Source organism: Nymphalis io, chromosome 30, assembly GCF_905147045.1.
Source record: "Nymphalis io chromosome 30, ilAglIoxx1.1, whole genome shotgun sequence".
NCBI classification, from domain to species: Eukaryota; Metazoa; Arthropoda; class Insecta; order Lepidoptera; family Nymphalidae; genus Nymphalis; species Nymphalis io.
The window spans coordinates 3,995,447-4,283,804 of NC_065917.1; the positions used below are offsets into that span (position 1 = coordinate 3,995,447).

The following is a 288,358-nucleotide window of genomic DNA, read 5'->3' on the forward strand; positions in this document are numbered from 1 at the left end:
GTGGTTTACGTACCAAGACAAAACAATTTTATCTTAATGTATTAAATCATAACTATGACATTATCTGCCTAACAAAAACGTGGCTTTTGGAAGGTATTTTTGACGAGGAATTATTTGATACCCGATATACTGTATATCGTAATGACCGTAAATATGACTGTCTTGATATGGAGAGAGGGGGTGGAACATTAATAGCTATTCGTAAGGAATTTTCTGTAGACATGTGTATTAAAGAATTTTCACCAACTCATCCTCATGTCGATATTACATACTTAAAAATTATATTGCGGCACAATTTACCACATAAGTCAATATTTCTTTTCTGTTGCTATTTTCCACAAAATTGTTACCAGGCTGAGTCACAATTGGAATTTTTCGAGTTTGTTTCTGACTTAATTATTCATCATCCATGTCAAGACATTGTGATGGTGGGTGATTTTAACATACGTAAATCGGTTTGGTTATATAGTGGTGATAACAGCTCTCTTAATATTTCAAATCCTTCTGTGGATGTTATAACATATCAGTTATCTGCATTTATAAATTTTACAAGCTTGCGTCAGTTTAATCACGTTCTTAATGTAAACGGTAGGTTATTGGATTTAATTCTTTCAAATTTACACTGTGATGTATCTCGTACCGCCCCTTTATCTGAACCAGAGGATGCCCACCACCCTGCTCTCTGTCTTATGATAGATATTTGTTCAATTGAAAGGAATTTAAGACCTAATAGGCGTATTGTTCGTTTATATCATAAGGCTGACTATGAGGTTGTTGGTGCTGAATTAAACAAAGTTAATTGGGAGCTTCAGTTAAATAATAAAAATATAACCGAAGCAGTTGATATTTTTTATCAAATCGTGGACCAGATCATACAACATTTTATTCCATCAAAAGTAATTACTGAAAACAACAAATATCCTTGTTGGTACTCTCGGACTCTAATTACCTTAATAAATAAAAAATTAAAATGGCATAGGAAGTGGAAAATTTATGGACGATTATATGATTACAATAAATTTTCGGACCTTCGGGCTCAAACAAAAAATATTGAAACTGATTGTTACAATTTATTCGTAGAGAGAGCAGAACTGAATATATATTTTAATTCTAAGCATTTCTGGACTTTCATAAAATCTAAGAAAGGTCATAACAGTCTGCCGGATACTTTATATTATAATAATGAATTCAGTTCTGATGGTCAACAAATCTCGAATATGTTTAATCACTTTTTTAATTGTTTTTGAATTGGATTCAGGGTCCATGTCGATCATATCGTCTAACAACTCTTGCAATCAGACAATAATAAATTCAATTGAGATTACTAATAACAAAGTAGAGTAGCTTCTGGCGTCTGACCAAGTCTGTGCAAAACAATTTCTGCCAACCTTCGCTGCCACCGCTCAGAAATCCGGACGGATCGCTAGCTCACAGTCCGCAAGAGCAAGCTGATCTCCTGGCTAAGCTCTTTGCCGACAATTCCGTCATCGATGATTGTAGTGCACTGCCACCTACAATACCTGCATGTGGCCATACGATGCCTGACATTAAAATCAGGCAACGTGATGTGCGTGCGGAGCTGCAATCACTTGATGTACGGAAAGCTAGCGGTCCCGATGGAATACCAGCCATATTGCTGAAGAAGTGCGCAGCGGAGCTGTCTCCTGTGTTAACGCGCTTGTTCCAACTTTCTCTCTCTTCGGGAAGTGTGCCGGAGGCTTGGAGAAGAGCTAATGTGCAAGCGGTTCCCAAAAAAGGGGATCGGTCTGACCCGGCAAATTATCGGCCAATAGCTATCACCTCAGTACTTTGTAAGGTGATGGAACGGATTTTAAACAACCAACTGATCCATTACCTAGAAGATCACTGTCTAATTAATGATCGTCAGTACGGGTTTCGACCAAAACGGTCCACAGGTGATCTTCTAGCGTATGTAACACACCTCTGGGGTGAAGCTATCGACAAGCATGGAGAATCGTTGGCTGTCAGCCTCGATATCTCCAAGGCTTTCGACAGGGTCTGGCACAGAAGTCTTCTCTCCAAGCTACCGGCATATGGTCTGTCTGCTCAGCTATGCACCTGGATTGCCAGCTTCCTACACAAGCGTAGCCTTCGTGTTTTAATAGATGGTTGCGCTTCACAATTCTATGTAGTGAATGCTGGGGTCCCCCAGGGATCTGTGCTATCTCCCACACTCTTTCTTTTGCATATCAATGATATGCTCTCCCTTGGGAACATACATTGCTATGCAGATGATAGTACAGTGCATGGTGGATACCACGGACGCGCAGTGGCTGGGCGGGCGGAAACTGAGGAGAGGCGGGAGAATCTTGTCATTGAACTCGATAGGACGTTAGAGCTCATCGCCAAATGGGGCTCTGATAATCTTGTTGAGTTTAATGCCAAGAAAACACAGGTATGCGCTCTCACGGCGAAAAAGTCAACATTTTCCCGTCTTCCCTCCCTCTGTGGTACTCCGCTGGTGATGCAAAGCAAAATCGCCATGCTGGGGATTGACGTTCGTTGCGACCTTAGTCCAAGGGATTACATCGAGGCTGTTATAAAAACAGCTTCACGGAAACTCGGAGTTCTGAACAAGGTGCGGCGCTTTTTCACGCCACAACAACTGTGCCTGCTGTACAAAACACAGGTACGGTCTTGCGTGGAATATTGCTCGCACCTTTGGGATGGCTCCGCTAAGTACCTACTTGAGGCCTTGGACCGGTTGCAGCGACGTGCCGTACGCATTATTGGCGACGTAAAGGTCATAAACACCCTTGAACCTTTACAATTGCGTCGTGAGATAGCAGCACTGAGCGCTTTCTATCGACTGTATCACGGCGAGTGCTCTGAGGAATTATTCTCTCTAATTCCTGCTTCCCCCTTCCTTCTTAAGTCCACGCGAGCTGGTTCTCGATGTCACCGCCTAACTGTGACATCAATTCCATCGCGAACAAAGAAATTTGGCAACTCCTTTCTTTGTCGCACTTCCAAAAAATGGAATTCCTTACCAGCTCACGTGTTCCCCTCTTCTTACAACCCGGGTTCCTTCAAACGAGGCGTGAAGAGGCATCTTGCGGGCCGGCAAGGCGAAGGCGGCTAGTGCAGAACGTTTTTCCCGTTTGTACTGGCCGTCGTCGCGTTTGGACTCTACTACCACTTACCATCAGGTGGAGTAGAGTCATTTGCCCTCCCGGCGAATATAAAAAAAAAAAAAAAAATTATATTTCTAAGCTGAAGATATCTAAGGGTAGCGGCCCAGATGGCCTACATCCTATTTTTCTAAAAAATTGCAGCAAGGCACTTTGCACTCCTTTAACTATTCTCTTTACAAAGTCCTTGAACACGGGTTCGGGGTCGGGAATCACACCTATTTTTAAACAAGGCGATAAAAATAATGTTAAAAACTACCGTGGCATTTCAAAATTGTCTGTGATTCCTAAGATGTTTGAAAAAATTATTTTTGATACATTGTTTCCGTTATTAAGGCCTTTACTTATACCAAATCAACATGGATTCATCAATAAACGCTCAACTGAGTCAAATCTTTGCGAATTTCTTGATATAGTATTGAAAGCTATGGAAGATGGTCACCAGGTGGATGCCGTGTACACCGATTATTCGAAAGCTTTTGATAAAATTTCTCATAATCTGTTGCAAAAAAAACTAGAAAACATCGGTGTACACGGCGATCTTTTGCGTTGGTTGACATCCTACCTTCGTGATCGTACTCAAGCTGTCGCAGTTAAAGGGTTTACTTCTACTTTTGTACCTATAACATCCGGTGTGCCTCAGGGTTCCCACCTTGGTCCCTTATTATTTAACGTCTTTATCAATGACTTAATGCTGCTTCTTAAACTCACAGTTTTTACTCTATGCCGATGATACAAAAATTTTCAAAGTTATAAGAGATAAGCAGGATTGTATCGAACTCCAAAATGATCTAAATAGGTTAGGACAGTACTGCAAATCTAATGGTTTACAACTAAATTTGGCTAATTGTTGTATTATAACATTTTCAAGAAAAAAATGCAACATTCTTTCAGTTATTCAATGTTTGGTGTTAAATTGCGAAGGGTAACTGAGGTACGGGATCTTGGTGTACACCTTGATAGCCAACTCGTGTTCGATAAGCATATTGATAAAATACTTTAAAATCTTACCAAATGTTGGGCTTCATCTCAAGGCAAGGTACTGACTTTAGGAACCCTAATACACACATTATACTTTATAATGCTTACGTTCGGTCACACTTGGAATATGCATCGACTGTATGGAATCCATGTTATGCTAAGTATATTCAAGCAATCGAAACAATTCAAAATAAATTTATTAAAAAATTAAAATATAAATTTGGTCACGATTTGCCTACTCTACTGTCCTTGAAAACTAGACGAGAACATAGAGACCAATTGTTTCTATTTAAAATTATTAACAGCCTTATAGATTCGCCTTATCTCCTAAATAAAATATTATTTAACTGTCCTCGCTTAAGTGCTCGGTACAAAGCCACTTTCGCAACTCCAAATCATCAAACAAATTATTACAAAAATAGTTTTATAGTAAGATCGTGTAGCAACTATAACGATAAATATAACCACATAGACTTGTTCAGCGGCGGTCTCGGTAAGTTTAACTCGATACTTAAAAATAATTAGATTAAGATTTGTTATTAACTTTTTTTTTTTTTCCTTTTTCATATTTCACATGATATAAGTTTGGTTTATATACATTTTTACACTTGTTAGTGTTTTTTTTTTTAATTACCATACATTTAATTTTACTGTTTTATCTCTTTTATATATTTGTTCACTTCCAGATTAATTATTTGTGGAAACTGTATTGGCATGTGTGTTATTTAAGGTTTATAAGTTTTATGTAATATAAAATATGCTGTTTGTTTCACTTACTTACAAATAAATAAATAAATAAATCGGCTAACCGACACCTGTTGTGTCATCGCTGCGCTTCATCGCTTCCAGAAACGAAACTAGCCTTTTTTTTTTTTTTTTTTTTTTTTTTTTTTTTTTTTTTTTTTTTTTTTTTTTCGGGGAGGAAAGGCATTTACGCCTGCCGCCCGGTCCGGGGGGACCGGGACGGGTATGTGGGACTCACGGGGCAGAGGGCCACCGTCCTACCCACTAAAACCTCCCCGGATTTCCGCCTCTCCGCAAGGCGGCGGGGTCACGGGAACGTTGTGACTTACAACCGCAACCCCGCCAGCGGTCGTCGCCATAAGGCGACCCATCTCGAGAGCGCGCCAGGATGTTGGGGCGCGCCTCCCTCCTCTCTGTGCCTCCGTCCTGTTACGTGACGGACTCCCCCGAGTCCGCCACTGGAGGCTGGGCGTCAGGGCTTGAAGCCCCGCGGCGGATCAACAGACTGGCTCCGCCGCCAACCACACCTCAACTCTGCGGCAGCGTCCGGCCTGCGAAGGCACGTCGCCGTCGAAGAGGTCTCCTTCTTCGTTGCGGGAGCGAGTCCACGTCGTCCTCCCGCTCCCGCTCTGCCTCCTCCTTTTGCGACATGACACATGCGCTGAACCGTGACACTGCCGCCCAGATCTCTTCGCTTCCGGCCATCTTCTCGACGACGGCCGGAAGCGACAGGTCCCCACCTACAGCCGTGGATAGGACCGCGCGAGGCTCCGCCCAAGCCGGGCACTCTACGCGCGTGTGTTCCGCCGTATCCACGGCTCCTCCGCCACAATGGTGGCACTCCACCGTCAGCTCCCTACCGACCACCTCACACAGGTACCGGCCGAAACAACCGTGGCCGGTCAAAAGCTGTGTGAGGTGATACGTGGGTGGGCCGTGCTTGCGCTCGACCCACTTCCTCAGCACCGGCCGAATGGCCGCAACGAGGTCCCGGCTAGCACCCGGGACACCCAGTCTCTCCGACCACTCGGCGAATACCCTCTCGCGGGCCTCCTCTCGCCACGTCCGAACCTCACGTGGGTGGGGCCGGTTCTCCTCCGCTCTCACTGCCGCCTTGATCCGCCAATAGACCCTCGAGTTAGCCTCGGCCTCGAGGTCCCATGGCGGGCTTCCGGCGAGCAGGCACGCCGCGGTGTACGACACCGTGCGGTACGCCCGAGCCGCTCTGAGCGCCATCGCTCGCTGCGGACGTCGCAGCGAGGCGACGTTACGGGCGCTCAGAGCGTCCGCCCATATCGGCGCCCCGTAGAGCGCCATCGAGCGCACGACGCCGGTGTACAAGCGCCTGCAGGCACCTCCTGGCCCACCCACGTTCGGGAGGATCCTCCCTAGCGCCCCGGCTGCAGCCACCAACTTTGGGGCCAAGCGCCGGAAGTGCTCTTCGAACTTCCACCTGCCGTCGAGCACGAGTCCCAGGTACTTCATCGTCGACCCGACGGCGATGGAAGTTCCGCCCACCGTTATCGCCGCCCCCAGAGGTGGCGCGTTCCGAGGCCCGTGAAAGACGAGGGCCTCGGATTTGTGTAGGGCCACCTCGAGGCCCAACGCGCGGATTCGGTGGACTACGTGCGCCACCCCAGCCGTGGCGCGATAGGCCGCCTCCCGGTATGAACTGCCGCGGGCCGACACGAGGGTGTCGTCAGCGTAGCACGTGACGCTGACCCCCCGCAACGTGGCCCCGCGCAGCACCCAGTCGTAGCCGATGCACCACAGGAGCGGTCCTAGTACCGACCCCTGCGGAACACCGCACGACAACGACCTGACGGCCCATCCGTCCGCAGTCGGGAAGGCCACCGCCCTGCCCGAGAAGTAATCGGCCACGGTACGCCGCAGGTAGCCCGGCACACCGTGGAACCGCAGGGCCTCCATCACCGTTTCCCAGGGCAGGGTGTTGAAGGCATTGGAAATATCCAGCGACACTGCCAACACCACCCCGCCCCGAGACACCTCCTCCTCGGCCAGGCCCCTCACTCTGGCGATCGCGTCGAGCGTCGAGCGGCCGGGACGGAACCCGTATTGCCGCTCGTCGAGTTCCGGCTCCATACTGCCGACGAGACGGGCAGCGAGCACCCGCTCGAAGAGCTTGCTCACCTCGTCGAGCAACACGATCGGGCGGTAGGCTGACGGCTAATCGGACGGACGCCCGTCCTTGCGGATCAGAACGAGCGTGCCCGTTTTCCACCGTCGCGGGAACCTACCCTGAGACAGGCATTCGGTGAAGAGGCGCCGCATGCTCTCGCCGAGTTCCTCCGACGCGATCTTCAGGGCTCGACCGGGGATTCCGTCGGGCCCAGGGGCTGTCTTTTTCGACCCTAGTCTGATGACAGCCGCCTGCAATTCCGCCTCGGTGATCGGAGTCACCGGTGACCCGTCGTCCTCCTCTTGGGGCCTGCTCGCGGGCGGCACCATGGCCGGTGGCACGAACTCTCCCCGCTCGGGGAAGAGCGTGTCCACAACCCTCGCCAAGAGCTGCGGCTGGAGACTGCTGGTCAGCGGAGGAGCCCAGGGTCGGAGCTTTTGTCTCACGACCCGATACGGACGCCCCCACGGATCGCCGTTGAGCGTCTCCAGCCATTCCTCCCACGCCGCCTCTTTGGCCTGTGCTATGGCCTTCTGTAGGGCCTGGCAGGCGGTCCTATATCCGGTGTAGAAAACCCCCTCCGCGTCGTCATCACGAACCCTTCGTCTCCTACACCGAACGTAACGGCGCCGTGCCGCCACGCACGCCTTGCGCAGCCGACGGAGCTCCGGACGCCACCAGTACACCCGCTGACGTTGCGGGTGCGGCTTAGCCCTCGGCATCGCCGCGTCACTCACTCGGGACAGGGCGCCGTCGATCCGGTCGGCCTCCTGGTCGATCCGGAGGACCGGGTCGGAACCAGCCCCCCAAGCTTCGACGATGGCCGCCTCCTTCGCCAACTGTCCGTCGAGGCGGCCCAGGCACCAACGCGGACGACCTTCCGTTCCTCCGACAACAGTGGGCCGAACATCCCAACGAGCCGACGCAGAGACATCGAACCGAATATATCGGTGATCCGACAGTGTCTCCACGCCAGTCTCGACCCTCCAGTTTTGAGCACGGCGGGCCAGGGCGTTGGACGCGAACGTAATGTCCACGATCGATTCGCCCTGCCGCCGCACGCACGTGCTCTCCGACCCACTGTTGAGGACCGCCAGCCCCAACGAGACCGCCCACTCCTCGAGCACCTCTCCCCGGGCATCGGCCACAGGAGAACCCCAAGCCGTTGATTTGGCGTTGAAGTCCCCCGCGACCAACACCGGTGCGGGCGCCGCTTGCCCGATCAGAGTCCCGACCTCTGCCAGCATCTGCTCAAACTCGGCGAGACTCCGACTGGGCGAGGCGTAGACGGCGACGACCGTCACACCGCCGACGACGGCCAGCACGCACCCCCTGCCCCTGGCCACACCCTCGATGGCCGGAGCGCCAGCGACCGCAGGGGCGACGATGGCCACGACCCGTTCGTGGTCGGAGACCCAGTCGTCCCGCGAGGGAACGAAATAGGGCTCCGATACCACCGCCACGTTGATCTGCCACTCTGCCATGCTTTGGACTAGGAGGTCCTGAGCCCTGGCAGAGTGGTTGATATTGGCCTGGAGGCAGCGCAGGGCCATCACTGCGTGGTCTCCATCGGCTCCGCCTCTGTGCGTGGAGACGTGGCTACCGGGCCTTTCGTCGCCACCTTCCTTGTCTTTTCCTTCTGCGCGGCGCCCTTTCCGCCCTGGCACGACTTGCTGCAGGCGGCATGGGCAGCTGGCTTACCGGCCGCAGTGCAGACCACGCAGCTGGCTACGGCGGCGGAGCACTCCCGAGCCTTGTGACCGGGCTGACCGCAGCGGAAGCACATACGGCTTCGGTCGACGTCCCGGTCACACTTTGCCCCCATGTGCCCCCGCTCGAGGCACCGGAAACAGTGCAGCGGTCTGGGGTCGAGCAGCATGACTCGCGCCGACACCCACCCGACCCTTATGCGACCTACCTCCACGACCTTCTTCGCGGCCGAAACGGGGCAGCTCAGCCACAGAGAGCCCGAGCCGCTCGAGCCGCGAGCGATGATGCCCGCTTTAATGGCCCCGGTAGGGCAGCCGCCTTGTTCAGCGACCGCCGCCACGGCTTCCGCCACCGTCACGGAGTCGTCCAGGTCTAGTACCCTTAGTTCGACACACTTTGTGGGTCGATGGATCTGGACGATCTCCGGGCTGAGGGCCTCGCGGAGCTTTTCCGCCAGGGCATCCGCCGCCTTCTCGGCCTCGTTGGTGCCCGGCGGCACCTCGAGCATCCGCGCTCCCGTCGCCGCGGTCCGGAACCGTACCGCCGTCAAGCCAACCTCCCGGAGGCTGATCCGGCTTTTGGCCAGGGCCAGAGCCTTCTCGTAGCTCCACCCCTTTTCCTCAGCACCGGGCTTCAGCGTCAGCGTTATCGCTGCGGTGCGAGGGGGGTGGAGTTTCCTCCTAACCGGGACCTTCTTGGTGGCCCCGGAAGAAGTCGGCTTCGCCGCCGCTGGCTTGGCGCCCGTCTTCTCTGCCTTCTTTGGCCTGTTCCTAGCGACCACGGCGCTCCACGTGGCCGGAGTGGCGGCCGGCTCCGCTGACGACTGAGGAGCCACCCTCCTGGCTGCCGCCTCTTGGGCAGCCATACTTCTCTTAGGCCGCTTCGGCCTGACAGCAGCAGGCTTGGCGGCGCTGGCCTCGACGCCCTCAGTTGCGTGGGAGGCGGCTGGAGCCTCCTTTCCCGCCGCGGCTACGGCCGCTGCCTGCGCTACCCTACGGCGGTCAGCGGCGAGTGGAGGCCGCAGCCGAGGCTCCGGAAGGAGGCGGCCCTCGAGGCCCTCGAGGCGAGCGTTCAGCATCGTGCTGAACTGCTCGCGGTTCGCGCGCAGCGCCTCCTCCATGACGTTTTGGAGGTTCGCCTCCGTCGCCGCCACCGGCCGCTGGCGCATTTCGGCGACTTCCCGGCGCAGCTCAGCCAGTTGGCCGGAGAGTCGCGTGTTAGCCGCCTCCAGCCGCGCCACCTCCTCCGTCACAGTGAGGGCCCTTAGATCCGCCACCGCACCTTTAATGGTGACGGCGGCGGACTTCAGGGCCCGAACGAACGTGCCCTTCAGGTTGCCCGACCTGTCGGCAACCTGCAGAACGACGTCGAGCGCCTCCTTCACCGCCGCGTCCAGCGCGGCAGACGTCTGCGGCACGTCCACGGTCGCGCCGGGTTGGCGTTTCTCTGCTCGGGCCGCCCTTTCTTCAGTGGCCACCTTGGCCGCCGCACTGTACGCGGCCAGTGCGTCCTCCGCCTCGTACCGCCGCTCCTTTGCCTTAGCGGCTTTTAGCTCCTCGCGGGAGCGCCCGAGGCCGACGTATTCGCCCGTCGTGGGCGGTCGACCACGCCCCCTTTTGGGGGAGGGCTTCAGCCATTTGCTGATGCCTGACCCCGAGAAGCCGCCTTCGCTCATACCCGCGTCGCTCTCGGAGCCGGAGTAGCTCTCCGGCCCAGGACGGGGCCGCTTCTTGCCCTTCCGCCGACGACAGGCGGGGTCTCTCGAAGAGACCATCACCATGCTGGTGGCCGACGAGTCGGACTCTGAGAGTCGTTCCAGTCGGACCACCAGTTTTTTGGACACGAGAGTGTCTTTGGTTTCGGCGCGCGCTATTGGGGCGCCCGCCTCCACCGCCATGTTATCTTTGTCCGTATGATCGCCGAGTCCGTTGTTGTTTTTTGTATTCTTTATAAATTCCATACTTAATCCCACGAGTATGGGGGAAATAAAAAGTCCACCAAGGCAGAGCCCCCTGTACCTTGGTAACCCTATATACACCGTGAGGTCGGGTGGTATCACGGGATCTACAAACTAATGTTTTTTATTGAGGTTGTCTCCTCTTGGCCCAGCCGGTTAAGGCAAGGCCCTCGGTCCCACCACGGGCTGCGAGACATGTCCACAACACCCGGACGGGGAAACGAGTTTGAGAGGCGGTGACCTTTTAGTCTGTCCACCCAGCATCGATACCGACACTGGGCGAACCCGCCTCTCCCACCTCCTTTCTCCGGCAGCCCAAAAAGACCCCGGAGACCAACTCTAACTCGACTGACTCCACCATTGGGAGTAACCTCCAATAAATAAATAAATGAAAGAAGTAAAGTAAATAAAACAAGAAAATAAAACAAACAAAATTAATAAAAATGAGACAGAAGAAAAGAAAAGAAAACGAAACGAAACAAAACGGAAGAAGAACAAAACAAAACAAAGAAAGAAAGCAGAGATCTTCTTCCTTCCACCTTCAATTTGCCACAAAGCCGCTCGCACAGTCCAGTCTGCTGAACAGAAAAGTACCAGGAACGGCCCGTGGCATTACCGTCGCGTCAGTCTCAGCCGCGGTCGACAGGCACTCCGAGAAAACATCGGATTACTTGTCGACCCCGTTGCCCAGGGTGCACCACGTGGAGGTGACTGACATGCACCCCAAACGAAACTAGCCTAGCACAACAAGCAAATTGACAGCGCTAACGCGCTTTGAAGTGAGCTCTTAAAACGTTATTTCATTTCTTTACGTTTGAATTTTTAATTTATTCACTTAAACTTAAATATTTACTATATTTGTATTAATGAAAATAGCTCAATATATATCGATGATGCTGATTGTTATTTTAGCCACTAATAACAAACCCTAACTCATTGCAATAAGATCGCATTACTTCGTATTACTTCATACGTAAAACAGAATAAATACATCAAATATGACGAAAAATTGAATTTCATGATATTATGTGTGCTAACTTAACACTTAATAAATTTAGTTTAATGAGTAAAGAGCATAAAAACACCTGGATATGTCCGTCCTGCTTAAGCAAAGTACCAAAGCGTGATAATACAAACACACCTGTTCACCTCCCGGTACTTAGTCTTCTAATGTTACCATCCGAAATAAAAAACGTCAAGGAGCTTCAGACAACCAAATAAACGCGGAACCGAGCCTTGACGCATTAAACGGCACTCAAAAGCAAACGGTAAACCTAATTCTCCTATGATGAACTTATCTAAGGATGAAATTCGAAGCATAGTGAGGGATGAGTTAACCAGTGTTTTTTCTAGTTTCCAAGAGACTTTATTAAAAAATATAGATACAAAAAACAATGAATTAAAAGAGCGAGTAGAGCAATTAATGATTTATTTTAATTTTTTTGAAGAAAAATATGAAGAACTACGTATTGATGTAATCAATAAAAATGAATCGTTAAAGAGATTAGAATCCGAAAACAAAGAATTAAAAAATACTCTCTTGGACCTCAGCGCTAGGCTTACACAAATGGAACAACATTCGAGAGCTAGCATATTGAAATTCATTGTATACCTGAACACAAATCAGAAAACCATGTTACGGTCATAAAGCAAATTGCAAATGTATCAGAATATAAATTAAATAAAACACATATTCACTTAAGTACAAGAATATCAAAAATATTCGTGATGGTTTCCTAGCATCGACAATGCTCTTCAACAGGAAACAGAAAGATAATAACGAAAAACTTAATACAAGCCATCTAGGAATATCAGGTGAACGAAAACCTATATATGTCATGGAGCACTTGTCCCCAGCTTTGAAATCTCTTCATGCAGCTACCCGCGCTATAGCAAAAGAAATAGGCTACAGATATGTGTGGATAAAATCGGGACGCATATATACACGTAAAAATGAATCATCGGAATATATATGCATCAAAAATGTTCTAATGTACTAATTAAAATTGATTTATTGTTATACATATATATAAATGTGTTGGAATACTTTACTATAACATTCAATGCTATATCATGTTATTATCAGAATGTCAGAGGACTAAGATCTAACGTTAGAGATGTTTCATTAAAAATTCAAAGCAATACATTCGATATTATAATCCTTACAGAAACATGGCTAAATTGTACAATCAATGATTCTGAAGTTTTCGACAGTAGATGTACCGTATATAGAAGAAATCGTGCAAATAATTAGCTTGGTGGCGGTGTTATTATAGCAATTTCTAACAAATTAATATCATGTAAAATTTCTAATAACAATAGCGAATGCGAAGATCTTTGGATTAAGGTTAAAGTCTCAACGGGTAAGAAATCTGATTTTCTTATTCTAATATAATTTGTGTTGCTTATCTACCACCTCCTCTGAATCAAAACTTGCTAAAAACATTTATTAATAGTACCAATCAAATTATGGATGAGTATAATACAAAATACACATTAATATGTGACTTTAACATTTCAAATCTAAGCTGGGATCTACATAGCTTTAGTACTTATGTTTTACCAAAAATAAATAGTAATAATAGTATACATAACATATTCCTAGATTTCTTGGAATTAAATGATTTTAAACAATTTTTTTTTTCTTTTTTTTTTTTTATAGGTTAGGAAGGCGGACGAGCATATGGGCCACCTGATGGTAAGTGGTCACCAACGCTCTTAGACATTGGCATTGTAAGAAATGTCAACCATCGCTTACATATCCAATGCGCCACCAACCTTGGGAACTAAGATTTTATGTCCCTTGTGCCTGTAATTACACTGGCTCACTCACCCTTCAAACCGGAACACAACAATATCAAGTATTGCTGTTTTGCGGTAGAATATCTGATGAGTGGGTGGTACCTACCCAGACGAGCTTGCACAAAGCCCTACCACCAGTAACCCAATTCCATTAATTACCAACAGTAATTCAATTCTATCATTAATAATAATAATAAAATATTGGATTTAGTCTTATGTAACTCGGAAATAATAAAGATTTATGAATGCTAATCCTATACGTAATGTAGATACCCACCACCCTCCAGGAGAAATTTCTATTGCAATTTCAACCAGTCGTTATGTGCACGATATAAAATTACAAAAAATAATTACTTTAAAGGTGATTATGATCAGATATTTAAAGCTCTGGATGAAATTTCATGGTTAGATGAACTTTTGATTTATGATAATATTAACGACATGGTTGACAGATTTTACCAAACACTTTATAATGTAATAAATCTTTATGTACCTAAAAGTAAAAAGTGTGGAAACAGGCACCCGATATGGTACAACTCATATTTGATATATATTTTAAGGCAAAAACAAAAATATCATACACGGTTTAAGCTCTATAAAAATCCGCTTGACCTTCTGGAATTTCAATATCCTCGTCACGACTGTGAAATAATTACAGAAACTTGTTACGATAAATACATATCTACAATAGAAAATGAAATAAGTATAAATTCTAAATATTTTTGGACGCACGTTTCTAATAAACGTAAAAATTCGTCTGGATGCCTCCCATCATTGTGCTTAGGAGATAAACAATCAACAAATAAAAAAGAAGCTTGTAACTTATTTGCATCTCATTTTGAAAAAAAGAATATGTATCTAACTATCGGCCTATATCAATCCTCTCAACGATGTCAAAGATTTTTGAGTCACTTGTTCACCCATTCATATTTAATCATGTTAAAAATCATCTTTCTCCCTATCAATATGGATTTATGCCTAAGAGATCGACCAATCCTAATTTATTTAACTATGTTTCCCATCTAATTAATGCTGTTGATCAAAACCTGCAAGTAGATGTAGTCTACACAGTTTTCTCCAAAGCACTTGATAAGGTTGACAGTGAGATAGGAAACTTTCTTATTTTGGCAATTCTTATACATCTCTGAGATGGTGTAAATCATATCTTTCTAATCGATATTCCAAAGTCGTTATTGACGGGGAGTGCTCAGACCCTTTCCATGCTACTTCTGGTGTTCCCCAAGGTTCAAATTTAGGGCACTTGTTTTTCATTATATTCATAAATGATATTACAAATATCATGAAAAATTGTCTGGTTTATCTGTTTGCAGACGATTTAAAAATAGCAATAGTTATAAAAAAAGAATCTGATATAGCTGTTCTTCAAGATAATCTAGATAGACTAGACCAATTGTGTAGAATTAATCACATGGTGCTCAATCCAAGCAAATGTAATTTTATAAAATTTACCAGAAAAAAGAATCCATTGTTAAGTTCGTATAATATTTCGGGCAAACATTTAAAAGAAACCAATTGTATTCGAGACCTGAGTGTAATATTTGACGATCAGCTAAGATTTGATAAGCACATCAATTCAATAGTAACAGGTTCTTTTAAACTACTTGGCTTTATCTTAAGACAGTCTAAGGATTTCAAAAAGGCATCAACAATCCTACAATTGTACAATAGCTTGATACGAAGTAAACTTGAATATTGTTGTCAAGTATGGTCCCCCGCTTACAAGATCCATATTGAGAGAATAGAACGTGTTCAAAAGAGACTCGTTAAACATTTGATATTTCGTTTTAAAGCTTTAAATCAGCGAGATTCCTACAAAAACAAACTAGATTTTTTTTTGATGAAGCAACTGGAGATTCGAAAATCTCTACTAGACATGAAATTGCTTTATAAAGTATTTAATGAAAAAATCCATGACGATAGACTGTCGAGTAGATTTAATATTAATGTTCCTAGAAGACCACCTCGCAACCCATGTCCGTTCTTTAAAATTGACCGCACTCGAACGAAACTTGGACAGAATGCTCTAATATCGCAAGAATATAATTATTGTGTAAAAAACACAGTAACACTGGACATTTGTTGTGACGGGCTTTCATCGTTCATGAAAAAATGTGATGTTTCTTTTAGTATAAACTGTTAATTTGTTTAAAAATTTAATTAGTTACTACCTTTTGTTTCTGGTTTTGTTTTTTTGTTCTTTATTTAAATATTTTTATTATCTGTTTTTATTCTATTTTTGATTTGTATATTTTGTAATTGAGTTTGTGAACGGTGTGTTCTCCTGTAATTGGTTATGCATAGTTAGTTTTAAGTTAATGTAAAAAGTGATTTGAATGTGTGTTATGTACAACTCTAAATGCCTTCATGGGCTGTGTGATATTTACGATCTTTTACATTTTCAATGCGCTACCAACCTTGAGAAGTGAGATGTTGTCTCTTGTGCCTGTAGTTACCCTTACCATAACCTAAATTGCCAGTTTTTTTTGTCTATTAAAAAAAATACAAATATATATATTAAGCATTTATTTGATTATTCTCGCTGTCCGTGTGTAAAACAATCCGTTGTTTTGGTACAATGTTGTGAACACGCTTCTTATGCGTGTATAGCGACGCGCTTTGTCTGAAGGTCCGTCCACAGATGTTACAAGACAAAGGCCTCTCGCCTGTATGAATTAGTTCATGCTCTCTAAGACATTTTTTATCCTGAAAAAAAAAAACTTATCTGTAGTCTTATTAAGAGCCTATACTATTCGAAGAGCCGAGATGGCCTAGTGGTTCGAACGCGTGAATCTTAACCGATGATCGTGGGTTCAAACCCGGGCAAGCACCACTGAATTTTCATGTGCTTAATTTGTGTTTAAAATTCATCTCGTGCTTGACGCTGAAGGGAAACATCGTGAGGAAACCTGCTTGTGTCTAATTTCATTGAAATCCTGCCACATGTGTATTCTACAAAACCTCATTGGAGCAGCATGGTGGAATAAGCTCCAAACCTCAAAAAAGGGAGAGGAGGCCTTAGCCCAACAGTGGGACATTAACAGGCTGTTACTGTTACTACCAATCGAAGAAGGAGTAAATATATACAAACCATAGATTTACAAATGCCATGCGATTCTCTAACAGCTCTGCTGTATTACGCACTACAAACAGTTCTCGATTAATATATCTCTATATATAACACAACACTATTACACTTAACTACTTATGTATACTTTAATTTTACATACAAAGTTACTATTATAACGTAGCGGTCATTAAAAAGTTTTTCACTTACCATAATGAATATCATAGACTATAAAAGATCTCGACCAATGATATCGCGTCATTTCAAAGTCAAATTTGTTTATTTGTCTTTACTCTTGTGGTTGGAATAAATATTATATATAAATAGTATTTTATATATATTGTTAGTATATTGAATTTTCATGTACTTAATTAGTGGCGAAGGAAATAGATCGTGAGAAAACCCGTCACATGTATATCAAGACATGATGGAGCATGACCAAATCTCTTCAATAAGAGGAGTAGAGTTAAACCCAGCAGTGAGCCATTAAGCGACTTTATATAACATACAGTAACGGCCCGTGAATGTCTCACTGCTGGGCTAAGGCCTCCTCTCCTTTTTTGTGAGCAGAGGGTGGTGAAATCCATATGTTTAGGCAGAATTTCAGTGAAATTAGACACGAGATGGTTTCCTCACGATGTTTTCCTTCACCGAACACGAGATAAATTAGAAACACAAATAGGGCACATGAAAATTCATTTGTGCGTCTGGGTTTGAACCCACGATCGGTTAAGATTTACGCGTTGAACCACTCGGGCTAATGGTTGAAGATGTAATCGGATATCGAACCTACTCTAATTAATAAACCCTTTCCGAGACTCACCCGAAACGCTTTTCCACACGTTTGGCATATCTTATCCTTCGCGTTCTCTTTAACGCCGTGATGGGCTCGTCTGATGTGGCGGGTTATACATCGGCGGGTAGCTAACGCCTGAAACAACATTTTTTTTTAATACACTTACTACCTACCCGTAGAGTTTGATGATTTTTTAATGCGATAGGTACCTATAATACAATTAATATATAAACTAAATAACCCAAGGAATAGAATGCTAAGACAATCCTGAAGCTTCTCCGATTTATGTTGAGAACGACCATTGCAGTTTTAATGGGTAAGAACCCCACACAAATAGTTCCCACCCACCATGAACCGGGCATATTTTAAACATTTCCCCAGCGGGCACATAACGAGCTAGAATTCGAGAAAACGTGCTTCCCGAGGCGCGGAAGTGTAAATGCTGTCAACTTCCAAAATTGCCAGAAAACCCCAAATCCCGGGGCCTGGAGATCCTTATAAGTAACTTCAACTTTATTATAACCGACCATTGGCTTAGATCTCGACCAACGATGTCGCGTCATTTAAAGGTTACTAATGTAGATGTCAATGCTTATTAATTATACTATTCTACCGCAAAGCAGCAATACTTGGTATTGTTGTGTTCCGGTTTGAAGGGCGAGTGAGCCAGTGTAACTACAGGCACGAGGGTCATAACATCTTAGTTTCCAAGGTTGGTGGCGCATTGGCCATATAAGCGATGGTTAATATTTCTTACAATGCGTCTATTGGCGTTGGTGACTTACCAGCAGGTAGCCCATAAGCTCGTCCGCCTACCTATTCTATACAAAAAAGTACCAAAAAAGCAATTTTCTTATCCTTACCTTATCACATATCGGACATTTGTGTTGTGTCTTCCCCATGTGTTGATAATTGACGTGATCGCGCAGTTCGCCGCGCGACCTGTATCCTTTCTCGCACATAGCACACTTATATCTGAAAGAGAAGCGACATTGGATATAGGGTTGCAAGTATTTGAAGAAATCTATCCGACATGGGTTGCCAGGTCTTAAAATTCCGTCGTGGAAACTAGTTATCCTATAAAATTGACGATATGCTCCGCGCGGATTCACCCGTGTTAACTGTGACTGCTCCGCTCTCTAGGGTGTACCGTGATGAACTTCGGTTCTCGGTTCGTAAGATCGTTTATCCTGACTATTTATGAAAGCACGGCCAAACTCTACGTTTTATTGTTTTTATTGGTTTTTAGTCTTTGTATATACACCTGCATACTACAAACCAGCGGTACTCAGGCTGCGTTCGGTTACTTTATTTTCAATTATTTGAAATTTCAAAGTTTTCTTATTAACACCTAAATAATTTGAATAAAACAACTGCTTCTGACCACGGACAGTGAAATGTGTTTCTAAAAGTCAGTAACTTAAAAAAAAAAAAAAAAACAAAATATTCGCGATAAGCCTAAGAAATCATTACCTAAACATTTTTTGTTCGTGGCCCGCGACTGGAATTGGGAACTAAGATGTTATGTCCCTTGTGCCTGTTATTACACTGGCTCACTCACCCTTCAAACCGGAACACAACAATGCCAAGTACTGCTGTTTTGCGGTAGAATATCTATACTATAAAAATAGCACAAATAACACGTACAACCAGACATACTTTTCACCATAGTATTATTAATCGACTTACTTGAGGACATCGGTGACGGCGTGCCGACGGGAGTACTTCAGGTGGTTCTCGTACGAAGCGCGCGACACGAAGCGCTTGTCACACGCGCGACAGTCGTGCGCCTGCCGCAGCGCGTGCGTCCGCGCGTGTGACTGTCGCAAGTCTGCGCGCACCATCTTGCCGCACGTGGGGCATTGTTCGCGGGGCAGCGGGCCGCGGTGGAGTCTATGGCAAATATACTTCTTAATATTAATATATTGTTAGGAATATCTTCCGAAGGGGCGTGGCCTAGCGGCTACACTTGATCACGTGATGGTCATCGTGGTGGGGACTGGCCCTGCCGAGCTCATCGGCCGGCCAAGCTGACTTTAGACACTTCTGCTTGGACTCTCGGTTGTGATGTCATAAATAATATTTCAGTTGCTCAGTTTCGATTCCTTTGTTCTATTTTTGTGTCTAAATTGTACGTGTCGATATTTACTTTATTGTTTTGATTTATCTCTTTTTGAAAAACCCATTTCTATCCTGATTTCTAAGAATATTAATGCGACAGTTTGTATGGACGTTTGTTACTCGACAACGCCAGAACGCCTGATTGGTTCTCGATGTATTTTTGCACGGGGATATATTATAGACCGGAATAGCACAGAGGCAATTTTTAGGAAAAATATATAGAAACGGGTTTATAGTCAAAACCCACGGTGACCACGTTTTGATCAGGCCATCAGTTCTCACACACACATCGAAATTGAAACGATAACAAAGTCGCGTGTAAAGCGAGTGTATTATAAGGAGCCAATCATTATCTAACTACTGACTTTCTTGTCGATTCCTCACGGTTTATCTACATTATCCGGAAATTAACAGTTTACCCTCCCGTCCCGTTTACGATCCTGCGGCCGAAATCTTGCTGGATCCTAGGGGAATTCCCGGGGTACAGAGGGTATGAGGGCTTCAGTTAAGTTAGTCCTATAACCTGTGTCTTGTATAATGTATGTCTGACAACGTGTTCGACTGATCATATCAATGCGTAAAAGCGTAATAAACAAACAAACCCACTAGCATTTTTTTTATAGTATAAGAAGGCGGACGAGCTTATGTGCCACCTGATGGTAAGTGGTCATCAATGTCCATAGACATTGGCATTGTAAGAAATGTTTACCATCGCTTATATCACCAATGCGCCACCAACCATGGGAACTAAGATGTTATGTCCCTTGTGCCTGTAATTACACTGGCTCACTCACCCTTCAAACCGGAACACAACAATACAAAGTACTGCTGTTCTGCGGTAGAATATCTGATGAGTGGGTGGTAGCTCCCCAGACGAGCTTGCACAAAGCCCTACCGCCATTATAATATAAGTATACTATATCCTGTACAGCCAGCTGGTCTAGATAATGGCCACCGCGGTCGAAATCGGAACAAATACAAAACCATCAACAAAAACTCACTGCTCGTGTCGGTTCAGCGTGTTTTTGAACGCGAACTTCTTCCCGCACGTAGTGCATTCGAAACCGTCTCTGTGAAATTTCTGTATGTGCTTGTATCTTTTATTCTTGTTCCTGTAAAAAAGGTAGATAGTTGTCACGTTTAAAATGAGAACATTTTAAAAATATATGCAATATTCTATAACAGATATTCTGTTTTTTAAGCAGTGAAAACCTTTAAAAGTTTGGGCCGTTGGGGGGTAACCGGAGTTTATGGGATTTTTTTAATGTGATACAGATTAAAAACGAAAATAAGCAATACAAATAACCAAACTATAAACCATCAGGAAGATCAAAGGCACGGACAAGATAAAATTAAAAATCATACTATTTACGTATTATAAACAAATATTTCTCGATTATATCTTTATTTATAACGCAAGACTATTACACTTAACTACTTACATACACTTTAATATAACTTCCAAAGTTCCGATAACTTGGCTGACATTCAAAACGTCATTCACGAATCCACAATGAACACCACAGATTATTAATATCTCGACCAGTGACGTCATATCAATTCAAGATCAATAAATTGTAATAGGCGACATATACGTTAATAGAATGATTCAATTGGAGGGTAATGACTTCTATGGTTGGCTTGGTAGGTGGATGCTTGCCTTTCACGCTGAAGTGGGTTCGATTCCCACCCAGGACACATATTTGTGAGCATGAACATGTCTGTTTGTCCTGAGTCTGGGTGTAATTATCTATATAAGTATTTATTTACAAAAGAAAAGTAGTATATGTAGTATATCAGTTGTCTGGTTTCCATAGTACGAGCTCTGTACAAGCTTAATTTGGGACCAGATGGCCGTGTGAGAAAAATGTCCAAGGATATTATTATTATTATGATATTATATCAGTTTTTCGTAATTATTAATTGAATTTCATAAATAAATATTTGCAATATTATATATTATAGTAACAGGATGTGACTGTCTCGTCTCACTGATGAGCTAAGGCCTACTTTTTTGAGGAGAAGGTTTCGAGCTTATTCCACCACGCTGCTCCAATGCGGGTTGAATACCCGTTGAAGAATTTCAGTGAAATTAGACACCAGCATTCCTCACGATGTTTTCCTTCACCGAACACGAGATGAATTATAAACACAAATTAAGCACATGAAAATTCAGTGGTGCGTCTGGGTTGAGAATTTCTCACTAAAAACTTACTCAAAGTATTTATCACACTCCACGCAGAGATAACCAAATTGCGTTTTTACATCTTTCGTCTTATTAAGCTTCGTTTTCGATTCGGACTTTCTTGTTATATTTTTTCTGATCTGGAATAAATATCTATCTATATACAAATAGGCAAAGACAGAACCCTGACAGCCTTTGAATGTCCCACTGCTGGGCTAAAGGTCTCCTCTTCCTTTTTTTGAGGAGAAGATTTGGAGCTTATTCCACCGTGCTGCTCCAGTGCGGGTTGGTGGAATACACATGTGGCAGAATTTCAGTGAAATTAGACACATGCAGGTATCCTCACGATGTTTTCCTTCACCGTTAAAGCACGAGATGAATTATAAGCACAAATTAAGCACATGAAAATTCAGTGTTTGCTCTCCCGGGTTTGAACATAGGATCATAGATTAAGATTCTCGCGTTCTTACAACTGGGCCATCTCGGCTTGAGACAGAACAGTAAATGTTTAAGCAATTAACTATTATTTTCTTAAATTTCAATAATGATAATGGTCGAATTTCGACCACTGAGCGATACACTAAGTACTATTTTAGACTTAAGAAATTCGAACACACTTCACACTTCCGATTTCCAGACCCTGGGCTTTTACTGAGATTCTTTGGCAGAACCCAATAATTTCGAACACACTTCACACTTCCGATTACCAGACCCTGGGCTTTTACTGAGATTCTTTGGCAGAACCCAATAATTTCGAACACACTTCACACTTCCGATTACCAGACCCTGGGCTTTTACTGAGATTCTTTGGCAGAACCCAATAATTTCGAACACACTTCACACTTCCGATTACCAGACCCTGGGCTTTTACTGAGATTCTTTGGCAGAACCCAATAATTTCGAACACACTTCACACTTCCGATTACCAGACCCTGGGCTTTTACTGAGATTCTTTGGCAGAACCCAATAATTTCGAACACACTTCACACTTCCGATTTCCAGACCCTGGGCTTTTACTGAGATTCTTTGGCAGAACCCAATAATATTTTATTGGCCCAAGAATGTTTTATAGGTCCCGGGTTCAAACCCCAGGGTAGCTCGGAATGACAACGAAGTAGTAGCAAATAACAAATATATAAAAAAATATAATATACTTAAATATGTAGATCTATGGGATGCAAATATACACAAATAAATATATACTATCATTATTTTAATTTTTTTTATAGAATAGGAAGGCGGACGAGCATTTGGGCCGCCTGATGGTAAGTGGTCACCAACGCCCGTAGACATTGGCTTTGTAAGAAATGTTTACCATTGCTTTCATCGCCAATGCGCCACCAACCTTGGGAACTAAGATGTTATATCCCTTGTACCTGTAATTACACTAGAACACGCAATGCCAAGTACTGCTGTTTTGCGGTAGAATATCTGATGAGCGGGTGGTACCTACCCAGACGAGCTTGCACAAAGCTCCACCAAAAATTATTATTTACATATATATAGCACTGTAATACTAACCTTACTCCATTTAACATCAAAGACATGGTCGACCTTCAAATGTTCCGCCAAATTTTCAAGTTTATAAGACACGTGCTCGCAAGTATTGCAAATATATTTCCGGAAGTGTTCATCCCTGTGTTCCGGAAGCGATTTCTGTTTTACATATATATAACATATGTCGCATTGTACGTGTTTCTGTTTCTGGAAAATGTAGAAAATTACCAAAATATTGTTATTGTTTACTCACATTGTTATTGTTTAGTAAGAACGAAACATTCCGCTGATTTCTCACCGCTGGACTAAGATCTTTCATTTTGAAGTCCAGACATGTGCAGTATTCGAGATGTTTCCCTTCACCCCCGAACACGAGATGAATTATAAACACAAATTAAGCACATGGAAATTGAATGATCCTCGCCTGGGATTGAACCCGCTATCAGCATTTGTAGTTAAGATTCAAGTGTGGGAACTATCGAAGTCTTGCATTAATTTCGGCTCCCATTCGCCATGAGTCGGACTGTGTCGCGCGATAAGGAATTCGCCCAAAAAGCCAGTTTGTATCTATAACTACATTTATACTAATATGATATACATATAGTAACTGTCTGTATGTCACGCTTTCACAGCTAGAACATTGAACCGATTTTGATGAAATTTGATATGTTACAAGCTTAAACCTCAAGTAAGGACATAGGCTACATTTGCATAACAACCCCTCCCAACCCCAACATCTCCCTAACATGCGGTTGAACAGTTTATAATAAATTACCTCAACATGCAATTCCAGATTGTGTTTCTCCAGCTCATTATAGTCTTTAAAGCCTTCGACACATGACTCACATTTGCTTGATGCATTCACGTAACTATCCATAGATTTCATTTTCTCTATACAATCTATCATTTCATCTTCTGACATTTGAATTATAGAATAGAATTCACTTTTATTATCTGTTGAAATCTCTGCCGCTTTAAAACTTTTCCTTTTTTTTTTAACAAACATTTTATCGCCAGTATTTTCAGATACATCTTTAGTATCGTTCAAAAGAGATTCTTTATCATCAATTAAGTTATTAATTTGTAAATTTGATAATGGTACATCATCATTGTCGCTTTCCGTTTTAATAAAGTCTATATCCGGTCCACAATCTATGAAATTATCAATAGTTTCATCGTCTGCGATATATTCATTGTTGAAAAATGTTTGGTGATAGTGGGTTAGTTGTGAGAGTGTTATGTTCTTTGATTTTAACTAAAATGAAAATTACTTTTGTTAAAGAGCTGAATTCAAATACAGGGATGACATTAATGCGGTCGGCTAAAGAGAAAATTTCAAGCATTTTAACTTAACTTAATGTTATTTCGGCTATGGCAACCTTTCTCATTAGACATTTTACAATTTGATTAAAAAAAATAATTTAATAGTTATACACCAGATATAAAATGAAAATTTGGTTTAACAATTTGTTTTCAATTTTTTAAATAATAATATATATAAGTGATCAATGTCATTATAAAGTTATTTCTATATAACTTACATCAATTTTACCATCAGTTATGTCAGTTAACCGCTTCTGTGCACAGCAAGCCTGGTTTCTGAACTTACACAGCTTGGCCATGAGAGCTTTACACTCCCAACAGATGAACAGGTTCACAGCATCTTTGTGAAACATTGCCTACAAGGGTTTGTTTTGATAATTCTAATTTTAAATGAAATATTGTGTTTTCATTTCTTTGAATTTGAATTATAGAACTGAAGCTGAAGGTGAGTATTAAATATTCAAGCCATATGGTATTTTAATATTTTGGAGCTGCTTATTAATTTACCAAAAAACACCAAAATTACTCTATATATGAATTTAATTTAATAAAAATACATGTAAAAAAGGCTTATGTGTTTTATTTACACAATATTTACATTGAGGTCTTAAATAATTACAAATCAAAGTTCAATAAAGTATGTTTTATTATTATTTAAAGTAAATTTATATATATATAACTTCATATGTTAGTGTGTGACTCAAATCTTACAAGCTTAAACCAATTCTTCACAATCAATTGAGCTGAATAACTACAATTAGCACAGACTTTTATCTTTGAAGACTACAAATTATTATGCATAATTTTTATATTTAAATTTAAATATTTTTTGTATGTACATATAGTAAGTATAACTTTGTTTTTTTTTTTTTTAATTTATTATATTGCAATGACAATTGAGAGTAAGTCTTTCTGTATCAACAAAATTTGATTAACTTACCTCATAAGCATCAGAATCATATGATAGTAAGAAAAATAATTTATTTACACCATCGTCCACACGACTAAGCTGCACTAAATTTCTATCTATACTTAAACATGTACAGCAAACTTTTTTTAACGTGAACTCAAAAGTGTCATCCATGATACTGAATTTAACTTTTTCTTATTTTTGTCTATAATTATTTATCTAGTACTCTTGTGTGTCCTTAAATGTTTACATTACTGTAGTTTTTGTTTATTTGTTTTGGTTCTGTCTTTGTTTATTGTAATTACCGTCAGTGTTACTATTTTTATAAACATAAATTGATACATAGTTTAAAACAAATGCTTATTTTATTAATGTGAATTAAAAATGCACTCAGTATCAGATAAATGCAATTGGTAAACTGAACTAGCAAGAGTATCAAGTACCAACTTCAACTAATACCACTAGTTCTTTACTAGTTAGTTTGGTTCTCGTTTTTCTGACAGAAGGTGAAAGACATAAAATTTTACAGCGTGTCAAATAATTTGGTATATATGTTGCCAGGTTACAAATTCTACACTAATTTACACATTGATTATTTCCTTAAAGCTAATTATTATAATTATATTATCATTTTTATAAAATCATATAAATAAAAACCATTATATATAGTTATAAAATAACTTTAATTGGAATTTTTATGAATAATAAATAGCTAGAAATGCCAAACTACTGAAAAAAGGTATTTCAGAGTAAACAAATTTACATTAAGTCTAGGTTTTCGATATATTATTTACTATTGTTATTACCATAACTTTTAATATAATATATCCATTCCTTTCTTTTTAATTTTTAAATGCAAAAATATATGGATAGAAAGATTAATTGCAAAATTAGATCCGAGAATGTTATGAGAAATAATAAATCAATATTTAGCAAAAAATATACAATAAAATTTAAATGGAATGCCTTCTAGTGCAGTTAGATAATAAACCTTAATAATTAAAAATAAAATATAACAGGATGTATGAAATTATCAAGTTAACATTTACTCCGTTTAACACTTAACAAACGAACTTAACTCAGTTGAGAGGGCTACGTTCCACAATTTTAGTATTATCGTGTTTAAAAAATAAAGCGATCTCTTTGTGTGTTCTATTTTTAGTTTCGGGCATATAGATGTATAAATAAACTGTACAGACACCAAATGTTATAAAGTAAAATAAGAAAGTGCCGTGTATACCGAACGCTGTAAATATCGATGGTGTAAATTTTACTAACGATGAGAAAAAAATTGTAAACGTCAACCCAGTTATCATATAAGAAGACAATTGATATTTAAGAGGAATAATTTCACCATATATCGATAAACATAATATCATTGGACCACAACTTATTGATATTGTATATATAGCTAACAAGCCTATTGTTATATAATTGTTTTGAGTGACAACTGAAAACCTAACTAGATATAAATATAACGATATTATAAATAAGAAAAATAAACCAGTGAATGATGAAGACATGTACAGCGTTCGGCGTTTTAAGATCTTTGATAAATATGAACCGAAATACATGCCGAAAACCGATAAACCATCTAAAATCAACATAGACATATATGCAGTGGCTGTATCATTTGTGAAACTTTTTAAAATATCCAATATATATAATGAACATATGACTTTTCCTGAAAAATGATATTGGATGACCGTTGAAACGCACAATAATATAGGTTTATAAAACTCTTTGTCTTTAACCATTCGAAACAAATTTACGTCGTCGTTTTTATCAATGTACCACGATATCATATCCTGTAATTTCTTTTCTGAACGTGCACTGTAACCGTGTATCCATCTATACGATGCTTTACATTCATCAAACCTGTCTTTACTTGCCAACCAAAATGGTGACTCGGGCCAAAAAATAACATTAAAAGTATATATCGAACAAATGAAACCGACTATAGCAATGTTTTTCCAATAAAAGTATGTACCAATTGCATTGGCAACCCATATTCCCCAAAAGAAACTCGCCGATTTTATTGACAAAAATAACCCGCGAAATTTTATCGATGTATACTCTGTGGTTATGAGAATTCGTATTGTTATATTTCCTGCGTAAACAAACCCTTGGAGGACCTCAGATATCAGGATGTGGTACGGATTTTGGCTGAAGTATAGGATAATAAACGTAGCCGTAGTGCATACCGATGTCGCCAGCTGTGGTAGCTTCCTGCCGAAGCGACTTGTCATAAACGGTAAGATAAAAATCCAAGGGTACATGGCGAAGCCGCTTGTTGAATCTGTAAATGAAAATAATGCACCAACTGGTTATTAAAATTCAAACCTTTGTTCAAGTATCAATTTCGTATTCAGAGCATAAGATTTGAAACAAAAACATTCACTGGTGGTAGAGCTTTGTGCAATCTCGTCTGTGTCGGTACAACCCACCCATCAGATATTCTAACGCAAAACAGCAGTACTTGGTATTGTTGTGTTCCGGTTTGAAGGGTGAGTGAACCAGTGTAATTACAGGCACAAGGGACATAACACCTTAGTTCCCAAGGTTGGTGGCGCATTGGTGATATAAGCGATGGTTAACATTTCTTACAATGCCTATGTATCTATGGGCGTTGGTAACCACTTACCATCAGGTGGCCCATATGCTCGTCCGCCTTCCTATTCTATAAAAAAAAACATTTATTTACACTAAGAACTTGAATAAGTTAACAAAAAAACCGCTGCCATAAAAATCATGACTGCGTGGACTGGTGGCAAAAATACTAGAAGCAATTCTACGTTGAATCGCAACGCTGATTCTCTAAGTGAAATATGAACCAGCCAGGAGTGTTCTCATTTTTCTGCGCTCAGTGGAATAAATAAAACGACTAATTAGGTAGGAATCCAATTCATCAATAAACATAGTAATTGTTTATGCCTTATCTCAGATTTCAAATATGCAAATGACAGGTATTATTTTTTAATTATACATACAAAGCCAAGATCCCATTTCGTCATCGATGATAGTTGTTGAATTAGTTTCTTTTCTTATCTGCGGTATGAACACTGTAGGCGCACCTACACACATGCCTGCCATAAAATACTGCATCCATACCGAACTCGCTATAAATACCTATAAACATAAAATGAAAAAAATAATTAGCGAAAGCTGTATGTATTAATTATGTATATATAAGGACGCGTGAATCTTAACCGATGATCGTGGGTTCAAGCCCGGGCAAGCAATAATTTGTAATTATAAGTCATCTCGTGCTTTACGGTGAAGGAAGACATCGTGGGGAAATCTGCATGTGTCTTATTTCACTGAAATTCTGCAACATGTGTATTCCACAAACCCGCGGAGCAGCGTGGTGGAATAAGCCCCAAACCATCTGCTCAAAAAGGAAGAGCAGGCCTTAAGCCCAGCAATGGGACATTCAAAGGCTGTTACTAGTCTAGTCTTGTGTACTAGAAAATTGTAGGGCTTAAAAAGGCTTACAAAAAAGGCCTAAATATCTGTATCTTGATAGGATAACTCGCAGTATCTATTTTTATCTTTTAATTCTGGTCAATAAAAATGAATTGTTTGTGTAGCTTTTTAACCGGTGTGGTGTTAATATATGTGAATAAATACGTTTATTATTTTAAGTAGTTATTTTAGAACATATTTGTACTATAAACTATATAATTAAAATAGATGTCTTAAGTGTTATCGTAAAATAAAAACTTTCGCGCACGAAATATAAATATCGTGGCCTTCGGCAAGTGAGAGCGGTGGCTCAGTTTTGTTTTAATTTCATCAAATATGACAAATATTAGATTAGGTGTATATAAAAATATTTGTTCTGAGACAGCAAAATTATAATATTTAGTGACGAGTAATATAGTGTTAGAATAATGGGAGCTTATTTATCGTCCTTTTGAGATTTTTGCCGTATATTGTCTGCTTCCAGCGCATGTTATAATGCACAAAATACAAGGGCACTTAATTATTTTACACAATACCGAACCGAATTTGAATCCAGGTACAATGTCCGAGGCAGTTACCACAAAGCCTAATAAGTTGAGTTGAAGATAAATTAGTTTAGGTATACAATTATATCCTCGTTATGCCTCGTTGGTCTGTGTAAGAGTAGTGGCTTGATGTAAGACCGCAGATCTGGAGGTTCAGAGTTCAATTCCCAAGTGGGGCAAATAAAAAGTTATTGGGTGTTTCTGTCAGAAAATTCTCAGTAGCAGCTCTGTAAGTTGAAAGTGCGTACACTCCCGTGCCTCGGAAAACACTTAAAGCCGTTGATCCTGCGCCTGAACTCTTTCCGTCCGTGTTGGATTGCCGTCCCATCGGATTATGAGAGTTAGGGAAGAGAGCGTGCTTGCACACACACTCGTGCACAATAATGTCTCCTGCGCAATTGGCTAATCTCTCCTGAGATTGGCCGCCGTGTCCAAAATCTAAAAAATCTTGTACGAATTATTCGAGGAAAACACCTTCCGAACTGTCAATTAACTATTTTTTAACTAATTTGGATGCCCATAATTTGATTTCAAATATTATAAAAATACTTTATGGAATACTTGTGTTAAATTTATCAAATTAGGTATATACTTAATAGCACAATTGTTTGCCTAAATTTTAATTCTTATTATTTGTTAAATCGTTTAAAGTATTTAAATTAAGTAATTTGTTCATTTTATTAACTCTATCGTGTGTTTTTCTATCATTTCTTTAAATTTATGCGATTTGTAATAATAGAGAAATGTCGCTTTGTCGGCGAGCAGGTAACTGCGTCACAGTTTTATGCTATTGCAGTTATTATCGTTCACATTAATTTTTTATGATCTTATGATAGTTACAAATAAACTATTAATATTATTCAACATGAAACTTACCTGTTTTAAAACGGATTGAATTGATACTTTTGGATGCTCTTCACAGTTAATATCATTTCTAACTTCTTCATAATTACAGGAACTCATTTTAAATTTAACGTACTTTTTTAAAAATGCACTATGTTATTTTATCTGTGGACACGTTTCGATCCGGCGATACTTAAATTAGATCTGTCTATTTAAATTTAAAGTTGAATTTGGAACGTCGAGAACATGTATTGTTATATTAAATTGTTATATTCTATTTGATATCTACTGAATAAACTAAAACAATTAGTCATTTCTTCACGCTTTATAATAGCTAAAATAAACCTACCTTGGCCTTTTTATCCCGTTTAACTGGATTTTCAATTATGGCGCGGGTGACACGCGAGCCAAGTGCTAGTGAACAATAAAATTATTATATTTCTTATCTCCGTAACACTATTACATAATTTAAATAATTCTCATTGTCTTAGTTACATATATATCCGACTTTTAATTTATAAGCGATACACACTAGCCCAAACGCTGAGTCTAGCGGTGCAGCGAGGCAATAGTGCCAGCGTCTTGGGTACAATGCCACAGGACAATCTTTTAGACGGCGTGTTTTTGCTTTAAATTTTTAGCGATACATAATTCAACTAACGTTAAGAGGTTCTAATGTTCTAGATGGTTTAATTGTTTAACCATTTCAATCTACAATCACCGACTTACTAATTGCATGTTCATTTTGAAAATTGAATTTTATTTATAGCAACGAAGTATATGGTATACATAGCCCACTCAGAATGGCGTAGAGAGCGTTGGCCAAGAAGAGAGCGTCATACCATTTGCCAACATGGCATACGAGCCGGTCTCACCCCTGAGGCACGCAATTAAACTTTTCATTTTTAAATTCAACGTTTTTTTTTATTTTTGTTTATGTTTATTTATGATTTTATTTGTAATTTCAACGGTGAGGAAAATGAAACTCATTTCATATCCAATTAAATTAATTTTGGCCAAAATGATTCATCTATGTATGTAAATATAGCGAAATGAGGTTTAGACACGTGAATTTTAACCGAAGTTTGCGCGTTCAAGCTACGGCAATCAATAATGAAATTTCATAAATAGACAATTCGTGAGATACGTGAACGTCGTGTCTAAAGGTAAAATATCGTCTTCTAGTTATTATCTATAACAATTATTAAACCAAAATTGGACAGACCAATTAAAACACTTCCAAGTCACTTTCATTAAAATAGAATAACTAAAAAAATAAACGTAAGCACGTGCGTACACGCTGATGCAAATCAAATAATTGGCAATGCGAATAAAACAGACATAGAAATCCGTCCAACAGGTGTTGTGGATTAGCATACGTACATAAATTTATATAAGACTAAATAAATAAAACGATACGCTTTGTTGAAATTTCACGGTGATTGTAATGTAAATTATTTAAGAAATGTGTTTTAAACTGTCGCAGTGACATAACTATTTCTTAATAGCAGCGTTTTACCTGAAATAAAACGCTTATTAATTTACTTACCTTATTCGAAGCTTTATTAAATGAGATAGGCACTTGGTTTCCCGCTTGTAATTTTGACTTATTTTCTTCCTTTTACCTCTCCTTCCTTTAACGTCACTTGCACTTGGCAGTATCGGCGGTCTTTGGGATATCGCCGATTATGATACTCATTGCGTTTTATTAAGCACCAGGCAGCGATTAATCGCAAGCTTCGAATAAGGTAAGTAAATTAATAAGCGTTTTATTTCAGGTAAAACGCTGCTATTAATTTGACTGTCCCTTATTCGAAGCTTTATTAAATGAGACATGCTTATTATCGCCTGGTGGAAGTGATATACGCCAACGTGATGGTTTAAAGAATCTTATTGTAGTAAACAAACAAAAAATATATATTTGTTCTAATATTAAAATGAAAGTGTATTAATTAGATAATGCTGATATATTAAAGAAAAATACAAAATCAAATAACAGGCTCAAAAAATTGTGTAACAGATGCTGTATTATGAATCGGCTTAATTAATCTCATATAATACTTTGTAAAAGTATTTTGTGAACGCCAGTTTCTTCTAGCCAGAATTTCGTCAAGCGATCGATTGATAGCCAATTTTTAGAGGCAACAGCAGATCTAATACTACCGGGAGCAGCTAATATACCAGCATCCACCAACAAAGACTTGATCCAACCAGCCATTAATGTTCGCGATGCAGCTCTAGGCTCTCCTCTTATGTTAATGAAAAGGTTTAATAATTTAGCAAAACTTCTTCGACCTTCAAGAAGAGACTTCGTCAATTTAATCCAATGAACGGGGTCTACTTTCTCCTTTTCATTATTAGCTAAAAACTTCCAACCTGACTGCCTGTAGTCAATGGAGTCAGTTTTTGAACCAAATTCTGGCCAAAATATTACAGTCATCTTCGAAAATGCAGCTATCGGAATAAACCTTAAGCAGGGTCAAGTCATGGATTCTTCTTCCCGAACAAAGCAGCAGAAGTGCAGCTGTATGCCTTTGCACTTGGAATACATTATTTCTATCTATACTATAGCTCTCCAAATGAGTGACTAAGTAGTCAATATCCCAAACTGAGTCCTTTACATGCCTAATAGGATTACGTAAAGCTATTGATTTCAAAATGTGTTTTATTAGTACATGGGAGCCAAGCTGACCAGACAAATCTGGATCGCACAAGGTAGAAATCACTGATTTGTGCAACATTACAGAACTATACGATAATATGTAAACTAAATGGAGGTCTGATAAAAACCTAACAAAATCGCTAGCTCTTGGTCTAGATTGATTTATTTTGTGTGATACATACCACGAAATCCATCTTTTCCATGCAATACTGTAAACTTTACGGGTTGACGGGCGCCAGGATTCTTGTAGCAGTTCTAATTGGTTAGTATTCCATCCTTTCAATGTCCTAGACCACCCCCACATTTCCAGACCTCTAGAGTCATTTCGAATACCTTTGGGGGAGGCAATCCCGTGGTCATGTCTACTAGAACTTCGTTCAGGCGATGAATTGTGAATGAGCTCGCTAGTGCACGCGCCTTGATATTCGGACGCCAAAATACTCGGTTCCATCGTGGAACTACAATAAGATAAGACTCCATGCGCCCGGTTGAGATGACAAAGTACCTTGGGAATCAGAAATGGTGGTGGAAAAACCCAAGCTAGGCTGAACGTCCAAGATCGGGAGAACGCGTCGTGAAACAATGCTTGTTCGTCGTTTTGATCAAACGATACATAATTCGTCACCACATGAGCTCGACTTGAGGCGAACAGGTCTATAAATGGAATTCCCCATTTGGCAAAAATCTTGTTCGTGCAATTCCGAGACAGGTGCCACTCGGGACTCGCTCGAAGCCTCGACATTTGGTCGGCATGACTGTTGTTGTAGATTCCGGGAATGTGAAACACTTTCACTTGTATTTGATGAAAATCTAGAATTTGAAAAATCCGATATGTCAAATTCATTAGAGACACTGATTTTGTCCCTCCCTCGTGTCGAAGATGCGCTATCACTGACTTGTTGTCGGACTGAATTAGAACGGTTCTGCGTTTCAATAATTGACATTGTTCTTGCAATAATTTGAGTATTACCAACATTTCTTTTAGGTTGCAGTGATGTCGCTCCACTTCTAGCCATGGACCGGTGAGTGACAGGTTGTTCAGGCGGGCTCCCCAAGCAATATCTAAAGCATCGGTAGTGAGAAAATGAGAGGGAGGTTCGAGGTGTAGAGGTGTCGTCCGCCTGCAATTTTGAAGCCACCACAGCAGATTGTCAGACACAGCTGGTGGGATAACGTGAACCATCTTGGGATGCATTTTTAGAATACGGTTCAAGAATCTTAGAAGCTCGCGATAATTTAGCTTGCCCCTCGGTACAACAAAACTTGCGAAATTGAGAATTCCGATAAGACTCTGAAGGTCTTTGAGATTTGTTCGTTGTTCTGAAAACATTTGGCTTAATGCTGATAAAAGGGCAAGGAATTTGTTTGCTGGTAAGCTTTTCCTGTTTGTCCAAGGATTCCAGAGTACCCCCAGAAATACTAAGCTTTTTTCTGGATTCCTGGACGATTTTTCGTAATTTATTATCCATCCTAGTTTTTCCACAAAAACTCACTATTTTTACATGAAAAAATCGTCTAAGAAGACGATAATTCTTATGCCTTTCCCTGATAAACTGCATTATCCAATTCGATATTGCCGCAAACGTTTGTGGAGCCGTACTCAGGCCGAAAGGTAAACAGGTCATCTCCAAGAGTTCGTTGCGATAATAGAGACGCAGAAATCGTCTGTGGGTGCGAGATATGAGTATATGAAAGTAGGCTTGTGACAGGTCTATTTTGTACAGGTAATCTTTTGGCTGCAGAAAATCTGGTATACGCTGAACATTTATCAGCTTGAAATGGTGAGCTAAGACATAACGGTTTAATGCTTTCAAATTGAATATTGGACGGTACGAGCCATCGTTTTTGGGGAGCAGTAACATTGAAGAAAGGAAACTTGGAGAAGTTACTGCCCGTTTTAATACAGCCTGTTCTTTCATTTTGTTGATAATTATTGTCATATTGGTAGACTCTGCCAAATGTAATTTTGTTTCGAAGACACTGGGATATACAAGAGGTGGTTTTCGGCTGAAGGGTATGTGATACCCTGTTATTATTTTTAGAATGAAAGCTGGAGCTCCTAGACTTTTCCACTGATCCTGATACTGCGCCATACGGCCCGCTTTGAATCGACCGTCTTTTATTCTCTCTATTTTTAGGGGACGGTGGCAAGATTCATTTTCGTCCAGCGTTATTTTGAACGAGCTGTTTCGATTTCTGGTGAAAGGAATTTCCCTTAAAGTTACTTTGAAAATAACCATTATTTGGTGCGACCGAATTTAATTGAGGCACATGGCCTGGATAATAACCACCTCGCGGCGGTGGGTTATTATGAGAGTAAAAAGTATGTGGGTAATTGCGGTTATACACACTTGAAAAGCCCTGTGAGGGTTTATTTCGTGGAATGAGCCCCTGCGAGGGGCCGTGTGACTTTTTTATTTCTGCCTGCGAGGCAGAAGTCATATTTGCTTTCTGGGCGGGCCAAAAGCATTTCTTTACACCACCAACTCGTTCTAAAATTGCAGTAAGCTTTTCTTGATTAAAAAGGTTGGTAGATGACGGTGGCACTTTGTGGAGATTAGATTTGATGGTAGCATCCTTCACGTGTTTTAGGATCGCATCGCGTCTCATTTGTATTACTTCAGCACGATGACCACAAATAATTTGTAGCAGATCTGACGAACTTTTGTGAAAGTCGCCGGAAGAGCACATTGTGCTCAATTTTGATGTAACTCGTCATAGCTCAAAGGATCGCAGTTTCTCGCCCAGGCAAGTAGGTCCCGTAAACCATTTTGTAAAGCTTCCATTTGCTTAAAGACGCACATAGTTAAGGCTGCAAAAGTCTTATCAGCATAAGTAAGATGCCGTGGAGTTTCGTCATTAACTTCAAGATCAGTAAAACCCGGCGAGAAATTGTACATTTTCTGAGCTTCCGCATATATGACATCAGACCAGTTATTTTTATCTAAATGTTGATGGTCACTAAGCATTTGTAAAAAGGCAACCGACGCTTTAGGAATCGACGGTTCTTTTAATTTTGTTTCAAACGAAAGGGTAAAATCGTAATCACACGATTTTTCAGATTTGTCATCAAGAACCTCTTCATATAAACGGTTACTTTCACTTGCCATAAGTGACATGACATCATCGTTATTAAAATTTGTACTTATATGACATTGTTCTTCCTGGCTTGCAACCTTTCCGCGAAGCCAACGGACTTCTTCAGCCAGTTTTTTGTTCATACGCGCCAACCGTTTGCCGCTCTTTTATTTTTTACGATGTTTACGCCTTGGAGCACTCGATAATGAGCTACTGCTACTCGATGAACTACTACTCGAACCTTAACTCGGCGACTCTTCTCGCCGTTTATTTGGCGTGGATGAGGGACCAGGCGCTTCAGAGAGCACGATATTATCCATACTAAACATAAAAAACTTTATCTTAAAATAATAAAACCAAATCTTTTGAAAATATAGACAATCTGTGTAATTTTAATATATAAATCGATATTTAAAATATGTGGGTAGTATGATAATATTCAAAATAAAAGTATAAAAAACATTTTATCGAACGTAAAACGTTAATACAAATTATGTTGGTAGTTTGCAAATTATAACGTTTCTAAATGTTTCGATTTAAAAACTTAGCAAAGCTACCAAATCAAATAATTATAGTCGAAAATATAAATATTTTAAGAAATAATGAGTACTCACATCTTCAATCTTCTAGCTTAGCGTTAAGCTCGAACTTACAAATGATATAGGAGCCGGAATAGCAACTTGAACGCGTCCGACTCGGCGGGAATCTTAAACGCCAATGAGTATCATAATCGGCGATATCCCAAAGACCGCCGATACTGCCAAGTGGAAGTGACGTAACTTCCTTTTTACGTCACTTCCACTTGGCAGTATAGTAGAGGTAAAAGGAAGAAAATAAGTCAAAATGACAAGCGGGAAACCAAGTGCCTATCTCATTTAATAAAGCTTCGAATAAGGGACAGACAAATTAATAAAATTAAATCTTTTTTTTTTTTGTTTAACTGTCTTCTATGCGTTCTGAAATCATTCATATACATGTAATGTAAGTTTAAGGAGTTTGTTCAACGTACATTCGCGAATATTTCTGGACGGAAAAAACATACCAGAGACTAATTCTTCGAGTAAATTGTTACTTTATCGCACGAATATCAGCGTAATTCATTTTCCTAATATTTAATTTAACTTTCCACTACTGACGCAAAAGTTAACAATTAAGTTTAGTTTTTATATTATAATATATGGTAACATCATATCGAACGGAATTGGAAACGTATCTTAACCGTAAGAAATTAGTGAAATTGGTCCTCTGTAATAATATTCTGTTAAATATCAGTTCTTAACTTCATTGCTAGTGTGTAGAACACGAGGACTCTAGAATCCTCTAATCCGCACTAGAGCATATTAAAATAATATAAGCTCCTTATCCTCAAGACGAGAGAAGACTGTTCCTCAACGCATTTACGACCTCTTACTAATATAAATTTATTAACAACTAGCCGCGCCCCCGGTTTCACCCGCGTATAACCTAAAAAAAATCACTAAGAGCAGACGTATAATATTTCAGTATATACAAGATTTTTAGTTTTATTTTCTTGGGATATTAGTATTTATTTGGTGCTTGTTGCACCCGGATCTAGATAGGGCAACATATAATTGGAATCATACATGAGAAATACATCATTCCCTTAAATCTATTCCGACATACTTGAATGTCTTTCCCTGTACTTTATTTATTGTGACTGCAATCGACACCTTTAAAGGAAATTTTGTCCTTTTAAAACTAAAACATAAATCTGTTTTTTTTTTAATAAATCAAATCAACAGCCAATCATTGTCCATTGCTGAACATAGGCCTCTCCCAAGGTCCGCCAAAGCTCCGCCTTCCGCATCCAGTTGGTGCCCGCCACCTTCTTAAGGTCATCGTTTTTTTTTAATAAGTACTTATTAAATAACTAACCGACTAAGTGGTTCATTTTTCGCCCAGAGAATCGATGGCATTGTTGCCACCATTCCACACGTAATCGATTTGTACCTTTTTTAAATATTTTTATTTGTAACTAAGAATGAATTTAAAAAAACCATGAAAAAAAAATGCTAACCTATTAACTTTAACGTACAAATTTACTTACAAATCGAAAATAAATACGTATGTAATTGTATAAAAATGTAAATGTAACAATATGTCAAAACAATAAAAAGTACTTAAAACTGTTGTATAATGGCATGTGTTACTACTCGCTAGAGATAGATGGCAGTAATAAAATCTGTCAGATTCCTGATTCGCGCTGTCTAGATTCGCTACTCAATATACATAATGTAAAAGTTATTTCGTTTAATTGTTCAGACAAAATAAAATATAATGTGAACAGCGGAAAAATCTTCCTTAGTTTCATTTACCGTTTGATCCCCCGATATTGGTTCGGCGAAAACAACTGTTTATGTCTATTTTCGGTCTTATCTCGATATGGGTCCGTTCACACAGACCGGCTCGGAGAGCATCGGCCTGCTTTTTTCTTTTCACACAGACCGGGTCGTATACGCTTGGAATTGGCCGGAGCGGAGCCGCCAACTATTTCACATCGACCGGCTGGAAGAGATCTGAAAGCGGGTGCGAGCGAGAAAGAGCACGCAAGCGGAGCCAGTCGGCTCCTTTTATTACTTCACACGAAGCGCGTTCAGGCATTTTTAATGACAAAAAAGGTGCAAATGCAAAAATAAACTTTACTACAATCACTCAAAACACTGTTTCCAACGTGATAAAAATCTGCTCTCCTCTCCGAGCCGGTCTGTGTGAACGGACCCTAAATCTCTGAGACTGTCCATTTTTAACTTTGTTTTGTTCCTATAAACGTTTAATCATCATCATTTATAGGTTCCAAAAGATTCAGTCAATTCAACTGATCAGTTGTTTTATAGCAATTTTATCGAATAAATATTCGATGTGATTCTTTAAATTGACATAGCTTTGTTATTTATGAACCGATTGAAATAATACAAAGACTAAATTTTAAGTGAAGTTAGCACAATACATTAGTGTTCAAATCCGTTAAGCCGTTTCTGAGATTAGCATGCACAAACGCGCAGACAAATAGCCAGAAATTCTAACAATCATTGTTTTGTTCTATTGCGTTGATAAAGGCCCTTGGTAATAGTTTTACTCATCTTTCATGTACAGACAGCGATCAGTTACATATTTATTATATGTATACATTGTCAATATGAAATATAACGTGTTTCGTGACCATTTGTCACGAAGGAAATTATGTAAGTGATTAAATAATTTTATATTCAATATTCCTTATAAAATATGAGCAATTGATAACTTTTAATTATTGTTTATATAACAAAATTTATAAGTGATTGTATGAATAGGTTTGAACGAAAAAAGAGTGGTTCGGAATTTTTGCAGAGAGCTAGAATATATCGGATAATTTTGCATTGCTAGTCGTATATAATAATGAAGTCCACAATATAAAGTCCAATTTAATACAGATCACTTAAGTTTTTTAGCCATTTCGGCTCTGATACAACTTACTAGATTAATGATGTATAGATAATCGTTATATAACGGACTAGCTGACCCGTGCGCACTTCGTTGGGCGGGAAACATTTCTACGTGTGATTAAATTATGATTGTAGTTCGGTTAGTGTGCTATGATTTATGATATATATTCCTGAATGCAAAAAGTCGCGTTGGCCGCACATTCAGAAAATTGTCTCGAGTATTTGATATTTTAAATTATCTCTTAAACTATAAAATCAAAAATATACTGAAAAAAAAAGAATTTTACCTAAATAAAATTTCCTTGGCAATAAAGCAATTCATTTGTAAATGGATTGACGTATTGTACATGAAAAAACCGTCCAATAGAAATATCATTCAATAGATCACATGGTCCATACCCATGTCGAATTATCTCTTTAACTATTTGTTTAAATTATATGCAGTAAAAGAGAAAAGTCTTTTGCTTTATACACTTGAGACGATAACTTTACTTATTTTTATAAGAATTCATAATTGTTGATAATATGGCCAATAAAAATGACCTAATTGAATAAAAAGTACTTTTTGTGACTTAAATATAATAGTTAGACATATGTTGTCGCTAACTTTTTTATAGGCATTATTAAGTTCTACAACTTTTCTCTATAATTCAATCATATATCTCTCATCGTTAAGGCAGCGTTCGTAAGAAACGTTTTCGTTCGACCGTTTTCTCTCCGACTTACTTTGCAAATCCGACTACCACGAAAGAGGTTTTTTTTTTAATTTTCGGGTTAATATATAGTCTATGACACTCACAAATTGTGTGGCTTTCTATTGGTTAAAGATTTGACATGAAATTGATAAAATATGCATATTGAATTGTATGAAAAAAAACGTTAGTTTTTTTTATAATAATAATAATCAGCGTACACTCACACAGCAATTCAGCAAACACATACACTCCAGTAATATTTTAATGACTAATGGTAATAATAATTATATTATTTGCATGAAATGTAGTTTTACATATGTTATGATTTATTTACAAGTACCTAATACATTTCGCCCACAATATGCAAGCAAATATAATAGTCAATAATTCGATTGATGATACTTGATGTGCATTATTCAACTAATTTGAAAAGCAAAAGTATTGGATATTTAATTCAGATAATCATTTACAAAAATATAATAATATTAAATGATACAATAGATGTCGGGAGATTTGGAATTTATTTATAGTAACTTTTTTTTATTGGTCCTTTTCATGTTAGGCTGTGATTTGTGACTATACATCCTGGTTACTTTTATTAAACATATTATGTTATATCACACTATCATATAAATGTTGTATCACACAATTCAAACACAACATTTATTCCTAGTTTTACTTTAAATATTGTCCAGCATAATATCGATTTTTATTATATTTTTACACTGACACTTCAGTGTATACACTTCTCTTTATACATCACATCCCTATTGTGATGACAACAACAGGAATCGTAAATAAAACTGGAAACATATTCTCAAATGATTTTTAAGTTCCATTTAGAGCAATAAACTTGTGATTTAAATAATAATATGGATGATCCTGAAGCCGCATTACAAAGCATTTGTTGTACTTGTTTAAGTGTTAATAGAAAATTAACACAACTTTGCAGGGTTGAAAATGGTGTCAACAGTTTGTTTTTTCTACTTTCTCACGACTCAGAGGCTTATAAGGTATGTCTAATATAATTACAAACATGAGTATCGTACGTACATTATTTATATTAGACATTCAAGATTGTTAAATTTGTAAAATTACTATCGCGATTTTTTTCATATTCATTACTTTTTATTAAATAATAAAAATGTTACTCTATTTCCAATTTTTTTATTGACAGCACTAAATAAAACTGGCTAATAGCTACAGAATAATAAAAAAGTTTGTTAACAAACAGAGGAGATAAACTGTTTTTTAATAAATTGTTTTGTTTTTGGGCAGTGAAGTGTTTTGTTTTTGCCTACTTATATAGACAGATGAGACATAGTATTTGCATCTTTATATTACACAATTCATTTTAATGCAGTTTATACCGTCATTTAGATAAGTTCCACTGCAAGGCTTATGTGTATTAAAAGATAAGAGAAAAAACTCTCAGTTGCTTAATTACGTTGTACAATTAAATTAAACAAATTAGCATTAAGAAAATGGTTTTTTTTTTTAAATTTTATCTATGTAAAATGTGCAAGACATAACTGTATATTGTTTTAAAGGGTATTTCTTATTAAACTTAAATGATGCCCCATTATTAATGCATAAATTAAGGGGTGTCACCCTTACTTACTTGAATATTAGGAGTAATAAATAACAATTACAAAAACAAAACATAATTTGGTTACCAACTACATAATTAAACCAACAATGGCAATTTAACATGTTAATATATTGTGTGCCTCAAACGATGCGAAATCTACAAAAATATTGTAGAATAAAAGAATCATTGTAGTGTAATCTAAATTATCCTGTCTCATCTAGATTTTAAAGTGCTACAGTGCAAGTCAAGCATTGTGATCTCACAATAAATAAAAAAAAAACAACTTTGAGAACAATTTTTATATTTCAAACTTTCAGGCAATGTTCCAAAAGGCAGCTATTCATCTGTATATCTGTTGGGAGTGCAGCGCCTTGATGCGTAGGTTCTGCAAGTTCAGGGATCAAGCCTGCATCGCACAGAAACAGCTATCCAACATCACCGATGGGAGACTTGATGTAATTAAAACTAATTTTATATAACTGTAATTGTATATTTATTGAGTAATATTATATTATATATAATATTATATTATATATAATATTATATATTATTATATTAGACTATTTCTACACGAGAGCAATTAAAAAGAGCTACTTGGCAGTAGGGCTTTGTGAAACCCATCATTTGTATCCATCAGATTTTCTATTGCCATACAGCAATACTCAGTATAGATGAGTTCTGGTTTGAATGGTGAGTGCTACAGTTAGGCACAAGGGACATAACATCTTAGTTCCCAACATTGGTGGTGCATTTAAAAACAGAATATAGGCATACTGGGTTCTAAGTGGAATTCACATATAAAACTCTTCGTAACGCTTGACTAAAAAGTACTTGTTAAAGTCTATTTATTATGATGTGATTTGACTATGACTTCTTACATTCATACATGCGATGTAATTCCTATAAGTCATCACCCTCAGGTTCCTTCAGCCTCTTTTTACCATCTTGCCTTCTTATTCCTTCAATCAATACTGTTATGTTTCAATTTCCAGGTAAAAATGCACGATACACTATCAAAACTATCTCATTATCACCAAAATTCATATAACGATACAATTGTATCGAATGATGATATTCCATACAATTTCATTGACTGCGGACCAGATATCGATTACATAAAGACTGAATTAGATAACGATATTCCTCTTCTAGAAATACCTATTTTAGAAACTAACATTATAGAAAGAACAGTCAATAATATAACCGAAGATAAGCAAAATGAAACAAGAGTTGAAGATGATCAGCAGTTAAAGATTGAAATAAAACCTCTTATGAAGAACATGAAATCGAATTTAAAAAAAGAAAATACAGATAAGAAAGATAGGCTGATGAGAAAAAGAAAAAAAATGTTATCGAAAGAGGTTGTTAGTTCGGATGAAGAAGTTAATTATTCTGCCATCGAAATGTCTGAGAAGGAAATGTTGGAATGTCGAGATGCTAAGAAGTTTCTGGGGAGTTATGTGAATGCGACAAACAAGTGTGAATCTTGTGTTGAAGGTTTTAAAGACTATAATGAATTGGAGAAGCATAATTTGGAGTTACATGTGCAGGTCGGTTCAGATATAATTTTTACTAGGTGTTAGGGCTTTGGGTCCGTGGTGGGTTTCTTCAGATATTCGATAACTAATCAGCAATACTTAGTATTGTTGTGTTGCAGTTTGAAGGGTGAATGAGCCAGTGTAAGTACGGGCACAAGGGACATAACATCTTAGTTCTAAAGGTTGGTGGCGCATTGATGATGCAAGGAATGGTTAATACCTTTGGCAGCATCAATGTCTATAGGCAATGGTGACCATTTACCACCGGACGGCCTATCTGCCCGTCACATGACACTATACACATTATATAATAAATGAGAAATGTTAACGATAGTTTCTTTAAAATTAGACACAGTGCCATATAGTGAAGAATTTATAAAATATACAAGATATAAGCAAATTAAACGGGCCTTGTTCACTAGACAGTGGCTTAGAGCAGTGGCCTGGCCTTTGTATAGGGTAGCGCGAGATTGTCTATCAGCGCTCTTTGGTCGACGCTTTCAATTCACATAAATTGCATTTCAGATAATGTTACATAAATAATAAATACCACATTTATTAAAATCAAAACGCTTATATATCCCGGGAAATTGTTTTTGACATTTTCGTGATCCTCGCTATTGGCTAACGCTCCTCGGGGCAACCTCCCCCCGGGGGCGGGGTTGGCTTAGAGCGAGAGGGTGATAGTCGATTTAAATCTTAAACAGGGGTTTGTTAACAGAAACCGAGGTATATACAATGTGATATATGCCTCGTTTATATAAAGTACTGGTGGCTCGCTGAACATAGGAAGGAACACTACACGATATACAAATGTAACTTCTGCGACCACACGACGGCGAGTACGTTGGATGTGCTGAAACACCTGAAGACTGTCCACGGTACCGGCAACGTTGTCTCAAGGATATGGCAGAGGGTAATTATGGCATAGTTTATATATTTATATATGGCTTTTTGTGCAACGCTAAATGTCCAATGTTTTCTTGTTTGAAAGTCAAGTAATGTCCCACTGCTGGATTACGGCATTCTCTCTTGCTTTAGAAGAAGGTTTGGAGCTCATTCCACCATCTACGCTGCCCTCACGGGTGTGCTTATATATAAATCATTTTCCCACTTGGAATCTTTTGTGCGAAGATAAATGTCCAATGTGTTCTGGTTTGAGCTTAGTAATGTTCCATTGTTGGATTACGGCGTTCTCTTCTACTTTAGAAGATGGTTAGGAGCTTATTCCACCATTTACGTTGCCCTCGCGAATAGTGGTGACCACTTACCATCAGGTGGCCCATTTGCCTGTCTGCCTATCTATTTTATACAAAAAAAAACGCTCATAAACATTAAATCTGAGTAGAATATCCTTTAATCACTCTCCTCAACTACGTGAGGCCTTTGCACATTCATTTTTTTGTTGAGGAATGCTTTCAAAGAAAAAAAAATACAATAAAATTATTTCCAGGTGAAACGGAGAGCCGTCCAAACCAATCCGGCTCTGAAAACACGAAGGACCGAAAAGCCGGAAGTTAAGACGCCTTTCGGATATTTGTGTTACGAGTGCAATAAATATTTCGAGTAAGTCTTCATATAGTTCTGTTTTTTTTTTAAATTTGGTATTAAGGCAGAAGCTAAAAGTCCAGGTTGGAATAAGCTCCAAACCTTCTCCTCAAAAAGAGGAGAGGAGGCCTTTAGCCCAGCAGTGGGACATTCACAGGCTGTTACGGTTACGGTACGGTAAAAGTCCAGGTGATTGTATGCGGTCTCCTTGGTTTAGAGACAGTAATATATGTCCAGTTAGAGCCTGTAAATGTCACACTTTATACTGGTGGTAGAGCTTTGTGCAAGCTCGTCTGGGTAGGTACCACCCACTCATCAGATATTCTACCGCAAAACAACAGTACTTGGTATTGCTGTGTTCCGGTTTGAAGGGTGAGTGAGCCAGTGTAATTACAGGCACAAGGGACATAACATCTTAGTTCCCAAGGTTGGTGGCGCATTGGTGATGTAAGCGATGGTTAACATTTCTTGCAATGCCAATGTCCATGGGCGTTGGTGACCACTTACCATCAGGTGGCCTCCTCAAATCTCGTCCTTCTCCTCCAAGCTCTTTTGAATCATAATTATACAAAATTAGTGAATAACTACCACCAAATTCCAGACTCCAGGCTGTTACAGAGAATTTTCTTATAAATAATAACTCATTCATGATATGTTTCGAGCTAGCTTTATAACTAACCACTAGACCATAGACATTTATATTTCTAAATTTTTTTTTTTGTTTAAGGAACAAGTACTTAAGATACAAACACATCTTGAAATTCCATAGAGAAGGGTTTAAGTGCAAAACGTGCGGCAAGACATTCGCGTTCAAGAACACACTGAACAAACACGAACAGTGAGTATGTCATCACATAATATCAGCTGGAAGACATTCATCAATTCCCCCCCTCCCGAAGGATATTCATGATGGCCGGACTTGTGGTATCCGAAGACAACGGCATACCGCGACCGTGACTTTAATTTCCCTCCTTTTGTCCAATGTTTAAACATTGATAAAACAACAGAAAAACCCAATAATTTTTTGTCGGGTCGACCTGGAGTTTGAACCTAGGACTGTGGATCTGGAGCCTTGGTGATTTTGAATCACTAGCAAGTCACGAAGTAACTACGACGTATCGTGTAAAACGTATAAATATTTTTTTTATGATTTCAGAGTTCACGCCCCCCCACTCCCGAGGGAGAAATGTTCGATATGCGACAAAATGGTGCGAATAGATCGAGTAAAGACCCACGCTAGAATACACAGCGAAAGGAAGCCGTTCGACTGCGTTGCGTGCGATAAACGCTTCGTATCGCTCGACTCGTATGAAAAGCATTTGAAGAATTCGAGCGTTCACGCAGTTCATGACGTTCACAAGTACGTAAATTTATAATAGTTTGCAAATGGTAGCTGATGGTAAGTGGTCACCACCGTTCAGACATTGGTGATGTAAGAAATATTAACCATCAGTAACATTTTAGGAACTAAGATGTTATGTCCCTTGTGCCTATAGTTACACTGGCTCACTCACCCTTCAAAGGAACACAACAATGCTAGGTGTTGCTGTTTGGTGGTAGAATATATCATCAGTGGGTGGTACCTATCCAGACGGAGTTTGCACGAAGGCTTTAATATTAGTCTTTTATTATTTCAGATACAAATGCACGATGTGCGAAAAGGGCTTTAGAACGATAACGGAATTGAACGATCATACGAATTACATACACATGAAGAGAACGCACCACAAATGTCCAATTTGCAATAAGGTAGCACTCCTAATATTCCAGTAGATATATGACATATATAGCTATTCCTTTCTAACCCATATATAAGATAGAGATAGCGACTTCAGTGCGTTCCAGCTATATTGAAATGTGGGAAGTAGACCTTGAAGGTCGATCAATCAGCCTTTTATAAATAGAATACTTTTAACTTTCGAACGAACTGACATACGTCAGCAACGTCTAAGCGGTTGCACTATTGTTGTAATATAACATTGTACAGGCGTTAGCGACGCGTCGCGGCGTCACCAGACACGTGAGACGAGCTCACCAGGGGCTCAAGGAGAAGATAGGAGATAAGATACTTTGTCAGACGTGTGGCAAAGCGTTCCGGGTGAGTTTTTAATATAAATAATCGCTATAATCTGTGAGCTTAAACTATCAAGGTTAATGGTCCTTCGAGCCGGATTTCCCATCTCAACTACTAGATAACTACGAACGGAGGTATTATAGTTGTCTAGATACGTATATACGCAAAAATACTATATGATTATATAATATAATTATATATAATTTATTTATTGATATATAATATAAGTATTATATATTTACAATTATTTATTAGTTTGTTTTAATTTTATTATTATAGCGCCACCTACCTGATATCCTATGAGTTATTACTTACACCGTTGGTTGCTGGAAGAGATCGCTATGTAGCGATAAGGTCGCCAAAATTGTATACTACTTTTATTTAGGCTGTATCCATGTTTTGTATTTTCTTTCTCTCTGTGGTGTACAATAAAATGGAGAAGACCTCATTGTGTGATGGGACTCATTCTAAATAACGTAATATTAAATGAATTTTAGTATTAATAGCTTGACAGACTTGTTGATCTAGTGGTAGCAATGATTGCCTGTAACGTATACGGTTGCTTTATATTTTTTTGTTATTTTCATAGTTTTCATTGTTGTATAGCGGATCTGCAAAAAAAAAAGACAATTAAGCGCTTTTTTAATATTATATTTAGTTCTTACTTCTAAATGTCATATATAAACTAAGCCTGTTTGGTATGTAAATATATAATAGACATGACTGCCTCGTTGGTCGAGTGGCTTGATGTAAGACCGCAGACCCGGAGATCGTGGGTTCAATTCCCTGGTCGAGCCAATAAAAAAGTTATTGAGATTTGATGTCGTAGTGTCTCATTGTCAGTAGTAGCCTGAAAGTTAGAAGTGTACTTCGGTACCTCGGAAAGTTCAAAGCTGATAGTTCTGTGCTTAAACTCTTTCCGGTCGTGTCGGATTGCCGTTCCATCGGATTATGAGAGTGAGAGAACAGAGAGTGAATCTGTATTTGCGCATATACTAGTGCACTATAATATGTCCAGTGTCTCTTAAGTCTCTTAAGATTGGAAAAATCAGTTTCAATACGAAAATCATAAAAAAATAAGTTCACGATGATTTTTATTCATATAATATGTATGATTATATTCAAATAAGAAACATCATATAAATTTAAGTCTTATGTCTTCGTAATAAAGTTTAATTTTGTTTGTTAAGATTTTTTCCTTACGTTAATTTTAGCAATGACAAAAAGCTGCACAATTTTTTTTAATATTATAGGTAGGCGGACGAGCATATGGGCCACCCGATGGTAAATGGTCACCAACGCCCATAGAAATAGGCGTTGTAAGAAATGTTAACCATCGCTTACATCACCAATGCACCACCTAAGTTAACCGAACTAAGTAAGTGTAATTACATGCACAAGGGACATATCCCTTGTGCATGTAATTAAACTGGCTCACACACCCTTCAAACCGGAACACAACAATACCAAGTACTGCTGTTTTGCGGTAGAATATCTGATGAATGGGTGGTACCTACTTAGACAAGCTTGCCCAAAGCCCTACCACCAGTAAAACATTTAACTTATTTTGCTAAATATGTCATCATATCAATTTAACGTCTAAGTTCTTTATTCGTCTTCAAACTTTACGCCATTGGAATAAGATATAGTTTTAATAAAATATTTCTAACGCAAGGAGGTTTCACTCTCTTCACTTGTATGAAGTTGTGTTTTTTTTTTCAGGATAAAAAGTGCCTCCAAGAACACGAGTTAATACATACCGGCGAGAAACCTCTGTCTTGTGATATCTGTGGCCGCACATTCAGACAGAGCGCTTGTTTGTACACACACAAGCGCAGAGTGCACAAGATAGCACCGAAACGACAGATTATACACACTGAAGAAGCGAATGTTTTGAATATTAAAGTTTTATAAATTTATGAAATGATGCAAACTGTTTTATTTAATAACGAGCTTATTGGGGTTATTAAGATTAATATATATTAACTGTATAACACAATAACAAAGTAATAATTGGTTGGTTTTAATTTTTAATGTAACAAACAAGTGTCAGTCATGGTGTCACTGGCCGCAAAAAAAGATATTTTAGGCAATGATTTCTTAGGTTTCGGGATAATATCCAGGATATTCAATCCCAATCTTATCAATGTAAGTATGTATTTACAAAAGAAAAGTAGTATATGTAGTACATCACTTGTCTGGTTTCCATAGTACAAGCGCTGCTTAGTTTGGAATCAGATGGCCGTGTGTGAATAATGTCCCAGGATATTATATTTTATAAATGTGGTATACCAAGATCTTACTATACCATTTAATTAAACAATCTTGGTAATCAAATTCTATTAATTATCGAGTATCTCGCTCTAAGCTAGAGTAATAGCTCTTAAGAAATATACTAACATTGAACTGATGTTGAAGATTTATTTAATTGTCTGCAAAATTTAGACCCTGTGGACTATTTTATAAATATTTGACTCTGTTCTGTGGATACTTTTTAACATGACAAATGTTAAAGAGCAATGTTCTTAATTTTTTATTTTGTATATAAAATGTATTATGTACATAAACTAAAGTTTTCATTTAACTGTTTTCTTTTAACGGTCAAATGAAAAGTAAAGATAAAATTAGATATATTTTTCCACTGCACGTAAATTTGTATATAAAAAAATATATATCTGACGAGCGGAATATGTTAATGTAAACTTTTAAAAAATATAATAAAGAAGAGGATGTACGGTAAAATATCTTTGCCTTTTACAGGAAGATAGTATAAAAAAAAACTTATGTCAAATGTCACTTAATCGATTATCAATTCCTTATTATTTGTGATTAAATAGATCATTACAAAATATGAATAAACAAAACTAAAGTAAATTATGAAACATGGATGAATCAATAATAATAACTGTTAAGGATATCTGTTGTACTTGTTTAAGTATAGATAGAAAGTTAACACGGCTCTGTAGTATCGAAGATGGTATAAATAATTTGTTTTTCTTACTTTCGTGTGATTCGGAAGCTTATGAGGTGAGTTTATTTGTTTACCATTATAATTAAACTTGAATTAAAATAACCGTAAAAGAAACAAATTTAACGTTATTTGTTTTGAGGGGTTTTGTCTGTCTGGATAACTATCCGCTCGTCATAAATTATACTGCCAAACAGAATTACTCAGTATTGTTTTATTCCAGCCTTTAGCGTGAGTGAGCCAGTGTAACTATAGGCACTAGAGATCTAACATATTAGTCCGTAAAGCTGGTTTTTCATCGGCAATGTAGGTAATACTTAGTACCATTGTCTATGTAGGTGGTGACCACTAACTATCAAGTACCCTATTTAGCAGTCTATCTATTACAAACAAATTAAAAAAAAGTATTAATTCACAATAAAAAATTTAGGCAGTGATAAGTACTATTAAAATTAGAATTACTACACATATATAGTATTTTACTGATCAAATTTATTTTTATAACTACATAATTATATCTTTATTCTGAAAGCTATTTAAACTGAAATATGTGTTGTCTTTGCTTCTTTGAAACGACATTAGAATGTAATTTAAAAAAAAAATAACCATTTTATCTTTTTCTAGATATTATGTTACAAAGAAGTGTCAGATCTTTTTATGTGCTGGGAGTGTAAAGCATTGTTGAACAGACTGTGTAACTTCAGAGAGCAGGCATGTATTTCACAAAAACAATTAGATGATATCATCAATAGCGCTAAAGTAAGTTGTATTTTATGCTTATAATATTTACATTACACAGAAAACTATATTTCTATAAACATATTAATATTATTTTATATCAATGTCTGGCATGCTTTTTCTCTGTGTGTCGTACTGTGATGTTATATAATCTATAATCTTTCAGAATAAATTAGCCGTTGAATAAAAAAATATTTTTTAAATCGGAAAATTACACCTGTAGGTAGACCCATTTAAAGAAATAACCGACTCAGCTTTTTATAATAAACAAGTAAAGGTATATTACGTTCCAAATAACAGCCCAGATTTATGCTTAGACAAAAATAATATAATTTTACTCTAACCCCTTTGGAATAGGTGGGGGGGAGCAACAAATGCTTATCGAAAGAGACATAAACAAACCCACACATTCCGTGCTATTTGCTAATGTATAATAATATAATATCCTAGTACATTATTCACACACGGTCTCTGATCCCGAACTAAGCAGAGCTCGCACTATGGAAACCAGACAACTGATATACTACGTATACTACTTTTCATTTGTAAATAGATACTTATATAGATACTTGCAACCAGACTCAGGACAAATAGACATGTTCATGCACATAAATGTCTGTCCTGGGTGGGAATCTCACCCACAACCTTCAGCGTGCAAGGCTATCCACCAACCACGTTAACCGGATCCCTCTACTCAGAGCTCGGCTCTGCTGTATTATACAGTTATAGATCTTTTATTTATAATAAAATGATATAGACTACTTATATCCCTTTAATTGTATATTCAAAGTTTGGCACCATTCAAAACCAATAAAAGCTTGCTTAAGATCCCGACCAATTACATCATGTCAACACAAGGACAAAGTTATTTATTTATCTTTACTCCTATTGTAATCTCATATAAATACTCTTTACAGTTACAGAAGGATCAGCACTATTGCCTGTCAAAATTAAATAAAAGTCATCGTAATTTGTATGACTATGAATATATTACAATGAATGCTGACGACACAACAAAAGATGAAGAGCGTGACTCGATTAAAAGTGAGAGTGATGCAGAGTTCCTGGTCTTCTCAGACTTATGTAACGATACAGATGAAATAAATATAGATGATGAAAAATATGTATTAATTGAACCTGACGTCAATATTGCCAGTATATACAAAAGTGCACTAGAAACCACGAACAGAGACATTGAACACATTTTAAATATAGATAAAAAAGGAGATCAAATCAAAAAGGTTATAGTGGAAGAGAATATAAATTATACTATAATCAAAATGACAGAACAGGAGTTGAAAAAGTGTTTGCAAGAAAGGAAGTCGGAGCCGAGTTTTGTTGAAGCGAACTTTAAGTGTGACTCATGTATAGAAGTGTATAAAGATGAGATTGAATGGCAGACGCATATGGACAAGGCGCATGAAAAGGTGAGTTAATCTTTAGCTCGAAGCCGAGATGGCCGAGTGGTTAGAACGCTTGAATCTTAACCAATGATCGTGGGTTCAAACCTGGGCAAGTACCATTGAATTTTCACGGGTTTATTTGTGTTTATAATTCATCTCGTGCTTGAAGGTGAAGGAAAACATCGTGAGGAAACCTGCATGTGTCTAATTTCTCTGAAATATTGCCACATGTGTATTCCACCAACCCGCATTGAAGCAGCTTGGTGGAATAAGCTCCAAACCTTCTCCTCAAAATGGAGAGGAGGCCTTAACCCAGCAGTGGGTAACAGCAACATTCACAGGCTGTTACTTTTCTCTTGATATCTAAAACATATTCATATTAAAAATAATGTGATTGTTACATAACGGTTTATGTGAATCATCAAAATAGATAGTTTTATGAAAGGAGTTCTTCTGCTTTTCCGCCTAAGGTTGTGGGTTCGATTCCAACCCAGGACAGACATTTGTGTGCATGAACATGTCTGTATGTCCTGAGTCTGGGTGTAATTATCTATATAAGTATGTATTTACAAAAGAAAAGTAGTATATGTAGTATATCATTTGTCTGGTTTCCATAGTACGAGCTCTGCTTAGTTTGGGATCAGGTGGCCGTGTGTGAATAATATCCCAGGATATTATTATTGTTATTAGTATAATTAACGAAAATTAATAATATTATAATTTAAATGCTTATGTAACTCGGTCCGTTAAGCTTTCATGACTAAAATGCTGAATCGGTTTTGATGAAATTAGTATCAAGCAAGCTTGAATCTCAAGGAAGGATATACTTTTTTGCACACACTTGCCCACCATCCAACACGGGCTACTACTATTAATATAGTTATATAGAATTCCCTCATAAAAGAGGTTAGAGGCGGAGACCCGTGTGTAAAAAAATCTATACTGGTGGTAGGGCTTTGTACAAGCTCCCCTGGATAGGTACCACCAACTTATCAGATATTGTACCGCAAAACAGCAGTACTTGGTATTGCTGTGTTCCGGTTTGAATGATGAGTGAACCAGTGTAATTACAGGCACAAGGGACATAGCATCTTAGTTCCCAAGGTTGGTGGGCCATTGGCGATATAAGCGATGGTTAACATTTCTTACAATGCCAATGTCTATGGGCGTTGGTGACCACTTTCCATTAGGTGGCCCATATGCTCGTTCGCCTACCTATTCCATAAAAAAAATTACTATTATTTTTTTCATTCCAGCTACCGAAACATAGGAAATGCGACATTTGCAAGGTGTACGTGAAATGGAAATGGTTCGACGAGCACAGGAGCGATCACTACCTGAAGTATCAATGTCACTTCTGCGACCATACATCGTACAATGTCCTTGTTATATTGAAGCATTTGAAAATTGGTCACGCTGTTAAAAGCATACCTAAAGAGATACGGAAGGTAAGACTTGGTATATATATATATATATATATATATATATATATATATATATATCTTATGGCTGCCTCGTTGGTCTAGTGGTTTGATATAAGGCTACAGACCCGGAGGTCCTGGGTTAAATCCCAGGTCGGGCCAATAAAAAGTTTTTGGATTTTTCTGTCAGAAAATTCTCAGTAGCAGCCCGGAGTCTGGAAGTTGGAAGTGTGTGCACTCCCGTGCCTCGGAAAGCACGTTAAGCCGTTGGTCCTGCGCCTGAATTCTTTCCGATCGTGTCGGATTGCCGTCCCATCGGATTATGAGAGTTAGGGAATAGAGAGTGCACCTGTGTTTGCGCACACACTTGTGCACTATAATATCCCCTGCGCGGTTGGCTAATCTCTCTTGAGATTGGCCGCCCTGGCCGAAATCGGTCTGGAGGACATTATATATATCTTCTAAATATACGAGGTGGTGGGGCTTTGCAAGCCCATCTGAGTAGGTACCACCCACTCCGCTACTACCGCTAAACAGCAATTGTATTGCTGCGTTCTAGTTTCTAGGGTGAGTGAGACAAAGTATCTACAGGCACGAGGGTATGAGATCTTAGTTCTCAAGGTTGGTGGCGCGTTGGCGGTGGTGACCACTTACCATCAGGTGGCCAATTTGCCCAACGATAAACAGCGTTCAACAGGCATTCGGTAAAAACGCACAAATTGTTTTTATTATATTCTATCGACCCATAAAGAAAGTTCTAGAAGTTAGAATATATCTGAATAATTTTGAAAAGTTCTATAAACGTTAGACGTGCATAACGAAAATAGACTGTATTTAATATATCGTAAAGTCGAGTTTCGTTTGTAATATTCGGTTGTTGATAAAAGTGCATTTACACTTCGAGGATTGTTATTTATTGTTATTAATTTTATCTACACATAAAATGAAATAACTAACTAAAAGACTGACAAATCAAACTACTGGAGCTAGTATGTAGGATTTTTGAAAACTTAACCCCTAAAATAATAAAGGGGACGGAAATTTGTACGAACGTTTTTTTTAATTCTGTTTCAATGAACTCGTTGTGATACAGCCCTGGATGCTTACAAAATTTTTGTGTCCGTGTTTCCAGTTACGAAAGAGATCGTATATAAAGAACCCAGGGTTGAAGCCCTGGTTAGCGGACGTGTTGCCGGACTCGCTCTCGTCCGTCGGCTACGTGTGCTCGAAGTGCAACGAATTATTTGAGTAAGTATATAATAAATACATCGGTAGAAGTTATAAATTAATTCGATGACAATCGTTCAGTTCTCGATCTAATCGAAAGTTGAATCTGGATAATATCGCCAAATTATGCTCTTTTTACCAATTCTGCTTTTTGATTAGGGTCGTTAGTCATATCTTCAATTTCACTTTTGGTTGTAAGTGCTTTATTTTTTTTTTTGTCATTATCTTACGGTTTAGTCGTCTGTTTCTTTGTTGTTCGCTGGCAAGCTTTATCTTCAAATTAACAATGAGTAAGTCCTTCCTTTTTAGTATACTATTTCTTTTCTCCGTTGAACATTACTCCTTCTAGCTTCTCTTCTTACATTATTTAAAATGGGAACCTCAGGAATATTGTCCTCGTCCGACGACGGCGGTCTATATTGGTCCATTTTTTTTTTTTTTTTTTTTTTTTTTTTTTTTTTTTTTTTTTTTTTTTTTATAGAATAGGAAGGAGGACGAGCATATGGGCCACCTGATGGTAAGTGGTCACCAAACGCCCTTAGACATTGGCATTGTAAGAAATGTCAACCATCGCTTATAGCCAATGCGCCACCAACCTTGGGAACTAAGATTTTATGTCCCTTGTGCCTGTAATTACACTGGCTCACTCACCCTTCAAACCGGAACACAACAATATCAAGTATTGCTGTTTTGCGGTAGAATATCTGATGAGTGGGTGGTACCTACCCAGACGAGCTTGCACAAAGCCCTACCAACCACTAGCCCTTTTTTGCACTTCCTACTTTTTTTATAATCTGATGAGTAGGCTACCCATTCTTTTTCGAGCTCTTCTGAACTCACGCGGAGTCATGTCCTTGACACATTTTCTTTGCAGTAGTTGCAAATATTGGATAAAATTGATATAAATATGTGAAAATTGCTGCTAACACCATGTTAACCAAATTTTGAAGTACCACCCATACATATTGTCGGGCAATAAATGTCACCACAAGTTGATTTTGGTCTTAATATATAATATATGAATCTGGAAAGCTTAAATTATGTACCTATTAAGTTTCTCGTGTAATAAATTAATATTCGATTATATACACCGTAAAAAAACCTTCATATATCGAATAAAATACTACAACAAAAGCTTATCCGGCTCACAGAGGACCAAGTGATAAAAACTAAACTCTTCACCAAAATGTCGGTCTTAAGTGATTTCTGATTGAACGGGCTAGTTAGCACACGTTCACTTAATTCGTCAGATGTCAAATGTCAGGTAGATCGGAGAGCAATCGGGGTTGTCGTCAAGCAAAGAAAACAATATGTTTGTCAAGCCAACCGATACTACGGAGCGTCTTTATTACACTAAAAGTACATATAAAAGTGTAATAACATAATGATCTAGCTTGTACATATCTCCAACTACAAAAAGAGAAAAAATAAGTAAACAAAAATAAGCAATTTTCTAAAATTAAAGATACACGTTAGTTATTTAAGTCCCCAGTGCTCGCATTAAGATTAAAGTGGATTTTCCTCGGGATGGTGGGTGATGTCGCAGTGTCGACACTCGTTGTAGAGCCTCGTGTCGCTGTACTTGCGGCTGTCATTCTCGGGATCGGCGAAGAAGACGGCGGGGGCGACGACACTGTCTCGTCTAATGTAATGTCATTGTTTGTAGCGGCAGGGTTTGGGTTGACCTCACTAGGTTTCCATTAACATCTTGGCCTCAGATTAAAATATGCGAGTGTGAGCAGCAACGTCGTCATCAAGAATAAAATTGTATAAATTACAATATAATGTGTAGAGCCATGGGTTTCAAATTTCTTCAAGTCTGACCGCTTCAAATCGTCTATGTTTTTCTTTATTGATGTAAACAATTCTTCATGGTTCTCAGCGGTGAAATTGTGAGGCAATGATATGTTCATGAACTCGTTCAGCGTAGATATAACTGGTACATTGATGTGAGTCGTAGGTTGAATGCACATCTGATTGACATAGTCATGTTGAGCGTGAATTGTAAAGGATTCACCTCTAATAGTACAACCAGGGTCAAGGTCGATTACTCAATTATCACGTAAATGTTTCATTGTTACATTATTCGGACATATGATTCGTATGGCGCATTCGGTGCAGCAAGAAAACATCCATGTGTCACGAGCGTGTAATTTAATCCATCTGTCGGTGCATACTTTCGCTTCTGACCGACAGTATGGCTTGTTTTCATTGCTAATCTGTAGTTTCATATTACAGCGATTGTTCAACTTGCATTGTGTATACAGGATGGTTCAATGGACATAACATTTGTTTATGTGTCTGTCGTATGCACATATTTGTATCCTTTTCTGTCATGGGTATTATTGTGTCCTTTCTCACGTTGACAGCGAGATATTTTGTTTCCGCGGAAGTATAGATGACTTTGTCTCCTCTTCGTTGAGGGATATCGATGACGTCATTCTATTCAAATTGGTCTCTGTTTAGCAGGGGAATGTTGATTTCCATTATCAGGAATCTCCTAGTCACTTTAGCTCGTACTTGTAAGAGACCGTAGAGATCTCGAAAATTGTCAGTTGGAACAACATCATCCTGTAGATGGCCGGATATTACATTTAATTGTTGCGTAAGTTCTGCCGGATTTAATAAGTGTATGTTCAGGCGGCCGTTATAAATATCGGTCACGATGTCAAGCAGAGTGTCCTGCGTACGCCGAAGGTTGGAGATAATCACATCAACAGATATTAAAGATGACAGTAGATGGAATGCCTGTAGAGTGCTTTGTCGTTCTTTTTCGACTTGGTGCATCTCAGTAGATATTACTCGCAGATTTTTGTAGATATGCTCAAATTGAGTGTTCATAATTTGTTCGTTTCTTTTCAGGATATTATTCTTCGCTTCGATCAATGATGTTTGGTTTTTAAATAGCTTAAGTAAATGATCTTCTCGCTCTTTTACGGTTTCAATATCGTTCTCGTATCTTCGAGCAAATGTGTCATCCAAGACCCCAAACAGGGTGTTAGCTAGGTAACCGACCCCGTTGATTAAGCCTCTCTTGTTTCGTTGCAGGATGTGATGTTGGTTCGTCAGCAATTCGTTATAGTGTCGAAGTTCATCGAGCTCGTGAGCGAATTGCGTCACAACAGGTGCACATGAGTGATCGTTGTTGCAGGTTTTGTTTACCGAGTAGATATATTTTTCAACGGCGGTAATACTATGCCAATATGTTGTCATGTTGTAGTAGGCAATAAGTTTCCATTTGTCCTGTACGATTCGTACGTCAGAGATTTTGTCAAAGAACAATGTGTTATTGTTCAAGCTTTTGATGTAGACATTTGTTTCAATCGTAGATGTTAAAAGCATCAGCAGGAAAAGTACCATGTTCATCAGTGTAGTTGGCAGACCTCGATTTTTTCGCAATGTACGTGGTGTCGAGGTGTCATTTTTCTTGGGTTCGTCATTTTCCAAAGTGATTTTTGAGAAGTCATGTTCATTGTTTACCGAAAGTGGAACCAACTTGATTATGGGTCGTTTTATTTCTCCACTCTTCGTACGTAGCGTCACGACTCTGATGTGCCCATCCGTTCCTGGATGAACGTCAATCACTCGACCCATAGCCCATTTCGTCGGTGGCAGGTTCTCTTCTTTGATGAGAACAATGTCATTAACCTTCATATTTTCTTGAGGATGCTTCCATTTCGAACGAATTTGTAGATGTTGTAAATAGTCGGACGCCAAAAGTCACGATGCATTTTCTCAGTAAGCTGCCATCTCGTCTTGATACAACGTTCGTCAAAGTCAGTCAGCGGCGGGGATAAAAGTGGTCCTCGTACTAAGAAATGTCCTGGAGTTAAAAAGCTGTCGTCTTCGTTCTCCGTCAGTGCACACAACGGCCGAGAGTTCAGACATGCTTCTATTTGATTGAGTAACGTTTTAAACTCCTCAAACGTCAGTTTTTGCTCTCCCAAAACTCGTTTAAGATGGTGTTTAGTACTTTTTAACGCCGCTTCCCACAATCCGCCAGCGCTTGGCCATGCGGGTGTATTTAAGTGCCAAGTGACACACATCTCGGCAACTTCAGATAGAAAGTCATTGTTGATAGCTTGCAACACTTCTTTGTATTCCTTTTTCAAAAGGCGTGATGCACCGACAAAGTTCGTGCCGTTGTCACTGTACATGTGCTTTGGGGTTCCCCTTCTTGCACACATACTTTTGAAGGCTGCTAGGAACGACGGTTTGCTCAGGTCAGAGACAAGCTCGAGATGTATTGCCTTGGTAGAGAAGCAAACAAACACAGCGACATAACCACGAGTGGTTTTTATTCCTCGTCCCTTATTCGCTTTCAATTCCACTTGGCCGGTGAAATCAACCCCTGTGTGCGTGAAAGCTCGGGACGGCGTCACTCTGGGCTCGGGTAGGTTAGCCATTATTTGGTGTTGGATGTGGCTCCTGAAGCGAGTTCACTTCACACAGTTTCTCAGGTATTTTTTAACTGTGCGGTTGCCCCCTAAAACCCAGTATCTTTGTCTCAGATATGTCAAGGTAAGACTTGGTCCACCATGCAGTGTTTGTAAATGACCTTCTTTGATCAAAAGTTCTGTCAGTCTCGAGTCCTTAGGTATGATCATCGGGTGTTTTGCAGTTTCCGATAATTGCGAATGTCGAAGTCTCCCTCCAACTCGTAAAATATTTTTGTCATCCAAATAAGGCGTCAATGTTAATAAATTACTTTTTGAGTGCACCTTTCCATTTTGTTTTAGTTGCGTTATTTCCGAATGAAATTCTTGCATTTGTACGGCTCTAACTACAAGACCGGAGGAATATTCAATTTCCTTTGCAGTTAAGTTCGTTGCCCTGTCACTATGGTTTTGATGCGTCACCACGTTACGTAAGTTTGTTGTGAAACGTAAAACGCGAGCTATCACTCGCACAATATGCTTTATTGAACTATGTTTATTAATTAATTCTTCAAACATAGTATTTGAAGTTTGAGTGGCGCATATTTGTATATCTTTTTTCAGTTCAAATTGGGGTGTTTCCACCTTTGAGATGTCATTTGCTATGTCATTTTTCAACCACGCAGGTCCTTTCCACCACAGCGAGTGTTCGGTGAGCTGTAAAGTAGTGAGTCCTCTCGTAGCGCAGTCAGCGGCATTCTCATTGGAACTCACGTGACGCCAGCACGATGACGGCATGACATCTAAGATTTCTTTAGTGCGATTAGCGACGAAAGTCTTCCAGCGAGAGGGGTGGCCTTGGAGCCATCCCAAAACCACGAAAGAGTCAGTCCATCCGAAAATGGGAACGTCAGATGTTTGAAGAGCCTTCAAAACTTTTGTCATTAATTTGGATAATAATAGAGCGCCACATAGCTCGAGTCGCGGCAAAGTCATAGTACTCTTGCGCCAATTTTGTCTTTGATGCGATTATTCTAACGATAGTTTGTCCATTGTCATTTTGTGATTTGAGGTATATGACGCCAGCATAAGCTCGTTCAGATGCATCACAGAATCCGTGTACCTCGACAGACGTATAGAGATTCCCAATCCACCGGGGTATGTAGAACTCGTCAATGTGTTTCAGATCTTCTCTGATTTTGTTCCAGTCTTGCTGTATCTCAAGTGGAACTTCGTCATCCCATTCCATAGATATCAACCAAAGTTTTTGAAACAATAGTTTGGCTCTAATGGTGAGCGGAGATAGCCATCCCAGTGGATCACAAATTTTTGAAATATTCGATAGTAATATACGTTTGGTACAAAGGACCGATTCGTCATATTCTTCAATCGAGTGAAATGTAAACATGTCAGTAGCGGGGTTCCACCGTAATCCGAACGCCTTTGTAGAGTTAGCATTTTTGAAGTCTATTGTTGTCGGATTTATTTGTTCGGTATTCAGGTGTGCAAGTAATTGCGGACAATTACTCGACCATTTTCTAAGTTTAACTTTAGCGCCCTGTAACATCTCGATAAGTTGTCTTTGGACTTCTCTTGCGTGGTCAATCGAATGGCTGCCGCTTAACAAATCGTCGACGTAAAAATGATGAGTCAGGGCTTCAGCAGCAAGCGGAAATTTAGTTTTATCGTCAAATGCTAGCTGTTGCATCGTACGCATAGCTAGATATGGAGCGGCTTTCATACCGTACGTCACGGTGCACAGTTGATATTCTTTGATACGATCTTAAATATTATCTCGCCACAGAATTTTTTGCAGGTGTTGTTGTTCGGGATCCAGCAGAATACAGCGGTACATCTTCCTCGCAGTCTGCTGTGTATACATAGCGGTACGTTCGCCATCTGAGCAATAAACTTTGAATGTCTTGTTGAAGCTTGGGACCGCTTTCCATTAGGTCATTCAAACTGTTCCCCGTAGATGATTTTGAGGAAGCGTTAAAGACGACACGAAGTTTGGTGGTAAGTGAGTCTAGCTTTTGTACCCTGTGATGTGGTAGGTAGCACATAGGCTCTTTGTGTTCAGTGCATTCGCGCATGTGACTTAGATCTATGTACTCATGTATGAACTGCCCGTAGCTCTGACGTAGTGTGCTATCCTTCATCAGGCGACTCTCGAGCTGTTTGAATTGAGCCACGGCGCGTGCTTTGGAGTGTCCAAGATGCTCTTCAAACTCAGTTTTCATCGGTAGTCGCACTTCATACCGACCGTCAGGCAAGCGCTTAGTTGTTTTGGTATAAAGTTCTTCGCAAAATAATTCCTGTTGCGTCATCGGTGTGGTTTCGGATGCGATTTCCTCAACCTCACAGTAGTTGGCGATGTCTTCAACTCCATTTATAAGAACGTGGCAGTTAAAAGTAGTAACAGGCCCAGACAGAATCCACCCTAATCTCGTCTGTTAGGCAATGGGCTGTTGTTTAGTTCTCTTGATCAAACCGCTCATTATGATTTCTGCATAAATTTTTGCGTCAAGTAAAATGTCAATTTTGTTTGAAATATTGTAGTCAGGATCAGCGAGTTGAATGTGTTGTAAGTGTGGATATTTCTTGGCTGCAAAAGTAGCATGCGGCAAGCTGTTCACTAGTTTTGGCATTACTAGGGCGTCCGTGATGAAATTGTAGTCATTATAGATCGACATGCAGTGTAGGTGTATTCTTCCCTTGCTTCTTTTTGCTGAAATACCCACTCCTGTAACAGAGGCATTAAAATTTTGGCGAGGCAGTCCTAGGAGTTGCGCAGCATTTTCAGTTATAAGAGTTGTTTGCGACCCTTGGTCTAAAAGTGCTCGCAAAGTCAGGTAGGTATCGTCAATAGCACGTACACGTAATTGTACGGTCGTTAATAATATTTCGTCATCCTCGCTAGTCACATTGTTTGTCGCATGCTGCCGGCGCTGAGGTGCAGGGTTCGATGCCGGTGCAGTTGACGCAATCGGTTCGTTACCCGAGTCATGCAAAGAAGTATGATTACCTCTATTGCAAACTTTACATCGCTTTGTAGAATTATATATGTTTCGTTCGTGCACATACAGGCAGTTTTTGCAAAGTCGATGTTTCGCAATTAATTTCCACTTCGCATCTGTTATCAAGGAGTCATATTTCCGACATTGGTAGAGCGCATGATTTGAATTGCATAAAATACATTGAGTATTGGCAGACGTCACGTGTGCAGCTTTATAAAATTGTGCTCTATTACCAGTTCCGAAGTGAGAATTTTCTTTAGCCTTGAATGACGTAGATGATTTCGTCGATGACCAATTTTCTTTCTCTTTCTTATTCGTGGGTTCAAGCGCAATGAATTTCGCATCTAAAAACGTCATGAATTCGTCAAATTCGGGGAGCTCGCGAGGCATCTTTCGCGATTCCTTGTAGTCACTACGCGTTTCAGGATCAAGTTTCTGGACTAACAGGTAGACCAACAGTGGATCCCAGCTCGATGTGTCCACGCCTAAGTTGTGAATAGCGTGAATACATTCCATCGCGGTGTCGTGTACGCGTTTAATTTCAGCCGATGATTGCCTTTCTATTGGGCGCTGGTTGAGAAACACTTCAATATATTTGTTAAACAATATTTGAATGTTGTGGTATCGGTGATACAAAATCTCCCAGGCAGTTTTGTAGTTCTCTTCCGATACAGTAAGGTGTTGGACGAGGCGATGAGCTTCACCTTTTAAATGTTGCATCTTTTGAGAGTTGCTCAGAGTCGAGTTGTCATGTATGCCAGTTTTGTAGAGATCTAAAAACGTAGGCCATTGTGTGTAGTCACCGGAAAATTTTGGAACCTCAACCTTAGGGGTGGACTCGTACTGATGCGCTGTAGCAGATATTCTTTTGTTTAGAGATCTTTTCATAGCCTTGAATTTCTCCTCGTACTCGGAAAATTCTTGTTCGTACGCCGCATCTTCACCATTTAATATGTTGTCAATTTTGAGGTGCAAAGTGTCAATATTCTTACATCGGAATTGCAGATTCTTTAATTCGTCCTCCATCTCCCATTTTTCCGTCAATTTGTCAAGATTGATGTTCTTTATTTGTCGGCTTAACGCACGGAAGTTGGTACGTTGCTCACTAAGCAGATCTTGTGTAGAAGAATTTTTCACGTCATCGTCATCGTCCGACGGAGGACAATAATGCTTAATGACAGCTTTAATTCGTTCATACAGAATTTTGGTGTCAGTGTAAATATCTTTCAATATGTACTCTTCAGATGGATCAGGCTTTGTTGCCAAAATGTTGGTATGGTTAATATCAAATTCCGTCCAAAGGCTGTCAAGAGTGCTTACTCGTTTGCGGATGTAGGCTTCAGTCTTCCTAGTAGCAGGATCCTTGTTAAAGTTCTTGTGGATCTTCTTGATGATTTCGATAATTTCCGATTGACGAGTAATAACTTCCATGATTAACAAGAATAAAGTTCACTTCACTAACAGTCACTGTCACGTTCAGATAGCCTGGGCTGATATTCCAGAGGCTGGGGGGTTTTAATGACCTTGTGTTTACGCGTTTCGCCGTCTCAACTTAGGTTGCAAGGATCAACTAAGCCGATGCGCTATTCACACTAAAAAATACAAGATCATCCGGCTCGAAGGACCAAAATGAACGGGCTAGTTAGCACACGTTCACTTAATTCGTCAGATGTCAGATGTCAGGTAGATCGGAGAGCAATCGGGGTTGTCGTCAAGCAAAGAAAACAATATGTTTGTCAAGCCAACCGATACTACGGAGCGTCTTTATTACATTAAAAGTACATATAAAAATGTAATAACATAATGATCGTAACTGGGTCATACGAATTGTGTGACGTCAAGTGTCAAAGAACACGTGTTTACAGGCACGTGTACAGCGCTAGCTTGTCCACTGATTTCATTTGGTCTTCGATTTTCAGTACCAAGAAGCAGCGGACGATACACATACAGAGAGTCCACAAACAGCCAGACTACAAGTGTTCAACGTGCCGAAAAACATTCACCGGCTCATATAACTTAATGAATCATGAACGGTGAGTTATATACTATTGAAAAAGTAAAGTGACAGCCTATAGTTGTCCCACTGCTGGGCTAAACACTCTTTCCTTTTCAATATGCCTTCAGCTTATTCAACCACTCTGCTCCAATGACGGTTGAATAGGTGGCAGGTTTCCTCACGATGTGTTCTTTCACCACCAAGCGCGAGATGAATTATAAATACAAATATACATATGTATATATTATATGCAATTTCGACCAAATTCCGGTCACTTGTGTACATAAAAGATTTTGTATATAGAGTATAAATTTTATATATTATCCTATATCCTGGGACTTTATTCACACACGGCCATCTGATCCCAAATTAAGCAGAGCTTGTGCCATGGAAACCAGACAACTGATATACTACATATACATACTTTTCTTTTATAAATACATACTTATATAGATAATTACACCCAGACTCAGGACAAACAGACATGTTCATGCACACAAATGTCTGCCCTGGGTGGGAATCGAACCCACAACCTTCGGCGTGAAAGGCAGGTACCTACCAACCACGCCAAACGGCTCGTCGAATATAATGATTTTAATATATAAGTACCGTTGGGTAGAGCCTAACCACAGGAGGTGTGGAGACAAATAAACAACATTGACCTCACCTTGAATTGTAGCGATATCATTGGTCGGGATCGTAATAATGTATAATTTTCATTATGTAATAATAACGTCTTAAATAATAACCCTGGGAATGAAACAATCGCCTCCAGGTTATCTCAAATTAAAAAAAAGGTATATATTGTAAACTTTCTTAATTTCGAAGGTATTAAAATTCAAACATTCTTCTCCGTCTTAACGGTTTTATTATTTTAATATAACTCAATATTATCCACAGTGGTAATACAATTTGTTTCATAACTCAAAAATTACCGTTCCTCTTTTTAAAGAAACCAAACAATGCGAGCTTCTTGCTAGTACTCAACTGACCAATCATAATATAATATTTTTCGGAACCGGTAGTCAAAATAGAGCTACTAAATAATAAAAGTACGAAATATTTAAATATACAATATAAAAAATAAACAAGCAAAAATCATGTTTTGTAGTAAATATGACAATAATATAAATTATAACATATTAAATTATTTTCATAATGCAGACTTATTTTTATGGGCACGGCTATTCTTTACAAAATGCTCTAAAATTTTATCAAGCTAACATTGTAAAGCCGCAGAGAGCGTCCATTATACGTGGCCAGAAACAGTCGCCGTTTGTGGTACCCTGCCGTAGCCCGGGGATTCTTAGCACCCCCCATCGCACCGGTACCATGGCCGGTACCGTGGCCAGGAATAGTGTGATTACCGGGAATTGGGGGCCGTGAATTTTTGTCGTCGCTCATAGGGGGGTTTTTGCCTTAGTCACCACGCTTGGCAGGCGGGTTGGTGACCGCAGTGGCTGGAAATCTTTCACTAATAGCGCTGCTGCCCGCTATCAGGATTTGCATTTTCGGATTCCAGCATTTACACACCCAAAAGATACATGTACATAATTTGTTTGCAGTATTATCTAACTCTCGGGTTTTTATTTACATTAGCAGCACTATTGGTGGATCTTTGACTCCGAAACTAATATAAATTGTACTATCAAATAATGTACTATATGTATATGTAACGTCTAGTGAGCATCGACGCGAGTTTGCCGCCGTGTGACGTCACCGCTGGCGGCGGACCGCGCGTGTTTCATTTCCAAAAGGTCCTATGCGGTTATGCAGTTTAGAATAAACTTTACTTTATTTCCAGCCTACATAAGGGCACTCTGCCGCGACAGCCTTGCCCGGTATGCGGTAAGCTGATCAGATACGACACGATGAAGGTCCATCTTAAGGTTCACGACGAAAGGGAAAGCGTGAAATGCTTCGAGTGCGACAAATCATTTGTGTCACATTCCTCTTATCTCCATCACTTGAAGTTTACGAAAACACACGCTGGGAACGAAGCTTTTAGGTATGTTTTGATTGGTTATGAGCGGCAGATGAAGTCAGCGTAAGATTTCGAACGTCAGATGACGTCATCGTTTGTTTCAAGATTTGTTATTTGACTCTAATTCCAGAATTCAATGTCCGATTTGCAAGAGAGGTTTCCGTACGAAGGCCGATCGCCATGATCACATCAACTACCGACACATGGGAAAGAGCAACCACAAATGTCCGATTTGTGATAAGGTCAGTGAGAATCCTTACGTAGTGTACCTCAAATGATAGTCCTTAAACTGCCACGAGACCGAGATTTTAAGACCCAAGTCTGAGAAGCATTTAACACCCAGAGGTCTTGCACTCAAACCCTAGACCGAGCCAATGAAAAGTGTTTGGGTATTTCTATTGAAAAGTCTGTATATTTTTATATTCTCGGATAAAGTTGGTCCTGCGTTTGAACTCTTTCGGACGAGAGCGTTCAGCAAACCTCAAGTCCGATGTCAAATCGTTAACAACTCATAACTGTCATGTGGGCACTCTGAATTCCTGTATCGACTTCTCTCAATCAATGGTCCTCCTGGCTGGCCTAGGCCAGTCTGGGTACGGGCCTCGGGGTTGCCCCCCCTACCCGGGATGGTCCTCCCCGACGGTTCATCCGTCGTGTCGATTCATTTAGGCCCATAGGGCCAGGGTCGTTGTGACCCAGTGGCTATCTTTCTTCAATGGTAATCTTGTTCACTAGTTATGTCGTCCTACCGCGTCTCCAGATCGTCGTCGTCCTCTTCACCGATGCCTGCATCGGCGCTGATGGTCGGCGACAATAGGAGCTCACGAGGTAACGGACGCCCCTCAGGTGGTCTGGCATGAAGTGGTGCTATACCGTGGAGGTGTACGCTCGCACTGCTATCTGCCTTAGCAAATAGCGAGCGAGCGAGCTTGCGGACGAACTCCTCCACGGTGGGCGTCCTGGTGTCTCTATGGATGACATCATTTCTGACGTACCTCGGAGCTCCTACAATCAAGCGTAGGCATCGGTTCTGTTGGATCTGAATCCTCCGCTTCTGGTACGCTGAGCAGAGTGCGTACCAGGCGGGGGCCGCATACGTCAGGCGCGAGCGGACGTAGGCACCGTAGACCCTCAGTCTGGTCTTTAATGGAAGCCGCGACGTGAAGAGGGTGTGCAGCTTAGACCGGGCAGCCGCGGCATGACTCACCACCTTGTTAACGGTGGGTATCATGCGCAGCCTGCGGTCCAAGTGACACCCCAGGTAGCAGACTGAGGTCTGCCATCCCACGTCCTGGCCTCGAAAGGTGAGCCGACGCATCGGCTTGTCAGCACCGACAAGCAGAGCGGCCGTCTTATCGACGTTGACAGCCATCCTCCACTTGTCTAGCCAATCCGGTATCAGATCCAACACTCGTTGCATCTTGTTTATTGCGACGATCTGGTGGTAGGACGACGAAAAGAATTCGCTGTCGTCCGCGTACAGGGCCAGCATCACATCCTCTTCACCCTCACGCAGATGGTCGCGGAGGGTAGGGATGTCGTCCGTGTACACCGCGTATAGACGCGGTGACAGGCAGCTACCCTGGGGTACTCCGGCTCGAATGGGGCGCGGCTGAGAGTCCGCGCCTTCCACCGAGACATAGAAGCTTCGGCCTTCCAAAAACGACGCCACTACTCGCACATACGCGAGAGGCGCCGAGGTGTTCAAGAGCTTAGCCAGGAGTCCGGCATGCCACACCCGGTCGAAGGCCTTCTCCATGTCGAGAAAGACCCCGACGGTGGGATGCCCTTTGTTTCGCTCACTGGCTAAGTGGCTAAGAACTCTCGCCAGCTGGAGCGTCGTTGAATGGTCGCTACGGAATCCGAACTGCTCCTCGCGCAGGGGCAGGTGAGGCGCGAGTCTCCGCAGCAACAGACGCTCGAACAGCTTGGCGATGTGCGAGAGTAGCGTGATAGGCCGATAGCTTCGATTCGATCTTTGATAAGTCCGGTGGGTTGGGGGTGAATTGACCCTCCAAATGTTCCGCCAGGATCTCTGCTCTGTCGCTGGCGGAATATCTTCTGTTACCCGCTCGATCTAGGAGCGGGTAGACAGGCGACTTCTCTCAAGCGTACTACTTGACATTTCCTAGAACCGCTTATAGATGGCGTTGTACTCAAATTATGGCGTCTTATCTTTATTCTGCGACATATATATATTTCACCTGTACTTTATATATATTCTAGATAATGTCTTCAGGCAGGCTGCTTACGCGTCACATGAAAAATACACATTACGGCGAGAAAAAGGATACTGTGAGGAAGATTTACTTATGTCAAACTTGTGGTAAAGTCTGTCGGGTAAGAATTGAGCATTATAACTTTAAATTTACCATTAAATATACTTTGATTAATAAGGCGTATTGTTAAAAAAAGGATTGTATGTATGACTAGCGGCCCGCCCCGTCTTTATTAGGGTTGAAAAAATACTTTTAATGCCAATAATGACTTTTATAAAAAAAATTATACCTCGGGGTTCATTATTTCAATTTTCGTAAGAATATATATATATATATGTAGTCTATATTACTCGCTAATAATGCAGCCTTCTGTAGGAAAAAGAATTTTTAAAATCGGTTCAGCAGTTTTTGAGTTTATCCAGTACAAACAAACATACATAACTTTATAATGTTTGTATAAACACAAAAAGAATGGAGTTAGTATTCGTTAATTTTCATGTGTATATAATAATAAATTTCTATACATCTAACTTAATCGTCGAAAAACACTTAGCTATGTAATTTTTCTTGCCGGTTTTTCTCGATAGAATCTACATATCGAACCGGTTGAGTTTTTTTGTTATTATAGTATAGGTAGGCGGGACGAGCATATGGGCTACCTGATGACAAGTGGTCACCAACGCCCATATATATAACGCACTATAGAATTAGAACTTTACTGGTAACCATCTAAAAAACCTTTGTCGAAATTAGTTCAAAAGTTAACCAAATTTTGGAGAAGCACTCATATTTTTTTTTTTATAGAATAGGAAGGCGGACGAGCATGTGGGCCACCTGATGGTAAGTGGTCACCAAACGCCCATAGATATTGGCATTGTAAGAAATGTCAACCATCGCTTACATAGCCAATGCGCCACCAACCTTGGGAACTAAGATGTTATGTCCCTTGTGCCTGTAATTACACTGGCTCACTCAACCATCAAACCGAAACACAACAATACCAAGTACTGTTGTTTAGCGGTAGAATATCTGATGAGTGGGTGGTACCTCCCCAGACGAGCTTGCACAAAGCCCATATATATATATATATATATATATATATATATATATATATATATATATATATATATATACATACATGTTCCTATATTTTATCTAAAATGTATCCTATGACTTTCTTTATACCGAATTTCATTAAAATCGGTTCAGTAGTTTAAACACAGAATTACTTTCGCATTTATAATATTTATATATTTTGTTTTTTTTTTCAGGATACAACAGCTTTAAGGGAACACGAGTCCATACATACAGGGGAGAAGCCGCTTTCGTGCGACCTCTGCGGGAAGCGATACAGGAGGAGCGGTGCGCTTTGCACGCATAAGAGAATCGCCCACAAGGTTATATCGAAAAGATTATTGTTGAAGCACTCGGAGTCAAGTGTTGAGGACGTAGAGGAATAATAATAGTAATGATGCAAATACGTGTGTTCACACACACAAGTGCACACACATTATCGGATGGGGCGGCAATCTGAAAGAACTCAGATGCAGGACCAGACTTTACGTGCTTTCCGAGACACAGGAGTGTAAACACGCCAAGTTCCCAAGTTCCAGCCTCCGGACTGAGAATTTTTGAACGAAAAACTCAATAACTTTTTATTGACCCGAACTAGGATTTGAACTCAGGACTTCCGCGTCTGCAGCCTTACATGTAACCACTTGACCAACGAGGCAGTAAAAGTATAAATAGATTTGTATTGAATTATCTGAAATTGTTATAACGTGCAAGAAGAAGGGGCAGCAGTGGGAAGGGGGTTGCAAATTGTGACGTCATCATTGAAAATATATAATTCTGTCTGTAATTAAAAATATGGTTCTGAGTCCTAAGAATGTGTGCTTTGGCAAAAAGAAGATGGTGGTATCTAAGACAAGGGGTTTGAATAACGTAATTTATCGGAGGGGAGTCCTACTTTTACAGATAAATTATTTTCTTTAAGAAATGGAAGACGCGGAAACGTAATAAAGTCTTAGTTCAAAAAAATAATATGTTTTTTTATTGTGAGAAAATTACAAGAAAATGTTTACAAAAAAAAATTAAATTCGTTTAATTTTGAAATATATTATTATTAAACCGGAAGAAAGATTATTTTTATTTTACGCTACCATAAAATGTAATAAAAAATATTTTTAACGATCATGATAATGTCGTTTTTTGCCGCGCTTTTTTATATATTTTTTTATCTACGGTAATTTTTTTATATGAATTAAAATTTTGATTTTGAATTTCGAGATTCGAATCTTGTCAAGCGCTGTGTTTTCATGTTCTAAATTTATGTTTATTATTCGTGTCGACGGTAAAGAAAAATGTCGAAAGGAAACCCGTATATATGTCATTGTCAATCTGGGATGATCTATTTTTAAAAATGGAACACACAGTTTAAACGTATTACAAATCTAGATAATATAACCATTTATTTCATTATGTCTGTTACTATGTGTGTATCAGACTTTACAACGGTATTTTAAACCGATTCCACACAACCGAATTTGTCAATCCTGATGTTACGCCTGTTTTTCCCTTATATTACAAGAACATGATATTAAAACGGACGAAATTGCGAAGCGTGACTACTTATATATTAGGTCCTTATGAAATTGGCGTTTTGTACGGGAGGAATATAAAGTCAATTTTCTTTATAAAATATATATAATTAATCAAAGTATGCACCGTTGTTATCTATGCACTTTTGCCCTTTATTAAAAAAACCATGGGGTCGAGAATCAATAAACTCTTTGAAGGCGGTTTGGACTGCCGCATCGGAGTTGAATTTTTTTCCTTGTAAGAAATTGTCCAAATTCCGGAAAAAATTGTAATCTGTTGGAGCAAGGTCCGGTGAGTACGGTGGATGTCGCAGATATTCCAATTGTAGCTCATCTAACTTAGTGGTTGTTTGTTGTGCAGTGTGTGGTCTTGCGTTGTCGTGAAGCAGTAGTGGCCTAGAGCGATTGACCAATGTCGGTTGTTTAGCAACTAATTCTTCCTTCATGGTTTGCAGTTGCTGACAATAGATATCTGACGTAATCGTTTGACCAGATTTTAGAAAGCTGTAGTGAACGACACCGGCGCTAGTCTACCTAACACTTACAAGTAACTTTTTCTGAGTCCATTTTCGTTTAGGGCAGGATTTGGCTGGGTCTCCAGGGTTAATTCATTGCGACGAGCGCTTCCGATTATCGTACAGTATCCACTTTTCATCACAAGTAATGATTCGATTTAAAATCCCTTCATTATTGTGTCGGTTGAGCAAAGTAACACAGCAGTCGACGCGTGTTTGCAAGTTCGATTCACTCAATTCATGGGTACCTCATGAATCGTTCAAGTTTTTTTACTTTCCCGATTTGCTTGAAGTGGATTAATACAGTTTTATCATTTACCCCGAAGCCTGCAGCTATCTCTGTAGTGCTTTGTGATGGATCCGCTTCCACAATAGCCTTTAATTCTTCATTTTCCACTTTGGTCTCCGGCCATCCACGGGGTTGGTTCTGAAGGTCGAAATTTCCAGAAACCAAAAACGTACCGTGCTTTCTTTTGTGACACCAGCGCCGTACACATCATTGATCCTTCGAGCTGTTTCTGCAGCACTGGTGCCACGGTAGAACTCGTACTCGTAAATATACCGATATTTCATGTTTTTCCATAGTGCAGTAATAAGCGCAAGAAAGAAAGCAAAGAAAAAAATAATGAGAAAAAAACAAATGAATGACTGTTTTCAAAACTCAAATGTACCAGCTAAATGAATTTATAAATTTGTATTTGGAATTCTTTACCAAAGAGGAGATATTTCAGATCAAAGTGGTCAGTACGACAAAACGCTAATTTCATATGTAAGGATCTAATATTAATATTATTCTTTGCCCAATTTATTTTGAGTTCAAGCTTGCTTCATATCAAATTTTATCAAAATCAGTTCAGTTGTTACAGCTTTAAATACATAGATTATATAATAACGCCTTCTCAGAAACGCGGTGCATCGTCTGATATAAGTTTTTATACATACTTGTGGTAGGGCTTTGTGCAAGCGCTGTTGGAGATACCACCCACTCATCAGTTTGTTATTCTTGTGTTTCGGTTTGAAGGATGAGTGTGCCAGTGTAATTACAGGCACGAGAGACATAACATCTGACTTCCCATGGTTGGTGGCGCATTGGTGATGAAAGCGATGGTTAACATTTCTTACAATGCCAATGTCTATGGGCGTTGGTGCCCACTTACCATCAGGTGGCCCATATGCTCGTCCGCCAACCTATACTATAAAAAAAAACATATATTGTACATAGAACTTAGATAAGATATATAGTTTTTTAGCTAGGCATAACTCTCACATACGTAAACCTCATTTTAAATAAATGAGGTTAATGATAAATGGCGTTTTTAATGCGCGAAGTTGTAATCGGAATATTGGAAGTTAAATTAAAGCGGTAATAACTAGTTAAGCGGAATAGTGTTGTATTATACATAGATATAATACGTATACGGTCAATAATACAGCAGAATTATAAGCAAATCGCATGAAATATGTGAACATAAGGTTTGTTTATCTTCACTCCTTCGATTGGAATTGGGTATACGCCGGTATATATTGCCGTGGAGTACCGGCTTAGAATAGTACTCCCCCAATCTCATCCCGTGGGTGTCGTAAGAGGCGACTGAGGGACGGGGAAAAGGGGGGATGGGCAGCAGCGTCCCCCCTCCCATAAACATCTTACCCCCTACTGCGCTCGCCAACACGCCTGCCCAGCGCGGCGAGTATGGGCAAACCCCTCCCTAAATGGCAGATGCGCCCAAAAAAAGGCCCCCAGTTACCGGCAAGCCCGCTAGGCCCGACCAAGGTAGCGGTCGCGGTATCGGCAGGGCAGGGGGTGCTAAGAATCACCGGTTCACGGCAGGCTACCGTATAAAGCGACTGAAAATGGCAACGTATAATGGACGCTCGATGAGGCTGGACCATCACCTCGCCGAATTAGAAGTAGAGTTAAGTCATATAAACTGGCATATACTGGGGTTATCTGAAGTCCGAAGACAGGGGGAGGACACGATAACTCTAGAGTCCGGTAACTTACTCTACTTCCGCGAAGGTGATAACCTCTCCCAGGGTGGTGTCGGTTTTCTAGTCAAAAAGGATCTCATTAGCAGCATTGTGGAAATCAGTAGTGTGTCGAACCGGGTAGCGTACCTTGTCCTAAAACTTTCCGACAGGTACTCCCTGAAGGTTGTACAGGTATATGCGCCAACTTCGACATACTCTGATGATGTGGTCGAAGCGATGTACGAGGACATCGCAAAGGCCCTCAACGACACCTCGAGGGCCCACTACAATGTTGTTATGGGAGACTTTAATGCTAAAGTGGGAGTACAAGATAGCGGTGAATCGAAAGTCGGACCTTACGGCTTGGGCTGCAGAAATCACAGGGGGCAAATGCTGGTAAACTTTCTCGAAGCGCAGGGGCTTTTTTTGATGAATTCTTTCTTTCAAAAGAAGCCTCAGAGGAGGTGGACCTGGCGAAGCCCTGATAACGTGACAAGGAACGAGATAGACTTTATTATTTCGAATAAAAGGCACATATTTAGAGATGTTTCAGTGATCAACAGGTTTAATACCGGAAGTGATCACCGCTTGGTTCGAGGCACTCTAAATATCAACTTAAAAGCCGAAAGATCGAGAATGATGAGGTCTACTCTCCGACCTACCATGCTCCAAGCTGCTCAAGGCTCCGAAAAGTTCCAAATGGAACTTCAAAATCAATTCACCGTGTTGGAAACCATAAGCAGCATTGATGAGAGATCCGACACGCTGGTCAAAATACTGCAAAACACATCCCGCAAGTGTTTTCCGCCACAGAGAAGAGACAACGCACGAAAACTCTCTGCTGAGACACTCGAGCTCATGAGAAAACGACGAGAACTACCATCGTTTTTGTCAGATAAGGCCTTAAACCGAACAATAAAAACGCTGACGCGACGCGATCTCCGACGCTCCAATACCCGTGCCATCATGGCTGCGATTGAGCAAAATCGGGGATCGAAAGTGTTCGCTCGCAAGTTTGGGAGGCCGCGTCTGACAAAACTTAAAACTGAAAATGGTGGGGTCGTTACCTCTAGGCCTGAGATTATCGGAGAAGTAGAGAGGTTTTATGGGCAGTTGTTCTCTTCAAGATCGGATAAACCCGTGGGAATCAGTATTGATGACCAGCGCGCCCCTCTTATGCGCCATTACTCCGAGGAGCTCCCGGTCGTTGACCAAGGAGAGATTAGGGCGGCTCTAGAACAGCTTAAAAACAACAAAGCTCCGGGAGATGACGGAATCACAACAGAGTTGCTTAAGGCAGGCGGGACCCCGGTCCTGAAAGAGCTAGCAAGCCTCTTTAATTCCGTCATCCAACATGGCAAGACCCCGGAAACGTGGAGCGGGAGTGAGGTGGTACTGTTTTTCAAGAAAGGTGATAAAACCCTCTTGAAAAACTACAGACCAATCTCCCTCCTGAGTCACGTGTATAAGCTGTTTTCAAGAGTCGTCACGAACCGTCTCGCCAGACGACTTGACGAGTTCCAGCCCCCAGAGCAAGCCGGCTTTCGATCAGGCTACAGCACCGTGGACCACATCCATACTGTTCGGCAGATTGTGCAGAAGACCGAAGAGTACAATCAGCCGCTGTGTATGGCATTTGTGGACTACGAGAAAGCCTTCGACTCCATCGAAACCTGGGCAGTGCTCGACTCATTGCAGAGATGTCATATCGATTGGAGATATATCGAGGTACTGAGATGTCTGTACAACGCCGCTACAATGACTGTCCACATCCAGGACTGTAAGACGAAGGCGATCCAACTGCGCAGAGGGGTGAGACAGGGGGATGTGATATCCCCGAAACTGTTCACCAACGCGTTGGAAGACGTTTTCAAAACGCTGGATTGGACTAGGTATGGAGTCAATGTAAACGGCGAGTACATCTCACACCTTCGATTTGCCGACGATATCGTCATCATAGCAGAGTCGCTGGAACAACTCACCGAAATGCTGCGTAGCCTAGGCGAGTCTTCCCGGTGTGTCGGTCTCGGTATGAACTTGGACAAGACCAAGGTCATGTTCAATAGGCATGTCGTGCCGGGACCGATATACGTCGAGGGGAAACCTCTCGAAGTTGTTAGTGAATATACCTACCTAGGACAGATAATACAAGTCGGTAGGAACAACTTCGAGAAGGAAGCCGATCGAAGAATTCGCTTAGGATGGGCAGCATTTGGCAACCTTCGTCAAGTCCTCAAGTCGTCTATACCGCAATGTTTGAAGACGAAAGTCTTCAACCAATGCGTCTTACCTGCCATGACATACGGTGCCGAAACGTGGACACTAACTGCGGGACTAGTCCACAAATTCAAAGTCGCTCAGCGTGCTATGGAGCGAGCTATGCTCGGAGTATCTTTGAAGGATAAGATCAGAAATGAGATTATCCGGAAAAGAACCGGAGTCACCGACATAGCTTGCAAAATTAGCAGGCTGAAGTGGCAGTGGGCTGGTCACGTATGTCGTAGGACCGATGGCCGTTGGAGCAGACGAGTCCTAGAGTGGAGACCGCGAATCGGCAAGCGCAGCGTAGGGCGCCCTCCAGCCAGGTGGACCGACGACCTTAAGAAGGTGGCGGGCACCAACTGGATGCGGAAGGCGGAGGACAGGGAGCTTTGGCGCACCTTGGGAGAGGCCTATGTTCAGCAGTGGACAACGATTGGCTGTTGATTGATACGCCGGTAACACCGTCACTATATAGCTAAATAAACAAAAACCAAAAAACAAATATTAGCTATAATACGATTGGTATTGATTTTAAGCAATTTTCAGTTAATAAAAATATTGAAGATTATTCGAAAAATGACAGCGAGAGAAAAACCGATTCTGAACAAACATAACATACATTTTTTTGTAAAATCAAAGTAAAATAACAACAATAGAAACTAAATATAATAATTGTTTTATTTAACTTAACATATCAGCGATGCTTCTGTAGGAACTAATTCTATTGCTCACCCGTGCAATGTTGACAACCGACTTGTGTTATACTATTTTGATGCATGTGTTACAGCACCTCGGGGAGGATCGCTGACGCGGCACATAGCCGCGAAGTCGCCGCCGCGAGTAAGCTCTGCACGTACCACCTAAATTAATCAGATATCACCTAAATAGATCAGCATTTTTAGCACTATATATTAGGATGGAATAATTATATGTATCAATCAACATGTGATCCAATAACGATCAATATTGTTTCATGGGATTAAGTTATATATATAAGGTAGCATTCAATATCTGCATCCAGCATCGAGCAGTATTGTACCTTAGGATTAAGTTAAATATAATATTTAGTAATTAATTAGTGTTAATCGAAACTTTGGTTTTTCTCAAATCCTCCGGCTATCGTAAACGTAATTCGTGTATTCTTGAAATTTTATGATTATTATGGTCAATGTCGCATATCACTGACATTATACGACCGTTTTCCGCGGTGAGTTTCGAGTTTGTTCTTACAGAATAGCCTCAAATAAAATACTTGCAAAAAGTACCCGGCTTCATAATGTGTATGTGTGATTATTACTTACACTACATGCGATCGCCGTATCCGCACGCATCGAAATGACTATGGATTCATATTGACGTATCGCTTCATTGTATATAGAAGGGGTACTCTTATTGAATAACACTAACCTGATAAGTGAAAATGACTTATGAACAAAATATATGTAAAAAATAAACAAATAAAAACTTATTGATAATATTGCATATTATTGTTAAACATATTTTTACTGCCCGCGAATTGCTATGGTAAGCATCAATGATTTGATGCGGGGTGAACCGAGAACTCAAGCTCCGATAAATGTGGGGTAGGAAGAGTTCTGCATTCAACAGGCGAGATGTGCCATATTAAAAGGTTTCCCCAAACCCTTCAAGCAGCACAGACAATCCACTCAGACAACGCAAGGGATAGTATAAATTACATATAGGTCTGCAGAGTGCTTTTGAAAGGTTCCCATTACGTTATTTTACCCACTTATAATCAGACAGACAGTAACAGCCTGTGAATGTCCCACTGCTGGGCTAACGCCTCCTCTCCCTTTTGAAAAGAAGGTTCGGAGCTTATTCCACCACGCTGCTCCAATGCGGGTTGGTAGAATACACATGTGGCGGAATTTCAATGAAATTAGACACATGCAGGTTTCCTCACGATTTCCTTCACCGTCAAGCACGAGAATTATAAACACATTAAGCACATGAAAATTCAGTGGTGCTTGCCCAGGTTTGAACCCACGATCACCGGTTAAGATTCACGCGTTCTAACCACTATAAATATCTTACGCGTATAGAACTGCGCTATTAATACTATCAAATTTTCTTTTTTATCTTCTGCTAATCAGATTTGTTATAAAAAAAGGAACTTTGAATATTTTTAGGATTCGACAAGCTTCGTGGTAATAATCGATATATTAAAAAAGTTGATGAGCCTCCAAAAAGCTTGCAAGAATTAAAAGCTTCTTACGTTAAACTTTATGCGGTAGCTACACTGGTTGACACGTGCTTTAAATCGGAACAGCAATACAAATTGTTGATTAATTTGAATCATTACATCATTATAAATACATAGTACCATAAAAATAAATCCTCATTAAAAAATGTAATATTTTAATTTTTTTTTATAATCTTTGATATCCCTACGCTAATTGAAGCGCAAAATATTCTGCCAATGTCACGTTTAAAGATGACACAAGTCTAACACAATATTTCTTCTAAAGTATATATGTATAATTTTTTCAATTATGTAAGTTTATTAACTACCTAAGAGCTGTTTAAATAGTTTACTATGTTTAAAAAAAAACAATTAGTTCTTTTAAAATTTGAAATATTTTTTCAATATAATTTGTTTTAACTTCTCTATTTTTTTTCTTTTCCGTCGTTGTTTTTAGCTTCAAATGTAGGTTTTGGCATCCAAGTAATACCTCGGGGATTTCTCGCTGTTGCTTCAAGCCCTTTAGGGCTCCCACACAAAACCGCGAATTCGCATCGCATCGCAAATATCTGCGAATTCGCACGAACGCACCGCAAGAATTTCCGATCTGCTTCGCATCGCACATTCCTGCGATATGTCCATTTTAGTCCGCGGTTCGCAGTTCTCAACGCATAGTACTTTTGAGTAAAATAGTTCCCATCAGAGTTCATAATCGTAATAAATGGATGAACCCAGAATCTTCTTTTTCTTTTATATCTATTTAACAATAACAGCAGTGCAATAATCTTTTTGCGATCCATCTTAAGCTTCCTAAAAACACGTCCAGTACGGCTGACTACACTTGACGGAATGGTCGCCCTACCAAACGGTTTGCCGCACTAAATCGTATTGCAGAAATTCGCATCGCAAGTTCCTGCGATGCGAATTCGCATCGCATCGCATCGCATCGCAGTTTTGTGTGGGAGCCCTTAAGAGAATTAAATTAAATTCCTAAAAAAATTTTATCGCATTTTTTTAGACATAGTTGACATATCATCATGATATTTCCGCATTACATACCATCGAGCTACCTTTGGGACTTCTATTCGTAAGTTATCGTATTTAATCCCGTATACTTTAGTAACCTGCAGAACATAGTTGTTTATTACATCAGGATCTTACATATTGTTCTCCAGTTTTTCTTTATTGTACAAATAGTATGATCTTGCCCCTGTAAACAACGAACCCAATCTAACAAGTCAAGAACGAGTACCCGCTTAATATCAACTGGTGACCTACTAAAAGCATGAACATGTTTATGGCATACTCCTGGCTTATGGGCTATATCCATATCATATTCTTGAATGACAAGCCACCATCTAGCAACTCTGGGTAAAAGATCTTTTTTTCTAAAAAAAGTTCAAAGGAGTGATTGAGTGCGTCTTCATTACTAGTTTTGCGACTAAAGAATGATACCGGTCTCAAAAGCTTATCATGTCTCTGTATCAATATTTCTGCTATACCTTTGCTTGAAGCGTCCGTATGCACTTCCGTTTCATACTTAGAATAGTATACTGCTAAAATTCATCTCTCCGTCATAACTTGTTTCAATTTATCAAAAGCTTCCTGTTCAGTTTTGTCCCAGATCCAAGGACAATCCTTCTTCAATAACTTATACAGATCGTGTGACATTATTGCTTAATTGCACACAAATTTCCTAAAATAACTTGTTAGTCCCAGGAACATACGTAATTCGTGAAAATTGCTCGCTTGCTCTTTATGTCGTCTTCCGTCAAAGGATTTACAATAACATTACTTAATTGAACAATTACATTTGATAAATTTCCATTTCTATGCTCAGGAATACCATTTATCTCAACATTGCACTCCCTCCTATGCACTTCTACAGTATTTAATGTAGAAGTAAGGTATTTGACAGAGGATTTAAGATTATTATTTTTACGTTTTGTTTGATTTTTCCACAAGTTTTGCTTTAATTTGCTCATACTGCGCATTAATAAATTTTAGTGATTCACAAAAACCTTTTATTTGATCATTAATAGTATTTAGCTGCGTGGTTACTAAGCTCTGTATTGTTAGAGCTAACTCTTGCTGTGTAATGTTACGAAGTTTACATTCTGTGAGGTCTATATTATCGATTTTATATTGATTGACTCAGCTTTTTACGTTTCATAACATAGAATACTTCCAGTGTCGGTGGAAGATTTGTTACAATCTTCTAGAGCGGTGACTGATCTAACAGGTGTATGTATGTTTCCTACTTTTGGTTGCTTATTTAAACATTCAGGGCACTCCCAGTTATTTTTTTTATAATATAATATTAGTGATAATTTTTTTTTATTGTCTTCTAATCTAATAGTCGCATTAATGGTGGGTACCATTAATGCGTGAAATAGGGTGCCCACCAAGCCTATAACTATTTCACAACTTTTCATTGGCAAGCTGAGTTCATTCATTGAGAGAATTCATTTTATAAAAAAATATCTCAAAGCTCATTAAATTAACCTTTGCCCCAGAATCAAAATACACTAAAACAGGAATATTATTCACCGAAGCTTGTCCTTTCTTTCTGCAATGAGTACAGGCGGGTTTGTTAGTCATTAAGTATTTTGGGCATCTTCTAAGGGAATGGCCCGGTTCCTGACAAAGAAAACAAACGAAGGATGTCCTTCGTTCTCTTAAAGCTAAGCTGCCATTAATTATATTATCATCATTATTATTTTGGTATAACATCTGTCTTTGGTTAGGTTTGCTTTCCGCCGTAGGAAAGCTTACATTACCGTAGGAATTTTTGCATATGTTTGACTAGGAGTCGGGTAATTTCCTGCCCTTGCTGTTGCTTTCATATGTGTTGGCAAGCCATCAATAATGCACGCTACTGCTTTATCCCCACATATTTGAAAGTTATTTAACATAGCCAATTTACTATAGAAATAATGAGTCATACTCTCGTTAGGAAGTTTCCGCTTATTAAGCATGTCACGCAAAAGTTCAACGAAATGTAATTTTTGTGAAAAAGCTTCTAGTAACTGTTCCTTCTCATTGGTACACATTATTTTTTTATACCCCATGCTGAATCGATCTAAGCTAAGCCTTTTCAAAGCATTTAACCATAAAGAAATAATAGAAAAAAATCAACATGAATTAACGTACTCACTTATTAACCGAAACTAACCCATTATATCTAATAATGGGCCTTAACTATATATATTTAATTTAAATATTGATGAATAGTAGCAAGCTATTAATTCCTTTCCTCCATTACATAATAATTAATTTACGTAGTGACCTTACATAAATAATGAAATATCATCAAAATAAATATGTAGCATTACCTCGATACGCTCATTGCAACAAGAATACACACGCCACGTATGCCGCATTATATGACGTCATCGCTACAACGAATACCTATGCTCTAAAAAGAACTGTTTATTTGAAACAAGTAGCATCATGCAATGACGTAATTTCAAGCTCTTAAAAGAGCTGTTTTTATATTTATTATCTTCATAAAATAATCTTCGCTTCAATTCGTTTCACTTCTTCAACGAAAACAACTCGACTTGCGGACTTCTTGAAACACGTCTTCACTTCACGCGCCGCTCGATCTGACTGAACGCGACGCCGCGGTAAAACGAGTTTTTGTAGAATCAGCCGTTGTCGTCCAGCATCGTCGATAGTGGGGAATTAAGCGCGGGAGTAAGACGCAAAACAGGTTTTTACATTACATTTTTTTATAGTACAAAAGCAAAATAGAATATATCGTTTTCTAGTGTCGTTTTTGTCTAATACCTCGTCCTTCCAGGATCCGACGAAAAAGTCCACTTCTTTTTTTTCATCAAGCGTTCTGTCATTTTTCTTTTTTTTATTCACTGAATGTCTAACTGTAAACTAAGAATGTCATTGACATTCTTAATTGACAGTTATAATAATATAAAACTCAAACAACGATTATGTACCGCTTGGAAATTGTTTTTGATATTTTGGCGCCACTTTAAACCAGCTACCCTAGGGTCGGCGGTGTGTATTAATAGCAACAGAGGCTTATATAATAATTGTTTAAAAAAATATATTTAAAAAAAAATCGTTCGTGTTCGCGCCAAACGTATTTTTTTTTGTTCACCTTTGATCATGCAAAGGTATATCGACTGGAGTCTAGTAAAATTTAGACCAGATTCAAAAAATTACATATGAATTTAAAAAAAAATATTGAAAAATTATTCACAGTACTTTTCAGCAGTGTTTTATCTTTGAAATATGACAAAAAACGAATTTCATAGAACTCTATAGGACTTTTTTTATTTATCTTATTATCAGCTTGTAAACATGCATTCTTTATTCGAATATTTCCGTGTCAGTGTGTGGGGGGGGCAGTATGAAATAAAACACAATGAGAGGTCAGTCTTTTTTATTGGCGTGCTTCTGCCGCACGTGTCGCGACAGACACGAGTGCCACGAGAAGCGCGCGCCGCACGTGCCACACTTGTGCGCGGCGGCGCGACTGTGCAGCCCGAGGATGTGGCTGCGCAGCTTGGCTTGGTTCTGGAACATGAACACACGCAAACTGTTGAGTATTTTTGAGTGACGGTCGCCATTACGTTATGATTTCAACGCATTGAGTGCCACACGAATTTGTGTTTATAAGTCATCTCGTGCTTGACGGTGAAGGAAAACATCGTGAGGAAACCTGCATGTGTCTAATTTCATTGAAATTCTGCCACATGTGTGTATTCTACCAACCCGCATTGGAGCAGCGTGGTGGAATAAGCTCCAAACCTTCTCCTCAAAATGGAAAGGAGGCCTTAGACCAGCAGTGGGACATTAACAGGCTGTTACTGTTGAGTGCCACACGAACACTGCGTTGTCACGATGCAATGACGCCGGTACGGTACGGTATGGTATAAAAAAGCAGCCTATGTTCCTAGGGGGCTCATCTTCAAATGAAATTTCTACAAAATCAGTTCAGTGGTTTAGACATGAAAACGTAACAGGCAGACATACAAACAGAGTTATCTTTGCATATATAACATTGGTATAGTACGTGTGCATGTCAATGAACTTCTCATAAATGCCTAGACCGATTTTGATGAGACTCTGATATGTGTTCGAGTGGGTTCCCTGGGAGGTTGAGGCGGTAGGCGCTACGAACCCAGGATTTTTTTTAACAAGAAAAATCTAAATTCTTATTTCAAACGTACGAATGGACGAAAAGCAAATACAGTATAATATTTGACAATAAAGAAATTCACCGGAAACGGTTTCCCGCAGTGATCGCAGAGATGTTCAACGACATCTTTCTTATGGACTTGTTTGTGATGATACACGGAGTTGCTCGTCTTGAACACCTTTAAGCAAAAAAAAAATCATACTTTAATCAAATCAAAAAATATACATTATTGAAATAATTTTCTTAATTTATTTGATATAAAACTAACAAACTAACTTGATGCATTTTCCTTGTTAAATATAATATATATATATATATATACTGAGCACTCTAGGCACGTGTAATCCTCTAGTAATATATATATATATTAGTATTTATATATATATATATAGTAATATATATATATATATTGTATATATATATATATATATATATATTACTAGGGGATTATCGAAGGCCCTGGGCACGTGCCTAGAGTGCTCAGTAGGAAAGAGGGGCCTGAGTGGGTGGTACCCAACCAAAGGGTTTGCACAGAGCCCCACCACTAGCAAAGAACAGACCTTTTGACACTCGTCGCAGCTATACACATAGTTCTTGAGATGTTCCCAGTTAATGTGATCCCTCAGACGAGACTTGGTCGGGAATCTTTTGCCGCAATCGCTGCACATGAATCTGTAACATCAAAGAAACCGCCTTTTAATATTCCACTGCTAGGCTCAGGCCTCCTCCTAAAGGTTTGAAGGCCCTCTTGTTGTAGTGAGTTATATACATAAAGCTGATCAGTAGAAAGTTGTTCGCGAAAGGAGTCTTGAAGTTGATTAGTCCTGCACCTGATCTCTTTCTTGGCATGTCAGATATCCGTTTTCTTTTCTATTAACCCGTACCAGGGTTTGAAACCAGGGCCTCGGGATATGCGACCTTATTTAGATTAAACAATACGCTATTTAGATAGATTTTGATAGTAATAACATAAAATAGAATATTACACAAAAATCATAATAAATAAATATGACTGGAAGCGAAAGAAAATTTTTACATTAAAATTTTTGGCTTGCTTCTTTTACAGGATAAACCAAGTAACTAATTTAAATTTTGGCTTTAATTTTGTTTAAAATTGTCTTAATTGACTTAAATTATAAACTAAAACAAATTAATTATTACTTACCATTTTATTTTATTTTATATTTTTTTATCATTTTTATTAAAAAACGTATAGACGCTTTCGAGATGTGGGCTTATAGACGTATGTTGGCCATTAGTTGGTCTCAAAAGGTCTCGAACGTGGAAGTTCTGCGACGCGTCAACCAAAAACGAAAAATATGTCCTCAAAAGTAACAAGAATTTCGCAAAGTACCAAAAATGTTGCCGAAATTAAAATCGTTTCTAACACCGAATCGAAAGACGCACAAGTCGAAAAGAAAAAGACCACCACGCAACTCAAAAAACTCATACTCTGAAATTTTACGAGAGAATTCATCGAGAATGAGGTCTCTAAATTACCGGCGAGGGCGAATGAACTCTTTCAGGAGGCGAAAACGCAGTTAGAAAAATCTGGAACCATAGAAACGCAAATAAAAGAAACGGTAATTGCAAATTTGGGTGAAATGTATGAGATAGTGCTAAGGATCAGCGAAGTGAAAGAGCTTATGCAAAAAGCCTTGGAGAGCATGGAATCTCAGGCAAAAAATGAACAAGACAGCGGAAGTGGGGAGGAATATATGAAACAGCAACAACACATCTTGCAACACATTGAAAACCAGACAAAAAGATAGCTGAGGAAACAAAAACGGAGATACGAGCAATAAAAGTGTAGGTAGAGCAGATGAATGTAACGGCAATAACAAACCGTACATTAGAAAAAGAACACGCCGCGTACGCATCAAAAGCCGTGAATCCACCTGTGGCTAACCGGACTCAGTCTTTTCACTCGTTAATCATCTCATCGGAGGACGTAGTTGATACGTCAGACGATGTGGTGAAAAAGATACGAGAGGCAATTGATGCAAGAACATCCGGCATCAGGGTGGACAGACTGAGGAAGGTGCGCGACCAAAAAGTGGTTCTGGGATGCTGTGAGGAAAGGGAGCTAGATAGAGTGTCGGAAATGTTGGTGGGTTCCAAGTTGAAAATCGAAGAGCGAAGGAATAAGGATCCTTTCGTAATCCTGCGGAACCTACTAACATATAATAGCGACGACGATATTCTCGGCTCCTTAAAAACACAGAACAGCAAAATAATAGAACACATACCAGAATAAGAGTATAGGGCAATGATTAAATATAGGATGCGAGCAAGGAATCAACTCGAAAATCAAGTGGTAATGCAGGTGTCACCGGCCCTTTGGAGAACACTAATAGACGCAGGAAAACTCCATATCGACCTCCAAAGGACCCGGTGGAAGACCGGTCACCTCTGATTCAATGCACGAAATGCCTCGAGTTTGGGCACGGGCGAAGTAACTGCAAGACAGAAATCGACCTGTGCAGTCACTGCGCAGAACCCCATCTCCGTAATGACTGCCCGGATTCACTAGCAGGGAGCTCACCGACCTGCATAAACTTTAAGAACACAGACCACAATAGTTTCAACGACGAATTCCCAGTGCGTTGGAAGTGGGACAGGCTGGCGAGGTCGAGCGTGGCATATTGCTAAGACGAGAAAGGCAACCCAAAAAATATGCTGTTTCTGCAAGCGAACCTCCAAAAAAAAAGGCTGGCCCTACAGGAATTATTCGTAGAGGCTGAGAAGAGAAAGCTAGCTGTCGCTCTCGTACAAGAGCCTTATGTGGGATTAGCAGGGGAAGTGGCCCCAAGATTAGGATATAGAATCATCCAGTGCACTCAAAGTAGATCGAAACCAGTAAAGTCGGAGAATATAGTAGTCGCAGTTCTCAGTACCCAAAAATGGAGACTAGGGGTAATTTCGATCTCGACCTCCAACAAGTGAGAGCAGCAGTAGCAAAAAACGGGGGTAAATGCAGTGCTGCTGGGTAGAGCCGTAAATGCCTGGAGTACATGGTGGGGAAGCGACAGGGAGGACCATAGAGGTGAGGCACTATCGGGAATGGTAGAGGACATGGGACTGCATATCCTAAATGGAGGAACAGTTCCTACCTTCTTCACGATTCGAAATGGCACCATCTGTCGGAGTCACGTGGATATAACCGCTTGCAGCCATAACATAATAGAACATGTTATGGACTGGAAAGTAGATCGGGGAGTCAGTAGTTCTGACTATAATGCGATCACCTTTAGTATTAAAGCAGAAATTAAAAATAAAAATAAAACAAATAACTCAACCCGGAAATACAATATGGAAAATGCAGATTGGCAAAAATTCAGAGACGAAATAAAGAAAGGAATGTTGGATAGTAACTTGATGAGATTCATATCAGAATTATCAATAGAGAAGTTTTCAAAAAATACAACAAATGTTAAACAATGGTTAGATATTTTTGAAAGTGAATGTGCACGTCTACAAATAGATACAAATATACAAAAAGTAGAAATTCTAAGATTGCTATTGGAAGATACTTGTGTAGATTGGTACAGCTCAATGATTATAAAACATACTATATTCAGATTGGTCTGTATGGAAGAAAAGTTTAAGTGAAACATTTGCTGATAAAGGCTGGTCACCAATCAGGTACGCTATGAATTTAAAAATATATACAAGGATCAATGTTAGAATATGCTCCAAGAGCAAAAGACTCTTACTAGAAATAAACAAATCAATAGATACAGCAACCTTAATGTATTTGATTGCCACCGGTCTACCAAACTTCGTAACGGATAGAATAGACAGAGAAAGCCTTAAAAAAAGTAAACAAGTTATTTAACTGCATAAGAGGATTAGAAAGTTTTATAAGAAAAAACGACACAAAGAAAGAATTTAAACATTGGGAATAAATACAATAAACAAGAAATAAAACAAATGGAAAAAAAGTGCAGAATTTGTGAATATAAAGGAGAATTAAATAGATTTCATCCAGAGAATGTTTGCTGGTATAACTATGGAAAAAAACCAACCGATGATAAAAACCTTAATTCTAATTCAATAATAAAAGTTAAACTAAGTAATGAAGATCCAAAAAAATTAAAATTTCCTCCACTAATTGCGATTACGGTGATGTTAAATAATACATTAGAAGCTAAGGGACTGTATGACCCTGGTTCACGAATAACATTATTAAATTCAAAATTAGTTCAGGTGATGAATATGAAGCCAAATTATTTTTATAACACAATAAAAACAATAAGTGGAGGGGGCAAAACAAAAGGGTTAATTACATTGGATGCGGAGTTAATGCATAAGAAGATTAAAATAAATGCATTTATCTTTGAAAATGAAAATTTTGAGTATGAACTAGGGTTAGATTCAATACATAAATTTGGGTTGACTCATATGAGAATATAAATATTCAAATACAAAAAACAGGCGATTTCAAAATAAGAAGTAAAAATAATTTTGAAGACAAACAAAACAAAACTGAAAATATTGAAATAAATATAGAAGAAAAAGAATATGCTGTAAGCTTTAATGAAGGTATAGATACAAAACACTTGAAACTGATCAAAGAAAACAGATAAACATATTGAACTGCAACAAATGACACTGGAAAAGTGAAGAAGTATGAAGCCTGTATAGATTTGCAAGTTGAAAAATATTGTTATAAAAGACTATGGGTGATGCGTGTTGAAATAATAAACATCAAATAATAATAGTCATTCCTAAACGAAATTTTCTGTGTCGCTCGCTGTCGTGAGGCGCTTGTTTTTTTTTCTCTGTTCTGTCACTTGCGTTTACCGAATAAAACCGTTGTTAAACCTTATCTCGGATTTTTATTTCCAACAGGTTATGAGCTCAGGCCGTATACCTAAAAGATTCAAGGTTTAATATTTATTATCATAAAGTACAGTACAGCTGTTGATATTTCGTAATTTCATCGAAAATCGTCCCGAGAAAAATGGCTATGTCTACCTACAAATTGAGAAATTAGCCGGACGGGAAAATTATTCGACTTGGAAGTTTGCGGTAAAATCATATCTTGAACATGAAGATTTGTGGGAGTGTGTCGATCCTGGCACCGAAGTCGACTCCAAGAAAGACGTCAAGGCCAAGTCTAAAATCATTTTGTTGGTGGAACCAATAAACTACGTCCATATTGAAAATGCACAGTCATCTAAAGAAGTATGGATTAACCTACAAAATGCTTTCGAGGACTCCGGGTTGTCGAGAAAAGTCGGCTTATTGCGAGATTTAATCAATACAACACTGGATAATTGCACAAGCGTCGAAGAATATGTAAATAAAATAATGAGTACTGCATACAAATTACGAAATATCGGTTTTCAAGTTGATGACGAATGGCTGGGAACACTCATGTTGGCAGGTTTACCTGAGAATTATAAACCGATGATCATGGGTTTGGAAAGTTCCGGCATAAAAATTTCGTCAGATTTTGTCAAGATAAAACTTTTACAGGAAGTGAAAGTTTCCGAGTCTTCAGCGTTATTTACAAAGCACAAGAATAACTCTAAAAGCAATTCCAAGCAAAAGGGAAAAGGGCCCCGCTGTTTTAATTGTAATAAATATGGACACTTCAAAAATCAATGCACAGCGAAGAAATCTGACCAAAACAGTTTTTCAGCAGTTTTTTCAGCTTACAGTGATGTGGAACCGAATGACTGGTACATTGACTCAGGTGCCACATCACACATGACAAGACGTTGTGATTGGATATATGATATGCAAGCATCTCCGATTCAGCAAATAAAGGTGGCTAATAATGATGTTGTCTCCGTGCAAAATATGGGTAAAGTAAACATTCAAACCATTTTTTGCAAAGATGATTGTCCAATCCAGGTGAGAAATGTTTTATATATTCCTGAGCTGAGTGTAAACCTGTTATCGGTTAGTCAATTAACCAAAAATGGCTGTAACGTGGAATTTAGTGATGTGGGCTGTAACATATTTAATGCCAATAAGATACTTATAGCTAATGCAAGTCTAATCAATAACATGTATAAATTGAACACTGTTTCTGCTAATGCTTATGCTGTTGCATGTGAAAATAAGACAGATATTATTACATGGCATAAAAGAATGGGGCATTTAAATTTGGCTGATGTAAAGAAGTTAGAATTGTGTGCTGAGGGTATAACTATCACAGATAAAGATGTTGATAGTGTTTGTATAACGTGTTGTGAAGCAAAACAAACACGATTACCGTTTCCACATTCTGGTTCAAGAGCAAAAGCACTACTAGAAATAATACATACAGATCTATGTGGTCCGATGGAGACACCATCTGCTGGTGGTGCGCAGTACTTCATAACTTTCATAGATGATTATTCCCGTAAAGTATATGTGTATATTCTCAAGAACAAAATGGATATTAAATCGGTGTTTCAGAAATTTAAGGAAGAAGTAGAAAACGAATTAGAAAAGAAAATAAAAATAGTAAGAAGCGACAATGGAAAAGAATACTGTAATAAAGAATTCTCTGATTTTCTAGCAGCTTCCGGCATCAAACACCAGACCAGTACTCCGTACACACCTGAACATAACCGGCTAGCAGAGCGGATGAATCGGTCGTTGGTGGAGCGGGCAAAATGCATGTTATTTGGTGCAAAGCTGCATAAACATTTATGGGCAGAGGCGGTCACTGCTGCTGCCTACGTCATAAACAGATCGCCGTCGCGGGTTTTAGCTGAGGTAACTCCCTATGAAAAATGGACTGGTAAGAAACCAAACTGTAATGTATGGGGTAGTTTTATAATATTACTTTTATAACTGTGGGTAATTGTAAACCTATGTATGGTGGTCCCTCGCAATTAAACGCTTAACCGAACGGACGTCTTTTATTGTGCTCCGTAATTATCCTCAAATAATTATCAATAATATTATATATTATTCACATACTCAACAGTGGCGACGAGGAGTAAAGAAACTACGTGTGTGACGCATCGTTTTTATTACTATGTCGGTGGGAAAACTGGAACACTTTGACCTTGGCAAGGACGATTGGAATTTGTATGTGGATCGGTTGGAACAGTATTTTATTGTTAACGATGTGAAACCGGCGATACGAGTAGCGACACTGATAACGGTGATCGGAAGTGACGGTACGAACTGATGGTGAATTTATGTACACCAGTCAAACCATCTGCGAAAAGCTATGAAGAGCTGGTGGATGTTATGCGACGCCATCTTCAACCAAAACCGAGTGTTTTGGCGGAGCGGTTCAAATTCAGACAAAGAGTGCAACGTCATAATAAGTCCGTGGCGGAATATGCGGCGGCATTAAAGAAATTGACGAAACATTGCGGTTTTTGTTCGGAAACATTATTGGATAATTTGAGGGATCAATTTGTATGTGGTATTAACAGTGACTGTATCCGTCAAAGAATGTTTGCGGAGGATAATATAACGTTCGATTCAGCGTTTAAACTCGCGGTGACAATGGAAGCTGCAGAGGCGGATGCAGCCTTGGTAGAAGGTCGTACCAGGAGATTAGGTGACGGCGTATCAGAGGCGGAGGAATCTATAAACCAGATTACGTCCAGGAGAAGAAGCACAGGGAAACATCTACAAATATATATGAACGTAGGAACGCGAGAACCGGTTTTATGCAGTGGTACAAGCCTCACAAGCGGAGCGATAATTAGCAGGCGGAGCGATAATAATATGAATGACTTCGCACGACAAAAGAAGGGAACGACTTTTAAACAAGTGTGTGACGTTTGTGGTGCAAATCATCAAGTAAATCGGTGTAAATTTAGACTTTATATATGTCGAGTTTGCAACGAACAAGGTCATTTAAAAAAGGTTTGCCCAGTACTACAAAGTCAGGTGTCATTAAACATCGTAAAAGATGATAGTTCCGTATGCACAGAAAACGAAGGCTCGGGCAGTGAGGAGGTAAACAATTTTTCTATAAGTAGTTATTTAAAAAAATTTGCACCATACACAATTAGTATCAATATTGATAACTGTGTTCTTGGTATGGAAATAGACACGGGCAGTGCGATATCATGCATTAGTTATAATTGCTATAAGAAATATCTGTCACATAATTTAATTCGAAAGTGTGATTTAAATTTACGCTATTATACTGGAGAAATTGTAAAACCCGTTGGTAAAATAAGTCCTATAGTTAATTACAAAAATAAAAGAAAATCGTTGGATTTATTTATTATAAAAGATGCAAAAACGAATCTGTTAGGCAGGCATTGGATTAGCGAGTTACAGATCGAGATTCCTATTATGAATTGTAATAGTATTGATTTTAATTCCAAGCTGTTTAATTTTAATGAATTCAGTTCCAGATATTGTGAAGTGTTTTCGGACGGGCTGGGACGATTCAATGGTGGAACGGTTGGTTTTCGGCTGCGACCCGACGCGAAGCCGGTGTTCATGCGCGCACGACCGCTCGCTTACGCACTTCGCGAGCCTGTGGAGCGGGCGCTGGATCAGCTGGTACGGGATGGAGTGATCACGCCGGTTACTACATCTGACTGGGCTACACCGATCGTACCGGTAATGAAAAAGGACGGCACAATACGCGTATGTGGTGATTTTAAATTAACATTAAATAAGTGCTTGGAGGTGGATCGTTTTCCTTTACCGAGAGTCGAGGATCTGTTAGTTAAATTACACGGGGGTATCAAATTTACTAAGTTAGATCTGTCTCAGGCCTATGCACAACTTGAACTTGATGAATCAAAAAAATACACTGTAATAAACACTCACAAGGGCTTATTTAGGTATAATAGACTGATTTATGGTTTGGCTTCGAGTCCAGTTATTTTTCAAAGATTGTTAGAACAACTATTTTCGGATATGCCTCGAGTGGGTGTTTTCCTAGATGATGTGATAATTACCGGGGAGGACGACCAATCACATTTAAAAACACTTCACGAGGTATTTAATCGATTACAAAAATATGGTTTAAAAATTAAAAAAGATAAGTGTACGTTCTTTGCCGACTCTGTTACATATTTAGGCTTTGTAATTAGTAAAGAAGGGGTTCATACATGCCCAAATAAGATTGAAACAATTCAGAAGGTTCGCATACCGAATAATGTATCCGAATTGCGCTCATTTTTAGGATTAGTTATGTATTACGCTAGATTTGTTCCAAACATTAGTACAATTTTAGCACCATTGTATATTTTATTAAAAAAGAAAAAAATATATGAATGGAATACAGAAAGTAATATAGCTTTTAATAAGGTTAAGCAATTGTTAACATCTAGTGAAATTTTAGCACATTATTCACCTGACTTACCCTTAATTCTAACAACTGACGCTAGTAGTTATGGAGTAGGGGCTGTAATTTCACATATAACCGCTAAAGGGGAGCGACCTATAGCTTATGCGTCTCGGGTGCTTAATGCTGCTGAGAAATCGTATGCTCAAATAGAAAAGGAAGCTTTAGCTATTATTTATGGCATTAAAAAATTTCACACGTACTTATACGGAAGGAAATTTACGTTACGCACGGATTATAAACCGTTGGTAGCTATTTTCGGTGATAAACATGGTATCCCTACAATGGCGGCTAGCAGAATGCAACGGTGGGCCGTTATTTTAGCTGGTTATAATTATAATATTGAATACGTTCAAAGTAATAAGAACGCGGCCGATGCTTTATCTAGATTTCCAACGGGAGAAGGGAAACTACAAGTAGAGGAGAAAACTTACGTTAATTTCATACAATTTTTTTTACCTATAACACGGAAGACAGTAGTAGAACATCAGAATAAGGATAACATACTTAAGAAAGTAATTTTATACTTACAATCCGGGTGGTCCAAGGCATGCGACGATGAAGATCTTAAGCCATATTTTGTACGTCGTAATGAATTGTATTTAGATGCGGGGTGTATAATTTGGGGATACCGCTTAGTAATACCTAAATCATTAACATCTGAGTTGCTAAAGGAAATACACGTTGGTCATTTAGGTATAGTAAAGATGAAGAGCATTGCACGTAGTTACGTTTGGTGGCCCGGTATCGACGCCGACATTGAACGCACTTGTAATGAGTGTGTTACTTGTGCGATGGAAAACGCAGCACCAGCGATAGCTCCGATCAAGCCATGGCCTTTTATTCAGGAGCCATGGTCAAGAATACACATTGACTTCTTAGGACCGCTTAACGGTAAAACATTTTTAGTTTTAATAGACTCCACATCGAAATGGTTAGAAATTTTTAACATGCCAAATACGACCGCGGCTGCTGTTATTAAAGTTTTACGGGAAACTTTCGCTAGGTTCGGTTTGCCTAAAGAAATTGTTTCGGATAATGGGCCGCCTTTCTCGAGCAAAGAATATGCCAATTTTATGAGGAACAACGGTATTAAGGTTACATTCTCCCCCGTGTATCATCCGTCTAGTAATGGAGCAGCGGAAGGCGCTGTTAAGTTGTGCAAACGGGCAATAAAAAAGTCGTTAAGGGATGGTTGCGATATCGATGCCGCATTGCAAACCTATTTATTAGCATACAGGAACGTCGATCAAAGTACCACGGGTCTTTCACCTGCCATGATTTTTACAACGTAGGCATATAAGATCAAGACTAGACTTATTGCATAGGGATTGGGCGATGGAAGATAGAGTACGGGAGGTGCAAAATAAGCAAATAGAAAGAGGAAAAGGAGTTAGAAGGCAATTTAAACAAGGGGATAATGTCTGGGTAAGGAATTATGGGGAAGGAAAGAAATGGTCAAAAGGTAAAATAGATGGTAATTTTGGGTCTCGTAATTACCTCATAGGTAGGGATGACGGTCCACCTATCAAAAGACACGTTAATCAGATAAACAAACGTTGGGTAAGCTTTGATTTATCTACGTCAAAATCGCCACCACAAAACCAAAACATGCCGAGTGATCACCCCATATCTGAGCCACAGCTAGAAATAGCGACGACTGAGTCGGCTGAATCATCCAACACGGAACTTATTATTCCACCATCGATTCGTTCCCAGCGCGATAGGAAACCAGTTGAACGATTTCGATTCGAATTTGATTAGGCAACTAATATTATATAATTTATTTTTAAGTTAGGTTAAGTTAATTCTAAGTAATGTATAAGTAATTAAGGGTGAGGGTGTAATGTATGGGGTAGTTTTATAATATTACTTTTATAACTGTGGGTAATTGTAAACCTATGTATGGTGGTCCCTCGCAATTAAACGCTTAACCGAACGGACGTCTTTTATTGTGCTCCGTAATTATCCTCAAATAATTATCAATAATATTATATATTATTCACATACTCAACACAAACCTTTCCAATTTAAAGATTTTTGGTTTCAAGGCCATGGCACATATCCCAAAACAAAAACGCTTAAAATGGGATCGTAAGTCAAGGGAATTAATTTTTGTGGGATATTGTGACAACACAAAAGGCTATAGACTATATGATCCAACAAATAAAAAGGTCATAATTAGTAGGGATGTTATATTTATTGAAAAATCATTAAATAATGATGATAATAATATACAGCAACCTGTATTTACCAAACAGCTTGTGGATATTCCTCTAAGTACAGGAAATGATGAGGTGACATCTATTGATAATACTCGGAGTGAGACCCAAAATGACACATTGTCACACTCAAGTACTGACACATCTTTTGATAGTTGTGTGTTGAATAAAATGACTGATGATGAAACATATTATCCTAGTTCCAATGATGACAGTAGTGCTGATGGTAGTTTTAAAATAAATATCACTTTAAGATCACATCAGAGACACAATAATTTCATGTGTGTTCAACAGATTTTAGACCCACAGACTGTTGAAGAAGCCTTGTCAGGCTCTGATGCTGAACATTGGAAAGCAGCAATGGATGAGGAGTTTCAGTCATTATTAGAAAATAATACCTGGGACATCACTACTCTTCCAGACAACAAACGTCCCATACCATGCAAATGGGTCTTCAAGAGGAAGACTAATGAAAATGGAGAAGTAGTGAAATATAAAGCACGGCTTGTTATTAAAGGTTGTTCACAAAGACCAGGTATAGACTACACAGAAGTATTTTCACCAGTGATAAGGTATGCTTTTTTGAGATATTTGTTTGCGCTGGCAGTTAAATTTGATTTGGACATCTGTCAAATGGATGCTGTGTCAGCTTTTCCTCAAGGCGACATAGAGGAGGAGATTTATATGATGCAACCACCATTGTATGGCAACGGTAAAAATGTATGTCGTTTAAAAAAATCTTTATATGGATTAAAGCAGGCAAGCCGGCAATGGAACAAAAAGCTTAGTTCTGCTCTTAAAAGTATGGGTCTATTACAGAACAAGTTAGATCCATGTATTTACTATAAAATTGTTGACAACAGTAACATGATTTTTCTAGCTACATATGTTGATGACATCATCTTATTTACTAATAATATGGAGTCCAAAAATTATGTCAAGGAAGAGCTAAAAAAACATTTTAAAATAAAGGATTTGGGAGATATTAATTATTGTATTGGCATACATGTAGAAAGAGACAGGAAGAAAGGAGTTATATATTTAAATCAGAAAAAATACATAACAGAAGTTCTAAATAAATATGGCATGTCTGATTGCAAGAGTGTTAAGATTCCAATGGATACTAATACAAAGTTAAAAGGAATAACTGAGGAATCCAGTATCTTGAATGGAATCCCTTATCAAGAAATTATCGGATGCTTATTGTATATTTCACAAATTACTCGACCTGATATAAGTTTCGTTATAAATATGTTGAGTAAATACAATCAAAAACCTGAAATGACACATTGGATGTCATTGAAGCGAGTTATGAGATATTTGAAGGGGACTCTAGAATATAGATTGAGTTATAAACACAACTCAGAAGAAAATATAACTCATGGCTTCTGTGATGCAGACTGGGCAAGCTCAGAAGATGACCGGCGTTCCTGCACTCGGTACATATTTTTGTTTCAGGGAGGAGCAATCAGCTGGAATTCTAAAGGCCAGCCAACTGTTGTTCTGTCCACGACTGAAGCAGAGTATATGTCTTTGTCGTCCTGTGTTCAAGAGGCTATGTGGCTAAAGTATTTTCAAGAAACATTTTGGCCTTTACTGAAGAATGAGGCAATGATTATTTACAGCGATAACCAAAGTTCTATTAAACTTTCAGAATCCGATGGTTACCATTCCAGGACGAAGCATATTGATGTGAGGCACCATTTTGTACGCGATAAGGTTGTTAAAGGGGCCATTGATGTGCAGTACATACAGACAGACTTGATGGTAGCTGATGCACTCACTAAAGCGACTCCACATTCAAAACTGGCATACTGTGCTTCCAAGATGGGGTTGATTTGAGTTTAAGGGAGGATGTTGAAATAATAAACATCAAATAATAATAGTCATTCCTAAACGAAATTTTCTGTGTCGCTCGCTGTCGTGAGGCGCTTGTTTTTTTTTTCTCTGTTCTGTCACTTGCGTTTACCGAATAAAACCGTTGTTAAACCTTATCTCGGATTTTTATTTCCAACAATGCGTGAAGTAATGGTTAAATTAGGCTGAATAATAGTCGCGCATAAAATCCACATAAATATTTATATCGTACACACGCGTAAGTACATAAGATACAAGAAGGAATACAGTATTACGAGCGAAAAAGCACAAAGTACGAAAACACTATATAAATAATAAAATAATATTTCGTAATGCTTAGGCGGATAGCAGAGAGCGAAAACGGGCATGGATTTCGCCTCGGTGTCGGATCTCAACTGTCGATGAATGCGCTCGCGCAGGCAGGCCGGCCGGTCGACCCGGCCATACATACATCAACAACATAAGACAAAGGACGACGGCACAACGGAGATAAGGAATGATTTTGTTTATTCCACTATATGCGATCGCCCGTTGCGTCGCCTGTCCGATATCTTATGTTGAGTAAAATGTGTCCGTGTATGTTTTTCTGTATATGTGCACGTATGTTCGCATGTTTGTATTATATATGTATGTACGTATGTATGTATCTGCGCATTTGTATGTTTGTATATGTGGTGGACGCCACAAGACCATATAGCATAGACTTCAAAGATTTAAATAATTATACCTAAATTACAACCAGGAAATGGTTGTGATTGAGGTATAATTATCATAGTATAGTAGTAATATTATCATAGTGTAAGTGAGGTATAATAGTCTCAGGTATTGTCTCAGTTTTGTAACGCAGCAAGGTTATTACCAATTTACCAATGGACCTGTTTACCCTTCGCCCTTAATCTTCGGATCTTATACATATCTTAAGAAATGAGACCATAAAAAAATGGAACGACTGGTATCAAGAAGCCGACACAGCAGGCGTCACCAAAATCTTACTCCCAAATGCGACGAAAGCTTACAAAATAATAAGAAAAATCAAGATGACGCCTGACTTAACGCAGACAATGACAGGACACGGGGGATTCGGTCAATATCTACACAGATTCAAGTGTAAAAACTGCCCAATCTGTGTATGCGATGATGGAAAGGAGGAAACCATCATCCACCGGTTGACCGAATGCCCCAGGCACCAGATAACCCGAATTGATACAGAAGCCCAGTGTTGTAAAGTTTGTGCCCGAAGGATCGCTGTTTCCCTCACAAAAGAGGGAAAAACCAGAATTTAATCTGAAAAAGGTAAATTTTGCAACATATTTTTAAATACGCTGCCGAAACAACGTTGGCGATCCCCACATTTTAATATACCATATTAAAGGCCTTCCAAGCCCGCGTCACTTGAGCCCTCTTCCAGATTTTTTTGGCAAGAACTCTGGAAGTTAGGGCCAAAAAACAATTCGAGCACGTTGTGGGAAAAATACAAATAGAGTACTTAGAAAAAAGTGTGATACGTCATTCGACAGTCCTTTACGAGAAGAGAATTTTAGTTTTAAAATCGGAAGTTTTTAGAGGAAGTTATCGCCAAAACGCCGAAAAAGTCTTTCCCGTTTTTATTATTTTATTTTATAGATAGTTAGCTTTTTTTATTTTAAAGAGTAGGAAGGCGGACGAGCATATAGGCCACCTTATGGTAAGTGGTCACCAACGCCCCCGGCATTGTGAGAAATGTTAACCATCGCTTACATCACCAATGCGACAATACCCTTGCTATAATACCATTCTCCACTGCGACAATCAAGGGTAGCAACCTAACAAAGTTGACCACTACGCCATCATTGTCATCATTGTCATCATAATACCGATAATATCAACTATACATTAGCGTAGACAACTATAAATCAGGATTGCCAACGTAAATCCAGTAATGCCAACTTATAAGAAATTTACCCTTAAAAATGGAAAATGAAATGGGAATTTTATGGGAAAAATTAAAAGAGCAGATGGCAGCACAAACAAAGGAAATAACTGAAGCGGTAACTAAAAACGTTACGGAAAGTATCAATGGGAATTTAATTACACTTTTAGAAGAAAGAAAAAGCCTAAAAATAGATGTTAAGATAAAATAAAAATTATGGAAGAAGAAAAAAGAAGAAATAACCTAATTTTCTTTGGGGTAAAAGAAGAATATCGCAGTGAGTCCCAGATCTATATAGATTCTATTATAAAATTGCTTGAAAAGGAGATGAACATCCATATTAACCCACACGAAATAAACAACGCCTACAGATTGGGCGAAAAGAGTGATAACAAAATCCGTCCTATTTTCGTAACTTTTTCAACAAAATGAAGAAAAAAGGAAATACCTAAAAAACAAAAAGAAACTCAAGTCAGATATTTATATTGAAGAGGATTTTAGTAAATAAATTCGGGAAAAGAGAAAGCAGCTTCTACCTCAAATTAAGGAAGAAAGAGCGAAGGGCAAAATCTGTTATCTTATAAGAGATAAATTGGTTACCAAAGATCCGAAAGAAGAACAAAGGGACAAAAGGAAAAGAGACCGCACAGATTCTCCAATCAAATCGCCACACCGCTTAACTACGCCTGCTCCAAGGAAGGTTAGTAAAACAAACATGCTGGATTATATGGCGAGAAGTAGATCTACGTCACTTTCACTGCCAACAACTACAAAAAACCACCAATATAACATCGACAACCGGAAACGAAAACGAAAATTGCAGGACCATCGCTAACCTCAACTTCAATAGCAACCACAGAATGTTCCGACCATATCTCAACATAGCATCCAAATCAAAATAAAGGAGGCCAAAAAATTAAATTGTAAGGCAAGTCTTTAAAAGAATAGAGAATATAAAATAAGAAGTGTTAGTATGTAAAATGTATCAAAATATCTGTGGTTTGAACTACAACTAACGCCACCTAGTGAATAAAGTTTACATCACTGATCGCACGTGTTTTAATAGGCTCTTCCGAATTTATTAGTTATTTAATTAAAAATAGATAAACTGTGTTTGTGATTCACGGAAACATGAATTCAAACTATATAACAACTGTTAAAAGGCAGGGAGAATTATGACGAGTGGTGTTTTGCGGCTGAAAACTTACTGGTCTTGGACGGGATGGAAAAGTACATCAAACCACCAGCCGGTTTCGAAATTAAGCCAGCAGAAGATGGAAAAACAAAGTTAATATTGACAATTGATCCTGATTTGTTCGCGCACTTAAGAAATACCGAAAGTTCAGCGGCATTATGGACTAAATTAAAAACCATGTTTGATGACTCCGGTTTCTCGAGGAAAATAACCTTACTTCGATATTTAATTTCCATTAGACCGGATAGTTGTGACTCGATGGTTATCTATGTCACACAAATTGTCGAAACAGCTCAACGGCTAAATGGCACAGGATTTACAATCACCGACGAATGCGTAGGATCGTTATTATTAGCAGGTTTAACCGATCGTTATTCTCCTATGATAATGGCTATAGAGCATTCAGGAATTCCGATAACGGCTGATGTCATTAAATCAAAATTGGTTGACATGGAAGTTACAAATGAATCCGAAGCAAGCGGCGCTGCATTTATGGCAAAAAATAAATATTATTTAAAAAATCGAAAAGGTAAGCCGAAGCAAAATGCCGATGCATTTACGTCAAACAAGAAGTCAGTGACAGATTCAATAACAAAGGAAGTTATTTGTTACAAATGTAAAAGCACCGGACATTATCGGAACCAGTGCCCGTTATTGAAGAAAACCACTAATAAATGCGTTTTTAACGTTGTTTTTATAAACGGCAGGTTAACCAAGAGGGAATGGTACGTCGACAGTAGCGCGAGTGCGCATATGACTGTGAACAAACATTGGATAAAAAACATAAACCTATCGACGTGTTTACCAGAAATCGTTGTGGCTACAGTACAGTAACAGTAACAGCCTGTTAATGTCCCACTGCTGGGCTAAGGCCTCCTCTCCCTTTTGAGGAGAAGGTTTGGAGCTTATTCCACCACGCTGCTAACGCTGTGGCTAACGAATCAAAAATGTCAGTTGATTGTTATGGAGATGTGGACATTATTTCAAATTTACAATGTCATATAACAGTGAAGAATGTACTATGCGTGCCTGGTTTGACAACTAACCTATTGTCAGTTAGCGAGCTTATCCGGAACGGTAACAATGTTGTACTTAAAGAAAAGCATTGTTATATTTATGACAGAAGTAATGCTTTAGTTGCAATAGCTGATTTAACTGATGGTGTTTATAAACTAAGGTTGCAGGCACCGAATATCACGTTGGCAGCTCCTGCAGTTACTGGACAATTATGGCACAGAAGGCTAGCTCACATCAACAGTCAAGACATGAACAAAATGAAGAATGGCATAGTAGATGGCCTTTCATATGATGGTTCATTTGATATAACAAAAGCAGAATGTATGACGTGTTGTGAGGGAAAACAAACGAGATTACCATTCTCTCATGTTGGTGAAAGAAGTACAGTGGCTTGTCATCGAATACACAGTGATTTGACAATGGAGGTCAATTCTCTCAACGGCAGTCGATATTTCATGCTTTTTATAGACGATTATAGCAGGATGACTTTGATTTATTTTCTTAAACAAAAAAATTAAGCTGTAAGTAAATTTAAAGAATTTAAATTTATGATTGAAAACCAACAAGGAAAGATAATAAAGATTTTTCACACCGATAATGGACTTGAATTCTGCAATAAAGAATTTCAAAATTATTTAAAACAGTTTGGTATTATTCACCAGAAAACCAATAGTTATACATCTGAGCAAAATGGTATCTGTGAAAGGGCTAATCGCACAGTGGTTGAAAAGGGCAAATGTCTATTGTACGATGCAAAGTTGGGCAAGAGATTTTGGGCGGAGGCCGCCGCAACAGCTGTTTATTTAAAAAACAGGTCCATTGTGTCAGGAGTACCGAAGACGCCTTATGAAATGTGGTATGGGTCAAAACCCAACCTAAATCACATCAGATTATTTGGAAGCAAGGTGATGGTACATATCCCAAAAGAAAAGCGACTCAAGTGGGATAAGAAGGCCACACAGCATATCTTAGTTGGATATGGAGAGGATGTAAAAGGTTATAGGTTGTATAATCCTACCAAAAATACCATAATCACCAGCAGGGATGTCATTGTGATGGAAGGCGAGACAGATGCAATTGCACCCAGTGAAGAGGCTATATGGATACCCGATGACGAGACAGCACAGTATAGAGTAGAAACACCAGAGGTCAGCGTGGAGAAGAAGAGTAGCATTTCAGTGGGGGCGCTCTTATGCTCCAGAAGTAGAGAATCAAACTGATAGATCTTCAAATTCTTCAGTATACACTGACGGTGAAGATGAATACTCTTCAAGTGGGATGTAGGTGCAGGAGGTCCAAACATCAATTCCAAAGCCAGTGCCTTATGAAAAACCACAGCGGCAAAAAAACAGCCCAATCGGTATGGCTTTAACATGTGTGTATGCAGTACTGTTCCGGCAACAGAGGAGGTCTCAATCACGGAGGCTCTAGAGGGGCCTGAGAAGGAGCAGTGGAGGCGTGCCATGGCTGACGAGTTGCAGTCATTTGAGGAAAATGAAGCATGGGAGCTTATCGAAAACCCTGGTGATGTGTCTATAGTGAAGTGTCGTTGGGTGTTTGTGAAAAAGTTTGATGTGGACAATAATGTGCGGTACCGGGCTAGGCTTGTGGCCAAGGGCTTTACGCAAAAGCCAGGTGTAGATTATACTCAAACTTTTGCTCCTGTAATTCGTCATTCCACTTTGAGATTATTATATGCTCTTAGCGTTAGAATGGGAATGAGTATAACACATTTAGATGTAACTACTGCTTTCCTAAATGGTGTATTAAAAGAAAAAATATACAATACCTGAAGGTTTTGCAAACAAAAGTGGGGGAAATGTGTTAAGGTTAAAAAGGGCTATTTATGGACTAAAGCAATCATCTCTAGCATGGTATGAGAGAGTCAAAGATTGTCTTTGTAAATTAGGTTTCAAAACAGCCAGTATGAACCATGTTTGTTTACAAAAACAAAAGCTAATGTTAAAATAATCATTGGGTTGTATGTTTATGATTTCTTAATTTTTTCAAACAACAACAAAGAAACTGAAAAATTGAAAAATGCATTAGCTTCAGAGTTTAAGTTAAAAGATTTGGGTCTTGTTAGACAGTATCTAGGATTGAGAGTAAATGTAAACAAAGATTTTATTACTATTGATCAAACACAGTATATTGAACAATTAGTTGAAAAATTTCAGATGTCTGATTGTAAGCTTCAGAGTACTCCTATTGAATCTAAATTGAATATCGAAAAATCTATAGAATGTTTGCCTAATGTTCCTTATCAAAAACTCATTGGCAGTTTAATGTATCTGGCAGTATTAACAAGACCAGACATTGCTTATGCTGTAAGCTATCTCAGCCAATTTAATACTTGTTATAATGTCAATTGCTACAATTATGCAAAACGAATATTGAGATACTTGCAATACACTAAAAAATATTGTTTAAATTATACCACTAGGGACATAAATTTGCAAGGTTTTGTGGATAGTGATTGGGCATCCGATGCCTTGGACAGGAAGTCCTACACTGGAATCTTTTTTATGATGTCCGGGTCAGCAATTTCATGGCAAAGCCGTAAACAGAAAACAGTTAGTATATCTAGTACTGAATCTGAGTATACAGCTATGTCTGAAGCTTCTAGAGAGGCTGTTTATTTAAAAAAAATTATTCATGAGATTACTGGAAATTCATATGTAATTATTTTGCATTGTGATAATCAAAGCGCCATAAAACTAGCCTGTAGGCAACAGTGTCATAACCGGTCAAAGCACAGAGATGTGCGCTATCATTTTATAAGAAATGTTATTAATGATAATTAAAAATCAAATATGTTCCCACTGAAGAAATGCCTGCTGACATTTTGACTAAGGGTTTGTGTCATTTAAAGCATTATAAGTTTATGAATATGTTGGGGATTGTAAATACATAATGGTTGGTTTTAATTTGATAAGTGGGGGCGTTAGTATGTAAAATGTATCAAAATATCTGTGGTTTGAACTACTACTAACGCCACCTAGTGAATAAAGTTTACATCACAGATCCCACGTGTTTTAATAAGAAGAATAGAAAATACCATTCTACTGTTGCTTCATAGATTACAACAAGGCTTTCGATTCAATTGAACATGAAAATATGGTTAAGCCTAAAAAACCAAGGAGTTGAACATAAATACATAAGAATTTTGAAAAATATATACGCAAAACAGTACATATAAAATAAAGTTAGAAAAACAGGGAAAAGAAATAAAAATTAACAGAGGCGTACGCCAAGAAGACCCCCTATCTCCCAATTTATTAACTGCGGTTTTACAAAACGTCTTTCGCAAAGTTAAATGGAACCACTATGGTTTAAACATAAATGGAGAACAGCTTACCCACCTACGATTTGCTGACGATATCATTATATTCGCTGTATCAAGTGCCCACCTTAAAAATATGCTACTGGACTTGGATATAGAAAGCCGCAGAGTTGGTCTAACTATGAATACCTTTAAAACCAAAGTGTTGACAAACGCAACCGAAGACCCTTTGTATTAAATGATGACCCCATCGAATATGTAAAAGAGTACACTTACTTAGGCCAACTCATCTCACCAACTAATTCAATGTCAAAAGAAATAGACACAAGAATAGGTAACGCATGGAAAAGTTATTGGAGACTAAAAGAAGTTATGAAAAATAAATAAAGTAAGATGTTTGTTAAGAATAAGCTATATAATACCTGTGTGCTGCCAGTACTCACTTATGGCTGTCAAAATTGGGCACTCACCAAAGCGCAAAATGAAAAAATTAGGACATGCCAAACAGCGATGGATAGGAGCATGCTCAATATCAGGAAAAGCGACAGAATACAAAACAGAACCATTAAAAAGCGCACGAAAGTAGACGAGGTAATAACTAGAATTCGGAAACTCAAGTGGAAATGGGCAGGTCATATAATAGGAGGTACTGAGAAATGGAACAAAACTTTGGTTTTCTGGTATCCCAGAAACGCTAAAAGGAAACTCGGAAGACCGTTTCGAAGGTGGGAAGATGAAATTAAAGCAACAGCAGGGAATGCATGGACCAGGACCGCACTAAATAAAATTGAATGGAAAGGAATGGAGGAGGCCTTTGCCAAATATGGCTAACAGACTAAGTTGTCGATGTCAATTCACCAGTGATAATTTCAGTAACGTAAAATGAAGCAAAAATGTGTCTGAATAAAAGCTTATTTATTTATTTTAATTTCTGTAGCTATTTTATATATTTCTTAACTCCGTAACAGCCTGTGAATGTCCCACTGCTGGGCTAAAGGCCTCCTCTCCTCTTTTTGAGGAGAAGGTTTGGAGCTTATTCCACCACGCTGCTCCAATGCGGGTTGGTAGAATACACATGTGGCAGAATTTCAATGAAATTAGACACATGCAGGTTTCCTCACGATGTTTTCCTTCACCGTTAAGCACGAGATGAATTATAAACACAAATTAAGCACATGAAAATTCAGTGGTGCTTGCCCGGGTTTGAACCCACGATCATCGGTTAAGATTCACGCGTTCTTACCACTAGGCCATCTCGGCTAACTTACTAATTTCTTAACTCACATTTGCACAATTTAGTCTTAGCTTAACCACTGTTTATCTTGTTTTAGTTCCTATTTTTTATTGAGCACCACTATGTAACATTTAGTTTATAATGGTCTCATTTAATTGAAGGAGCAAGCATTCTTTAAAATATTATTCCACGATGTAATGCACTCGTAAGTGTGTAGTGTCCTTTGTTGGAGATCCTTAATAAATAAAAAAACAATAAATAAATAGTTATTAATTAGACATTAAATAATCCGTTATAGATTTTAAATATATTGTGTATTTCCGGAGAAATCGCATTTTTTGTGTTTTCCCGGGAAAAATATTTTCCAGGGAAACCCAAAAAATCTGGAACCAGTACGAACAGACAGAACAAAAAGGCCAATCTAGCAATACCAAACTCGGTACACCTAGCTTATCTGGTTCCCGGGTAACTCAAAAACTTAATTTTAAGGTATATTTGGCGGCCATATTGACATTTTCAAAACCGCGATATATCTAAATTATAAATACGAGGCGCTTGAATTAGTCATGTAGGGTGTCAGGGAGAAGAAAATTGTAGCACTAATCACTGGACATATAATACACATAATACATAAATACACTAGACCCGTTATTGAATTTTAGAACACACATTGATAACGTATCCGCCAGGGCCAGGGCATTTATAAAAGGGTGTCTCGCGCGGCAAGGGCTGCATGGGGCCTGAACCCCGACATAATCAGACTAATTTACATAACTGTGGTAGAACCAACAATACTTTATGCATGTAGCGTATGGGAGCCAGTGGTTACCAGGCGCTACATTAGTACAGAGGCTGAAAAAATTCAATAGACTATTCGCCATAAAAATAGGAAAAAACCCACAGAACTGTGTCACTAACAGCCAGCACCCTGTTAGCTAACATACTGCCCCTAAATTTAAGAATAACTGAAAACGCGGAACTTTATCACCAAGAGAGGGAAACCCCTTCGACCTTCCCCCACCACCAAACCGCCAGCGAATCAAAATCGGGACGACAGAAAGCCAACAAGATCTAGCGAAAATAGACAACGACTGGCCCCAACTATATATATACACAGACCAAAGTAAAATTGAAGGAAAGGTTGGAGCAGCGGTTACTTGGTTTGAGGACGGAGCAGAAAACACGCATGCGACCGCTAGATTGGAAGACTGCTGATCGGTCTTCCAAGCAGAATTCATTGATATTTTAACAAGCTTAAAACTACTTAAAAGCCCAAGATGACGAGCAATGAAGTTAAATATTTTACTTGACTCAAAATCCGCACTGACAGCCATAGCAGACCCTGAAAATCTCTACCCTATTGTACATGACATTCAAAATACCTTGAGAGCACTGGCGGAAGTGGGCGGAGAGGTTAATTTTCATTGGGTAAAAGCGCACATCGGATGAAAGAAAGAAAGAATCGATGAACTGACTGAATATGCGGAATTACACAAAAAAAAGCAAAACTGTATATGATCGCATCCCCTTATCCTCAGTGAAATGGCACATCAGACAGGACACAATCACTGGTGATTCTGTTTTTGAAACTAAAAACGTAGTCTCAGTTAACTTTACGATTAAGCAGTAGTTGCCAATATACATTTACGAAGGAAAGACGTGTTTCTCTAACTGATCCGCTGGCACAAACCAAACTGAACCTAACAACCTCACCAACGACTAAATGGCAGTTAATCTATATAACCAGCTCGACGGGCAAGACGACGAAATTATTTATCGAAGACGTCAGTGAGCCCCACAAAATCTTAAAGAAACTAAAACTGGACCACAAGGTGGCCCAGCTGTTCACAGGGCATGGTGGATTCGCACATTACTTCAATACGTACAATTTATCATCAAACCCTAATTGCGACTGTGACGATGCCAGCCCTGAGATGGTGGAACACCTTGCTTGTGACTGCCCTAAATTTATTTATTCATTTATTTATTTATTTTTTCAGCCTTTTGCCGTCCACTGCTGGACAAAAGCCTCCCCCATAGAACGGATGGTTGGCATCCCGATCTTGGGCAGTCTGCATCCATCCCGTAAGCATTTGAAACTCAAGTCTTCAGAACATATAAGATAAAAGCCATCCACGCCTTATAGTACTCACTTGAAATCATTCTCCGATACGTGTTTCTTGCTTATCTTCATGTGCTGCTGATAGGTCGCTATGGAGGAGAACGTCCTGTTGCATGGCTTGCAGATCAGATCACCGTTTGCTCTGAAGTTATGTAAAATTAATTATTAATATTGCTAGTGAAAAAGTAGATTGGTGGTAGAAATTTGAGCATGTCTGGGTAGGTACCGCTCACTCACCACATACTCTATTGTTGTGTTCCGGTTTAAATTGAGTGAGCCAGTGTAACCGACACAAAGGACAAATCTTAATTACCAAGGTTGGTGGGGCGATAATGTAAAGAATTGTTTAATACTTCTTACAGTGATAATGTCTATGGGTGATGGTGAGTGGTGACCATTTACCATCAGGTAGCCCATTTGCCAGTCTACCTATCTATTTAATTAAAAAAACACAACTTAAATCCACTTTAATTAATTCCGATAACAACTTCATCAATATATAAAACGAAATTAACAAAATCCAAAATGAATACCACAGATAATTTAGATCTTGACCAATGAGGAATGATTATTTCAATTCAATGTCAAAGGTTAGGTTAACTAATTTAAAATAAATACTAACTTGGCTGCATGGCTGTTCATATGCCTCAACAAATTCCCCCTCCAAAGGAATCTTCTGTCGCACTGAGTGCAAGGGAACTGATGTCTCGACTTGTTCACCGACTTCCTGATCTCCAGTTGGGCCTTGTGCCGGTCCTGACCGGTCAGCTCCGGTAGAGATTCCGTTAGCTTTCTGAAATAACCGTAACAACCTGTGAATGTCCCACTGCTGGGCTAAAGGCCTCCTCTCCCTTTTTGAGGAGAAAGTTTGGTGGAATACACATGTGGCAGAATTTCAGTGAAATTTGACACATGCAGGTTTCCTCACGATGTTTTCATTCACCGTCAAGCACGAGATGAATTATAAACAATAGAAAATTCGGTGGTGCTTGCCCGGGTTTGAACCCACGATCATCGGTTAAGATTCACGGGTTCTTACCACTGGGCCATCTCGGCTCTGAAATAAACGCATTGTATTGTATTAATCAAACTGAATTTTGATTAATACAGTAGTATTATAATTTTAAAATTTAAAAATATTATTATATTAGTATATTGGCGCATATATATTTATATATAGAATAGGAAGGCGAACGAGCTTATGGACCACCTGATGGTAAGTGGTCACCAACGCCCATAGACATTGGCATAGTAAGAAATGTTAAAAACTTACATCACCAATGCGCCACCAACCTTGGGAACTAAGATTTTATGTCCCTTGTGCCTGTAATTACACTGGCTCACTCACCCTTCAAACCGGAACACAACAATACTGCTGTTTTGCGGTAGAATATCTGATTAGTGGGTGGTGGTATATATATATATAATTATTATTTACCTCAGTTTCAGTTGGATTTGATGTTTGGAACTCGTACGGACATGCTTTTGTAGATTCGATGTAGTTGTGAAGGAAAGTCTGCGAAATTAAAATTCATTAATTGTATGTAATTATTTTTTAATCGGCAAACGCAGCGTAGGGCGCCCTCCAGCCAGGTGAACCGATGACCTTAAGAAGGTGGCGGGCACCAAATGGATGCGGAAGGCAACAGGGAGCTTTGGCGCACCTTAGGAGAGGCCTTTGTTCAGCAGTGGATAATGATTGGCTGTTGATATATATGTCCCGGATTCAAATGGATTGCCATTTTAATGGCCGCCATTGTCGTCCAATATGTTGATTTTATTAAATCAGTCAGTGCGCACGTCCGGCGCTGGCGCTGGCCTGAGAGCGAGAGACCAAAAGATCAAGGGGGTCGCTCGACAAACGATCACACGCGCTACTGACAGATACACCATTATATTTTATATTTACATTGGTTACATAATAAAATAGGCACCCGTCTTATAATTTCTACACTTGAAGTCTGACAACCGACCGACCTACATGACATACATCACGTTGTGCGGTGTTGCTATTCTAATAAGTGACGTCGTATACCCGCTTAAATTTATTATCTCTGACATTATATATGTCAGAGATAATAAATATTTTTTTAATGTGCCACCTGATGGTATTTGCTCACCAACGCTCATAGACATTGGCATTGCAAGAAATGTTAACCATCGTTTATACCGCCAATGCGCCACCAACCTTGGGAACTAAGATGTTATGTAAGGTACGTATTACAATATGTTTGTGTAATGTTTGTTGTAATATTTTAACCCGCACATTCACCCCCTGGGTATTAAGTAAAAAGAATCCTATATCCTATATCCTTGGGGTTTAAGCTTGTCTCATACCATAGAATATTAGTAATTATACATGGTGTTGGAAAAACAAACTGTAATTAACTAAAATATAGTATTTATGCGACCTATATACAGGTGTAGAAGAACCCTGTCCGACCCGTGAAGTGGTTAGTAGGTAAGTGGGTTCCTAACCTACCCTGACTAATATTATACACGCGAATGTGTTTGTTTCTTTGTTTGTTAAGCTTTCATGCATAAACCACTAAACCTATTTTAAAAATTCTTTCACCAATGGACACTTACATTATCAGCGAGTAACACAGGCTATATTTTATCCCCGTATACCCACGGCAACGGGAAATGCGCTGGTGAAACCGCGAATAAAAGCTAATATATTATAGGACGGTAGGCAAGCCTACCTGCAAGGCGCACAATAAGGCTTCCTCTTCTCTCCAGTTTCAATGCGATGAGTCTCCAAGTGTTTACGGAGCGACGTTCGCCATTTAAATGTCTTCCCGCAGAACTCACAGGGAAACGAGGGCTGGTCGTCTTGCGCGCTGAAAAGTTGAAGGATTTTTTTAAATAAAAACATATTAAGCTATAATAACGAAATAACAGAAAGATAGTAGTTAGGACGCTTGAAACTTAACCGATGATCGTGGGTTCAAACCCGGGCAAGCACCACTGAATTTTCATGTGCTTAATTTGTGTTTGTAATTCATCTCGTGCTTGACGGTGAAGGACAACATCGTGAGGAAACCTGCATGTGTCAAATTTCACTGAAATTCTGCCACATGTGTATTAACCCGCATTGGAGCAGCGTGGTGGAATAAGCTCCAAACCTTCTCCTCAAAAAAAGAAGAGGAGGCCTTAGCCCAGCAGTGGGACATTCACAGGCTGTTAGTATTAGTGTAAGACAAAGGCACAGAGGAATCTGTGTTTAAAAAATATATGTAAAAAAAATCGATATTAATTTTTCAGCAACAAACAATGAGCACCACAGATTATTAATATCTCGACCAAAGAGATCGTGTCAATTCAAGACCGCCTGGGTAGTTACCACCCACTCATATCATATTCTACCGCCAAACAGCAATACCAATATATAATAATACTAATGTCCTCCAGACCGATTTCGGCCACGGCGGCCAATCTCAAGAGATTAGCCAACTACGCAGGAGATATTATAGTGCACAAGTGTGTGCGCAAACACAGGTGCACTCTCTATTCCCTAACTCTCATAATCCGATGGGACGGCAATCCGACACGACCGGAAAGAGTTCAGGCGGAGGACCAACGGCTTTACGTGCTTTCCGAGGCACGGGAGTGTACACACTTCCAACTTCCAGACTGGGCTGCTACTGAGAATTTTCTGACAGAAAAACCCAATAACTTTTTACTGGCCCGGCCTGGGAATTGAACCCAGGATCTCCGGGTCTGCGGCCTTACATCAAGCCACTAGACCAACGAGGCAGTCAATATATACATACATAAAGACCCAAGATGTGTGAATCCTAAACGGAACAATGTTTCCAAACGCGAGCTTCACTGTATTATCGTGTGTGTTTATTTGTGTGTCATATTGTGTCTGGTGGAAACATTGTAAGGGAACCTGACAAATGTGTAATTGGAGAAGCGTGGTGGAATGAGCCTTTACCTCAAATGAGAAGAGGGTTAAGCCCAGCAGTGGGACAAAGCTGTTAGCTCACCTTGGATCTTGGTGTTGAGGGGTTTCATTATCACAATTGTCAGTATTATTATCATAGTCGAACTCCACATTGGTTCTGAAATTATATAAATAGAAATATTAATAAATAATAACAGCTTAATTTTTATTTTAAATGTCAAATATATTTACTAATATTGCATGACAATTTGAATTTTTTTTCCTCAATAATAATGCATAAATGTTTGTTTTTAACATCTTTTTTTTTATGTGTAATGTACCTCTTACTTTTGTTTGCTTTTAATAAAATAACTAATATTCAAAAATTTTAAATGTTCTCAGATATTTATATTTTATTCATTTTATAATAATTTAATTGTCAATGTCTTTTCTATTTGTTATGAATATTTTAATTTTTAAAATTATCATTATTGTTAACTCGTAATGTTGATAGTTGGCAACACTTATAATTTAGGAGACACTTGATTTGTATAACGTAATGTTTAAAGAATCAATTGTATTTATTAGTGTACTTCTTGTTAGTGTTGATATTATGATAAATAAATAAATTATTTTATGAGTTATTGACAAATACAGTGTATATTGTGTTCAATATTTTCATATAATAATATCCTGGGACATTATTCACACACGGCCATCTGATCCCAAACTAAGCAAAGCTCGTACTATGGAAACCAGACAACTGATATACTACATATACTATTTTTCTTTTGTAAATACATACTCATATAGATAATTACATCCAGACTCAGGACGAACAGACATGTTCATGCATACAAATGTCTGTCCTGGGTGGGAATGGAATCCACAACCTTCGGCGTGAAAGGCAAGTATCCACCAACCACGCCAACCGGCTCGTCAATTTGCGAAATCAGCTGTTTGTCTGTTATGCTTTCACAACTGATAAAGATACTGAAACGATTTTGATGTAATTTGGTATGAAGCAAGTTTAAGCAATAAGGAAGGTCATAGGCTATTTTTTATACCAAACACCTGCCCCCACCCCTAAGTGAGAGGGGGTTGAAAACTAGTAATCTATATATGATAATGAAAACAAAATTGAAAGAAACGTTAATACAATGGTTAGACAATTTAATCTACCACATTTGACTTAAGTGTAGGGCTTTGTGTAAATCTGTGTAGGTACCACCCAATTATCATAATTATATTCTACCCACAAAAAATACTGAGTGGTGTTGTGTTCTGATTTGAAAGGTGAGTAAGCCACCACAAAATGTAGTATTTAAAAATAAAAAAAAATAAACTCGATGAAAAACTTATTATTATTATTAAACTTATTATTTTATTTCTCAGACACGAATGACAAACAAAAAATACAATTTAAAATAATCGAAATCAAAATTTCAAATAATTCCTTCTAAAATCAAAATATACTTTTTTTCATAATGACCGCGTTACACATACCATACCAGTATAAATACGTAACATCTTAGTTCCCAAGGTTGGTGGCGTATCAACGTAAGTTCTAATATCTCTGGTGACCATTTACCATCAAGTATTATAAATTATTTTATACCTTACCATTTCACTGGTGGTAGGGCTTTGAGCAAGCCCATCTGAGTAGGTACCACCCACTCATCAGATATTCTACCGCAAAACAGCAGCACTTGTTATTGTAGTGTTCCGGTTTGAAGGGTGAGTGAGCCAGTGTAATTACAGGCGCAAGGGACATCTTAGTTCCCAAGGTTGGTGGCGCATTGGCGATGGAAACGATGTTTAACATTTCTTACAATGCCAATGTCAATGGGCGTTTGGTGACCACTTACCATCAGGTGGCCCATATGCTCGTCCGCCTTCCTATTCTATAAAAAAAAAAAGTACCCCCGTTTGGTCTGCCAACCTATAACCAATGAAAGATATATAAGGGTAGGCTACATACCTATGACAATGTACCATATTGTAATGTTTGAGAACACCCCTCTTGCTGACGAACCTCTCGCTACATACGACGCACTGGTACCTGCGTGTGTGTTTGTTTGTGTGATAATTATACGAAACCTCCGAGGAGAACGAACATTCGCATATCGTACATTTATATTTTGACGAATTCTGAAAAATAATATTCATGATTAAATAATATTCCGCACGGCTCGGCTTCCCTTTTTTATTATGTTTAAATAAAGTAGCCATGTGACCTTCAAGCATGCCTCATAACAAATTTTATCAAAGTCAGTTCAGTGGTAACCGTGAAAGCGTAATATCCTGGGACATTATTCACACTCGGCCATCTGATCCCAAACTAAGCAGAGCTCGTGCTATGGGAAACCAGACAACTGATATACTGCATATACTAATTTTCGTTTGTAAATACACACTCATATGGATAATTACACCCAGACTCAGGACAAACAGACACGTTCGTGCACACAAATTTCTGTCCTGGGTGGGAATCGAGCCCACAACCTTCGGCGTGAAGAGCAAGCCAACCAACCACGCCAACCGGCCCGTCGAATAGTCAGACCGAGTTAAAATCGCATTTATAATATTAGTATATATTGGTGGTTTGACAATTAATGAATATCATTATTTATTTATATCGGCCATAGACAATGGCGCTGTGAGTAATAACCATTCCTAACATTGCCAATGAAACTTGGGAACTAAAGTCTTATGTCCCTTGTGCCTGTAGTTACACTGGCTCACTCACCCTTCAAACCTGAACACAACAATATCAAGTATTGCTGTTTGATGGTTTAATATCTGATTAATGGGAGAGCCGAACTTGTATTATCAAATATTCATACTAATATTATTATTATTATTGAGCCGAGATGGCCCAGTGGTAAGAACGCGTGAATCTTAACCGATGATCATGGGTTCAAACCCGGGCAAGCACCACTGAATTTTCATGTGCTTTTTGATTATAATTCATTTCGTGCTTGACGGTGAAGGAAAACATCGTGAGGAAACCTGCATGTGCCTAATTTCACTGAAATTCCACCAACCCGCATTGGAGCAGCGTGGTGAAATAAGCTGCAAAACCTTCTCCCCAGAAAGGGAGACAGCTTAGCCCAGCAGTGGGACACTCACAGACTGTTACATATACTAATATTATAAATGCGACATTATTGTAGGCTGAAACTGCTATCAACGAATTAAAATTGTCAACGAGGCATAATTCAGAAGCCACCATCGACTAGTACATTATTTTTAATTTTTATAATAATTTGTTAAAAAAAACATATATAAAAAAAAACATCTATTGGCGTCGCTCAGTGGCAAGAACGATTCGTATTACAAGCGAGCGAAGCCTGTATTATATATATATATATATATATTTGTCATTAACATACCATTTTATGTTTTAGACTAATATGGTCGGCAAGATCATCGGCATTGGGGAACGATGTAACACACTTTTCACATTGAAACATAGCATTCACATAATCTTCTCTCAATGCCAACTGTTTAATTTCCTCCAATATCTCGTCTTTGCTCAATTCCACTTCCACAAACTGAGCATCGTCTATCTCCTTCTTAATGTGACCGTTCTTTTTCTTTCTCTTCTTTACCCTTATTAGTGGCTCATCATCATTGGATACATCTCTTTCTTCTTTTATATCAGATAAGTATTCATCTGTGTTAAACTCTGTCTTTATTACTTCTATTGTTCGTATTTCATCGGTTTGTGGGTACGGTGTTGATATGTTGAAAAGTGATTTTGTTTCTAAATTTCTGTACGGTGTTAATTCCTGTAAAATAAATCATTTGTATTAGGGAATCCGAGAGAGCCGAGATGGTTCAGTGGTAAGAACGCGTGAATCTTAACCGATGATCGTGGGTTCAAGCCCGGGCAAGCACCACTAAATTTTCATGTGCTTAATTTGTGATTTTAATTCATCTCGTGCTTTACAGTGAAGAAAAACATTGTTAGAAAACCTGCATGTCTCTAATTTCACTGAAATTCTGCCACATGTGTATTCCACCAACCCGCATTGGAGCAGCGTGGTGGAATAAGCTCCAAACCTTCTCCTCAAAAAGAGGAGAGGAGGCCTTTAGCCCAGCAGTGGGACATTCACAGGCTGTTACGGTACAGTTACGGATAAGAGAATTATTATTTTAATAATAAATATATATAATTCTATGTATATAACATTAATTTAATGATCCAAATATGTTTTTGAGCGTATAATTAAACTTTAAGAGCAGGAAGTTTAAAAAAATTTAGTCTTTATGCTGTCCTAAAGTCCAATGATAATTGAAGAGATCTTAAGCATAACTAGAACTTAAAAAAATATACCAAGCTTTTTTTAAATTTTAAAATCTTATTATGAAAATTGAAAATCAACATTTTTAAGTTCTCTGATTACTGATAAGGAAATTTTACTGTTTGGTTTCTTGTAAATAAATTTTTAGGCATCGAGTACATTCATTTGCTAACATAAATAAATTATATTTAAAGAACTTACTATTTGAACATAATTATTGAGAGCTTTGTATGATTGCAGCACCTGCTGTTTGTACTTAGTAAATTTAAAGAGGAGACCAGCACATTCGTAGCAGAGTTGGAGCGGTGTCTCCGAATAGGAATTCTGAAATAGATATATTGTAAACTGAGAATTTTCTGACAGAAAAACCCAATAACTTTTTATCAGCCTGACCGAGGAATTGAACCCAGGACCTCTGGGTCTGCGGCCTTACATCAAGCCACTAGACCAATGAGGCAGTCAGAATTATATAAATGAAGAGAACAGCTTGGAATTAGTATTCATCGATGCTCATACAGGTTATATAAATATAATGTTATACGATTATTACATGTAATTTTCTGATTGTTAAAAAGAGTTACTAATGAGTTTCTTGCCAGTTCTTCTCGGTGCAATCTACATTCGGAACGGACCACCCATTTACAATACATTTACAAACTTTATTTTCAAATTAAAATTGTATAATGACAATTATAAAGTGCTTTATTACAAATTTGACAATTATAATTTTGTATAATGACAGTTATATATTGACTTTGTGAATTTAAACAGATAATTGCAGACTCAAGCCACCAATTTGCTTTACCGATATCATGCTCAAAAAAAATTAACTCTATTAAAATTATGGAACAATATATCAAAGAAATAGAAAATACTAATTTATAAATATATATTTCGTATGAAATTGCAATAAGTCTTTTTATATTTTAACTTAATTGACTATAAATAATATTGGTAAGTGGTCACTACTCCTCATAGACATTGGCATTTTAAGAAATATTAATCATCCCTTACAACCTATGGAGCCACTAATTTTGGGAATGGCTGGCCAACTCATCATTCAAACCAGAACACACCATTACTGAATATTGCTGTTTGGCAGTAGAATATATGTTGAATGGGTGGTACCTACCCAAGCGGGTGTGCTTGTGGCCATACCACCAAGTATGATGAGGTATTTATACCAATTTAAACTTGCACATCGACGAAATTTATTAATTGATAGAAATGAAAGTATTAAAAAATGTATCTGAAGTGTATGTATTTGTTTTTTAGTTTTGATATTTATACTAATACTCAACTTGACTTTCTTTCTCAATAGAACTTACTTAAAGAATATTATGAAAGCTAGTATAGCTAAGCTAGTAAGTATTATAAGTATAAAATAATAAATAAAAGCAAATAACATATACGTAAAATTTAATTACCGGTATTTCGTTTATAATTTGTAAAAAACATTTTTTCGCGTTATATTCCTCAATTTTCACCATCCTACGGTCATTGTTAAGACATCCACAACAAATCTCAGTCATCATTAACTCTATAACCACATTTTTATTGATTATTTTGATTTGATTTTATTTCAAGCGTTCTGTTTTGTTTGGATGTTAACGCTAGCACAGATGCCGTACGCCATGTCATGCAATTGTCATAAGTTTATAAAATTCGTTTATATTTTGCAGACGATATAAATTTTAGAATTATTATGTATATAATTATGAAATTGGAAATAAAAGTAAACATTTATATTTTAAATTATAATTACTAACTTTTTAGATGGTAAATAAAATATTAGAAAGGTAATTTTGCACTATGGTCTTAAAAAAACTGCTTGAGAGATTTTACTAGTACTTTTTACATTTATTTTTATTGTTCTATAAACATATTATTTTATAAACATAATATTATCTAATTACGATGTATTGACTCAAATTATATTTTAATTTGTTTTAAAGAATAATTATACTAATTAATAGATGGCCTTACACTTTTCGGCACTGTGAAATCAACAGTGCGATAGAAATTACAAAATCATAAAAAAAACGTAAATACTTTCCGCAGTGAGAGAAACCACTGAAATTAAAAAGTCATTTTTCGTAGGAGCAAAACCTCCGTTACGAGTGTAATGTATTAGTAATGGCGTCGTGAACTTACATCGTAAAATATATACATTATTTTTTTTCGTAAAAATGGCTGCAGATTTAAAATTTAATTTTAATGATTATAGTTTAAATGGAGGTGGAGAGACAAGAGTTCCACAAGATAAGATTTGTATTTCTTGCCTTAAAAAAGAAGTGCCTTTTATAAATTTGTCAAATTGTGTACATGCTAAAGTTTTTGATTTTATACTGGATTGTAAGGTAATAATCTTGAAATAATTTAGTAATTAATAATTTAAATAGATAGTAATCATTGCCTGTAAATATAAATGGTTTTTTATTTATCATATCAATTAAAAATACAATATTCGCTATAGTCGCCCTTTAACATATTGGTATCTTGTTACAATAAAAATGGTGAAAGCTATCTGAAATGTTTGTAATGTAATTGCATACGTAAATTATTATATATTATTAATATCGACCTATGTTAATACTGAAATACTAAATATTTAAATATAACATCTTTAAATATATTTTTTTCTTTGATTTATAAAATTGTAAAATTCACATTTTAAAATTGGAATATTTCAATGAGGTCTTTGCTTATTGTTGTTATTTATTAAAGTTTAAAAATTATAGTTTTAGTTTATTCGAAATCAATAATTTATTAAATTAATACAAAATATTTATACACTATAACATTATCATAATAATTTACAAACTTATAAATTTTTAAGATTAACACTTAAACCATTCAGGATATTAATTAAATAATAGCATAGTATACTTTTTGAATATTTATTATTAATATTATTAAAATATCATAATAATATATTTTTTAAATGACCTAACACACACTTTATACTAACCTGCTTTGTCATAATACAGAATTGCTGAGTACCAATTTCCATAGCTCTTTCTTCAAAGATAAAGGATTTTCATACTAATGTTCATCCTCTTTATAACTACCTTAGGGGTTAAATATTCAAAAACCCTTCCGTAGTGCTAACTTACTGTGAAAAAGGAACCTGTATTCAATTTTTTATGACACTAGCCCGAGTAGTTTGGGCAGAGCGTTGACATGTCAATCATTCTTTTATATAGATGACACTAAATTATTAGTTCTTAAAAATTTGTGAGCCATGGAATAGTTTGAATAGTTTGAATTTTTCCTTGATTGATTTATGTATCCCAAGAACGAGCACTTTTATTATATCACATAAGAATGATAAATTCTAAGCTTTTAATATGATAGTATATCTATGTTTTAATATTTTAATGTTTTATTTTCAGGCAGAATTACTTGACCATTTAATATGTTACACATGCCATAGTGTATTAAAAAAAATACAAGACTTTAAAAATCAAGTTAACCATAACATGAATAAATTGTATCATGAGGTATGTTTTTTTAGTATTATTAAAAAAAAAAAGTTGTACAGATCTATTTAAAAAAGAAAACAGTTTCTGCTGATTACTAAAACAATAGAAACCAAAATATAACAATAATATGATGGATGGACAGTTGTTATAAAATATCATATAATTAAAAAAAAGTAAATTCAGTAATATTTTATCATATGACAGTTTTTTTTTCTTTTTATATATATCATGAAACTTTATAAACATTTTATATTCCAGTCAAATTACTTGAAAACAGTGAATTTATACACTCAGAATCTTCAATTTTCAAATATAGAAATAAATTCGACTATTGAATCTCAACCGATAGAATTCCAAATATTGGAACCGACAACCACAGAAACATTTATACATATAGAAACGGAAGTCAAAATAGAACGCAAGTCTGATAACGAACTGGACATACCTTTGATAGAATTGCAGAAAGAAAAAAAAAGAACCACAATCTCTAAGGCAAAGACGCCATTACAGAAAAAATACGAAGGAAAGATACGAATAATAATGCTGAGTGAAGATGAAATGTTGGATGAAAGAAAGGATGAAGCTTTGAAGAAGAGTTATTTAAAATTACCCTTTAAATGTGAATTTTGTATCACCGGCTTCGATCATGAATTGACGTTGAAGAATCATATGGAGAAACGACACTGTAAAGTAAGTATGGGTAACAAGATGTTTGAATTTCAACGAGTGAAGTCTTTGGTACTTGAACCCTGAGCTAGGCTATAGAACCCCATCACCTATCCCATTTTGAACGGATACTAATAGCTAATTATGCTGAAAACTAAAGACTATTTCACCATTTATAATCAGATGGGATGGTAATCTACAAACATACTAATACACACGACCAGAAACAGTTCGGGCGCGGTCTTTACGTGCTTTCCGAGGCACGGGAAAGTAAAGACTGCCAACTTTCAGACTCCGAGCCGCTGGGAATTTCTTTATAATAAATCCAATAACTGATTTTGTCCCGACCCGATCTGGGCAGCTTCTAAGCACTGCCAATTTCCAAAAGAGTTATTAATAAGAAAACCCAGTAGCTTTTCATTGGCTCGATGCGGGGTTCTCGGACAGACAAACATACTATCTCCATTCCTCACTCATAATCCGACGGAACTTCGACCACATCGGAGATACTTCAGGTGCAAGACCAATGCTTATGTGCTTTCCGAGGTACTGGAGCGACTTTTAATTGTCAACCACCGAACCCCAAGTGGCTAAAAAACTGGATTCCTAATTAGGTGCGATCTCATAGGGATACCCTCACGACCACCCGGTCGTAATTCTGAGCCTGAAGTGGCTCAATTTTTAAGAAGAAAAGTACTGTTCCCCCATCCCTCAAACAACAGTCAGATGTCATGTCATGTACAGGGTCAGCAATACACATTTCAGAAACTAATCATATTGGCTCTCTTTACTCATATTATATAAGGATTTATGTCACTAAAATGTTTTTTATTAATGCAAAAAATTGACATTCCGTTTCACGCCATTACATTATGAAATAACTTGCTTAGTAAATGTTACGTCACCTTTATTTTTTTAATGACTTTTTTTTCCAGAAAAGCGATGGTATTGAATGCAAGATTTGTTTTTCAATTCTCGGCACGAAGACCTCGTATGACGAACATTATAAAAGGCATTTTAGAAGGTGAGCTTGGAAACAGTTTTATATGTGTGTTTTAAATAATAATAACGGGCCGGTTGGCGTGGTTGGTAGATACTTGCCTTTCACGCCGAAGGTTGTGGGTTCGTTTTCCACCCAGGACAGACATTTGTGTGCATGGACATGTCTGTTTGTCCTGAGTTTGTGTAATTATCTATATAAGTATGTATTTACAAAAGAAAAGTAGTATATGTAGTATAACAGTTGTCTGGTTTCCATAGTACGAGCTCTGCTTAGTTTGGGATCAGATGGCCGTGTGTGAATAATGTCCCAGGATATTATTATTATTAATAATAATATTAAACCTAGGATTTGTCTATTCCTCTGACAGAATAAGTACAGATAAATAACTTTGAGTTGATAATTGATCGCTTTCATCGAGATCTTGTTCTTGAGCAATCAATTAATTTGTGAATATATTGCATTTCGAATGTCGGCGAAGTTGTTATCGGAACTTTGGAAGTTATATTAAAGTGTATATAAAGTTATTAAGTGTAATAGTGTTGTTTTTTTTTTGTATATAGAATCGGAAGGCGGACGAGCATATAGGCCACCTGATGGTAAGTGGTCACCAAACGCCCATAGACATTGGCATTGTAAGAAATGTCAACCATCGCTTACATAGCCAATGCGCCACCAACCTTAGGAACTGCCTGTAATTACACTGTCTCACTCACCCTTCAAACCGGAACACAACAATATCAAGTACTGCTGTTTTGCGGTAGAATATCTGATGAGTGGGTGGTACCTACCTAGTCGAGCTTGCACAAAGCCCTACCACCAGTTTCTTGTATTATTAATAAATATATATTAATCGAGAACTGTTTGTAGGGCATAATATAACAGTCATACGTAAATTTAAGGTTTTTTTATCTTTTCTCCTTCAGCCGTTGTAATACTTTAATAACACCACCTATACTATTATAAATGAGAATGAGTTTGTTTGTTTGTTACGCTTAAGTCTTATCTAATCGGATGATCGGTTGATCATCATGAAATTTTGCATAAACTTTTTTTTTATGTTATGGGCCGTTGAACGAGCAAACGGGCCATCTGATGGTAAGTGGTCACCACCGCCCATAGATATTGGCGATGTAAGAAACACTGGCTCGCTCACACGTATTGCTGCTTAGCGGTAGAATATCTGACTGGGCGGTACCTAGCTGCACGAGCTAGCTAAAAGGTTGTAAGGCCAACAAGTCAGGAGTAGATAAAATGGCATAGTACGTAAGTATATGGGGTATATATATTACACGTGGGTGAAGGACGAACTACAAGTTAGTGATGATGTTGATGATGTCCTCCAGACCGATTTGGGCCACGGCGGCCAATCTCAAGAGAGACTAGCTAACAGCGCAGGAGATATTATAGTGCACAAGTGTGTGCGCAAACACAGGTGCACTCTCTATTCCATAACTGTCATAATCCGATGGGACGGCAATCCGACACGACCGGAAAGAGTTCAGGCGCAGGACCGACGGCTTTAAGTGCTTTCCGAGGCACGGGAGTGGACACACTTCCAACTTCCAGACTCCGGGCTGCTACTGAGAGTTTTCAGACAGAAAAACCCAATAACTTTTTAATGGCCCGACCTGAGAATTAAACCCAAGACCTCCGCGTTTGCGGCCTTACATCAAGCCACTAGACCAACGAGGCAGTCAGTTGATGCTCATACTTATTGTTAAAAAGAATTACTAATAAGTTTCTTGCCAGTTCTTCTCGTTACAATCTACATTCGGAACGGACCACATTGGATTTACAAGCTTCATGTTCAAATTAAGTTATTAGTAATGTTTCAGATACGAGTGCGTCGAATGCGGGCGACGCAATAACAACGTGTATACAGTTTTGAAACATTACAACGAGAGTCATGGAAGGATAAAGACGAAGTTCTCGTGTAAATTATGTGATTTTTCCACAGAGTAAGTAAATTTTTTTTTTATTATTGATGCAAATGTAAGCAAAGATACAACAAATCATGCCGTCAGACTTAACCTTGGTGTTGTTTATGTTATTTGTCATTTCTAAAAGCTCATAAAGAGATTGAAGTAGATATTTTCAGGTGTGTTAAGTCTTTTCCAATGGAAAAAAGGATAAAGATAAATAACATTTGATCTTGAATTAAGATAACTCTTAGTTTAAAAACTTAAATCGTTTTAAAACTCCAATTAGTGTCTACTTTTTTTAATATATTTTTTTGTTTTTGTTGCTGTTTTTTTTACCCCTTTTTTTTTTTTTTTTTTTTTATATCGCCGGGAGGGCAAATGACTCTACTCCACCTGATGGTAAGTGGTAGTAGAGTCCAAACGCGACGACGGCCAGTACAGACGGGAAAAACGTTCTGCACTTGTTGCCGGCCCGCAAGGCGAAGGCGGCTAAAATTTTATTAAAATAAGCTTATGAACGCCCCTTCATACATATATATATGTATAAAAAAATCATGTTCAGTTACTTGATAAATTACTTGTAAGCTTTTTTTAATTTAAACATCGTAATTGCGATTGGGAATGGTGTGTTCTCCTATTTAGTTTAAATAAATTTTAAGCGTGTTGGATTTATTTTATAAACAATTGTTGGAGATTCAAATAAATAAAAAAATGTTCGGGATTTAAATAATCTGTGGTATTCATTAGTTTTGAAACATGTGTTTGCATGTCATGCATGTACTGGTGGTAGGGCTTTGTGCAAGCTCGCCTGGGTAGGTACCACCCACTCATCAGATATTTTACCGCAAAACAGCAGTACTTGGTATTGTTGTGCTCCGGTTTGAAGGGTGAGTGAGCCAGTGTAATTACAGGCACAAGGGACATAACATCTTAGTTCCCAATGTTGGTGGCGCATTGGTGATGTAAGCGATGGTTAACATTTCTTACGATGCCAATGTCTGAGGGCGTTGGTGAACAGTTACCATCAGGTGGCCCATATGCTCGTCCGCCTTCCTATTCTATAAAAAAGTCTTCATTTTTAAGATTCGCGATCGAAATTTTACTATTACTGGTGACTGTTGTGTCGTAATAATAAAAGTTATCAACAGACGGTTGTAATTTGTTCAAGGTCACACAGGGTCTACCGCTACCACCGCGACAAGCATCGCACGAAAAAGGTCGAATGTGAACTTTGTGGTAACTCGTTTGTCAACAATGCGGGCTTGAAGATACATATGTTGTAAGTGTAACTCAATATTGCTGTTCTAAGCACCTTCTTATCCATTTGTAAGCTGTTGTAAGCATGGGCTTGTTTAGTTGGCCAAATGGGTAGACTTGGATCAAAACTGAAAATCGCAAATAAGCAACAGTCCTTATGTGCCTAATTTGTGCTTATACATTTCGTCCTTACAATGAAGGTAAACATCGTGAGGTAACCTGCCTCGTTTGTACCAATATTTTTGGAGAAGTTCCACTTCCTACTTAACTATTTAGATATGAAAATATTGTTTATTTCATAACGTGAAGTATTAGTTTGTATGTCTGCGTGTTCGGTTGCGGTTATTTTAACGTTTGTTTTATTCCGATGGTGGGGGTAGTAAAGATAAATAAATAACTTTGACCTTGAAATAATATGACGTCAATGTAATCTGCGATATTCGATCTTATAATGTTCGTAAAATAAAAGTGTGTGTGTGTGCGTGTGTGTCTGCAGCACGGTGCACCGTCAGTCGAGTCGCGTGTACTCGTGCGACAAGTGCGGCAAGGTGTACCGCGCCAAGTCCGGGCTGGCGGCGCACGCGGCGAAGCACTCGCCCGCCGCGCCCGCGTACTGCGCCGACTGCGGGACGCACTTCCAGACGCACCTCGGCCTCAAGTACCACCTCAAGCACCACTCGCGGCACAGCGACAAGAGGTAACCACCACCGACGATAACACACTACACACAACATACTCCAAAGACAACCAGTTTAATTTGTTTTTTCGACCTATTTATTCCCATCAACTTACATTAACAGGCGAAGGAACAAACTCAAACGACCGTAAATAACGTCAAGGCGTTACGTTACTTACGTCTGTTTTCAGGTTCGCGTGTAACGAATGCGACGCCAAGTTCATTGTGAAGCGATCGCTCCAAGACCACATAGACTGGATGCACTTGAACAATACTGAGCACGCGTGCAACAAATGTACAAAGGTACGTTTAAATCGATTTTATATATATAATGTCCTCCAGACCGATTTCGGCCACGGCGGCCAATCTCAAGAGATTAGCCAACTGCGCAGGAGATATTATAGTGCACAAGTGTGTGCGCAAACACAGGTGCACTCTCTATTCCCTAACTCTCATAATCCGATGGGACGGCAATCCGACACGACCGGAAAGAGTTCAGGCGGAGGACCAACGGCTTTACGTGCTTTCCGAGACATAGGAGTATACACACTTCCAACTTGCAGACTCTGGGCAGTTACTGAAAATTTTCTGATAGAAAAACCCAATAACTTTTTATCGGTCCGACCTGGGAATTGAATCCAGAGCCTCCGGGTTAGCGGCCTTATATCTAGGCACTAGACTAACGAGGCAGTCATCAATCTTAGTAACAGAAACAATCTGTTGTTAGACAAAAGTTGATCCTCTGGTTGTCTGGTTTCTATAGTACAAGCTCTGCTTCAACTGATCCCAAAATCAGTTGACCGTGTGTGGATAATTTCCCAGAATATTATTATTATTATTAAATAAAAAATTACAAAAGTATCTTCCGTTTTTAAGGTATTTATAAACAGCGCTAGTTTGAAGAAGCACAGAGAGTTTGTTCATGAGAAGAAAAGACCGCCGAGGAATAAGATCTGCGATCACTGCGGGAGGGGGTTCACGGTGAGTTATGGTATCCATTGGTTTATGATAACTTGGTGGTAGGGCTTCGTGCAAGCCCCACACACTGATCACATATTCGGCCACCAAAGCAATGCTTTATATTTGAAGTGTGAGTCAATGGAACTACAAAAGGACATAACATCTTCGTTCCCAAGGTTGGTAGCTCATTGGTTATGTTAAGAATTGTTATTGCTTAATATTAATTCCTGCTTCCCCCTTCCTTCTTAAGTCTCTAAGTCTAGTCTTAAGTTCTCGATGTCACCGCCTAACTGTGACATCAATTCCATCGCGCACAAAGAAATTTGGAAACTCCTTTTTTTTTTTATAGAATAGGAAGGCGGACGAGCATATGGGCCACCTGATGGTAAGTGGTCACCAAACGCCCTTAGACATTGGCATTGTAAGAAATGTCAACCATCGCTTATACAGCCAATGCGCCACCAACCTTGGGAACTAAGATTTTATGTCCCTTGTGCCTGTAATTACACTGGCTCACTCACCCTTCAAACCGGAACACAACAATAACAAGTACTGCTGTTTTGCGGTAGAATATCTGATGAGTGGGTGGTACCTACCCAGACGAGCTTACACAAAGCTCTACCACCAGTAAACTTACCTTTCTTTGTCGCACTTCCAAAAAATGGAATTCCTTACCAGCTCACGTGTTCCCCTCCTCTTACAACCCGGGTTCCTTTAAACGAGGCGTGAAGAGGCATCTTGCGGGCCGGCAAGGCGGGGACGGCTAGTACAGAACATTCTTCCCGACTGTACTGGCCGTCGTCGCGTTTGGACTCTACTACCACTTACCATCAGGTGGAGTAGAGTCATTTGCCATCCCGGCACACATAAAAAAAATATATATATATCACAAAGCCCTACCACCTGAGAGCTATTTCCGAACCGGTGGTAGATGTTTGATAAACAATAAGCAAGTGGCACACTTCTATGGTGAAATAATGATGCCTAGTGGCCGTTTTTCGGAAAAATTACTCAAATTGCATAATTTCTTTGTTTATTTTGACGTGCGTTTACATTGTCGCCAGTCGCTGTCGATCCTGCGGTCGCACATCCGCACGCACACGGGCGAGCGCCCCCTGCAGTGCGCGCAGTGCCCCGCCACGTTCGCGCACTCCGCCGCGCTCTACACGCACAACAAGCTGTTACACGCTAAGACATAAACATTCACCGCTCAATAACGACTTTCATTTATAATGACGTGGTTGGTAAATACTTGCCTTTCATCCGAAGGTTGTGGGTTCGATTCTCACCCAGGACAGACTTTTTTGTGCATGAACACGTCTGTTTGTCCTGAGTCTGAGTGTAATTATCTATATAAGTATGTATTTACAAAAGAAAAGTAGTATATGTAGTATACCAGTTGTCTGGTTTCCATAGTACGAGCTTTGTACAAGCTTAATTTGGGATAAGATGGCCGTGGGTGAATAATATCCCAGGATATTATTATTATAAGTTATAAATATAATGTGTCTTAGTAAATACTTTATGGGAAAATGTTTGATACGTCCGGTTATATTATTGCAATTTTCTTAGGAAAAATATAGCCTATGTTACCCGCTGATAATTAGGCTTTCTGTAAGTAAAAGAATTTTTGAAATGAAAGTTCTGTAGTTTTTGAGTTTATCCATTACAACCAAACATACATAAAATCAAATTTTTATCTCTTTAAAATATTATTGTAATGTTAACTTGCTTGTTAATATTATAATAGTTTAATGAACGTAGCGAACGATAAGTAGGGATGTGTACTGCCCCTGTCTACAGAAAATAGGTAACCGTGTCAATAAAAAACAAAACTATTGCATATCATTTATTTATTATCCAAGCTATCCATAAAACAAAAATAATTCTCATTCCACAAAACGGCAGTGCTAGTAAGAACTCACTTCATTACTCACACGTGACGTGTTGACAACCGACTTATGATGATATGCTATTCTGATGCGTATGTTCTTGAAATGATATGCTCATTACGGTCAATATCGCATACTGGATACTTCACTGGTGGCAGGGCTTTGGGCAAGCTCGTCTGGATAGGTACCACCCACTCATCAGATATTCTATCGCAAAACAGCAGTACTTGGTATTGTTGTGTTCCGGTTTGAAGGGTGAGCGAGTCAGTGTAATTACAGGCACAAGGGACATAAAATCTTAGTTCGCAATGTTGGTGGCGCATTGGTTATGTAAGCGATGGTTAACATTTCTTACAATGCCAATGTCTAAGGGCGTTTGGTGACCACTTACCATCAGGTGGCCCAAATGCTCGTCCGACTTCCTATTCTATAAAAAAAAAACACTTTCTGACATTTCACGACCGTATTCTACGGTGAATTTCGAATATATTCTTAGAGAATAGTCCCACTGAATTGTTAACAAAATATTTTTCATGACAATATTTCTTGGGTTTCGATTACACAGGATTACCTTATTAAAGCTAAATATATAATTCAAATCAGGTCTCTCTCATGTGTGCCGCCTGCGCACGTGTGCGTGTGAGGCGTGCGGGGCGGTGTGCGCACGCGAGCTGGCTCTGTGAGTGCGTGCGCACGTGGTTAGCGAGGATCTTGTTCGTCTGAAACACAAAACGAAACGCTGACGAATCATTAAGTGACCTTGATCACTGGAGTGGGTAAGGACCCTTGAAACGCCGTTACTGCAGTACGCGCAAGCGATCCCGTGAAACCACTCGAAGATACAGTGAGGGTACCATTGGTTTTTTAGTTGTATTCCGGTGCAGTTCACTTCATGAGAGGGAAACGCGTAAATGCCATTTTCCAGCGAAAAAAAAGGACCCTTAAAACGCAATGTTGCACAATTTCTCATTCTTATTTGCTAGGTAATAATAATACTCAAAGAACAATGGAAATAACGTAATATGGCCTTATTTGTAAACAATGTTGTGTCTTCTTCTTTCGAATGTCAAATCAATAATGACAGAAAGAGATAACTGAACAGTCGCTAAGCAACGCTTATTATTAACACAGACTGTATAGTTTGTTTATTTAAGCATATATTTTAATTTGTTAAACTGAAGTGTATGATAGCATATGCATATTGTATATATATACTGGTGGTAGAGCTTTGTGCAAGCTCGTCTGGGTAGGTACCACCCACTCATCAGATATTCTACCGCAAAACAGCAGTACTTGGTATTGTTGTATTCCGGTTTTAAGGGTGAGTGAGTCAGCGTAATTACAGGCACAAGGGACATAACATCTTAGTTCCAAAGGTCGGTGGCGCATTGGTGATGTAAGCGATGGTTAGCATTTCTGACAATGCCAATGTCTATGGGCGTTGGTGACTTTCCGTCAGGTGGCCCATATGCTCGTCCGTCTTCCTGTTCTATAAAAAGCGTATATAACGTAAGTATTTACTTATACATATAAATAATTTATTATGGACGCGCTTTGATAAATGAAAACGTCGCAATATCGTCGGTGCAATGAACCGTACACTGGTGATGTAAGTGATGATTTCTTACAGTGAATGTCTATGTGCGGTGGTGACCACTTACCGTCGGGTGGATGAAATAATAAAAATGTCACTTACGGTGAATCCCTGTCCACAAATGTGGCACATCTTGTTTTTGGGCGGCTGGATGCCTTCGTGGACTCGCCGGCGATGTTTAGTAAGATCGGCGTTTCTTACAAAATACTATAAGAAAAATGTATGATTTGATCGGTTTATTACATATAGGTCTGCAGTTCCCAAGCTCCTGGGTTCAGCTGCCCGGGTGGGACCAGATAAGTTATTGGGTTTTTCTGTCGATTCTCGAACAACGACTTTGCAAGTTGGCAGTATTGATAATACCGTGCCTCGAAAAGCACGTAAAGCTGATCCTTGCTATCCTGCGCCTGAATTTTTACACGTTATATTGTCTTCCCAATTGGATTATGAGAGTTTGGGAACATAGAAGGCCTATGTCCGAGGGCTTTGTGCAAGCTCATCTGGGTAGGTACCGCGCACTCATCAGATATTCTACCACAAAACAGCAGTACTTGGTATTGTTGTGTTCCGCTTTGAAGGGTGAGTGAGCCAGTGAAATTACAGGCACAAGGAACTTAACATCTTATTTCCCAAGGTTGGTGGCGCATTTCTTACAATGCCAATGTCTATGGGCGTTGGTGGCTTACCACCAGGTGACAAATATACTCGTCCGCCTACCTATTCTTTATTAAAAAAAAATAAAGAACGTCCTGCGTCCTTACATGTATGTTTTTAACTTCAGCGCGAAAGAGACAACAATATCGACTCACCTTTGTACACAAATCGCATTTAAACTTGACAAGCTTGAGGTGAACGAGGTCATAGTGGTTCTTCATATTAATTTTCTTTGAAAATGCTTTACCGCAGTCGGGACATGGAACGCTGAAACGAGATTAGTATATGCCTTCCTGAGTATATTGTCTACAAATTACCTACTGCGCCGACTTCACTTCTAGTAAATTAACGTAAATGCGGCGTTGCCATTATTATAATATAAGAAAGAGATAAAAAGACAGCGTTTTATCTCTTTCTTACATATATAACGTATATAACTATATATACGTATATATATATATATATATATACAATAAAGTCAAAATAAGAATAATATCCTGGGACATTATTCACACACGGCCGTCTGATCCCAAACAAAGCAGAGCTCGTTCTATGGAAAACAGACTGATATACTACATATACTACTTTTCTTTTGTTACACACAGACTCAGGACAAAAAGACATGTTCATGCAAACAAATGTCTGTCCTGTGTGGGAATCGAACCCACAACCTTTGGCGTGAAAGGCAAGTATCTACCAACTACGCCAACCAGCTCGTCAAATCTTATGTACTTTAAGATGATCCATTAAGTTGCTAATACTTGTAACCGTAACAAATGTTAAAGCAAGCTCACTTCCACATTTATATTAGTTAGTAGTATAACTTAGGAAGTTAAAGTGTTCCTAAATGTGATTATACAAGTGTGTACGCAATTTAATTCAATAGTATGGATGGAGATGTCCCAGTGGTAAGAACGCGTGAATCTTAACCGATGAACGTGGGTTCAAACCCGGGCAAGCACCTCTGAATTTTCATGTGCTTAATTTCTGTTGATGATTCATCTCGTGCGTTTCGGTGAAGGAAAACATCATGAGGCTTGGTTCTGGAACATGAACACATGCAAACAGTTGAGTATTTTTGAGTGACGGTCGCCATTACGTTATGATTTCAACGCATTGAGTGCCACACGAAATTGTGTTTATAATTCATCTCGTGCTTGACGGTGAAGGAAAACATCGTGAGGAAACCTGCATGTGTCTAATTTCATCGAAATTCTGCCACATGTGTATTCCACCAATCCGCATTGGAGCAGCGTGGTGGAATAAGCTCCAAACCTTCTCCTCAAAAAGGGAAAGGAGGCCTTAGCCCAGCAGTGGGACATTTACAGGCTGTTACTTACTTTACTTACTTATAATAAACCGTTGGTCTTGCGCCTGAACTCTTTCCGGTCGTGTCGGATTGCCGTCCCATCGCATTATGAGTGTTAGGGAATAGAGTGCACCTGTGTTTGCGCACACACTTGTGCACTATAATATCTCCTGCGCAGTTGGCTAATCTCTCTTGAGATTTACCGCCGTGGCCGAAATCGGTCTGGAGGACATTATTATATATAATGGCTGATGTATTTAAACGGACGCCAAATGCGGTTTGATTATAACTAACTGGCGTCCGTATAATTCTCAGACATTGGTATTTTGAAATGTGTCCATACTTTTTGGATTGTCAAAAAGAGTAGGTAAAAAGCAAAAATAAACACGAATCAAGTTAATTTGATTTATTTTGAAAACAACAAAAAATATTTGCATTCTACACTTTTATACGCTTACAAACTAAATAAAAACAATAGTTTCTTTTATGTTCACTGGTGGTAGAGCTTTGTGCAAGCTCGTCTGGGTAGGTACCACCCACTCATCAGATATTCTAGCGCAAAACAGCAGTACTTGGTATTGTTGTATTCCGGTTTGAAGGGTGAGTGAGCCAGTGTAATTACAGGCACAAGGGACATAACATCTTAGTTCCCAAGGTTGGTGGCGCATTGGTGATGTAAGCGATGGTTAACATTTCTTACAATGACAATGTCTAAGGGCGTTTGGTGACCACTTAGCATCAGTGGCCCATATGCTCGTCCGCCTTCCTATTCTATATAAAAAAAAAACGTTGACACTTATATAAATATTTTTGGTACAATAAACAACAACTTGAACAAAAAACAACAAACATTATAATACGGTAACATTACAACAAACATTTTATGTAACCTTGGTAAAGATAAAAACATACCATTTTTTTTAATATAGAACAAAGTAACGAGTATAACACACTAGCTGTCACGGCTGTCGTAATATTTTTACTGTAGCGTTTAAGTGCTTAAATAATAATATCAAAATAAAAAAAATAGATGCGTTTTTCGTATTTTATTTTTGGATTAGTATGTGATTTTATTTCAAGAAATATTATATATTATTATATAAATTAATTCCTAAAATACTGTTACAGTTAAATATTTAATTACTGGACTTTTTTATTTTTTAAATTAATAATTCTCAACATCGAATTCTATCAAAGAAATTAGTATACAACTTAAATAATTAACACAATCAGTTCTAAACATAAGATACACAATCTTGAGCAAAATTGTTAGTGATTAAAATGAACATAAACCAAACAATTGAACAATTATTATTATTTCATTTGTTATCATCATTATATACATTTTTATAGTACATATTTTTTATATATTTTCATATATAATTTGTACAGTAACTTAGATAAAGTCTTAGGTAAACAATATAAAAAATCACCACCATTCCTAAGTCTGTTAAAAAAATTAAGGTCTAAGGTCAATTGTACCAAATTTTTGCTTTTTTTTATAGAATAGGAAGGCGGACGAGCATATGGGCCACCTGATGGTAAGTGGTCACCAACGCCCTTAGACATAGGCATTGTAAGAAATGTTAACCATCGCTTACATCACCAATGCGCCACCAACCTTGGGAACTAAGATGTTATGTCCCTTGTGCCTGTAATTACACTGGCTCACTCACCCTTCAAACCGGAACACAACAATACCAAGTACTGCTGTTTGCTTTGTTTCATACAGTAAGTTTAAAGGTTTAAGGTGAATTGATAGTGATTTTTGATATTTCAAAAAATAACAATAAATTAAAAAAAAAAACAATTATTTCTTCATATAAATATTTTGAATGAAAACTTTAATTTTTAACCAGTCTTTATTTTGAAAGAGTGTAGGGTATTTCTTTTTTATTTCGTCACATTCCGCGCGTCTGGGAGGCTTTTTATCTTGAATGTGTTGTTTGAAATATTTGGTAACGACATTTTTCTGTTCATTCGTCCAAGGGACAAGTTTTCTTTTCTTTTTCTCCCAAGATATTGGAGCTAATTGTTGTGAAACGGATCGGTGAGGGGTGCTCGGATTTTCTGTTTGATCTTCTTTTTCTAATTCAAATTCAACTTTTTCATTTTCAACCCCGTCTCCTTTAACTTCTTCATTTAAGTTGAAATCTATTTCATCGAAAGCTTTTCCTTTATATTGGTCGGCTTTGCCATCTTCCATCAAAACTAACAATTTAGAAATCTTTGCAGTTTGATAAATGTCGCTGGGTAACTGATAATTGTCTTTATATACATTTAACGCGTGACCCATAAAAGTAGCTAGTTGTTCTCGCTGTGTTTCAGTCATAGAGAACAGTTGGCTCATGGTAGCTAAGTGTTTTCGTAGCCGCGTAGATGTAAGAGATCTATAATTTGTAGCACCACACGCCTGTGCATATTTTTCTAATATTTTGTAGTCACAAACAATAGAACCGCTTGTTTTCACAAATAAGAAATTGTTTTCATTAGAGACATACAAATGTCTCATTGAGAGCAATATATTAATATCATTTTGGATTTCGCTGGTGAATAAAACCGGCACACCCTCTCCTCTCTTACCACGGATTACAATTCTTTTTAAATTATCAATTAGCATTTTTTCTGTACAGGAAAGAAATTTGTTTTTTTCGTTAGCGTTATCAATGTAATCATTTAACGTAATGCGTTGTATATCATCATGTCGGCGTCTATTGAGAAGAAGTACCCGACAATATGTACATTCAACTAAATTGTCAAATGCTTCGACATTTGTTACGTTTTCCTTTAAATTGTCGGATGACAATTTTGAAACTTTACAAAGATAATCCATAAGCAACTTCAAATCAGCAGCAAGTAGAACTATAGTTGTTTTATTCCATTTCATACTAAGGTCATCAGCAGCTTGATTGGAAATGTCAAATTTCCAATTTTCAGTAATCAATTTTGATAAAGTTCTTAAATCCGTTTGAAGACTGGCAGTGTGAATGTTTGTTTCCATTTTACGAGCTTGCATTAAAGCTATACCGCAACACTGTTTTATAGATGTCGCAATGTTCATCGTATAGGTCGGTACGTCAAATTTTCCCGTTACATCATTGTAACGTGCTACGATTTTGGTCGCGTGCACTAAAATCCCATAGTATTGTGGCTGTAATACTTGTTCCAAGCTATTGATATTGGGTTTTATTTTTAGTAGCAATTTTGCCAACTCCCTCATCTTACGTGACACGACAGTTACAAAATGTTCTCCACGATGCTGTCTTAGGTACTGCGCACCAAACATACAAATCAATTTATCACTTTTGGCTACTAACGATATTTCATCTGGTCTCATGCGAGAAAATACTTTTATCCTTAAATTAGTATCAAACTTAACGTGACGTACGAAAAAATTGTGCTTCAACTTGTGCATTGCTTGTTGAGTTATCATTTTTGCATTGTTTTATGTGTCTCCAAAGTTGTTTCCTATGATAAAAACCTAAGCATTTTGAGCAAGGTAAGTAATCATTCTTTTCAGAAAGTCTACACTTTTTCACTGGCTTAAAACAAACTTTTGAATTACGAACAAAATTACCCCTTTTCCTCAATTCGGAAAATGATCTTTTTCTTTCTACGCTACTTTTAGGATGTGATAATGCTAATTGAACTTCTGGTTCAGAGATATGTTTACGAACCATATGTCGTGAAAAATTTAAAATGAAAGTTTCACAATAGAAACAAAAGTCTCTTTCTCTAATGCGTTTTCCTTTCGAATAATCTTCTGATGTTCTACCAACCGCTGAAATTATTTTTTCTGCTTCTGAATTTTCTTTGTTTAATTCGTCTTCATTTCCCGTGTCTTCTTCTGGTCTAATTTCACTTATAAAATCCTTTTCTTGGTTTATGATATTTATAACATTGGCTAAAGACTGGCTTGAAGAAACCTGAAATATGATACTTAATTTTATAAAAAAAAACTTGCTTTAAAAGCTTATAACTCGGATATTATGGAATCTTTAGGATTTGCAATGCAAATGCTTTTTTTTCATAGTCAGATTACCTACTCATTTTATAGCACCTTATTAAAACCATTTAACTGTAATCATCAACCTATTTTAATACATTGTGTACTAACCTTATGTGATCCGTCCAAACATTCATTTTCCATTAAAAGGTCATGTTCTTCATCTGGTGAAGACACATAAGGTGATGGCGGTATAGCCCTGGTCATTAGAAACATCACTTAAGTCAGTCATTGTCAAATCGTGGTACCAGTGGGTCACGAATCTCATGATTCGTCATTAAACATAAATAATTAATATGCCTGTTACTTAAATGGGTATTTGAGCTGTAATTGTTTGAGATGTCAGATAATTCGACTATTTTATGCGATCTCATAGCCCAAGCGATATAGCCCAAAGCTAGTATTAAAAAAAAAAAGTATTTGGATGACACACGTAATTCGGAAGAAAAGGAGATTCAAAAGTTGCGGGTTGAGACACCACGGGCAGCATTAGCAATGTAAGTGTGGGTATTTGGGATGGTATTTTCTGGATTATTATGACCGATGCAGACGGAAAGAGAAGGAGATTCCTGGGCGATGGTGACCACTTACCACCAGATGGCCCATTTGCTCATTCGAATATAATATTAAAAAAATCTCGTCCGCCTGTCTAGTCTATAAATAAAAAGAACAACTTTTTAATAACAAATTATTATAAAAATATACCCGAATGGTACGATTTTGGTCGCGTACACTAAAATCCCATAGTATTGTGGCTGTATACTTAATTACCTAGAAACAATGCTGCGTCTGTATATAGGAATGCGGTTGTCACTTTTACAATAAACGCTGAATTACGAACTATGATTATGTAATACCATCTTATATTATATAAATTATATTAAAAAATTCGCTTGATTCTTCATTAAGCAGCAGATCACACATCAGCTGGATAGCGGTCGTACAGTAAATAGTCACAAAAATAACAGAAAAAAAAACTATTCTGTAGACATCAAAAAACATTGTTTAGATCCTCTTGAACGCGTTGACTTAGAAACTTGAAATTTGTTATCTAGTCAATAAAGAATACCCAAAAGAGATAGTAACCACAAAAATGCGGCGCAGAAACTTAAAGCATAGTTTATTTTGTCTGTGGTAAAGGCAGGCCAATAAGCCTACGATGACTCTTGATTGCTACGACTCGGCGACGACGACGAACTCTACAGTACAATACCAGTGAATTTCAAAAATTACTATTTTATACTTTACTAATCGCATTTACCATTTATTCCGTCATCAAAGCGCCTAAATTTTGACAAAACGCGTATTTCGTCGGAGAATCTAAGGGTATTTCACGTGATAAATCTTAGAACTTACAAGTTCCTTTGAGTGTAAATTTTTTTTTTTATATGTCCGAGATGGCAAATGACTCTACTCCACCTGATGGTAAGTGGTAGTAGAGTCCAAACGCGACGACGGCCAGTACAGTCGGGAAGAATGTTCTGTGCCGGCCCGCAAGATGCCTCTTCACGCCTCGTTTGAAGGAACCCGGGTTGTAAGAGGAGGGGAACACGTGAGCTGGTAAGGAATTCCATTTTTTGGTAGTGCGACAAAGAAAGGAGTTGCCAAATTTCTTTGTGCGCGATGGAATTGATGTCACAGTTAGGCGGTGACATCGAGAACCAGCTCGCATGGACTTAAGAAGGAAGGGGGAAGCAGGAATTAGAATAATTCCTCAGAGCACTCGCCGTGATACAGTCGATAGAAAGCGAAAATTTATTCTATAAAATAAAAATCATATGATTCGCTTTTTTTTTTATAGAATAGGAAGGTGGACGAGCATATGGGCCACCTGATGGTAAGTGGTCACCAAACGCCCTTAGACATTGGCATTGTAAGAAATGTCAACCATCACTTATAGCCAATGAGCCACCAACCTTGGGAACTAAGATTTTATGTCCCTTGTGCCGATAATTACACTGGCTCACTCACCCTTCAAACCGGAACACAACAATATCAAGTATTGCTGTTTTGCGGTAGAATATCTGATGAGTGGGTGGTACCTACCCAGACGAGCTTGCACAAAGCCCTACCACCAGTACGCTTCTTTCTAAACAGATATCTAGTTGTTCTGAGCCTTTAATATAGAGTATTTGTTCATTAAAATCAAGAAGTAAGTCAGTTATATCTCTTCTAGCAATATCTATATCGCAGGCTTCAAATCTTTCACCTGCTTGCCGGGGTTTTTTTTTTGGGGGGGGGGGGGACTGTACACCTTCCATTTATTTCACCCTCTTAATTTTTGATGACTATTTCTACAATGTGAAATTAGACGACGTACTCTCTCCATTAACTTTGATGGTGGATTACCATTTAAGGAATCAAAACAAACCATTATTTTTAGTGTAAAACAAATGATAAATGACCAATGATTTTTATTTATAAGAACCGGCATCAGCCACGAATTAAAATTGCCTGGTTTAAATTTTGCTATCCATTGTTAAAATTTGTCCATGGAAATTTCTCTCTACAATAGCAGTACCAAAATAGGAATCGAACCTCGTGACACTTAAATTCCTTTTTCTACCTATGGCCTCTAGTATTACAAAAAAACAATTAATAATATCACCATGTAACCCACCATTAGGTTTTAAGGTTTTTAAAATTCTTTCCTCTAAAATTGTTCCTGCGATTTTGTCAGTCAAATTAGGAAAACCTTCCGGATAATTTAAATTGGGATAGAAAAATATATATAATATGTCATGTCATCATTGTAGGTTATTCGGTGTTTTCATCGCTTCTTTTTGCCATTTTATTTATATTTTTGTCATTATTTCTATTATAATTCTTTTCAACTTCGTCTAATTTTTTTGAAACGAAAAAATTCAAATTCTCGGAAGCTTTCCAAAGCGCTGATTTCCATTGCTCAATTAATAATTCTGGTATTTGACTTTCTTTTCAAATTTTGTGATTCAGCTCGTGCTTTCTGTCTTCCCTTTCGTAAAGTGTACTGTGTTTCGAGTAACCAACCATATATAATTTTTTCAATTTCCGAAATGAATCGCGATATAGGTAGTCGCTTTTCTTATCGGGAAATTATACGTTTAATATTTTTAAAATATGATTCAATACTTTGCATTACTGCGAACAATGTTAAAAATATCTATAATCGCAGCTGACCAAAATGGAAAATTGGTATTAAAAAAATTCGGAAAAAAAATCTTTGAATGTAATTTTTTTGGTTCAACTTTTTTTTCATATACTTCGGCGACATGAAAAACTTCCATTCGGATCGTGTTACCAATTTAAAAAAATGGAAAACCGGCCCGGCCTTCTTCAATAGCAGGATTTTCAATATCGTTTTCTTGGTCATTTATTAATAGTGTATTATCGTCGTCATCTTCTAATAAATTATCTTTAACGATTGATTGAACTTCGGGACTTACGCTGAGAAAGCTATCTTTAAAATGAGGAATAATATTTTTAAGGCCAAAACTTACTACAACATGTTTAAAATAAAAGAAAAATCATCTAAATTTTTGCAATGAATCAATTGAGTAATGAAAAACAAAGCAACGTCTCGTTGTTTTTGTATTTGGCAGTGGTTGTAACTTTTACGTTTGACGGTTTCTATCATATTTGTGCTACGGTAATGTTGAGAAATTCAAGAATTTTATTATTTAAAAAATTATACGCTGTTTGTAAATAGCTTGATAACGACATTCGATTGAATGACCATAGACAATATATCATCAATGTTAGGCTAAAATCTGTTTCAATCTTATGTATAAACACTTTTTTGGATTGTTTTAGTTTTCGCATACTATGTTTTATAAGAGTTAAAAAGTTAACTGATGGCACGTCATAAGTGTCTGTAAAATATTCTCCGACAAGCATAGGACCGTATTCCTTCTTTACCTGGTAAAATAAGAGCGTAATAGTAGACCGGTTTTTTAGTTTGGTGAAAATGAGAGATAATTGAACCTATGGCATCCAAGTGACAAAAAATGGTAGATTTTAAATCTAATAAGTATCGCAGCTGATTTTCGGTAAAACAAATCATGTTGAGATTGTCTTGAATGTCCACTAAAATTTTCAAATGTTATTTTTCCTTGACTTTTGGAGTAAAAAAGTTGAGACTCATTACAGGATCAGAATGAAATTTTTTTTTTTAGTTTTGCCTCTCAAGATATTTTTTTGTCATAACAGCTTACTTGGAGCTGTGTTTCTATTTCCAGAATCTAAAATATGACGGGGAACTTGACTCAATTTCGATGATTCTAATACACAAGGGTGTGCGTCTTTAAGGTCATTGGAAAGTTTATCTCGTATTTCACCTTTATTGAATCTGATTGGGTCAAAAGAAACAATACCAAATCGTGTGCCAGAGGAATTCTTACAATGAGCATCAATAGTGAAATACTGCTTCAGTGCTGCAATGAATAACATGAGTGATCATCAACGCACACACAAAAATCGTACTGTGGACATGATTCGAAATATTGAATAAATTTAATAATCCAACCTTTTATTATGTGCTTATTAGAAGTCCAAAAATTTTCGCAAAATCAGCAGGTATTGTAATTGAGCACCTCTCGCTGCCGAGCGTGATTAACGCAATGCTTGGCAGCGAGAGGTGTTGGATGGAGATGGTCTCTTTTTGCGAGAGTGTCATGTCGCAGGAGGTCTCGGAGCGAGAGCGTGAGGCGAATGCCGCCGCTGACCCGCACCGCCGAAGAAGACCGGGGAGGAGGCGCCTTCTTCTCCCACCGTAAGCGCCGCTCAGGGGGTCCATACCCCAGGAACCCCTGTAGGAATGGAAGCCCACTTAAGAGGGTCAACCGTCGGTGCGTCACGGTTGGATGCGCAAGTGATCCCGTGACGCCCACTCTAAAAGACGTTGCGGGTCCGCTGGTTTTTTAATGAGTATTCCGACGTTTTCCAGCGAAAAAAAAGGTTTTGTAATCGAGCACGGATTTCGAAAAACACAAGTTTCAGCGTATGTGGGCTTATTGTTTTTTTTTTCTCTGGTAGTTGATTTTTTAGCATGAATATTGTCCTTAATTTTAGGACCAATTGCATTATAAAACGATTTCTCAGCGGAGGATTTGAGTTGAGATGAATTGTTTTTGGAGCAAACTTTTTTCGTGAGGGGATAATTCTCGGGGTATATCTGTTGATGGGAACGGGAATTGGATTTTAAATTATCCAGCGAATGTAATATTTGAATAGAACTACGTGTAATACAATTGTAATAGTAAATTAGCGTATAAGAGGTGACAAATATTCCGGGACACACATGAGAACTTTTTCTTTGAATTCCAACCCTCAATTTAATTTAAATTTTCATTATCTACAGTAGGATATATTTATTTACGGCTTCAGCAACGTTTTCTTCAGTCAACTGCGTATTGGATTACGTTGCCAATGGCGTTTTGGCGTTTTAGTTTTATTTTTGATGTGTAAAAATCTTAGCGCTCGGCACGCGGTACTAACTGAGAGTTCGAGCGTGATGACGTCAGCGTGAGTTCGTTAATGTGTGCGTGAGGATGAGGCACTCACAATTTTTTTTTATTTTTGTTTTTAATTATAAAATCAGATAGTTATCTGTGTGTCTTATCCAATAACAAGTTAGCATTAAAAATTCTTATATTATAAGTAAAATGTAAAAATTTAAATTATAAAGGTAATGTTAAGTCAACATACGCTCAATAGATGGCGCTGATATACTACTGTAATTGCGATATAATTTCACTCACATCAACGGCATATTAATCGATATTAATATAACTTCTTTACAACCGACCACTAGATGGCATTGTCTGTATTCTAGATCGCGCAATCGTTTGGATCGTTTATTTGTACTAAGCAATTACCTTATTATAATGAAAAATTAAGTTCAACAATGTTGAGTTTTATTTATATAGTGCAAGTGAGGCCAGTATTACCTCACAACCTTCTTGGGCCTGTGTTTAACACTGTTCGCCAAGTGCCATTTGTATCTGTACGTGTCTTCGTATCTGACGTCACACTCGACGCAGTACGCGGTGCCGGCCGGCGCGCCGTGGTACAACTTGTTGTGAAGCCATAAACTGTTGTAGCGGTTGAATTTCTTCTTACATATCGTACATTCTCGTTTCATGTGCTTTTTTCTGAAATATTCGATATTTGAATTTTAATAGACAAATTCGAGTTTATACCCCATTTCATAAACAAACAGCTATGACTTTGAATAGTTTACTATACACTTGCATTGTGATAATTAACAAGCCTTATCTATTATTATTATTATAGCATAAAGAAATAAATTGATTCCGTTGAGGATACGAACGACAAAATCTTGCGTCAGAAACGAAACGAAAACGTTACAGAAACGTTGCAAAAAAAAATTCGGACAGTAAAATTTCAGTCATCGCCACAAACGAAATTTATATTTATTGTTTAGGATATAAATTAAAAAATATATATCACCTTATATGAGTTATCAGGCTATCCCTTAATTTGTATTTTACACCACAGTAATCACATATATACGTCTCATGCCTGAGTTTGTGATGTTCGTAGAACTCACGACGATTGCTGGAACAGAGTATGAAATTGAATATCGTACCCTTGGAAGGTGCAAGCCCGTTTGGGCATCTACCACCCACTCAGTAACAGCCTGTGAAATTCCCACTGCTGGGCTTAGGCTTCCTCTCCCTTTTGAGAAAAAAGTTTGGAGCTTATTCCACCACGCTGCACCAATTCTAACCGTCCACTGATCAGGTATTATACGGCCAAACAGTAATATTTCGTATTATTGTATATTGAAAGGTGAGCCAGTGTAACTGCAGGCATAATGGACATAACATCTTAGTTCCTAATGTTGGTTGCGCATTGGTGATGTAAGCGATGGTTAATATTTCTTATATCACCAATGTCTGAACAGTGGTGACCACTTACCATCAGCTGCCATTTACCAACTATTATAAATTTAGATACTTGTGAATGTCATGAACTCTTCGTTTCCAAGGTTCCTTACAGTGCCGATGTCTATGAGCCTTGGGCATTGGTACCACTCACCATCTTTTGGCCATTTGCTAACTGCCAATAAATTATAATTTTTTTTAATTATTTCATCGTTATTTTTATTCAATATATAGCGAAAAAAGCCGAGATAGCCCAGTGATAAGAAAGCGTGAATCTTAACCGATGATCGTGGGTTCAAACCCGGGCAAGCACCACTGAATTTTCATGTGCTTAATTTATTATTATAATTCATCTCGTGCTTGACGGAGAAGGAAAACATCGTGAGGAAACCTGCATGTGTCGAATTTCACTAAAATTCTGCCACATGTGTATTCCATCAACCCGTATTGGAGCAGCGTGGTGGAATAAGCTCCAAACCTTCTCCCCAAAAGGGAGAGGAGGCCTTAGCCCAGTAGTGGGACATTCACAGGCTGTTACTGTATAGCGAAATATATATCTATAAAAGCAAAACTTACTTAAACAGTCTATCACATTTGAGACACTCGTACGCCTTACTCCCGTGCTGCGCACGCGCATGGCTCACCGTATCGTTTTCATTATAACACTTGTAGTCACACAGCTTGCAGTAGTACATATAATAATGACTTAATAGATGCGATGACAATGTATGTACGTCTGTGAACCTCGATCGGCATACATCACATAAATATGGACCAATTCTCTGAAACATTAATATGCTATTACAACTGCGAACAACGCAGCACAAGCAGGAGGACATCACATTACTGGTGGTAGAGCTTTGTGCAAGCTCGTCTGGGTAGGTACCACCCTCTCATCAGATATTCTACCGCAAAACAGCAGTACTTGGTATTGTTGTGTTCCGGTTTGAAGTGTGAGTCAGCCAGTGTAATTACAGGCACAAGGGACAAAACATCTTAGTTTCCAAGGTTAGTGGCGCATTGGTGATGTAAGCGATGGTTAACATTTCTTGCCATTCATTCATGCCATTGTCTATGGGCGTTGGTGACAACTTACCATCAGGTGGCCCATATGTTCGTCCGCCTTCCTATAGTATAAAAAAAAATCTTCGTTTCCAAGGTTGGTGGCACATTGGCACTGTAAGGAATGATTAATATTTCTCACATCGCCAATCGGGTGGTGACCATTTAACATCAGGTGGCCCACTTGCCTGTACACTTATCTATATATATAATAAGAAATAATAAAATATCCTGGGACATTATTCACATAGTGAGAATCAGATATGTTCATGTACACAAATGTCTGTCTGGAAGCGAACCCACAACCATCAGCGTGAAAGGCAATCTGCCAACCACGTCGCTCGTCAGTATATAAAAGGAACAGTTCTATCCATACCTCATCATGATTCTGATAATTGTGCTCAATCAGAGCGTTTCGATTGTCAAATCTTCGTACACACGACAGACATTTGAACTCGTTACTTTTATACGATTCGTTATTCCTACATTCTTGTATCACATCTTGCAATATTCTAATATTGAACGAAACTTTCTCAAATACATCGTGGTCTTGAACTTTTTTGAACTTAGGTTCCCTATTTAGCATCACACGTCTCTTCGCCCATTTATTTCTAACTGTTTTCAAATTACTGCTGTTTTCGAGTGGATTTTCTTCAACGCACCCATCATTCACGTCCGTTGCACCATCGGAGATTACGTCATTTTTGATTACGTCACCGTTTTCCGTGTTCAACCGGTGTTCTGTGTTTTCTCCTGTCAAGTATATCGTCTCAAGATTCGAATCGCTGATAACGACTGTCGTCAAACTTGATAGTGAGATGATGTTCTGAAAACAAAAAAAAAAAATTGGGCCATTCTCGTTTTGTGTGTTTTTTTTAAACATTCGATATTTGAATTTTAATAGTCAAATTTATACCCGATTACAATGGTAGGTGTAAATGTAAATAAACGATAAAAACGTTTTTGTAACGTTTCACAAAAACGTTACAAAAAACGTTGCATAAAAAAATCCGACATTAAAATTTGAGCAAGTGAGCTCGTGTACCGATCAAACGCATGCATTAACGCAAACTAATCTCACGCTGACGTTTAGTACCGCTCACCTAGCGCTTACATGTTTACAGTAACAGTAACAGCCGTTAATGTCCCACTGCTGGGCTAAGGCCTTCTTCTTCTCAAAAAAGGAGGAGCCTTTTTTGAGAAGAAGCTTATTCCACTGCTCCAATGCGGGTTGGTGTAATACACGTGTGGCATAATTAAGATTCACGCGTTCTAACTACTAGGCCATCTCGACTTATAAAATGTTTACAAATCAATGTAGGTGATTCGAGTTAAAATTTATTTTGCAAAAGTCGAATAAGAGTGAATACACACACACACACACTTATGTTACACGTAATACATAACATAACCCTATTGATTTATGTGGGCCGTCGGCATCTTTAACCGACTTCAAAAAAAGGAAGTTCTCAATTCGGTCGTTTTTTTTTTCTATTAACTACCTCAGAAGTAACTTTAGAACCGATATGATTTTTTTTTATATATCATATATATTTACTATAACTATAATTTAAAGAAAAAAGAGGTATAAAGAGTGAAAAAATATTGGGATGAAATTTTCATTAACAAAGCATTTGCGTTCAGAAAGTATTATTTAGTGAATTCGTTATTTTTTTTGTTAAAATGTTTTTTCCGACATCTTGAACGAATTATTAACGATTATTCGTTATATTTCCGCAAATTTACAGAAAACCTTATCAAATTACAACTAAACCTTTCTCTTGAATCATTCCGTCCATATGTTAAAGTATTTCTAGGCAAATGTAATCAGATTAATGATTACGATTACAAAGTGTAATCATCAATCACGGCTTAACAAGTTCTTGCAAAGAGGACATGGAACGAATCTCTCATATGTATAAGAATTTTTTTTATGTATAATATTTCTTATAATATCCTGGGACATTATTCACACACGGCCATCTGATCTCAAACTAAGCAGAGCTTTTGCTATTGAAACCAGACAACTGGCATACTACATATACTACTTTTTTTTGGAAATATTTACTTATATGGATAATTACACTCAGCGCAGGACAAACAGACATGTTCGTGCACCCAAATGTCTGTCCTGGGTGGGAATCGAACCCACAACCTTCGGCGTGAAAGGCAAGTATCTACCAACCACGCCAACCGGCCCGGCCCGTCAAGTCTTATAAAACTTACTTTTTGCGTTTGTAGCATCTCATTAGCTTTTTTTATTTTATTCTGAAATTTTTCAACGTTTCGCAGCAACGCGTTACATTCCCAACAAACGAGCGTCGTATCGAACGTATTATTGTACTGTAATGAATAAAGTTCACAGATTATAAATGTATTAATATTAAAAAAAAAAAAAAGATTATATAATCTCTACTTCGGTTTTGGTTTTAAAATCTTATACCGCTGTATCGTTGTGTATACGTCTATCTCTTTTGCTCTTATACCGCGGCAGTTATAAGTGGCTCTCTTTCTCTCTTCTATACGTCATATCTTTCATCTCTCTCAAGCGAAATGTACCCAAACGTGAAGCGTCCTTGAAACTTTAGTAGTAGTTAGCGAAGGGGTTTACGGGCCACCTGATGGTAAGTGATCACCACCGCACATAGACATTGGCGATGTAAGAAATATTAACCCATCCCTTACATCACCAATGTGCCACCAATCTTGAGAGCTAAGATGCCGTCCTTTGTGCTTGTAGTTACACCGACCACCCATCATACGAGAACACAACGATACCACTGCTGTTTAGCGTTAGTGTATATAGTAGTAAGACACGTTAGTCTAGTGGCTTGATATAAGGCTATAGACCCGGAGGTCCTGGGTTCAATTCCCAGGTCGGCCAAATAAAAAGTTGCTGGGTTTTTCTGTCAGAAAATTCTCAGTAGCAGCCCGGAGTCTGGTAGTTGGAAGTGTGTACACTCCCGTGCCTCGGAAAGCACGTAAAGCCGTTGGTCCTGCGCCTGAACTCTTTCCGGTGTTGTCAGATTGCCGTCCGATCGGATTATGAGAGTTAGGGAATAGAGAGTGCACCTGTGTTTGCGCACACACTTGTGCACTATAATATCTCCTGCGCAGTTGGCTAATCTCTCTCGAGATTGGCCGCCGTGGCCGAAATCGGTCTGGAGGACCATTATTATATAGTAATATTTATTATTAAACATGGAGTTTAAATAAAAATGAACCCACTGACCTGCTCTTCATAGTTATCATATAGTAACTTCTTATATATATAAGCATATTTATCTATTGCATACATTTTTCTTCCAACACTGAGACAGATGTTACATTGCAAACACTCAGCTTCGACTTTGATTTCATCTTTGACGAGTATATCTCCATCCTGGTCCTGTAAGGAGAATCGGCTTGTTGAGGAATTGAGGAAAGCATTCATGTTCATTTTTTTTAATATTTACTTCTTTACTAAGTCGAGATGGCCTAGTGGTTAGAACGCGTGAATCTTAACCGATGATCGTGGGTTCAAACCCGGGCAAGCACCACTGAATTTTCATGTGCTTAATTTGTGTTTATAATTCATCTCGTACTTGACGGTGAAGGAAAACATCGTGAGGAAACCCGCATGTGTCTAATTTCATTGAAATTCTGCCACATGTGTATTCTACCAACCCGCATTGGAGCAGCGTGGTAGAATAAGCTTCAAACCTTCTCCTCAAGAAGGGAGAGGAAGCCTTAGCCCAGCAGTGGGACATTAACAGGCTGTTACTGTACTGTACTTTCTTATTTAATGGAAAACTAATTGGCTCTGTTGTCTGTATATTGTATTTTTAATGTCTACTTGTTTTCCTTAAATAAATAAATAAATTCAAGTCCACGGCGGTAACTTTCGAGACTGATTAGCCAACTGCGCAGGACTGCTCTTTACAATATTAGCATAGTGGATTGTCTTTGGCAACAGTCTCACTTGAATATACAGTACAGTAACAGCCTGTGAATGTCCCACTGCTGGGCTAAAGCCTGGAGGTTATTCCACTACGTTGCTCCAATGCGGGTTGGTGGAATACACATGTGGAAGAATTTCAGTGAAATTCACTCACGATGTTTTCCTCTACCAAAAACACGAGATTAATTATGAACACAAATTAAGCACATGAAAAAGTGGGCTCAAACCCGGGTTTGAGCCCACGATCATCGCTTAAGATTTATGCGTTCTAACCACTGGGCCATCTTGGCTATTTTTTACTCCCCTGAATAGACTATATAAAACATCTTACCATTTCTACATTCACTTGAAATAAAGGGTGTTCTGGTTCCATGACTTCATTACCAATTTCATTTTCTAGTTTAATTCTGTATTCTAGAATTTTATTATTATGAAAATCTGAAACCGAAAATGTTTTGATGTTAGAAATTATATCATAAATGAGATCAGTAACGTATTACGTAATCTATTACTGTCTAATAAGCATCATTACTTTTCTAGAATAAATTAGTCTTTTCTTTGACAAACGAAGTATTTTTTTATAGAATAGGAAGGCGGACGAGCATATGGGCCATCCGATGGTAAGTGGTCACCAACGCACATAGACATTGGCATTGTAAGAAATTTTAACCATCGCTTACATCGCCAATGCGACACCAACCTTGGGAACTAAGATGTGCCTGTAATGACACTGGCTCACTCACCCTTCAAACTGGAACACAACAACACCAAGTACTGCTGTTTTGCGGTAGAATAACTGATGAGAAATTAATGTTGAGAGAATTTTGCTGGGTAAACCAAGCTTATCCCGTTTATCCGAAAACTGGTTTATGGGGGATTCTTAGCCACTAAAACCCTGACGGTCACCCTCGATACGGATCGGAGAAGCTGGATCATTTCAACATACGCCGTGTGACACTGATTGCTTACGACAGGTCCAGGGTATCCCGTCTGTAATCCTCAGAGCCGTAACAGAACTAACGAGGCATCCTCGCCAGAGCATCCCAATTCGTAACACTGAACTACCACTGTTAAACTTTTTAACTTACCATTGATTCTAGAAGAAGATGGAGTCACATTATTGTATAACCCACTCAGTTTGCATGCTGAACTTATTACGTCATCGAAGCTGTCCTTCAAATCTGATTGAGCAAACGTCGAAGCCATAGATGTAATATTCTCATTTGCACCCAACGATTGACCTTGTAGATTAGACAGCTTAAAAAAGAGAAATCAATCAGTCGGATAAAATTATTGATTGAACAATGTTTGGATAATAGTTTGACCAAATTGGAGAAATCCTTATTAATATAAATGCTACAGTGAGTTTGTTCGCCTTAACTATACAACCGATCGTCGAGAAATTTTAGCCGGGAGGGCGAATGACTCTACTCCAGGTAAGTGGTAGTAGAGTCATTCGCCAAACGCGACGACGGCCAGTACAGTCGGGAAGAATGTTCTGCACTAGCCGCCCCTCTTCACCGTTGTAAAAGGAGGGGAACACGTAAAGGTCTACGTCCAAGATTGTCGCAATACTATTTAATGCCAAAGCTTGTAGCAAAAGCAACAACTTGGATATTGCCATTAATGCACATATAAAAAAAAACTTAAGTAATATTTAAAATTAAATTCATACGTTAATTTATTTTTAGTATTTATTTTTTTTAGTAATTAGTATTTATTCTTTGTATTACTTTTATTTTTTAGCTTTTCAAATTTTATTCCTAAATTTTAGTCATTTAACATAAGTTCTGTTTTTTGTTTTAGTTCTTTAAGTCATATCGCTTTAAATTTGTTAAGTTCTTAATTTTAATTTCACTATTTTTATTAGCTGTTACTTAGTTATCTGTGATGGATGCTGTGGTTTCCTGTAACTGCGGGAGCGCATAGATTTATAACTCGCATATTATATTAAAGCTTGTCATGTGTATTCCTTGTTGGAGATCCTAATAAAATAAAATAAAAATAATGTTGAGACGTTTTTGTTATTTCCGTACATTTTGTTTTATTATTTTTTTATTTTAAGCCAACATGTTTTTTTTTAATACCGCAATGTCCTATATTTGTCACATTTATTTTTTATTTTTAATACGTTTATGAAATTGTGATCGGCGCAAGAACACAATGCATGCAATTTGCTTTCAAATGGGTGTACATGAAATGTTTATAGTTTTAGTACATAATTTATTATGAAATTATTTATGTGACATCCGCTAGCGAACCTTTAATAAATAAATTAATTAATTAAGTCAATAACAATTAAAACATTAATAGTATATATATGACGAGCCGGTTGGCATGGTTGGTAGATACTTTGCCTTTCACGCTGATGGTTGTGGGTTCGATTTCCACCCAGGACAGATATTTGTGTGCACGAACATGTCTGTTCGTCCTGAGTCTGGGTGTAATTATCTATATAAGTTTGTATTTACAAAAGAAAAGTAGTATATGTCGTATATCAGCTGTCTGGTTTCCATAGTACGAGCTCTGTACAAACTTAATTTGGGATCAGACGGCCGTGTGTGAAAAATGTTTCAGGATATTATTATTATTATAGTATATAGATGTATAAACAAATACTAAAGATAGTTAATAACGAATTTTTCTTTTTTATAGAATAGGAAGGCGGACGAGCATATGGGCCACCTGATGGTAAGTGGTCACCAAACGCCCTTAGACATTGGCATTGTAAGAAATGTTAACCATCGCTTACATCACCAATGCGCCACCAACCTTGGGAACTAAGATGTTATGTCCCTTGTGCCTGTAATTACACTGGCTGACTCACCCTTCAAACCGGAACACAACAATACCAAGTACTGCTGTTTTGCGGTAGAATATCTGATGAGTGGGTGGTACCTACCCAGACGAGCTTGCACGAAGCTCTACCACCATTGCCCTGCATTGGAAAAGGTAACCTTGGTAACATGCATCATTCAAGTTTCTCGTCCCGAAATAAATTGTAAATAAACTCTTTCAATAGTTTTTTTAATTTCTGTTTAGTCATTATTTATGTGCTTGCTGTATAAAATATTATTACACGATTCGTACTCGTAAGTGTGTATCCTTTTTTGGAGATCCTTAATAAATAAATAAATAGAACTGGCCGTTAAAAATTAGTACGCCATTAATTCGACTCCAGAAAAAAAAAAGTTGTTACCGGATCATCGCGAGCAGTCACTTCTTCGCTGGTATTAGAATCATAATTTGCCAGAGGGGATATTGTGTCTTCTGTTTCTTGATCTGTGATACATACGTGACTTTTCGTTCGGCTGACAGCTTTGAGCCGTTCAAATGTTCTGGAAGAAAATTGTGTTTTGGATAACATATGGGAGCTTTCCTCCACTTGGGTAAAATTATTTACTTGGTAGTTGAGCTTTGTGTTAGACCATCACACAACTACAGGCACAAGGGACATAACATCTTAGTTCCCAATGATGATGAATGGTTAATATTTCTTACATCGCCAATGATTATTGGTCGTGACCACTTAGCATCCATTAAGAACGGATCTTTGAAAATTCAAACTTTAACGGAAATGAGGAGTTTATGATATTTACTGGTAGTAAGGCTTTGCGCAAGCTCATCTGGGTAGCTACCACCCACTCATTAGATATTCTACCGCAAAACAACAGTGCTTGTTATTGTTGTCTTCCGGTTTGAAGGGTGAATGAGCCAGTGTAATTACATGCACAAGGGACATAACTTGAACTTACTTATCTTGTAATTTTAGGGGATTTTGTTGTGAAGCAGAACATTCCGGAGCTTCTAGCGGCGTATCTGGGGACAAAAATTAACGGAATAAATCAATTAAAAAGTACTAAATTGTCTATGGTTTCTTTGGTTTTATTGATTGGACACTATTGACAGTACGCCGCAATTAAAGGCCACTCGTCAGATATTCTACCGCAAAACAGCAGTACTTGATATTGTTGAGTTCCGACTTGAAGGGTGAGTTAGCCAGTGTAATTACAGGCACAAAGGACATAACATCTTAGTTCCCAAGGTTGCTGGCGCATTAGCGATGTAAGCGATGGTTAACATTTCTTACAATGCCAATGTCTTTGGGCGTTGGTGACCAAGTATCGTCAGGTAGCTCATATGCTCGTCCACCTACCTAACCAATAATAAATAAAAAAACAATACTACGTTTGAATATGCCTGATAACTCTCATAATAATAAACGTAAATAGTCTATACTAACATTATAAAGGGGTAAAGTTTGTGAGGTTGTAGGGGGTAATCTCTGGGTCTACTGAACCGATTCAGAAAATTATTTTATCAATAGAAAGCCTTATCATTTGTGAGTGTCATAGGCTATATATTAACCCGAAAAATGAAAAGACTTTTTCGGTCTAAGAAAAAACGGTCGAACGAAAACGTTTCATACGAACGCTGCCTTACCGATGATATAATTGAATTCTAGAGAAAAGTTGTAGAACTATATAATGCGTATAAAAAAGTCACCGACAGCATATGTCTAACTATTATATTTAAGTCACAAAAAGTAGTTTTTTATATTAAAAAAAAAAAATTTAAATCTTTATATCATGTTTATTGGTCATATTATCAACAATTATGAATTATTATCAAAATAAGTAAACTTATCGTCTGAAGCGTGTAAAACAAAAGACTTTTCCCTTTTACCGCATATAATTTGGACGAATGGTCAAAGAGACAATACGTCATAGGTATGGAACCGCGAGCGCGTTGAATTCTATTGAGTGATATTTCAATCAGACGGTTTTATTTCATTTACGTCGATCTATTGAAAAATAAATTACTTTATTACCAAGAAAATTTTATTTAGATAAAATTCTTTAACGGTTTGTTTTTTGCTTGCATAGTTTAAGAGATAATTTAAAATATCAAATACGCGAGAAAATTTTATGTATTTTTTGTAAAAAAAAAATCCGCCCAACGAAATGGACACGGGTCACCCAGTGTAATATATAAACAAGACAAAGTACATACAGTGACCACAACGCAAACAGTTGTAGAAATCAATTAGGTAATAACAATATAATAATATTTTTTATTAGGAATGAATGAATGACAGAATGAATGAATGAATAAATTTATTCCTCCATAATATTACAAAGTCTCTTATCAACTAAGTACAATATCAAATATTGGCACATATAACATTTATATTCTATATACCAGAGCAAAATGACGTCATTTTTTCTCATCATCTCATCTCATCTCTCTCAGCCGAAAGACGTCCTGCTAGACAAAGGCCTCCCAAGGATTTCCATTTTGACCGGTCTTGCGCTGCCCGCATCCAACGGCTTCCCGCGACTCTTTCTATGTCGTGGGTCCACCTTGTAGGGGGGTCATTTATTAACATTACGCAATTAATTACTGCGTTTTTAATTTTTTCAAAAATGGCTTCAATTACGAAATTTTTAATGGAGAAAATACAGATGTTAGAAAACTTTATTGTAATTTGCTTAATAATTTGAGGAGAAGGTTTGGAGTTTATTCCACCACGCTGCTCCAATGCGGGTTGGTGGAATACACATATGGCAGAATTTCAGTGAAATTAGACACATGCAGGTTTCCTCACGATGATTTCCTTCACGTTTAGCATGAGATGAATTATAATCACAAATTAAGCACATGAAAATTCAGTGGTGCTTGCCCGGGTTTGAACCCACGATCATCGGTTAAGATTCACGCGTTCTTACCACTGGGCCATCTCGCGTTAACGTATATGATGCTTTATAATTTTTTGTTGTTTTCATTGTTGTACATAGCGGATCTGCAAAAAAAAAGACAATTAAGCGCTTTTTTAATATTACATTTAGTCCCTACTTTTAAATGTCATATATAACCTACAACTGTTTGGTATGTAAATATGCAATAGACATGACTGCCTCGTTGGTCTAGTGGCTTGATATAAGGCCGCAGACCCAGAGGTCCTGGGTTCAATTTCCAGGTTGGGCCAATAAAAAGTTATTGGGTTTTTCTGTCAGAAAATTCTCAGTAGCAGCCCGGAGTCTGGAAGTTGGAAGTGTGTACACTCCCGTGCCTCGGAAAGCACGTAAAGCTGTTGGTCCTGCGCCTGAACTCTTTCCGGTCGTGACGGATTGCCGTCCCATCGGATTATGAGAGTTAGGGAATAGAGAGTGCATCTGTGTTTGCGCACATACTTGTGCACTATAATATCTCCTGCGTAGTTGGCTAATCTCTTGAGATTGGCCGCCGTGGCCGAAATCGGTCTGGAGGACATTATAATGTAACGTTATTTTAGTGTACGTTACATGGATGTATTATTTTAAAATAAATACGACAAATTTATTAAAATTGTAACCTAAAAACGTTAGTTGTCATGTGTCAATTGACTTTGACAGGTGCAACTATAATTATGTTTATTCAACATTTGAAAAATACCGCTAAATTTGACGTCTCGTCATAATGCAAATTTTTATGAATTATGCATTTTCGAACTAATTTTAATTTATTATCTTTGAGATGCTCTTTGACATTTGTCTAAGACTTCACTTTCCTTCCGGTCATTGGGTCGTAATGGTGACCTAAATTAGTTTTTGCAGTTTTTGTAACTTTTATTTTTTGTAAACTGATAATATTCCACATTTTGGTTAAATTAATTATAATCCATATTGGATTGCTTAAATAATCGTGGATATTATCCTGGTACACCTCGTGGGAATAAAATTCGAATTGGATTCTTCTACGTTACATAACTCCCCAACCAAAAAATAAAAAAGGAGCTCGCTCTCAAGAGACTCTTTTATCCGACTCTACAAAAAGAGTAGAAATCGACTCTATTGAACAAAACGTTAAAGTCACATAAGCAATTAGAAAATCCATAACAAAAGATTGAAGAATGTAAACTAACTTAACTACAAAACTAACAAATGTTATTTCTAAGAAAAAGTAAATATATAAAATTTTATATAAAAGTTGTTCAACAAAACTTTATTGTTAGCAAGGAATTAAGTAAAAGTATCCATTAAACACCTTAACCTTGGAGATGAGGAATCAATATAGCCTCGCTCGAAAGCAATGAGTAGTCCAATAAAACTTCTGTTAATTTAGAGTAAAGAAGTCTAAAGTTTTACTTTACTCGAAAGATGGAAAATTTAATAAAATATTGGGTCTAAGGAATATACAAAAGTTATATCAAGAACACCAACCAAAAAAAATTTTTTTTTAATAAAACAAAGAAATATGACTAACGTGGCCGACGCAACACCATACGACTTTCCGAACACGAAAGCATACAAAAATAGTTTGTACTGTGACCGACTCTACACCATCAGCTTTCCGAACACAGTTAAACAAAACTTCCAATAAAATATATTTAGTCTGTGACCGGCCCAACACCACCAGTTTTCCGAGCACAGAACAAAATAACAAAACAAAATGTTTCAAAAAAGATCAATTATCCAATTCTAAGGATTATTTCTACAAATCTTCAACTAAAAATAACTTATTACTAAAATATGTAATAATGTTCAACAAAACTACAAAAATGTTATTTACAATAACACACAAACAATATGTTTACAAAAGTATAAACACACACAAAAATATAATGTAAAAACAATATCACAAATATAACAAACAAAATATATAAGATCTTTTGAGTCAAAGAAATAAATGGAATCATTTTATTTTGAAAACCAAAATGTCCTAAGCTGATCTTGAGAAAAATATATTTGTAGAAAGATATTCAAATTGGAATCCTATCACTCAATCAACTCAGAAGTTAATGGCGAACTTTTTTATCATACTTTATTCTTCTCCAGCAAAGCCATATTTATTCCAAACCTAAATATAACTACAAAATATTTTAGTTATACCAAAATCATATTTTAATAATATGTTTAACATGATAACGACCAATGGTACCTTTCTCTAAATCTTTCAAAATATAAACATTATTAGAAATCCTCTGTATTATTTGAGATTTAATAAACTTAGGAGCAAGTTTTGCCGAAAAATATTATGAAGAATTAGACAAGAAAAAAATTTCTTCTCCAAACTATATCCACCTGACCCATAAGAAATGACTTTACTTCCTTTATTATAGAAAGCATTCTTTTTATGAGCATTAAAGATTTGGTTACTAAATCAAAAATTCAACTTAGGGAATCCAAAGTTACTGCATAAGTATGTTGGTTACCAACTTCAAGCTCATTCAAATCTGTGATTTTTTTTTATTTTATTTTTTTTATAGAATAGGAAGGTGGACGAGTCTATGGGCCACCTGATGGTAAGTGGTCACCAAACGCCCTTAGACATTGGCATTGTAAGAAATGTCAACCATCGCTTATAGCCAATGCGCCACCAACCTTGGGAACTAAGATTTTATGTCCCTTGTGCCTGTAATTACACTGGCTCACTCACCCTTCAAACCGGAACACAACAATATCAAGTATTGCTGTTGCGGTAGAATATCTGATGAGTGGGTGGTACCTACCCAGACGAGCTTGCACAAAGCCCTACCACCAGTGATTGAATTACTGCAACAATGTAATGAAGCATCAATTACAACTTCCAAAAATTAGAAAATTAGGAGTAAATCCAACAGCTAAATTTATACTACTATTCAAAGCTAATTGAATATGATTTAAATATTTTGACCAAGTTCTGTGATCATCATGAACAAAACAAGCTATGCAAGTTACTAGAGTTTTATGATAAAGTTCCACAGGATTATTCTGAGGCGTATACAAAGTGTTATAAAATATTTTGATTATATTAAAACCTTTCAAAAATTCTACAAAATGTTTTGATGTGATTGAGTTCAATTATCACAAATTATAATTTTTGTACAACCAAATTTAAAAAAGATATCTTTTTCCAAGAATCTACAAATGGACTTAGTCGTAGCATTACATAATGGATTTAACCAACAATATTTAGTAAACACATCCAATACTGTACAAATGTATCGTTGACCAGAATAAGTTTTAGGCAATGGAACAATATCAATGGAAATTTTTGGATTAGTCATTATACCAAAAGGTGAAGCATTAGAGTGCTTATAAGCTTTACAAGTTTCACAATTTGAAATATATTCTTTAGTAGTGAAGTTTTAACTTATTTAAAGTTTTATGAATACCTAAATGACTTGAATCTAAGGAATCATGATTATTATGAATAGTTTCAATAACATTTTAATATATAATAACAACAAGCTAAACTATTATGTAATTGAAATTTAGGCTTACAAATTTATAAAGAACATTGTTTTCAACTCTATAATTTTTATATCTTAAAGGATATTTTTGACAACCTACAAATATTTTATGATACCAAGGATCATCAATTTCTTCAACAGGATAAGTTATTTCCAATGGAATATCAATAGCATTAATTTGAATACGAGATAATGTATCAGGCACAACATCTAAGGTACCTGTTTTATGTATTATATTAAAAGTAAATTGAGACATACGAGCAGCCCAACGTGCTAAGCGTCCGCTTGGATTATTCAAATGTAATAACCACTTTAAACTAGCATGATGTGTAATCACAGTAAATTCCATACCTTCAATATAGGGTTTTAAAAGTTCGATTGAATTTAATATAGCAAGGAGTTCTTTTTCAGTAGTACTGTAATTAATTTCACATTTCTTAAATGTTCTAGAATAAAATGCAACCGGATGTTGGTTATCATTCATCTGTTTGACACAATACACTACCAATAGAATAAGAGCTAGCATCACAATGCAGAAAAAAGGTTTTATTAAAATCTGAACAAGCTAATACAGGAGCAGTTAATGAGACTTGTTTAAGTTTTATAAAAGAGTTTTCACAATCTGAATTCCATTCAACGGCACGTTTACTATTTCTACTACCACGAGTAAGATTAGTTAAAGGATTAGCAATATCAGCAAATTTTTCTATAAATCTATGATAATATGAACACATACCAAGAAAACTACGTACTTGTTTTATAGTTGTAGGACGAGGAAAATTTTCTATTACAGTCAACTTAGAAGGATCTGTATGTAAACTATTACTATCGACAACATATCCTAAGTAACGCAAACGTTCTTTACAAAATTCACATTTTTCAAATTAATAGTTAAACCAGCATCTTTTAATTTATGATAAATTTTACATAAAAGAGTTAAATGAGTTTGAAAATTACTAGAAATTGCTATTAAATCATTTAAATACACAAATACATTAGAATCGAATTCTACACCAAAAAGTTTATCTACCAATCTTTGTAGTTCTGCAGGAGCATTAGTTAAACCGAAAGGCATACGAACTAATTCGAACAATCCATTTCCAGGAATTACGAAGGCAGTCTTCTCTCTGTAAGTTTCTTCTAAAAGAATTTGTAGAAAAGCTTTAGGCAAATCTATTGCTGTGATAAACTTAGCACCAAGCAAATTATCCAAAATTCGCGATGTGTAAGGTAATATGAATCTTTAATAGTAACAGAATTTAATTTTCTCGAATCTAAAAAAAGTCTTATACCACCATCTTTTTTAGTGACAGCTAAAACTGGAGAACACCAGGGAGATTTAAAAGATTAAATAATACCATCTCTGAACAAAACTTGAACTTCATCATAAAGTTCTTTTTGTTTAGCAGAACTAATAGGCCAATAACATTGTTTAATAGGATCACCAACAGTTATAATTCTATGTTTAGTTAAATGTGTTAAACCTAGATCTTTCTTTTCATAAGAAATTTCATCAAAAAGTTTTATAATATCATTTAATTTTTCTTTCTCAGAAGAAGAAAGTTGAACAGCAGAAGTTATAGAATTTATAATTATAGAATTATTGTTTTTAATTTTACTTTCAAAAGTTATATTTTTAAATAATTCATGAGCTAAATTAAATGCAAGTCAAAAATGAAATCCTATAATAATATCTGGATTTAGTGAAGGTACCACCATGAATTCTACAATGCGAGTTACATTGTCACAAGAAATTGGAATATCAATGGTACCTAAAACATCTGGTGAAGTACCATCAGCAGTACAAGCTTTATGACAACTAGTCTTAAGTTTGAGTCCTAAATTGAGAAATAGGAAATGACTATTAGAATCTTGTACACTCTTATTATCACCACTATCTAATAACCCAGTAAATGATTTACCGTAAACTTGAAATTTTAAAAATGGTAGTGTGTCGCTATTCTTTGTAAATAAAATTGGAGCCAATTTATTCAATGAATGAAATAGTTTTAAATAATTACACCAATTAGAAAAATCTTTATGAATTTTTAAAACTTTAAAAATTTAAATACATACTTATATAGATAATTACACCCAGACTCAGGACAAACAGACATGTTCATGCACACAAATGTCTGTCCTGGGTGGGAGTCGAACCCACAATCTTCGGCGTGAAAGGCAAGACAATCTACCAACCACGCCAACCGGCTCATACAATACATAGGAATAAATATGATGAATATTGGTTTATATTGGTTCAAGGGTCATTGTTGACCCTCTTGTATGCTATTTTTATGTTAACGATTACTAACCTTCAAATGATTTGTAACGTCAATATTGAAACGGTCACTTTGTTGAAATGCACTTATCTCTTCTTCACATTGATTGATTTGACACTATACTGATATTTGTAGTTTATCAAAACTTACATTACTGAACAAAAATTAAAGGTATTTGTCGGTGTCAGAGATGCCGGATCTCTTTCTGACAAGTGTTAACCACTTTCTCATTATTTGTGCACTTTTTGAAACGATTATGATTTCTTTTTGTAGTGCACTAATTGGTGTACTTTTGCACATTGACACTGCACAGCATTGTAAAATGACATATTCATTTTTACCGCTTTTACTTAGTAGGAACTCAGTCGATATTAGTTATTTACTCTCATTTTACGGCGTCACACTTTTTAAAATAATTGATGGAAGCGTCAATAACCTTCAGCTAGTCTAAGTTTGATCAAATAAATATCTAAAGTGCGTTTAGATGGCTTAACATTTAAAGGAGGTAAAAGATTATACGGAATTAAAAACTGGAGTACTGTAAGATCCGTTCAATAGAGGCAAAAATGTTTTGCATTTCAGAGACATTTTCAAAGTAAAAAAAAAAAAAAATAGTTTTTGGCTTCATAATATTATTGTCATCTATGTATATGGATAGCATAAAGAATGTGTCTCATTTTATTCATTCTTCATTTTACGCAATTAATGCCACTGATCGCTGTACAAATGTGTTTTACACACAGCAGCTACAAGAAACATAGGAACAATGTTCTTGCAATAGTATTCTTTTAATGAATTGTAGTACTGAATGTAATATTACTACTGCATTTTTGAAATATAGTGAGATGTGATGAAGGCTCTTTATAATTAGGTCATATTACTACCTTCCCTTTGAAGAGGCCCACTTTGAACAGGCAGGAACGGTCGTGATTCTGGTGGGTAAACTTGATCATTAGGGGCTGACGAATTGCTAGCCGAAGCTAATTCCTGTATGTCTCGTGACGACTCACGCTTTATGTGTCTTTATGCTTTATTTGCTCGTATCCAACACACATGACAAGTGTAATTATTCATTAAAGGCTGAAAACAAACCCCAGTTAAAATAAATGCAATTTATCTATGTTTATTTTATTTTTTATAAATGAATACAACTAGATATTTATAATAATGAATAACGAAATTCTCACCACATAATTAACATTGTACGATAGATTTCCCACAACCGATGCAAACCATGATATGCCACAGGAGCTTCTCACGTTCACCATCTTCAGTATTTAATAAAATGAAGCATGAATCACAAATAAGTGAATCCACAGGTAACTGAAAATAAGATGTGATGATACACAAGTTAATGTCACATACCATAAAACATATCATATATAAAAATAAATCAGTTTAAATTTTCTCCATTCCAACTTCATACCTGGGTTTGAACATGGGCCTATCCAACGAAAAAGTGTTTTTTGATGATTTGCAGACAGCGAGAGTATGAGATGCCTCTTCAACTTTTCGACGGCTATTCCACAATTGATGCACCTCATATTGCTTCACAAAACAAATCCAAAACGCGATGCAAATCAAGGTCCAACAAGGTTAAGAGCAACGTTATCAAGTGGAAAAAGGTATCAGTCCAGATCCATTCAGGTAGAAATAAGCGGTGGTCAAAATTATTCGAAACTAATCACAAAACACGAACACAGTACGCAAGGAAGAATCTGCAATTACTTGATTGATGACATTGACATTTGGCCTAGACAGAATCGCGCGCAAATGTAACGCTTTCCCTTTTAAGAAGTATGTTTTTTGTGTAATATAAAAAAACTATCTTACTCGTCAACATTTATAAAAACATAATTTTATTAAATGCAACAAATATCAATGACGACAGTTTCGTATAAATAAAATGTTTCTAAAAAGAGTCGCCCATATGGGCACTCATTTATGCTTGTCTAAGCAAGTAGTATGCATGGTCTTGAACGTCTATTATTATTTTATTTATCTTTCTCTGTGGTAGAATTTGACATACGATACTTTGAATTTATCTTGCATATTAATGCAACATTAACTAATATTTTGAAATAAAAACTGCCAGGTTCAGAGAAGTTAAAACAAGGCAGTAATTCATTTTTTCAAGTTTTAGTATTAATATATTTACTAAGTATGTGTTCATGGAATTTACTTTTTCGGCTACCTCCTTTACAATCCGTTAATATTGAATTATTAAATAATTGAAATTTCCTAATAAATATTTATAAAACTTATTTAAATTTTTTTCAATAAAGTTTATAAATTATTTAATTATATATATTTCTTACAATTATTAAAATAAATATTTAGAAGTCAACTTTTGTTAGTGGTACATATGTGATTGGTGATAAAAATTTCATGTAAATAATATGTTAATACAAAAATGTCCCTTTATATATATAATAAAATTGCTAAATGGTAGCACTGATCTAGCCAAGTAATAGCGGTGTGCCACCCACATAATAACATTTTAAGCTTTCTTGTTCCATTAAAGTATGAAAGTAGATAAATATTGAAAATATGTACCTGAACTTGTGGATGCAATTTCGTCAAAATGTTCTGTAACCATACCTTCTTTTAATAGCTTTTCACATTCTTCAAGAACCATCATCTTTCGTGTCTTCGTTATATATGGTCGTTCTGCTTCTGTAGATATTCTTGTTTTACAATCTGTTTGGCAATCGAATTTTCGGGGAATACACCCTGGTTTCATACGCACTCGTGACACTGATCCCATCAAATGATACTGCATATAGTTTTCCATGTCATTTGGCAACTAAAAGGAGAATAAGTGGTTCAATGAAATTGATAACAAAGAACAAAAAAAAAACATAACCTCAAAATAATTTATTTATTATCACACTTATATTTCATTTTTAACAAATATTTTGAGCTACGCAAATATCAATCGATAGTGAATACTTACATCGAAATGGTCTTCACAAATATAAATTGAAGAATTTGTTGAAACATCTCCTGGGTTTCGCCGTGCGAGCTTTAGCCACTTACTTCTCACAATTTTCTTGTTTGGGACATACACAAACAATTTGTTAGGTGTTGATATCGATGTATTTTTACACAGAGGGACTACACACCACTTGTAAACTTTGGAATTCATTTTTAACCTTACGAAATACGCAATATTTTCTGCCTTTCTTCGCTGAGTATAGACACAATACAACATTTACTGTCGTTTACTGAGGCGTGACGTCACCTGCAGGCGCCATGACACCTGCGGGTGTTCTCGAGCGAAATTCGACATAGGTATTAAAACAATCAGTCATTATGCCTATTGCAATTGCCTAATAAAAATTTATAAAACTTATTTTTTAATTGTATATATTTCTGACAATTAATAAAATAAATATTTAGAAGTCAACTATTGTTAGTGTTACAGGGGGATTTGATCGATACGATCGAATCGCGGACTATTGTGTGGATGTACCGTACCGTACGAATTTCTAATGCGTTCCCGTCATTTTTTTTTTATTTAAAATCAATGAAATACTTTACGTAGGTACGTTTGCGTACATATTATGTTTTATTTATAAGTGGAAACTGGTATGTGTGCTAATGTTAATATTATAACTGTTTGTTTGCCAAATAAATAATAATAAAAAATATATATATGACGTCATAGCACAGACATAATGGCGTTTTTTTCTTTTATTGCAAAGTTGTATTTTAATTTATTTTTTTTTGTTTTTAAATATAACAGAACTAATACTAATGAAAAATTTATGATTTTTTATTTCAAAAAGTGTGTAATTTATATAAAATGTAAAAGTGTATAATCTAGTTTGTAATTTATTTTTGGTTAAGTTTTAAATTTTCTTCGGCTCGTCAATCTCGGCTCGTTGGCGTGGTTGGTAGACCTGCCTTTCACGCCGAAGGTTATGGGTTCGATTCCCGCCCAGGATAGACATTTGTGGGCATGAACATGTCTGTTTGTCCTGAGTCTGGGTGTAATTATCTATATAATTATGCATTTACAAAAGAAAAATAGTATATCAGTTGTTTGGTTTCCATAGCACAAGCTCTGCTTAGTTTGGGATCAGATTGCCGTGTGTGAATAATGTCCCGGGATATTATTATTATTATATTATTATTGTTGTTAATGAATTATTTTATGAATTGTTGCGTAATGACGGGTGAGATAAATAGCATTGTATTAACATGATATAATTGGTCATCGACATCTTAAAAAATTTATTGTATTCATCATGGATTCGTAAAAAATGGCGTTTTGAACGTGCGCGAGGTATAACTTCGGAAGTAAAAAAGCAGACATAAGTATTACAATGAAATAATGTTGTATTAATAATAAAAATAAATGATATTGGTCAAGAACTATTTGTTCTTACTTCTGGCCTTGGAATATACAGCCATTTGGCTATACATCGCATTTTCCATAAACGGATTGTGACATGCGGGCGAGCATATGGGCCATCCGATGGTAAGTAGTCACCAACGCCCATAGACATTGGCATTGTAAGAAAGTTAACAATCGCTTACATCGCCCATGCGCCACCAACCTTGGGAACTAAGATGTTATGTCCCTTGTGCCTATTACACTGGCTCACTCACCCTTCAAAACGGAACACAACAGTAGCAAATGCTGTTTTGCGGTAGAATATCTGATTAGTGGATGCTACCTACCCAAATGAGCTTGCACAAAGCCCCTATATATATGTTCCTATAATATATACCTATATTATGGCTTTCTTTATACCGAATTTCATAACTACCACCAAGTGTAATTGGTGCTAAAATTGATAAAAAAAATTCATGTAAATAATATGTTAATATATATATCGTACCATAACAGCCCGTGAATGTCTCATTGCTGGGCTAAAGGCCTCCTCTGCCTTTTTTGAGGAGAAGGTTTGGAGCTTACTCCACCACGCTGCTCCAGTGTGGGTTGGTGGAATACACATGTGGCAGAATTTCAGTCAAATTAGACACATGCAGGTTTCCACACGATGTTTTCCTTCACCGTAAAGCACGAGATGAATTATAATCACAAATTAAGCACATGAAAATTCAGTGGTGCTTGCCCGGGTTAGAACCCACGATCATCGGTTAAGATTCACGCGTTCTAACCACTGGGCCATCTCGCCATATAAATATATATCGCAATAAAATTACTAAATGGTAACACTGGTCTCGCCAATAGCGAGTGGTGTGCAATTATAGAAAAATATAAATATATAAACTTAATACGTTTACATAATATAAATATAAAATTACCTTCAATGTATGTTGATGCTTTGACATTATCTTCTATATGATCTTTGACGGAATCTTCAGATAGTCTTAGGCTTTCTGCTTCAGCTAGGGGATATTCCTTTGAAGCAAGTTTTCTCTTGCAATCGAATCGAGAGGGTATGCTATGCGGTTTCAATCGAATTCTTTTAACTGAACCCATTATTTTATACCGTATATAGTTTTCGATGTCACGTTCCAACTGAAACGTGACTATTTATTAGCAAATATTTTACTAGCTTCTATAATAATAATAATAATCTATAACCTCTAAAAATGAACTATATTCCGAAAATATTTACTTTTTCATATAATTATGTTTATCGTGAAAGATATTTAGATAGGTAATGCTTATAGGTACTCACATCAAAGTGATCTTCACAAAAGTACAAACGCGTTTTTTTATATAATAGTTTAGTATCCCTTTTCGCAACTTTAAACCAAGTTTTTCTCATATTTAAATTAGTCGGAACTTGAATCCACAATTTGTCTGGTGCTTTTACACTAGTATTCTTGCATTCAGGAACAGCACACCACCGATAAGTAGAATAATAACTCATTTTTAAATTATAAACAATTATCATACAAAATATTTGCTTACATAGCCAACTGACGTCATGACCACAGAGAAATGTGGCGTCCATTGCGTCCAGCATTTTCATCACATATCGATTTAATAAAAAAAATTGCGTAACGCTATAAAATCTTATTATTAATCTAATCTAATTTAGTAATATAAATTACAATTTTAAGAGTTCCTTCTAAAATAACGTTGTTGATTAACCTCATTAAATAATTATAAATTCTACGTCATACTAAGAGATTTATGTCAATTATATTTAAAAATTTAAATCGATATGAAATTACTTTTTAATATCTTATGGTTTCTAAACTTACATTATATACAATGTCAAAGTTATGTCAGATGTCATTCAAAATATAACATTAATATTATAAATTTTGAATTGAATTTTAAAAAATAAGCATACTATATGCTTATTCAATGTAAATTTTTGTTATTGATTAATTTATTGTTAAATGTATTATTAAATTAAAATGAGCGTTAAAGTTGAGTTAGACACCGTCTGTCGGGGTTGCTTAAGCGTTGATCGGAAAATTGTACCTTTAAAAAATAACGTTAGCTTATTTTTTATACTTATAGCAGACCAATATATACCTAAGGTAAGTAACAGCCTGTTAATGTCCCACTGCTGGGCTAAGGCCTCCTCTCCCTTTTGAGGAGAAGGTTTGGAGCTTATTCCACCACGCTGCTCCAATGCGGATTGGTAGAATACACATGTGCCAGAAATTCAATGAAATTAGACACATGCAGGTTTCCTCACGATGTCTTCATTCACCGTCAAGCATGAGATGAATTATAAACACAAATTAAGCACATAAACATTCAGTGGTGCTTGTCCGGGTTTGAACCCACGATCATCGGTTAAGATTCACGCGTTCTCACCACTAGGCCATCTCGGCTTCGGCAAGTTAAGTTAAATAAACTTTATTAAGCAGCTATAACTTATTAAGTTAAAATCTGCAGACACCTACTCTTATAAGTAGAAACCTATGTTGTGAAATTTGTATATAATTTGTAATAAATATTAACTTGTTCTTTACACCAGGAGAAACTTAGTGATACTAATTCTCACTTAAAGCTTATTCAATTTATTGCCTTATTCAATTTATTATTATATTCAATACTTAATTGGTATATGAAGCACCGACTTTGTGATTAATGGTCCAATGGTCTATTCGGCATAATGTTTCATCTGTAGGCAACCGCAGCACTGTCTGCCTGGTGCCTGATTCTATTTGTTATTATCTTTTATTATTTGATTTATTCCTTTACTTTTGACAGACAGGACTAAACCATCTGTCAAGCCGTACAAATACAGCAAACTTTTCTTTTTATATATATGTTACATTTAATACACTTTCCCTACTACATAAATAATTAAATAAGATTAATATATATTAATATAATGTCCTCCAGACCGATTTCGGCCACGGCAGCCAATCTCAAGAGAGATTAGCTAACTACGCAGGAGATATTATAGTGCACAAGTGTGTGTGCAAACACAGGTGTACTCTCTATTCCCTAACTCTTATAATCCGATGGGACGGCAATCCGACACGACCAGAAAGAGTTCAGATGCAGGACCAATGGCTTTACGTGCTTTCTGAAGCATGGGAGTGTACACACTTCCAACTTCTTGAGAATTTTCTGACAGAAAAACCCAATAACTTTTTATTGGCCCGACCTAGGAATTGAACGCAGGACCTCCAGGTCTGCGGCCTTACATCAAGCCACTAGACCAACGAGGCAGTCAATATAAATTAATATATATACATATTGTAACCGCTGCATCATACTTTACTCATAAATGATTATTTATTGAATGAATAAATACTTATATACAGATAATTAATTTTTATGTGACTATTAGAATGAATTTAAAATAAATAAACCCCTGGGTTTCTTTCGTCAGTTCTTCTGGTTACTGGTGGTATGTTTTACTTTGACCATAAAAGTGAGTGTAATGCCTTTGATATATCCTTGTGTTTTTCAGGATTCGAAGTATTTCAATATGTACCTTTGCTGGGAATGCGTTGCTCTCTTGCGGAAGGTCGCTCTGTTTCAAAAACAAATACAGAAATCGAAAGACATTTTCTTAGAGAATTTCGTAAGTTTATTTGGTTACTATTAAAAATGTTATCATAATAGTACAATAATATCCTGGGAAATTATTTATTACACACGGCCATTTGATTCCAAACTAAGCAGAGCTTGTACTAAGGAAACCAGACAACTGATATACTACATATACTATTTTTCTTTTGCAAATACATAGTTATGTAGATAATTACACTCATACTCAGGACAAAGAGACATGTTCATGCATCCAAATGTCTGTCCTGGGTGGGATTCGAACCCACAACCTTCGGCGTGATAGGCAAGTACCAACCACGCCAACGGCCTGTCAAATTATATCATGTATTCTGTTTTTAGATATGAAGATCTATAGTGTATTCTAATAGAAGAAGAATAAAAATAAAAGTAACGGTAACAGCCTGTGAATGCCCCACTGCTGGGCTAAGGCCTCTTCTCCTTTTAATACATGCAGATTTCCTCACGATGTTTTCCTTCACCGTCAAGCACGATATGAATTATAAAGACAAATTAAGCACATGAAAATTCTTCATTTCTCATGAAATTTCTTTACACCTCATGCGATTGGATTAGGCTACAGGTTCACATTGGTGTATTTGAGATTAATTTTTATTTTACATTAAATTGTGGGACACACAAACACTCTGTTAGCCTTATCTATGTGGACTTTAGTGTGATTAAAAAAAAACCATGATCTTATTGCTTGGTAATCAAAAAAGAACTCGCTTTTTTTCTAAAATTGGTCGGCGGAGAGACATATGGACCACTTGATAGTAAGTGGTGACCACTGCTGTAAGAAATATTAACCATTTCTTGAGAACTAAGATTATTGTTCCACTTGTGTTGTACTGAAGTTACACTGTCTCACTCATCCTTTCAAATTGGAACACAACAATACTAAGTATTGCTATTTGGTGGTAAAATAGGTGATAAGTGTATGGTGCCAAAAGCCCTACCACCAAACTCAAAAAGTTTTCTTTAATAAAAGTAATTCTTCTAGGTCTTTATTAAAAAAAGCATTTTTTTTATAGAATAGGGAGGCAGACGAGCATATGGGCCACCTGATGGTAAGTGGTCACCTACGTCCATAGACATTGGCATTGTAAGAAATGTTAACCATCACTTACATCACCAGCAAGAGCGAGCAGCTAGAGAGGTACCAGCATTCCACAGGGATCAATTTTTGTTCCTTTATTGTTTTTAGTACATAACATTGTATATAATTGCAGACACAACCGAGGCACATGGAATCGATGTCGCATTTAAAAACGGTACATAAAAATAAATACGACTTTACGATAGAATACGAAGAAGGAGATTTAAAAGTGAACGAATTATTAGAATACGACAAAATTATAAAAGAAGAAACGTATGACATTTTCGATAACAACACAGAACTTTTCGATGGATCGGATTACATAGATAATATAGATTCGGAGAAAGTGAAAGAGAAGAAAATTAGAAAAACAAAAAGTAAAGTCAAAACGACAGAAGTTATTTATACAGATGAAGAAAGAGATAGATATATGTCACGAGTTCAACTTAGTGTTAAGGAATTGGAAATGTTAGAAAGTAACAAAAGAGGTAGAATTTGCGGTATGTCTTATCGTTGTAATGTTTTGGTTAAGAAAATGTTATCAGCTAAGCGGAGGGATGTTCGTAACTGTGCTAATGTGAGTATATAACAATCTATTCTATAATAAAAAATAACAGCCTGTGAATGTCCCACTGCTGGGCTAAGGCCTCCTCTCCGTTTTGAGGAGAAGGTTTGCAGCTTATTCCACCACGCTGCTCCAGTGCGGGTTGGTAGAATACACATGTGGCAGAATTTCAATGAAATTAGACACGTGCGGGTTTCCTCACGACGTTTTCATTCACCGTATTAAGCACTTGAAAATTCAGTGGTGCTTGCCCGGGTTTGAACCCACGATGATCGGTTAAGATTCACGCGTTCCAACCACTGATCCATCTCGGCTCTATACTATATATATATATACATTTTCAAATTGTAGGCAGATTAGTAAAAGGTCATAATTTCTCGTAGACATTGGCATTGCAATTTTTACCATCTCTTAAATCGTTAATTCGCCACCAGCCCCGGGAACAGAGATGGTAATCTCCGTCTGTGTCCCGTGTCTCCTGTAGTTACACTGGCTTATATTTTATATACTTAATAATACATCTGCCCATAACACGCGGGCTAAAACTAGGACCTATACATTACAACTTTGATAACATATTTTTTTAAGTTACACACCTTGGATTTAAGCTAGACTTACCACCCAACAGTATTTATATATATTATACGAGAAGAACAGTAGGTTATTCTGTGTGAAAAACTCGAAACTCACTCCAAAAACGGTCGTGTCGTATCAAAATAGTATAACACCAAACGTCGGTTGTCAACATTTATCAAGTGAGTAATGAAGTGAGTTCTTACAGAATAGCAATGCTGAAACATTAAAGTGACAACCGTTAACCGTTTTTCATATTATTATTTTTTATTCCAGTCTGAACCGATATGCAGTCAGTGTGAAGAGACCTTTACTAGCAATACTGTACTATTAGAACACTGGCAGCGTCACGTCATAACAATGTACAAATGTCACTTCTGTAGCTACCACGGTGATGACGGCGATGACGTCATGGCCCATCTCAAACAAAAGCATATAAAGATATATACTTGCAAATGCGGCATAGAGTTCCGTAGTATACGTGATTATTACAAGCATAATAAGAGTCTGCACAAGAATTTCGATTGTGACCATTGCGATCGTCGCTTTCAATCTAAGGCTACGATTGAAAAACATATGCTGTAAGTATTGTACAGATACACACATACACAAACACACACACGTACAGTTTCAATCTAAGGCTACGATTGAAAAACAAATGCATAAATTGTGATCTTAAATAAGAATACCATAATATCGAAATTTAAAATAACTTTTGAATAAATATATTATTACTTGGTGGTAATATACATATTCTACCTTCAAACAGCAATACTGCCGGACATTAAATGCATTGCGTGCTTAATAAAATCTATATGATACAAATGTCATTTTTTGGTCCTTCGAGCCGGATGATTGAAATCTTTGGGAGTAGTACATGTACTGAAGCAATATTTATTTTCTTTTATTTATAATAGGTATGCGAAATAAATTGGACAACCTGATGGCACGTTGTCACACACAGTCATTGGCGCTGTAAAAATAAAAACCAATCCTAACATATTCAACACGCCACCGAACTAGGGCTTATGCTCATTGTGCGTAAAGTTACACTCGGTCACTGACCATTCAAACTGGAACACAACAACACTAAGTACTGTTATTCTGCGGTAGAATATCTGATGAGTGGGTGGTACCTACCCAAACGGGCTTGCACAAAGCCCTACCACCAAGTATAATAAATTATTATTATTTTTTCAGCCAGTGTCATTTACCCTACACGTGCAATCTTTGCCATCGTAACTACAAGAGTTATAAAGTTTTAATGAATCACTATTTCGTTTACCACGCGGAGTCCATGAGGAAAGTGAAACAGGAGAAGCCGTACTGTGTGGAGTGCGATATGACGTTTGAAAACGAATATTTATACAAGAGGCATTTGAGATCGGCTGTCGCGCATCGACCGAAGATTGAAGTGAAGTGAGTATCGATCAACATAAGGTTCAGACCGATTTCGACCACAGCGGCCAATCTCAAGAGAGATTAGCCAACTGCGCAGGAGATAATATAGTGCACAAGTGAGTGCGCAAACACAGGTGCACTCTCTATTCCCTAACTCTCATAATACGATGGGACGGCAATCTGACACGACCGGAAAGAGTTCAGCCGCAGGACCAACGGCTTTACGTGCTTTCCGAGGCACGGCAGTGTACACACTTCCAACTTCCAGACCTAGGGCTGTTGATGAGAATTTTCTAACAGAAAACCTAATAACTTTTTATTGGCCCGATCTTGGAATTGAAGCCAGGATCTCCGGGTCAGCGGCCTTATATCAAGCCACTAGACCAACGAGGCAGTCAGTTATTATTATTATTATTATTATGATCAACATAGTTATGTTGCGCAGGACACAGTTTCTTCCAACAAAGGAATCTCAGGGAACCAGACACCCTGCGAGTTTCCAGGAAATTTGCTGATTCGGTTGAAAATAATATTGTTTAATTTTTATGTTTTATGATCATTACATGATTGTCATCCAATTCTGTCGCGTGTATTCATTTTAGTTTTAGTGAATTTAATTTTTTAATAAATTTTATTCTTTTTAAAAAGTATTTTAAAAGCTCCCGAAACTTGACTACATATACAGTGTGCCTACCTATAATGCATTTGTTTATTGATCGTTTGCATTTTTGATTAGATTGCGTAATGTTCCCTGCACGGTAACGCGCTCGAGAGTCACTCACTATCCGAAAATCGCTTCTAACGCACGTGTGTTCTTAAATTTATATCGTTATCAAATATATAACAATAATAATTTCCTGGGACATTATTCACACACGGCCATCTGATCCCAAACTAAGCAGAGCTCGTGCTATGGAAACCAGACAACTGGTATACTACATATACTACTTTTCTTTTGTAAATACATACTTATATAGATAATTACATCCAGACTCAGGACAAAGAGACATGTTCGTGCACACAAATGTCTGTCCTGGGTGGGAATCGAACCCACAACCTTCGGCGTGAAAGGCAAGCATCCACCAACCACGCCAACCGGCTCGTCATATATATCGGAATACTTGTTTTCTTAATTCTCACTTACAATAAAGAACAAAAGGCAAAACAGTGACAGCAACTGTGGATATCTCACTGGGCTAATAATAATAATATTGTCTTTATTCTTCAGGCAACAAAGCCCATACTTTTGGTACATGATAATTAAACATAACATTGCATAACATACATTAATAATTAGAATTACAATCATAATAATAATAATTAATTGATATAAAAAGAGCAAATAATACACATATATATTGAGATGAAATAAAATAAGAAATTAAATTGATCGTGTATGAGGAACATGAACCAGAGTATTACACAGAGTTCTGGATTATCCACCTCATCATATAATCGTTCTTATCATTTGCAATAATCCCCAGGATAGTGATGGCCCGAGATGATACTACCGAGATGGCCCAGTGGTAAGAATGCGTGAATCTTAACCGATGAACGTGGGTTCAAACTCGGGCAAGCACCTCTGAATTTTCATGTGCTTAATTTGTGTTTATAATTCATCTTGTGCTCGCCAAGAAAAATATCGTGATGAAACCTGCTTGTGTCTCATTTCATAGAAATGATGCCACACGTGTATTCTACCAACCCGCATTGGAGCAGCGTGGTGGAGTAAGCTCCAAACCTTCTCCTCGAAAGGGAGAGGAGGTCTTAGCCCAGCAGTGGGACATTAACAGGCCGTTACTGTATTGTGTATATAAACATTATCTGTTTCAGAGTCCCTTGTCCTGAATGCGGCAAAGTGTTCAGTCGTAAGACTTACATGACGAATCATTACAATCTTGTTCACGTGAGGAAATCGAAGCATTACTGTGAAATATGTGATAAGGTATGTACATTAGTTATGTAATGTGATGTCCTCCGAATCGATTACTCAAAAAAACTTAGCTAACTAGGGCAGGACATTTTCTCTATCTATCATAATCCGATGGGACGGCAATCCGACACAAATGATACGTTTTAATTGTACTTAGAAAGTTAGATTAATAACTTCGCCAACATAAAACGCCATTTTATCACGATCCATAATGAATACTACAGGTATTATTCACTGGTGGTAGAGCTTTGTGCAAGCTCGTCTGGGTAGGTACCACCTACTCATCAGATATTCTACCGCAAAACAGCAGTACTTGGTATTGTTGTGTTACGGTTTGAAGGGTGAGTGAGCTAGTGTCATTACAGGCACAAGGGACATAACATTTAGTTCCCAAGGTTGGTGGCGCATTGGTGATGTAAGCGATGGTAAACATTTCTTACAATGCCAATATTTATTTGACCATGACATGACATGACAGTCGGGTATAACGATTATTTGACCATCTTAGTCGGGTGGCAGATGCTGCGCAAGAGCAATTTCCTAACACGGAATTGGTGTTTTTGGAGGATTTTAATGCTCACCACGAATCATGGTTGAAATCCCTCAAAACTGACCATGCTGGAAGGACTGCTCATGCTTTTGCTCTCACACATGATTTGACCCAACTGGTTGATCAGCCCACCAGGATCCCAGACATTGATGGGCAAGCACCTTCTCTACTGGACCTTCTGCTGACTTCTCACCCGGTGGAATATCAGGTTGTGGTTCAGGCTCCTCTTGGCTCTTCGGATCACAGCCTTATATCTACCAGAGTGCCACAGGCCAAGCTGCCGCCAATAGTGGTATGCAAACGTCGCGTTTGGCACTATAAGTCGGCGGATTGGGACGGTATCAAATCAAAAATCAAATCAACAGCCAATCGTTGTCCACTGCTGAACATAGGCCTCTCCCAAGGTGCGCCAAAGCTCCCTGTCCTCCGCCTTCCGCATCCAGTTGGTGCTCGCCACCTTCTTAAGGTCGTCGGTCCACCCGGCTGGAGGGCGCCCTACGCTGCGCTTGCCGATTCGCGGTCTCCACTCTAGGACTCGTCTGCTCCAACGGCCATCGGTCCTACGACATACGTGACCAGCCCACTGCCACTTCAGCCTGCTAATTTTGCAAGCTATGTCGGTGACTCCGGTTCTTTTCCGGATAATCTCATTTCTGATCTTATCCTTCAAAGATACTCCGAGCATAGCTCGCTCCGTAGCACGCTGAGCGACTTTGAATTTGTGGACTAGTCCCGCAGTTAGTGTCCACGTTTCGGCACCGTATGTCATGGCAGGTAAGACGCATTGGTTGAAGACTTTCGTCTTCAAACATTGCGGTATAGACGACTTGAGGACTTGACGAAGGTTGCCAAATGCTGCCCATCCCAAGCGAATTCTTCGATCGGCTTCCTTCTCGAAGTTGTTCCTACCGACTTGTATTATCTGTCCTAGGTAGGTATATTCACTAACAGCTTCGAGAGGTTTCCCCTCGACGTATATCGGTCCCGGCACGACATGCCTATTGAACATGACCTTGGTCTTGTCCAAGTTCATACCGAGACCGACACACCGGGAAAACTCGCCTAGGCTACGCAGCATTTCGGTGAGGAAGGAGGTGGGCCGGTATGTACTCGCAGTACTCGCAGTACTATGCGTCGGTCCCTTGGAAGGAACGTTGCTTCAGTGGGAATGACCCGACAGCTAGTGCCGCTGCTGTTGCTGGCGAGATCATGTTGGGAATGGAATGCTACATTCCTAGCTCAGATCTCGTCAGTAGGAGTACGCGTAACCGTTGGTTCACTCGTGAAGGTGCCGATGCTGTATCATCTAAGCAGGCGGCATATCGCAAGTGGATCAACGGCTGCATTAGCGGGGCATCTAACATTGACTCACTGAAAGCAAACTATAATAAAAATTCCAAGTCCTGTAGAAAGGCATACACGACAGTGGATGCACAGCGCATTGTACAGATTGGTCATGACCTTGTTTCGCATCCTAGGGGCTCCCGTAGCTTCTGGCGTCTGACCAAGTCTGTGCAAAACAATTTCTGCCAACCTTCGCTGCCACCGCTCAGAAATCCGGACGGATCGCTAGTTCACAGTCCGCAAGAGCAAGCTAATCTTCTGGCTAAACTCTTTGCCGACAATTCCGTCATCGATGATTGTAGTGCGCTGCCACCTATTGTAGGTGGCAGCGCACTACCTTCATGTGGCCATACGATGCCTGACATTAAAATCAGGCAACGTGATTGCAGCTGCAATCACTTGATGTACGGAAAGCTAACGGTCCCGATGGAATACCAGCCATAGTGCTGAAGAAGTGCGCAGCGAAGCTGTCTCCTGTGTTAACGCGCCTGTTCCAACTTTCTCTCTCCTCGGGATGTGTGCCGGAGGCTTGGAGAAGAGCTAATGTGCAAGCGGTTCCTAAAAAAGGGGATCGGTCTGACCCGGCAAATTATCGGCCAATAGCTATCACCTCAGTACTTTGTAAGGTGATGGAACGGATTTTAAATAACCAACTGATCCATTACCTAGAAGATCACTGTTTAATTAATGATCGTCAAGTACGGGTTTCGACCAAAACGGTCCACAGGTGATCTAGCGTACGTAACACACCTCTGGGGTGAAGCTATCGACAAGCATGGAGAATCGTTGGCTGTCAGCCTCGATATCTCCAAGGCTTTCGACAGGGTCTGGCACAGAAGTCTTCTCTCCAAGCTACCGGCATATGGTCTGCCTGCTCAGCTATGCACCTGGATTGCCAGCTTCCTACACAAGCGTAGCCTTCGTGTTTTAGTTGATGGTTGCGCTTCACAATTCTATGTAGTGGATGCTGGGGTCCCCCAGGGATCTGTGCTATCTCCCACACTCTTTCTTTTGCATATCAATGATATGCTCTCTCTTGGGAACATACATTGCTATGCAGACGATAGTACAGTGCATGGTGGATACCACGGACGCGCAGTGGCTGGGCGAGCGGAAATTGAGGAGAGGCGGAAGGATCTTGTCATTGAACTCGATAGGACGTTAGAGCTCATCGCCAAATGGGGCTCTGATAATCTTGTTGAGTTTAATGCCAAGAAAACACAGGTATGCGCTCTCACGGCGAAGAGTCAACATTTTCCCCTCTTCCCTCCCTCTGTGGTACTCCGCTGGTGATGCAAAGCAAAATCGCCTTGCTGGGGATTGACGTTCGCTGCGACCTTAGTCCAAGGGATTACATCGAGGCTGTTATAAAAACAGCTTCACGGAAACTCGGAGTTCTGAACAAGGTGCGGCGCTTTTTCACGCCACAACAACTGTGCCTGCTGTACAAAACACAGGTACGGTCTTGCGTGGAATATTGCTCGCACCTTTGGGATGGCTCCGCTAAGTACCTACTTGAGGCCTTGGACCGGTTGCAGCGACGTGCCGTACGCATTATTGGCGACGTAAAGGTCACAAACACCCTTGAACCTTTACAATTGCGTCGTGAGATAGCAGCACTGAGCGCTTTCTATCGACTGTATCACGGCGAGTGCTCTGAGGAATTATTCTCTCTAATTCCTGCTTCCCCCTTCCTTCTTAAGTCCACGCGAGCTGGTTCTCGATGTCACCGCCTAACTGTGACATCAATTCCATCGCGAACAAAGAAATTTGGCAACTCCTTTCTTTGTCGCACTTCCAAAAAATGGAATTCCTTACCAGCTCACGTGTTCCCCTCCTCTTACAACCCGGGTTCCTTCAAACGAGGCGTGAAGAGGCATCTTGCGGGCCGGCAAGGCGAAGGCGGCTAGTGCAGAACGTTTTTCCCGTCTGTACTGGCCGTCGTCGCGTTTGGACTCTACTACCACTTACCATCCGGTGGAGTAGAGTCATTTGCCCTCCCGGCGAATATAAAAAAAAAAATGTCTATGGGCGTTGGTGACCACTTTCCATCAGGTGGCCCATATGCTCGTCCGCCTTCCTATTCTATAAAAATAAAAATAAAATTAAGATCTCGACCAATGACGTCATTTCAATTCATGGTCAAAACTATTTGTTTATCTTTACACTTGAATAGACTATAGCCAGTACACTGGCTCACTCATGCTTCAATATTGAACACAGCAGAACAAAGTATTGCTATTTGGTCGTTTTGTAATTATATGTACATAAATAATTGTTTTTTTTTTTTTTTTATAGAATAGGAAGGCGGACGAGCATATGGGCCACCTGATGGTAAGTGGTAACCAACGCTCTTAGACATTAGCATTGTAAGAAATGTCAACCATCGCTTACATATCCAATGCGCCACCAACCTTGGGAACTAAATGTTATGTCCCTTGTGCCTGTAATTACACTGGCTCACTCACCCTTCAAACCGGAACACAACAATATCAAGTATTGCTGTTTTGCGGTAGAATATCTGATGAGTGGGTGGTACCTACCCAGACGAGCTTGCACAAAGCCCTACCACCAGTAAAGCCCTACCACCAGTCTTACAGTATGTTTTTAATACATATATAATAATAATAATATCCTGGGACGTTTATTCACCCACGGCCATCTGATCCCAAATTAAGCTTGTACAAAGCATGTGCTATGGAAACCAGACATCTTATATACTACATATACTACTTTTCTTTTGTAAATACATACTTATATAGATAATTACACCCAAACTCGGGACAAACAGACATGTTCATGCACACAAATGTCTGTCCTGGGTGGGAATCGAACCGACAACCTTCGGCGTGAAAGGCAAGCATCCACCAACCACGCCAACCGGCTCGTCATCTATATAATGACATTAGATATATTCTAAATCTTTTTTTTAGTACTTCATAACTGGCTACGCGATACGGACGCACAAGAAATTCGTTCACGAGAAACGAGAAAAGCCGAAAGATAAGATATGTGAAATTTGCGATAGAGGTTTCTTCGTAAGTATCATGAATATTAATATTATAAATGCGAAAGTAACTCTGTCTGTGTATCACGCTTTTACGGCTAAACCACTGAACCGATTTCGATGAAATTTGGTATGAAGCAAGTTTGAATCCCAAGGAATGTATTTTTATACAATCCGCCTCATTTCTCCGTAACTTTTTATATTATATAGAAAATCACTAACAATTTCTTACATCGCCAATCTTGTGTGACCAAGAGACGTGCAATTACTTTAATTAGGGAGCTTGAATAAGATATTATTTAAAACTATAACATTCAATATCTATTGTAGTCTTTTATTAAAATATATATATATATCCACCCAAAGGTTGTCTGTTTTTTTTCTAAGAAATGTTAACCTTCGCTTACTTCGCCATATATGCAATTACACTGGCTCACTCACCCCTCGAACCGGAACACAACAATAACGGGTACTGCTGTTTTGCGGCAGAATATCTGATGAGTGGGTGGTATCTACCCAGACGAGCTCGCACGAAGCCGTACCACCAGTAAACTTGTTTGTATTTATAAGTGTATAATTCTGTAAATATTTTGGTGTACAATAAAGCATATTCTATTCTATAATTCCAGACGAATCGTGTGCTCATAAACCACAGAAGAACACACACAGGCGAGCGACCGTATAAGTGTGCGTATTGCCCAGCTGCCTTCGCACAGAGATCAGCAATGAAAACACACGAACGGACTCAACACAAGAATTATATCAATAGCTGATGTTAAACATTGTTTTATTTAAACCTGAATCTTCGTTTCATAAATAAAAATGAATACTCGGTATTGTTGTGTTCCGGTTTGAAGGGTGAGTGAGCCAGTGTAATTACAAGCACAAGGGACTTAACATCTTAGTTTTCAAGGTTGGTGGCGCGTTGGCGAAGTAAGCGAAGGTTAACATTTCTTAATAGATATAATTGTCTTTTGTTTTTTCTATGCCATTCATTCTGTGCACGCTTTGTAAAGGTTCCTGGTTCAAAAAAAACTTTTTTTTTTTTGTACAATTGTCCTTCAATACACCAATTCTATTAGAACGTTTTTCTGTGTGATGACTTAGTCATTATAAGAAATATTTTTATTAATTTCATCGTATATTGATAAAAAAAGCATGGAAAAGCTTTTTTTTTTTTTTTTTTTTTTTTTTTTTTCCTCTCTACCCTCTCAAGAAGAAACAGTGTTGAAAATCGCGTCCAATATTTTGTCTTGTATAAAATATAAATCATACGAAAAGTGACCTATACTTAGTTCTAACGTGTCTATTTAATATAAATACAAGTACCTAAATAATAAACATCGCTAAAACGATACCACGATAGTGAAGTGCAGTGAAAGTCAAAATACCATAACGGTTTTTCGTTTCGTTTTCGGATTTGATACCCCGTGTTATAAAATCCAGCAAAATGAAGTGCTTTCAATGTGAAAATGATCACACGGATGAAAATGCGGTGCAGTGTGATGGTTGCAAAAGAAACATATGCTTACAATGCAGTAATTTAACGAGCAGTGAGGCGCGCGTAATGGGATTAAAAGGCAAACGTACACTCCTATATTTGTGCCCGCCGTGCCGTGAAGCTTTGTTCCAGGTGCCAAAACTTATCAAATCCTATGATGGACTACGGGATGAAGTGAACGACATAAAGAAACAGCTATCTGAGTCGAAAACAGCACCATCACCCGCGCCGGTACCGTCGATTACTTCGCTTCCTGATACCAACGCATTGCTCGAGGAACTAGCAGAACGTGAACGAAGAGCTAACAACGTCATTATGATTGGCATTAAGGAGAGTGAATCTGACAATAACAGTGATAGAATTTCATATGATGAGTTATGTGTAAAGAAAATCCTATCTGATATTAATACGGAAAGTGACCATTCTCTAAGTGTAGTGAGGGTGCTGCGCCTGGGTCGCCGCGAGCCTGGCTGTGGAAAGCCTCGTCCAATCAAGGTGGTGTTCGGATCCCGCCAAGATTCTCTTTGGGTGCTTAAGAACAAAAGTAAGCTCAAAAAGGAGGTAAGAGTATATGATGATAAAACACCTAAACAGCGTGAGGAATTGAACAAACTCCGTGAGAATCTGAAAGTTAGGATCGAAAAAGGAGAAAAGGACCTTACTATAAAATATATAAGAGGTACCCCTAAGATTATTCACCAAAAAAACTAGCAAACGAACATAAGAATCCTTATTCGAATCTCACTTTCATGTACACTAATTTATTTTCTCTACCCCCAAAATTTGATCTTTTCCTACTTTATGTGAACATAAACAATCCTTGTATTGTGATTCTTACAGAAACATGGCTTAATTACAAGGACCGCAATAGTACTTACAACATACCGGGCTATACTTTGTTCAGAGCTGACCGAAAGCATAAAAAGAAAAAGTCTGAAGGTAAAACTAGGGGAGGCGGTGTGGCAATGTATGTGAAAGACTGTGTGAATGGTGTGCCAATTGTGGCCAGACTGAACAACAAATATATGAGTGACGATATAGAAGCACTCTTTATTGACATTCAGTGTGACACACACCATTTTCTCGTTGTAGGTGCATACAGACCAGATGATAAAGATGAAAATATATGGAGGCCTCGGGATATAAAACTGCTCTCCAGAATTTCTGAAGCCTCTGAAAATAACACAGTAATTGTGGCTGGTGACTTCAATTACCCATCTTTAAAATGGCCTTTACATACCGATCAATGTCTATCAGGACCAGAGGAGCTCTTTGTCAACATGTATTTAAATAGTAACCTCGTCCAATTGGTTCACAGCCCTACAAGGTTTCGACAATGTCAGGAGTCATCTCTACTCGACCTAATATTGGTCAACGAGGATACTCTCATAAATGAAATAAATCATAAACCTCCGATTGGGAAAAGCGATCACTGTGTACTGGAATTTAATCTACAACTTCTACTTAAAAAAAAGGATATAAACCCAAAAATAAAACGATACTACCAATTTGTTGAGTTTGAAAAATACAATTCCGACTTGGAGAAATATCTTAAGGAAATAAATTTCTCAGCTGATACTGCACAACTGTGGTTGAGTATTTCAGATGCTATCAATAAAGCCTCTAACATACACGCCCCGGAGAAGAAAGTAAGAAATAAAACCAAAAATAAACCATGGATAAATAAGGATATATTAAAACTAGTTACGGAAAAGAAGACACAATGGGACATATACAAACTTAATAGGACTAATGAAAACTACATGAAGTATAGAGAGGTTAATAACAATTGTGTATCCCTATCCAGGAAGCAAAGAAACATCTACGAAGAAAAAATACTTGAGCTTGGAGACAAAAGTTTTTACTCATATATCCGTCGATGTGCCACCGATAAAGTGACTATTCCACCAGCATTGCGTAATCACCAAGGTGACTTGGTAACAGAACCAAGTGATATTGCTGATGTCTTTGCGGAAGAATTCCAGAAAGCCTACTGTAAGGAGCCAGACACGAACCAATGTACTGATATTACTACAATAAATAAGGTAAAAAATAGCTTATGTGACATAACATTTTCAGTTGATGATGTGGAAAAAACCATCCGAAATCTAAACACCCAATCCTCACCTGGACCTGATCAAATACCGAGTTGTATTCTTAAACCATGTGTCAAAACGATAGCTCCAGCTTTGACTATTCTTATGAATACATCTTTTCAGAGTGAATATCTTCCACAAGACTGGAAACACGCAATAGTAACACCTATATACAAAAAAGGTGATAAAACTCAACCTGAGAATTTCCGACCCATCAGCCTCACTAGTATTATCATAAAGATCATGGAAAAAATTATTAGCAATCAACTGATGCAGTTCTTAAGCCGTGAATGTATTATATCACCTAGGCAGCATGGATTTGTGCAGAAAAGATCAACCATAACCAATCTTCTTTCATGTGTTCACCCATGGACAAAAGACCTTGATAAAAATATACCGGTTGACGTTGTTTACCTGGACTTCGAACGTGCCTTTGACAGAGTTCCCCACAAACGGCTTCTAAAGAAACTGGAACATATTGGTGTGAGGGGTGCGCTACTAAATTGGATAGAAAACTATCTTTCAGATAGAACATTCCAAGTACGGGTTGGTAACTCCTTATCACGACGGAAACAAGTGCTTAGCGGCGTCCCCCAGGGATCAGTACTCTCTGCCTATCTATTTGGCATTTACATAACAGACTTGGTAGAACTTATAAAATCTCAAGCAGCATTCTTTGCTGACGATGGAAAATTCTTTGCTAACCCTCTAATAAGCTCAGGGCAACTACAAGATGACCTTAACAGAATCCAGGAGTGGACCAAGGATTGGATCATTAGTCTCAACACATCCAAATGCAGTGTTCTTCATCTTGGCCGAACTAACCCTAAAATGGTGTACAGTTTGAAGGAGAAGATCATTGAATCTGTTAATGTCCAGAGAGACCTTGGTGTACTTATAACATCTGATTTGAAGTGGGAAAAGCACATAATTACAATAGTTAAGAAAGCAAACTCATTTATTTATGTAATTAGGAGGTCCTTTCAAATGATGACAATTGGAGTATTTCTAAAAATTTATAAAACGTACATAAGACCATTATTGGAATATGCCTTTCAAATTTGGAATCCCTACTACCAAAAAGACATAAATTTACTGGAAAATGTACAAAGAAAAGCTACCAAGATACCACATGTTCTACGCCGTAAATCATACCAAGAGAGACTCCATGCTTTACAATTTACAACCCTTGAAGAAAGACGCCTACGCGGTGACCTAATCGAAACATACAAAATCCTTAACCACCACTATGACTTACCAGATATACAGAATATCTACAACCCTAAAAACAACGATAGAACATATAGAGGGCACCAAACAAAGTTAAACAGAACTCCAACCTGTAAACAAGCTGCACATAACTTCCTAAGTAACAGAGTGGTTTCTAATTGGAACAAGTTACCCGAAGAAATTGTTTTGGCCACTTCAGTTAATGCTTTCAAAAACCGACTTGATACCTGGTTAAAGTCGCAGAAGCTGTCACTTCTGCAAAAATGATTTTTCAACACAATTTACATAGACATATCAGCTTATCAGCTGCTCGTCTATAAATAAATAATAATAATAATAAAATATAGGAACTAAATTACAAAATAATTGAAAATGTCTAGTCGAGATAGCTCAGTGGTTAGAAAGCGTGAATCGCGGGTTGACGCGCGTTCAAATCAAGGCAAGCACGATTGAGTCTTCGTGTTCTTAATTTATGTTTATACTATATCTCGGCGGTGAAGAAAACATCGTGAGGAAACCTGCATGTGTCTAATCACTGAAATTCTGACAAATTTGTATCCACCAACCCGTTTTGAAGCAGCGTGGTGGAATAAGCTCAAAAACCTCCGCAAAGGATGTATGATATTCATAGGCTCTACAATGTTGGGGCCAAACTTTAAAACCAGGCGTTAAATTAAAATCTTAACTCTTTCAAACGTATTTTGTCCGTATGCTTCACGACTCCATTCCGAAGGGTATATTACATACTAGCGGCATTTTTTTTAAGCGCTGGAAAAACGCAACACGCGTTTCCGCCCACGGGAACATGTGGAGCTCGCCGGTATCCAAGGCGCCAGGTGCCCCTCGAACATTGAAATACCCGCTAAAACACCAGCGGTACCCTTTCCGTCTTAACGAGTAGCGCCACGGGATCGCTTTCGCATGCTGCCGTGACACACGGCCCGATCCGACTTCGTCTAAACAATAATAATTTTTATGCTAATAATGACTTGTAAGAAAAAAAATAATATGTACGACATTATTGCATTTTCGTATGGATCTCTTTATTTTTTTTTAAAGTAAAATATAGCCTTTTACTCATCGATAAAGTAGCTTTTTATACAAAAAAACTACAGCACCATAATAATAAAAAAAAGACATAAAATTCATACACTTTTATTTATTCGAAAATATCTATATTACAATAATTATATAATTAATTCAGCCTTATAATTACATAATATAACTAATCATTAATATAATGACATTAGACACAAAACCATTCAGACTGATACAGATTATATATATATATATATAAAAAAAAAACAAAAACCATAGACAGAACTTAAAATACCAGTGTATATTTTATTTCATCGATTCGAGTATAATATACGGTATTTGAAAGATTTAGTCATTAGGACTAGATGTCACATAGCAAATTTATACTATATACCAATATCAATTGAATTTTACTTCCAAACTTCCGATGAAAACTTAACCATAGATTATTCAAGATTTTTTGTTCATATTTACTCATTGGAATTCGGTATACACTATGTGTATAAATATACATAGTAATCTCATTTGTGTTCTGTTCATCAATATTACATACATGCCTCAATAATTCCTTTATTACTTTAAGATGACAACATGAAAAAACCGGAGTGCTATTCTGTAATAAATCACTGTAATATTGAAAAATAGACATAATGTATGCTATTTTGATGCAAAAATTATATTCGTGTCACTTAATTTTCTAATGTAGTTAATGTTGCATATCACTTTGCATTGAATTTACAAAATTTTTACTGAAATTAGAAAATAATATCAAATATTTAACATTTCAATCAACAGTATGAGGTATTATTATGTATTATGAGAATTTTTATAAATCATAAAATAGATATTTAATGTTAAAATTAATATATATTTTTAAGTTCATAATGATAATTTAACATTGTAGAATTTTTGATTTAAATTTATTTTAAAACCAATTGGCAGTCAAATCATAAAACAAATTCTATATTTTATATTGATTTTGAGAATAAACTAATATAATTAATACACTAGGAAAATTTTAAAACTTAGTTTTTTTTTAGTAATAATTGTAATGTCATTCAATTGGTTTTTCTAGGTGGTATTTCTTTTTTTAATGTAGTATTATTTTGGTTATGTAGTTGACAATGAAGTAAGCAAACTTTGTGCAAGCTCGTCTGGGTAGGTACCACCCACTCATCAGATATTCTACCGCAAAACAGCAGTACTTGGTATTGTTGTGTTCCGGTTTCAAGGGTGAGTGAGCCAGTGTAATTACAGGCACAAGGGACATAACATCTTAGTTCCAAAGGTTGGTAGCACATTGGTGATGTAAGCGATGGTTAACATTTCTTACAATGCCAATGTCTATGGGCATTGGTGACCACTTATCATCAGGTGGCCCATATGCACATCCGCCTTCCTATTCTATAAAATAAAAAAAAATAAAAGTATATGATTTTCGTAATATTAGCACAAGTTCGAGGCATTTTTCAGTAAAACTAAACAGCACTCACATCACTTACATTTAATCCCGTTAGGAAATGGTTTGACGATAATCCTAGTTACTACAACCATTCGATAATTGTATTAATAATATTATAAACCATTTCCAGTTCTGATGATAAAAAATTATTATTTGTTATAAAATTAAGTATTGCTTTTTAAATTACTTATTGTCGTAAAATATTATTTAAATAAATCATGTCCATGGTGAATGCTTTTGATAAATTTGTTATCATTCTTCTCAAAACTCAGTTTCAACCTTTTAAAATATATTCGAGTCTATATTACTTTGCTTACAATTAAGTATTTACAATATTACAATCTAGATTATACTCAATAGGAGACAGGAGGAACCTGCGGCATCATGTTTGTGTAGATACATTGATTCTCCGGCTTCATTTGTTGCATTGGCAAATGCGTCATAACATTTGGCATTTGCTGGAGAGGCTGTTGATTTTGTTCGGGAGGTTTTTTGTTTTTCTTTTCGCATTTCTTAAACTTGATACCTAGTTTATTTAATAATATTAACCGCAACGATTCCTTACCGCCTCTATAATTAAGTTCATGTTTCGCAGCTGCCAGTATTTTACCTAACGTAGGAACTTCTTTACGCATAGAATAACTGTTGACAATGCCTCTTAGTGCACAAAGTTGGAAGTAATCGAGTTGGACCTTTGTTTTGCGAACTCTTTTCTTTTTAGGCCCAGCCATTTTTGTGTGTGTAGCTTCAGCGCGTAGGCCTTCCCTCTTTATGCGTTTAATCGTACTCTCTGACAATCCTGTAGCTGCACAAGCGCGTTTCACGACGTTCTCTACAGGAAACGCGTAACCCCTATTCTGTTTCTCACTTTCAAAAAACTTAATCACTTTGTAAATTATTTCTCTAGCTTGCCCGTCAATTGCTTCCTTCTTCTTCTTCTCGATTCGAGGTTTTAATGCTTCCTCTGATATTGTTTGTTCAGGATTTTGTGATATGTTTTGGTCTACTGGTTGAGGCATAGGCGCTGGTTGTGATAACGGTATTTGTATGTGCGTTACAGGCACTTCGTGTAAATGGGTGTCCATTTTAACGTGTACAATGTTCGCGTCATGAATAACAGGCACTTCGTGCATATTGTGAGAATCCATTTTTACATTTATCGAGACATCGTGTATTTCCATATTCCGCAAAATTACATTTATTACGATTTTTTATTTGTTTATGATATTATTTAATAGATACACTATTTATGTTTAAATTAAAAGGTAATTTTTATTATGAAATTTACTTATATTTTATGTAAAAAATGTTTATTTATGATTACAAATAATAGTCTAATGAAAAATACAGCCGCCATTATAAACAGACTAGACAGATAATAAATTTGCGCAATTAGCTTATGTCGTATTACTAAAATTACTTTACAATATTAATTTAAAAAATATGTACAAACTTTTTTCGCGTAGCCTGTTTGTTATTAAATTAATAGTGGAATAAATCTTTTATATTTAAACAGTAAAAATATTATTTTATATTTTTAGTCTATACTCGATTCAATTAGATGATTCGAATTGATTATGTTCAATGTTGTCCAAGGGGTAGAAGTAAATAAAGTCATTTCGTCATTTCTATTATAATGTTTGATTTAATATTCAATGATTACCGAGATAACTTTTCACATACCTTCATTTCTACTGTTTATAACTTTATGTGTTCTTAGTTTCATTTTTGACATCGAGAACTTTGACTATAAAATATATGAAGAAGATACATCTACTTTCATCAATTTTATTATTTAAAAAATATATTTAATCAATCTTTTTTTTTTATTTAATATAATGAAGACGGGGCTTTATGGTGTGGTACTTTAGGCTAATCCAAGAAAAAAATATTTAAGAAAATTATGATATTAATGACATTTGACAATATGTTGTCTAAGAGGCAGTAGTAAATAAAATCACTTCATCATTTGTACTATATTAGATTTAATATTTCAATAAAAAAGTTGTTTATGATGATACGGAATAAAATCGACTTAAGTGAATATTGTCGTGGTTGTTTAACAAAAGACAGGCGTTTGGTTCCAATTGACAATCTCTTTCAAATGTTTCTTAAAATAATGGATGGTGAAGTTATTAGCGCTGCCGACCTGGTATTTAGGCAATAATTTATGTATTTTTTATCTATTGCATGAATTTGTTTTTAAAACATCAATTAATAATAAATATAAGGTGTAGAAAAGAGGCAATCATATTAACTTATGTATTTTCCTTTCCTTTCTCAAAGTGGGAGCTTGGACTATACACATAGTTCGGGAGGCGGTAGTTTTTTAGTCGTTGCATCATGGAATTTGTGTAACGTATAATCAATAATAATAAGTTGGCGCGAACTTTCCAGAAGATTAATTGCTGTTTCTAAACTTCTTAGAAAGAAAATAATTATAAATATTAATTTAGAAATAATATTAAAAATGAATTATTTATAATTTTTTTAATAAATATATTTTATTTATTTATATAAAAGCAATATTGAGCCGTTATTTATTACTGTTTATTTTTAGACTAACGTTCCGAGAATGTGTTGGGAATGTCGAGCTATTTTACGAAATACGGAAAAGTTTATAGAAAAAGCCAAAACAGCTCATGGGTTTTTTACAGAGGCAAGCAAAAAAATGGTGAGTTATTTGAATATTTTCTTAACGATTCATACTCTTTATATACATATCATACTAATATTACATAACTCATACATCGTATGTACTAATTTATCATTTTAATAAAACAGTCTATTGTGTCGATTGAGGTAATATCTAGCGACAAAATTACTTTAAAAGAAAGGCAGTATTTAGAACTCACTTCATTACTCACTCATGAAATATTGACAGCCGACTTATGGTGACGACCCTTTGGCGTGGTGGGTAGATACTTGCCTTTCACATTGAACGCTGTGGGTTAGATTACCATCCAGGATAGACATTTGTGTGCATGAATATGTCTGTTAGTCCTGAGTGAGTGCAATTATCTATATAAGTATGTATTTACAAAAGAAAAGTAGTATATGTAGTAAATCAGTTGTCTGTATTCCATAGTATAAGCTCTGCTTAATTTGGGATCAGATGGCCGTGTGTGAATAATATCCCAGGATATTATTATTATTATTATTATATTTTCTTTATATTCATCTGTTAAACATTCTTATTTATATTATATCGTTATTGTAATCCTGACCTTAAAAGTTAAATCAAAACTGTACAATGAATTTCAGTAATGCTGTTGATTACAAAACAGATATGGTTTATTGTATATATGTAGTTATTTATGTATATATGTATGTATAGTAGTAGTTTTCGTTAATTATTTGATCTGTACATCTCTTCATCATCATCTGTGGCGTTACAGCCGCGGGTGGGCCTTAGCCTGGTCCAGTAAAGCTCTTCAGTCCGATCTATTCTCCAACTTGTCACCCCAAGATCTTGGTGTAATGTCCGACGCCGTCTAACCATCTGAGCTTGTTCCTGCCTCTATTTCTGCGACATCTCCTCACCGCTTTATTAATCTCATGTCTTTAACCCAAAGGTTCTCTGGAAGAGATCGCTCTCTTAGCGAGAATAACCATGATTATATAATATATTCTTTTCCTGTATGTTTCAGTAACACTTTTTGGTGGACAATAAAACATATTATACATATCTGTCTATTAATTTTTCAGATTCAAGCCAAGAGTCTCTCCAACCTCACGACAATAATTAACAAATACAACTTCGAAGAAACATTAAATGATTCCGAAATCGAAATCAGTGGGAAGATCGATAACATTTGTCCACAATTGGATGTTGATTTAAAAGAAGAATATTTATCAAATGATGAGAAAAACGACCCAGATTATTATGGTGATATCAAAGAAGAAACTGTTGAAACAGATGAATATTTTAAGGAAGAAACTGAAACAGATGAATATTTTAAGGAAGAAACTGATACAGAAGGACATGTTAAAGAAGAAACAGATCAGTCAATAAAAAGAGAAGGTATTCAAAATACAGCCAAAAAACAGATAAGAAAAGACAAAGTTAAATCAATTAAAGCGAAGTATAAACTTATTTCTCTAAAACAAGGTGACGCAATTACTCCCACTTTTGAAACGAGGCAAATAGATGAAGAGGAGAGAATATATTGGGGGGAACAAGATAAAACTGCAAGGAATTATCGTTGCATGCCGTATAAATGTGAGCTTTGTATCACCGGTTACGCGAAACAGAAGTACTACGACCAACATATGAAGAAATTTCATTCTCCGGTAGATAATATTTAGTTGATATTATAGTCTGACAAAACTCTTCTGTAAGAATATTTACTTCGTGGTAAGGTAGTGTCGCCCACTCATCAGATATTTCACCGTCAAACAGCAATAAACAGTATTGTTGTTCCGTTTAAACGTCAGGAAGAAGGGCGTAACATCTGAGTTCCCAAGTTCGCATCAGTGATGCGCCAACGAACTTGGGAACTCAGATGTTACTTATGAGAAATATTAACTATTCCTTAAATCACTGGATTTAAGGAATAGTTAATATTTCTCATAGTGCCATAGGTTGTGGTGTTTAGGCCAGGTGGCCAGTTCATCAGACACCCTATTTCTTATAAATACATTTTTATTTACGAAACCGACAACGATGGACATTGGCCTAACCAACTGTGAAGATATTATAGTGTACAAGTGTGACAAGCACTGTATTCCATTCCTCTCAGAATCTTATGGGACGGCAAGTATAACATGACCGAAAAGAGCCTACTTCGCTTAGAAATATTCCACCTTATAAGCAATAGCCACTGTAGTAACGAGACATTAAAAAAATAGTTTAATTGAATATATTTTTATTTAACATTGTATTATATACTTATATTACCCAAAACTTGACGGGCCGCTTGGCGTGGTTACTAGATATTTGCCTTTCACGCCCAAGGTCGTGGGTTCGATTCCCACCTAGGACGGACATTTGTGTGCATGAATATGTCTGTTTGTCCTGAGTCTGGGTGTAAATATCTATATAAGTATGTATTTACAAAAGTAAAGTAGTATATGAAGTATATCAGTTGTCTGGTTTCCATAGTACAAGTCCTGCTTAGCTTGGGATCAGATGGCCGTCTGTGAATAATATCCCAGGATATTATTATTATTATTAAAGCATAAAGTTAAAAAAAACGCACAATTTTTTTTTTCAGGTGAACGGTAAATTCGAATGCGATATTTGCAAGAAGAGATTAATTAACAAAATAAAACTGACAAACCATATCCGAAATCACTATATAAAGTATGTATGTCTGGTATGTCAATACGAGAACTACCGCAAGTGGAAAATGAGCGCGCATCTATCCTACGCGCACAAAAGAGCTGTTATGTGTTTAACGTGTGGATTGAAGTTTGAGTAAGTTAACATTGTATTTATAGTATAAACAAAAGCCAAGATAGCCTAGTGGTTCTAACGCGTGAATTTTAACCGATGATCGTGGGCTCAAACCCGAGCAAGCACCACTGAATTTTCATGTGCTTAATTTGTGTTTATAATTCATTTCGTGCTTGACAGTGAAGGAAAACATCGTGAGGAAACCTGCATGTGTCTAATTTCATTGAAATCCTACCACATGTGTATTTAACAACCCGCATTGGAGCAGCGTGGTGGAATAAGCTCCAAACCTTTTCCTCGAATAGGAATAAGGCCTTAGCCCAGCTGTGTGACATTAACTGGCTGTTACTGTTACTGTATTTATAATGAGACATTTATTACTATTTAATCGTGTACGTAAACAAACTTTACTAAAAACTCTTTTTAGTCTGTTTCCTATAGCATAGGTACAGCGAATTTTGAACTTTGTAATTGGTGTTAGTAGTTGGAAGTTTCTAGTCATGTAGCTAAAATAATCGATTGAATGTCTAATCTAGATACTTTATAACGACGATAGAATCGATTTTTAGAACACGAGCGGTGTCATCACATGTGTTTCTGTCTTTTTTGTTGTAGAATTGGTAGGCGGACGAGCAAATGGGCCACCCGATGGTTATGGTCACCAAACATATAAACATTGGCAATGAAAGAAATGTTAACCACCGCTTACATCGCCAATGTGCCACCAACCCTGAGAACTAAGATCTTTTTCCCTTGTGTCTGTTATTACACTGGCTCACTCACCCTTTAAATCGGAAAACAACAATACCAAGAACTGCTGTTTTGCGGTAGAACATCTGATGAGTGGGTGGTACCTACCCAGACGAGCTTGCACAAAGTCCTACCACCAGTAAATAAATTATATAATTTAAAAATTTAATCTATGTGGCACTTATTAATAACAATTTAATGTTTTTTAAAATCGTAGAAAAAGCCTAGATTTCTACAAACATTATAATGTTCTGCATGCCCACGTCATATGTGATTATTGCGGGAAGAAATGGAACAATAAAGATCGTTTAATTAAGCATATAAGGTAATCATCATGTATATATATATTAATTTGTGGATCGCAATTTCGTTTTATTATAAAACGATAGTATTAACATACATCTAATAACACGTTATAGACGTTACAAATTATCTCTATTATTATAATTTGACGAGCCGATTGGCGTGGTTGCTAGATACTTGCTTTCACGCCGAAGGCTGTGGGTTCGATTCCCACCCAGGAAAGACATTTGTGTGGGTGTAATTATCTATATAAGTATGTATTTATAAAAGAAAAGTAATATATGTAGTATATCAGTTGTCTGATTTCCTTACTACAAACTCTGCTTGGTTTGGTATCAGATGGTCGTGTGTGAATAATGTCCCAGGATATTATTATTATTATCTGAAAAATTGTATGGGAGATATAAGTGCACAAGTGCGTGCTCCAACGCATTCTCTGTTCCTTCTGATAATCCAACGGCGTGGCAGACTAGAACGAAGAGTCTGGCGTAAGACGAATAGCTTTACATGCTTCGGAGGGTAATGACAATTAATTGACTTGAAAAGTCAAAAACCCATTACCATTTTACTGGTCCGATCCAGCGATCCGATCGATCGTGGTCTGCTATCCTATGGCTACTGGAACAATACATTAGTCGATAATACTTCATGGCTGATTCATTACCGTAGTAGCCGTTCGACTATTTACTACTTATAGTTTTATATCAGTTCTATAATGCTAGTGGAGCACTAAAAACGTTAACTAAATATCTACGATCTCAATGCTATGTAATAAATATATGTAAGTATATAATAAAAATATATATTTTATTTATAGACTACGTCATTATGTACATAGATGCGACATTTGTAATCGTAATTACTCGTCCTTCGATGCTCTCGCTCATCACACGAGATTGAATCACGTGAAATCAAGAATGGAGGAATGTTATTGTGTCGAATGTAACATACAGTTCGAAAATATATCACGTTATACAGTGCATTTGAAGACCAGCGTCAAACATAAGAAATTTGTTGGGTAAGTCGTAAGATAAATGAAAATCATGACAGAATCATTTTCATCGGAGATTTACTTCGTGCAAGCCCGTCTGGGTATTGTTACGACGGCCCAGTAGGACTTAAAATAAAAACACACGTTAAAACTGCACTAACTTTTTAATAAAAAAAAAAAAATGACAACACTCTACATTTCGAATTTTGAATTTTGTCTGAACCGTAGCCGGCAAGGTCTGGATACTGACTGAATTACTACCAGCCACTTATCACATATTGTAGCGCCAAACAGTAATACTTGCTATCGTTATGTGCTGGCTTGAAGAGTGATTGAACCAATGTAACTAAGCGCAAGGGACATAACATCTTAGTTTCCATAGCGCATTGATTGGTTAGTAATTATCATTGTACTATGACAATAATATGGCTATGGACGGTGGTAATCTCATAAAATCATGTGTCCAATTTGCCAGACTGCTAATAAAAAAAATAACGTTAAATAAAAAAGTAGCTAACTAAGTAGGTGATATTATAGGGTAAGCGTGTGTGAGTATATCCACACAATACTGTGTCACTCTTGTGGCCCAAAGGCATGTAAAGGAATGACATTAGGTGTAGGGCAAACAGCTTCACTTAATATATGAACTACGTTACTTTATTAAGACTTTTATAATAAAAAAAATCTCATCAACTTCTATTGTCCAAACTGGTGGATGTAGTCTCGCGGATTCATTATGTGATTCAAATTACGTTCTAGCTTATTTGAGTAGATTTCTAATCACTTAATAAAAAATTGACAGCAATAAAAAAAAGCTCTGTTATCCAGATTAAAACAGATCCCGATTCTTACGATTCGTCCCCGGCCTATAATTATGTAAAATAATTTTCAGAATACCTTGTCCGGAATGCAACAAAGTGTATCACAAGAAAACCTCAATGAACAATCATTATAAATACGTGCATCTTAAGAAGACGGCAAATTATTGTGAAAAATGTTCCAGGGTAAGGAATGCAATACGACTTTGTATTTTTATTTAAACTTAATAGGCATGCGTTTGACTGTTGACTTGCCTGATATAATCGTCACGGTCTAAGATGTAGCACGCTTGCTTAAAGGAAACCTGTTCATTCTTGATTGTCTATTATTCGTCTTTATTCTTTGTTTATTCAACTACATATATACTATTAATGTTTTATTTATGACTTAGGCGGACTGTAATTACTTTCAACTAGGATGAGATCATAGGCAATTTTTAATTTCTTCTATAGTTTTGACATATTCCTAACAAACTTTAGTATAACTTTTATTAGTTCTGTGTTTTCATACAGTACCGATTTCTGTCCATTGCTTCGGTGGGGGGCAGTCCTTTACTGTACCAATGACAATATATATGCAAAATTTCAAAATTAGCAGTTGTGTAGTCAAAACGCGAACGCTTATAAAAATATCTCATTTTTTGCATTCATAATATTATTTTTTTTAATAAAAATTACCTTATATTCATCTTATCATTGTTCATCAATTAAGTTTGAAGAAATTCACATACTTAAATTGAAAGTGGAAGTTTTCTATGTTAAAACAACTATATAAATATATACATAGGAAATAAGCCACTAAATGTTATGTAATTAAATGCCTACGTACATAAGCTCATAAACTGGTCCACTGGTGTACATTGTCCTTGAAACCGAAAGTATACATAGTATTCATTTTCAACGATTAATTAATAGAATAATTTTGAATTGGTTGAAAGGTCTTAACTCATCACATTTTACCGCAAAACAGTAATACTTTGTATTGCTGTGTTTTGATTTGAAGGATGAGTGGCCAGTATTACAGGCACAGGTGTTATGTACATTTTAGTTGTACTGGTTGATGGCACATTGACTATCTCCGAGATGGTTAGCCAACCAATGCCTAAAACGATGGTACCAACTAACAAAAAAAAACCTTAATGCTTATCTTTTCTGCAGTACTTCCTCACTGGTTACCGTCTCCGACAACACCAAGCACGGACTCATGATAAAATAGAACCAATCAAAGACAAGATTTGTCCCCATTGCGGGCGTGCTTTTTCGGTAAGATATTGGTTTTGAAATTTTTTAATACACCGTTGGCAGGTGAATGTGAAACTTTGCAACAATGCTAATAGTATTGTTCATCAGAGTGAGCGAGACAGAGCACAGACAGTCAAAATAAAAGTTATTGGGCAGTGCGTATTTTCGCCCGTGTAAGAATGAGATACGAGTTCAAGAGTGTGAATTTAGATATTGGCTAGACAGCGTATATTGTTGCTCGTATTAATTAAAGAAAGATTTTTTATTAAATCGATATTAGATTACATTGTTTAAAAAATACATTCCTATTAATATAATATATATTTTTTTATAAATTCGCATTATATATAAAATGTAACTATTTTTAGAATTTATATATTTTCAAGAAGTGTCCGTTTTTTATATGCCGAAATGGTCTAGTAGTAAGAACGCGTGAATCTTAACCGATGATCGTGGGTTCAAACCCGGGCAAGCACCGCTGAATTTTCATGTGCTTAGTTTGTGATTATAATTCATCTCATGCTTGGCGGTGAAGGAAAACGTCGTGAGGAAACCTGATCTAATTTCACTGAAATTCTGCCACATGTGTGTTCCACCAACATGCATTGCAGCAGCGTGGTGGAATAAGCTCCAAAACTTCTCCTTAAAAAGGGAGAGGAGGCCTTTATCCCAGCAGTGGGACAATCACAGGCTGTTACTACTGTCCGTTTTTTTTAACATCGTTTATTACATAATTGATTGTTTCCCATGTCTAAAGTTATGTAATAAAAGAGTTTAAAAAACATATATATTTTGAGATTAATATAATTATTGAATAATAAACACATTGAAAGTTTTTAAATTTAATTTCTATTTCCTTCCACTAATATTAAAATCCTGATGATAATTCGCAATTGAATCCTGGACTATTTGTTTCAGACCAATCGTATTTTAAATAATCATATACGCACACATACTGGCGAACGTCCCTTTGTGTGTGACATCTGCTCATCGAAGTTTACACAAAAAACAGCTCTGGTTGTACATAAGCGTTCTATACATAAAATAGGTAAATAAATCTCGAATAAATATGATTTGTTAGGTTTATTAATGGAAATACAATAAATATGTTTAGAAAATTATTTATTTTTCTCTCCTCCTTTTGGTAATTAAATAATTTTGTGATATGTTTTTATTTGGTTCGTTGCATAACGGAATAAAATGTTTATTTAAAATTATGTCTGTCTTACTTATCCTTTATCGACAGCGAATGTATAAATAATATAAATAACAACGATAATATTGTTTTGCAGTCCCGTCATGTCATGTGTGAATTTTATAATTATGAGTTAAAACATTAAAATAAAGTGAGCACTGACCATGAATAATTTATCTGTGAAATCGTTTTCGGTACTCAATAATTCTGTCTAATCTGTCATCTGTAGAATGTGGCTTACTTAATGGCAACTTAAAACAGTGATGCCAGCTTTGGGGTTTTCCCCCCAAATTTGGGGGGAATCAAAATGTCCAGGGGTTTTTAGGGGGTTTTTTAGTGGGTCTATTTTTCAAGATTTTTTTTTTCCTAAAAAAACGTAAGACAATTTATATTAAGCCTCGAACGCAGCCAACAAACCAAATCAAACATAAGCTCCAAGCTTGGCTATTACTGAAATATCAAAAAACTATAATATATTGAGATTGAAATAATCAACTCAACGGTCAGCGTGCTTGTACAACACGTAGAAGACCTGGGCTTCGATTTCTGATCACTGAATGAAAAATAAAAATCGTTTAATTTCATTGTTATCATCATTAATATTTTTAGGTCATTAATTAATGTATGTAAATGTGTAAAATGCACCTGCATAAATACAAAAGCTATTTTATACTACTTGAATGTATTTTTAAATTTGAAATTACCTCTTAAACGAAGTGTACGACAAAAATTTGGGGTACTTAATCGATATTTAGGGGAATCTGAAGTTGGTCCTAGAATATTCCCCAGAAACAGAATATTTCCCATTCTGTAGGAGTTGCCATCACTGACTTAAAATGACTTTAATACTCAGTTAACATTGCAGCCATTAAATTACTTTAATATATTTTCATGGTTTCTCGTATCTCTCGTTTCTCTCTCTAATTATTTCTGTTATACTGTTTTTCGTTTCGTTTCAATTATTTTTTGTGAGTGCAAATAACAGTCGAACGGTTTGTGTCGAATTTATGTCAAGTCGGCTTGTGGGTATGTGTTTGTTTTATCTCTTCATAACGTGTATAATTTTTTGTAATATTACAATTTAATAATCATAATTTATTATTTATTGAAATACAAATTATATAAACTAATGTATTATAGGTACTATGAAAAAACCACAAAGGTTTGACGTTAATGCAAATAGGTTAAACCTCGGTCTATTAAAAAATATGAAATGCATTGAAAATGGAAATAAATAATGAATATACCTATAGCTTGGCCAAGAAATATTTCTAATATGGGATTCACTGATTAATAAGACGAGGAATAATATTGTGGTTCTATCACCACACATTTTTTTATTGCTGGGTAAGTTCGCAGTTGGTTAGCAGTTACCCCACGTTTACATAATCTACGTAAACTTTCGTTAAAGAATTCTTTTTTTAAGATGCTGTATTTGAAATGTTCCTGCCCTGGTATTACAATTTTTTTTTTACTTTTATTTTAATTTTTTTTATTATAGTTTTAAATAACAATGTTTGAATAACCCTAATTCATATAATATTTTTGTATGCAAAAATAATGCAGGTGTCATCTGCAAACTGCTAACACATGCAATATTCAAGTTACTCATGTCGTTAACATAAGATATAAAATGCAATGGGCCAAAGACTGAGCTCTGCGCTTGCTACCTTCACTGGCAATAACGAGGTTCTAATTGAAGGGTTCAGGGGAAAAACAACTTTTATCACTTAATGAGCACACTGAGATATTACTAATTAACAGTTTAGATCATGGATAAAATGATAAATTAAAGCCATATAAATAAAAATGCTTTTTTATTATAAACATATGTTTATTGTTAATGTAATGTTACACTTTTTTAGTTTTGAACCTGGCTTATTTAGAGGTTACAATAAAAAAAAACTTCAAAGTCAGATTTATCAGTAAAAAAACAACCTATGTCCACCAAATTCAGGGGAAAAACAAACAATGTCCCTGAGGTACATTGTAACTTTAATGTAATATGAGCTGAATCCTAACTATATTTTAGTGTTAAATAATATTGTTTTGCTGCAGGGTTGCAATATTTTGATAACGACTGAATGTCTTGGAATTTTGCTTTACTTATTGGTAAAATGTCCTTGTACGCTTGTTCAGGCAGGATAAATTCTGCTGAATCAATAGGCTCTGCACAAGGTGTTGAGTTTCCTCTTTTTCTTTTTGAATCCAGCATAACAGAGGATGTCCAGTGACCATTATAAGAATTTCTGTAGAAAATGAGGCGAGGATGTGAAATCTCAACTCTTATTTCACGAATAGGTCTGAATAAAAATGGGCATGTCTTTTTATAAATTGGTGTTAAAAACTTGGTCCAAAATCTGACTAAAGGCTGATCAACATCAATAACCTGAAAAGGTGAAGGTTTTGCTCTTGACTCAGACACTACTTTTCTCCAGTCATCTGGTGTTTCACAGGGTGCCTTCTGATTTATTAGTGCCATATTTTTGTCGCACTCCAAGTATGAATGTCCTCTAATTGGAAATATCATTTTAATCATATCCAAACGCCTGGCTCTATGAACCACATAATGGATAAATCTGAACATGCAATAATTTTTATTCTGCCCACCACATGAATCACAGAATATTACCAGCTCTCTGACATTTGTATTGAGTTTTGTAAAGATATAATGATGGAGAAAAGAACAAACTTCATCTGCTCCTTTATTGGCAATGGTCTCATCATAACAAAAGAAATAAGAATCTGATGAAGAGAGTACATGAATGTTAAATAAATTGAAGGTTAGCTGTCTCTTATAGTATATCTCATTAGTAGTTATGTTTGGCATGCTTAAATTTTTCTGATAATCCATAGCAATCGCTTCTCTTGTTGAAGATGATTGACATTTAATTCTAGTTTCTCTTTTTCTGCGATAGAACACCTCTGCTTTAACTCTGTGTACTTTATTTTCAGTCTCTAAATCTCTTATCTTCTTTTCAATTACACTCTTTTTTTCAATATCACTTGTGTTCTTCAAGTCAATTTGTAATTCTTTTAGTTTTGCATTAAACTCATCACAAGCTCCACAAGTATCTGATCTCGGGTAGCCAAAACCAATATTAAAATTATTTACAAAGATATTTCTGTATGACTCATAAGACATTAAGTCTTTATTTGGAAACATATTGTACATTTTCTTCACATTCAATTCTTCAGAAAGATATATCTTAGATGACTCATGAAGACTATAATGACTTTTACGGCCATGATCTAATGTGCTCCATTACCTTATTTTTCATATCTTCTGTAAGTTTCCTTGGTCTGTTGGTGTGTTTGCCTCGCTTGTCCAAAGGTGCATGTCCAGTCTCTTGCAAAGATTTCTTTAAAGTTTTTAACCTTTGTTCAGAAATACCATGTATCGCAATGAATCCTTTAAAACAAACAGGAACATCTTTGGTTTCATTATTTTCAGTTATCCTAATGCGGTAGGCATAAGCTGCTGCATGTAAATTTGCATCATCTTCATATTTTTTTGGCCGCCTTCGCTGTACCTCACAAAGAGTAATAAGACCACACAGATATAAATTTTGGGCATCCCGAGACGGAAGAAGATTAAAACTCTTTAAGACATTCCTTCTTTGTTCTTCATTTATCACATCAAAACATTTATATCTTTTACAAAAGCAATTTTCACCCATTTCATGGCTTTGTAGCTTCATCTTTTTATTTGCTTCCGAAATTCGCCCAAATATTTTTCTTTTCTTGCTAGATTTTTCATAGATTAGACTGTCCACTTCTTCGTTTGACATTTTCGTTAAAATAACACACAAACAACTAGAATAATAACACTTTTAATAGTTATTATGAAGTCCAACTCTTAACATACATTAACTCATAACCTCTCAAAATATAACCTCAAAGTGTCACTGTCATGGACCATGGACAACAGTTATTTTTTTCCTGAACGTAACGGACTATGGGTGTTATTAACCAGTACCTGTATTTTAAAAACAAAATAACTCGTGACTCCGGATTTTATTGTCCTGTTTATTTTTGGGAGGATATAGTGACAGCAATGTACTTTCAGATGGTATTGCTAGTGGAAAAAATATAAAAAGTGGACAAAAGTTGTTTTTCCCCTGACCCCTTCAATTGCTTATGTTTACAGTATATGTATGATTTCAGAGATAGTTGGCACACCAAGCAAGTTATGGCTTTTGTATTCCACAAGCATCTAAATTGTTTTGTAGCTGGACATGATTCAGGGTGTCAAAGGCTTGTGAGAAGTCAATGAAAAGTGCTAATACATGTTTTTTTTATTAAGGTAACTATAAACTTCATCAGTAAATTTGGAAAGAAGGTTGGTTGTTCCTTTTCATCTTTGGAATCCATACTATTTATTTTTGACTTGTTTTTTATGTTATTCTGCATCGATTCAGTGAAATAACGGTTTATAATATTGTAAAGTAATTGCTTCGGTTGTTTCAATTTAGTAACCGTGTTGGTGTAATTTCACGAAGCTTATTGAAGAAAATAGTATTGTTGTGGTATTGTTGTATTAATGTTAACAATTTGGGAATATTTGCAAAATTTTCTCTTTATAGTTTTTTTTTAATTTTACATCCACAGGCCTTTTTTAATTACAATTTATTTTACTAAGGGAACAAGATTTTTGACGCACTGAGCGCTACAGTAGTTTCTAGATGGTTACAATATTTGCTTACAATATCGTAACTACTATAACGCCACCGCAGCAGCCGGTCTTCTTTTCCTCCGAATGTCTTCATTTGGAGTGTGACCCGTACTGATTTTGATCGCTTCTCCCTTGAGAACCTTTGGTCCTGGAACGTTGCCCACACAAATCCCGGCGTAGCACACATTGATAATAGGCGGAAACTAGTTTTTTTTACAATTGGTCTGGAATTCACTTTTTAGTCTTTTTTTTTCGTGGAGTCGATTTTGTGTTAGTGAGAGGCGAGTACTGCGTATATTATTGTGCCTCACAAAAATATACTGCGTATATTTTTGTGAGGCTATTTTACAGACATGAAAAATGTATAACAAATATTTGGGTAGGCAAGTCTTGCAGACGTTCCGTGGGTTCTTGTTGATCGGGTTTGGGTACGGTTTAGTATCCAGCTGCACGAGAGGGGTGTGTTAAGGGGGAGGGGGCTTTTCCCTGGCCCCCCAGTATCATTCCCATCTTGAGGAAATGTTCCGTTACTGAGATATTGGCAAAAACATATCTTATAATTCTAACCTCAAAATTAGGTTGTTTATCAACAATTTCGAAACTCAGTGGCCTTCAGCGCTACGGGATATGCCCTGTTCGCGCCTTTGGTTTCTTAAAAAACGCTATGGGTAAGACCGACAAGATCAATGTTAATCTCTGTCCCGTCGGAAACTGGTTTTTATTCACAGGGTAGAGGTGTGTTTTTAAAATTGGTCTGGAATTAAATTTTTAGCGATTTTTTTTCGTGGAGTCGATTTTGTGTTATTGAGAGGCGAGTACTGCATACATTTTTGTGAGGCTATTTTACAGACTGGAAAAATATACCGGGTTACAGGGTAATATGTCACGATCCTTTTAAAGGGTTATAGTTCAGGACAATAGCTATCAAATGACCCCCAAAATGCTTATGCAAAAGTGTATCGTTTTCGAGTTATTAATTTTTTAATATTTTTTTTATTTAAAGGATGTTTAAGATTCTAAAATTCAATAAAAAAAAATCAACGTATTTTCCCTATTTTTTTTGTATTTCTTGCTAGGGTACATCCTAGTTAATAATAACCAGTTATAAAACAAAAACAATCTTCAAGCATTTTTAAATTACAGATCCAAAACTGTACAACTTTTCGATTTTTAATTTTGATTCTTTAAGTTACTCGCAATTTTTTTGTAAAAATCACATCAAGAGCCATAGCTCTTATCGTGCGGATCATTTTAAAAACATCTGCGTTTCCTTAGCTATCCATCGGTACATAAAAAGTACAGTAACAATCATAAACTCAGGAGAAAATTAGATAACAAAGAGACCAGGTAGGAAATTCTAAGAAATGCTATTGTTAAGAAATTAAATCTGGATCAAAGACAAAAGGACCTCAATGCAAAGTAGTTAAAGATTATTTTTAATAGGGGTAATAGGTAAAAAAGGAGAGATAAACCAGAGCTGTCATTGCAATTTTGAATTTAAATCAAAAACAAAATACTTAATCTTTTTAGCTACTCCATACTTTCGAAATTACACTGTTTATTATTCATAATTCGTGTTCAAAATGAGATCCCCTATTTCGTATACAAATACGCATTCTTTTTCTTAATTCACTTTTTACTACAACACTACTCAAGCTATGTCGAATAGAATTTGCAGCATTCATTATTCTTGTTTTGAGTTCTTCAATTGTTTGTACTGGTGAAACATCATAAACCAGGCTTTTCATATGCCCCCAGACATAATAGTCCATCGGAGTCAAATCTGGACTTCTCGCTGGCCATGGGATTGGTCCTCCTCTGTCAATCCATCTATTACGATAATTGCTGTCTAGCCACTGTCTTACGGACATTCGAAAGTGTGCGGGGCAACCATCATGCTGGAATATAATTCTCTGCCTAAGTTTCAGCGAAACATTTTCGAGTAACTCATGCAGGATTTCTCTAAGCAAGCTTTCATAACTTTCACCATTTAAGTTATCAGGTAGGAAATGTGGCCCAATAAGATTATCATTGATAATCCCCATCCAGACGTTTACCGAGAAACGTCTTTGGGAACCGCTTAATCGCTTTTTGTGAGGGTTTCCCTGTTCTTTTTGAGACCAATATCGAATATTGTGGTAGTTAGTAATACCATCTTTGTCAAACTTTGACTCGTCTGTCCATAAAATTTTTCTCAAAAAATTGGGATTTTCTGCATCTAAACGTCTTGCAGGATCTCCTTCTTCAATCACGTGTACGGGTGTGTAATGATAGGGATACAATCCAGCCGCGTGGACAGTAAACCAGACTCTCCATTGAGATACGCCCAGTCGGTTTGCCACAATATTGGTGGAAACTGTAGGGTCCTCTCGAAAATGACGAATAATTACATCTTCTTCATCTGGAGAACGGACACGAGGGCGTCCGGAATCAGATTGTCTCCTAGCCAAGTCTTGTAGACGAGATTGCTTTCGGAGTTGTGCTCCAGATAATCTTGGATGAGTTTCGAGAACTTTGTATTCATAATATTTCTTATAGACAACAATAATCAATGCACACACTTACAGCCTCGGCTTACCTCGGCCATCCTATGGGTGTCCCTTACGATACCCATGGGATAAGATTAGGGGAGTACAATTATAAGCTGGTACTCCACAGCAGAACAAAAAATATATTAAAAAAATATATTTCACTCGTTTAAGCAACAAATTAATTGACTAGGTAAATGATGTAAACTTGGGACAAAAATAAATATGAACAGTCTGCCTATCTTGGTATTTCCGGAGTATTTAAAAATGGAATCATACTTATTTACAACGATTGTCAATTAAACTACCTATTTACCTACATAACTACACTAACCTTAACAAATGTGAGCTCCTGCTCGTGTGGTACACAGTTCGGCACGTTTACGCATATTGTCTTTCACACGATTTAATACGAATGGGTCACTTTTAACAGTTTCGAAAGCACTGATGATTTTTAATTCCATCTCCTCTCTGTTTGCATACTCTGTAACATACACGAGACGTTTTACCTCTTCCCATAAATAAAAATCCAGTGGCTGGCCATGACACAGGCCCTCTAGCCCTATCCAGCGATCTCTCAACGTATTATTTAAGTACTCACATACTTGCGTCTGATAGTACGCGGGTGCTCCGTCGTGTTGATAAAATAAGTTTTGATGATTACTCAGTCTATCAGCTTCATTTATAATTTGGTACATCATCAACCGTGCCGTTCACCCCACTATTTAAAATGTCCAAGTATGACACGCCATTGAGTCTTCCTTCGATGAAATACGGCCCTAAGCGTTCTTACAGACGAACGGCAAGTTGTGAACGGCAGCCGTCGCCACCTATCGACGACAGTCGTCAACGCGTCGGCGGCAGCAGTCAATACGTCGACGGCTGCCGCCGGCAGGCGACCACGGCTGCCGTCGACAGGCGACAACGCTTGCCGCGAGTGCCGCATACTAGCAGTCTTGGTCGGCTTGTACAGGAGCCAGTTGCAAAATGGCGTCCGATGAAGAAACATTGTTATTGCTTTTACTCCGCCATCGCCGACGACAACGAAAAAGAAAGACACGTTCAGTGTGGGTTGAAGAAATATTAATGTATAGAGAACAAGAGGGAGATTTTTATACACTGTATCCACGTTTGCGAAGGTCCGAAAAAAAATTTTTCAATTACTTTCGAATGTCAATCGCTTCTTTTGATGAGTTGACATCTATTTTGAAACTTTCAATATCTCGCCAAGACACTGTGATGCGAAAAAGTATACCAGCTGAGCAAAGACTCGCTATGACATTAAGGTAAGAGGGTTTTTTTTTTTTTTTTTTTATATTACCCGGGAGGGCAAATGACTCTACTCCACCTGATGTTAAGTGGTAGTAGAGTCCAAACGCGAGGACGGCCAGTACAGTCGGGAAGAAGGTTCTGCACTAGCCGCCCTCGCCTTGCCGGCCCGCAAGATGCCTCTTCACGCCTCGTTTGAAGGAAGGGTTTAATTTTATCAAAAAATGGTATATACTGGACATAACTTTAATGAGATCAAATCAATATAACTTTGGCAACATTTTTAATTTAAGTTAAAATAGGAACTTTACTTAACATTAATTAACATTTATATTATACTATAAAACTTTTAACAACAAATTCTCCATAATACTGATTATAAAATCACAAGTGGCGCCGCTACAAGATTTTTTAATTTTCCTGATCAATCTTTGCAATTTTTTTTCTCATAATCAACTTGTAGTAAAACCATACAAAACATAAAAACAAACAATATAACAATAATTTAGACAAAAAGTAAATTATTCTGAGAAGAGTTCAGTTATTATGGTATTTGAAACAGAATCCTCAGAGGATAAGCTTTCAATATTTGTGAGTTGACTTTTCGGTCTTTCAGGATGTGTTGTAGTGGAGTACGCCGAATAGTTATGAGAAGAATGACTCGTTGAAGGAATTGTGTTTTGCATGGAATTCTGAGACGACAAGCTTTCATTAGTTGTGACTTGACTTTCCGGTCTTGCAGAATGTGTTGTGGTGGAATAACCCGCGTAGTTATATGAAGAATGACTCGTTGAAGGCATTGAAAGAGACTTGTAATGTTTTATTACTTGCATAACTTCTAATTTGGCGTCTAATTTCCAATCTGCTGTTATGTTTTTGAAATCACTTACTAGGGACAACAGAAATAACTTATCCTCATCTGGAGGAGGAGAAAAGTCTCTCTCAGCTTTATCCAGTTTATAATTTAATTTCTTAGTTAATTTTTCAATCAAAGCATCATCACCATCACTTTGGCGTATCCGTTGTCGTTTTGGCATTGGCGTTGGCGTTGTTGTTGGTGGTAGAATTGTCTGAGAGGGAGCATCAAAGTTTGAAGTACTTTGACCCTTATCTTCGGTAACATCTTTCAAAAATAGTAGTTGATCATAGAATGTATACTGTTTTGCTTTAGACACTGCGGAACCACTTTTTCTCTTCAAAGTTCTGCAATATCTTGTGAAGCCGTCTCTTAAAGTTTTCCATTTAGACTGTACCTGTATACCTAAAAAAAATAAAAAATAATTATCGCTTAACACGTGCAAGGAGATATGTAGAATGTTCATTTGGCATTTTGACCAATAAGTGGCGAATCTTTCACACCCCCATGAAGTTATCTTTAGAATTCTGTAAAGATGTTGTTAAAGCATGTTGCATATTGCATAATTTTGTACGTGACAGAGATGGTTTTACATTTGAAGATACACTAACTATAAACGGTTTGGAAAATATAGCCACAATCCCTAATGAAGGGGACTCGTTATCGGGTCCGATAATAAGAGAAAATTTTTCAGATTATTTTAGCAGTAGTGAAGGCAGTGTTTCGTGGCAGTTGGATTGCATATAAAACAAATAGATAGTATCTCCATTATTATATGTAAGAAATAATCTGCTTAAAATTCAATAAAATATTTAATAAAAAGTCACTTACCGATTGCGTTTTTTTCAATTATGGATTTATCCTTAAAATCATTTACAATTTCCTCACACACTGCTACCCATGCTCTGTTTTTTATTGTCTTGTTACTGTAGTCTTGTAGCTTATAATTCCAAAGACAAAGCCTTTTTTTTACTGCCATAATTAACAATTCGACATCAATTTCGTCTCCGGAGCTCATTTTGTAGACGCACGACGCTTGCGCACTCTTTGTTTATTTGTCGTCGACTGACAAAATGGCGGACGTAACACGCTACAACTGCAAGCGTCGCCACCTGTCGGCGGCAGCCGTCGAAGTATTGACTGCTGCCGTCGACGCGTTGACGACTGTCGTCGACAGGTGGCGACGGCTGCCGTCGACAGGTGGCGACGGCTGCCGTTCACAACTTGCCGTTCGTCTGTAAGAACCCTAACAGACGGTTATTTAAAACACCAGCCCACACGTTAACACTAAACCTGTGTTGATAAGCGTCCTGTCGCGTAACGTATGGATTGGAATGACTCTACCAATGCTCATTGTGTACCGTAAAACGGGGTTAATAGACACAATTTTGAACTTAATCTCCATTTTATAAATGTCTTCAATAGACAAGAGAACATTATATTGTGCTTATATCATGTCTCTTTTGATGTTTTAATATTTTATGTTCTTCTAAATTGGGATTTATTTTTTAATTACAGCGCAAAATGCAAAAATATTTTACCTTTCTATTGACCCGCACATGGGTTTAATAGACACATGGGTTTAAAACTGTCACGTGTCATAGGTACCTACCTATACATCGTCACTCATTAAATCTTTCAAAATATCATTATAGTTCTTGTAATAATATGATGGTTGCCGTGTTTGGATAGTTTGTAAACTGCTTGGACCAGGGCGATCATTTTTATTAGTTGTATCCTCTAAAATTTTAAGATGCGAATTTATATTTATTTTTTTGCACTTATTCAAAGTAGCTTTTTTCATCGTAGTAATCTATCTTTTCATTAGAAAAAAATTTCAGTTTACGTTCATTTTTTTGTTTATACGTCATTTCTGCTCCAGTATCATTTTGCATCTCGTTTATTTCTATGTCATGTATAACAATTTCATTTTCACATAATAACATGTCTTCCAAAATGATGGGCATTGATTCTACAGGGTGGACCAAAGGTCCGGTAACATTTCGAATGGTTATAAAAAATACAAAAGAGATATGAGAGAAAATATGTTTATTTATTCTAAAAGTACAAAAATCAGGGTTTTATTTTTTAAAAATAACGTCGTCCAAATGTGTCCCTTGTTTAGTTTGGCACTCCTGTAATCTAGAGCGGAAATTTTCCATCACCGCCCGACAAGTGTTTGGAGAAATGTTCTGAATTTCCTCGCGTATATTTTCTTTTAATTCTTCAATAGACTGAGGGTTGTTATTAAAAACTTTACTTTTGAGGTATCCCCAAAGGAAAAAGTCCATTGGTGACAAATCCGGGCTGCGGGGTGGCCAGTTAATGTCACCTCTTTTGGATATGACTTTTTGCCCAAAAATTTCACGAACCGCTGCTATTGAGTCGTTGGAGGTGTGACATGTGGCCCCATCTTGTTGAAACCATGTCCGTTGATTAAAACCAGAGTAGTCCTGTAATGCTGGAGCAAAAAAGTTCTGTAGCATGGCAATGTATCGCTGTGTGTTGACGGTAACAGGACGGCTTCTCTGATCCTCATAAAAATACGGACCGATAATTCCACTGGCTGATAAAGCTGCCCATACAGTAACTTTGGGCGAGTGTAAGGGCTTTTGGTGCTTCAATTGCGGGTTAGCATCACTCCAGTATCTGCAATTTTGCCTGTTCACATGCCCATTTATGTGAAAATGTGCCTCGTCTGAGAAAAAGATGTTATTGAAGCTCGTAAACCTCGCAAGCATTTCGTTGACAAACTGCAGTCTCTGAGTGTAGTCATTTGGCCTTAATTGTTGTACAATTTGAATTTTATACGGGTGTAAATGTAAATCCTTGTGAAGAATACGATTTAAAGATGTCCTAGACACATTTAAAACACTAGACCGCTTTCGAGTAGACAGGCCAGGTTGTTCTTTAACAGATGCTCGTACGCGCTCTATGTTTGCGGGCTCTCTCGACGTCTTAGGTCGGCCGGATCGTGGTTGATTTAATGTTGAACCCGTCTTCAATTTTTAATTGCACGAGTTGATGGAGCTTGATTTTTATTTCGTATGTTGTACTGTGTACAAAATTTTCGTTGCGCTTCAGTCGCAGAATCGTTGCTGCGATAGTACTCGCGTACGCAAAACGCGCGTTGTGCTCCGCTGAACGACGCCATTGCACTGAATTCCAACTAGCCGCTCTCGCGCTTTGTAACGCCCCGCTCCCCCCTATCCCCCGCAATTGGAAGCAGCGCTCGATTCAAATGTTACCGGACTTTTGGTCCACCCTGTATGTAATTGTTTGCTATAAAATCAAAATCATTTATTGTGTCAAGTTGTATTTTTTCAGCGTCTTGTCCATTTTCTTCTTTATTTTGTTTTTCAGCAATATTCTGATCTTGTGCTTTAGTTTTTTTCCCTTATATTTATTGCTTTCTTTGCCATCGTTGAGTGTTAGTTAGTGTTGTGTAATTTTGGATGTTAGTCTTCTCTTTTTTGTATTTTGTTGGCTTTCCTCTTGTTCTGTTTTTATGTAGTCTTCGTTTTCAGTACCAACGCTTCGTTCAGGTATTATTTCTATTTTTCTTTACTTTTTGGTTCGGTTATATTCATGGTTCCATATCTCATCTCCTTTTGTAGATCTAGAACGGATTTTTCTATTTCAGTTTTATTTTCATTATTTTGCACTTCAGGTTATCTGCTTAAAACTTCATCTTCATTAATCGGGTATATTCCTGTTTTCCGGAATCGTGCTATTATATTAGCCTTACTGTTATTACGAAGCTCTTCCATTAATTTATTTAAAAGTCTAGGCAAACATCCCTTTGGAATCGTTGTTTGGGCTTTTCCGTCGGTTTTTTTTCCATTTCAATACTACGTTTCGCCATGCTATCTTCATAGGCTTGAAGAATGCCACATCAAGAGGTTGTGTGGGATGTGTAATATTCGCCGGTAAAAAAATGAACGATGTATTTTGCTCGTGGCACAGTTTTATTGTCTCCATCGATAAATGTGATGAGAGGTTATCACCTATTAGGCACTTTCTCCCAACTTTATCTTTGAAATACGGTATAATGATAGACTTAATCCAATCTTCAAAAATGGTTGCATCAAACCAACCAGATTGCGTGCGATTATACCTTGCTCCCGGTGGTCCGTTTTCAGTCTATGCGTTGTACAAGTTTTGAGCCTTGTATACCACATACCATGGCAGTAAAGTGCCGTCGTCTGTAGCGGCAATCATCAATGAAACTGACGACTTTGAGCTTCATTACCCTCTCTGGGTACTGCGTTCCTCGTTTAGTAATAATTTTTTTGCGTCCTGGGTCATCGGTCAAATTAGTTTCATTGTGCTCGGATTAATGCCTGTCAACGACTCTTCTAACTTTTTGAAATATTCTTTAATTGTGTCTGGTGAAACTTCTGCCATTTTTTTCTAAATTTTTTGTCTATATCTTTGGGAAATTTAGTTTTTGTTACGTTTTAGAGAACTCGCGACAAAGTCGGGTCCCGATAAATTGTTTTTAAATTTGAGCACCGTCCGGCCCACTGGGTCAAGTTAAGCCTTAACAATGTAACTTAAATCTAATGCATCTAAAGGGCATCCCTATTCAGCACATATATTGATATACTTTAGCACGCACTCTTCAGTCTCTTCTGTTAAAATAGTTTGCCCTCCTTGTTTCTTCATAGTTTTGACGCTGTGTCTATAAAGTACAGATTTATCGATATCATATTTCTCGGCTATGGCATTTAAAGAGAATTTGCCATTCGCATATGCCGCAACAGCTTCATTTATAATATTTTCATCGTATTTTCAATACCTTCTCCACCAAGGATCAGGTTTATACACACGCGGCATAATGATTATGTACCTATAACAGAAGCAAATATTTATATAGGCGATAAAATTATTATCTACCTACCTACATAATTAGTAACACTGTACTTAAAACTAGGATTTAAATCCTGATTTGGAAGTTTGTAATTTAATAATACCTACTAGCTCCCTCGGGCATAGACCTAGATATACACATTACAGTTACCTAGACCTAAATCTTAAAACAGTACCTACTTATAGATTATCAATATCTCCTCCGAATCATACAACTCCCAAGAATTCTAAATTATTCTATCAAAAAAAAATCAATAGGTAGCAGCCCTAACACATTTTTCTAATCACCTCTTACTCGTTTCCATTTAACCCTTTTACGTGTCTATTGAACCCATACTATGTATCTATTCGCTCCTTCATCGTGTCTATTAACCTCAATCACAAATGACTTGGTTTACAATTTTACAAATATTTCGAAATTTACATCACAAACGCACTTACCTTTTTATTAATCTGGATGACAAGCAACCAACGAATATTGTTGAGACACAAGTTGTGATGCCACAAAACACTTCCGTTCACAATCAAAATAGTTAATTTTACAGGACCTCGTTTAGCCTGCATTTAGGGGATTCACTTCAAAATCTTTTTCGATTATGTTGGTTACACCTCACTTCAATTCAGTGTTACTATTTCAAAAAATATATACTGCAGTTTTAGAAAAATATAAATTCGAAACTTTTTCTTTCAAAATGTTTGGTAATAGTCTGTAGAAAAACATTTTTAGTTTTGTATCTATTCACCCCTGCGATTTTATTTTTTACGGTACGTTAAAAACACCAACCTTAATTAGTAAACGTAGCCTCGTTCGTAAATAATATGTTTTTGTTAGTGTTTTGCAAAAACCACCGATAAAAATTTATTCGTGGCTCGTAATCGTTGGCACTGAGTTTTTGAACATATCGAAAATGATACGTGTGGAATCTACTTCACAAAAAAGGGCTACCCTTCTTTGTGAAGTAGATTCAATCAAAAGCTGATGATAAGTAGATTCAATAAAACGATGTTAATCAAACGCTAGCAGACAATACTCTTTAGCATATTGCTCTCTAGATATCCCATTACCTTCATTAAGAAAATGTATGCCAGTCCCGGAGAACAATGTATGATAGACCGTTGTAAAAATATTACTTTCAAATGATGGCTGTAAAGCTTTTGATGGTATTTGATGTCCATTTATATACAGGCAGTCCTCGTACTTACGCCATGTTAGGTTCTCGAAATACGCGACGTAAATCGAAACGACTTAAGTCGAGACATATTTTTTCATATGTTTACATGTAAAACTCAAGGGTTAGGATCCACACGGACTCGGAAATTAAAAAAAAAACTGCATTTATAACAAAGGATATACATACTTTATTATCAAAAGTAAGTTCTTAAAATAATTATATACATATGGACTTATAAATTGCTAGTTATTTTTGGTATTAGTGATTACATATTAATTTTAATAATGATTATAAAACTTTAATATGTAATCAAAATATGTATGTAATGCGAAATAATAAATTAAAATTATGGCTTAAAGAAACTATCAATTCTAGATTGCTTCTCTTCTTTCTTCTTGCTATCATACAGATCTTGGTAACACTGATAGAAGAGTACTCTTGACGTAATTTTTAAGAGCTCGAATATTTTCAGACCTATAAACCAAAAGGGGTTTCAATTTAAGATCACCTTCAACATTCCAACCCAATAACAACGTCAAACGATCTTTAGCTGCTTTAAACCCAGGCATAACCTTTTCTTCCTGCGATATAAAAGTACGAGAAGGCATATTTTTCCAAAATGTTTAGGCGAATAGTATCCACTTTCGATAATTTCCTTTAATATGCCAGGAAAACTCTGTACAGACACATGATTGGCACTAGCAGCTTATCCTTGCACTCGAATGTTATGTAACGAATATCTCGTTTTAAAGCGCATGAACCACCTGCGACTGGCAGAAAAACATTTTGTTTCTTCACTATTATTCTCGCCACGTTTATTTTGCAGTGTGTTAATGATACTCAGCGCCTTATTTTGTATAATAGCCAAACTTAGAGGAACCCGTCGCTGAGTTTGATCTTGAATCCAAGTGTACAAGAGTTTTTCCATTTCATAAATTAAAGCATTCCTTTTTTGTATAATAGTGCTGTTTGAAGAGACGGAAGGTAGAGATGTTAAGAGTTTTTCTTTATCTTTCAATATTGTTTGTACCGTCGAGCGTGATAAATTAACTTCTCGTCCAATAGATGAAGTCGAACAACCGCGATCTTTGAGTTTTAAAATCTTAGATTTAACCTCCATTGTAATTGTCTTTCTTACTCTCTTCTTCACTTTACTATTCCTGTCTTGTTTAGGTTTAAGTCGAGGACTGCCTGTACAGTCAGCGTCAAATAATTAGAGACGCTCAGAGTATTCAAATAAATAGACGCAACCAAAAAGTCAAAAATATCGGTACAAACAAAGTTCCCTTATTGTTGTCAACAATATACTCGCTCAAAAGGTCGAGACGTTTAAAATGTCATATAGATCGTTTCAGTCAAACCGCCATAAATATGGTTACAGTCATCTCGCCAATGGTATCCAAGCATTCTGAGTGTTCAAAAATACGGGACACATTAGAAAAATTAACTTTTCTGCTATATATTTTAAATATAATTTCTCACATCAAATAATAATAAAATATTTATGCATAAAATGAAAGGGATAGAAACAACTCCAATCCTTTTCATTTTAAGCACGAGGTCATAGATATGTGTTGTTTTTAAAAAAAAATCGTGCAAAGTCGTTTACGATACTTAAATCGCAAACCAGCCAAATCTATATGAGCACTTTAAACATCATAATATTTAATGGGGATTGTTTAATATTAAAAAAATAGGGATATTTAAATTATATGCGTAAATAGCATTTAATATTTAATATTAAATGCTATTTACGCATAGATTTCTGATAATTCTGGAATTGTTATTTTGCGAATATCTTCGAGAATCGTTTGTCTGTTGTGTTTTAACTGAATCGAAAAAATACTCTTGACGGAGTGTGAAATGGAGTTGGCTGGTTTGCGAATTAAAGCATTATTATATTGTAAGCAATAAACTGTTGACTGAAAATAGATATATCTCGTAGAGCAAGAGTGCTTCTATATCATGTTCATGTCAAAAAAATAAATATTAGTTTTTATACAAGTAGTCAATTTTACTTGTGTACCTAATAAAAATTAATAGATTTCATATCAACGACAAAAAGAGTACTTTCGATCAAATTACTTTCGAAGTACAAAACACTAAAAACTCTCGTCAGGTGTAAAAAAAACAATCATTTTTAGCTCTAATTATTTATTTAATTAAAATCGTGTATAGCCACCATCTGCTAGAATAACGTCAGAAAGACGTCTTCGCATTGATGTTACCGCATTGTAACAAAAATTGTCTCCTCTCATGGACTCCCAAATTTCTTCTACGTGAGTTCTTAAATTTGCGGCGGTTCGTGCTCGCGTACTGTCCCATACCTGAACCATTTTGCCCCACAAATTTTCGATCGGGTTTAGGTCGGGGCTATGAGGCGGCATCGAAATTAACTCCAGGTCTCTATTACCTTCCAAGTAATTTTGAACAACTCTGGAGTTGTGTACGGAACTGTTGTCTTGGACAAACTTAATCCTTTCATCAGGAAAAAAAATTTTGGCTGTTGGGAGCAAAACATTTTCGAGAATGTCTTTGTATCGGGGGCCATTCATTCTTCCTCCAACCTCTACTAGCTCTCCTGGTCCGTTTTGGTTCATCCATCCCCAAAATCCTAATGTGATTCGACCACTGCGATTATTAGGGAGGACATTTCTTTCATCATACCTTGTGTTCGATGTTCGGTATAGAGATAAGCGTCCCTGGGCAGACGAGCAAAAAACTTTCTCATCTACAAAAATTACATTATTAAAATTGAAACTTAAATAATGTTGTGCAAATTGTAAACGCTTTAAGCCTTGGTGTTAATATAGGCTTCTTGGCGGGAATGCGATGGCGTAACCCATGTTCTCGTAGCCGTCGTCTTATTGTGCTCTGTGACGTGTCAAATTCCACAGATAAGCTCCTGGAGTTTATAAAGCGATTAGTAATAGCACGCTGCACTATATTTCTATCTTGATTTGCACTTATTTGACGTGGACGACCAAACGAAACATGGTTTTGCAATACACCATCAATTTGCCATCTCTGGAGCCAACGGTATACGGTGTTTCTCTAAATATAAGAAAGAAGAAAAATCTTAAGAGATGCTAATAATTCGATATGTATCTCATAATGCGATACTTACGGATATTCCTAGTTCATTTGAAATATCAGTTACGGAGACACCTTCCTTCTTTAAAAATACAATTTGATGTTTTGTGTGACTCCACAAAACATCAATGCTAATGCGATATGTAAACATATTTAAGCATGAAACGCTATTGTTATTGCTACTAACTTTCTTTAATATTGCACTTAATATTGATATAACTGACAGATAATTGACATACAATGATAGATAAAAGAATGACATGTAAACAATACTAGATTGCCTAAAGAGGTTTTCATCTTTGGGAAGCCGTTTAGGTCTATAATATGCTAGTTAATTTTTCTAATGTGTTCCGTATTTTTGAACACTCAGAATGCTTGGATACCATTGGCGAGATGACTGTAACCATATTTATGGCGGTTTGACTGAAACGATCTATATGACATTTTAAACGTCTCGACCTTTTGAGCGAGTATATTGTTGACAACAATAAGGGAACTTTGTTTGTACCGATATTTTTGACTTTTTGGTTGCGTCTATTTATTTGAATACTCTGAGCGTCTCTAATTATTTGACGCTGACTGTACAAACAAAACGTATTCATATCATAGTTTTCAAAATTGAATGGGTTCTTTGTGAGGCTACCATTGAATGCAGCATTATTCACAAAGCCAACTATGCATCTTTTAGGTACTTGTCCTAGGAAAATGTTATCAAGAGTTTTTCCTTGAAATGGAATGGAAATTCAACAACTCCAACAGACCAGTGTCATGGGTTTGGGTAGTTTTGTTGAAAAAATTGTTGTTTTGTTGTTAGGAAAATATTTCATTGAACTATTGCTAGGTAAAGTTAAATAAAAACTTTCTTTATTATTCATATTTCTTTTAAATTAGAAGCTGATATCCAACTATTAAATTTATTCGGATAACCTTTCTACTTCACTAGCACTTCTTGTCTGACGCCGGAATAGCGAGTCTGAATTATTTTATCTATCTTAAACTCGATGGTGGGGTCATAAACTACCTTTTGTAGCTCTCGTTCATAAAAAGTCCCAACTACCTCTTCCCCTTCTAAATCTTTTATAGTTATGGGGGTGAGTGCGTGAAGTAATTGTTATGTTTAAGTGTGCGAGGGGTACCAGATGGTCGTATCAAGCTTTGGTATTGTGACAGAATAGTACGATACCGAGATTCACCAGTTAAGATCTTCATAGAGAAAGTATCACAAGCATTTTTACATTTATATAGCACAGCAATGGAAGAAAGTGAAGTAATATTATCTACTAGGCGCTTATTTCTTACATCTACAGATAAATTGTAGGGTACAGTTGCCAAATAACGTCCCCTTTTTTGTAAAACACATTATTTTTAAATAATGTAACAAGTGAAGTATTAAATAAGACATCAGAGTTAAGTTGAAACATTTCTTTATCCGTAACTACCATGGCTTTGCCTCTCCTAGTTGACGTTGAAGGTGGCTCAACAACTGAAAGAGGTCGTATGTCAGCTGGAACTATAAACGGAGAGGAAGGGTTACTTAAGAGCGCTTGTAGACGTCCGTTTTTTTCACCGGATAACGGACCGTCAATAAACGGCTATCCTTGTATACATATTTTTTTTACCGGATGGATGGACTGCCGTCTATATGCGTTAGTTTTGAACTGGTAGTCAGAGATTACACACGTGTGAAATGTCGAATAATAAGAAAAAAAAAACTCGTATTGGCCTACTATTTGTACAAGAAGAAACAAAAAGAAATAGAAAAACGTAAAAGGTCATCGTGGGTGCATCCTATATTATTGGAAAGGGAAAAATATGGTGCATTTCAAACTCTTTTTACGCAGTTGGAAGAAGATGAAACTAAATTTTACAATTATTTTCGGATGAAGAAAGAAACCTTTCAACTATTATTAACAGCCATATATGATAAAATAAGACACGAGGATACTGACATGCGTAAATCTATTTCCCCGGCAGAGAGATTAGCCGTTACGATAAGGTATGTTAAATAGATGTTCAATTTCAAATTATAGAAAAGGGGATTGATTACCTGTATTAATTAAAACAAAATTTAGTAGGTAGTAATTGTTTTATTATACTCAAAAAATAAATTAAGGAGTTTTAGAAAAATCGAAATCGTAATCAGGCGATGTGATTGAACTTAATTCAGTAATCATTGAAGATTGGGAATCATCTTGCTGCATGAGTTCTTGAGGCATCCTGGATGTGGATGGAATGAGTTGTGTTGGCTGATATTCATAGGGCATCCTGGATGTCGATGGAATGGGTTGTGTTGGTTGATATTCGTGTATCCTGTAGTCGGGTGTAGCCGTAGTGTAGCCTCGGTATTAATATTGTAATTGTAATTTTGCTGCTGCATGGACGCTTGATTTCTCCGAGTTAAATTTCTCATAACTTTAATGACTTCTAATTGGAATTCAACATAATCGTCATCACTATACTTGTCTACAATCGGAGCAATACCTTTGAAAAAACACATACTCTTACTCTTGTCTTCATCTTCAACTGATTTAATTAAAGTAAGCATTTGTCGATCAACTTCGCTACAGTCTGTCTTTCTCTTCTTGCTTGTTTTTGTTAAATCGGTAGTATTGGCTGGTGCGGTAGGGTCATTATTGGTTTGTGAGTCAGTTTCTTTGTTGTGAGATTGTGTGATGTTTTTTTCTGATGTAATACTTGCTTCCGTTGTTCGGCGAGTCACAATTTTACACAAAAAGAGTATTTGATCGTAGAATTTATATTTTCGTAGACTTTTTGCACCAGAGCCGGATTTACATTCCTTAACTTTTTTGTGATATTTCATCCAGTTATCTCTTGCATTGTTCCATTTTTTTATGATATCTTTGCCTAAAAAAGAAAAAATTGTTACAGATATTTAGCTGCAGGGAACACATTTAGTGATCTACATTACAGTTTCAGAATGGGTATAAAAACTATCAGCTGTATTGTACAAGAAGTATTTGAAGCATTGTGGGAAACCCTTTCTCCAATTTTTATGAAACTACCATCGGAAGACGAATGGTTAACAATAGCAAAAAATTTCGAGACGAATGCAAATTTTCCTCATTGCTTGGGAGCCATTGACGGCAAACATATTAGAATCATCAAGCCAGAAGAAAGTGGATCAATGTTTTTCAACTACAAGCACTATTTCTCAATAGTATTTAAAGAAACAGAATTTTGGAAAAGAATAGTAGGCGATAAATTAAATATTCCTCGACCTAAGCAGTTGCCAGGTGCAGGCAGTGAATACCTTATGTATTTGTTGCTGATGAAGCTTTCGCTTTACATCAACACGTACTTCGTCCTTACGGTGGGCATCAACTTGACTCAATAAAAAAAAATTTCAATTATCGTCTCACAAGAGCGCGACGCTACGTCGAATGCGCATTTGGTATTTTATCCAATAAATGGAGGATTTTGCATAGACCATTAAATGTTTCAACAGATACTGCTGTTAACATTGTAAAAACATGCTGCTTATTACAAAACATAATTCATAAAGTAGAGGGTATTGCTAATAATGCTACTGATAATGCTAGTTCACACATGGTGTCTACTCTATGCCATTTGCCTCGTTCCCATTCAACACGAGGTAATGTAACAGCAAATATGATTCGTAACAAATATGCAGAGTATTTCATGTCACCAGTAGGGCGTGTACCATGGCAAAATCAACATGCATAAAAATAATGAAAATAAAATGTTACTTACCAAAATCATTTTTTTCTTTCTCGGACATCGTTTCAAAACCTTCATTTAACGCAAGACAAATTTCTCTCCAAGCGGCAAAACTCGACTGTCTATTTTTATAGCACTCTTGGGTTTTGTCCCACAGTACAGGCCTATTTTCAACCAAACTTATTAACAATTCCATGTCAATATCACCCATTTTTAAAAGAACGCAGGTAGACGGCACTCAATTAACAGAAAACAGGCAATACGTCCGGCAGCGTCAACACGCACCAATACACTGGCGTGGATGACCGCCATTTCTTACACCGGACCGGTGTCCGTCGCGCCGAGGGGAAGGGGTGGTGCATCCGGCGTAAATTGTTCGCCGGACCGATGTCCGGTGCATGTACACACATTCATTATAATTCATACACCACCGCGAATCCGGCAAAAAACACGGTCCGTTATCCGGTGAAAAAAACGGACGTCTACAAGCGCTCTAACACGTTCCCTGTCCGCTGAGCCACATATGGTTCAGCTTGATAAGCACTGATACGTTCCTGAGCCATATGTACGTCAGGGGGTATATGAAACTTCTAAAGCAAATTATTCGACTGGACGTAACGGAACTGTACAGTTTCTGCACTGGACGTGCTGGTACGATAATAAAGTAAAGAAAAACGCCGGGACATGCGAAAAAATATTTTTATTTTACGCAGAAATCACAATTTTTTTTTAATTATTTCTTATTATGTTCGTTTTGGAAACAGGATAAACAAAACGATTTTTTGCATTGCAATCATTCAGTATCCACTCGTTTTACTCTTTTTGCAGCAATTTCCCAGTTTGTACCTTCTTTTCGCAACTCTTCGTAGCATCCACGGCATCGTTTTCGTACAATTTTATTGTCCTCTTTCCTTGGAATTTTAGACAGAAAGTGCTGAGTTCTTATCGAGCTAGTAGACGGTCTTGGACTATTAGTAAATGTATTTATACTTGCATCGGATGCATTATTCAATTGCAAAAAATCCCTAAAATTTCTTGCTGCGTCTGTAGTACGGTTTTGCGTAATTTTCTATTAGCAGTTGAATGTAGTTTCCGATACAAAAGTGTAGCGTTAGTTACAGATGCACAAATCAAAACATCTAAAGCGATCTTTTTGTACCATGCAAGCGACTTTCTTTTAGGGTCATAATAACTTGCAAGCTGGTCAGATACATCTATGCCCTTTTTTCGCTTATTGTAATAGAGCACGGCTTCTGGCTTCATCATTGGCCTATATCCTGTGGAACGTCAATCAAACGCAGGAGCAAGATGGTGACTGATTTATTGCGAATATAAAAATACCTACATACAGTTATAATATAAAACCGTCCATTTTCCCCCTTTTTAAATTACTTAAACACTTAAAGTATAGCTATAACAGTAAAGTTTATATTCTTATTAATTAACAAACAGTATTTAAACAATATTTAACGGTATAAAAACTACATCTAGGTTCTAGGTACATATATACGTATGTATGTATATACAATTATACATGTATTATAATATATATATACTTAAACTAACTAAACAAACAAACACCTCTTAAAATTACGTTTAACAATGTTTTTTTATTCTGCGGTTATAAGCGCGCAAATCTCTAGCAGTAGCATTCGGAGGGGGAGGCGTCGGGGCACGCGGTCCAGGTGACAATGAACGTGACATCGACACGATGACAAAGACACATCCTCTTTTAAGTATACTGCACGTTTTATGACTTTTTTTACGGTTTTTACGGCATTCTCAGCCGCGCCGTTACCTTGAGGTCTGTATGGTGCCGTTGATATATGCTTTATACAGTTTAAAATGCAATAATTATTAAAATCTAAAGAACTGAAAGGGGGACCGTTATCCGTAACTAGTTGCGATGGAAGCCCGAATCTCGCAAAAATAGTTCTTAAAACGGAAATGGTCGAATCTGCGTCCGTTCGTAACATACATACAACTTCCAGCCACTTGGAGTGCGCGTCGATTAATATTAAATATTTTTTTCCTGCACATTCAGCGAAGTCCGCATGTAAGCGTTGCCACGGATGAAGAGGAAATTCCCACGGATGCAAAGTAGCCCGCGGGGGTGCGTCTCGAACCATGCGACACGCTTCGCAATTCCGACACAAATTTTCTATATCCCTATCAATATGAGGCCAATAGATATAACTTCTTGATACATTTTTCATTTTATTTATACCAAGATGACCTTCGTGTATTTCTTTCAAGATCTTTTTACGTAATTGTGGCGGTACTATGATTCTATATTTATAAATTAAACAACCTAATTCTAAAACAATTTCGTTTTTCCTACTAAAATAAGCTTTTTCTTCCTCGCATTTCGTATAAGACGGCCATCCAAACAACACATAACCAACGATCTTACTTTATAATGGATCTTTCTTTGTTTCGCGACTAATATCTTTAAAATTAATGGGTAAGTTATCGTCTATTATATTGATATAACTTAACGGCGCAGGCGATGATGATCGGTGTTCGCACGGCAGGGGTAAGCGGGATAACGCATCGGCCGGACTGTTCTCGCACGAACGCACAAATTCTACCGAAAATTCGTAAGCCGATAACCGCGCCGCCCAGCGCTGCAAGCGACTTGCAGCCGTTTGAGGGATACCGCATTTTGGACTAAAAATGTAACTTAACGGTTGATGATCCGTTCGTAGTACAAATCGTCTACCGAAAAGATATTGATGATGTTTAATAATCCCAAAAAAGATAGCTAACGCTTCTTTATCAAGTTGGCTATAATTAATTTCAGCACTATTAAGCGTGCGCGACACACAGCTCACGGGGCGCTCGCTGCCGTCCGGGTAGCGGTGCGCGAGAACGGCGCCCAGCCCGTACGCGCTGCTATCCACCGACAACACCAACGGCCGGCTCTCTTCGTAGTGTGCCAGCACCTTATCCCCTTTAGCCGCCAATTCGATATTGAAGAAGTCCTCATCCTCGGAGGCACTCGCGTCTAAAACATAATTATTATAGCTATTGCGCCCAAATGCACGATTCCGCACTTCCTCACACATAACTTTTAAATGCCCTTTTTTTGACATTTATCGCAACTATATTGCGCATAACGACACTTATTAGCACTATGAGACTTCCCACATCTCCAACAGCGCACCTCGTCCGCATCCCTCCGGCCGCGGGCGCGCGCGCCGCCGCCGGCCACAGCCGAGGGCCGTCGCGCCGGGCCGCGCCGGTCGCTCGCCTGATGCAGGGCTTCTGCGCCCTCGCCGCCTGCACACGAGGCCGTAGTCGGGACCGACGTCGCCCCGCTCACCTCCGCGTGCTTCTCTGCAGCCTCCAGCGCCAGAGCCAACTCCACCGCCTCCTTAAATTTGATATTTCTCTCCGCGCATATTCTAGACCGCATCACTTCATTGACCAATCCAGACACAAATTGATCTCGTAGGTTTTCTTCCAGCGTACTCCCAAAATTACATGTTGTTGCCAGGTGTTTAAGGTTGTGAAGATAATCCATGAGAGGCTCGCCGGGGCGTTGTCTACGTAACCGAAACACGTGGCGTTCGGCTATTTCTGAGCGTTGTGGTTCTAGGTGATCGGATAATAGTTTTACCAATTGATCGAAGTTTTTCGTTTCGGGAAGTGCCGGCGAACATAGATCGCACATTAATGCATAGGTAGCCTCTCCTACAACCGTTATTAATAACGGTACATGCAGTTCCTCTTTAATCTCATTTAGCACAATGTATTGTTTTACTCTTCTAATATACGCCGGCCACTGCTTAGAATTCACATCGAATGGTTCTAATTTTCCAATAGGCATTATTGAAACACTAATTTGTAACTTTTTAAATAAACGCGTGGTATGTAACCGACTCGTCGCCAGTGGAACGTCAATCAAACACAGGAGCAAGATGGTGACTGATTTATTGCGAATATAAAAATACCTACATACAGTTATAATATAAAACCGTCCATCCTGAAGACATACGCATATCGGCACCATGGCATGTAGAAATCATTGCTACGTCGCGTTTGTCTCGCCATTTCATGACTGTTACATTGTCCTTCTGACGAGCAATTACTAAACCTTTCTTAGGTCCCATTTTTTTCGATCTTATTGCCCATGGAAGTTCTTTTCTATTTACCCGTAGAGTTCCGCATAAGTCTGTCTTAGGGCGAAGCCCCATTTATCCGTTGCGTTGCGTTGCATCGCGTTGTAGCAACGGAACAACGCATTGTATGCCACATCTGCGTTGCGTTGACGCTGCGCCCTCGCAACGCAAGAGGGTACGCACGCCTTCGCAGTTGCGTCTCAGTTCTGCCCATGGATAGATACAAACGTGTTCTTTTGTTGCTTTTATTACGCCACCGCCGAAATAAACGTAGAAATCATAGAAGATTCTGGATATCTCCTTTGATATCATTAAGAAATAGTGATGGTCAGTTTTTTATGCAAGAATATAGGGAGTTGTTGTTAGATGAAAAGATTTTTTTTAATTTTTTTAGAATGAGTGTTGCCAGCTTTAATAATTTGGTTAAGACCTTAAAACCACATTTAAAGAAGCAGTATACCAATTTCAGGAACCCTTTGGAACCGATCGAAATGATTGGTATTACATTGAGGTAAGTAATTCAAATATCATAATAATGTAAATCAGTTATTCATTTATTATATTTAAACACAGTTTAATTTAAGTATTACTATTAGGCAACAAAGCAGTTATAATCTTCTTCTTGACTATCATCAGTAAAATTATTAATCGTAGTGTTGGCTGAGTAGTTAGTTTCGAATTCATCCGTTTGATACGACGATGGCGATGGTGATTGGGCATGTTGTCCAGTTAGATATCCGCGTGACTGCAATGGTGTTGCTTGATACTGTTGTCCAGTTTGATATCCACGTGGCTGCAATGGTGTTGCTTGATACTGTTGTCCAGTCTGATACCCGCGTGATTGCCATGTTGTTGATTGAACTGCCTGTTCCCCGAATCGCATTTCGGTAATTATATTTATAACTTTGCTTTGGAATGTCAAAGTTTGTAATTCCGTAAATCCATCCAAAGAAGGCAAAATTCCTTTGAAAAATGATAAGTGGCGGTTTTCTTTCTCTTGCAACGCTTCTAAAGTTTGTGCCTCGAAATCATCTATAGATGGGTGTGATCTCTTACGGCTTGCAGGCACGTAGCGAGAAGGACCTGGAGGTAATGAGGTCATTTTTTTTGTAGGAAATGGAGATGATGTTGTGTTTTCATTTCGTTCCGTTTCTTCATGCATAATTTCAAGGCTACTGTCAGTTTTATTTTGGGTAACTTTCATCAAAAACAGCAACTGGTTGTAATAATGATATTTTTTCAATTGTTTTGCCCCTGATCCAGACGAATTGTTTTCTTTTATTTTTTTACATATCGAAAAAAGTTGTCCTTCACGCTTCTCCATTTTTTCACAACCTCGTTACCTGCAAAGAAAGAAAAAAATGTGAAAGTACCTAACTTGTCCACACTGAACAATCTTAATGGTTGTTTATTTTTTAACCGACTTTAAAAAAGGAGGAGGTTCTCAATTCGGCCAGTATTTTTTTATTTTTTATTTTATTTATGTACCTACACCGATTACTCACAAACGCTGGACGGATTTTAACGATTTTTGTTTCGTTTGAAAGGGTATAGTAGTATTTTTAGAAATTCGACACTGTACAAGATTTTAATGAGAAATGAATTACCATTGCCTGATCCTCAACCACTTGGAAATGACCATAATAACGAGCCACTAATCCCTTATGTATTCGTCGGTGATGAAGCTTTTGGTTTAAGTAAGCATGTTATGCGCCCATACGGCGGAAACAATCTCAATGTGAAACAGAGAGTTTATAATTATCGCCTCAGCAGAGCTCGTAGATATGTGGAATGTGCATTTGGGATCATGGCAAATAAATGGCGCATTTTGCATAGGCCAATTGATACATCATATGATTTAACTATTAATATTGTAAAAGCATGTTGTGTTTTACATAATTTTGTTACACAACACGATGGTTTACGACAACAAGACGATATGGCAATAAATAGGTTCCCACAATTGAGACCTCATGCTAATGAAGAATCATTAGCCGAAAATTTTATCAGAGATCAATTTGCTAATTACTTTATGAGTCCAGAAGGGGCTTTACCATGGCAGTTGAAAAAAATATAAATTAACTTATGTATTGAATTTATAAATATCGAAATAAATAAAAACTCACCAATTTTATTCTTTTTTTCATCCTCAAACTCCTCGTAACCTTGAAATAATTTCTTAGAAACATCTGCCCATTCATTAGCCTTACGAAATTTATCACTGTAGTGTTCGTGTGATTTATCCCATATAATGGGTCTTTCTTGGACCAAGGATATGAGAAAATCAATATCAATATCAATATTCTGCTCACTCATCGTAATATAAAAAATGTAATTACGCTCGTCTAGCTTCGTCCTCTACCTGTGGATCACTGTCCGTCGTCGCAGCGGAGCTCCGACAACGCAGCGCATCACCTTCCCTCCCGCTTCGTCTCTTGTCCGTCGGTCCGTTAAAACGTCGCGCGCGACGACGCAATGGTCTAATGGGGCATGTTATAAAAAATATATGGAAAATAACGCAGCGACGACACTGCGACGACGCAACAAAATGCAACGCAGCGCAACGCACTAATGGGGCCTCGCTCTTACGCTGCTGTAAATATTTTGCCAATCCTACGGTATTGTAATAGTTGTCACACACAATTATCCGTCCGGCATCTAGAAGACCGTCACATAATTGAACTACGACACTCCCAGGCTTATCCAAATCAGCAATCTCGGGGTCACGCCCTATATAAATATCATAATTACAGACAAAACCCTCTTCTGTGCACAGATTATAGATCTTCAAGCCGTATTTATGAGCTTTTGATGGGTTGTATTGACGGAAAGATATCCTGCCTCTAAATGGCATCATCGACTCGTCAATGACGATACATTCACCAGGTGTTAGTAAACTCTTCCAGTTATTGATAACAAGGTCCAAAAGTGGTTTTATTTTGTATAGACGTTCGGTTTGATCCCTCGGAGCTTCATTATCAACAAAGTGCCAGCAACGTAATATTGACGAGAACCGATTATATGACATGTTTACGTTGTAAATAATGGATAAATATTGGATGGTAGTAAATCGCATCTAGTTTCCAATGCGATTCAAATGTTGAAAATTTCACAATACCCATCAACATGTACAAGGCAATAAATTTCAACATTTCTTCGCGTGTACAGATGTATCTGTCCACCGATGCATGCGGCTATGAAGTGACATGTTGACATTCTGTTTTAGTTGAGAAGCGTACAAATTTGTTTGAGTGACCATAAGATCTAATACTTCATTGGTCAATATACGTCGATAAATGGATACAACGGATTGTTCGCTTTGAACTGTTGAACCATGAAGTATAGGGCTGTTGCCATAAGGTTGACGTGACAGTGGTAGGGTTTCCTGGCTCCAGCCATTTTCTCTATCTATATCATTTATTTCCTGCGGAGTAAGCCGCATAATCTCACCAGCAGTCCGCCTTCTGCTCATTTCTGGCCTAGATGAATTTATGACGATATCCGATGAATTATCTGCTGGAGAGTCTCTACCACGGTCACCGGTTATAATGTTTGAATTGAAATTTTCACCCGGATCAAAATCAGGATCATCAACATCGTCATTAGCAAAAATACTCGATTCTTGATCCGAACTATCAGAATCAGGCTCGCCTTGTATATCGCTGTTTTCACTGTTTGAATCCATTTCATTTTCACTCAATTCAAAGTCACTATCTTCCAGTAAACGTTGCAATTCCTCAATTGATAATTCGCGTGGCATTTTCAACAAAAATATCACATGCGTTATATCCTTGAAACAATTTTATGAACAGAATTCGAAAATATGACAGTAACAGTAAAATAATTGACACTGACAGGTCTAAAGAAACAGATTATCAATGAAATCTTATTTTATAGTTTGAAAATATCGTAAATTTAGTTATATAATAATAATAAAATATTCACAATAAATAAATACTAATGAAAACCAAAAAAATATAGAAAAATTTCCTTGAACCACATGTATTTCATGAACGTGCAGAAGCAAAAAAATGACCCTCTACGCTCATGGACCATATGTGTTTCAGCTAGAAATACCCTACATCCGTTTTTTTTTTAAATTATTATTATTACTAAAGCTATCCTATGACTACAAAAAAACAAATTATTCAAAAAACCCTGTTGGACTTGTCGGTCAATTTTGCATTTTTGTATTGGGACAGGGAACGTGTTAACCTAGGTGATGCCGTTGATGCGGACGGATGGGCCGTCAGGTCGTTGTCGTGCGGTGTTCCGCAGGGGTCGGTACTAGGACCGCTCCTGTGGTGCATCGGCTACGACTGGGTGCTGCGCGGGGCCACGTTGCGGGGGGTCGGCGTCACGTGCTACGCTGACGACACCCTCGTGTCGGCCCGCGGCAGTTCATACCGGGAGGCGGCCTATCGCGCCACGGCTGGGGTGGCGCACGTGGTCCACCGAATCCGCGCGCTGGGCCTCGAGGTGGCCCTACACAAATCCGAGGCCCTCGTCTTTCACGGGCCTCGGAACGCGCCACCTCCGGGGGCGGCGATAACGGTGGGCGGAACTTCCATCGCCGTCGGGTCGACGATGAAGTACCTGGGACTCGTGCTCGACGGCAGGTGGAAGTTCGAAGAGCACTTCCGGCGCTTGGCCCCAAAGTTGGTGGCTGCAGCCGGGGCGCTAGGAAGGATCCTCCCGAACGTGGGTGGGCCAGGAGGTGCCTGCAGGCGCTTGTACACCGGCGTCGTGCGCTCGATGGCGCTCTACGGGGCGCCGATATGGGCGGACGCTCTGAGCGCCCGTAACGTCGCCTCGCTGCGACGTCCGCATCGAGCGATGGCGCTCAGAGCGGCTCGGGCGTACCGCACGGTGTCGTACACCGCGGCGTGCCTGCTCGCCGGAAGCCCGCCATGGGACCTCGAGGCCAAGGCTAACTCGAGGGTCTATTGGCGGATCAAGGCGTTACAGAGAGCGGAGGAGAACCGGCCCCACCCACGTGAGGTTCGGACGTGGCGAGAGGAGGCCCGCGAGAGGGTATTTGCCGAGTGGTCGGAGAGACTGGGTGTCCCGGGTGCTAGCCGGGACCTCGTTGCGGCCATTCGGCCGGTGTTGAGGAAGTGGGTCGAGCGCAAGCATGGCCCACCCACGTATCACCTCACACAGCTTTTGACCGGCCACGGTTGTTTTGGCCGGTACCTGTGTGAGATGGTCGGTAGGGAGGCGACGGTAGAGTGCCACCATTGTGGCGGAGGAGCCGTGGATACGGCGGAACACACGCGCGTAGAGTGCCCGGCTTGGGCGGAGCCTCGCGCGGTCCTATCCACGGCCGTAGGTGGAGACCTGTCGCTTCCGGCCGTCGTCGAGAAGATGACCGGAAGCGAAGAGATCTGGGCGGCAGTGTCCCGGTTCAGCGCATGCGTCATGTCGCAAAAGGAGAAGGCAGAGCGGGAGCGGGAGGACGACGTGGACTCGCTCCCGCAACGAAGAAGGAGACCTCTTCGACGGCGACGTGCCTTCGCAGGCCGGACGCTTCCGCAGAGTTAAGGTGTGGTTGGCGGCGGAGGCAGTCTGTTGATCCGCCGCGGGGCTTCAAGCCCTGACGCCCAGCCTCCAGTGGCGGACTCGGGGGAGTCCGTCACGTAACAGGACGGAGGCACAGAGAGGAGGGAGGCGCGCCCTAACATCCTGGCGCGCTCTCGAGATGGGTCGCTTTATGGTGACGACCGCTGGCGGGGTTGCGGTTGTAAGTCACAACGTTCCCGTGACCCCGCCGCCTTGCGGAGAGGCGGAAATCCGGGGAGGTTTTAGTGGGTAGGACGGGGCCTTCTGCCCCGTGAGTCCCACATACCCGTCCCGGTCCCCCCGGACCGGGCGGCAGGCGTAAATGCCTTTCCTCCCCGAAAAAAAAAAAAAAAAAAATTTATTATTATTTATTTAAATAGATATATATTTGGTTAAAAGAGGAGCATTTGGTGAGTCTATGAAAATGTTTTCGTTGAGTGGAAATATTCCTGTTTTTCGGAAGCCATTTACAGCTGTATCAATTTTACATGCTTTTGCATAAGCTTTCCCAAATATTCCTCCAAGTTGGTAATGAGTAACAATCCGCCCTGAATGATTTATTAACCAATTTTCTACTTCTTGGGCATAAAAAGTTTTTAAGGGAATCATGAATGAAACGTCCAATGGCTGCATATGGTTAGTTGAATGAGGCAGGTACACTATGTACACGCCATTGTCACGTCCAATGTCAATCACGTCTAAATTTCTTGTGTGGCTGTAGTGACCATCCAATACCAGCAAAACGGGGTCTTCCTTTGATTGTTTTACTTTTTTACACGAAATGTCTTAGCCATTTTGTGAACAACTCAGGCTGTATCCATCCCGAAGGATGACATCTACTTATGGTACCATCACAGGTGCTCCATCAAGTAGTTCAGCTTTCATGTTTTTTCTAGGAAACACCATTAAAAGAGGAATGAATTGACCAGAAGCTGACATACAAGTCACAACTGTTATTAACGCTCCCCTTTCAGCAGATGATAATTTGTGAACTGCTTTCTTACCTTTCGCCGTTAGGATTTTTCTTACTTTATGCTGAACGATGCTAATCCCTGTTTCGTCTACATTAAATATTTTATTGGGATTAAAATTAATCTTTTGTAATTCTGGTTTCAGTATATCAAAAAAAGATTTTACATTTTCAGTAGTAAAACCTTGTACGCGAGCTCGTCATAACGATTGTGGTTGGCGAAACGAGTTAGGATGGCGAGCCATAAATAACTTCATCCTTTTTTTACCTGCTTTCTTTTTAGTGTGTGAAAATGGATGTGGAATGTTATTTCTAATCGTCGATTGAAAAGCCATACGTTTTCAGTCCGAAGCGGTGACACCATAGTAATTCTTTTCCATTTGTAAACAATAGTTTACCAACTCCTCTTCTAATTCAACTGGCAAAATTGGTTTTTGGTTATTGGTTTCCCATTTTTCCAGAAACTATAGCTTCTATAGATTTATCAGACTTTTTGACATAATCTTTTAAAGTAGCTCTTGGCACATTAAATAACTTAACTGCCTTTTTATATCCCATTTCTTTAGTTCGGACAGCTTCAACGGCTTTTTTCATTGCTTCGGGACCCCATAGCTTTCTCTTCGGCATCTAATAATAAAATTAAAAAACAGTCAAAAAAGTACGCCTAACGACACATGAAGTGACCTAAATACCGTCCCCGGGCGATATTAGGCTAAACCAAAAGCACATGTCATAACCTAAATAAAATTTCAATCAATTGAAATCTAAGAAATAACAACAAATTTTGTCAAACATTTCATTACAATAACTCAAATACATTCATATTTAAGCAGTACTCATAGTATTTTGATTTAAATATCACCTTGGACAGTTTTTTATTTTTTTAAATCTTCGCTAGAAGCTACGTTTCATCGTAAAAAAATCCGACTGACATAACTCTGACAAAACACTTTTAAAAAATCCGACTGACATAACTCGGGGACGTTATTTGGCGACCGTACCTTAATGACTAAGAAAATCTACACCTATAATAGCTTTAGTTACATCAGCTACTGTAAAGCGCCAAGGGAAATCTCTCACAGGTCACTGCCCGTGTCGACGAGGAACTCGTTGTTGGTCCTGCGGTCAGTGACGAATAGCCGACCTCTCGATCTCGAGCCGGCTTCATCACGGCGTTGATGACGAGTCCTCGAGCGCGGTCGTCTGTTAAGCTCGAGAGTGAGATCCTTGACTATCCTCCGCAATTCGGCGATCTCACCAGCCATGGACTGCAAACTAGGTCCATGCGCAGCTGTCGCGGCATTGTGGTGCGGCGGGGATGCTATATCCTGCACTCTGTCTAGGTCTGCAAGGGTATCTAATGAGCTATGCGGCTTTGATGCGAGGAGTGTCTGGATGTTCCCAGGTAGACGACTGCACCAAATAATCCGAAGAAAGTCCTCGGGAACGTTCTGACCCGCGAGGCTCTGAAGATGTCGCAGGAACTGTTTTACTATGCGCTCCTGAGAAGCCGATAAACGCTTGATAAGCTCTATCTTTAATTTATTATATTTATCTGAAGCAGGTGGAGTCAATAAAATATCCTTGACCTTGCGCGAATATTGGTGGTCAAGATTTCCGATGACGTAGTTGAATTTCGTGGCATCACCCGTTATCCCAGCATTCGCAAACAATGCCTCGATATTTATGTGGACTTTATGTGCGACTATTATTCAGCCTAATTTAACAATTACTTCACGCACTCACCCCATATAGTGTACACAAGCCTTGGTCAATGTATTACTGAATAAACTACAAATATTTCATCGCTCCAATTGGATTCATAACCTTTTTGAAAGATGTGTTTGTATTTGGATATTGTAACGTGATCACCAGTTTGAAATGTAGGTTGCACAATTTTGGATGGTTTTTCGTTTTTTTTTATCGTTTCGTTTTCGTTTGTTTTATCATACAAATTATTCCAAACTGTCATCAAATCTTGTAAAATATCAATATATTTGTTTGTATTCTTGTGTGTGAAATAACGCCACATTTTCATTTTAAGTGTTCTTTGAAATCTTTCTACAATGCTTGCTTTGATATCAGGATTATTAGTAGTATAGTAATTTATACTTTTTGATTTCAAGTATCTTTGAACATTTTTAGAAACAAATTCAGTACCTTTATCGGATTGTTCATGTGTAGGTGTTGCATTGGCCTCCTTGAAAATAGTATCAAAAGATTCTTTAATTGTGTCTGAATTTTCCTTTTTGATCATTTCTCCCAGTCGATTTTGTTCTTAATTTTTTTGACATATTGCTTGTTGCTGCTAACCGGTGTAGAAAATATTTCTCGAATCAAAGTGTTGTTGTCGTCGGCCTTTTTTGCTTGCAACTGGTTGATAAATTCATGTCGTGATGGGTTACTATATGTAAGTGGTACTTTAATATCCTTTAAAGCTTCAGCAAATCTTTCCCATCCTATAGGATCACTTTTTTTGAGTGGTCTCAGTGAATCATTTACTAAATCTACAATATTGCTTCCAGGAACTTTCTGATTATCTATAAATACTGTACCTAGAATATTTTATTTTTATTAAGCGAGACCAAATCCAATAACAACTCACCCTTTTTTGAATAGGTTTTGGGAATTAAACTCAGTATGTACTTAGACGTGTAAAATGATTTTGTTGGTGCAATTTGCTTTTCTTTAACAGTAACTTCTTTCATTGACGCTTCAGAAGAGATTGCATTAGTAGCATCAATTTTTTCATTTTTATCATTCACCTTGGATTCATGTTTTACAAGATCATCCACGTCAGTAGTATCTAAAATTGGTATGTGAAGAGGTTGTCGCTCTTCTTTTGTAAAATTTAAGTATCGTTGAAGAGTTTGTAAGTACAAAATACACCTTTTCCGATCCTCTATGTCACTATTTAATATATTTTACATTTCTGAATCCAAACGTGATAGTGGAGTATCAGCTGTCGTGTTATGCTGTTTTAATTTTTCTTGCAAATCTTTCCTCAAATTAATGAACTTACTAAGCCATTTAGAATAGAACTTAAAATTATCGGCAAAAGGGTGCATCCTTTTTGTATTATATTTTTTTTCCTTAAATGGTTCGTTCCTTTTCGTACTAACTTTCGAAGTATATTTCTATATTTGTTTAGTTTTTTTTTCTTTCTCTTTCAATTCTACTTTTCCCTGGAGAACGTTATGAATACATTCACAAATATAAATTATTTCTTTCTCATCACAGGATTCCAAAAGAGATTTTCTATATTTCGGTTTAAGGGTATGTAGACAATCAATGAATTTCTATACGTCATTAAACGTCGCTGCATTATTTGTAAATGATTGATATTTGTTGATGTTTATCATATCTAAACCCTTTTGATGGTACATACACGGTCCAACACCTATCTTGTGAAGGAAATATTTTAGTTTTTATACGACAAATATCAATAGTATCCTGTTTCAAATCTATGACTAAATAGTCATGAGGTTCTTTTGTAGCATCCTTATACGAATCTTCCAAGTATTTCGGTTGTTCTGGAGAAACTTGACGTGCTAAATAACGAATTTGTGTTTTATCACGAGGATTCTTAAAATAAATTATATAACTTCAATTCAATGAAATATCTCGTTGTCCTTTGCCTTGATGAAATAAATTTTGTGTTATATAAAATACACTTAAATTTCTGTGATGACTTCCTTCTGTAAATATGTCAACGATACGACCATCAGACTCTTTCATAAGGTCATCAATATTAACTAGTTGTGGTTCCTTCCCATCAAACATACTAAGATCGGGTATGCCTTGGAAGTAGGTTACACCAAGTAATTTAATGAAAATATATATTACAAATTACTTTCATGTATTTAATAAAGTTTGTAACGAATACAAACTATAGCGGTAAATGGATGATAAAAATGAAACATCGTGAACATGTGCATCTACGTGCTAAAAGGTTTGTGTGAAGATTGAAACAACTTGTTAAAGAAATAATTATTTATTTATTTAGAAATCTTACATTTTCTAATGCTACTTTTTAAAACAAAATGTTTAAGTACATTATAAACAAATTTTTCACATGAAATTCTTCTAAACTTATCTAAACCATTACAATTATTTCTTAAATAAAGCAAACTTAAATACGTTATTTACAAACATTATAATTTAAATGTAATGACCCCAAGCCAATGTATCAATACCATTTGCTTGAATACATCGCTTTGTATCATTGCATGATAAACACGTCTTGTTTATTTTCTGTGTGAATATAGTATGTTTCAATGACTTGAATCTAAGCATACTACAAAATTGTACATTTTTATCGAATAAACATGTCTTACTCTGTCTTGTGACACTTTTGTTTAACCCTTAAGCTTTTGCAGTAAATTCATCTTCTACTTCGAATGCATACATATTTAAACGTAATCCTACAAATTCTATAAATATTTTTCCATTATTTTCATCTTTGAAAAGTCCTTATTTCTTTTTATTTTGTTTAGGGTATCCAAAAATATTGTTTATTGCATAATCAGATGTATCAAAATGTGATGCGAGTTCTGGTTTAATATCTTCATAAAAATTGTTGCTGAAAATTTGGTATATAAAACTATGAGTGTCAGTGTATAATAGTTTCACATTCGTATTATTTTTTTTTTTAATTATGTAATTGTAATGGACGTCGTACAAGGGTTTTTGAAATATCTAATACACAAACTCCTAAAAAATTGGTTTATTAAACAATAGTTTTGTGTTTCGCAACTGAACTGCTATTAATTTTTCAAAAAAATTGATAAACTATGGAATTCAGGTTTAGCTATTAGATCTTGAGCACCCATTTCACATTAACCCTTTTCTCGATATTTTCCATAGTTTTTCCAAAGACAGAGTTATTCATTAATTCATAGAAATCCTTTTCGAAATCTGTTTTCGCTAACGTTCTTAAATTTGTATTCAAATCTATGTATTTTTTAACCAAGGGCTTTGTGAAAATTTTAATATTCTGTGCACTTTCAGTAATTTCATACCCATTTGAATACATTGTTTTAAATTTCTATAGTGAATAATATATTTACATTTTATATTCAAATTAGGTACTTACTTTCATTAAAATTTCCAACACACATATTTTCAGGACATAGTGGAAAGTCAGAATGTAAATTGTAAAGGTGATCAGGGTACTCCAAATCGACTTCTAAAATATATCCAATATCAGAAACATCAGATATATTAAAACTAGTATCTGATCCGACCTATTCAAAAATATATATAAATAGGTCGGCTATTCAAAACTTCCTGTGGGCAGAAATTGAGACATAGCCCAACAATAAAGATTATTTGCATCGAGGTATGTAAGGTATGAACTGGGTATATCTTTATCAAAGTCTTGCATGAATTTGTTATTCGCTTTAGCATAGCGATTGTCACATTGAGATACACCTCCTCTGATACCGGTTTTAATAAAAGCAACTTGATCGTAATCAGTAAGTAATTCTAATTCATTTTTAGTAATTTTAATTAAACTTCAGGTCTAACAGATAGATTGACTTCACTTTCTTTAACACGTTGACAGTCCCTGCATCACATATGATACAAATTTATCTTTCACCATACGTCCTTGCATCACATCTGATGCAAGTAGGCGTAAAGACTCTACACCGTTTATTGGCGAGGACGTCAGAGTTAGGGAAATAAATATTATTAGGACATCTAGAATAGATATTATATAATATATAATAGATAATATATATAATATAATAAATAGAATAGATATTATATATAATATATAATATCTATTCTAGATGTCCTAATAATATTTATTTTTATTATTGATAAAAGTAAAACACCAATGAACCAACACATTTTTTTTACTGAATGAAAATATTGCTAAGACAAAAAATCAATGAAATTCGTTAAAGCATGGGATACAAAATGGCTTATTACATTGCTTACACTCTGTGTGTACCTGAGGTGATTTCATCTGAGCTTCTTTTGTGGTGCTTCCAGCATCCTTCAATTTCTTGTAGCAACTAAGACAACGTTTTCTTGCAATTTTACCATTAGCTATTCTAGGTATATTGGTAATTTTATGCGATGAAGCCATTAGAGATCTTGATGGCCCTGTAGCGGGTACAGCTAATGCTCCAATTGTCAATATTTTTTTATTATGTACTCATGGCCAGCTAATAATTTAATTTTTTGGTTGAATTTAATTCATTGTGAAGGATGATGGCGTTCACAACTCCAATAGACAAAATATCTGCTGCTATCTTTTTGTACCAAATACATGTCTTTCGCACAGGAGAATTGTAGCTTGATTAGCTTTTTAATGTCTTCCTGTGGGGTCCGTTGCCATTCTTCAGTTAGGGCAGCTTCCAGTTGATTCAGGGTTTCTGGAATTGGATTTCGTGCTCGAACCGTACGTTTTAGTTGGTCCCAGAGGTGCTCTATCGGGTTTAAGTCCGGACTATTGGCTGGCCACTGCATAACTGGAATTTCGACTTCCCTGAGATAGTCTTTAACAATTCTAGCGACGTGAGGTCGTGCGTTGTCGTGCATAAGTTGGAAATTATCCCTAATATATCCAGCGTAAGGCATCACATGAGGCTCCAGAATGTCCGTTATGTAAGTTTCAGCATTAACAGCACGATTACGGAAAAAAACCAGCTCTGTGCGTCCCGTCAAAGAAATACCTCCCCAAAACATTGTAGAGCCTCCACCAAATCGGACTGTTTCTCGAATGCAACACTGAGAGTAGCGTTCTCCTGGCCTTCGCATGACGTTACGTCGTCCATCAGAGCCTACTAGAGACATTCGGCTTTCATCACTGAACAATACTGTCTCCCATTGGTCCAGTGTCCAATCGACGTGCTGCCTAGCAAATTGTAGTCTTGCTTGTCGATGGGATGCTGTGAGTTTTGGGCCTGTTGCTGGCTTGTGAGGGGTTAAGTTTTGCTCTCGAAGTCTTCTTCTTACAGCATTTTCACTCACAGACCCTCCACGACTTTCTCGGAGTCTACCTTGAACGTCAACAGCCGAAAGATGTCGGTTTCTTAAAGACGTCAAACCAATAAAACGGTCATCGGTCGGGTTCGTGACACGACCCCTGCCAGATCCTGGTTTCCGGCGATACTCCCCAGTCTCCAAGTAGCGTTTGTACACTCTTCGCACCGCTGAACGACTTAATTTTAGTGTTCTAGCCACATTTCGCCGACTTAACCCATCATGAATAAGAGCTACGACTTGAGCAGCTTCTGCTTCAGTAGTATCCATTTTTTATGTTTAAACTTATTAAAATTATTGTTTTAACAAAGTTTCATACACTTAATCAATAATAAACATCGAACCGAGATGACTTCGCGTTAAGAACTGGAAATAAACTAACCATGCACTTTGTGCACAAAGTAACGTTTTCTTATCAATACTTTAAAAATATTCCAAATATCCTCAATAACATTTACAACTCCTCCAAATCAATATCAAGTGGGTAATAAAATGTTAAATGTATAACAACTTTGACAACAACTTAGATAACAACTTTGTAAGTAAAAAAATACGGGTGGGTCGATTTTTTTGGCGGCCAGTAGCTGTCTTGAGATGTATAATGTAAGACATGAAAGGATATGTTCTGTTGATCTCTCCCTCCAACCATGTTTCTCCAGTGCCCCCTACGGGATGAGTCAAATCAGCATAGGAAAATTCTCGAGGCCGAGCCTCCATCAATGATGAGCTAGAGGATTTCCAAGAAGAGGCCTTTATTTCAACTTTGTCAAATAGCGGTCCTGTTTCCATGCTAATTAGCGGCTGCCTTACCACATATGACTCATTTCCTAATCTCTGATGAAGACCAACAAGCTCATCATTGTGTACAAAATAGTGAACACCGCACAGACCCGCAGGACTCTCTTCATAAACTCTGTTATTTTGTGTCCAAATATCCCTGCTTAGGTCCTCCTGCTGTGGAGTAGCTTATCGGGATATAAGCAGTGCACCCGGTTTGATTTCTATAACCCTATTTGTCAACCACTATACACGGCCATACCATAAGATATCCTGATAAGTATTGTGCTTGTACATCTGTCCTATTTAAATTAAAATTAAATAAAAAACCAAAAAATTTTGACTGACATAAAAAAAAATACTTTTGTTTTAATGAAACAAAAATAAGGCAATTAAAAACAAATGTTGTCCATTGAACTTAACATACATTTTAATAAGCTTGACTTAAGGGCTTATATAATATAGAAAAAAAGCAGTTATACAGGGTGTCCCAAAAAATAGTGTCAAGCGAAAGTCCAGAGCTAGAGCACCTATTGGAGTATCCGAATCACCCCCATGTATGTTCTGCGATTATGCGTAGTTTTCGAGTTATAATTTTTTTCTGATTTTTTTAAAGATGTCGGTCTAAATATCTCAAAAATTCAAATAAAAAAAAGTAGAACACATTTTTGTGTTTTTCTTTTTGCTACTGAATCATCGTAAAAGGTACTTTAATGTCCATAATAATCAGCTTCGAAACTTTAGTGGCAGTTAAGAAAATATTAGTGCAGAGTCAAAATTTTACCGTTAGTGAATAATTTGTTAAAAATTCAACTTTGTAATGGGGTGATGTCTGGTGGAGGATACTCTTTGGAAAAACAAGACTAATTGCTCTTACAAATGCGGTTTATTTTCCATCGTACGGGTGATTACACTTAAATATATAATGTCAGTGACAGCAGACATGTTGTCGAAACAGTTAATACGTTATTACTTTACATTACTCGAGGCAGAAGAGTTGGAGTCAGAAGAAACAGAATTACTTACCATATACCATTTGAACAATTCTATAAGGAAACATAGATTTTGGTTAAGAAATCATATCAAACATCGTTCAGAACACAGTGAATATTTTACCTTTTTCCACACTGCTGATGAAGAAACATTCGAAAATTCTTATAGAGTTTCAAGATGTACTTTTCATGAACTTCATTCTCTGATAGAACCATATATTCGGAAACAAGACACAAATTACAGGAAATCAATTAGTAGCTGTGAAAGATTAGCAGTGTGTTTAAAGTAAGTACACATTTAGAAATCAAAATAACTTTTATTTTACTAAAAATCATAATCCATCTCAAAGTTGGCCGCATTTTCATTGGCTCCTGTTCGCTCTAATACAGATGTGTCTATGTCCTGGATTGTTTGAATTTGTGAAGCGCTAGGAGTATCAGTACTAGTGTTGATATTAATTAGAGCACTAGGAGTATTGCTTCTAGTGTTGATATTATTTGGAGCACTAGGAGTATCGATACTAGTTTCGATATCATTTAGAGCAGTAGGAGTATCGATACTAGTTTCGATATCACTTGGAGCAGTAGGAGTATCGACACTAGTGTTAACATTTTCGGGAGTAGGTGTTGATCCTGTAGAATAACCATAATTATTTGGAGAATACCAATTATTTTGAAGATTACTTTCTTCAGCTAATATTACCGCATTAAAGCAGGATTTTTTAATTTGAAGTTGTAAGTAATACGGTAGTTTTTTCGTCGACGCAGCCAAATTTAAAAAAAAATAAGTCTATTTCATCGTATTTATTACTGGCTGACATCATATTTTTAAGTTCTATCCGTTCTCGTTCTAACAGTTCACGGCGTTCTTGATTTTTTTTCAATAGATCTAGAATTTCATAATTCTTTCTTTTTTTGGATGTGGACGGGAGAGGCTCAAGAGCTGTTGAATTATTAGGAACACCAACAGAAGGAAGATTATTTGAATTTGACAGCAACAAATTGCATGAATCCCGTGAACTCTCATCAATGGTATTTGGTGGATTTGAAGTTTCGCTTGCTGAATCGTCCAAGGGCGCAAAATTTGATGACCGGTCTCTGTTGCACTTGAGAGAATTTTAAAATTGGATTGAAAAGTGTATCGAGAATAGTTGATGAGGTTTGTGATGCTTTATGGAATGTATTGCAACCTCTTGTTATGCCGCAACCAACCGAAAACGACTGGAAAGAAATCGCAAAAGATTTTGATGAACTATGGCAATTTAAAAATTGTACAGGTGCTCTTGATGGCAAGCACGTATACATCAAGGCTCCCTCGAAAACTGGGTCCTCGTTTTTCAACTACAAAAAGAGATTTTCTGTAGTATTGATGTGTTTAGCTGATGCCAGAAGAAAAATCATTATGATTGATGTGGGCTCTATGGGGAGATTTTCTGACGCAGGAATTTTTGATAACAGCGTTTTCGGGAAGAGTCTAAAAGAGAAGAGATTAAATTTACCTGCGCCGGCACCATTGTATCAAGGTGGCGCAAAAATGCCGTTCGTATTCATAGGAGACGAAGCTTTCCCATTAATGGAAAATTTTATGAGGTCATACCCACGTGATAGACTAAACAGAAAGAAAAATATTTAATTACCGATTATCTAGAGCACGTCGCATTGTTGAGGCAACTTTCGGTGTATTGACGAGAAAATGGTACGTGTATCGTAAAGACTTCGAATGCAAAATAGAAACAGTTGACAAGGCAATAAAAGCAACATTTGTTTTGCACAATTTTTTAATTCAAAGACAACCAGATTATATAAACAATATTGAAAGTAACATGGAGCAAACATTATTATCAGTTGATGATATTACAGAAACACAACATTCTAGTAACGATGGATATAAAGTTCGCGAAATGTATTGTTCATACTTCAATAATCAGGGGAAGGTTCCATGGCAAGATTCTAGAATTTTGAAAAGAATCTCTAATTAGTAATATGGTTTAGGTATCGGATATTATTTAGGTATTCTTCTGTTAAATAAAAAAAATTATAGTTTAGTTAGCATCATATTTTAACTCGACTTGTATGGCACTGAGCATCTTTTGTTTAAATGATCGAAAAAATATATGAACATACGCCTACTAGAGGGTATTATAGAATAAAGATTTATAATATTACTTACCATGCGATATTTTTGTTTCAACGATTATTTGGTTCCACGCAGCATCTTTTGTTTCATTGCATTTGTAAAATTCTGAAGACGTGTTCCAAATGCACGGAAACTTTTTCACACTATCGATAAGTTTTTCATCCATTTTCTTCACTACGTCGTCCACAAATGCACTAGTCAGACTACGCTGGTCGCTGGCACACTGCGGGGCGCGAGCGCAACCTGCACTCGCTTCCCCGCTCCGCTTCCCCGCTCCGCCACCCTACTCCGCATCTCCGCTCCGCTTACCGGTTTTGTATGAATTTTTAAACTAGTTCGCAATTCCCTGTCCACTAAAGAGGAGCGGAGATTTTGTGCAATCTTATTGGTTAATATTGATCCGTTTCTCCGCTCCGCTGCCTCGCTCCGCTGGACAGGCAGCCTAAGGCTGCTTGTCCACCGGAGCGGAGTGATTACACTTCACAAATAGGCGAATGCACCTCTAAGTACGGAGCCAGCAGACTATCCCACCAGGTGGAAGTAGCCGGTAGCACTCGTATCTAAAAGCGAGTATTTTCTTAGAAAGCCTTCAAATAATGTCCCAGCAGGTGTGGAAGCACTATCTTGCAGCTATCAAGATCCCTAAGACTCGATACAAATATTTAAACACACCGAGCAGGTCATTATTCGTGAGCGAATCTTGCCAGCGCGTTTCAGCTTTGGTCGCGTATCGTAAAGCACCATCTAGTGATGAAAGGTTTAACTAAGTTCTATGGTTGGGTTTGAGATGGCGCTAGTTTCTTTGTTATAGTCTCCCCCTCTGTCTACGAAGGCGACTCGACGAGGAAGACAGGAAAGAGAATTAGGCTATCGCTTTCTTTGGAGGCCTGCCACGTAATTTTGTCCTGTGGGTTTCATATGCCTCGGTGTTAGCTACTTGTTTTTTTGGGGCGACCTCTTCTCCTTATTGGTTGGACAGGCGATGGTAACGCTTCGTCACTTGTAGCTTTATAGCGGCGCAGAGCAGAAGCGTGATATATCCCCACTATATCTTTGGTTTGCGGATTGACAATTTGAAACGAACTAGGACCGTGACGTCTAGCAACCACATAAGGCCCATCGCGCCTTGGTGCTAATTTTGAGCTGTATCCTTGACTGGACTTGCTTAGGGCGTGTGTATCGACTAGCACCAAATCCCCTTCTCGATAGTTTGGACAGACTTTTCTGTACCTATCTATGTATTCCTTCCTTTTCTCCTCTTTCATTTCTTGAATTTCCCTAGCTCGCTTTAATGTATCAGCCATTAGCAGTAGTTTTGGTGTTATTTCCATGACGAAATTCTCATTTTGCACTATATCTCACAGATCATTTTCTACATCATCAGGATTTCTCAACTCACGTCCAAATGTCAAATATGCAGGTGTAAACCCTGTGGAACATGATTTCGCTGTATTCATAGCGAAGCGGATGCTGGGTAGCTTAACAGACCATGATGTGTGGTCATCCTTTACTAGGATGGCGAGTTGTGTCTTTAAATCGCGGTTTCTTCTCTCGACCGGGTTTGTTTCAGGATGGTACACGGGGGTGAATCCGTGACGTATGCGTAGACAGAATGTCAATTGTTGTATAACACTGTTAACGAATTGGGAACCATTGTCGCTAATAAATCTTCGGGGAGTACCGTATCGCAGTATGATTTCGTTCAATAGTATCTTTGCACATTCTTCCGCCGTTGCATGCTCTAGAGCAAAGAGTTCCACCCATCGCGTAGTCACGTCTTCTACAATAAATATCAAATGGTGATTTTCAGCTGTTTGAGGCAATGGACCAAATAAATCAAAAGCAACTGTTTCGAATCGTTGATTACTAGCTGTAGTTTGCACCAATCCTGTGGGTTTCTGGTTTAAGGGCTTGTACAGGGTGGACCAAAAGTCCGGTAACATTTCGAATGGTTATAAAAAATACAAAAGAGATATGAGAGAAAATATGTTTATTTATTCTAAAAGTACAAAAATCAGGGTTTTATTTTTTAAAAATAACGTCGTCCAAATGTGTCCCTTGTTTAGTTTGGCACTCCTGTAATCTAGAGCGGAAATTTTCCATCACCGCCCGACAAGTGTTTGGAGAAATGTTCTGAATTTCCTCGCGTATATTTTCTTTTAATTCTTCAATAGACTGAGGGTTGTTATTAAAAACTTTACTTTTGAGGTATCCCCAAAGGAAAAAGTCCGTTGGTGACAAATCCGGGCTGCGGGGTGGCCGGTTAATGTCACCTCTTTTGGATATGACTTTTTGCCCAAAAATTTCCCGAACCGCTGCTATTGAGTCGTTGGAGGTGTGACATGTGGCCCCATCTTGTTGAAACCATGTCCGTTGATTAAAACCAGAGTAGTCCTGTAATGCTGGAGCAAAAAAGTTCTGTAGCATGGCAATGTATCGCTGTGTGTTGACGGTAACGGGACGGCTTCTCTGATCCTCATAAAAATACGGACCGATAATTCCACTGGCTGATAAAGCTGCCCATACAGTAACTTTGGGCGAGTGTAAGGGCTTTTGGTGCTTCAATTGCGGGTTAGCATCACTCCAGTATCTGCAATTTTGCCTGTTCACATGCCCATTTATGTGAAAATGTGCCTCGTCTGAGAAAAAGATGTTATTGAAGCTCGTAAACCTCGCAAGCATTTCGTTGGCAAACTGCAGTCTCTGAGTGTAGTCATTTGGCCTTAATTGTTGTACAATTTGAATTTTATACGGGTGTAAATGTAAATCCTTGTGAAGAATACGATTTAAAGATGTCCTAGACACATTTAAAACACTAGACCGCTTTCGAGTAGACAGGCCAGGTTGTTCTTTAACAGATGCTCGTACGCGCTCTATGTTTGCGGGCTCTCTCGACGTCTTAGGTCGGCCGGATCGTGGTTGATTTAATGTTGAACCCGTCTTCTCAAACTTCTGTACCCAATTTTTAATTGCACGAGTTGATGGAGCTTGATTTTTATTTCGTATGTTGTTGTTGTTGTTGTACAAAATTTTCGTTGCGCTTCAGTCGCAGAATCGTTGTTGCGATAGTACTCGCGTACGCAAAACGCGCGTTGTGCTCCGCTGAACGACGCCATTGCACTGAATTCCAACTAGCCGCTCTCGCGCTTAGTAACGCCCCGCTCCCCCCTATCCCCCGCAATTGGAAGCAGCGCTCGATTCAAATGTTACCGGACTTTTGGTCCACCCTGTATCTCTGGCATTCTAAGCAATTGCGGACGTAAGCATCTTTCTGACCTCTCATTCCCTTCCAGAAGTAGCGTCGTGACACACGCTCGATTGTTTTCTCTGAACCATAATGTCCAGCTGTTTCATCGTCATGATAAGTTGCAATGACTTTTAGTTGTTCTTGCTTGGGTACAACTATTTGACTATTAGCAGTATCAGTTTCTGTGCAGTACCGATACAGTAGCCCATCATTCATCACGTAGCCCTTCTTGCTCCAGTACTGAGTTTTTTCTTCATTAGTACCTTCTAGATCTCTGACAATCTTTATTATGTCTTCGTCTTTATGTTGTGTCTCTCTCGTTTCCTGTTTACTTTTCCTCGGCATATAAATGATTACCGTGCATATCCCACAGTTTTCTTCCGTTCCAGGTTCACACACGGGACGAGACAAGGAGTCGGCAACTACATTTGTCTTTCCGTTAATATACTTAATCATTATATCGTAGGGTTGCAATTGTAGAGCCCACCGTGCTCGACGACCTGTTGGTGACTTTATTGACATAAGCCACCTGAGAGCCTGGTGATCCGTCATGATTGTTATCTTAGTTCCTTCTATGTAGCCTCTAAACTTCATTTGCGCGGGAGAGCGCATCCCGTTCAGTAGTTGTGTAGTTCCGCTCCGGAGTGGTCAGAAGTCTGCTCGCGTATTCAACTGGATGCTCTGATTCACCCTCCCCCTGCACCAAAACTGCTCCGATTGCATAATTACTCGCGTCAGTTTTGATTGTGTATGGCTTGGTCTCATCGGCTTGAGCGAGGACCGGACTAGAGGACATGAGCTTACGAAGAGTGTCGAATGCAACCTTTTGTCTTTCATCCCATTTCCACTCAGCATTCTTCTTCATAAGTTGTGTCAGGGGTTCAGCAATTTTTGCGAAGTTAGGTATAAACCTTCGATACCACGAACACATTTGAATAAATGTCGTAAGGTGCTTTAGATTACGACGAGAAGGCATGTTGCTTATAGCGCTGACCTTCTCAGGATCCATAATTATACCGTCGGGTACTATATAGTGCCCCAAATATTTAACTTTGGAAACACAGAATTTGCACTTATCTCGGTTTGCTGTCAGATTATACTCCTTGAGTCTATCAAAGACCTGCTGGAGATCATTCAAATGATTTTCAAACGTAGGTGACATAATAATAAGATCGTCGAGATAAACCAAGAGCTTAGTGTGACTAAGAGATATGCGAAACTGGTCCATCATTTTCTGGAATGTAGCAGGCGCATTACGCAATCCGAAGGGCATTCTTTTGAATTTATACACTCTTTAACTTTTATCTGCCAATATCCGGAGCGGAGGTCAATCGTGCTCATATAAGGTGTTGGTTTGGCATTATGTAGTAAATCATCAAAACATTTTTGTGAGGCTATTTTCCAAACAGGAAAAATATATAACAAATATTTACCTTGAGGCTATTTTACAGACAGGAAAAATATATAACAAATATTTGTCTTGAGGCTATTTTACAGACAGGAAAAATATATAATAAATATTTGCCATGGGTAGCCAAACCTTGCAGACGAGATAGCTTTCGGAGTTTTGCTCCAGATAACGTTTTGCTACAGACGCGTGAAATGATTTTGATTTACTGGCAGCAAAGGCTTAACTTAACTTGTTGCATTTCACGTTTTTTGTTCGTATCTATCATCTCTAAGGAGCGGAATCTGTATTCTAAATAATCTATCAATTGTATCCAACTCTTCATATCTCGTGTTTAAATGCTGCTCCCATTGCTTGACAGACTCCGCGTCCAACCTCGAAACAACCAAGTAAACGGCAATTGCGTCCCAGGTCTCTTTATGGCCAAATTCTCCAACGATTTGAAACAGGAAAACGCTGTTTTCAATAAACTCCTACTATTGTTGTTGTTAATGACTCGTGTTCAATTTTCTTTGTGGCGAATAAAGACCGCATAACTTACTATTGCGTTGACACTGTCTTAACAACACTGACTCTTAAACCAATAGTGAATTAACAAATATACCGAACATGCAGATATGTTTACATATTCATTGCCATGTCATGTTTACATAACTGACAAAAACAATATTATATAATTTAAGATTAAACTTAGTTTTATATTTTTCCATCTTCAGCTACAGTAGATACATGTAGGGTACATCTTATTTTATAGCAATTGAGATAAACAAAACAATTCTAAACAAAATCGAATCCTAAATATATCAAACCAATTTCAATACAATGTCTGGTACATACATTTTTCATGCTTGCTTCTCGGTAAACAAATATGCTACCATTTCACCAATACGTAGATATTCTAAATAAACATTTTCTCTTATGTCTATATGTTTTGTTCTGGCATGAAACATTGAATATTTACATAGTTTTTGTGCCGACTGATTATAATTATAAATAACAACTCTAAATGTTTTACCAAGAATTTCTTTTATGAATCTGTTCGGAAATAAAGCTTATTCGCAAATATCAGAAAGAGACATTATGTACGAGTTGTATCTGGAAAGCCATGGTACGTTACCCTAGCCTAGCTGACGTTAGTGATATCTTCACGATTACTCATATTTGATTTTCAAAAGAAAACTTCACAAGTATTTCCAAAGCTTCGTTTATTAATTTCACAACGTAAGGACTTCGCAGAGAGGTCTGCACTGTTCAACAGCTCGAGCGTGAATGTCCATCATTGGGCGATGTTTAACCTGAGTTTGATAGAATAACAAAAAAATAATGATACGAGTATTAACTATATCCAACGGCGTGGATAGATGCCGGGGTATTCAAGCAACATAATCATATAATATCGTAGATCGGAAGATTTGTATAAAATATTTTTTTCTTCGAGCCGTTTAAGTCTTTATAAAATATGTTAAGTAAAACTACAGACATTCACAATAAGTTCACTGATGATTATTAAAAGAATAATTATCAATCAAAAATAAAAACCTTAACCTTACTTATTTCAAAATGACATTTCATGGTTCTTATTTTAAAATCACAGACTTCCAAACAATCATTTATACTTCGAGCGATGCCACGGGCAAAGGCTAGTACTTCATAAAATCACAGACTTCGCCAAGGCTACTCGGTTTATTATCCTATCTTTTTCAAACAATTGATGTAAGATTTAAATAAATAAAAAAAAACAAAAAATTTTGACTGACATAAAAGAAAATACTTTTATTTTAATGAAACAAAAATAAGGCAACTATCTACTCCTTCCTCCTGTCTCCGGCAGCCCGAAAGGACCCTGGAGAACAACTCCTCCTCTCCTCACTCTCTCCGGCGGCCCAAAAGGACCCCGGAGTCCTCCTATTTGCCACGAAGCCGCTCGCTGGTCCACTCTGCGCAACAGAGAAGTCCCAGGAGCGGCCCGCGACACTTCCGCCGCGTCAGTCTCAGCCGCGATCGACAAGCAATCCGGAAAAACATTGGATTGCTGGTTGACCCCGTTGCTCAGGGTGCACCACGTGGAGGTGTCTGACATGCACCCCGTGTGTAATCACATTGCTAAAACATTATAATATTAAGTGAAATCAATAAAGGTATAGTAATATCTAGTGTAGTATATAGCAGAAGGAGTGTTGAGCGAGAATTGCTTAGAAGTGAAGAAAACAGTTTATAGACGAACAGAGACAGTTTATATAAGACACATTTATTTAAGCCGATTGGCGTGGTTGGTGGATGCTTGCCTTTCACGCCGAAGGTTGTGGGTTCGATTCCCACCCAGGACAGATATTTGTGTGCATGAACATGTCTGTTTGTCCTGAGTCTGGGTGTAATTATTTAAATAAGAGATCGCGACTTTGATCTTCTTCTTTTTTTTATCATTGTTAATGTAGTAATCAAAAGCATTCAATTTTTTTCCGCGAGAATTTAATATGATGACACTTTTTAAAATTAAATAATTGTCACCGCTTATTAAATGTTTTGAGTCAACAGCTAGGAGCGTCAGATAGTGTACTCTTCTCCCAGAATAAAGAAGTAATAGAGTTGCTGTGTATCTACAAGAAGCAAAGATACTATTTTCTTCAACTGAATATGAGGCTAAGAACGATGCCAGTTTGTCTATGTTCCAAACTTCTGGTTTCTTATTTATTGTTTTTTTAAGTGCAATTGATTTTAATATGTGGTTCACCAACACATTCGTATTTAATTTATCAGAATTTTCTGTACTACATAAATTGGATACCACAGACACGTGAAGAACAATAGTACTGTAAATTAGACCATCAATAATGTATAAGTCAGCGAGAAAGCGAGCCCGAATTTCTCCTGTGGGTTGTAAGTTTTTAACTCGTACTTCATATTCCATCCTACCTATGTATTCCATGCTACTCCGTAGGGGAGTGGGGGGCGTAATGGGGACGTTAAGGAGAATACACAGTAAAATAATCAACGCAATGTATTTATTAATTAAAACTATATATCACAACACTTTAGTTACTTATTAAACTATCATTTGGCATAGAATTTGGTGATGTAAATAATCATATGACCATATAATTATACAATCATATTAGGTACAGTTGGTCCATTGGAATCTGAGAATCATGAGACTTACTTAAGTCTGTGTACCATTTTTATACCTAAAATAAAATATTTTCTATTATCAAATGAACAAGAACGATCCTTCAGCTAATTAACAAAACAGCAATCACCGTATAACCTAATTTATTTAATTATTTATTTAATCTTAGGAAGACAAACAGTTACAACATGTACAAAAATATTTATCACATTAAGAAAACATCATATACCAATTAAGTATTCACAAATAATTAAATCAAAATACATAACAGAATTATAAGAAATAAAAGATTATTTTAAATTTTACGAAGTATGAACAATTAATTAATAATTTAGTAAAAAATAATAAATATACAAATTCAAATTCTATTTAAAGTGACAATGTAGGTGATATTTTATTTTACATTTCAATTCCTTCAATGACATAAAAAATAAATCAAGATCATTGAATTTATGCATGATCTGTAAAGGAAGTTGTTGCGTACGTACTTACATTTGGATATAGGAACATCGAACAAAAATTTATTTCGTGTTTGCATACGAGGACATCTAATGAATATATTACTAAGTAAGAAAGGAGAATCAATATAGTTATTTAACAATTTAAACAGAAAGAGTTCACCTTTTTTTGTCATACGACGTACTTTTAACGTTAATATATTGTGACTGAGGATTAGCGTGAGAATCATAAATTTTTAGTAAAAGATATTTAAGAAATTTATTTTGTGTTCTTTCGATTTTATCGATATTTTTTTATACAAAGGATTCCAAACGTGAGGCATACTCGAGAACGGATCGGACAAAGGAATTGTATAGCAAAATGAGTGTGGATTTGAAGTTAAAATCCTTACCTACTCTAAGGATAAATCCCAGCATCCGATATGCCCTTCCAACAATGTTATCAACATGGTTATTAAATAGTAGCTTATGATCTAAGTGTACTTCCAAGTCTCTCACTTCGGTTACCCTTTTTATAGATTTTTCATTGGTTTGTAGTCGAATACTACACTATTGTTTTTATGAGAAAATGTTATAATACTGCATATCTTACGATTTAATGAAAGTCCATTTTGATGACAGTAGTGACAAAGGCTATTTAAGTCGTTTTGTAATACAGTACAATCCTGTGTAGTTTTGATTGCTCTAGAAGTTTTCATGTCATCAGCGTATAATAAAATATCCGAATGTTTAAAAATATCACAAATATTATTAATAAACACATTAAATAGGAGGGGTCCTAGATTACAGCCTTGAGGTTCTTCTTATGTAACAGGAACAAAGGACGAGCAGAAACCTTAAATACTAACAGCTTGACTACGTTCACGCAGATAAGACGCAAAACAACGTAGTAGATCACCGTGTATACCGACTTTTCCAAGTTTATGAATAAGATGGATGTGCGGTATTTTGTCGAATGCCTTTGTGTAATCAGTATACACAACGTCCACCTGAGAGCCTGTTCCATAGCAGATGTCAAGTGATGAACAAATTGGATAAGATTGGTCTCCGTTGAATTTTATCGATGAAACCATGTCGTTTCTCATTTAAGACAGATCGTAAAATGGGAAAGATTTGATCGTATATAAGTTTTTCCGAAGGAAGCCGAGATGGCCCTGTGGTAAGAACGCGTGAATCTTAACCGATGATCGTGGGTTCAAACCCGGGCAAGTACCACTGAATTTTCATGTGCTTAATTTGTGATTATAATTCATCTCGTGCTTTACGGTGAAGGAAAACATCGTGAGGAAACCTGCATGTGTCTAATTTCACTGAAATTCTGCCACATGTGAATTCTACCAACCCGCATTGGAGCAGCGTGGTGGAATAAGCTCCAAACCTTCTCCTCAAAAAGAGGAGAGGAGGCCTTTAGCCCAGCAGTGGGACATTCACAGGCTGTTACGGCATACGGCATAAGTTTTTCAAATAATTTGGCTAAAGTGCATATTTTAGGTATAGGTCTATAATTTTCTATATTATGTTTATTACCCGATTTATAGATAGGAGTAATAAAGCACCGTTTCCATATACTAGGTATCACACCTAAGTGTAAAGATATAGAAAAAAGTAGAGAAATCGGAAAAGCAAGAGTGTCATTACCCATCTTAAGAAAATAAGGCGTATGTAATCAGAGCCCGCAACTTTCCTAACATCCAATTTTTTAAGATATATTTGTGATGTAGGGATTAATTTCAATGGAAGAAATAGAAATTGAATCATAAGTTGACTTAGAGCAGCTCAATAACAGATTAGTCTCGTCCTGATTTTTTGTCTGAAATGCAGATTTGAAATATTCATTAAACAAAGAACCGATTTGTTCCCCATTAGATGCCGATATACTCCTGAGAAACTTTGTATCAGGAAATTGATTGGACGATTTTTTTGATTTCACAAAGGTCCAAAAAAACTTACTATGGTGTAAAATTCTATTTTCAGAATCAAATATAAAGTGATCATAACACTGAAGATGAATTATTTTCTGTCTATCTCTGCAAATACTAAATATATAGTATTATAATCACTTATTCTACCATAAATTTTCTGTTTTTTGTGAAATTTAAGTTTCTCCTTAACTATTTTAATAAGAGATTTTTAATACCAACAGTGATATCATAAATTGTTTACATTAAGCTTTTCCGGAACGTAGTCACGGATGATATCATCAATCGTATCATAGATCATTAAGTAGAAGGAACCAATCAATTTCGCTTAAATTGTGCCATCTTTCGTCATAACTGGAACTATAGGTGTTGCCCAGTCTGAAGTACAAACTGGAGTAATCACTCCATCCCTTACCAATTCGTCTAAAGCCTTCTCAACTGGTTCGCGAAGAGTGTAGGCCAACGGACGTGCTCACATAAAAATAGGTCGCGCGTCTGGTCGTAAACTAAATCCAACAGTTCCTCCGGTAAATCTCCCTAGACCGAGAAAACCTTAGAGTATCTGGAACTAAAAGATTCAAAATTAAAAATTTTATATCCAATATTATGAAACTGTAGTATCGGATAACTTATTTTTAATTCACCGATCCATTGCCTGAGTTTTACCACTATCTATAACATACAAATCTAACATTTTAGTAGTATACTTGTACGTAACCAAAACATTAATTTTACCCACAGGCTTAGCAATTTATTAACATTTACACAAATGTTAATAATATATCGAAATTGTGCCACATGTGTATTCCACCAACCCGCATTGGAGCAGCATGGTGGAATAAGCTCCAAACCTTTTCCGCAAAAAAAGGGAGAGGAGGCCTTAGCCCAGCAGTGGGGCATTTACAGGCTATTACTGTAATAATATATGCAAATTTATTAATATTTACAGAATCTTAGGTAAAATTACTTACCTCGTTATCATTGTTATTGTTATTGTTGCTGCTATTTGAGTGTAAAACATTATCGTTATTTAAATTATGTATTGTCATTTTCTGTTGTAAATTAGGGCACATCTTCCGCAAGTGGCCTTTAATATTACAAACCTTACAGACGTACATTTAAAATTTGCAATAAGCTTTGTTATGTTCTCTGCCACAAGCTGCACATTTTTCACTTTTGAATCCCGGATTGCCCTAATGAAATAATTTCCCTCCCTTTTGCTCTCTTTAGTATAATACTTTACGCATTCCACTAGGACCCGCTTCAGAGTTGTCTGATAACTGCCTATCTGCTCTACTAGATCTCGTTCTACCAATATTTGATCCATATGCGTAATTATTACCTTCGCCCCCTTGTTTACTCATCACTTGTCATTACTATGTAAGGTTTCTACAGCCGATACTGTACTGCTTCTGAAGGAGCCCTAACGGGACTTCGGTGTAATAAGACTTGGACTGTATTATAATAATTTATTCGCGTATTCAAATTGCACGCAAGGACGATAAAGTGTCCGCCTAGTTGGCTGTCGCTCGCTGAGTGACCGGTGAATCGCGGCGCACGCGCAACGGGCCGCTAGCCCGCGCCCCGCGCCCCGCGCCTCTCTCGTCGTCGGCATATGTGAAGCGCCGACATACTCCCCGGGTTGAAGAGTGCTCTTCAATCTTGATCAGGAAGGGGGCAGATGTTATTGAAAGCGCGACGAATTGTTCCTCTCTTCGTTTTGATTTCTGCCACCCGCGTGACTCCGTCTACGCCGGGAAAGGTCTGTGTGACCCGACCCAGGGACCAGAGCAGCGGTGGTGTTGTTTTGTCCTTGATTAGGACTAAAGACCCTGGTTTCACCTCCCCTCTGGAACTAAACCATTTGGATTTGGCCTGTAGCAAAGAAGTGTACTCATTATGGAAGCGGCTCCAGAAATGATGTCGTATGTACTGGATTCTCCTCCATCGGTCCAGTCGAGTGATGTCGGCTTCAGTCACCCGAGAGCATGGTACTGATAAGAGTGGTCGTCCAATTAAAAAATGAGAAGGAGTTAGTGCCGAAAAATCATTAGGGTCTGAAGAGAGAGGTGTTAGAGGACGCGAATTTAGAATCGCTTCTATTTGAGTGAGACACGTAGTCATCTCCTCAAATGTGAAATGGGTTAGAGAAAGTAATCTTTTTAAATGATGCTTGCATGATTTGACTGCTGCTTCTGCTAAAGAGTTGAAATGAGGACTATAAGCAGGTGTGAAAATGAAATCGATGCCCTCTTGTGCTATCTCACACGCAACATTCGATGATTGAATAAATTTCTGTATTTCGTTGGATGCGCCTACGAAATTCGTGCCGTTATCAGATGTTATCGTCCGCGGTTTGCCTCGACGCGCTATGAAACGATGTAGCGCGGCCATATAAGCATCAGTGCTAAGATCAGAGACGAGCTCCAAGTGCACTGCTTTTACTGCTGAGCAAACAAAGATGCACATATAAGATTTTATAAGTTTGCAACCGCGGCCTTTACGATCGGCTATCAATACTGGCCCCGCGTAATCTACATAACAGTTGAGAAATGGAAATTCCAGATTAGTTCGAGCACTAGGTAAATGACCCATTAGAGGCTGTACATTTTGTGCTCTATTTTTGAAACATGTGAGGCATTTATTTACGATAAGTCTAGATAAGTTTCTGCCACCTAGAGGCCAATAACTTTGTCTTATATGTGACAATAATAATTGTGGGCCGGCATGTAAAAGTTTTAAATGTTGCATATGAAATAAAAGTTTAGTAAAAATATGCTTACTACAAATTACAATGGGATGTTTTATGTTAAAATCGTAGGGGGAGTTGTCAAGCCTCCCGCCCACGCGAATGAGATTATGATTGTCAATGAATGGAGTCAAAGGAAGCAATCTACTTTTGCGTGGCAATTTCTGACCAGATTTTAAAAGATTATACTCTTCAGGAAACATTTCAAGTTGACAATGATGTATAATAGTATTTATTGAATTTTGTATTTCTTTTGCAGAAAGATTGCCATGCATTTTATTTTTATGTTTTAAGTTATAAATAAATCTTTGTATATATGTAAATATTTTGTAAATTTTATTTAGGCTAGAATATTTTTCTAATAAGCAATTAATGATTGATGAATGCGTGATTGCGTCTGAATGATAAACGTATGAATGATTGCGACAATTACTAATGAAATGAGTAACTACTTCCGGCAAATCGTGTTTCTCTGTGTTTGGCATTTTCGGCCACTCCTTTTTACCATGAAGTAAAAAAGAAGGACCGGACCACCACAGAGGTGTATCGTTTATTACGTCGGCACTGAGGCCACGGGAAACAAGATCCGCCGGGTTGTCCTTCGACGGTACGTAGCTCCAGGAGTGACCAGATGTGATTTCCAAAATCTCATTGACTCTGTTTTTAACAAAAGGTTTTAATTGATTAGAAGGAGTTGAAAGCCATCCTAGAACTATGGTAGAGTCACACCAAAAGCTACATCTATGAATGGGTATGGTAAGCGATTCCTGAACCTTAGTACACAGCCTTGCACCTAACAAAGCTCCGCAAAGTTCAAGCCTCGGTATGGTCGTCGGTTTGACAGGCGCTATTCGGTTTCTAGAGACTAGAAGCTGTAAAAATACGAGACTAAAATCACGACGAATAGCGCTTTGAACACGATAGTCGTCAAGGTTATCAGCTAGACTTGTGAGACACTTTGTAGCTAAATAGGGGGCAGAGGCAGTACCATAAGTGACCGTATTTAATGTGTAGGTCTTTAGAGGTTCTGAAGAATTAAAACGAAAAATAATTTTTTGAAGAGGTCGTTGAACTGGATTTAATTCAATCGCCCTATACATCTTTTCAACGTCACCTGAAACCACGTACCTATGCTGACGAAAACGTGTTAAAATTGAAAACAGGTCGTCTTGAACTACTGGTCCGACCATCTGTATGTCGTTAAGAGACACACCCGAACTGGTAGAGGCTGATGCGTCGAATACTACGCGTAGTTTTGTCGTGGTACTAGAATCTCGAACAACTCCATGATGGGGAATAAAATATTGCAATTTAGAGATTTCAGGTACTGAAGTAGAGTGAGAGTCTAAAGTCATATGACCTAAGTTTTCATATTCTCGCATAAATTCAATATAATGCCTTTTAAAAATAGGGTCACGCCTAAATCGCCTTTCAAGGGATAAAAACCTATTTTTAGCATGAAAATAAGATTGACTTAAATTACTAGGGTCACCCTTTAAAGGCATGGTGACTACAAATCCACCATCATTGTTACGAACAGTGGTTTGCTTAAAAATTTGCTCACATGCTCTTTCTTCTAGAGAATATGAATGTTTTGAAGAAACGTTGTCAAGCTCCCAGAATTGAGTAAGGTCGGGAGTGACATTAGTGTGATGGCAAAAATGATTAAAAATAGATTTTTGTTTAGATTGGTGGGGAATACTACCTGATACTAGCCATCCGAATCTAGTTTCGTGTAATTTAGGTAAGTTTTTCCCTAAATCTATATAATTTTTACTTAATACCTCCCAGAACACTTCAGCCCCTACCAGGATATCTACGGCCGACGGAACGTTGAAGTTCGGGTCCGCTAGTTTAAGACCTGAAGGAATAGAGACGTGATTGATGTGTACGAAAGACGACGGTAACACTTTTGTAATTTCAGGCAAGATATGACACTCTATATCTACAGTATAGGCACAGCATAAAGACTCTATTAGGAGGTGACAAGACTGTGTACTAGTAGAAATACGATTATTAATACCTGTTACCCTGGTGCTAGTACCGCGTCGTAACAAACCCAGTTTCTCGAAGAATGTCTGCGTAACAAAGTTGGCCGTGCTACCGTTGTCCAGCAGTAGACGTGCAGTGTACTTTTTACCCGACGCGCCGATCACGTTCACCAGAGCTGTGGACAGTAATACATGCGCAGAAGTAGCAAGCTGCAAGCAATTGGCCGGAAGTGCAACATTTGACGTAGCAAGGTGCAAAGAAGAAAGCAATGAATTGACAGTTTTGAAGTCATTCGAATTTAAATGCAAAAGCGTATTATGTTTTATTTTACAATATTTGCAATGTGATAGTTTGCATTGCTTAGCAGAATGGCCTAACCGTAAGCAATTAAGACAAACATTATAATCATTTGCCTTTTGTATGCGACTTTCAATAGATAAACTTCGAAATGAATCACATTTGTATAAAGCATGTGCTTGGGAGCAAAGCGGACATTTATTAAAATTATTATTAGATTTTTTTGGTATTTGAGTAGTTTTATCTGGAACAAATTTATTTGAATGATTATTATTTAAAGCAACAATAATATTATTTTGAGAAAGATTAATATTTGATTCGACGGATTCCAACCAATCTGCCTTTTTGTTTAAAAAAGAACAAAATTGTGCTAGAGTGGGATCATCTTTTAAAGTATTGTTTCTATGTTCTTCCCAATCACGACTAGTTTTTAAATCTAATTTTTTAGACATTATATAAATGAGTAAAGTATCCCAATATTGAGTGGGCTGATTTAATGTTGTTAATGTCCTAACATTTTTATTGATCGTATCAACTAGATTTCTAATTGAAACACTAGACTCATTTGTTATTGACTCGACATCAAAAAGGGCCTGTATGTGGTTATTGACGAGAATGCGATTATTATTGTATCGTTCGCATAAAAGATCCCATGCAATATTGTAATGATCCCCTTTAAAATCAATATTTTTAATAATTAAAGCTGCATTACCCTGGAGTGAAGCTCGAAGGTAATGGAATTTATTGATATCATTAATGGTAGTATTGTTGTGAATTAAAGATGTAAAAGTATCGCGAAATTCTAGCCAGCATTGATAGGTCCCGTCGAAATGCGGTAAATCTATTTTAGGCAAACGAATAAAATTCCTTGAATTGGAAATATGTGCACCTGAGTCAGCATCTTTGAAGCCCGCCTCAGATCCAGTACCGTTGGACGAAGCACCGAGCAGGCTGCGCGTGAGTGCCACCAGATTGAAATACTGACGGTCGAAGTCCTCACGCTCAGTAAACGTAGACTCGGCATCCTCGAAAAGTAGTTCAATCGTATTCTGCAGGTCATCAAATTCATTATATAAATTTTCAAATTTACGAAAACGTTCCATGAGGTCAAGACGTTGTAACTCTGATAATTCGGGACTGCTTTTTATTAACATTAAATAATTATTAAATATTGTTAATTTAGACTTTATTGAACTACGTTTTTTAATAAGGGTTTTTAAATTATCAGACATCTTAAAGTTTTTATGTTGCAATGTGAAACAAAAAAAGAGTCATAAAAAATAAAATTAAACAAAGGAATCGTAATGAATGGATATAAAAAATGCAGCACCTGTTTGCGTAGACGAACGGGTTCTATTCAAAGCGATAAGACTTGACCGGTTTCAAGGTTAACACGTGTCAAGTGCGTGCGTACTTTTTGTTATGAAATAATTAAATAATGCATCAATGAAGTAATTAAGCAACATATTACTTGAATAACTAGAAGATTAATTATGGAGAAATATTTAAAAAATAAAAATTTCAGCAAAAAGAAGTTTTCAATAGGGAAAGTTGGAAATAAGTAATTGGATGGACTCACTCAAATACAGAATTATACTCCCTGACATCAGCTTCTTCAGACGACAAAGGCTGCCACGTAGATGACGGAGACGACTTCTTGTCCTTTGCCTTGGGCGCGGTCAATGTAAACCACGCGACGTCAATGACCGTTGCGTTGCATTTGTAATGCGACGGAAGTATGCAGGTTTTTCGCTTCGAAGGACCAGAAACTGAAGGAGCCCTAACGGGACTTCGGTGTAATAAGACTTGGACTGTATTATAATAATTTATTCGCGTATTCAAATTGCACGCAAGGACGATAAAGTGTCCGCCTAGTTGGCTGTCGCTCGCTGAGTGACCGGTGAATCGCGGCGCACGCGCAACGGGCCGCTAGCCCGCGCCCCGCGCCCCGCGCCTCTCTCGTCGTCGGCATATGTGAAGCGCCGACAGCTTCCATTATGCTTCTGCACTAAAGCCGCGTCAGCTTCTGCCGCCTTCGTAGTGATTGCTAACTTAAACGCCAAATCGAACGTGATATCATCTTCCGTAAAAAGTCTTTGCCTTATACTTTCACTAGCTATGCCACAAACAAACTGATCTTAGATTTTCTTTTAAATGACCTGAGGGAAAACGACAGTTTGTTGAAGATGTTTTTAACTCCGTAACATTATCTGCAATACTTTTATTTAGGTTTAAAGATTATTTATTCCCATAAAGACAATTACATCACTTACATGAGAACACAATTGAAGAAAAAATACAAACAATTAACGGACATTCGTTGTCGTACTTACATTTTTCAACGGAGAAAATAACAGACAAATCATCAAACACAATTTGAAATAACACACAAAACATCATCACGATTTGAAAACCACTCTTATTCTATTCTACATACTCAAACAGGTATTTTTGTAATAATATAATGAGACAGTCGCTATTTGAATATATCGAACGAGTCAATATTTTTAATGTCTGAGGGTATCTTGTTATAAAGACGCGCACCGTCATATGTTACTGCGGTTTGACCGAACTTGGTACGAGTTTCAGGCAAAACAATGAGACTCGCGCGTCGAGTGCAGGGGCGCCCATATTTTTTGCTGCTATTAAGTTGTAGTTCGGTATGCACATTTTTATTAAAAGTTTTACGTATGAAAGTGCAGGTGCAGTAATTATATTATGCTCATTATTTTTTCCTCATTACTCTAAGATTTTAATAGCGTTATTATAACTTTCAGCATCGGAATGATCCAGGTTGCCAGTTACGCCTTTAATATATGATCCTAGTTCATCAATTAATTCTATTTTTAGAGGAAAAGATAGTTCAAATTATTGACCAAGTACTACCAGTTGCTTTTGCGTCTGACAAAAGCAAAAAATTAAAAAAATTAACACCGCAGCCAGTTGAGGAATATTATCGCTAGTTCGATTATATTACTCTAAATAATCGATTTTTCGACTAATCGATTTCAAATCAACATGCCAACTCCTGGGCGCAGCTTAGTGCCGAGTTTGATCGCTTCTCGCTCATGAACCTTTGGTCCTGGTATGTTGCCTACACAAATCCCGGCGTAGCATACACTGATTCGCGGAAACATTTTCTTTTTTACAATTTGTCTGGAATTCAATTTTTAGTGATTTTTTTTCCCTGTCCCCCATTATAATTCCCATCTTGAGGAAATGTTACGTTACTGAGTTATTGGCAAAAACATATCTTATAATTCTAACCTCAAAATTAGGTTGTTTATCAACAATTTCGAAACTCAGTGACCGTCAGCGCTACGGGATGTGTAGCACTCCCTTCGCGTCTTCGGTTTCTTAAAAAACACTATGGGTAAGGCTGACAAGGTCAATGTTAATCTCTGTCCCGTCGGAAACTGGTTCTTATTCCACAGGGTAGAGGTGTGTTTTTTAAAATTGGTCTGGAATTAAATTTTTAGCGATTTGTTTTCGTGGAGTCGATTTTGTGTTATTGAGAGGCGAGTACTGCGTACATTTTTTGAGGAATAGCCTCAGACAGGAAAAATATATAACATATATTTGCCATGGGTAGCCAAGTCTTGTAGACGAGATTGCTTTCGGAGTTGTGCTCCACATAATCTTGGATGACTTTCGAGAACTTTGTATTCATAATATTTCTAATAGAAAACAATAATCAATGCATACACTTACAGCCTCGGCACACCTTAACCTTTTTTTGTTATCGCTGGAAAAATGCGTTAAGCGTTTCCCCCACAGCGGTACTCTTTCCATCTTAACGAGGAGCGCCACGGGATACCTTTTTATATATATCATATCATCTGCAAACTGCTAACACGTGCAATATTCAAGTTACTCATGTCGTTAACATAAGATAAAAAATACAATGTGCCTAAGACTGAGCTCTGCACACCTTCACTGGCAATAAGGGGGTCACTGTTCTCATTGCATATGTTTACAGTATATGTATAATTTCGGAGATAGGTGGCACACCAAGCAAGTTATGGCTTTTGTATTCCACAAGCAACTAAATTGTTTTGTAGCTGGACATGATTTAGGGTGTCAAAGGCTTGTGAGGAATCAATGAAAGTGCTAATAGTTGTTTTTTTTTATTAAGGTAACTATAGACTTCATCAGTAAATTTGGAAAGAAGGTTGGTTGTTCCTTTTCATCTTTGGAATCCATACTATTTATTTTTGACTTGTTTTTTATGTTATTCTGCATCGATTCAGAGAAATAACAGTTTATAATATTGTAAACTAATTGCTTTGGTTGTTTCAACTTAGTAACCATGTGGGTACATTTTAACGAAGCTAATTGAAGAAAATAGTATTGTTGTGGTATTGTTGTATTAATGTTAACAATTTGGGAATATTTGCAAAATTTTCTCTTCATAGTTTTTTGTTTTTTTTTACATCCACAGGCAATTTATTTTACTAAGGGAACAAGATTTTTGACGCACTGAGCGCTACAGTAGTTACTAGATGGTTACAATATTTGCTTACAATATCTAATTCATCTCGTGCTTAACGGTAAAGGAAAACATCGTGAGGAAACCTGCATGTGTCTCATTTCATTGAAATTCTGCCACATGTGTATTCTACCAACCCGCATTGGAGCAGCGTGGTGGAATAAGCTCCACAACCTTCTCCTCAAAAGGGAGAGGAGGCCTTAGCCCAGCAGTGGGACATTAACAGGCTGTTACTATACTATTACTATACTATCTTAACTACTGTAACGCCACCGCAGCAGCCGGTCTTCTTTTCCTCCGAAGGTCTTCATTTGGAGTGTGACCCGTACTGACTTTGATCGCTTCTCTCTTGAGAACCTTTATTTCTGGAACGTTGCCCACACAAATCCCGAACATAGCATAGCACACATTGATAATTCGCGGAAACTAGTTTTTTTACAATTGGTCTGGAATTCACTTTTTAGTATTTTTAGTGTCGTGGAGTCGATTTTGTGTTAGTGAGAGGCGAGTACTGCGTACATTTTTGTGAGGCTATTTTACAGACAGGAAAAATATATAACAAATATTTGCCATGGGTAGCCAAGTCTTGTAGACGAGATTGCTTTCGGAGTTGTGCTCCAGATAATCTTGGATGACTTTCGAGAACTTTGAATTCATAATATTTCTAACAGAAAACAATAATCAATGCACACACTTACAGCCTCGGCTTACCTCGGCCATCCTATGGGTGTCCCTTACGACACCCATGGGATGAGATTAGGGGAGTACAATTATAAGCTGGTACTCCACAGCAACATTCGTTTCAGCAACAAATTAGTTGACTAGGTAAATGATGTAAACTTGGGACAAAAATAAATATGAACAGTTTGCCTATCTTGGTATTTCCGGAGTATTTAAAAATGGAATCATACTTATTTACAACGATTGTCAATTAAACTACCTATTTACCTATATAACTACACTAACCTTAACAAATGTTCAAAGTGAGCTCCTGCTCGTGTGGTACACAGTTCGGCACGTTTACGCATATTGTCTTTCACACGATTTAACACGAATGGGTCACTTTTAACAGTTTCGAAAGCACTGATGATTTTTAATTTCATCTCCTCTCTGTTTGCATACTCTGTAACATACGCGAGACGTTTTACCTCTCCCCATAAATAAAAATCCAGTGGCTGGCCATGACACAGGCCCTCCAGCCCTATCCAGCGATCTCTCAACGTATTATTTAAGTACTCACATACTTGCGTCTGATAGTACGCGGGTGCTCCGTCGTGTTGATAAAAAAATAAGTTTTGATGATTACTCAGTCTATCAGCTTCATTTATGTCAGCTTCATTTATAATTTGGTACATCATCGAGCGTGCCGTTCACCGCACTATTTAAAATGTCCAAGTATGACACACCATTGAGTCCTCCTTCGATGAAATACGGCCCTAACAGACGGTTAATTAAAACACCAGCCCACACGTTAACACTAAACCTGTGTTGATAAGCGTCCTGTCGCGTAACGTATGGATTGGAATGACTCGACCAATGCTCATTGTGTACCGTAAAACGGGGTTAATAGACACAATTTTGAACTTAATCTCCATTTTGTAAATGTCTTCAATAGACACATGGGTTTAAAACTGTCACGTGTCATAGGTACCTATACATCGTCACTCTTTAAATCTTTCAAAATATCATTATAGTTCTTGTAATAATATGATGGTTGCCGTGTTTGGATAGTTTGTAAACTGCTTGGACCAGGGCGATCAATATTATCAGTTGTATCCTCTAAAATTTTAAGATGCGAATTTATATTTATTTTTTTTGCACTTATTCAAAGTAGCTTTTTTCATCGTAGTAATATCTATCTTTTCATTAGAAAAAATTTTCAGTTTACGTTCATTTTTTGTTTATACGTCATTTCTGCTCCAGTATCATTTTGCATCTCGTTTATTTGTATGTCATGTATAACAATTTCATTTTCACATAATAACATGTCTTCCAAAATGATGGGCATTGATTGTATGTAATTGTTTGCTATAAAATCAAAATCATTTATTGTGTCAAGTTGTATTTTTTCACTGTCACTTTCTTGCAGGTTGCAGACACATGCGCGTTGAATGTGAGTTTGGAGTCTATGATGAGGCCCAGCATTTTGATCTCGGTTACTAGACTCAGCTGGGTGCTGCACATATCACATATATAATCACAGGGGCATCTTATTTGAATTTCTTTGTGATCACCATTGCGTTGGTTTTATGCGGTGCGAAACTCAACTTGTTTTCTATGCCCCATTCTTGTACGGCCGCTAGGGTGGTTTCCTATGTAGTTGTAACCCGCTGGTTTGATGGTTGGAGAATGCGAGTACATCGTCATCCGCAAATGCCTTACAATAAGCTCCCATGGATGTCATTTTTTGTAAGAGCGAGTCCAGGATGAGCTTCCAGAAGGTTGGTCCGCCGATAGAACCCTGGACACAACCCTTCGTGGTTCCCTTCTCACTGGTCGCTCTGGCGTAGTTTACTACGATCCTCCGGTCTTGTAAGTATGAGGCTACCAAGGCGTATAGGTTCCGCGGGCAATGTTTTTATGTCATCGGCTTTTTAAGGGCTGGCCACCATGCATTATCGAAGGCGCCCTCTATATCAAGCGATACTAGAAGTACGATTTTTGGAATGCAATGGAATGGAATGGAAGAAATAGAAATTGAATCATAAGTTGACTTAGAGCAGCTCAATAACAGATTAGTCTCGTCCTGATTTTGTGTATGCCATGAAAATTTTCGAAGAAAATGATCCTAATTTTGAGAGAAGTTTCAACGTTAATAATGAAATTTCTTAAATAAAGCAAACTTAAATACGTTATTTACAAACATTATAATTTAAATGTAATCCTTATAGTAATTTGTAATGACCCCAAGCCAATGTATCAATATCATTTGCTTGAATACATCGCTTTGTATAATTGTATGATAAACACATCTTGTTTATTTTGTGTGTGAATATAGTATGTTTCAATGACTTAAATCTAAGCATACTACAAAATTGTACATTTTTATCGATTAAACATGTCTTAAAAATTTTCCATTCCATTTCTATTTTAAAGTCTTTGTTGTGACACTTTTGTTTACCCCTTTAGCTTTTGCAGTAAATTTATCTTCTACTTCGAATGCATACATGTTTGAACGTAATCCTACAAATTCTCTAAATATTTTTCAATAGCTTTTATCTTGTCGGGATTTGGTTTGATACCGTCCTTACTAATTATGTAGCCAAGATATGCGGTTTCTAGCTTAAGGAACTCCGACTTATCCATTTGTTGTTTTATAGTTAGAGTCTCTAAGCCTACTGAAAACCTTTTCGAAGTTTATCATATGTTCTTGGAGCGATGTACTGAACACGATGATATCGTCAAGATAAACTAGGCATATCTCATTTTTTTTTATAGGATGTACCGGGTCATCGATTGATGTGGATGAGGAGTGCTTATGCTGCTCGTCATTGAAGCCTAAGCTACTTCTGAAGTCTCTCTAGGATTAATCTATCAGCTAGGCTAGCTTCTATTCTCCTCAGTCTGAAGTGGGTCGTCACCATGTGTTTCCCTGCCAGTCCAAAAGCTACGGTGAGTACAATAATGCTACATATAGTAGCTGTCTTGAGATGTATAATGTAAGACATGAAAGGATATGTTCTGTTGATCTCTCCCTCCAACCATGTTTCTAAAGTGCCCCTACGGGATGAGTCAAATCAGCATAGGAAAATTCTCGAGGCCGAGCCTCCATCAATGATGAGCTAGAGGATGCCCAAGAAGAGGCCTTTATTTCAATTTTGTCAAATAGCGGTCCTGTTTCCATGCTAATTAGCGGCTGCCTTACCACATATGACTCATTTCCTAATCTCTGATGAAGACCAACAAGCTCATCATTGTGTACAAAATAGTGAACACCGCACGGACCCGCAGAACTCTTTTCATAAACTCTGTTATTTTGTGGATCCAAATATCCCTGCTTAGGTCCTCCTGCTATGGAGTAGCTTATCGGGATATAGGCAGTGCACCCGGTTTGATTTCTATAACCCCATTTGTCAACCACTATACACGGCCATACCATAAGATATCCTGATAAGTATTGTGCTTTGTATTTAATGCCGAGTTTGATCGCTTCTCGCTCATGAACCTTTGGTCCTGGAATGTTGCCTATACAAAACCCGGCGTAGCACACACTGATAATTCGCGGAAACATTTTCTTTTTTACAATTTGAATTCAATTTTTAAGGATTTTTTCCCTGTCCCCCAGTATAATTCCCATCTTGAGGAAATGTTCCGTTACTGAGATATTGGCAAAAACATATTTATATATAATTCTAACCTCAAAATTAGGTTGTTTATCAACAATTTCGAAACTCAGTGACCGTCAGCGCTACGGGATGTCTAGCACCCCCTTCGCGCCTTCGGTTTCTTAAAAAACACTACTTAAGACCGACAAGATCAATGTTAATCTCTGCCCCGTCGGAAACTGGTTTTTATTCCAAAGGGTAGAGGTGTGTTTTTTAAAATTGGTCTGGAATTAAATTTTTAGCGATTTTTTTTCGTGGAGTCAAAATACCGGATCCAAATTTTTATAAGACTGATTCGAGGTCAGCTTCCATCCAGATTGTCTGTAATTAGCACTGTCTGTCTTCGAACCAAAGATGGGCCTAAATGGATGACGATAAAATTAAATAATTGTCACCGCTTATTAAATGTTTTGACTCAACAGCTAGGAGCGTCAGAGCGTCGTGTACTCTTCTCCCAGAATAAAAAAGTAATAGAGTTGCTGTGTGTCTACAAGTAGCAAAGATACTATTTTCTTCAACTGAATATGAGGCTAAGAACGATACCAGTTTGTCTATGTTCCAAACTTCTGGTTTCTTATTTATTGGTTTTTTAAGTGCAATTGATTTTAATATGTGGTTCACCAACACATTCGAATTTAATTTATCAGAATTTTCTGTACTACATAAATTGGATACCACAGACACTCTAACTCAAGCGATACCAGAAGTACGATTTTTTTTATTTAACTTCCTCCTGGATATTTCAGATTAGGTCGTAGAGAGGGTCTTCCGTTTCACGTTGTGGCATTAAACCATACTGGCTCGGGTGTAAAGACGAGAGTAGGTGCCATTGGATCCTACCCACCATAAGTTTCTCTACAATCTTGCCGAGAACTGACAACAGTCTGATCGGCCTGTAAGATTTTGGTGGGCGTAGTCATCTTTGCCGGGTTTTCGGAGGGTGCACACGTGGGCGACCTTTCACTGCTTGGGGAATATTTGCTAGCGCCAGAAATACCTCCCCGTCACAGTTAATGACCGCAGTGCATATATCGGCCGTCAGGCCATCCGGGCCTGGAGCTTTCTTCGGGTTAAGGCCAGATAGTACCATCTCCAGCTCCGCGGTGGTGAATGGTGGATCGTCGGCCAACAGACCTTGAATCTCCTCAGGAGTTTTGTTCTCAGTGGTCGTTCTGATGGACCTCTGTTTTTGAGTTTTAAAATAAGTAAAGCCTTATAAGCCCAATTATTGTTAAAACAGTACTGTTTCACTTCAGGTATAAAATGCTTAGTAAACCATTAATTAAGCCTGGAACTCTAGGAATGCATTCACTGCGTGGTCTCGCGGGTTTGACGCCGATCTTCGCTTAAGTGGTGTGATTTGTCCCCAGTCAGTCCTCGTCGAACCGGTGCGAGACGTTTTGGGTTTTCCTTGGTCTTCTGACCTTAGGAATTCCCTTATCGCCGTCGCCTGTCGGTCCGCAGAGGTCGACGATACTGGGAAAATTTGGCGCGATTTAGACTCCTTGTTTTGTTTGTAGCGAACTGCTATGTCACCTTCTCACGTATAACTATATAAATTTTTGTACTGGCAATAACTATAAGTTAATATAATGTTAATTTTATTAATAAATAATTTTTTCGTTGTCTGGGAATGATGCGTGAACAATTATTACTATTTTGATTTAATAACAAAAATTATTAGTGACAGTGATTTTTAGTATGATCTAAAGGCATTACTTACTAAGCGTTCTTCTATAAAAGGTCGTATTACTAAATTTAAAAATTATATTGATACTATTTAAATAAAGGAGGATTTCTCTCCAATTCAATTATCGGAGTTATCAATTAAATTAGAAAAAAAATCGTTTATTAGCTATTCAATACGAAGAGTTGCAAGATTCAATTGATGTTTTAAATTCAGATAATTTGGCATTGGAAAGAAATGAGCGAGATGCTATTGACCAAGATTGTGCGACATGTATTGCGATTGCTCAAACTATTAATACTGATTCTGACGGTCACAAAGACGAGCAAAATACCTCTTCCTTGTTTCGATGTCATCACGATCGTTTTGAAACAGAATATAAATTACCGCAATTACAAATTAATAAGTTCGATGGTGCCTACTTTCGATGGCTTGAGTTTCGTGACAATTTCTTATCAGTTGTACACAATAACGATCGCATTATGCCTATTCATAAATTTCATTATGTGACATCATATTTAGGTGATGCCGCACGCATTATTTCAAATATTGAGGTTTCCGAGGCTAACTATGATGATGCGTGGCGCTTGCTATGTGAGATATATGACAATAAACGACAGCTAATAAATCATAATTTAAATGTTCTTTTTAAAATTGATCAGTTGAGTCGCGAGTCTGATCGATCCCTACGTTTTCTTGTGGACCATGTTACAAATAACTTGCGCGCTTTGTGTAATCTTGGTCAGCCTACTCAGCACTGGGATATATTAATAATACATATAGTGTCATCTAAACTAGACCGTATACTTTAACTAGGTAGGAGGTACCTACGCTAGCTCAATTTAATAAATTCTTAACAAATCGTGCTGATATACTAAAAACGTTACATCGTAATAAAATAGATAGACTAAAGGCGTCAGGTAGCTCTTCACGACCTACAGGCCCTAATTTTAAAAGTGAATGAGCACATACGAAATCTTTTACATCTTTGCAAAATAATTGTAACAATTTAAAGTCTTGCGTTATTTGCAACGGAGATCACAAAATATATGAATATGACGAAAGAATTTTGATGAAAAGGTTTCTGATGTTCAAAGATTAAAACTATGCATGAATTGTTTAAGGGGGGGACATCAAACTTATAATTTTAAGCTAGGCCCTTATCGTACTTGTAAGAAAACTACGTCTACAAATACTATAGCAAACTTCTCAATGCAGCCAACAAATCAGGCTATACTATCTACTGCATTGATTAAAGTACGCAATCCGAAAACAAATAAATCGTTTCAAGTTCGTGCATTACTTGATTGCGAAAGTCAATCATCATTTATCAGCAAACAATTAAAAGAATATTTAAGTCTCGAATCAAGCCAAATAAATAAAGTTAGCGTTATAGGTATTGGCAACAACTCGTCTAACCACATAACAGAGAGTTGCATTGCTCAACTTAGTTCAATACACGAAAAATATTATTTAACGATAGCTTGTTTTGTGCTTAAAGAGTTAACAGGTTCGATTCCCCGTTCTTCTATTAACTTAGATAATTTAAAACTACCAAATAATTTAAAACTTGCCGATCCCAAATTTAAAATTCCATCGTCCATCGATGGACTCATTGGTGCAGACTTATTTTGGGATGTTCTAGGTAACGCCGAGCAGTCATTGGGTCCAGGTCTTATTAAACTTAGAAGTTTTAAACTTGGCTAATTTTGTGTTTGGATAGTTTGTAAACTGCTTTGACCAGGGCGATCAATATTATCAGTTGTATCCTCTAAAATTTTAAGATGTGAATTTATATTTATTTTTTTGCACTTATTCAAAGTAGCTTTTTTCATCGTAGTAATCTATCTTTTCATTAGAAAAAATTATCAGTTTACGTTCATTTTTTTGTTTATACGTCATTTCTGCTCATGTATAACAATTTCATTTTCACATAATAACATGTCTTCCAAAATGATGGGCATTGATTCTATGTAATTGTTTGCTATAAAATCAAAATCATTTATTGTGTCAAGTTGTATTTTTTCAGCGTCTTGTTCATTTTCTTCTTTTTTTTGTTTTTCAACAATATTCTGATCTTGTGTTTTAGTTTTTTTCTCTTATATTTATTGCTTTCTTTGCCATCATTGAGTGTTAGTTAGTGTTGTGTAACTTTGGATGTTAGTCTTCTCTTTTTTGTATTTTGTTGGCTTTCCTCTTGTTCTGTTTCTATGTAGTCTTCGTTTTCGGTACCAACGCTTCGTTCAGGTATTATTTCCATTTTTCTTTACTTTTTGGTTCGGTTATATTCATGGTTCCATATCTCATCTCCTTTTGTAGATCTAGAACGGATTTTTCTATTTCAGTTTTATTTTCATTATATTGCACTTCAGGTTATCTGCTTAAAACTTCTTCTTCATTAATCGGGTATATTCCTGTTTTCCGGAATCCTGCTATTATATTAGTCTTACTGTTATTACGAAGCTCTTCCATTAATTTATTTAAAAGTCTAGGCAAACATCCCTTTGGAATCGTTGTTTGGGCTTTTCCGTCGGTTTTTTTCCATTTCAATACTACGTTTCGCCATGCTATCTTCATAGGCTTGAAGAATGCCACATCAAGAGGTTGTGTGGGATGTGTACTATTCGCCGGTAAAAAAATGAACGATATATTTTGCTCGTGGCACAGTTTTATTGTCTCCATCGATAAATGTGATGAGAGGTTATCACCTATTAAGCACTTTCTCCCAACTTTGTCTTTGAAATAAGGTATAATGATAGACTTAATCCAATCTTCAAAAATGGTTGCATCAAACCAACCAGATTGCGTGGGATTATACCTTGCTCCCGGTGGTTCCTTTTCAGTCGATGTGTTGTACAAGTTTTGAGCCTTGTATACCACATACCGTGGCAGTAAAGTGCCGTCGTCTGTAGCGGCAATCATCAATGAAACTGACGACTTTGAGCTTCATTACCCTCTCTTGGTACTGCGTTTCTCGTTTAGTAATAATTTTTTTGCGTCCTGGGTCATCAGTCAAATTAGTTTCATCGTAGTTAATTAAATTGCTCGGATTAAAACCTGCCAACGACTCTTCTAACTCTTTGAAATATTCTTTAATTGTGTCTGGTGAAACTTCTGCCCTTTTTTTAATGTTTTGTCTATATCTTTGGGAAATTTTATTTTTGTGATGTTTTAGAGAACGCGACAAAGTCGGGTCCCGGTAAATTGTTTTTAAATTTGAGCACCGTCCGGCCCACTGGGTCAAGTTAAGTTTAATGTAACTTAAATCTAATGCATCTAAAGGGCATCCCCATTCAGCACATATATTGATATACTTTAGCATGCACTCTTCAGTCTCTTCTGTTAAAATAGTTTGCCCTCCTTGTTTCTTCATAGTTTTGACGCTGTGTCTATAAAGTACAGATTTATCGATATCATATTTCTCGGCTATGGCCTTGAAAGTCATTCGCATATGCCGCAACAGCTTCATTTATAGTATTTTCATCGTACTTTCTATACCTTTTCCCCCTAGGATCAGGTTTATACACACGCGGCATAATGATTATGTACCTATAACAGAAGCAAATATTTATATAGGCGATAAAATCATTATCTACTTACCTACATAATTAGTAAGACTGTACTTAAAACTAGGATTTAAATCCTGATTTGGAAGTTTATAATTTAATAATACCTACTAGCTCCCTCGGGCATAGACCTAGATATACACATTACAGGTACCTAGACCTAAATCTTAAAATAGTACCTACTTGTAGATCATCAATATCTCCTCCGAATCATACAACTCCCAAGAATTCTAAATTATTCTACCAAAAAAAAAAATCAATAGGTAGCAGCCCTAACACATTTTTCTAACCACCTCTTACTCGTTTCTATTTAACCCTCTTACGTGTCTATTGAACCCATACTATGTATCTATTCGCCCCTTTACCGTGTCTATTTACTTCAATCACAAATGATAAATGGTTTACAATTTTACAAATATTTCGAAATTTACATCACAAACGCACTTACCTTTTTATTAATCTGGATGACAAGCAACCAACGAATATATTAACAAGTTGTGATGCCACAAAACACTTCCGTTCACAATCAAAATAGTTAATTTTACAGGACCTCGTTAAGCCTGCATTTAGGAGATTCACTTCAAAATCTTTTTCGATAATGTTGGTTACACCTCACTTCAATTTAGTGTTGCTATTTCAAAAAATGTATACTGCAGTTTTAGTAAAATATAAATTCGAAACTTTTTTCTTTCAAAATGTCTAAAAAATAGCCTGTAGAAAAACATTTTTAGTTTTGTATCTATTCACCCCTGCGATTTTATTTTTTACGGTACGTTAAATACACCAACCTTAATTAGTAAACGTAGCCTCGTCCGGAAACAATATGTTTTTGTTAGTGTTTTGCAAAAACCACCGATAAAAATTTATTCGTGGCTCGTAATCGTTGGCACTGAGTTTTTGAACATATCGAAAATGATACGTGTGGAATCTACTTCACAAAAAAGGGCTACCCTTCTTTGTGAAGTAGATTCAATCAAACGCCGATGATAAGTACATAGATTCAATGTAACGATGTTAATCAAATGCTAGCAGACAATACCCTTTAGCATATTGCTCTCTAGATATCCCATTACCTTCATTAAAAAAATGTATGCCAGTCCCGGAGAACAATGTATGATAGACCGTTGTAAAAATATTACTTCAAATGATGGCTGCAAAGCTTTTGGTGGTATTTGATGTCCATCTATATACAGGCAGTCCTCGTACTTACGGCATGTTAGGTTCTCGAAATATGCGACGTAAATCGAAACGACGTAAGTCCAGACATATTTTTTCATATGTTTACATGTAAAACTCAAGGGTTAGGATCCACACGGACTCGAAATTTAAAAAAAAACTGCATTTATAACAAAGGATACATATACATACTTTATTATCAAAAGTAAGTTCTTAAAATAATTATATACATATGGACTTATAAATTGCTAGTTATTTTTGGTATTAGTGATTACATATTAATTTTAATAATGATTATAAAACTTTAATATGTAATCAAATGAGAAATAATAAATTAAAATTTTGGCTTAAAGAAACTATCAATTCTAGATTGCTTCCCTTCTTTCTTCTTGCTATCATACAGATCTTGGTAACACTGATAGGCTGCACAAATTTTGTTATTAACGTGAGAAACTTCTCTCAAAATTAGGATCATTTTCTTCAAAAATTTTCATGGCATTCTCCAAATTTGTGAAGGCTACGGAAAGTTTTTTTAGTGTAAGTTCTTTTTCAGGGTTACTTATAGAAGAAGCTATTTCTTGTGACTCGATTGCTGCCTTTTGTACTTGTGCCTCCAATTTTTTTTTTTTTATTATTACATCCACAGGCTCAAAGGTGCCCATGCCTTTTTTTAATTACTATTTGTTTATTTTATTTAGGGAACAAATTTTGACGCACTAAGCGCTACAGCGGTTACTCTATGCTTACAATATTTGTTTACAATAACTTAACCACTATAACGCCACTGCAGCAGCTGGTCTTCTTTCCCTCCGAAGGTCTTCATTTGGAGGGTGAGCCGTACTGACCATAATAATATATATCTATATCTATACATTTTTTGTGTATTATCCTTAAGGGCGATTTATTACATATTACATTTATTATTTATTACATATTACATTTATTACATCTTATGATAATAAGTTTATAATTTTATGACTATTTTTCTATTTTTGGGTAGCGGGCGCTGCACCACGTTTTATCAGCGAGAGGAGTTTTACCGCGTGAGGTATACTTTCATGAACTCGGAGCCTCACGCGTCTGGTCTGGATGATGATGACTTCGCCGTAGGTCTGTCCCTGCGATTCATGGATGGTCATGACGCGTGACCCTACGCCTTTGCCGTATCCCTGGTCCATCAGGAGTCTTTTTTCTTCATGCTTGTGTGCCTGGTATAGGGTTCCGGTTTGGTCTGATGGTATTTTCGCGCCAGTGAACCTATCCATCTTTAGGGTGTGGACGATGGGGTTGGCAGAGTATATGGCTCTGTATACGTCGCTGATGGCAAATGCGACGTCCATGGGGCACCGGTATGTGCATGACAACTCTCTAGTGCTGTTTATCGTCAGGTTAGGGCGACAGCACCTCATTTCGAACAGATTTTCTCTGTCGATATAAGGCAACTGGTTTATATCTCCGACGAGAACCACCTCCTTGGCCCCGGATAGTCTAGCCGCCATCACTATGGCTCCGAAATGGTTCATGAGGGCTTCGTCAACCGTTAGGCGATTGCACTTTATGTCCTCATGGATACTATTTACAAGGATGGAAGCCATAGTTCGTACCCTTGATTTGGCTTTTTGGCGGCTTCCACTGTATTAGTGGCTACTAATTCATTGTTCTCCTCACCTCATCCCATGAAGCAGCAATATTTTTTACGCATTGCAAGATATTATAACTTTTCGAAAAATCTCTCAGCTCCATGCCATCATTTTCATTAGCCTTTACAGCCTGCGAAAAAGTTCTACTGAGATAATAGGCCTTAAAAGACTCTATAAATCCTTGATCCATCGGCTGTAACAACGAAGTGGTGTTTGAAGGCAGGAACAAAATTTTGATTTGAGGATCGATATCGGCAATACGCACAGGATGGTCGGGAGCATTGTCCAAAATAAGTAAAGCTTTATAAGCCAAATTATTGTTTAAACAGTACTGTTTCACTTCAGGTATAAAATGCTTAGTAAACCATTCTTCAAAAAGTATTGATGTAACCCATGCTTTTGGATTAGCCTTCCATATAACTGAAAGAGTACTCTTGACGTAATTTTTAAGAGCTCGAGGATTTTCAGATCTATAAACCATAAGGGGTTTAATTTAAGATCACCTTCAACATTCGAACCCAATAACAACGTCAAACGATCTTTAGCTGCTTTAAACCCAGGCATAGACTTTTCATCCTGCGATATAAAAGTACGAGAAGGCATTTTTTTCCAAAACGTTTAAGCGAATAGTATTCACTTTCGATAATTTCCTTTAATATGCCAGGAAAAATCTGAGTAGCCAACATGATTGGCACTAGCAGCTTCTCCTTGCACTCGAATTTTATGTAACGAATATCTCGTTTTAAAGCGCATGAACCACCTGCGACTGGCAGAAAAACATTTTGTTTCTTCACTATTATTCTCGCCACGTTTATTTTGCAGTTTGTTGTTTGATATACTCAGCGCCTTATTTTGTATAATAGCCAAACTTAGAGGAACCCGTCGCTGAGTTTGATCTTGAATCCAAGTGTACAAGAGTTTTTCCATTTCATAAACTAAAGCATTCCTTTTTTGTATAATAGTGCTGTTTGAAGAGACGGAAGGTAGAGCTGTTAAGAGTTTTTCTTTATCTTTCAATATTGTTTGTACCGTCGTGCGTGATAAATTAAGTTCTCGTCCAGTAGATGAAGTCGAACAACCGCGATCTTTGAGTTTTAAAATCTTAGATTTAACCTCCATTGTAATTGTCTTTCTTACTCTCTTCTTCACTTTACTATTACTGTCTTGTTTAGGTTTAAGTCGAGGACTGCCTGTACAAACAAAACGTATTCATATCATAGTTTTCAAAATTGAATGGGTTCTTTGTGAGGCTACCATTGAATGCAGCATTATTCACAAAGCCAACTATGCATCTTTTAGGTACTTGTCCTAGGAAAATGTTATCAAGAGTTTTTCCTTGAAATGGAAAGGAAATTCAACAACTCCAACAGACCATTCACCCTCCAGTGTCATGGGTTTGGGTAGTTTTGTTGAAAAAATTGTTGTTTTATTGTTAGGAAAATATTTCATTGAACTATTGTTAGGTAAAGTTAAATTAAAACTTTCTTTATTATTCATATTTCATTTAAATTAGAAGCTGATATCCAACTATTAAATTTATTCGGATAACCTTTCCACTTCACTAGCACTTCTTGTCTGACGCCGGAATAGCGGTTCTGAATTATTTTATCTATCTTAAGCTCGATGGTGGGGTTATAAACTACCTTTTGTAGCTCTCATTCATAAAAAGTCCCAACTACCTCTTCCCCTTCTATATCTTTTATAGTTATGGGGGTGAGTGCGTGAAGTAATTGTTATATTTAGGTGTGCGAGGGGTACCAGATGGTCGTATCAAGCTTTGGTATTGTGACAGAATAGTACGATACCGAGATTCACCAGTTAACATCTTCATAGAGAAAGTATCACAAGCATTTTTACATTTATATAGCACAGCAATGGAAGAAAGTGAAGTAATATTATCTACTAGGCGCTTATTTCTTACATCTACAGATAAATTGTAGGGTACAGTTGCCAAATAACGTCCCCTTTTTGTAAAACACAATATTTTTAAATAATGTAACAAGTAAAGTATTAAATAAGGCAACAGAGTTAAGTTGAAACATTTCTTTATTATTTTGAACAGTCAAAAACTTCTTAATTCTGTTACTTTTTCTACAAAAATTGCTTTAACAAAAACTAGAAATTCAAAAATATTTAGTTTTTTAGGCGCCTAATTACGTCCCGGGGAATCACAATAATAAGTACGTAAACTTAAATTTTATCTTTAAAAGTAATTATTATTAATCGTAATTATTATATCTAATCAGACTTATTAATCATTGGTATAGTTTAAGTAATTTTAATTCTCCAAACAGATTGCACAAGTAAAATTTATTCCTGGATTTTCAACACAATCCTCATGCATCCATAGGAAACATTTTGCACATCTTATCCATTTCTCTCCCTTTGTATTTTGAGAAAACCTTTTCTGACGTACTGGGCATTTAGCGTCATCGTTGTCACTGTCTTCTTCGTCTGTAGCAACTGAAATTTGGTCTTCTTCAGACGTGTCCTCGCCAGAAGATTGATTCTTACGTCGCGTTTTGGTTTTCTTTTCGTTGCTTTCTGTCGTATTTTTCTTTAAATTTCTAACCCTTTTTGTCCTGTTTTTCTTTCATCTTTTTCTTTTTTTTTTCTTTTCCGCATCTATTATTTCTTGTTTATGCGGTGAATCCGTAACTACCATGGCTTTGCCTCGCCTAGTTGTCGTTGAAGGTGGCTCCACAACTGGAACAGGTTGTATGTCAGCTGGAACTATAAACGCGGAGGAAGGGTTACTTAACCTAGGTGATGCCGTTGATGTTCTTGATCTAGAACTTGTGGGTTCCAAAGAAACAGAGCAATCATTTATAATAGATAATGTGCTGTTTGAATTGGTTGAAAGAGGAGCATTTGGTGAGTCTATGAAAATGTTTTCGTTGAGTGGAAATATTCCTGTTTTTCGGAAGCCATTTACAGCTGTATCAATTTTACATGCTTTTGCATAAGCTTTCCCAAATATTCCTTCAACTTGGTATTGAGTAACAATCCGCCCTGGATGATTTATTAACCAATTGTCTACTTCTTGGGCATAAAAAGTTTTTAAGGGAATCATGAATGAAACGTCCAAAGGCTGCATATGGTTAGTTGAATGAGGCAGGTAGACTATGGACACGCCATTGTCATGTCCAATGTCAATCACGTCTAAATTTCTTGTGTGGCTGTAGTGACCATCCAATACCAGCAAAACGGGGTCTTCCTTTGATGGTTTTATTTTTTACACGAAATGTCTTAGCCATTTTGTGAACAACTCAGGCTGTATCCATCCCGAAGGATGACATCCACTTATGGTACCATCACAGGTGCTCCATCAAGTAGTTCAGCTTTCATGTTTTTTCTAGGAAACACCATTAAAGGAAGAATGAATTGACCAGAAGCTGACATACAAGTCACAACTGTTATTAACGCTCCCCTTTCAGCAGATGATAATTTGTGAACTGCTTTCTTACCTTTCGCCGTTAGGATTTTTCTTACTTTATGCTGAGCGATGCAGGGATGGGGTCGAGCTCATGATAGAGAAATTATTTTCATTTTCATCTGAGTCCACCTCCGTTAGGCTTTCAAAAGAGTTATCTGTTGGAATGTTGGTTATGCATTTTCGAATTGTTATATTGTTTCTTTCTGTCTCAGGAGTAATAGAACCTGATTTTGTCACAGGCGTACCGTGTTGTGTAACAAACTGATCCGTTTTTCTGGTTACTTTCTTGCTTAAGTACGACATCATTTTCGAAAATTTTTATATGTATATATCGAAACAATAAAAAGTATGTGTTTTATTTAATATTTGAAATCGTTTTTTCTAACAGAGACATCTATTTTCAATAGCAGTAACTCAATTGTTATTCGATATATTAGTTGCTAATAATAGGTTTATTCACCTTTAAATGGCGTTAGTGAGCAAAAATTTTGAATAAAAAAAACGGATTTCGTATGGTCTATTATTTGTCATGAGGCTGCATTTGATATTTATTCCATTGTTTTTACTTAAAACTAAGAAACACTTTGTTGTAACTGTTTTTAAATTATGTTTTAATTATTAGTCAAGCACTATACTCACTGGTTCAATTGAAATAGTCTTATATAAGGTGTTTGTAATCATAAATCTTTATTTTCGTTTTAACTCCACTAATACTGCACTAGTATGTTGTCCCACAATATCACTTATAGAATCTAAGTTTGTTATCACTTTTATACACAAACAACAACACTTAACGACATTTAAATATTTTTATGAATTATAAATTATAAATTACGGAGACAACTTTGGCTTGTCAACTACCCGCGAATGGGGACGTTAAGGAAAATACACAGTAAAATAATCAACGCAATGTATTTATTAATTAAAACTATATATCACAACACTTTAGTTACTTATTAAACTATCATTTGGCATAGAATTTGGTGATGTAAATAATCATATGACCATATAATCATATTTTGATAATAGAAAATATTTTATTTTAGATATAAAAATGGTACACAGACTTAACTAAGTCTCATGATTATCAGATTCCCATGGACCAGTTGGACCAGTTGGACCAGTTGGACCAGTTGGTCCATGGGAATCTGATAATCATGAGACTTAGTTAAGTCTGTGTACCATTTTTATATCTAAAATAAAATATTTTCTATTATCAAATGAACAAGAACGATCCTTCAGTTAATTATATATTATAACAATGGGGACAACGGTTGCGGCCATAATGGGGACACTCCTTCCCACTACTATCTTAATACATACACAGGTACACATTGTATCCAATGAATTCCATATGACATTAGCTGACTCGTGTTGAATTTTCTTTGTGGCGAATAAAGACCGCATCACAGCATTGCAATTATAACGCCGAACTAAGTCATTCAAAGCTTCCTAATAATTTGCATCAGCCGTTGAGAAATTACTCTGCAGATTTAACGCTTCTCCACTCAAATTGCACTTAAATCGTGTGGCTGGCCACCACCACGATTGGGTCTCCTGCAGGAGCGAGAAATTTGAGGGGTGAGTTTCTACGTCCTTTCGCTACAACCGGGCCTAAGAAAACACTCACAGTGCTGTACGCAGCTATGTACCACCCCGACATTCTCCCTTTGATGATTTGGGATGTGTCGTTGTTGTATAGGGCCGCTTCGGCTTCATTGAGATCCACCTCCAGCAGTTTTTCATTGCCTCGTTGGTAGGTCTGCATGATATTTTTGCAGGTGGCTAAGTGAACTTCACGGGTCGCTGTCACTATAGCCTAGAACTCTAGGAATGCATTCACTGTGTGGTATCGCGGGTTTGACGCCGGTCTTCGCTTAAGTGGTGTGATTTGTCCCCAGTCAGCCCTCGTCGAACCGGTGCAAGACGTTTTGGGTTTTCTTTGGTCTTCTGACCTTAGGAATTCCCTCATCGCCGTCGCCTGTCGGTCCGCAGAGGGAATAGGATACTGGGAAAATTTGGCGCAATTTAAACTCCTTGTTTTGTTTGTAGCGAACTGCTATGTCACCTTTTTCAGCGCCGACTTTCATGGCATCCACGCTTATCCGGCGTGGCATGTTGTTCCTGTCCTCCTCGCCGAGTTTCGAGAGCTGTGTGCATGCCGGTGCAAAAGGAGGTATCCGCACCCCACTCGAAGAGTGCAACCACTTTCTTTCTTGCATGGTAAGCGCGTCGATGGTGGCGCCCTTTATTCTCACTTTTGAAGTGCTCCCTTTGATCAGCAAGGCTAGTCCAGGCGACACCGTCACGCGGTCCGAGCCGTCTGGGTGACAGAAGCTAAGAGCGGACGTACACGGACTGCTCGAGCAGTTAACGATTGAGCGACGTACACTGACCGCTCGAGCGGTCGGCGTTGACTGCTTGAGCAATCGGTTGTTGACTGCTCGAGCTGTCGCTACTAACCGCTCAAGCAGTTGAATTTCTACCGCAGTCTAGTCATGGATTCTGACGAGGAAGCACTGCTTTTGCTGCTTCTGCTCAAGCGGAGACGACGGCGGCGACGTCAAAAGAGAAAATTTTGGGTTCATCCAATTTTGGAATTAAGAGAACAACATGGACAATTCCATCATTTGTTTATGGAACTTAGAAGTGATGAAGAAAAATTTTTCAACTATTATAAGATGTCAGTGTCTTCGTTTGATGAAATGAATAATATACTAAGGTCTAAAATTAAACGCGAAGACACAATCATGAAGAGAAGTATCCAAGCAGAAGAAAGACTAGCAGTAACATTGAGGTTCGAAAAATAAATAACAATTATTTAAATTTTTATTCATTAAAAATATTGGAAATTAAATCATCAGACATTACTGAAGATGATGAAAGGTCTTCAAATTGAGAGTTTTGGTCATCAGCCGCTGATGTAGAGGGGCCAGTCGCTAATTTAGAGGGGCCAGTCGCTGATGCAGAGGTAGAGGGGCCAGTATTATAACCATATTGTCCACGGTAATCATTAAAAGGTGAATACTGTGATGAATATCCCCTGTCACCGTAACTCGCAGGATATGTGTGATTTGTGATCGCTTTAAAGTGTTTAATTACGTTAAGTATTTCTGTCTTAGCATCTAATTTATACTGCTCATTAATTTTTTTAAACTCGCCAACTAATGACAGAAAGAACAATTTATCTTCATCTTCATTAAAAATGCGCGAATTCTTTTTTTTTTTTTTTTTTTCATCGAATTTTTCATCGAAGCGTTTAGCTAATTTTTCAATTAAGATGTTCTCATCTGTGATTGTAGTATTTAATTTTCTTTTGTTTCATTCTTTGTTTATTTGATTTTGACGATTTTCACTTTCTTCAGACGTAATTTCAGCGTGCTCACTTTCTTCTAAACTGTTTGTTTTATCGGGTCTATCTTCTATTATTACCTTTAAAAAAGACATCTGTTGATAATATGCTATATGGTTTTATTTTTTTAGCATATCTGGTGTACCCATCTCTTAATGTCTTCCATTTTTTCTGTATTAACATGGCTGTAACAGCAAAAAAAAAATTATTGGTACAATTTATTGATTTAAAAATATGTTTTTACAGGTATTTGGCAACTGGATGTACATTTATGGATTTGCAATATAGTTTTAGAATAGCATCAACAACAATTGGTAAGATAGTGAGGGATGTTTGCAGAAATATATGGATACATATGAAGGATATGTGTATGGAACAACTAACTGAAGATAAATGGAAAGACATAATAAATGATTTCAAAAATACTTCTAAGTTTCCGAACTGCCTTGGCACCGTTGACGGCAAACATATTAGAATAATACAACCCGCGCAAAGTGGATCGTCATATTATAACTATAAAAATTATTTTTCGATAATACTTCTAGCAGTATGTGATAGTAATTATATGTTCACTTTCGTGGATATAGGCTCGTATGGTAGGCACGCTGACTCGACTATTTTCAGAATGAAGAGAGTTGTCTATATAAATTGTTACAAGAAAAAAAGTTAAATATACCTCCACCTTCTGCAATATCGCATAATGGACCTTTATTACCGAATGTGTTTATTGGAGATGAAGCATTCAGCTTGCAGGAAAATTTAATGCGTCCATATGGTGGCAAGATTTTACCAGAGAAAAAAAAAATTTTAACTATCGGTTATCACGTGCTAGGCGATATATTGAATGCACGTTTGGCATATTAGCTAATAAATGGCGGATCTTTTTTTTTTTTATATGCCAAGGGATAGCAAATGACTATACTCCACCTGATGGTAAGTGGTAGTAGAGTCCAAACGCGACGACGGCCAGTACAGTCGGGAAGAATGTTCTGTACTAGCCGTCCCCGCCTTGCCGGCCCGCAAGATGCCTCTTCACGCCTCGTTTGAAGGAACCCGGGTTGTAAGAGGAGGGGAACACGTGAGCTGGTAAGGAATTCCATTCTTTGGTAGTGCGACAAAGAAAGGAGTTGCCAAATTTCTTTGTGCGCGATGGAATTGATGTCACAGTTAGGCGGTGACATCGAGAACCAGCTCGCGTGGACTTAAGAAGGAAGGGGGAAGCAGGAATTAGAGAGAATAATTCCTCAGAGCACTCTGAGGAAGAGGAGAGGATCTTCCATAGACCACTTAACGTCAGTGTTGATTTCGCAGTGGATATAGTAAAAGCATCATGTGTTCTTCACAACTACGTAAAACAACGAGATGGAAATAAATTTGAGGATACGTTTGAGGGTCTTCCTCACTCTATAGTACATTCAACCCAGCAAGTTCGTCCAGGTGGGCCTATGTTAACAACATTCCGTGAAGAATTTGCTAATTACTTTGTGAGCGAAGAAGGCAAACTAGATTGGCAATGGAATATGATATAAATCAATAAATATGTGTGTGACTTTATAATATGACATAAACTTCATAAATGTGTGTGTAATAAAATGACTGACTTTTTTACTTGCCGATTTTATTTTTTTCTTTATTTGTTTTTTCATCAAAGTTCTCAATAACTTGGGCGCAAATAATTGCCCATGCATTGTTCTTCTTTATTTTGTCGCTGTGCTCCTTAAGCTTATAGTTCTAAATAATTTCATGTGTTTTAATTGCACTTATAAGCGCATCACTATTGCACACACCCTCCATTTTCAAAGATCAGTCGACAAATGAGACAAGACAGAGAGACACTAGACGCCGCGAGGCCAGAAGAAAAGGGAGGGGGAGGTCGTAGAGCCGCCGACGGCTCGAGCAGTCAGTGTATGCCTCGCGACTGCTCGCGAGCTGTCGACAGCACGATGGAATTTCATCATGTAGTTGACGGCTTGAAGCGGACGCGACTGCTCGAGCAGTCGTGTGTACGGCAGCGAATGAATGGTTATAGTTCACCGGCCGGTCCGTGTACGGCTGGCCTTATTATTGTGTATTAACGAAGAAAACATGTCGTAAAAAGTTTGCCACTCCTCGTACTTACCCCCAAAAGTAGGTGGTTGTATGCGGGGTAATTTTACATCACTGCAATTTTATTTCGCTTTAATAGTAATTGCGGGGTTAGTAACTTGGTAACTGGCGACGATGCTTACTAACGCGTTGACACTGTGTTAACAACACTGGCTCTTAAACCAATAGTAAATTACAAAGTAGATGAACAAATATACCGAACACACAGATATATTTACATATTCAATGCTATATCAAGTTTATATAACTGTCAAAAAAAATATGTAATTTAAGGCTAAATTTAGTTTTATATCCTTACATCATAACATCTTCAGCTAAAATAGGACAAGTTTACGGGAGCAAGACAGACTTTTTGAAAAAGATATATTTGAATTTTAAAATATTTAATTAATTAAAATTGACGACGAACAGAGGTTTATACTCTAGTCGAATGTTCTTCCTTTTTTTACAATTCGTTTCCGAAGACATTTGATCCCAAAGCATGGAATGACAAAATGACTTACATTCCGCTGATTAAGCATTTACTAAATGTTAGTAGTATTCATATTACAACATAACTAGGTACATGTAGGATGCAACTTATTTCATAGCAATTCAGATAAACAAAACAATTCCATACCATAACACGAGTACCTATGTAATAGATATTTTACATAAACTTTTTCTCTTATAAAATGATGTCTTATGTGTATGTGTTTTGTTCTGGCATGAAGCATTGAATTTTCACATAGTTTTTGTGCGACTGATTATAAATTACAACTCTAAATGTTTTACCAAGAATTTCTTTCATGAATCTGGTCAGAAATAAACCTTTGCAAGTATCAGAAAGTGACATTGTGTACGAGTTGTGTTTGGAAAGCTATGGTACGTTACCCCAGCTTAGCTGACTTCACTGATATCATCGTGATTACTTATTAATGACCTCCAAACAATCATTAATCCTTTATACTTCGAGCGAAGCCACGGGAAAAGGCTAGTACTAAATAAAATCACAGACTTCGCCAAGGCTGCTCAGTTTATTATACTATCTTTTTCAAACACATGATGTAAAAATATTAAATCCATGTTGTTCTAAGGTTTTAGCTAGTGTTTTATAGCCGGCCGCCTGCCTGACGGCCAACCCTCCTTGGGAATGCTGTTGTTGGTAATTTCCCCGCTACCATGCGGGTACCTTAAGGTGCTTGGTGTGTGAAGTGTGCACGAGGTCCTTCTTCCCTTAGTCGCCTTCTACGACATCCATTGGAGGAGATGGATTAGCCCTATTCTTATTTTTCCGGGAACTAAACGGCGGCAAAATGATTCAAATAAAAAAATAAAATCAAATAAATTTGATTGACATAAAAAATAATTTTACTTGTAACATAATTGTTACATACAATTGAAACAAAAAATAAGGCAATTAAGAGCAAATGTTGTCCATTGTACTTGACATATATTTTAATAAGCTGCTTAAGAGCTTATATAATATAGAAAAAGTATATAATGTAGGTAAAAGCAGTTACATAACAGTTTTGATTAATGTTTACAAAAGCGGTCATTTGACCATTCTGGTAGGTTTAGTGTTAATTTTTTTTAAAGAAAACTTTCAATGTTATGACACTTATAGCATATTAATATAAAATTATACATACATCAGCCTAGTTTTCACTATGGAGTGGTGAGAGTGGGTGGAGTCGGCGTCAATCAATGCGGTTCTTTGACATAAGTTGATCCGAACCTATTTTATTTGTTATCTGTCCTAATAGGTACTGAAAAATAAAACAAAATAAATACTAACCGATAATTTATTAGTCTATAAACATATTTTATTGCTCTTATTAATTCTATAAAAACGTCTTGACGTGCTATTTTTTTTTGTTAATTTAACTTTTCTTCGCCAAGAATATTCAATGAGCTAGTCAGTAAAATTTCCTTTATATCCATCTGTGCTGAACATGACTTATAAGTTTCGCCAGTGGCTTTCTATTCTCTGAATTTGTGTCTAGATTGGTGTGAAAAATTTATTTTTTGGGTCGCTGTGGTTTACTTTTTTATGGATATATCCATTTTGATGTAGGCGATCATATACTCTCTAATCTCTAATCTTAAATTATCTTTGCCATTTTCAATCATGCCCAGCACCCATTGGCCTTCAATATGTCTACCTCTATCATATTTTCTTTTTCCAAATTTAGATTCATCTATTGTTGCGCTACCATTTAGGAAAAAAAAATGGAAAAGAGACGTGTAGCGACGTATTGCCACGATAGGGATGGGCAAAGTGTGGAGGCGCTTTTCCCCAAGTGGTTGCCAAAAGGAAAAATACACTGACACGCCGGACGGAAGGGCCCCCGAACGCCCCCGGAAGTGGCCGCCGGGACCCCACCTTCCGGTCACCAACCGGCACGACTGTCCACCCCGAGATTATGCGTGGCCTGGTGGGGCAGCCTCACGGGCTGGTTAGGCACGCTCGGGCCCCTGTACTATGCCACGGGCGGCCAGCGGAACAGCCGTTTCTTCGGGTCTCCCTGTCCGGCAGGTCAATACAGTTTCCCCCGGCATTGGTTCAACAGCCAACACAACAGTCTCCATTGGACCAACACCCATCGCGGCAATACTCGCTCGGGCTCTGGCTGTCGGACGCTGGCTGACCTCGAAACGCGGCTGCAAGCCACTTCACGAGTTTTTCACCATGCGTACGGTGGTAACAAGCCAGGCGGATGTTTAACATCCTACCACCAGATGAGCAGATGGTCGCTCAGATATCCCTTAGTCGCCTCTTACGACACCCATGGGAACGAGAGGGGCAGTGAAATGTATTCTTTCTTCGTCACTGCACGGATAAGACACTATGTATGATAACTGGAATACGATGGAAGTCGATGACTTATAAGTAAATGGGGTTGGTGTCGGTGTAGGATCTGGTGGTTGCAGATTTATTTTCTACGTTTTGTTTTAAATTGGCTAAAGCTCTTTCATAATATCTTTTTTATTTGAACTCTTTTTGTTTAAATTTTAGATCTATATATGTTAGAAAACTGGCAATCAATTTCTTGGTCTAATGTTCGCAATACTGCATTAATTTCTGGAAGTGTGCTTCCATCTTGCAAACGACTGCTTAAGTGATTTGTCATATTATGGGACTCACTTTTGACAATGTGACATTTTTTCTGCGCTTATTTCTTTAGTCACTTCATAAAATAACTCTAGTATACAATATAGGTTCTGCAGATTTAACTACTGCACAATCATGAGTTGACAACGATAGGTCATTTCGTAACATGCCGACAGTAGCTATTATCGCGTCCTTCGCTGACAGCATTTGAGAGAGCATATTATAAGTGGAGTGCCATCTTGTGGACACGTTTTGCTTTATTTTCACATTAGGATTCGACCTAGGTCACCTAGTACTTTGACAAAGTCTATGTTCAGTTTTTGAACAAAATATTAAGAAATTGATAAAAATATATATTGAACCACGTGATATATTGACTATTGAATGTAATTTATGCATCAACTCACAGTGACAGTAGCTATTATCGCGTCCTTCGCTGACAGCATTCGAGAGAGCATATCATAAGTGGAGTGCCATCTTGTGGACACGTTTTGCTTTATTTTCACATTAGGATTCGACCTAGGTCACCTAGTACTTTGACAAAGTCTATGTTCAGTTTTTGAACAAAATATTAAGAAATTGATAAAAATATATATTGAACCACGTGATATATTGACTATTGAATGTAATTTATGCATCAACTCACCTCAGGAGTGTTTAAATATGTAGAAATAAGGCAATATAAGACTTATATTGTACGTGGCAAGGTTTAATTTATTTATTTGGATCTCCAACAGTTGTACATAACACACATTCAAATCACTTTTTACATTAACTTAAAACTAACTATGTACAACCAATTACAGGAGAACACACCATTCTCAAACATAATTACAAAATATACAAATCAAAAATAGAATAAAAACAGAAAATAAAAATATTTAAATAAAGAACAAATAACAAAAACAGAAACAAAATGTAGTAACTAATTAAATTTTTGATACAAAGACTGCAATTAAACGAAGAATCGATTAAATATTACTTAAATAACAACTTATATGCCTCGACTAAACGAATACAATGTGTTTTACTTACGGTTTGGTAACCCGAACCTCTCAAATAAGTTTTACAAAGTAGATGACGTAGGTAACCCTACGTTAGTATAATTTTGTATACAATCTGAAACGAATTTAAAAACCAATATACGAAATGTACAAACAATATATTCAATGCCAATAATCCAGTATATTCAACGGATATACTTACAAAAAGGAATATATTTAATCGTTTAAAACTGACACCGTCGGTAAGCGACCGGCGCCTGCTCAACGATCAAAAGGACCCGAACATCATAGTGCTGCCATCTCTCAAATCGCGCAGATAATAAATGTCGAAACAATGAACGCCGATTCGATAACCGTAATTTATTTTATAAACCGACTAGGTTAGGTAAAATAAATACAATATTTTAATAAAAATTAAAATATTGAAAAATTAAAACTAGGGTTACAACGTTCCGGAAGGATCACAAGACAGAAACCAGCATATTGTGTTACCCAATATAAGAAGAGATTTATGAACTGAATAATATTTACGATAAACGAACGATCTTCGGGATAAGTGAAGAAAAAATTAATTTTTAGATAAAATGGGAAAAAATATTTCAGAAGAAGAAACGGTTGCAGGATCAAACCAGGTAAAACGAGCAAAACTTTAGTTTTTCACTTATCCCTGACGAACATATTTTTGGGCGTAATAGTTACCGTCAAATTGATTTGCCTGCTGTACGCTGTATATCGTTGGTACAAAAAATTTCATGTGAAATGGATTTCGAGAGAGAGATAAATAGATGTGCAGTTAGAAGGTCAATTTTTCAAACTCAGTGGTTTTTTTTGTTGTTTTTACATAAAAACTAATATTGTATTCGTATTTTGTATAAGTTTATGATCTCATCTTATATCTTTCATAACAGTCCACCTTAAGGCTGTGTGTGAGCAAGATCAGTTAATTTAGTGACAAATATTTTGAGTTGTCGTCGTCATTATCTAATGAATAAACAGCGATGAAGGAGGAGTAAGAGGGTGTTGAAGCGCACATTGTTTTTAGAATGGCAACATCGTTTTACTTTGTCTACATGTAATTTTCTTTTTTACCTGCCTACAAATTATTCTTATTCAATATCTTTCTTGTAACGTCAATGAGCAATAAATCTATCTTGAAAACAATAATTTTTCAATTTCCACAATTTCAAAACGAAAACACTTGGCGATCGTGTGACAAAACGAATACATTAATTGCAATCTACGGAAACGATCAACGATAAATAAGAAATACGCAATTACGTTTCGGCGGTTATTCGACGATCCAACTATTGCATCATCCGTGGCCAGAGTAACCCAGCTGGAGGAGTGATCGTATTTTTGAAGATAGAAATAATACTAAATAATAATATTGTCTGCACGTAAATACAATCAACGCTTCGATGTAATTAATAAGCTAAGTGCTCTGCTATTTTCCAATTTTATACCCAATCCTACATTGAGAACATAAAATTTTAAATAATTTATTAAGCTATTAGTATTTTCGTTCTTTGTTTTAATGAAGTATAAATATATGTATATATATATATATATATATAATTATTGAAAACGTATGTGTATTTAACGTTTTTTTGCCGATATTTCAGCTTAATCGAGACGAAGCTGTGCGGCCATTTTGTACGTGCAACGGGTTTTGCGATTCGCGATTCGCGAGCCAGGTGACACCAAATTGAGGAGAGTGAGCGATTATTTTAATTATTAATACGGTTTTATTATTATTATTGTTTACGCTCAAGAAATGGAATTTCTTTAGTGACACTCTTTACTTGCAATTTAGTATAAGTTTTTATTTCGTATAACATACAGGTAACAATTTAAACAATAACGGATGAGACTCGAGAGAAATGTGTCAGAAAAAATGTAAAATGTCGCCATACGTAATTAATGATAATAATTTAAATTTTTGTACTGGCAATAACTATAAGTTTATATAATGTTAATTTTATTGATAAATAATTTTTTCGTTGTCTGGGAATGATGGGTGAACAATTATTACTATTTTGATTTAATAACAAAAATGATTAGCGACAGTGATTTTTAGTGTGATCTAAAGACATTACTTACTAAGCTTTCTTCTATAAAAGGTCGTATTACTAAATTTAAAAATTATATTGATTCTATTTCAATAAAAGAAGAATTTATCTCCAATTCAATTATCGGAATTATTAATTAAATTAGAAAAAAATCGTTTATTAGCTATTCAATACGAACAGTTGCAAGATTCAATTGATGTTTTAAATTCAGATAATTTGGCATTGGAAAGAAATGAGCGAGATGCTATTGAGCAAGATAGTGCGACATGTCTTGCGAATGCTCAAACTATTATTACTGATTCTGACGGTCACAAAGACGAGCAAAATACCTCTTCCTTGTTTCGATGTCATCACGATCGTTTTGAAACAGAATATAAATTACCGCAATTACAAATTAATAAGTTCGATGGTACCTACTTTCGATGGCTGGAGTTTCGTGACAATTTCTTATCAGTTGTACACAATAATGATCGCATTAAGCCCATTCATAAATTTCATTATTTGAAATCATATTTAGAAGGTGATGCCGCACGCTATATTTCAAATATTGAGGTTTCCGAGGCTAACTATGATGATGCGTGGCGCTTGCTATATGAGATATATGACAATAAACGACAGCTAATAAATCATAATTTAAATGTTCTTTTTAAAATTGATCAGTTGAGTCGCGAGTCTGATCGATCCCTACGTTTTCTTGTGGACCATGTTACAAATAACTTGCGCGCTTTGTGTAGTCTTGGTCAGCCTACTCAGCACTGGGATATATTAATAATACATATAGTGTCATCTAAACTAGACCGTATACTTTAACTAGGCAGGAGGTACCTACGCTAGCTCAATTTAATAAATTCTTAACAAATCGTGCTGATATACTAGAAACGTTACATCGTAATAAAATAGATAGACTAAAGGCGTCAGGTAGCTCTTCACGACCTACAGGCCCTAATTTTAAAAGTGAATGAGCACATACGAAATCTTTAACATCTTTGCAAAATAATTGTAACAATTTAAAGTCTTGCGTTATTTGTAACGGAGATCACAAAATATATGAATGTGACGAAAGAATTTTGATGAAAAGGTTTCTGATGTTCAAAGATTAAAACTATGCATGAATTGTTTAAGGGGAGGACATCAAACTTATAATTTTAAGCAAGGCCCTTATCGTACTTGTAAGAAAAAACACAATACATTGCTTCATCGAACGAAAGAACTAGATACCAATTCGTCTTCTTTAACTACTACGTCTACTAATACTATAGCAAACTTCTCAATGCAGCCAACAAATCAGGCTATACTATCTACTGCATTGATTAAAGTACGCAATCCGAAAACAAATAAATCGTTTCAAGTTCGTGCATTACTTGATTGCGGAAGTCAATCATCATTTATCAGCAAACAATTAAAAGAATATTTAAGTCTCGAATCAAGCCAAATAAATAAAGTTAGCGTTATAGGTATTGGCAACAACTCGTCTAACCACATAACAGAGAGTTGTATTGCTCAACTTAGTTCAATACACGAAAAATATTATTTAACGCTAGCTTGTTTTGTGCTTAAAGAGTTAACAGGTTCGATTCCCCGTTCTTCTATTAACTTAGATAATTTAAAACTACCAAATAATTTAAAACTTGCCGATCCCAAATTTAACATTCCATCGTCCATCGATGTACTCATTGGTGCAGACTTATTTTGGGATGTTCTAGGTAACGCCGAGCAGTCATTGGGTCCAGGTCTTATTAAACTTAGAAGTTTTAAACTTGGCTAATTTTGTGTTTGGATAGTTTGTAAACTGCTTTGACCAGGGCGATCAATATTATCAGTTGTATCCTCTAAAATTTTAAGATGCGAATTTATATTTATTTTTTTGCACTTATTCAAAGTAGCTTTTTTCATCGTAGTAATCAATCTTTTCATTAGAAAAAATTTTCAGTTTACGTTCATTTTTTTGTTTATACGTCATTTCTGCTCCAGTATCATTTTGCATCTCGTTTTTTCTATGTCATGTATAACAATTTCATTTTCACATAATAACATGTCTTCCAAAATGATGGGCATTGATTCTATGTAATTGTTTGCTATAAAATCAAAATCATTTATTGTGTCAAGTTGTATTTTTTCAGCGTCTTGTCCATTTTCTTCTTTTTTTTTGTTTTTCAACAATATTCTGATCTTGTGTTTTAGTTTTTTTCTCTTATATTTATTGCTTTCTTTGCCATCGTTGAGTGTTAGTTAGTGTTGTGTAATTTTGGATGTTAGTCTTCTCTTTTTTCTATTTTGTTGGCTTTCCTCTTGTTCTGTTTCTATGTAGTCTTCGTTTTCGGTACCAACGCTTCGTTCAGGTATTATTTCCATTTTTTTTTCAATCATCAAACCTAACACATTTTTCTAACCACCTCTTACTCGTTTCTATTTAACCCTCTTACGTGTCTATTGAACCCATACTATAAATCTATTCGCCCCTTTACCGTGTCTATTTACTTCAATCACAAATGATAAATGGTTTACAATTTTACAAATATTTCGAAATTTACATCACAAACGCTCTTACCTTTTTATTAATCTGGATGACAAGCAACCAACGAATATATTAACAAGTTGTGATGCCACAAAACACTTCCGTTCACAATCAAAATAGTTAATTTTACAGGACCTCGTTTAGCCTGCATTTAGGAGATTCACTTCAAAATCCTTTTCGACAATGTTGGTTACACCTCACTTCAATTTAGTGTTGCTATTTCAAAAAATATATACTGCAGTTTTAGTAAAATATAAATTCGAAACTTTTTTCTTTCAAAATGTCTAAAAAATAGCCTGTAGAAAAACATTTTTAGTTTTGTATCTATTCACCCCTGCGATTTTATTTTTTACGGTACGTTAAATACACCAACCTTAATTAGTAAACGTAGCCTCGTCCGTAAACAATATGTTTTTGTTAGTGTTTTGCAAAAACCACCGATAAA

The 288,358-nt window shown here is 37.5% G+C and overlaps 15 protein-coding genes and 3 pseudogenes across 28 annotated transcripts; 7 read left to right on the forward strand and 11 right to left on the reverse strand.

Annotated features, from left to right (window-relative positions):
* Positions 1–16,015: 16,015 nt before the first annotated feature.
* Positions 16,016–26,007, reverse strand: LOC126779948 (zinc finger protein 782-like). Its single transcript, XM_050504164.1, has 10 exons — positions 25,434–26,007; positions 24,712–24,849; positions 23,946–24,425; positions 23,195–23,377; positions 21,704–21,813; positions 20,490–20,600; positions 19,057–19,260; positions 18,231–18,342; positions 17,395–17,502; positions 16,016–16,210 (listed from the first exon to the last, which is right to left on the reverse strand). The coding sequence occupies exons 1-10, from the start codon at positions 25,575–25,577 to the stop codon at positions 16,022–16,024; spliced, it is 1,779 nt and encodes a 592-aa protein (XP_050360121.1). The 5' UTR covers positions 25,578–26,007; the 3' UTR covers positions 16,016–16,021.
* Positions 26,008–26,293: 286 nt separating this feature from the next.
* LOC126779981 (facilitated trehalose transporter Tret1-like) lies at positions 26,294–31,599 on the reverse strand. The gene is made up of 5 exons (XM_050504213.1): positions 31,482–31,599; positions 30,606–30,670; positions 30,290–30,464; positions 28,394–28,532; positions 26,294–27,702 (listed from the first exon to the last, which is right to left on the reverse strand). Exons 3-5 carry the CDS (start codon positions 30,374–30,376, stop codon positions 26,483–26,485), a joined length of 1,446 nt encoding a protein of 481 aa, XP_050360170.1. The 5' UTR covers positions 30,377–30,464; positions 30,606–30,670; positions 31,482–31,599; the 3' UTR covers positions 26,294–26,482.
* A 9,304-nt stretch (positions 31,600–40,903) lies between these two features.
* On the forward strand, positions 40,904–48,812 carry LOC126779943 (zinc finger protein 714-like). Its single transcript, XM_050504156.1, has 10 exons — positions 40,904–41,147; positions 42,043–42,180; positions 42,718–43,275; positions 43,985–44,179; positions 44,717–44,829; positions 45,539–45,649; positions 45,968–46,171; positions 46,449–46,560; positions 46,799–46,909; positions 48,608–48,812. Exons 1-10 carry the CDS (start codon positions 41,007–41,009, stop codon positions 48,797–48,799), a joined length of 1,875 nt encoding a protein of 624 aa, XP_050360113.1. The 5' UTR covers positions 40,904–41,006; the 3' UTR covers positions 48,800–48,812.
* Positions 48,813–49,710: 898 nt separating this feature from the next.
* LOC126779946 (zinc finger protein 678-like) lies at positions 49,711–70,291 on the forward strand. Of its 2 annotated transcripts, none has more exons than XM_050504161.1 (10): positions 49,711–49,912; positions 50,478–50,612; positions 51,509–52,018; positions 53,251–53,442; positions 54,548–54,663; positions 63,955–64,068; positions 65,836–66,039; positions 66,146–66,257; positions 68,242–68,355; positions 69,506–70,291. In XM_050504161.1, exons 1-10 carry the CDS (start codon positions 49,769–49,771, stop codon positions 69,692–69,694), a joined length of 1,830 nt encoding a protein of 609 aa, XP_050360118.1. In that variant the 5' UTR covers positions 49,711–49,768; the 3' UTR covers positions 69,695–70,291. The 2 variants fall into 2 exon arrangements, with proteins under 2 accessions (XP_050360118.1, XP_050360119.1); XM_050504162.1 differs by having other exon boundaries at positions 51,515–52,018; positions 69,506–70,290.
* An 11,887-nt stretch (positions 70,292–82,178) lies between these two features.
* Positions 82,179–116,879, reverse strand: LOC126779950 (zinc finger protein 43-like). Its single transcript, XM_050504167.1, has 12 exons — positions 116,695–116,879; positions 115,469–115,591; positions 114,353–114,751; positions 112,939–113,108; positions 111,061–111,135; positions 109,771–109,908; positions 108,504–108,581; positions 107,688–107,858; positions 107,097–107,207; positions 83,513–83,624; positions 83,035–83,130; positions 82,179–82,327 (listed from the first exon to the last, which is right to left on the reverse strand). The coding sequence occupies exons 1-12, from the start codon at positions 116,800–116,802 to the stop codon at positions 82,184–82,186; spliced, it is 1,725 nt and encodes a 574-aa protein (XP_050360124.1). The 5' UTR covers positions 116,803–116,879; the 3' UTR covers positions 82,179–82,183.
* Positions 116,880–117,339: 460 nt separating this feature from the next.
* LOC126779963 (zinc finger protein OZF-like) lies at positions 117,340–126,602 on the forward strand. 2 transcript variants are annotated; one of them, XM_050504179.1, is made up of 10 exons: positions 117,341–117,627; positions 118,663–118,770; positions 119,011–119,442; positions 120,354–120,442; positions 122,257–122,379; positions 123,512–123,622; positions 124,097–124,297; positions 124,468–124,579; positions 125,153–125,257; positions 126,301–126,602. In XM_050504179.1, the coding sequence occupies exons 1-10, from the start codon at positions 117,457–117,459 to the stop codon at positions 126,433–126,435; spliced, it is 1,587 nt and encodes a 528-aa protein (XP_050360136.1). In that variant the 5' UTR covers positions 117,341–117,456; the 3' UTR covers positions 126,436–126,602. The 2 variants fall into 2 exon arrangements, with proteins under 2 accessions (XP_050360137.1, XP_050360136.1); XM_050504180.1 differs by lacking the exon at positions 118,663–118,770 and having other exon boundaries at positions 117,340–117,627.
* Positions 126,603–127,072: 470 nt separating this feature from the next.
* On the reverse strand, positions 127,073–163,431 carry LOC126779895 (uncharacterized). 5 transcript variants are annotated; one of them, XM_050504065.1, is made up of 17 exons: positions 159,500–160,331; positions 159,261–159,396; positions 158,958–159,153; positions 152,310–152,383; positions 151,783–151,943; positions 150,336–150,399; positions 149,780–149,918; positions 147,669–147,837; positions 146,912–147,018; positions 145,873–146,028; positions 144,867–144,983; positions 143,017–143,466; positions 142,155–142,360; positions 141,142–141,249; positions 140,619–140,822; positions 134,803–134,890; positions 134,060–134,611 (listed from the first exon to the last, which is right to left on the reverse strand). In XM_050504065.1, the coding sequence occupies exons 5-17, from the start codon at positions 151,799–151,801 to the stop codon at positions 134,060–134,062; spliced, it is 2,379 nt and encodes a 792-aa protein (XP_050360022.1). In that variant the 5' UTR covers positions 151,802–151,943; positions 152,310–152,383; positions 158,958–159,153; positions 159,261–159,396; positions 159,500–160,331. The 5 variants fall into 5 exon arrangements, with proteins under 5 accessions (XP_050360021.1, XP_050360022.1, XP_050360020.1 ...); XM_050504064.1 differs by lacking the exons at positions 134,060–134,611; positions 134,803–134,890; positions 151,783–151,943; ... (2 more) ...; positions 159,261–159,396; positions 159,500–160,331 and adding exons at positions 127,073–127,847; positions 128,825–128,929; positions 129,532–129,643; positions 160,630–160,879; positions 161,030–161,335; XM_050504063.1 differs by lacking the exons at positions 151,783–151,943; positions 152,310–152,383; positions 158,958–159,153; positions 159,261–159,396; positions 159,500–160,331 and adding exons at positions 160,630–160,879; positions 161,030–161,125; positions 163,354–163,431.
* Positions 132,481–134,022, reverse strand: LOC126779973 (uncharacterized). The gene has a single exon (XM_050504202.1). The coding sequence runs from the start codon at positions 134,020–134,022 to the stop codon at positions 132,496–132,498; it is 1,527 nt and encodes a 508-aa protein (XP_050360159.1). The 3' UTR covers positions 132,481–132,495.
* Positions 163,432–164,367: 936 nt separating the features above from the next.
* Positions 164,368–177,294, forward strand: LOC126779966 (zinc finger protein 420-like). Its single transcript, XM_050504193.1, has 8 exons — positions 164,368–164,550; positions 165,945–166,058; positions 167,275–167,718; positions 168,556–168,860; positions 169,480–169,698; positions 171,514–171,625; positions 176,441–176,545; positions 177,144–177,294. The coding sequence occupies exons 1-8, from the start codon at positions 164,425–164,427 to the stop codon at positions 177,285–177,287; spliced, it is 1,569 nt and encodes a 522-aa protein (XP_050360150.1). The 5' UTR covers positions 164,368–164,424; the 3' UTR covers positions 177,288–177,294.
* A 5,309-nt stretch (positions 177,295–182,603) lies between these two features.
* Positions 182,604–185,198, reverse strand: LOC126780087 (uncharacterized). Its single transcript, XM_050504352.1, has one exon. It carries the CDS (start codon positions 185,020–185,022, stop codon positions 184,195–184,197), a length of 828 nt encoding a protein of 275 aa, XP_050360309.1. The 5' UTR covers positions 185,023–185,198; the 3' UTR covers positions 182,604–184,194.
* A 609-nt stretch (positions 185,199–185,807) lies between these two features.
* On the forward strand, positions 185,808–194,476 carry LOC126779953 (zinc finger protein 436-like). The gene is made up of 9 exons (XM_050504170.1): positions 185,808–185,993; positions 186,402–186,515; positions 187,550–188,134; positions 189,058–189,260; positions 190,207–190,314; positions 191,110–191,310; positions 192,176–192,287; positions 193,260–193,364; positions 194,262–194,476. The coding sequence occupies exons 1-9, from the start codon at positions 185,853–185,855 to the stop codon at positions 194,397–194,399; spliced, it is 1,707 nt and encodes a 568-aa protein (XP_050360127.1). The 5' UTR covers positions 185,808–185,852; the 3' UTR covers positions 194,400–194,476.
* A 920-nt stretch (positions 194,477–195,396) lies between these two features.
* LOC126780160 (uncharacterized) lies at positions 195,397–218,023 on the forward strand. 3 transcript variants are annotated; one of them, XM_050504432.1, is made up of 6 exons: positions 195,397–195,564; positions 195,679–195,885; positions 198,706–198,844; positions 202,537–203,027; positions 214,463–214,999; positions 215,893–218,023. In XM_050504432.1, the coding sequence occupies exons 5-6, from the start codon at positions 214,626–214,628 to the stop codon at positions 216,356–216,358; spliced, it is 840 nt and encodes a 279-aa protein (XP_050360389.1). In that variant the 5' UTR covers positions 195,397–195,564; positions 195,679–195,885; positions 198,706–198,844; positions 202,537–203,027; positions 214,463–214,625; the 3' UTR covers positions 216,359–218,023. The 3 variants fall into 3 exon arrangements, 1 of the variants encoding a protein (XP_050360389.1); XR_007670442.1 differs by lacking the exons at positions 214,463–214,999; positions 215,893–218,023 and adding an exon at positions 196,105–197,321 and having other exon boundaries at positions 202,537–204,700; XR_007670443.1 differs by lacking the exons at positions 214,463–214,999; positions 215,893–218,023 and adding an exon at positions 203,627–204,700.
* LOC126780071 (uncharacterized) lies at positions 203,532–205,081 on the reverse strand. The gene is made up of 2 exons (XM_050504332.1): positions 204,698–205,081; positions 203,532–204,271 (listed from the first exon to the last, which is right to left on the reverse strand). The coding sequence occupies exons 1-2, from the start codon at positions 204,882–204,884 to the stop codon at positions 203,532–203,534; spliced, it is 927 nt and encodes a 308-aa protein (XP_050360289.1). The 5' UTR covers positions 204,885–205,081.
* Positions 218,024–221,418: 3,395 nt separating the features above from the next.
* On the reverse strand, positions 221,419–223,412 carry LOC126779848 (uncharacterized; annotated as a pseudogene).
* Positions 223,413–236,448: 13,036 nt separating this feature from the next.
* LOC126779849 (uncharacterized) lies at positions 236,449–241,376 on the reverse strand (annotated as a pseudogene).
* An 8,495-nt stretch (positions 241,377–249,871) lies between these two features.
* Positions 249,872–255,436, reverse strand: LOC126779964 (uncharacterized). Of its 6 annotated transcripts, none has more exons than XM_050504185.1 (3): positions 254,344–255,436; positions 253,225–253,698; positions 249,872–250,291 (listed from the first exon to the last, which is right to left on the reverse strand). In XM_050504185.1, the coding sequence occupies exons 1-3, from the start codon at positions 254,684–254,686 to the stop codon at positions 250,272–250,274; spliced, it is 837 nt and encodes a 278-aa protein (XP_050360142.1). In that variant the 5' UTR covers positions 254,687–255,436; the 3' UTR covers positions 249,872–250,271. The 6 variants fall into 6 exon arrangements, 5 of the variants coding, with proteins under 5 accessions (XP_050360142.1, XP_050360140.1, XP_050360139.1 ...); XM_050504183.1 differs by having other exon boundaries at positions 249,872–250,271; positions 253,189–253,698; XM_050504182.1 differs by having other exon boundaries at positions 253,189–253,698.
* A 20,835-nt stretch (positions 255,437–276,271) lies between these two features.
* On the forward strand, positions 276,272–277,795 carry LOC126780103 (uncharacterized). The gene is made up of 2 exons (XM_050504367.1): positions 276,272–276,570; positions 277,372–277,795. Exons 1-2 carry the CDS (start codon positions 276,272–276,274, stop codon positions 277,793–277,795), a joined length of 723 nt encoding a protein of 240 aa, XP_050360324.1.
* LOC126780077 (uncharacterized) lies at positions 276,603–278,919 on the reverse strand (annotated as a pseudogene).
* Between the last annotated feature and the right edge of the window lie 9,439 nt (positions 278,920–288,358).

Bases quoted from the DNA above. Each gene is read 5' to 3' on its own strand.
- LOC126779966 (XM_050504193.1), top strand. From the start codon at position 164,425: ATGAGCGTTAAAGTTGAGTTAGACACCGTCTGTCGGGGTTGCTTAAGC. The intron at 166,059-167,274 runs GTAAGTTTATTT...ATATAATTGCAG, and splicing joins ACATTTTCTTAGAGAATTTC to ACACAACCGAGGCACATGGA. The intron at 168,861-169,479 runs GTAAGTATTGTA...TTATTTTTTCAG, and splicing joins ACGATTGAAAAACATATGCT to CCAGTGTCATTTACCCTACA.
- LOC126779950 (XM_050504167.1), bottom strand. From the start codon at position 116,802: ATGATGACTGAGATTTGTTGTGGATGTCTTAACAATGACCGTAGGATG. The intron at 115,592-116,694 runs GTAATTAAATTT...TATCTATTTCAG, and splicing joins AAATTATAAACGAAATACCG to AATTCCTATTCGGAGACACC. The intron at 82,328-83,034 runs GTGAATTTCTTT...TTCATGTTCCAG, and splicing joins ACTGCGGGAAACCGTTTCCG to AACCAAGCCAAGCTGCGCAG.
- LOC126779953 (XM_050504170.1), top strand. From the start codon at position 185,853: ATGATGATACGGAATAAAATCGACTTAAGTGAATATTGTCGTGGTTGT. The intron at 188,135-189,057 runs GTAGATAATATT...TTTTTTTTTCAG, and splicing joins TGAAGAAATTTCATTCTCCG to GTGAACGGTAAATTCGAATG. The intron at 193,365-194,261 runs GTAAGATATTGG...TATTTGTTTCAG, and splicing joins ATTGCGGGCGTGCTTTTTCG to ACCAATCGTATTTTAAATAA.
- LOC126779943 (XM_050504156.1), top strand. From the start codon at position 41,007: ATGGATGATCCTGAAGCCGCATTACAAAGCATTTGTTGTACTTGTTTA. The intron at 41,148-42,042 runs GTATGTCTAATA...TCAAACTTTCAG, and splicing joins ACGACTCAGAGGCTTATAAG to GCAATGTTCCAAAAGGCAGC. The intron at 42,181-42,717 runs GTAATTAAAACT...TTCAATTTCCAG, and splicing joins TCACCGATGGGAGACTTGAT to GTAAAAATGCACGATACACT.
- LOC126779963 (XM_050504179.1), top strand. From the start codon at position 117,457: ATGGCTGCAGATTTAAAATTTAATTTTAATGATTATAGTTTAAATGGA. The intron at 117,628-118,662 runs GTAATAATCTTG...TTTTATTTTCAG, and splicing joins ATTTTATACTGGATTGTAAG to GCAGAATTACTTGACCATTT. The intron at 119,443-120,353 runs GTAAGTATGGGT...TTTTTTTTCCAG, and splicing joins TGGAGAAACGACACTGTAAA to AAAAGCGATGGTATTGAATG.
- LOC126779964 (XM_050504181.1), bottom strand. From the start codon at position 252,670: ATGCCTTTAAAGGGTGACCCTAGTAATTTAAGTCAATCTTATTTTCAT. The intron at 250,292-251,938 runs GTTCAGGAATCG...TCTTTGCTACAG, and splicing joins GTGCAAGGCTGTGTACTAAG to GCCAAATCCAAATGGTTTAG.
- LOC126780160 (XM_050504432.1), top strand. From the start codon at position 214,626: ATGGATGGACTGCCGTCTATATGCGTTAGTTTTGAACTGGTAGTCAGA. The intron at 215,000-215,892 runs GTATGTTAAATA...AAATTGTTACAG, and splicing joins AGATTAGCCGTTACGATAAG to ATATTTAGCTGCAGGGAACA.
- LOC126780071 (XM_050504332.1), bottom strand. From the start codon at position 204,884: ATGAGCTCCGGAGACGAAATTGATGTCGAATTGTTAATTATGGCAGTA. The intron at 204,272-204,697 runs GTAAGTGACTTT...TATTTTTTTTAG, and splicing joins AATTGAAAAAAACGCAATCG to GTATACAGGTACAGTCTAAA.
- LOC126780087 (XM_050504352.1), bottom strand. From the start codon at position 185,022: ATGGAAATACACGATGTCTCGATAAATGTAAAAATGGATTCTCACAAT.
- LOC126779973 (XM_050504202.1), bottom strand. From the start codon at position 134,022: ATGAGACCAGATGAAATATCGTTAGTAGCCAAAAGTGATAAATTGATT.
- LOC126779946 (XM_050504161.1), top strand. From the start codon at position 49,769: ATGGATGAATCAATAATAATAACTGTTAAGGATATCTGTTGTACTTGT. The intron at 54,664-63,954 runs GTAAGTATATAA...TTCGATTTTCAG, and splicing joins AAGTGCAACGAATTATTTGA to TACCAAGAAGCAGCGGACGA. The intron at 68,356-69,505 runs GTAAGAATTGAG...TTTTTTTTTCAG, and splicing joins CTTGTGGTAAAGTCTGTCGG to GATACAACAGCTTTAAGGGA.
- LOC126779948 (XM_050504164.1), bottom strand. From the start codon at position 25,577: ATGGATGACACTTTTGAGTTCACGTTAAAAAAAGTTTGCTGTACATGT. The intron at 21,814-23,194 runs GTTAGTATTACA...TATTTATTCCAG, and splicing joins TTGATGTTAAATGGAGTAAG to ATCAGAAAAAATATAACAAG. The intron at 17,503-18,230 runs GTAAGGATAAGA...ATGTTGTTTCAG, and splicing joins AATGTCCGATATGTGATAAG to GCGTTAGCTACCCGCCGATG.
- LOC126779895 (XM_050504061.1), bottom strand. From the start codon at position 161,287: ATGTTGTATTGTGTCTATACTCAGCGAAGAAAGGCAGAAAATATTGCG. The intron at 147,838-149,779 runs GTAACAACTTTT...CTCTTTTTTAAG, and splicing joins TGACTGCTCGCGATGATCCG to CTGTCTAATCTACAAGGTCA. The intron at 142,361-143,016 runs GTATGGATAGAA...TTAATGTTTCAG, and splicing joins ATTATCAGAATCATGATGAG to AGAATTGGTCCATATTTATG.
- LOC126780103 (XM_050504367.1), top strand. From the start codon at position 276,272: ATGGATTCTGACGAGGAAGCACTGCTTTTGCTGCTTCTGCTCAAGCGG. The intron at 276,571-277,371 runs GTTCGAAAAATA...ATGTTTTTACAG, and splicing joins AGACTAGCAGTAACATTGAG to GTATTTGGCAACTGGATGTA.
- LOC126779981 (XM_050504213.1), bottom strand. From the start codon at position 30,376: ATGAGTTCCTGTAATTATGAAGAAGTTAGAAATGATATTAACTGTGAA. The intron at 28,533-30,289 runs GTAAGTTTCATG...TTATGTTTATAG, and splicing joins TTCAATCCGTTTTAAAACAG to GTATTTATAGCGAGTTCGGT. The intron at 27,703-28,393 runs GTATGTATAATT...TTTCATTTACAG, and splicing joins CGAAATGGGATCTTGGCTTT to ATTCAACAAGCGGCTTCGCC.